This window comes from Carassius auratus, chromosome 11 (genome assembly GCF_003368295.1).
Source record: "Carassius auratus strain Wakin chromosome 11, ASM336829v1, whole genome shotgun sequence".
NCBI lineage: Eukaryota > Metazoa > Chordata > Actinopteri > Cypriniformes > Cyprinidae > Carassius > Carassius auratus.
Genome location: NC_039253.1, coordinates 8,085,485 through 8,336,756, shown reverse-complemented (window position 1 = coordinate 8,336,756; position 251,272 = coordinate 8,085,485). Strand labels below are relative to the sequence as shown.

General features: G+C 37.4%; 2 protein-coding genes across 2 annotated transcripts; one reads left to right on the top strand and one right to left on the bottom strand.

Annotated features, from left to right (window-relative positions):
* Positions 1–50,815: 50,815 nt before the first annotated feature.
* On the top strand, positions 50,816–95,383 carry LOC113110921 (caM kinase-like vesicle-associated protein). Its single transcript, XM_026275210.1, has 11 exons — positions 50,816–51,053; positions 84,443–84,550; positions 84,993–85,124; positions 86,566–86,640; positions 89,002–89,140; positions 90,181–90,301; positions 90,537–90,612; positions 91,014–91,150; positions 91,287–91,365; positions 92,160–92,247; positions 92,330–95,383. Exons 2-11 carry the CDS (start codon positions 84,456–84,458, stop codon positions 92,657–92,659), a joined length of 1,272 nt encoding a protein of 423 aa, XP_026130995.1. The 5' UTR covers positions 50,816–51,053; positions 84,443–84,455; the 3' UTR covers positions 92,660–95,383.
* A 16,782-nt stretch (positions 95,384–112,165) lies between these two features.
* LOC113110919 (semaphorin-3F-like) lies at positions 112,166–174,482 on the bottom strand. Its single transcript, XM_026275209.1, has 19 exons — positions 174,115–174,482; positions 171,531–171,672; positions 139,350–139,510; positions 138,796–138,858; positions 136,872–136,991; positions 134,344–134,433; positions 131,014–131,107; positions 128,745–128,864; positions 128,222–128,361; positions 123,740–123,854; positions 119,893–119,962; positions 119,565–119,709; positions 119,082–119,304; positions 117,074–117,162; positions 116,938–116,979; positions 116,230–116,387; positions 115,391–115,458; positions 114,745–114,878; positions 112,166–113,506 (listed from the first exon to the last, which is right to left on the bottom strand). The coding sequence occupies exons 2-19, from the start codon at positions 171,640–171,642 to the stop codon at positions 113,087–113,089; spliced, it is 2,364 nt and encodes a 787-aa protein (XP_026130994.1). The 5' UTR covers positions 171,643–171,672; positions 174,115–174,482; the 3' UTR covers positions 112,166–113,086.
* Positions 174,483–251,272: the final 76,790 nt, after the last annotated feature.

The following is a 251,272-nucleotide window of genomic DNA, read 5'->3' as shown; positions in this document are numbered from 1 at the left end:
GTGATTGGCATCGCCTCCCAAAGCGCATCTACAGAGAGTCTCATTTGAATATACTCACATTTGAATTGCAGAAATAAACGTATTATTCTCAATCCTAAAATAATCGTTATACAACATCTTTTCTTCTCTCCATAACCATATATAGTAAGACAGGTGATAAGCATTTCTGAACAATTCTGGACACTAAGTCTGACATAACATTCATGCATTTCGTAGACAACCACCAAGCAGCAATTGGACTGATGCAGCTTGTCATGACTACTGAATATTACATGAACGCATTAATGGAACAAAATCTAATTGGCAAAATCAATCTCAATGAATATTTAGTAGCAAGCAGTGAAATTATTTATTCACACGAGTATGTAATTTTCATATATTATGTAAGGAATTTCTGTATTTCTTAGTATTTGGTGGACTTTTGAACCCTATATCATTCTTAATGCAGCGGCATTAAAAAAAAAAAAAAAAAAAACTAAAATGTCATAGAACATCATGTAGATAAAGCACTCCCTTCCATCAGTTTAAATATGGTAAATCCTGTGTCTTTAAGCATTTGGCTGGCAGTCAATGCTGGAGATGAATTAAGACATTAGAACTCATCACAGTCTCAGATTTATCAGTATCTAGAGGGGCATTAGCACCTCTCTTAGGGTGTGATGAAGAGCTGGAGAGACAGGAAATCATTGTCTTGGCCAGTCTGCTGGATCTGGTGTCAGTGGATGGAAAAGGGGAGATCTCTCGAGGTTACTGAAGGTTGTTTTGGAATAGGAGACCTCATTTTAATGTGTGTTTGTGTGGGTGTTTATAACATAGAAATGTGAAATATCGCAGGTACTGTAGTTCTTGTCATTGTCACCAGTGCAGTTCGGTTCTTTTCAGATTGAAATCTGACAGATCTGGCTTCAATAAATATACGAAGGAATTCATTGTTTTGTGACGCTACATAACGAGCATGCACATTGGTTAAAACACATCTTAAGAGATGTCACCTCAATGCATTTATAAAATCAAGTTGTTATTCACACATATACATTCATATAATTCAGTCTGTTTCTTTTTGGTTCTTCCTACTGAATCCGAACCAGATGCTAAATTTACTTTATTTGCTAAATGTGCACAAACATACAAGGAATTTGTTACGGTTTAAAGTAGCTTACATACATATACAATGCAAGAAAAAAAAAAAGAATTTTTAAAAAGACAAAAGTAATCTACTGTATATCTAGAAGCAGAAGACTTGAACATAGATATAGGCAAGTAGAAGACTTAGACAGATGTGCACATTGTTCTGTACAATTGTATATATATAAATGATGTATTTACATGTATGTTATATATTATATATTGGATGCTTATCAGTTTCAAGGTTTGTATGATTTCTGTTTCTTTTTTTTTTCTTTTTTCTTTTTACAAAATTTCTGCTTATCATAGTTCCCTGGAATACTTGATTTTTATAGGTCAAAAGGGAGAGTAGGAACCCAGCAGAGAGATATTTCCAATTCACCACTGTCTATGGCACAACTGCACGTAGGCTACAAATGACCTTAGAGAATAACACTAGTTCATAGATAAGTGTTCGTTTCTTAACAGAAGCTTTAAGATAATATACAGGCAAGCTTGTAAATATAATTTGAAAGCAAATCAAAATTTCATTGGCATGTATTTATTTAGTGTTAAGTTCTGAGAAAAGCTGATGCAGCTTGGCTTGATCATTTGTGCCAAATTAATTCTGCAGCCATTCACTACTGGATCACATTATAAATACAAGGACATAAGACAAGGGCGTACAGCATAACCACCTGGCTGAAAAGATGTTTTCTGGCTTGAAGTTTATGCAATCTGTCCAATATTCTACAACTTTGAAAGGTTAAAAGAACTGGGTTTATTACTGTTCTTAAAAGCTGAGGCATCATTCCAGTAGCCTGTATAAATAGCTTCAAATGGAGAAACTTCCACTAACCATTACCAATACCAAACTTCCAATGCCAACACCTACAGAGGTCTTAAATGTTTAGTTTTAAACGCAAAATCACTTTGTTTACTCACATCATTTAACTAATGACATTAGACAAGCAGATATTCTCTAACTTAAAGGAATAGCTGGGCCCAAAAAGAACATTTACTGAAAATGTACCACATGTAGATTGCCTTGTTTCTTCATTGCGACAGATTTGAAGAATTTTTGTATTACCTTTTCACCCATGGATCCTCTGCAGTGAATGGCTGCCATCGGGATGAGAGTCCAAACAATTGATTTTAATGTAATTCCAAAACACAAGAACACAGAACACAAAAGAAGAAATGTGGAAATTCCATGCAATGGAAGGAGACTAGAGATTTTAAGCTTTACAAAAGTGAAAGCTCCATAGAATCACCATAAAATGGTTCCATAAAGCTCATACACTATATAATTCACACATTTCATTTTTTGTTAGAACTTATCACTTAATAAACACACAAAATGCATTTTCTTTTTCTTCCAAAAGGTGTTTGTTTGCACAGATCTAAAGAAGCCACTCTCTTTTGCAAATACAATCTACACAGTCTCATAAAAACATGTGATTATGTGTAGCGTGATGTTTAGTGTGTGCTCTAGTCAGTGTTGTTTCTTCACTCAAACAGACCATGCTGTTTTTAAGCCCATCTAACCAATGTTCTCTATTGACCCCACGGACACCGTCTATGACTTCTGGGAAAACAACAGCGGTACTCTTCCCTATGTGATGGGCTTGCTGCAATATCACACCAACAAGTTTGCTCTTCACATTCACATCCATATTTAATATGGGGAGCTGGCTGCGCTGCCACCTGTCAAGTACCCCTCACACACACACACCTGACCCCTGTGGGTTTGCAGAGGGAGATAAGGGCTCTTGTGGGCATCAAACTGAAGCTGGAAGAGTTGCATGGGTACTATTGGTTCTGTACCAGTCAAGAATTATATTATATAATCCCATCAATCTGCTTCTCATAATCACGAATACTTTTATGCATTAGTTCAGTAATGACGTCAATGGTTTATTATTATCATTATTATTTTTTATATAGATTTCTATTTCCAGGTAAAATGAACAAGCTGTGGACCTTCAAAACCATAATCTAACAGTTTATCTTTTACCTCCGAAATTCAATTACATATCAGATGCTGGAGAGAATATTTTTTGATTGAAGAGGTCTGTTATGAGCAGTGGAAGAAAGAGATAAAATATAAACAGAGAGTTTTAGCTTAGTGATGTTTTGATGCATTCTCACAAGCCTTACACACCTGAAATAGTTAACCTCATACAAACGGAATAGGTACTGGGTTATACTGCATCACGTTTTACACTGTACATTCCTAAAGCCCTGGTTAACGTTACTATTAGCATATTTGCTGTGCAAACACAGCATTGAGAAACAGAGTAGCTGAATTAGGTATTGCAGTCCAAATTCAAAATACTGGAGAGGGTTTTTTTTTTCACCCAGACCCTCCTCCTCAGACTTGAGGCACAAGCAGGTTGCCAGATTGATGACACCAACAAGAACGAGCGCACTTGACGATGAATGAAATGAAATACACTATGTTTTCCGCATAGTGGCAACTTTAACTATTATTCAAACACCAGATATAATTCTTCATATCTTCATGTAAGTGAGTATAGCAAAATACAGTAAACTGTGACATATTATATCCCAAAATCCTTCATACAGTGGACTGTGAAACTGATAAAAAATAATATCAAATTGGGACCAAAAAATATTCAGACTCTTTGAACTGACAATGCTATGCTTAAGTGTTTCTTCTTTAATTGCTAATGCAACCTTTTTACAGCACAGACTGTAATTGTTCAACAAAGAATTGATAGTAAATATTGTACCAACAAATTACATGTGATATTATATTGGAAAGCTTTCCGATAATTATGAGTATTGTGAGCCTTTAGTAGGCTATACAGCCTTTACAAGAACAGTCTACATTCTTTTATTTCACAAATGAGTTTAAGTAAATAAAAAATAAAAATAAAAACATGCATTATTTAGCTAGCCTCATCATACTGATTATTAACTGTTTAAGATGCCATTGGTGATGCATGATGGCATCAACTTTCAAAATTGCTGCAGAAGTTATAATACAATTAATAACATTATTTCTTATTATTCAAGCTAATGTATAACATAAGTTATTAAATCTAAAGGTAAACCAACACATTTAGCATTTAACTACCTGAAGCTTTCTAACATTGATGGGTGACTTCAGAGACACAGCACTTTGTAAATCAATGGCTGTTATTGACTATGTTGAAATCACTGCAGGTTCTCATTTCAAATAGGCCCTGTATACTGTAGCTAGTCATTCCTAATATGCAGCACATTTTCTTGTTCTGATCATGCATGTCGCAATAATCTCACATTTTTTAAAGAATATTTTAGTATATTTTATATTTTATCATATCGTCACAAATTATGAATTTTACGTACAGTACGTAAAATTTTTGCAGTATTCTTTAACTAAAGGCTTTAATGACATCATCATTCAGAAAGTGACATCACTTTAGAGGGAAAACAAACATGTACGAGCAATTGATTTTAAACAGTCTGTGGTGTCTTGTTTTTGATTTGTGTGAAATCTGCATGGGGAGCTTTTTCACATACGTGCAAAACTCTCCTATCTTGCGAATTCCTATTGAAATGACTCCTAAGAAATTAATTTGAATAAAGGTCGGGTGAACACAGAAAACAATCTACAGACAACCCGAGTAGTAAACTAATCGTTCAGGCAGTTGGTTTTTCAAAAATCTGCACTTTTGCACACCCTAACAAGGACTCAGATCATCCTGGAAGTGAGCAGTTTACCTACCCTGCGGCAACATGCAAAAATGAATGCAGACAGCAGCAAAATGTCATGGTGTTTTGATTAGCCGTATGTCATGCAAATAAAAGTGCTGCTTTCTCACATGAAATCCTGTGCTCTGACATTGGCTTCCTCTTCTGTTCGTTTAACAATAATGCCAAGGGGATAAAGTACTGTCAGTGCAAGTATGGGTTCTTTTGTTCCAGTGGTTACTCTGGTCGCTCATTAGAAGTCTGTTGAGTCATGCATATAATGATATGTTCTGAAAAACCACCCGCATTACAATCAGAGCTTCGAACCTGATTCCCTGCAGGATTGTTGAACGATAACTTGGTAATGTAGCTCATAATCCCTCTATGTCTTGCTGACATGAGCAAAATGATGTTACATAATGTGTTTACAAAATGAAGTACTAAAATGTGCAAGACTCAAAATGGGGAATTCATTTAGAGTGAATTGTGCTGATGATAGCATTGTTAATTGTCTGCATTGTCTGTGTTATTTTAGCACACAGTCCACTAAAGGAATTATGCAAACACCCCAACAATTTAATTTGCAGGCCAGTTTTGAGTGCTTGGTTGTGATACAGTTGCATACTGTAATCAGGGGAGGCATGTCTGGATTTATGGCTAATTTTAAAGGAATAGTTAACCCAAAAATTAAAATGAGCTGAAAATGTATTTATCCTCAGGCCATCAAAGACTGATAGATAAGTTTGTTTTCATCGGGACAGATTTGGAGAAATTCAGCATTACATCACTTGCTTACCACTTGCTCCTCTACAGTGAATGGGTGCAGAATGAGAGTCCAAAAAGCTGATTAAAACGTGGAGTGAAAAGCTGCATGTTTGTATGAAACAAATCAATCATTAAGACGTTCTAACTTCAACATGTACTTTCACTTTTGGGTGAAATATTCTAGAAGAAGAAATAAACTTTCTTCTATCATTCAGTGAATTACTGCTGCCGTGATCGAAAATATAACCCTGTCTTCCCAGTAAAAATAGATATAAGGATTACATACAGTACCTTTCATGATACCAAAGCATAAAAGTTTCACCTTAGGAAGCATTTATGGAACGTTTTTGTAATCAAGCACTTCACATATTTCTTTTTTAAATTAATAGTCCTTTAACTTTGACATTAAATTAAACTGCAAACAGCAATGTGAATTGCAGAACATTCACTTAGATTTTTTTTGAGTAATTGATTTCATGGGCTTTTATTTATTTCAAAGTCATTAATTTAACACTATTAATCATGTAACAGAGAGCACATTTGCAAGCCATCCACTTTAACACATATTCTCCTTATGTTAGCATTGTTATGAAACTAATTATCAGAGGAAATTGTTGTAGTGTTGAGTTTTGGCCTGAATTCAGAGTTCATCTCAGGGCAGATCCTACGGGTCTGTATTACTATTGAAATGCAGAGTGTTTTGTTTTCTTGCGCCAAGTTTAAAATAGAAGCAACAGATGTTAAAAGCAGTGATAAAGTTATCAGTAAATGACATTTTTTTCAGAAACTGCAGCTATGTGCACATTGTTTGAAATGCTCAAAATGTAGGTCAGTCACCAGACTGCATTTTTTTTTCTTTTTTTTTTTTTAGAAAAGGATATTTCAAAATACAGATTTCATCACTGAAAATGAACTGATGTGAGTTGGAAATATAACTCTTGACTGTCACACTGTTTCTAACTTTCATTTGGGATTAAGACAGCAGATCTCATCCAGGCTTGAATATTCCTTTGCCCTCTGAGAATCCCGTCTAGTATCTGTCACTCTCCCTATATATAAACCCCTGAAATGTGAGGAAGCATGCCACTGACTGTCGTCAGTCCTCTTGCTTTGGTTGAAGTCATTACAAAGTGCCCTTGGTCATCCCCCTACCTCTTCCATTGCCTCTGATTTATTTGGTTTGTTATGCTGCCAGTTCTGAGCCTGGCTGGTGGGTATATGGCACTTACTGAAAGGAATCTGTCTATGAACAAAGTCAGTTTATGAATATGCATATTGGGTAGAACTTTTAGTAAGGAAAGCTTTTATATATATTTTTTGCTGTCACTATGATCTACTGTGTTTACACAGACATTTTTTAAACAATGAATAAATTGTCATAAAGTCTGGATATCTGTGATATCAACGGAAAGAGGTCCATGCATTTTTCACAATAAGTAAGTAATAAACCTGCTACAGTTTGTGCTAGTTTTTTAAATATATATTTTTTTATCTACATTTATATATCATCCAAATAACTTCTCGGTTATGTATGTAACCTTCGTTCCCTGAAGGATGGAATGGAGACATTAGGTCAGCAGTGACAGATGAATTGGGATTTGGGATCTCGCAAGAGAGCCAAATCACAGTTGAGTGTTAACAAAACAAGCCAGTGAATGTTTGGCATGTGAGTTTTACATTGTCGAACGTTCAGATTTTCGCTGAGGATCAGAGATGTGTGCCTCGGCCATGTAGCGGTGGTACACCAGTGCCCTATCGAAAGCCGGCAAGTTCCCCCATGCCAGTTTGGGCAGAAGATAGGACAGAGCTAATGCCAAGGTGTCCACCACTGCTGTTCCATACAGTGTGATACTGGATAATACTGGGAAAGTGTACCCAAGTAGGGGAAAGCTACAGAAGCCACATCCTGCATAAGGTATTTTTTTAATGGAATTTACACATATGGACTGGCCATAGGGCAGTGCTACATATGGAAAGTACCTGTGGTAGACTCAGCCAGCCTGGGGTGATATCAATACACAGCAGAGACGGCATGAAAATCTCTGCCAGGGAAAGGCACGGGCTCACATGAGGAAGGTTGTACTGTGGAAGCATACACATGTGGGTAACCCAAAGGGGGGATAACTACACACGGGCATCTAGCTCAGCACAAGGGCTGACCTTGCGCACATACACAAGTGCTGGACAGGCTCTACACGGAGATTACAGAATCTCGCAAACGTGTGGAACACTTTTTATTTACAATTTATGATGAACAGAGGCCAAACTCCTGCTATTGCTGATGGGAATCAGAATTTATGCGGACTAGAGGCTGTTGGTGTCAAAATCCATGAGGCAGCCAAGGACTCATTAGAAATCCAGTGTGACACTCACATGGAGAGCTGCTGTAACCCATCATATCTTCTAGATAGACACCATCATACTGAATTTTGCTCAGTTTCTGTCTCTCTATATTTGATCGTACACCTCCAATAAAGGGGATTGTGCTGTAAACAAGGTTGCAAGGTCGAAGCATTTGCTGGCATGTTGTTGAAATTGTATGTCTAAGGAAGGATCTACTCCTACACCAGTATGTAGTTTTGTTCACAGAGACCAATGACCATGTGAGTAGAGACCAAGACGTGTACAACATTCAGTAAAAAACAAAAACAAAAAAAAAATGACTGAAAAAAGACAACATCTCTTCTCAGGTGTTCGGTCATCTCAGGTCTTTATAAGGGCTGGATCCAGCCTGAAGCTTGGGCAGAAACAGAAAAACAAATAAAGAAATAATTAGCATAGCTGCTGTTCCAACCAAGAAAAATTTATTTGTTCAACTAAAGCTAAGAAATAATAATATGCATCTGATCAGATATAACAGAAGTACAAGATTATGAGATGCATTATTTGAAAGCTTGGCGAAAGAGATGTGTCTTTAATCAAGATTTAAACGGAGAGAGTGTGTCTGAACCCCGAACGTCTCAGAAAGCCTTTTCCAGAGTCTGGGAATAATATCAAACACAGAAAATAATTTCATCTGGTCCGTTTTTTAAAACAAAGCAAACATTACAGTAAGGCATAAATTAGCTCATTATTTTGTTAACAATTTTGCACTTTTAAATAAATAAAAAAATACGCTGCATTTATTTGAGTGTATAAAATATGTATGATCGCTGAGGACTGCTGTTGTAGGCAAATGAACTTATATGTTTCAGAAAATCTTTAGGTTTCTTCCTATTTTTCTTTAAAATTTCATTATGTTCTTGTATCTTCATATAGCATAGTTTCAAAGCAGCTTCACGTTAATTAGCAGCAAATAATAATATACACGCTAATAAAGCAGCTCTATACAGAAAATAATAGTGTCAGTTTTCAGCGCAGTTTAGTAGCTGTGTCAGTGTTGCAAAGTTCAATTATGAATCTTGTTCAATTCCAGTACATATAAGGTACAAATATGCACCTTTTAGAAGTAAGTAGACCCTAAGAGAAAAAGAGAAAGTTGTCATTTTAAGTGTGACATGCTCTTGTACCATGAACCTTGTACAATTTTTCTGGCAGTTAAGAATATAATTCCATGTTCTGACCTGTGAACTTCAGTACAGTTACTGTATACAGAAGCTTCTATAAAAGTCTGTATCTCTCTGTCAGCAACATAATGCTTCTATTGATGGAACAAATGTATTAGTGCTGAGTCCAGCCACCACCTCTCCCAATTACACACAATAACATCAGAAATTACTCTCCATTTGAAATATGGCCCAATATTTTAGGCTTGTAAAGCCATTAGCCAGCAGTGCAGAAAACCATTTTATACTTAGCTACAGTTATCCACACCCATACAGAGACAGAGTGCTTGTTTAAATCAATGATGGAGTCTTCTCGCCCGTCTAGAGATTGTCAAAGAACTATTAAAAATGAAAATAGTGATCATTATTTTTGAGGTATATGGTCTGCTTCTCGAGCTGAATGTTCAATCAAATATTGAGTTCCGCACAGTGCTGAGGCTGTTTGACGCTGGAAACTTTAGCTGGCTGTGAGATGGAAAGTTTCTGACGTAAAAGTTTTTGTTTGATGAGAGATCTGGAGAGGCACCGAGTGAAAGCGAACAAGGGCTAGAACCCTGAGAGGGTGAAGTCAGACACAGAAAGGTCATTAAAACAATAACGCACATAGAAGTCAATAACAGAAATTTGAAATTCACAACTGTAATGTATAACTCAGACAACTCTCGGTAATAATTACGCACCAGGGCTTTATAGAACACTATAAACACCAAAATAACCCAACACAACACTCACTCTTGACTCCAAGCCTCGACCCCACTCACCACAGCAAGAGCCAAAAGCACTTTAGAGGACGTTTTATTGTTGTTCAAGTATTTACTTTTATGTATTTACAAAACAAATTATGATATGCAATTTTTCTGACACTACATAACAAATTTCATTTATGTTGATAGATTTGCATTTCCAGAAGGAAACTGCAGTGGAACAGAAGCAAATAGTTGAAGATTTCAGTAAGGCTGGAATACACTACACAACTTTTAAAATCTGAAGAGATTTTAAAACGTAAGGCATCATACAGTTACCGACAAACATGTTAAATACACAGACTGGATAGATTCATAGTCTAAAGGAAAAAAATTGGAATCTATGGCCAAAATGCTGAACATTCTAATACTGGAACCAATTAGAACTTATTTTTTGTTTAATGTACAGCTGTGTGCAGTATTTTGCACTAGAAAGAAATAAAATAATAATGATAATAATAATAATAAATGAAGCAAAAAAGGTACACATTTTGATCAAAATGATTAAAATGCATTAGCATTCTCATTCATCTCTAGCAGTAGATTAGCTGCTTAATTTAGTATTATATAGTGAAATATTTGTTGCTTTCATGTAACTTGCAAACATGAATATGTCACTGAGGTTTTATTGAATCATGCTAAACAGCTAAACCTTGACTCTTGGATCATTCTGGTCACTGAGTGAACTGACTTAACCTCAAAGGGACTCTGCTGCAATTAACAACCATGTCTCTCAAATCTTGCCACGTTTAGATTTTTAAACGGATACATCTGTTCATGACTCAGATTCATTAAATGTATTTTTGCGATACACTGTCCTCTCTGGGTGACTGGAGTGTTTGCTTGTAATTGGATTTTGGATGGAAGCTGTCCTCTAGGCATGAGAAATGTAGGTCGACCACAAAAGTCTCACCCTTTTGAGGAGAGGATTTGAACCGGTCCTGTTTACACCGTCTCTGTAGCTTGAGACACGACACTGCAGGTCCTATAAAGATGAAATCTGACTGCTAGTCACATAAACATATCTGTAAAAACTTCAGTACTACATGTTGTTCTATAACAGCATTGTTTTACCCAGAGGAAGATTTTATTTATTTGTTTGTCAGATGCTCAAAGCTTTTAATGGAGTTCTCAGTTACGCATCATTTAAGTATCAGCTTTGTCTCAGATGATGCTTCTAAAACGCCTTATGTGAAACAAAAATATATAAAACATACAGGAATCATATTGAGCTATAACAGTAAAGCATAGCTCATGTCATTTGATTTTTGAAATAATTTGAAGAGAAATGTTGATTTCTGACTTTTCATGACAGTTTTTCTTTTCTTGTCCCTGTCTGTGATAAAGTATTTTTTAATTAAAATATCTATTATAGAAATATGTAGAAAAATGTAAAAAATATTTTGAAATAACCTTCATAAAAAATTGCATTATTTATTGACGTGATATTTCTTTATGATATAATTTCAAGGAATTTGATTTGGTAGACAAAAGCTTTATAACTGATATTTTTTTCTAAGAAATAATAATAAAAGATCATACTTGTGTCTACATGACTGCATTTTTTTTTAAGTTGTATTTTTTTCTTTCTTTTTTTTTTTTTTTCTTGTATGAAAGTACAGTTTAAAGGCAAACATAAATTTCTAAATCTATCTCTTGTTGAAAGAAGTGTTATTTTACCATCGTGTATGATTATAGTTTTTGTTAATATTAAAAAAAATATATATTTTAATTTTACATTTTCTTTTACCATTTTAATTTATGTTAAAGTTTTTGATGTGTGTTTTTAAAAATAATTAATTAAGTAAATAAAATTGAGAAATACTATAGCTGAAATAAAATGAATATTTTTTCAGTTAATTTTATCTTGTTTTTCAGTACTGAAAATTGTTTTCTCTTGGTTTTAGTTTTAGTTAATGATAATAACACTGTTTGAAAGCATGAAAAAATGCTGTTTACTGCAGCAGATCTCTTGTTGATTACCAGGAATAGCAGCTGACGTACCATTCACCACAATGTCTATTTTGAGAACTACAAAATCTTCCTGGTTCTATTTTCAGGGACAACAGAAAACTCCAAATGTTCCATATGTAATTTGTACATGGCACTGGACAGAAGGAACTGCAGCTGCACTTTTTGGAGTGTTTCTGCGGAGATGGCACTGAGGACCAGTACAGTAGAAGCGTTTCTGATTACGTAAATGTGTCTCACGGATCCAGCCTCCGCTCTCTGCTATCACTACGTTTGTTTCTACCCTAGCATGGCCTTATTGTCGTGATCCTGTTGCCTAGGTAACAGATTTTTTGACAATGAGGATGTGTAGGTTGTCAAAGGCAAAGCCAGAATTTCGGTTTATAGATTAACAGGTCTGCGTTTGCTTTACACATGCATTTGCAGCTTTTTCTGATAGACTTTTATTTAAAATAGAATTATTCACAACTGTTTTATAAAATATCACTCTCTCTCTCTTAAGCTCCCTACATTTTGCTGCCATAAGAGCGTAAAACTGGAGTCGTGTTTGCGATGCACCTCCAAACCACATCAAATGGCCTTGCTTGTGCTTCTTTGAAGGCTGCAGATGTAGTGAATAATGGATTAAGTTCAGCATGAAGAGCAAAATATGTGTGTATGCTTGAACAATCTGAACTCCAGGCAAAAGTCTACCATTTTTTTTTTTGCCTGAAATGTTTATATTATATAAGATTTGTTGGGCCATGAAGCTTACTTTTTTTTTTCAGGAATAGAAAAAATACATAAAGGGTAGATAGAGGCACTATAAGGAGGCGTGATGCTCTCGCTGGATTTTTCGCCTTGTCTGACTGTGTGCTGTTGTGTGTGTGTGTATCTGAATGGTGCGGTCAGAGCGATATAATAGACATTGGCAAACAGTAAGTCTAGTCTGAGCACTTGAGAAAGTGAGAAATCTCTCAGAACTTGATCCAGCAAAGTCCAAACAGGATGATGGATGAACATGCAAAATGCATACATGTTTTCAGTTATTTATTGATTTAAAGGGGTCACTAACTGAGAAACCAAAATTGCCTTGATACTTTGACATGTAAGAGGTCATTGTACTATAAAAACCTCCTGCTTGTGCATATTGGCACACTATGACGTAATAGTGTGGATACTACCTCTGCAGAAGAAGATCAACGCCTGCTTCTACATCACTGCTTGTTTAGCCCGGCCACTGATTTGTGCATGTAGTGTAAATAGAGGTGAACACAGTTCTGTGTACAAACCAAACAATAACCAGAAGACAACAAGATGCTGTGCAGTATTTGCATTTCTTTCCTTATGATCCCAACGTTAGAAAAGAGTGGATGAACTTCATTTTAAAGTAAGTTCCAGACTGTGTCAGTAAGAACTTGGTCCTTTGTTCAGTTCATTTAACAGCAGATTTGTTTACAAACAATTACAATTCAATGTGGGAATTTCAGAGAAATTTAAACTAAAAGACAATGATGCTCTTCTGACTATATTACACCTGAGAGTCATGACGCAACACAAGTGTGAGTAACTATTTTTATTATGTGGTCACTATTGCTTTGTATGTTATTACAGATCCTTTGATATGTGCTGAGTATTTATGTATTTTTTACCTAAATCACAGCAGTGTCCGTCCATGAGGAATGTAAGCTGTCAAACATACACAAACTTAATTTTAATATTTCCCATTGATTTCTTATGGGGGCACATTTTTGTCGATAAATTACAAAATTAAGGAGTTTTTTTTTTTTTTTTTTTTTGAGTCAATTTCTTTGGAATGGCACGAGTACATGATGAAAGAGAGTTTATTTTAGGGTGCTTTAAGTAATTCAGCAACTGTTTTTCGGAGGAAATGCATGACTGTGATTAATGTTTGATAATTTAAAATAACTTTCTTTAAGCAACAATTTTTATCTTGTTTTGTGTTCCACACTAGAAATAAAGTATAGGTTATGTAAGGGATAATCAATGGCTAGCATTTCATTAAATTATTTGAATGCACAACGTGGAGGCGAAGAACCACCCGACATGCAGCGGAGGGTGGATGCCTCCGCAAAGTCATTTGCCAGCATTCACATATTAAAGATTTTAATAATACATGAACTGCAATATTTGACCGGAACAATAAAAATGACTTATTATTTTTGTCAGTTAAAACTTGTTAGATGTAGCATTCTACACAGACAGAGCAGACAAATATATTAAGTAGTGTAGTAAGATTACATTTATTTGAATGAATTAAACTGATTTTTTTTTTTTTTAATTATGGTATATCCCTTTAAGAACCAGTGTAGAGGTTTCCATCTTTGTGAGGTGACTGAAAATTTTGTTTTTCTGTTTTTCTGAAGAACATCCCTATGTATTTTCCAGTGAATAATAGTCATGACTGAGGATGTTATTTTATTTGGATCGGATGACAGTGATTATACAGCCAATGAATTCCAGTAAGGCCTGTGAATTATTCATACCTCCCCTGGCCCTGCTGGAGAGAGACCCCTCCTTCCCCTATGGTTCACTCTACAGAGGGGGCAATATAATTGTGCCTTCCTGTCCAGCAGTGCATTTTAATTAAAGATCACATATCGACCTGCGCCTCCTGTACCTGGGAAAATCCCCATCCTCTCTTCCTGTTTTGTAAGAGGCCTGTAGAAGAAGAGGTCCTCCTCAGAGGCTGATGGTAGTGCCTTGTTAGAGATGGAAATGCCCTTGGGTCAGTGGATGTTTTGGAGGACTGTTTGAAGATAATAGTTTGAATTGGCATCGAAAACTGTGTCTTTGAGATCTTTGAGACCATAATACGGAGTAGCAATAATAAAAAAAAAGTATTGCACAAAATGATAATCATTTCACAAACTTCACTATCTGACTTGAGACTTAAAACAAATTATTTTGTAAAATATTATTAAAGTATGTTTTGAAAGGAAATACTGTCAGTCTTTCCTCTTCAAAAATTCTTCTTAAAAATGTTTTGTCATTACGGGAATAAATTGTAAAATGTATTCAAATAGATAATAATAATAGTAAAAAATCTGTATCAAATAAATGAAGCCTTTTTAAGCATAAGAGACTTTCAATAACATTTTTAATCAACTTTTGAACAGAAGGGTACTTGGACATGGTCAAAGCATTTATTACGCACACACACACACACACACACACACACACACACATATATATAACTGAAAGGGTATATTGTTACATAATCAGTTTCATTGGCTAAATGAGTAATCAGGGGAGGATCATCAAAATGGTGGGAGAGCGATAAAGCACTCTTTCTCAGATCTCTGATTATCAACACTCCATCCATCACTCCTCCATCCAAACCACTCCTGCTTCCTCGAGCATGGAGGACCCCATACGCATCGGCAGTTGCTGTGCCGATGGATGTGTGATGTAGTTCCCATGGTGATTTGTTGTGGAGATGAATGCGCTGGTCTTTCATCACTGTCATCTTCACAGGTTATAAGAGCCCTGAACTCTTGAGTTCATGCAGTAGACACTTCATTACACAGAAATCAACTTAAGAGCTGTGTTGAACCGAAGGGACATTCTTCAGAACACAGGCTATTTTCAGGCAGCTAACGTGACAACCTTGTTGGCAGTCCATAAATAAACTACAGGGCTGCAAAGAATCCATATATATATATATATAAGTATTGTTGGAAAAGGTACATCATTGTAAAAACCATCATGTTGTTTAAATAGAGTCATTTTAAATAATTATTAACAAGAAATTAAAATGAATAAAACATTGATTTTTAGTGGTTATGCAAAACTTGTTATTTGTGCTTTCTAGTGCATTGATGCTAGCTAGTAGCTTAAAATTTTAAAATAAATACATTTAAATTAAATAAAGATTTAACTTTAATTAAAATAATAATTCACCCAAAATCAAAAATTCTATTATTCACTAACCCTTTACCGAAACTTTTTATAGTTAAAATATAAAAATATTCAAAATAGTAAAACAATATGAAAATAATATAATAAAATAACACTGTATTTGACTTTTGCTTTCCAATGAACACAAAATGCTGCATTGGTTCAAGGGATAGTTCACCCTAAAATGAAAGTTTTGTTAATAACTAGGCTACTTACCCTCATGTCGTTCCAAACCCATAAGACATGTGTTCATCTTCAGGACACAAATTAAGTTATTTTGATGAAATCCAAGAGCTTTCTGACCTTGCATAGACAGCAATGCAACAACCACATTTAAAGGGTTAGTTCACCCCAAAATGTTGTCATTAATAACACACCCTCACGTTGTTCCAAACCTGTAAGACATTCCTTCATCTTCAAAACATAAATTCAGATGTTTTTGATGGAATCTGAGAGCTCTCTGACCCTCCATAGACAGCAAGGACATTACCATGAACAAGTCAAAGAAACATAGCAAGGACATTGCTTAAACAGTCCATGTAACATCAAGGGTTCAATGTGAATACTTTTTTTGTGCACAAAGTATACAGTAATAATATAATGTATTCAGCAATTATTCTTCTTATGAGTCTTATGGGTTTGGAATGAAATGAGGGTGAGTAATTAATGACAGAATTTTCATTTTTGGGTGAACGATCCCTTTAACTCCATTTGAGAATGATTTTCAGAAAAGTTTGAGTGCAAGTGCCTGATCTTATATAAAGTCGAAATACCAACGTTGATGATATATTGTATAATTATTGGGGGAAAAAGCTGTGTGCTGTGGGATTTTATTTATTTATTTTTACCAAAAGTGGCAGAAAAAAGTTTGAGGAAACACTGCTTTAATGTGTCATGGCAGATCACTGTAGCGCATCAAGTGGAATGTGAACTGATCATCCCTTCAAATTTACCTGAAGGACAAAAAAAAAAAAAAAAAAAAAAACATCGGAGGATTTCTTGTTCCAATCACAGAAAGACATCAATACACACTATTTTAAAGTTTAAGTCCACCAAGGTAAATTTACTCTACTGTCTTATTTGTTTGTCGGACACAATGTTGGAATCAGCATTATGATTGGTCAGATTATCTGTCAATCAAGCACCCTACAATGGATCAATTTCTTCTCTTCCATGTCAGTCTTCGAAACATGTTTATGAGAGTATACCACAACACATGTGTGTGATACTGCTGGTGCAGGAACTGGAGTTCTGACATATAACCCGGATGTGCTGCCACTTGTTTACAAAGGTCTTACAGGTTTGGAATGATGTAAAGGTTATTAATAAATGATCTCACGGCAATTCGTACATATTTTAAGAGGTGGACAATATGTATGAATTTGTACGAATGACCTACACCTAACACCGGCCCTAAACCTACCTTACACTGGGGTCTAGACAAATCGTACAAAATCATATGAGTGCGTTCATATGATTTCTTACTAATTAGCCACATTGTAAAATGTGTATAAAATTTGTCTTGAGATAGCATTGGAATTTCCATTTTTTGGATGAACTATGTGTCCTTTTAACAGCTCACCTCGAAGGGGGCGATTATTAGTAAATAAGTGTCTATTCTTTACACAAGTTATCTTCTGTCTTTATTCCACTTAGTACATTTCCCTCATTTTTAGACTTGACAGCGACACTTCTCATTTGCTTTTATTAAATGGAAAGGAATAGGCAGGATTTTACCTAAAATTCACCTTTTGTGTTTCACAAAAGAAAGCCATACTTTGAAACATCAGTTCTCACCCTCATGTCGGACTTACTTTCTGGCTTGAAAGAGGATATTTTCAACATCGGACCACATTGACATTCATTGTATAGTAAAAAACACGGGAAGATTTTTTGAAACATATTCTTTTGTGTTCCACAGAAGAAAAAGAGTCAAACAGGAATGGCATTAGTATAGTAATGAACATTTTTTTTTTTTTTTGTATGTTTACACATTAATCATTTTTCCATTCATATATTGCCTTCCGAACAAATGCACCACTCTCAGTTTCTCAAAATAACAAAGCATGTCTTGACATCTGTTAAATGGGTGTATTTCCTTTATTTCTCATTGCTGCATTCTAAACAGCCACACTGATCTTTTCTCCTGTCCTGTGTGAGATGATTTTCACTTCCCCCACTGCTGTATTTTTCCATTGCCTCTCCATAACTATGGCAACCTGAGTCAGATATCTGGGACTATAGTAAAAAAAAACAAAAAAAAACAAACAGATATCAAAAACTGACTTTTGGCATCATAAAGATATAGACCATCTCTTGCCATTTCTTCATCTTAGCATTTTCCCCGTCAATGGACAGTCAGAGAGAAAGAAAAAAGAGAGAGGTTAAAAATGCCGTACAGACGAGCAACCCACGGGTAGACGTCAACGGCACCTCACCACCTACCAGCTGCTTGTAATGCAGACAGTGTGTGTGGGAGAAGAGGGAAGCGTACATGCTTGGAAGTCTGTAGTGTACTATTCCTTCCTCTGTTTCTCTATCCAAGTTCATCTACATGTTGCTCTTGGTTGGTCATTACTCAGCATGAAAGAAAAAAGCATGACTCAGGATGGCTGGTCATGCATGTATGCTGTGATTTAAACGCTGCTTCTCAGCACGGGATGCTGGTGTCTGCAGCAGGCTGGTTAATTAGTTGTGATGTGCAAAATGGCATATTTTCAAGATCGCAGTAGTTGTTAGTCTAAATGGTTTTAAAGGGATAATTCTGTCAAAAATGACAGAAATAGCGACCATGGTTTGCTAACAGTGTTTGGGAAGCACACCCCTGAATTAATGCATGTTGCACATTGCACATGTTTTTGTGTTTATGTACGGCTGGAGAGTGCATCTCCGCATATACAAATTTCCAATAATGAACAGTGAGTTACTGCAGCATTTGGAATTTAAATATAATGTAACACATGCAACTATGTGGTAACTATTGCAGCAGTGTTCTATGTAAGAAAATATGACAAGATGATTTAATCATATTTTGGCAGACTATGTTTTATATCAGCTCCATGTGCATCTTTAATAGAATAGACCTTTTAAGCACAGATTAGACATATTTTTAGTAAGTTGGGATTTTTTTTTTTTTTTTGCCAAATATGAGTTACTATTATATAATCTGCTTTTGGAACCTATAAAGCAAACAGTTTTGTGTATCCATAACTAATGTTTTCATTATTGTTTTGTGGTCTTGCTTGGTCAGGGCATCTTAACTTAACTGTATATCACCATGAAATGATTGTAAAGTGTGAAATATTTTTGTGCAATTTTTGTTTTTGGAGTTCCTGGAAAAAGTAAGCATGTGGCTTTTCCCCCCTCTCTACTTCAAACATCTTATATTAATAAAATGAACCTTATGGTAGCAGGCAGTGCTTTTCAGGGAGTCTTTAGTCCACTTTTAGGAACCACATTACCAATATATTGGGACTAAATTCAGGTACACTGGGGAGTTTTTAAAAATTGAGATATTATTATTATTATTAATCTTTGAATATTTAACCTTTATAGTCTTTATATGCTCAGCATGCTCCACATACAATGAAAAAAATATATATTTGTGTTAATCTAATCAAAAATTTCATCAGTTCCTCTAATTCCCTGTCACACCTTTTTGTATGTTTACAAAAGTGTTTTTAAGTAATTTGAGATTCCAGATTCTTTCATATCACTGGATGTGATGTATGTGCCCTGCAGTCTTCATCTATGTAGGAAGAGACTGATTATTGTCATCCCATGAGAAGGCACAGTCTCATAGTTAATTTTTCATGACACTGCATGACCTTTGACAGGTGCTTCAAGCAGTGATTTGGTACCATACTGGAGGAAGGGTTGCAACTGTGATGATGCAAAAATGTGAAGATGTTGCATTGTTTCTGTAGCAGTGGCCATAGAATGACAGGCTTTCAATTGATGACTGACAATTTTGACACTTTTGCATATCCAGATTCAAGGAAAGGTGGACTGGCAAGTTTTTGAAGCAAGACATGGTCAGACATCGGTGTTTAGAACAAATATACATTACCATTCAGGGATTGTAGATTTATGAAAAAAAGGTGAAGAATTATTACAGTTTAAAATAACTTGTTTTCTATTATAAAATGTAATTATTCCTGTGATGGCTTTGCTGAATTTTCAGCAACATTACTCTAGTGTTCAGTATCCTCCAGAAATCATTCTAATATGCTGATTTGCTGCTCAAGAAACATTTCTTATTATCAATGCTGAAAACAGTTGTCCTGCCTAATATTTTTCTGAAAACTGAGATGTATTTGTTTCATACACACACACACACACACACACACACACACACAAACTAATTTTAGTACATTAGTCCATCTCTACTTTGTTGAAGAACATCATTTGGAGCAGTGAAGCTGGAGGCCTGCAGGTCTTAACATTTACTGTTCGACGCACATCTGAGGTCCCAGTGGTCGTGGGAGGTGAGGAAATCTAATGATGCTACACCCGAAGGAACTGGCAACATATCCCCTCGTGATTTACAATCCCAACCATGCACCCTGAGGACAGGAGTGCAGCATCTGTTCAGACACCAACATCCATAGACCTGATGGAGGTCTACCTCTTTTAACTCTAGTACATGACATTTTTTGTTTCCTCTGCGAAGAACACGTACAGGGGAAGAAAAAAACAGCCATATGCCGTTCCATGTTTGTTAAAACTGAAAAGCAGCGTCATTTAGGCAGGAATTAGTTTTGACAGATTATAAGGGAGACGTTAAGAAATACAGAGGCAGTTATTGCTCTCTTTATAGCAAAAGAATCAACAGAACAAACACAACCATTCTTTTGGTTTTATTTCAGATTAGTCTTATCAGTGTCTGATTAAATAGGTCTGCGTCCCTCCTGTAATCCAGCTGCGGTGAATGAGTTATGTCTGCAGGCTAATCATTCGCTCCAGCCTTGTACATATCGTGGATGAGTAAAAAACACATTAATCTTGTGTAGTTATGCTCTTACATAACCCCAAGCAGCTTTCCACATTGTCATACGGCTTATTATTTCCCTGACAGCAGCAGTGGATGAAATTAGATTGTTTCCACTGTAAAATTGTACAAGGCCTGCAGGATTGAAAATCAGTATGTTGGTAATGTTTTTTTTTTTTTTTTTTTTAATGCTAAAATACCTTCTACTATCTTAGTTTAAAAGTGCACTCATTATTTTTTTTTTTTTTTGACTCCTGTTGCATCAGTCGTTTTGATTCACACTGACAGCTCGTGGTGTGGAAGCTGAGTGATGCAAAAGCAGATGTTTTCATTTATCAGTAACATTGTAGAAATGTGCCATTTGTCACCAACTATTAGTTTATTCTGCAGGCAACTCTCACTTTCAACTGTCTATAGTGTACTGTAATAGTGACGTACAAATTTACATTTATTCATTTAGCAGATGCTTTTATGCAAAGTGACTTACAAATGAGGAATTATATACAGTATATTATATAAAAATTATATGTATTATATGAAAATTCTGTCATAATTTATTTCTGATGAGCAAATGAAAGAATATTTCTTTTTGACAGAACAATTTCTATAATTATGTAGAGGTGTATGTATATGCAATAAGGCCTTATTCATATTAAAACAATTAAAGCTGGCATTAGTACCAAACCTACAGCATTTTAGAAACACTTTGGGTCATTCACTCTCTTTTTCTTAACTTACTCAGTTGAATGCAGAGGTTTGGTATCTGCAGATATCTGTAGAACATTAAAATTTCATGGCCTGCCTCTGTATGTTGGTATAGTTCTCTCTACACTGTCAATTTAAAACATGGTCATGGACTGCAACAGACCCGCAGAGATTGCTTGAAGTCTGCACCCATGGTAAAATGATGCAAATATAGCTCTACCTGCTTTTTAATGCTACCTTATTATCTACCCAGGCTGAATCATGTGAAAAGCCTCTTGGTTCTGAATGATTAATGTAATGCATCTATCGTGGGTGTCTCTCGGCTGATCTTACTACATATAATCACCCATTTTAATACAGGCTCTGGTGAGCTGTGACCATTTGTAAGAGTGTAGCTGTTGTCTTGTTTTCCTGTGCATTGTAAAAGGAATGACTTTCTGTAAAGCAGGCATATACTTTTCATTGGCATTGCAGAGGTATTGCAGTGTAATATTCTTTAGTCAGAATTAGTAGGTCATCCTTCAATGTTACAGACGTTTTTTAAGGTATCCCATTTGAATTTATGAGCATATCAAAGTTTCACATTTGTTGGGTGGGTGGCTAGAGGCAAAACAACAGTGTTTTTTACTATTCATTGAGAAAATCATGGATTCAGGTTTTTGAGACTGTTATGTGATATTCAATTTAACAATAGCGTTGTACTATACTCAGCTTGGCTGCATTTATTTGATCAGATACAGTAAAAACACAAAAATTACAAAATATTATTATGATTTAAAATAACTCTGCTTTATTTTAATATTTTAATATGTAATTTATTTACATTGATGGTAAAACTACACTTTCATCATCATTACTCCAGTCTTCTGTGACACTGTATTGACTCAAAAATGTATTATATGGTAAAAAGTCTCTATAAAACAGCTTTAAAGAGGAGACTGAAAAACACTAGGGCTTTGTGACATCAACCAAAGTAATTTCAGGTGGAGCAAGTTATTACATTTTGATGAAAGAAGACATACATGCACCGAGCGTGTAGTAAGAAAGTAAAGATAAATTTTGAAACCATGTTGACTGTAATCACAGTGATGAATAGAGCAATTAAAAGTGCATTGGAGATATCTGGGATGCTGCATTTAAGAAGGAAACTGATGGGAATCTTTCAGAGAAAAGACTTTTAGTAACAGCTGAACTGTTTTCTAACCAAAGCTGTGGTCGACTTCTCTGCAAAGTGCAGAATGATAGAGGCAGTGAATAATAAAGAGAGGACCAGATGATGGATGTTGCAGTTCTTAAAACTTCTCACCTTTGATCTAAACAGCATTGCATTATGAATGATGTAGCGCTGAGTTTATGGCTGACTTATTCAAACATATCTTCAGACCTGAAACCAGTGCAAAGCAAATGGTGGGCAATAAACAGCCTGAAACCTGCATGCTGCAGAACGTCTCGGTTACGTATGGTAACCCTTGTTCCCTGAAGGAGGGAATGGAGATGCCACGTCGGTGACAGACGAATATGGGATATCACTTCGATAGACCAATCTACTTAGAGTGTAAACTAAACGAGCCAATGCACATTGGCATGCAATTATTGCATCCAGCCGCCGCTGATCACTGAGTGAATATAAGAAGGCAGAAGGTGCAATGCATACCAGTTTTTGCTGAGGAGACGAGCCGGGGACGCGGCAGCTCAGCAGCGGTACAGCAACTATGGCGATGGGAAGTGGCATCTCCGTTCCCTCCTTCAGAGAACGAGGGTTACCATACGTAACCGAGACGTTCCCTTTCGGTCGGTCACTCTCGACGCCACGTCGGTGACAGACGAATATGGGATCGCTATCAAAGTGCCATGGGTGCTGCCCCTTCCAGTGCCCTGTGCGGGCCGCCTGCGCCCCTATTAGATGTAGGCTGGGCTCAGAACAAGTAGCTCCACTCAAAAACCTTCTTGGGATAGCAGAGGTGCTTAGGTAGCTTAGGGTGATGGAGGATCTCAACAGGGTCTACAGTACAGACACTCTGGAGCAGTTTAAGCAAGCCGACACTAACCGGGGCCTCTCAGTGCCACTACCCGTTTGAGGTGAGAACACAGGTGGATACCGGCTCTACACAAAGGCAATAGAACCTAGCAAACATGTTAGGGGTCGCCCAGCCCGCAGCTCTACAAATATCTGTCAGCGAGGGACCACGAGCCAGCGCCCAGCAGGATGCAACACTTCTAGTTGAGTGAGCTCGCAACCTGAATGGGCAGGGCACATCCTGAGCCCGATAAGCCGGGGTTATGGCATCCACAATCCAGTGGGCCATCCTCTGCTTAGAGACGGCACTCCCCTTCTGCCGGCCTCCGTAACAGACAAAGAGCTGGTCTGAGGGCCTGAAGCTTTGTGTCCGGTCTACGTCACACCTTAATGCTCGGACGGGACAAAGCAAAGCCAGGGCTGGGTCTGCCTCCTCCAGGGGCAGCGCTTGCAGGTTTACCACTTGGTCTTTGAAGGGTGTAGTGGGAACCTTGGGCACGTAGCCAGGCTGGGGCCTCAGGATTACGTGGGAGTCAGCCGGCCTGAATTCTAGGCACGAATCATCGACTGAAAATGCGTGCAGGTCCCCTACCCTCTTGATGGAGGCCAGTGCAAGCAGGAGCAGAGTTTTCAATGAAAGAAACTTTAGCACGAATGAATGCAAAGGCTCGAATGGGTCCTGCTGTAGTGATTTAAGCACTAGAGACAGGTCCCAAGAGGGTATACAAGGGGGCCGGGAAGGATTTAACCTCCTGGCCCCTCTAAGGAACCTGACGATGAGGTCATACTTACCCAAAGACTTCCCATTCACAGGGTCATGGTACGCAGCAATAGCAGCAACCTGGACTTTGAGGGTGGAGGGAGACAGCCTTTGCTCCAGCCCTTGCTGCAGAAAGGACAGTACGACTGCAATCGGGCATCTTTGGGGGTCTTCTTGGCGAGAAGAACACCACTCGCCAAACAGGTTCCACTTCAAGGCATCAGCGTGTCTCGTAGACGGCGCTCTTGCCGAAGTGATGGTGTTCGCTACCTCTTGGGGTAGGTCACATAGAACCTCCGCGTCCCGTCCAGGGACCAGACATGGAGTTTCCGAAGGTCTGGACACGGGTGCCAAATGGTGACCCATCTCTGAGTCAGTAGATCCTTCCTCAGAGGGACTGGCCAAGGAGGGGCTGTCGCAAGGAGCACTAGTTTGGGGAACCAAGTCCACATGGGCCAATACGGTGCTACTAGCAAGACTTGATCCTCTCGGACTTTGCACAGTGCGAGAAGGCTCACTGGGGGAAACGCATACTTGCATAGGTCCCGTGGCCAGCTCTGTGCCAGTACTTCTGTGCCGAGAGTTCCCTCGGTCAGGGAGTTGAACAACTGGCAGTGAGAGGTCTCTGGAGAAGCAAATAGGTCTACCTGAGCGGCTCTGAAGTGCCTCCAAATCAGCTGGACTGTCAGGGGATGGAGTCGCCTTTCTTGCGGGAGCATTGCTCGAGACAGCTCGTCGGCTGTACGACTGAGCAGGCCTGGAATGTGAATGGCAAGAAGTGACCTCAGAACCTTCTGACTCCAAAGGAGGAGGTGGCGGGTGAGTTGTGACATGCAACGAGAGAGCAGACCACCTTGTCGGTTGATATATAATTGTCCATTCGGACCAGCACATGCTTGCCTCGTAAGAGACCTTTGACAGTTCAAGGCAAGGTGTGCTTATAACAACTCTAGGCAATTGATGTGCCACTGCAGCTGCAGGCCCATCCAAATCCCTGAGACTGCATGCCCGTTGTACTTGGCCCCCCAGCCGGTGGTGGAGGCATCCGTGTAAACCACAGCATGCCTGGAGTTCTGCTCTAGGGGCACCCCTGCCCAGAGAAATGCAAGATCTGACCACAGAGTGAGGGTTTGGCGACATGCTGGTGTAACTTGGACCTGGTGAGTGCCATGCTTCCATGCCCACCTCGGGACTCTGCCATAAAGCCAGTGCTGGAGAGGTCTCATATGTAATAGCCATATGCCCCAGGAGCCTCTGTAAGAGTTTCAGTGGGACCGCTGTCCTGCTCTTGAACGTATTCAAGCAGGCTAGCACCGACCGCGCATGTTCCTCTGTGAACACTAGCTGCCACTTCGGGATCCGACTCAGGCATTGCCACCATCCCAGGGGGCGGCAGCGCAGCCGAATCGTCATACGACAGCTCTCCCTCCGATGCTGAGATCGACATCTGGTCGGGGGGAGTCCCACTGGATAACGCTTGTACGCTCCTTGAAGAGGGCCCAGCGCATTCCGTGGGTTGCTCCACTGGATCGGAGGTGCAAGAGGAGTGGTGGTCCCAGAGGGTTGGTTCGACCGCACCCAGAAACGCACGGGTGAAACGGCATCCTTATAAGGACAATCCGTCGTCTTTACAAAGACGCACACGTGAAGCTCTTTTAGAGAAATTTGCTCTTTAGGAAATACTCTTTTAGTGCTAAGGCGCACAGGGGAATTGGCCGCTTGAAACATGACAGTGGTAGTGCAGCCTGAAGTGTGCAATACACTCAACACAGGAACGACCGCCGCTGAAGCACCGTCTCGCCAACACACGGAGCTTCCGAGAGCGTGCTGAACTCATAGTTCACAGCAGACACAGTTGAGCAGAGCGATACTAACGCTCGGCTCTGAAGCGAAAAGCTGGTATGCATTGCACCTGCTGCCTTCTTATACTCACGCAGTGATCAGCGGCAGCTGGATGCAATAATTGCATGCCAATGTGCATTGGCTTGTTTAGTTACACTCGAAGTAGATTGGTCTATCGAAGCGATATCTCATATTCGTCGGTCACCGACTTGGCGTCGAGAGTGATCGACTGAAAGGGAACAGTCATATTCAGTTATTGAATCCAGTAAATACTAACTGCAAAGAAAATTAGTTCAGCACTTCATAACTCAGAAATGTGCTATATAAGATACACAGAATTGTGAGATAAAGAAGTTGCATTGACTTTTTTTTCATTGGCAAAAAAATAAATTATAATAATTATAATTGCAAGAAATAAACTCAGAATTCCGAGGACAAAAATAAATAAATAAATAAATAAATAAATAAAATTCAGTGAGATTTTGCAAGATTCTGAGCAAAATTGAATTTCAGCCTTTTTCTTGAATTTTAGCATTTCTGTTTTTTGTTAAGTTGCAGTTACCTTTTTTATTCATTTCATGAAATAATTGGTCTTCCGTACAGCTACTGATTAGCTGATTTTGAAAAATGTGACAAAATTAAGTTTGTTAACTAGCTAATACTTAGCCACAATGGTACTGTAGCAATGCTGATTGATTTAAGATTACAGAAAATACATAACTTGAATGTCTTTGACAAATTTGGGAATAACATGTTGGCTTTAGTAAGTTTCTACACTCTTAAATATAAAGGTTAATTATTGGAATCTTCTTCCATGAAGAACCATTAACATCTATAGAACATTTTTATTGCACAGAATATACTGTATATATATTTAAAAATATATATATAAAAAAAATATAAAACGGCTCTTAGAGCTTGGGCTGTGCATGTTGTTCTCACCTCTCTTGGATAAAGGCAAATGAACAATTTCTCCAGGGACTATAAATGGATGCCAAACCTGTGAAAGTCCCAGAGTGCTGCTCCCTCTGGTCTCAGGTACTGTTATCAGGCATACATCATTTCCTCTCAAGGCTAAGTGTTTCTGTGCTCCTCCAGAGCTTCTCCACAAGTGAGTGTGCTAAAATGCCTGGGAGAATGGCTCACACTCTTTGCTTATATTAGAGCAATTTATCAAAGGATTGCATGGAAAATTTCAAAGAGCTGTCCATGCATTTTCATGACTGGGCTAAGTTATTTGGTAACCATTATATTACAAGTAATATTATAGTATTACAAGGCGAAATGTATTAAGTAAAAAACATTTTCATTCTTTCCACATGAAGAGATTTTGTAGAGGATACAGCAGTACATTTATTGGAGCCTATACAGTACATTGATTATGGCCTAGTGTGTTAAAATCATTAATTACTGTAATCAGATTTAATTGAACAAACGAGCAAAACCAGTATTATGTCCACCAAATACCATCATATAAAATATTCCTGTTAATATAGACTAGTGAATGGGGTCTTTTGATCTGGGTCAGTAAGCAATCACAACCAACAACCATAAGGGTTGTTATCAAGCAACCTTGTTACAAACACCACACACTTCTCTAGACTTTGGAGTGGTAGACTGTGTTTAATTAAATTTAAAAGGCTTTTAGCTAAATATGATGTTTTCCCTGGTGTCAAGAAAATTGTAAGATTTGTTATTTGGAAAGCCACTAAAGTATTTATCTCTAAAAACTGATTTAAAGAGCCCATCAATGTTGCTTGTCTCAGATACTTATTACCAATAAGAGTCTACTTTAAAATATATATATATGACTTTAACTATCTTATAGCGCTTTTTAGTCCTGCTTGCCTCATTTATGGAAAATGTATACCCTTATTGTAAACTCTCCAATAAAACCAAAAACTTTCTTCCAAGACTATATGAGTTTTAATAGAACAATATCAGTTGTTTGACATCAGGCATGGAAATGAATTTGGGTAGTTCAAAGGACTTGACATTTCCTCCACAGGCCCAATCTGTAGGATAGTCTATGGAAATGTATGCATGACATTGAATAAACGAGTTGTCAGATCTGAAGCACTCGCTGCTTCCTATTCCTGCATTTTCCACAAGGAACTCAGCAAATAAATGTGCAGTCAACAGCACAGTCGGCTTAAATTAATTCTCACGCCGTTCCATCTTTAATAAATGTTTTAGCAAAGTGCTCGCTAAACTAAAAACATATTCCTCACCTACCCCCTTTCGACTCAGTTGTTGGCATAAAGTTGAATTGGAATCTAAGTGAAAGTACAGCACGCTAAACATATTTCTGTGCTTTCATTTCAAAATGCCAGCTTAGTTTTGAATCCATTAAACTGCTTTGTAAGACGGAGTACGTAGGTGTTGATGCCGCTCAATCCAAGGTGGGACCGCCATGCTGCTTCCAGATGATAGCATTTAAGGATGTGTCAGGAAGTGCTGAAACAGCTTGTTCTATCTCTCTGTCACCGGAGTGCCTGCAGCTCTTGGTAATCACCTGCATCTCAGATATTCATAGCTCGTCTTCCACTTGGAGAAATTGGGATCACGGATTTCTTAACTCAGTGGGGAAAAGAAGGGATGATGGATTTGTTTTATGACTTCATAAAGGAGCTAAGCAGCAAAATGACTGGAGCGTGAGGGGACTGCTTTGCAATAAGGCCTCTACTCTCCCTCTGTTTTCTATCTCTTTCTTGTTTACACAGACTGAATGACAAGGTATTGGAGAATTGGCTTCTTTTCTGATAATGAGTGTGGATCTGAATTTAATTGACCATACAACCAGATGTTCAATTAAAGCAGAAGAAAAACACTTTATGAATAGCAGTATTAAATAATTAAACCTATAGTAGTCACATTTATTTAATTTAATTAAGGAAATGGAAGTAGCCTAAAACAAAAAGCATAAATTTTGAGAATTATAATATTTTATTATTAAATGTACACATATTTAAATAAATAAAAAATCCAACAGTTGCGAGTTTGCATCTCGCAGTTCTGGGTTTTGTTTCTCAGAGTTGCAAGATATAAAATTGAAATTATGAGTTATAAAGTCAGTTATAATGAGACAGTTATAAAGCCAGAATTGCACGATATAAAGATGCAATTGTGTGTTATAGATAGTTATTATAGTTATAATCTGTTATAATTGACAGATTTTCAAGATATAAGCTCACAGTTCTGAGAAAGACATTTTTTTTATTTCTCTCTCAATTTTGACTTTATTACTTACAGCTGCATGTCTAAATCATGCAATTCTTACTTTAAAGTTGTGAGAAAAAAACCTGTGAGATGAAACGTTCCAATTATTATTTATTCAGTAGAGGAAACAGGCTTTATTTATGTGTATATTCTGAGAGATATTTTATTTCCCTCATTTTATTTCAACTTCATTAAATTACAACTTGGAATTCCATATCCGAGTTTGGCACCTCCAAGGGTTGAATTGGAATTTCAAAGACAATCTCAATTAAATTCTGAATGGTGCACAACCCTTGCCACCTCTGCAGGCTCCCTCTGAGGTTGGCAGTTCTGCCCGCACTGTGCCCCTCCTGATTCTACTGAGGATACAAACCATTGAAAGCACAGACCTCTGGGAGTGCAGAGTCTTAATTGGACCTTTCGCTGCCATCCCTACAGCTGTCACGTGTTTTCACAAGCTCACACTTCCCTAGATAACAGAGCAGCAAGAGGACAGTCTACAGGGAACAGGAAAAGAAAGAGAGACATATGCAGGAATGTGAAAGGAGGAGTAAATGAACGGCAGTAAAGAGGGTCATTAGTAGCTGGACCATATTTATGCTGATTGGACTGTACTGAAAGCCTGCCGACAGCCATTTGCACCTCCAACCCTAATGAAAACTGGATGATTACAGTGATTTTGTAAAAAGAGTGCTGACCTGTGAAAAACTCACTGCCATGATAATCTTATATTCTATCATTACAAGGGATGTTCAAGACTAGTCAATTAAACAAAACTGTTGCTGCTAGTAGACATTGGAAATACGTTTCGCAGCAGTTTCAAATTGAAATGTCTAGAGAGTGGTGCTAAAACACACGTTCAATACGTGACCGTGGCACGTTTTTATTACATTAATACAGGCACATGCAGCTGCAGTTTTTATCACGCTACTTGACATATATATTGTGGCTGTTCAGAATTCAAATATCCGAGGAGTGTCTCTAAAGGTTAATGCTCTATCGTGTTGGAAATATCCCCTACACCAAATTCAACCTTAAACATACCCAATAGTTTTAACAAATGCAAAAGTGATATAAAACGCATTTGTTGATGCAACCATGCTATTTTAACTTCCTTACACCGTGTCCTAACTAGAGTTGTTCCGATTCCGATACTAGTATTGGAAATATCACCAATACCACAACAAATTCTGGCATCGGCATCGACAAGTACATGAACCCATATACCTATCCAATACCATTTTCAAGACATAGTTATGACCGCTAGCTTTGCCTAACCGCTGCAAGGTTCTTCTTCGCTGCTCAGAATGCATTGCACACACAGGAAGTTGTGCTGTGTTGCTGCAAGTGTAACCCCTCTCACCCGGGTCCTCTCTGACGCTCCTCGCACTCGCTCCGAGCGGGGCTCGAACCCGGGTCTTCCGGCATGGGAGGCGGACGCACTAACAAGGAGGCTAAATGGCTACAGCCACTAGCATCTGTCGCTAGTGCGTCTCTTGAGGTTTACCTGCACAGCACTACTCGCTGGCCTCCGTTACACAAGCAACCCGTTTAGAGCAGCGAAGAAGAAATGAAAATGCGTTAGCAGCACTGATCTATATGTGACTGGATCGCTCATCGCATTCTAAACTGCCAACAGACAGTGAAGCCGCTTCTATATTATAGATCAGTGGTTAGCAGTATGTTCGCTGTTTAGCAGTGTGTCAGACTGGACCAACCAGACAGTAAAACGGCGACTAGGGATAGCACAAGTACTGGCTCTTCACTACCAAGACGGTGCTGAAAATTTAAAAATGTGATGATACCAGCGTCTCTATAGTACCGGTAGTAAATTACCAACTCCCGAGTATATTCGGTCCCCGCAGCTGCGTTAATTTGTTTCCGTGTTAGTCAAAGCGCAGGGCTCCATACTGTAGCCGAATATATACTAGTGTCTGTGAATATTAGACTGCAAAATACTATTTAAATATTACTCCTGCAAATTCTACATCTCTGTGGGTGACGGGCGCAGATGCGCGGGAGCTCGCTGTTTTGTAGTCTCTGCCGTGTGTCACTATATGAGGACACGAACGCATAAACTGTCACTTCATGAGAATTTACTGTTTCATTTGAGAAAACTGTCATATCATAAACACAGACACTCAAAGATCTTCATGGCGAGTAAATTGACAATATATTAAGCTACTGTTGTAGCATACAGTAGATTTAGCTACGTCTCTATGTAGTAATAATACGTCTCTATTAATAATAATAATTATGCCTAGATGGTTGTGTAACAATTCATCACTAGACGGGGAATCCATTTTGCAGGCTTTATTGAATAGCTCGTGGTCGTACAGGCAGGGATCAGTACCAGCAAACACAATAGTAGAGATAACCAGAATCGTCGTCAAACACAGGCAGAAGATCGGGGTAGCAGGCAATATACAGAGTCCAATAAACAATCCAAGGTCAAGAGGCAGTAGGCAAACAGAACTGGTAAACAGGAAATCAAACACGGGAAATAACGCTTGGAAATGTCAGCCGGAGCAAAAAAAGACTTCGCGTTTGACTGAAGGAGTAGTGCAGCTTATATACCCGTGCCAATGAGCTGCACCTGTGTGATGATCAGAGTCCGAGGCACGGGGATGATGGGTAGTGTAGTGCGAATCAGTATAAGTGAGTGTGAGAGTCAATATTCAGGAGATGGAGCCCTCTGCTGGCCAGTAGCGGGAATCACGGGGTTCGTCTCCGTGACAGAGCCCCCCCCCTGCGAGCGACTCCTGGCGCGAGATGGTAGACGACGTCGGGGTCTACCGCGTGGTCGAGGGGCCGGTCTCTCCGGATGTAACCGATGGAACTCAGTGATGAGGTTGGGGTCTAATATGTCGTCAGCATTGACCCAGGATTGTTCCTCCGGACCGTACCCCTCCCAGTCGACCAGGTACTGCAGGATGCGTCCACGACGCCTGGAGTTAAGAAGTTCTCGCACCTGGTAAGTTTCCTCAGTCTCAATCTGGACGGGCTGGGGACTCTGCTCATGGGACCTCCCCTCTCCCGCTTCTCCAGGGGCCACAGCGGGCTTGAGCAGAGATACATGAAAGGTGGGAGAGATGCGATAGGTGTCAGGTAATGCAAGACGGAATGAAACAGGACTGATCTGGTGTGTAATCTTGAATGGACCCACGTACCTTGGACTCAACTTCTTGCAGGGTAGTCGGAGACGGAGATCTCGGGTAGAGAGCCACACCCATTGTCCGGGTTGGTATACAGGCCCAGGACGCCGACGGTGGTCAGCATGTTCCCTTTGATGGCGGATGGCTCGTTGAAGGTGTACGTGAGCTTGATTCCAAGTCTCCTCACTGCGTTGCAACCAGTCTGTGACGGCGGGTACGTCGGTGGGTTCCCCGGACCAGGGAAACATGGGAGGTTGATAACCAAGGATGCACTTAAAGGGGGTTATTCCAGTAGCTGGCTTGACCAGAGAATAAGGCGACAGGCTTTGGAGAATCGATCAATCACAGTCAGAACAACAGTGTTTCCCTGAGAGACAGGTAGATCAGTGATAAAGTCTACTGCTAGGTGGGACCAAGGTCGTTGTGGGATAGGGAGTGGTTGGAGTAATCCGGCTGGTAATTGGCGGGGAGTCTTGTGTGCATTACAGGTTTGGCATTGTTGGATGAAGGCTATGGTGTCCTTGGGTAATGATTCCTACCAGAACCGGTTCTGAAGCAGATGAATGGTAACCGTGATACCTGGATGACCGGATGCGGGATGCGTGTGGTTGAGTACTTGATCGCATAGAGTGGGTGGTACGTAAACCTTATCGGGAGGACAAGTTGTCCGAGGTTCATGTTGAGAGTTGTGTTGCTGGATAAATGTCATGATGTCCCATTGTACAGGTGCCATGATTACTTTGAAAGGAAGTATAGATTCAGGTTCGGATGGGATCTGTTCATCTTCGTGAATACGGGATAGCGCATCTGCCTTAGTGTTCTTGGAGCCTGGACGGTAGGTAACTGAGAAGTCAAATCGGGAGAAGAACAGTGACCATCTGGCCTGCCGTGGATTGAGGCGCTTGACTGAGCGCAGATATTCAAGGTTCTTATGATCGGTTAGTACGGTGAAAGGAAAGTTAGCCCCCTCCAGCCAGTGTCTCCACTCCTCGAAGGCCGCCTTCATAGCGAGGAGTTCACGGTCTCCTACGTCGTAGTTACGTTCAGCAGCATTGAGTTTGCGGGAGTAAAAGGCACAAGGGTGGAGTTTAGCGGTAGAACTCTGGCGTTGAGATAGAATGGCCCCGATACCAGTGTTGGAGGCGTCCACTTCAACGAGAAACTGAAGAGATGGGTCAGGATGGTGGAGTATTGGTGCGATCACAAACCGTCTCTTTAGTTCTTGGAAAGCTTGAAGAGCAGCCTCAGCCCAGTGTAGCCGATGGGTTCCTTTCTTGACCATTGACGTGAGGCGACTGACCACAGAGCTGAAGTTCCTAATGAAACGGCGGTAGAAATTAGCGAACCCCAGAAAGCGTTGGAGCTCCTTTAGTGTTTGAGGTACTGACCACTTGAGAACGGCATTGACTTTGCTCTCATCCATGGCGACCCCCTCTGGGCTGATGACGTACCCCAGGAAGGTGGTGGAGGTGGTATGGAATTCACACTTCTCCGCCTTAGCATAGAGTTGGTGTTCAATGAGTCGTTGCAGCACGGTTCTCACATGTTGGATATGTTCCTCCAGGGTATCTGAATAGATCAAGATATCGTCAATGTATATGATAACAGTTCTATTGAGCAAGTCTCTGAAGATGTCATTGACAAAGGATTGGAAAACCGAAGGACTATTGACCAGTCCGAACGGCATCACCCGGTATTTGTAGTGCCCATTGGTGGTAGAGAAAGGTGTCTTCCACTCGTCCCCCTCCCTAATGCGGATGAGGTTGTATGCGCAGCGCAAATCCAATTTGGTGTAGTATTGTGCAGTTCGTAGCTGTTCTAATGCCGAGGGCACCAGTGGCAGTGGATAGCGAAACTTTACTGTTATCTCATTGAGTCCACGATAATCGATGCAAGGGCGCAAACCTCCATCCTTCTTACGGACAAAGAAGAAGCCAGCTGAAGCAGGAGAGGTGGATGGACGAATGAACCCCTTCTCCAACTCCTCCTTGATGTACTTGGCCATAGCTTCTGACTCGGGTAATGATAATGGAAATACTCGACCCCGGGGTGGTGATGAGCCTGGAATTAGATCAATGGCACAATCATGACTGCTGTGTGGTGGTAATGTGTTTGCTTGTACCTTGCTGAAGGCGGTGGCGAGATCGTGATACTCCTTGGGCAGATTGGGAATGCTGGTGAACTCCGAGTCTAACGTGACAACTTGCACAGTCATGGGAGAGATGGTCGAGAGGCATGATTTCTGACACTGGGTGCTCCATCTAAGAATTTGTCCCTCTCTCCACGACACCTGAGGATCATGCATTCTGAGCCAGGGCAAGCCCAGAATAACAGGGGTGTTATATACAGGGAGCACGTAGAATTGAATGGTTTCTTGGTGTAACAGACCGGTTAACATTTGTAGATCTTGAGTGCGGTGAGTAATCACTCCAGACCCCAAAGGGCGTCCATCTATTGTGGCTACAGACAGAGAATCAGTGCATGAAATTAGAAAAATGTTATTCCTTCTGGCAAATTCCTCAGAGATAAAGTTCCCAGCTGCTCCTGAGTCAAGTAGAGCAGTGGTAGCCACTCGAACGTTGTTGGTCTTGATTACCAGAGGGACTGAAACACAGTTAAGAGATGCACTCACCGATTTCGGAGTGTAAGAAGAGCGACGTGATGGGCAAGTAATTCGTTGATGTCCCGGAGCGCCACAGTAGAGACAGAGTCGGTTAGACCTGCGGCGGTGACGTTCCTCATCCGTCAGATGATAGGAGTTGACTTGCATGGGTTCTGTAGTTTCTGCGGATCGCGTTGCCGCAGCGGGGAAGAGGCGTTGAGTACTGACATGGCGAGAGCGTTGCAGGTTATCAATGGTTATGGTTAGCGAAATGAGATCACTCAGAGTTCTCCCCTCATCACGGCAAGCGAGTTCGGTTTGCAGTTCGTGATTAAGCCCCTTGCGAAACAATACCTTCAGCGTGTCATTCACCCATGACGTCTGAGCAGCCAGTGTACGAAAGTTCAAGGCATATTCCGCTGCTGTTAATCCTCCCTGCGATAACTCAAGCAAACGCTCACCCGCTCCTTTCCCCTCTCGGGGGTGATCAAACACCTCATGGAATCGCACCAGAAAGTCAGCGAAAGTGGTGAACGCCGTTCCATCCTCGCGCCATACCGCCGTTATCCATTCCAAAGCTCTTCCCGTTAATAATGAGCAAACGAAGGCGATCTTACCAGCATCAGTGGTGTAAAGGGTGGGTTGTTGTTCAACGAACAGCGAACACTGTAGTAGGAAGCCCTTACACTTGATAGAGTCCCCGTCAAATTTCTCCGGGTAAGCCAGTCGTGGATTAACTTGCGCTGGCGTTCCTGCCGCGTGGGAAATGGCGACCGCTGCAGGTGGAGGTGACGTCACGGCAGTGCTGTGGAGGTTTTGAACAGCCTTTACCAGTTCCTCAGTGATTGAAGTCAGACGATTCAATTGATGCTGGTTAGCAGCGATTTGACTTGCCTGAGCTGCCATAGTAGCACACAGATGATCGTAAGCCGCTGGATTCGGTTGTGGCAAAGTCTTCTGTAACAGTTCATCACTAGACGGGGAATCCATTTTGCAGGCTTTATTGAATAGCTCGTGGTCGTACAGGCAGGGATCAGTACCAGCAAACACAATAGTAGAGATAACCAGAATCGTCGTCAAACACAGGCAGAAGATCGGGGTAGCAGGCAATATACAGAGTCCAATAAACAATCCAAGGTCAAGAGGCAGGCAGCAATGGTTCAAGAGACGGTAGGCAAACAGAACTGGTAAACAGGAAATCAAACACGGGAAATAACGCTTGGAAATGTCAGCCGGAGCAAAACAAGACTTCGCGTTTGACTGAAGGAGTAGTGCAGCTTATATACCCGTGCCAATGAGCTGCACCTGTGTGATGATCAGAGTCCGAGGCACGGGGATGATGGGTAGTGTAGTGCGAATCAGTATAAGTGAGTGTGAGAGTCAATATTCAGGAGATGGAGCCCTCTGCTGGCCAGTAGCGGGAATCACGGGGTTCGTCTCCGTGACAAGTTGCTTGTTTTTTACTTGTTTTGCTGTAAAGATATTATCTGATCAATATAGAATTTTTTATATTCCTAGTCTTATTTGTTGCAGTTTTTTTTTTTTTTATACAGTTATATCGTAGAACTAAAATACCTTTTTTAGTTTGCGGTGTTAGATTTTTAGCTGCATTTGAAGTTCTTTTTCGCTTAAGAAAATAAATAATATTACTGTCAAATTCATGTCAGATAATACTGTAATAAATACAGTAGTTCACCATGTATTTGTTCATGTTTTATCAAGGGATAAGTCTGAAGCACATAATAAAATAATTCTAGCAATTTACACAGGGCTAGTAGTATATACAGTTGTATATACAGATCCACACCCAGGTATCGGATCAGTACTTGTGTCAGCCGTTACCCTGAGCCCAGGCATCGGAATCGGTATCGGGAAGAGAAAAAGGGTATCGGAACATCTCTAGTCCTAACTACACACAATGCTGCAACATGGGATAAAGGTATCTTTTCCATGTTAATCAGAGTTTTGTCCTAACTAGCCGTGAATTTGCAGCTGGAACAACATACATGACATTGCAATGCTGTTGCTTAGGTCGGTGGCTGGTAGGTATTTAGAGTGTTATGGGTGGTTCTCAGCAGTCATATTAAGTTCTAAATGTTCCGAAAGATGAATTCCTTCTGAATAGTATAAGTATTTGTTACCTGTATAATTTGTCACGTGACATTAAAATGCTGATTGTATCTAAAAGTAAAATGTGAACAGTTCAAAAGCAGTGCTCTAACGAATCCTAGGGTTGCATAAAAATGAGCAAACATATTGCTAGCATAATCTACTCTGCTCAAAGCCCATTGAAACCTGTGAGACAGAGGCAAGTTCTGTAATACAATCTGAATTACTGAATTGCGCTTTGCATGTGGATAAGCAACAGATATAAAAAAATAAATTATTCTGATAGATCTCTTTGCAGCGTTCTCTCAACAGGCTTAAAGTGTAGCCCCAGGGGAGCTGAAATCTCATTTAGACATCTATCCTTTGCCCTTAAAATCTCTTTCAAATAATGTTAGTTAATATTAATGTTAATTAGCTGTGAACAATAATGAACAATGAAATGTGTAGATTGGGGCTGCTTGTATCTAAAACAAGTGTAGTGCTATTCAAAAGCCTTACAGACAGTGAGGAGATTAAAAGTGTTCTTGAGTTTAAACCGAAATCTGTCATCGCATCATGCCTTGCACTAATGTGGATTGCTTGTTTTCAGAGCTCTAGTGCATTAACTGCTGTGCTTTGAATAATGTCATTTTGGGCGAGAGATCTCCGTATAGACGTAGCACTGCTGTCACTAGAGACTCTAGCTTTTAGGAGAAAAATAAGATGGTTTTAAGTACAATGACTTTGACATGATGAGGTTTTTTTTATTTTTTGCATCTTGAGCTATTTTTAAAAATGCAGATATACACATCAAAAAATGCTAATGTTCCTCTATCTATGATGACAAGATGACCATATTAAAACATAAATCCAGGTACATTGTGGATGTGAAGTGTGTGAACTAGTGTGTGGCATGAGACATAGTTTGGGAGTGATGTAAGTTTATGATTTTATTTTAATCCACAACAGTCCATAAAGAACATGAAATATTTTATTAAAAATTATAATAATTCTTTAAAATGCATGGCTCTAACAATTGCCATGGGTTCCATTCCTAGGACATTCATGACAATGTTTATGTAAATTAAAATATCCTGGAAACATTCAGAAAGAACAAAATACGCAAATTCATATCTTTTTTTTCAAGGGGTTGTCCAGCTAATAAACAGTATAATGAATGCAGCTGTACTTTTATTAGCTGATCTCATCAGTGCCTCATCCTACGCAATCATATGCACAAAATAAAAAAATAAAAAAAAGCAAATAAAAAACATTTGACGTCATCTGCATGATAAATTGGTGTCGTCTGTAATGGAAGGCCAGGTCTGGTACTGAACCAATGACGTTATTCCTCTGGGGCCGAATGGCATCAATGACAAACGCACTGTTTTTCTGGACCCCTGCCTGAGCGACAGAAGGCAGATAAGTGGCTGTTTGGTTATGCAAATGCTGATCTGCTGCCCAAGAATATCTCACTGTTTTGGATATACTTTATAATGTAAGAATGCAAAGAGTGTTGTCATATCAAAAATAATTGTGGGCCAAAATGCTCAGTAATTTTGGTGAGCAATGGTCGTCTATTACTTTGGCTTCATAATTTTTTGATGAACTGCCTTTAACTTTAACTGTTTCATTGTTACATGATTCATAGGTACAAGGAAGAAAGAAGTCTCATGAATGTGAATAAATTATGATTAAGATACCATTATTGGGCAAACCCTGTAACACATCTAACATGATGGATATAAAGACAAATACTGGCCCCTTGCTTAATACTGTTGCTGAATGATGCCTATGATATGAGTATGTTCGGGATGCTGAATGTTAGGTTATAGATAGCACTGTTTAGCTCTCTATCAAGGTGTCAGGGACAGATTCTGTTTTTTTTTTCTACCACAAGATGTTAAGATGTTAAATGCCACCCAAACACTAATGGCAAAGCCCTGACTGAACATCTGGAGAGATTTCTACATGGTTTCACACTTACACCCTCCCTTTTACCCAGACTGTGCATGTTTTACAGAGTGTGTGAATGAATTCAAACATTTACCTAAAAAAGTTGTGAGTTGTGATTCTCCTAGAAATACTTGAAAATGGTTGCAGTATGGATTATTTAACTTAGTTTGTTCCTCAAGTGATCTTCCAATAAATAATGAATATCCTGCTTGGCCCTGTGCTGCAATGATTCACTGAACCCTATAGGATATTTTTGTTCTTGTTCATGCTGTTCTTGTTGAGATTTGATTTGCTTTTTTAATGGGTGGTTGTAGGAAAATTATTTCTCCATTTTGACAGTGATGTACCTTGAGACGGCCATCTTAACTTAAGTTGTCAAAGTGACATGAAATGTTAATGCTGTGAAGGAAGGCACATATCTGTCTGAGGCATCAGCAGCAACGAATGTACAATGTACAATGTTGAATATAAAATACAGAACACCGAACGCTTTTGACTTTGGTGGAAATTACTAAAATACAGATACTTGGAAGACCACATAAAATCAGAAAAGTGGCAAGAGCTAAATGGAAAAGGTTTCCGTGGCTGAGCATCTGCATGCAACCATCACATTAAGTACAACGCAAAGAGTTGAATGTAGCTGTGTAAAGCATGCCACAGTGGGTTCTGGAGCAGTGGAAACCTCTTCAGTGGAGTGACAAACCACGCTTCTCTGTTTGGCAGTCACATGGGCAGGTCTGGATTTGGTGGATGCCAGGAGAACATTGTAACTTGTCTGACTGCATTGTGTCAACTGAAATGTTTGGTGTAGGAGGGATAATGGTATGGAGCTGTTTTTCAGGGGTTTGACTAGAAATCTTAATGGTTCAGCATGCCTAGGCATTTTTGATAATGCTATGCTTCCAACTTTGTGAGAACAGTTTGGGGAAGGCCATTTTTACGTTTAGAATGCAATATCATTGAAGTTCCTGTTAATGGTCAGGTGTGACAATACTTTTGTCCATATAATGTATGTATAATATTATTGTGCATATACAATATTACTATTATTACTATTCTTGTTACATTAAAATGTTTTATTATTTTAATGAACATGACACAGATTTATATATATATATATATATATATATATATATATGTGTGTGTGTGTGTGTGTGTGTGTGTGTGTGTGTGTGTGTGAGGTTTTGTATTTTATATGTGGAAGATCTTGTATGTAATAAATCAAATCTGTGGATACTACTTTTTTTTCCAGGCTATTCAAGGAATGTGGTTATGTTAGAAATTTCTAAGGCTTTATTTAGCTGTCTATATCAGAGTGGGGGTTATTCCTGTGGGGTTCATTACGGTGCTGTGATTTTCTAGCAGTTGAGGGGTCTCTCTGGAGAGTTGCGTTGGCAGGCTGCGGGTAAAAAAAGTGCCTTTTTGCTCACATTTCCCCCACTCTTTTAATGAGGCTAAGATCTCTGTCATAAATCTGTCCTTTATAAGTGGCCCTTCATTTTCAGAATGTATCTGTTCGTTACTTTGTATCAGTTTTAATTATGATGATTCAGTCAGTGCTGGTGTGAGAAGCCATACTCAGCAAATGATCCAACAAGATAAAAAATATACTGGACCCCTTTGGAAGGAAAGTTTGTGCTAACCGTACCACCTGCAGTCAGAGACAATGACGCTGTGGACATGTTACTGTAGATCACTAAGGCTTTCAGTAACCGTTCAATGTAATGGATCTTCTGTTCTCACCAACAATGGAAAACAGCAGCATGCTGGTGAGCAGAAAGCATTGCCACTCAGTCATCATGTATTCTTTGCCCAGATGATTACTCTCCTTCAAAGCTTTACAGTTGCTTCCAGGAACAGAGCAGAATATCTTCAAGGATTCTGAGATTTCTTAGCAAGTATGAAATGTATAATGACATTGTTATATATATATATATATATATATATATATATATATATATATATATATAGGTTTAATTGTGATGATTTTGGCTCACATTTAACAAAACCCCAGCAATTCACTATCTCAACAAAATTAGAATACTTCATGAGATCAAAAAAAAAAAAAAAAACAAAAAAAAAACATTTTTAGTGAATTGTTGGCCTTCTGGAAATATGTTCATCAATATGTACTCAATACTTGGTAGGGGCTACTTTTGCTTTGATTACTGCCTCAATTCAGCGTGGCATGGAGGTGATCAGTTTGTGACGCTGCTGAGGTGTTATGGAAAGCAAGGTTTCTTTGACAGTGCCCTTCAGATCATCTGCTTTTTTTGGTTTCTTGTTTCTCATTTTACTCTTGACAATACCCCATAGATTCTCTTCAGGTCTGGTGAGTTTGCTGGCCAGTCAATCACACCAACACCAAGGTCATTTAAAGGGGGGGTGAAATGCTATTTCATGCATACTGAGTTTTTACACTGTTAAAGAGTTGGATTCCCATGCTAAACATGGACAAAGTTTCAAAAATGAAGTTGTACGTTTGAAGGAGTATTTCTGTTCCAAAAATACTCCTTCCGGTTTGTCACAAGACAACCCTGCACAGATTACCAAAGAAAAAACAGCATTAAGGGACCAGTGGATGGAGTTTATTTTTACAGAGCATCAACGGAGTTGTGCAAGTGTTTGCCCCCTGCATTTCTAAAATGCTTGTTTTACAAACAAAGCCCAGTTTGACGACGGATTTATGTATTGTTTATTTCTTAAGGATGATGCAATCCCAACGAAAAAGGGTCACGATTGTGTGCTGGAACCACAGGCGGTGAGTAAAACTGCTTAAAATATCTCTGCCTCCTTGTTAGTGCGTCCGCCTCCCATCGGAGACCCGGGTTCGAGTCCCGCTCGGAGCGAGTCCTTGCTGCTGCTGCTCTCGTTCAGTTTCAGCCTTCACAGCTGTCACAGCTTCCAAACGCTCTCAACGCAACTGGCGCTCGTGATTCTTTAGCTCCGCCCACACGTCACGCCTCCAGGCGCTCGTGTTTTTCCGGGAAAAATCGGCACAGACTATCTTTCTTATGAATATAATAAAAATAAATACTTTTTGGAGTTATGAAGGATGCAGTACTACTCTATAGGTACTCAAGATTAACATGATATTGAGTGAAAACGAGCATTTCACCCCCCCTTTAACCAACATCTCAACAAATTAGAATATGGTAACATATCAGTTAATTAACTCAAAACACCTGCAGGGGTTTCCTGAGCCTTCAAAATGGTCTCTCAGTTTGGTTCACTAGGCTACACAATCATGGGGAAGACTGCTGATCTGACAATTGTCGAGAAGACAATCAGTGAAACCCTTCACAAGGAGCGTAAGCCACAAACATTCTTTGCCAAAGAAGCTGGCTGTTCACAGAGTGCTGTATCCAAGCAGGTTAACAGAAAGTTGAGTGGAAGGAAAAAAGTGTGGAAGATGCACAAACAACCGAAAAAAAAAAACAGCTTTATGAGGACTGTCAAGCAAAATTGATTCAAGAATTTGAGTTAACTTCACAAGGAATGGACTGAGGCTGGGGTCAAGGCATACGTGTCAAGGAGTTTGAGTTAAATTACTGAAATAAATGAATTTTTCCATGACATTCTAATTTATTGAGATTAATTGTATTGAACACGTCATAATTTTTCTCAGTAAATATATTTTTAAGGATGCCGATGACATTTTCACCAGATGTCAGTAACCCAAGTAATCCATGCATACAAAGAAAACAAAACATATTCAGAATAGTTTTTATTACTATTAGAGTTTACAGCAAAAGTAAAAAAAATCCAGTATCTCAAAACTTTAGAATATTTCCTAAGATAAAAATAAAATAAATAAAATAATAATAATTATAAATAAATAAATTTGGAAAACAGAAAAGTTCAAGTTCTTTAAGGTATGTTCATTTATGCGGTCAATACTTGGGCTCCTTTAGCACAAAATGTACTGTGGCACTGCTGAGGCACTATTGAGCTTTCAGCCCGTCTGTATTGTTGGATCAACTGTTTCTCATCTTTCTCTTGAAAATATGACATAGATTCCACATGGGGTTCAGGTCAGACATGTTTGCTGGCCAATCAAGCACAGTAATATCATGGTCAGCAAACCTTTTGGAAGTGGTTTTGGCACTGTGGGGAGGTGCCAAAAGTTCTGCTGGAAAAGGAAATCAGCATCTCTCTAAAGCTTGTTAGCAGATGAAAGCATAAAGTGCTTCAGAATCTCCTGGTAGATGGCTGCATTGACTTCGGACTTGATGAAACACAATGGACCAACACCAGCAGACGTCACAGCTCCCCAAATCATCACTGACTTCAGAAACTTCACACTGGACTTCAAGCAGCTTGGATTCTGTGCCAATCCAGCCTTCCTCCAGACTCAGACATTGATTTCCAAATGAAATGAAAATTAAATAAAATTTTATATGCAGGAGATTATAACAGCTGAGATGACCCTATATACACTGACAGGTTTAAATGATTTGTTTGAGGGTTTGTGCTACGTGGTGCAAGGTTGTCAGGATTGAACCTTATGAACTGTATCATTTTTATGACCGAGACAAATAAGCAAATCTGCAGAAATTAAATCAGCATCACTGGGATGATGCTGGAAACTTGAGAAAGCCTGCCAGCAGAGAACTTCTGCAAATCTGCTGCAATGCACTCTTTTTCTATTCTCACTGGTTTTTACTCTGTATTTTACCATTTCAAAGAAATAAAAGTAGCATGTGCGATTTTGAAATCTGAGCAGATAGATGTCTTTTTGACATGTTGTGTCACTTGTCTGAAAGAATGAAGTGGATTTACTCTTGGTGTTGTATGGTTCTGAGTTTTGAGTTTTTATATTCAGGTTTTGTTAACATGCTGTGCTATGTAACATGAACAGCTTTCAGGCATAGTTTTCACAAGATCATATCAAAGCCAGCCATTTCGACTTTGATATTTTGTTGTTGCTCACTAGAAATCAAACTGTTGACATACAGTATTTCAAAGTTGCTTTTTGCACATAGTGAGTACAATTCTAAGAAGCTTGATGCACACCTAGCTGGTCATCCTGTTCTGCTGTACCGTCTGAAATCTAAATAAAATAGGCCTTAAACATAATCAATTATAGCCTGATTATTACAACTGAATGAACAGGATACCAAAAAAGATGTAAATTAAATGTGATGCCATTGCTAGAATTGACTTAGCTAACTGGAGGACCGTCAGTCAGTTTTTATATTTTTTAACACCAAATGTTGATATTATAATGCAGATTTATGTCATTTCTGATTAGGCCTATTTGTTAGTTAAAACTATAACAAAAAAGATTTGGATGGAAAAAGGTAATATTGAGAAAGTTTTATTTAGTTTAACTTAGTCTTTCTCCTACTCTCTTTCTCTTTCTCTCTGCACACACACACATACACACATACAGTAAAGACACAGACATGCACAGAGACTGTCCCACAATTGACTTTTTCTGAAATATAGTTTGATAATATATATGACAACATTGCTGTTGTCATATAACCATGGTATAAACAGAATAATTGACTCTGAGCTGTTTGAATTATTGAAAAATAATGTACACCCGAAGTGTTTCAAGTTGTACCCTTATTACCACCTCAGGTTGGCATTATGTTTCAGTAATTCAATGGCCAGTTGTCAATTATTCCTATACAGAGTGTGGCTCAGGTCACATCCATCAGTGAACTGTTGATCTGTACCTCTAAACATCTTTCTGCGGAAAATCTCTCTAATTATAGCATGTCAGAAAAGAGGCAGAGAACGAGACCTTTAAAAGGTGACTGACATAAAGGCTCTTTTTTTTCTTCCTGACGAGGCCTAATCAGAGGTATAATCTGAGAAAATGGCTTTGGATGATGATAATGGTTAGTCTGTGCTGTTTGTTGCAGGACATAATCATTTTATCCATTTTCCTAACACCTATGAAGGTGAAGTGCGTAATTTTTTTCTGTTGTTTAAATGCTTTCTCTTGCCACAGTTTATTATGCAGAGAGAACTGTAAGTAAGTTATTAGTAGGTTGATTTCCTGCATAATGTAAACACTTCAACAAGCTTGGCTCAACTAGTGATGTGTGTTTGGACTCTATGTTTGTCCAACCAACTGAATACATTATCATTTTTTTTTTTTATTTGTGTTTTAGGATGCTAGTGGTGCAACATAGCACACTTTAGCTTTAAGATGCAATAAAGACATTGTTTTGATTTAGTTACAGTATTTTCAGGTTAACCGCTTTGTCTTCCTACCCAGTGTCCATGTATTGTACAATGAAAGTGTTAAAGGAAAATCTGTGAAGACAATGCTTCTCTTGGAATTTAATTATTTTCCCAGATCAGATCTCTCAGAGACAAAGAAAATTACCATTTGCCCACACTAAGGTAAGGGTTTAGCACAATTCTTCAGATGATAGAGGGAGAATATTTTCTGATATAGGATTTCTAAAATGGGAGGATTGCAAAACATTTGAACTGATTTGAAATGCTTTAGAAAGCTCATAGTCACCTCTCAGCTCTCATTTGTTCTGTTTTGTAGTGAAGCATTCAAAGATAGTTTAAAAGCTTCGCTCTGGAGACACAATTAGGGAGGTGTTAAGTTCCTTTCACATTACTTGCGTCAGAGCTTCAACACACATGAGCACAGCAAATAGTGCCACGGAAGGCCAATTTAGCATGTATCAAGACTAACTTTTTTATTTTTATTATTTTATGAAATGCTTTAGACATTGTGTCTCACACAACTCTTAACCTGCAAGCTTTAACTCTAAAGAGAAAAGTGGTAACCTGCAGTAGTTATCTTAAGGAGATATTTCCAATTGATTTAGTTTTGTTGGTGTAACCTATGTATTTAGGTTGATTTGTGATATTTTAGTTGAATGGAAATAACATCTAAAATCACAGTAATTCTTTTGGGAATGTTTGTTAACAAAATGTTATACACTCAAAAACTGTATTGCTGTATTGCCCATCTTACACTTTAAGAAAAGTCCCTAAAAAATTAGCGTACAATGTACTGCTTTAATAATATGAAGGAATTTTACACATTGATTTTCCACAGGTGGTTTACCTATATTTTATATAACATATTGCATTGTGTTGCGTTTTACTGCAGGGTTAAAGGAAATGTTTGTAAACTCAATGGATAATGTTGTGGCGGAAAATCACCAGTGCCTTATACATTTTTCTATGGAAGGTCTGCATCTATATAAGAAAAAGCTTTTGGCTCAGTGATTTTAAATCCTTTTTTGACTTGAATAAAAAGCAATTCACTAAAATGTTATCACCCCATTTTAAGATCAGCATTTTATTTTCAATGTGAGAACGCTGTTGCAAATCATGTTTGACTTATACTGTATACTGTATGACTTTACTCACGCATGACTTATTTTAGAAAACCGTGGATGCCACGAAGCAGTCATTTTCATTTGTGCAGGCTATGTGATAGGAAAGCTTCATTTATATTTCATGTATTGGCCCAACAGATATTTTTCCTTTAGCTTTATCCAACTGTATTTTAGCAAGCTCTGGTTAATTTCGGTCTCTTGCAGTCATAATGTTATTTGGTAGATTGCTTATGTGTCACGTTCAGTGGAGGCATTGCAACACATTGTCACAACAGTAAACTAAATAGATGAACTGGCTGCTTTTTAAAAGGTGTGTTTTCTACCATGATCTTGTGAATGTTTACACACAGCAATCTCCAGGGAATGCTATCACATTGCACACATTGTGTGTCAGAACAGAGAAATCAGTACATATGTGAAATATACCTTAGGAGCTGTGCACATGGGACGACAGAGCAGCTCCCCGAGGCAGCATTTGCAGCTGCACTTTCAAATGGCGTGGACTCACTAATGGCAATATTGTTTAATTCAGCCTTTAGAGATTTTAAGTTGACTTCAATATATGTTAAAACTCAAGATGACTGCAACATGAAGTCAACATATACTTTTAAAAATGAAGGATATTTTGGAATATAAGGAATACAAGTTTGTGAATAGAAAAAATCATCCATGTGGAAACTTTTTTTCAGAGGTGGACTAAGTTATCTTTTGATTAAGGAAGACAAACCAATTTTGTCTTGATACCACACTCTGATGAATAATTCTTATTAAGAAAATAAGAAAATGAAATGTGTCAGTTTAAGTTTGTTGTTGATTATATGTAGTAATTCAAAGGAGGCATCACAGTGATTAGTAAATCCTTGCTACACACTCAGCTGAGAGATATGTTATGGTAAGAAGGAGATCCATTCAGATCAACATCAACTTGCAAACCCCAGGGTTCTTTCATAAATCCCCTCACAAATCCTGTTTCTTACTTAAGTTTTCTAATATGAGCCTCTGACGTATTGGGTTGCTATATGATGTGACCCTATAATAAAAAAATCATTACTGGATGCGTTATAAATCATTAGGGTGTTAGGGGACATATTATGTGGATTTGTAGAACAGTGTGTCACATCTCAGCAGTTCTAGGTCTTCAGAATTTATGAATGCTCAGCACAGCATTCTGTAAATGCTCCTTCTGAAGCCATTATGCATCATTTGAGTTGACTGTACTGCAACACGTCTTTTAAAAAGCATATGCATTCCATGATTGTATCATTATGTGAATGTGTTTTACAAATGTTGGTAAATGCGCTTTTATCTTTCAGTAAATTTCATAGATCCATCTCAGTATATTTTGAAGATGTAAAGCATCACCCCCCACCCCCCATTTCACCAGTCATGAAATCCATGCTGTGCATTTTTGCCTGTGATAATCTGTAACCATAGTAACACAGGCTTGTGTAATGTGGTGATGTTAACAGTGCATGAGCACTGATACCACACTGATACCACAGATGAGCAGTACCCTATATTCAAAAACAGCGAGTGAAGCCTTAGTTCAGTTTAGTATTTTTAATATGGGGGAGAGACAAGGAATAAAATAAAATAAAAAGATAATTAAACTTCTGGCCTTTTGAGTTTTAAAGGTCATTTTGACTGGCAATTTTTATATATTAAATACCAGTAAAAAGGAGGACCACCTCAGTGGAGGTAATACAGGTGGTATGGATAGACACTTAAATATAGATAAGCTTCACTAATATAATGGTTTTTATGTTTAAACAGCTCTAAAGACCATATTTTCAAATCCATCATGGTGTAATTAATAAATTAATGGAATTAAATGGGTCATTTTTTTGTTTTAACATTAAAAGCATAGTTCACCTAAAAATGAAAATTTGCAGAAAATGTACTCACCCTTAGGTCATCCAAGATGTAGATGAGTTTGTTTCTTCATCAGAGCAGATTTGGAGAAATTTAGCATTACATCACTTGCTCACCAATGGATCACCTGCAGTGAATGGTAGCCATCAGAATGTTTGTTACAAACAGACTTTTCACAAAACACTAATCAATGGGCTGTAGTTGTGTGGATCATTGTGGTGTTTTTATCAGAAGTTTGGACTCTCATTCTGACGGCACCCATTCACTGCAGACGATCCACTGGTGAGCAAGTCATGTAATGAAAATTTCTCTAAATCTGTTCTGATGAAGAAACAAACTCAATCTTAAATGGCCTAAGGGTGAGTAAATTGTCAACAAATTGTCATTTTTGAGTGAACTATTCCTTTAAATTAGATTGATTAAATGTGGTGATAATGGTGATGAAAATTCTGGCAAAATCAGAGGATTTATGATTATATGTTTTCATAAAACGTTTTTACATTTTACATACAATGTAAATGTGATGCAACAGTGATTCAACAACCAACAATTATGTTCCATTTCACCCTTTTGATTATAAAAGGCATTTCTGTTTTGTGCTGGAAAAAAAAAGTGTGTATATATATATATATATATATATATATATATATATATATATATATATATATATATATATATATATATATATATATATTTATGTGTGTGTGTGTGTGTGTTTGCTTTTTGCTTGAGTTCACAGTACTGTCTGTAACACTAAAATGTGTCAAATGAATATGATTATGTGCAGATTAGTGTGGTCAATGGTGGATTTTGGTGTGAGCTCTGACAGTTTTAGAGGCTGTCCCCTGCAGCATGGCAATTTATGCAAGCTGTTTATTTGTCAACACTTGGTTCTTGAAGTGTTGCTGCCTGGAATCATGGAGATGGCTCTCAAAATACAATACATTTGAAAGATAAGAGCTTCTGCAAAATGTCCATACCACTTCTGGATAGTACAAACATTCAGATTTATTTCAGGAGATCCTCTTCTGTCCATGCCTTACAATTGCTCAGCTTCTAGTGCATAATCAACAATCAAAACATTTTTTTTTTTTTTAGTCATAAGAGACTTTTTTATGGCATAGATAAGAATTAAATCATACATTGATTCATTCAAGATAGCCTTCACATGCTTGAATCTCATTTCTTGGTTTCATTATATTTTCTATGTGAGATGAATATCAGTGCACACGAGTAGCCACTCAAGCAGATATGCTGCAGTTATGCTTCAACTAATTCTTTTAGACATTGAGACCCTTGGGGCAGAATAGTATCGCAAGAACATAGCTTGAAACAAAACAATCCCCATTGTGGCTGAGTTCAACCCCTTCTGGTCAGTTGTTCCGCTGAAGATGAGGAAGTGTGAATTGGTCTCTGTAAGATAGTGATTTAAAATATATCCTTCTGAACAATTCAAACTCAATTCTACAAAATGTACATTGAAATGAGTAGGAGAACATTTCTTTCAATCATACAGTGACTCTATAGTGCACCTTTGTGCATATATTATATGGGAATTGTCATCCAGTAATGACTATACAGGGTAAACGTCATGTAAAGATCAACAGTCATCACCAGGGAATTACATGAATTCATTCATAAAGAAAACAGTCAGACATTCAATTTGTGTGCTTAAAGGGTTGTCTTTGGATGCAGTTACTTTGTGAATTTGTTTCAAGTTGACGGTGCCAGACCTTAATCACACTTTCTTCTTATGATGAAGTGTAAAAGTCTTTCCTGTGATGCATGATCAGGTGTTGACAGTGAATTCCTGTTTTCCCCAAATTAGACACTTGTATAGACCAGTTTTACGATTAGACATATTTATAAAAAAGACTGTTTTATTGTAATTCACCCTTCTTTTCTTTGACTTTGTAATAAATATACTTAACCAGCCATGTATTCAGTCATTAGTTGAATGAACACTTATGGAGAAATGATAATCAATATTAATTCCTTAGTTATTTTTATGGTGCATTGGACAGATAATGTTAATGATAACAGTTATTTTGCTGTAATTATTTAGTGAGATTGAGAGATTATCATGCTTATTGATAATGGAAAAAAAAAACAGTTTGGTGTTTCCTATTTATTATTCCTTAATATACATTAATCATAATTTGTCTTTATAATGATGCACAAGCTGCTCATTTTTAATGCTGTTCTTCATATGCTGCAAATCTAATAATTTCTTATACAAACTATACCGTTTTATCCATTTGAACATTGAAGATATAAAGGATGATTTTTCTTTCATCTTATCTCATAAAGTGGTTTTATAAACGGTTTCTCTCTTTCTGTTTTGCCCAGTTTTATAAAAGTGTGATTTGCCTCATTAACTAATTAAAAGATACGAGTATCGAGCTTTATTTTTTATTATTATGAGCAGCAACAGACCAAGTCAAAATCACACGTTATGTTCTTAATATTTGCTCTTATGACATTAGATGGCCACACCCCTACAAACGCCTGTCACATTAGCGCGCATTACTTCTCTCACGCGCGCAGCTCTCACCATCTCTCTCTCTCTCTCCCTCTCGCTCGCGCGCTCATCTCCATCATCCTCTCGCTACTGAGAAAAAAAAAACCCGCCAGCGCGAAACAGATGGGAAGGCACCCGCGGAATTTGCGACCGTTACCGAGAAGAGAATAGCCGTCAGAACTTAACGGACAGCGAAAAGAAGTTCAATTTGTCCAGAAGACTTCTGGACTGAAAACCTGAGGACATTTCACGTCTGTTTACGACTGGAAAAGTAAGTTTTACATTAATGACACTGTGTTGAACAGAACCTAAGTCTGTGGAGTGGATTAGTACGCAAAATCCGTCGAAGAAAATATTTTTGTAGGCTATATTCGACAAATAATAACTTTAAAAGCAGATCGATGCTGAACGTTACTCAGTATAGCCTACACTGGTTTGTTCACACTTTACACGAGTGTTGAATGAATGTTGCAGAGCAGTGTGATTACATAAGTACGGAGTAATCTCAAAATAGATTTAAAATAGACACTAAACTTAAGAAATCTGTTATATATATATATATATATATATATATATATATATATATATATATATATATATATATATATATATATATATATATATATATATATAATTATTTATTTATTTATTTATTTTATGTGACGCGCTGCATGAAAAACGCACTGCTGCTGAAGACTTTTTAATGTGATGCGTCTAAACCTGTTTAAAACAAAATGGTTTTCTGGTAATCCTAAAATGAAAAAAAAAGTCTATATGATAAATAATGTACAGTAGTATAATCTATTTATATTAAATAACAATTATACTGAAAAGTAATATAATGTAACATCTTTTATAGCTTAATCTGAGAGTCTTTAGCCTATTAGACGTTTTGATGTGATTAATATACACCAAATTGCTTATTAAAACAAATTATGCAAATTAATAATTGATAAATGATGAGCTACTTGCTGAAAGGATAGCCATCATTAGGGAATGATAGACACATGCATTCATTCATAATAAAGTCACTAGCCCCAAATGATCTGTGCCTAAGAACTTGTTTTATTTTCATTTGTTTTGAGAGGGAATACCTTAAACCCATTTCATCTTTATGAAGATGAAGTATAAAAGTTGACCATCTCGTGCTGCATGATCAGTTGTTAACACAAAAACACCCCTCCCACAAATCAAATTTTTCACTTTTAACAAACATTTACATAAAGCAATATTGTGTTAATGCAAATATATTTTACTTAGCCAACTCACCATAGTTTATTCAGTAGTCAGTTGTCTAATATGGTTTGTATAACTTATAACTTGCTTTCTTGAAGTTTGTAGTACTTAAATTAAAGGGTTAGTCCACCCCAAAATGAAAATTTTGTCATTAATCACTTACCTCATGTTGTTCCAAACCTGTAAAAGCTTTGTTCATCTTCAGAACACAATTTGAGATATATTTTGGATGGAAATCAAGAGGCTTGTGACTGTCCCATTGACTGCCAAGTAAATTATACCATCAAGGTCTAGAAAAGTATGAAAGACATCGTCAGAATAGTCCATCTGCCAACAAAATGGTGCTACGTTGATGCAGAAATACAGAGGAGACAAATTGTTGAATTAATTTATCGTTATTTTTGTTTTCAAAAAGTATTCTCGTCACTACATAATGTTATAGTTGAACTACTGAATTTTTTTTTTTTTTTTTTTGGAAGCTGAACAAAGCTTTTACGGGTTTGGAACGACATGTGATTAATGACAAAATTTCCATTTTGGGGTGGAGTAATGCTTTAATTGCTTCTTGTGGGCTGTGCAGATATTGTTGCTGTCCGTGGTGCTGAAACATGACTGGCAGCATAAAAGCAGCTATCTCACAATACAGTACTACTCCAGTGATAAACACCAGAGTTCCTCCACACTGTTGGACCATGAGCTGAGAACTGAAGTCCATAATGTGAACAATACTGTCCATACTGCCTCTGGATAGTTGCACCAACGTTTTGCAGACATCCTCTTGTGTCCATGCATAACATAAGCTGTTCTGCTGCCAGCGCATCAAACTAATCAGAAATTACATTGTTAATTTCAGGAGAGTATGGGGCATATGAGTATGGGGCATATGGGGCATATCTTTGTGTCTCAGGTGGTCTTTTGCAAGCACTCTTGGGAAAACTATTGATCCATTTCATGGCTAGATATTAAAGTTTGTCCGCTTGTCCGGGACAAGTGAATGCTTTTGGACTGGCAAATGAAAGATACATTTTCTTGCCCAATTGGACTAGTAACTTGAAGGTGTCAATACCAAAAACAATAACAACTGAATTTATTTGTGATATTGCCTTGGGTGTGTGATATATATAATTTGCGATAATATCGTAAATATTGTTTTAATGATGTGCAAATTGTCATTATCAAGTATATTTCAAAAAAAAAAAAAAAACACACACACACACACACCTACAGACTGCCCGCATACATTAGGCCTACATAAAGAAGTATAGTAGGTTAGCCTAGTGCATGTGTGTGTTCTTTCACTGCATGATTCAGTATTAAAACACATGAATAATGATCAGAAAATTCAAGATATGGGGGCAGAAAATGTATTTATTTATACAATTTTATATAGCATAAAGTTAGTTAAATGTCACACGAAGACCGAGCACCATTTTTTTTCCATTTTATTTTATACAACAGTTCAGCAAAACAAAGTGATTATTAAGAGACTTATGTTTTAGACACCATATTGTCTGTTTTTGCCAACAGAAATAATTCCAAACACAGCCACAGCACTGTTTTACGTCTCTGAGCAACATGACTGTGTTTCGTTCCTGAATGAATCAACCATTTAAATGATTCTGTTCAATCGCAATAACTCACTTCTTAACAGTGACTTGATGTCACCTACTGGCGGTTTTAATTTCACAAAGTATTATTATTATTATTATTATTATTCTTTTTGTAATTTTAAATATCAGTATTCAATGTTTTATGAATGAAGTTAGGATTGCATCTATTGCTCACCATTGGATCCTCTACAGTGGGTGCCACTGATAAAAACATCACAATAATCCTCAAGTAATCCACATGATTCAAGTCCATCAACTAATGAAATGAATGTACGGTAATGTAATAAATCCTCCAAGACATTCTGAACAAACCGTTTCTCTATTCATAATATTTCTTTCACCAGTAAAAATAAATAAATAATAATAATCTTTTGTGAATCAGGAGATAAATATGCACAGATCAAGCACCGTTCATTAACAGTTTTAAACAAAAATGTTGTGGATTTTGATGTGAGTGGACAACAGGGACTTTTCCACTGGAGGAAATGTTATTATGGATTATGGAATGTTTTTTTTTTTTCTTTAGCCAGAAGCGATGGTTTAAAGTTAAAATGCCTCAGTGATGGATTTGTTTCATACAAACACACAGCTTTCACTTCACAAGATGTTGGTGTACTGGAGTGGTGTGGGTTATTGTGATGTTTATATCTGCTGTTTGGACTCTTATTATGATGGCACCCACTCACTGCAGAGGATTCACTGGTGAGCAAGTGATGTAATGCTAAATACTTCCAAATCTCTTTCAATGAAGAAACAAACTCATCTTGGATGGTCTGCAGGTGAGGAATTTTTTTTAGCAGATTTTAATTTTTTTGGTGAACTATTCCTTTAAATTCACTGGTCATGAAGTGAGGTCCCATGTCTTTTTCTTGCAGATCCCTGCCTCTTCATGATGTTTTCTATTATTTACCCCGAAGAGATGGACTATAACTTTTAAAATATGATATAAATATTATCACACTTTTGAAGGAAATTTGCAGATTGAATTATGGGACTGTAAATGCTGAGAAGTTGTATAATCAGTATTTAAAGATTGTGTAGGACTAGCGTACTGTGAACACTGCCTTCAAGTAAATTAAACGCTGCCACTTTTATTGATAGGAATGATATTGATATTGAACAAGTCAAAGGGATCAGGAAATGCTGCAAGATTCACGTTGCCTGCTATGCCAAGACTCCTGAGTGAGTTTTATAGACTGTATTCCAGTAAGTAGATCTAGACAAATGTTATAATAAATTGGATAGCAGATTAAAGCAATCAACTTGACCATTATAGTACTGTAAATGTTTGCAGGAATTTGTGCTGGGAATCATTTATTTATTGTTTATTTTGCACAAGAAGGTTCTTCAGTTATGATTGTACCAAAAAAAAAAAGACATTCAGTTGGAAACTTGGCCGATTTATTGAAATGCTGATGCTTTATAAAAAAGCAGTAACACTCAGAAACTTTGCTTAATTAATCAGTTCTCTGAATAAGGTCTGACCTTGCTTTTCATCTCTAAGGAATTCAAATTTAGAATGCCATGCATATTCTCCATTGCTTTATTTTTAACACATACAGTAGGTAGAAGTACATTGCACTCAGTCTCTAAAACATTGGACGGTATCAAGGTATAAGAACATATCTTTTTTTGTTAAGATGAAGATATGAACATGTTATGCACATAATGTTTTACCTGGTGCAAAATGATCCAGACAGAAAAGCCTAATGACGTCTTTACACTGCAAATGCAGCACAGAACCTTAATCTGTATTACCACAAAAAAGTTCCTTTATTCATTCTTTCTTTTGCTGTTCAGAGAAATGTGTATAGACATTTTAACTGCAGAAATTATGAGTATAGAAATAAATTATAATTGATGATAATTAAATACTGGCAATGGCATTTGCAAAAGGCTGCTCTGTTGCTGCATTATTACAGGGCTGTTCACACAGAATGTGTTCTGCCATCCACCTGCACTATTTTTTATGGAAAAAAATAAATAAAATAAAAAATAAACATGCTATATGGATGTCTTGTGCCTTAAGCAGCATTTTCAGGTTAAAAGAAGTTTGGCTTGTCATCGTTCTGTTCAATTCTGCTACACAGCACAACCCGTTGGCACACACACCTTGGCAATATAATCGTCATTGGCTAGTAAATTTTTCAGTTTACTCACCAGACTGATATACTATTTTACACACACATGCACAAATATATATTATATATTTATATCATGTGATTCCAATCAATTTATCTTTGTAAAATGCCACAGCTTACTAATCACATTGTAAAATGCCACAGAATATTAATCACATTGTCTGTGTTCGGTCGAACTGATTTGCTGAAATCAAAACAGGGGCAGTGATACTGTAGTTCAGCGCCAGCCAATGAAATTGGCCATTTTTGCATAAGCCCCACCCACTACCGGAGAAACCGGCATATCTTCTGCTTGTTTTAAAAAGCTGAATAATTCAAAACGAGCTCTAATGAACTCCATTATTTTGACAGGAAATACAACAAAGAATATAGTTTACATGTAGTGTGTCGATTCACTGTGGTAAGACTCTTGTTCTCTCTCTCTTTGCATGTGTGAGCAACAGCACTATTATAAAAGCAACGGAGAGTCTTTTACAGTACACAGTTTATAGTTCAGCAAATACAGGTACGCTGTGCATCCATTGAGATTAACTGAAAAAGTACAGATCGCTTGATGGAGAGAGAAATTCTCAAGCGCTTAGTCAGTGTTCCGCTAGTGAAAATGTGCTAATCTTATAAAAGCCTTGAACACACACACACTGGCAAGAAAATCTAAGTATTTATTAGCCAATGGCTAACGATAGACATCATTTAGTCACCCAGAGTAAAATTTAGACGCATATGCGAGTGATATTCTCGCAATGTAGATGGTTGACATCGCCTCACTGTTGAGGAGTTGAACTCTGAACGGTGTTGTGAACAGCTTCTGAGGTGGGCCACAGCTGGCGTATTTTACTACTGCTTTTATGTAGCATTGATCCTTTACATAAAACATTAAAAGTCACTAAGCAGCCTTAAAATGAACTTTATATTTAACCATAAATTTTAATGCAGTAGTCAAATCAGAAAAAAGAAAAGACAGTCTTGATGCCATCAGCTTCAAACTGTCACTTAGGATCCAATCATACACCCGGCCCAATTCAACACTAGGTGCAATGCAAGTGTTTTGCTAATTTAAGCCTGACACGGGGCTTAAATTAGTGTTTTGCACCAAGTTGTTTAAATAGCAAATGCACTTGTGCCCATCTATTTGCCCACGGGCATGCTGGACTGAAAACAAGGTGGGTTCATTGTTCGCATGTTGCTATTTAAAGACAGTTGACCAACTAAAACGTAAAAGATTGTTATTGTGTCTGCTTTAACCTCACATATGAGCAGATATGTTTCCCCTCTGGAGAAGCATTCATCCTTTGCTCTTGCAAATTCCACCATATAAATAGTGAATAAGGAGTGGGAGATGAGACTCTGATTGGTTTATCGTATGTTATGCCCAAAACACACCCATGACTCATTAAGATAGGTCCAACCCTTTTGGATGATATGCATGGTGTGCTGACTAGAGGTCGACCGATTTATAGATTTTGCAGCAAATAGTTGATTGCTGGTACAATTGGTTATCGGCGAAAATCCATGCCGATAGCTTTCCAGGTTGCGTCCGTTGCTAGCAAGGTTATTATAGTTTTGCTTTTTTAAATCAGTTTTTATTTTCATATCATTTTCAATTTAGCTTTAAATGTAAATTTAGTTTTAGTTAGTTTCATGAATGGTTTTGTTAGTTTCAGTTATAGTTATAGTAATTATAGTTTAGCAGCTAACAGATAACTTCCAGTGTAAACCAAAGAAAGCAAAGCAAGGCATTTATTTTCAGCAAAATGTCATGTTTGCACAGTTTACAGTTAACTCTTGATAAAAATAACAAGGGATTGAGATGCAAAAAAGAACCAAACAAATGAAACCTAAAGTTTAAATTTTGTGGGATTTTCCCCCTTAAGGGGGTCGCACACCGGACGAGAAGCGCAGCGCCACGTCGTGTCGCGCCACGTCTTTAAAATTCGAACACATTATTCTCTATGGGTGTACACACACCGGCGGCGCCATTCGGCGTCTGTCCGCGGCGCCCAGCTATGACTCAGAACGCTGTTCAAATTTCTGCCGCGCCACAGAGCGTCATCCGCATAGTTTTATATTAAAAAACCCAGATGTTATAAACTGAAACTGAAATTAAAGTACAGCACACTTGTTTCATTCAAATAAAACATTACAAAGTGTTTGGTTACGTTTTCAGCTGCACAGCTTGCCCAGACAACAGATACAACAAAACAATAACAGACTTATTATAACACATATTCTTTTCATTAATTAACGTTCAAAACTCAGCTTTTATCAATTAAAATCATATATTTAAAATTAAAATAATAGATGAAGTTAAAACTCTCCCATCTTGCTGCGAAATTGAGCTCACGCATATAGAATGTGCGCGTCCGGTGTGCGATACCTCGAGTTCTCCTACATGTGGCGCGACGCGACGCAGCGCTTCTCGTCCGGTGTGCAACCGCCTTTAATTTCAACACCACAAAGTGTATTATTCAGCGTGACAATGCATTAGCTTTTTCCAGTTTTTTCCTGTGGCTCTAAAAAAGTTTATATGCTTAATTTATAAAGCTATAATATAGATCTCTCTTTCCATTCACTCTTTTTCTCTCTCCATTTTTTAAACACTGAACTCATGATTTATTCTTGAGGTAAACTTGTCTCGTTTTGGTGAATAAATAAACAGTTTTAGACCGCTGCTCGAGTTGAACGTGACGTGTTGGGAGTGTGTGTGACACAGGTGAGTTATCTTAGACTCAGCGCTGCTCTTTTATTTTGATAAGATAATCATTACGTGTTCAAGGATAGAAGCAGTTAAAGTGTGAGAGTATACATTGTGCTGGTTAGAAAGGATCGCGGAATCCATTCATAAAAACAAAATTCACAGTTTAGCACGCATTACGCTGTGATTTCAGCATCTGCCGTCTCACTAAATGAGGATGAAACACATAAAGAACATCTCCAGAACTGCTCTGAGAGGCACTTCATGAGCATTAGACCATTTGATTTGAGCAAAAGCATTATATTACATGCACAGAATTGTAAAGATATTCACAGAAGCTCGTCAAAATAAAAGTCTGGTCTATTTTACAGTAGAATGTACGTAGCCTATTACTACTACTAAAATGAAACAAACATTATTTTTTAAGGAACACAACATTTCAACAATTATACATGCTAAAACAGAATTTGGGAACAATAAAAAATATGGTGAGAAAAAATAAAACATTTCATAGGGCCCTAAACATGCAATTTTTGTTAAACTTTTATTAAATTGATGTGAAAATGTAAAAGTTTCTTGATTTCAATTAATTAGACTTGCTTTATGATTAATAAACTTTCATTTAACTATTGAACTATTGAAAAGTATTTAACTATTGAAAATAAATAATAAATAAGATGGAATTTAGGAAAAATTGAACAGATTTCATAGGGTCCTATTAGAGTGTGGTAATTTCAACATTTACTATTACTATTACGATTACTGTTATTAGTATTATTTTTATTTTTATTAGTATTTTCCAGACTATAAGTCACACTTTTTTTCATAGTTTGGCTGGTCCTGCTACTTATAATCAGGTGCGACTTATTTATCAAAATTAAATTGACATGAACCAAAATTTTGAACCAAAAATTTTCCGTCTACAGCCGCGAGAGGGCGCTCTATGCTGCTCAGTGCTCCTGTAGTCTACACTGAGCAGCATAGAGCGCCCTCTCGCGGCTGTAGACGGTAATGTTTTCTTTTGGTTCTTGGATCTAAATAAATGCGACTTATAGTCCAGTGCGACTTATATATGTTTTTTTCCTCATCATGATGTATTTTTGGACTGATGCGACTTATACTCAGGTGCGACTTATAGAAAATATGGTACTTTTATTATTATTCTTATTACTACTAATACTAGTATGGTTCAGTAACAGTTTTTTTTTAATCCATTTTAAAACTATCGGTTAATTAATCGGTATCGGCCAGTGTGGTCCAACCTAGCTATCAGTATTGGAAAAATCCACTATCGGTCGACCTCTAATGCTGACCATATTTTTCTACCAGCAAACTAGCAAAAGTGGATTGAGAAATGCCCTAAGTGCACCTGTGCCATGTGCTTCAGACCTTGCGATAGATAATTAAAATATAACTATTAGATTTCATTCAATAAAAGCTAATATTTCTTTTAGCATCTTCTGTCAGGAACCAGGATGCTCATTTGTATATTTATTTGTAGGTCATTAGTGTTGAAGACCACAATCAATAGGTAACTGACCCCTGGGGCACTATGTTTGCATTCCTTTGACCTTTCCTTAGAGATAACAATAAGGGTGAGCCTCTCTTTGTGTATCTAAGAGTATATTAATCTGGTGGAGGTGCTAAAAAAATCACACAAGCTGAAAATGCCACCCCATCAGCAAAAGTGGAGGAAGCAGCCATATTTTGTCTCACTGAATGATTGTGTTTAAAGTAATTTGTGTTGGCCAGGAGCATGTTAGCTTCAGCACAATCCCAGAAATCCTTACCTTACTGGTATTTAGTGAATTTCTTATTCACAGAAAGCAGTGACTGATCAGCATAATATGTTAATGGTGTTGGGAATAAAGTAGTGTTTTGGTTAAAGCTACACTGAGTCACATGCATAAAACTGACTGAAACAAAGTGCACCATCCTTGGTTGTGTGGCGACAAATAGAGGTTAGATTATTCCATTTTCTTGATCTTTATGATGTAAGGAGTCATCATCACTGGCAGCACTATGTCTCTTGGGGAGAAATTATAAAAGGAGATTTTACTTTAGCATAGTCATTGTGACAAATTATTCTACATTATATGGATGGCCGTTTTTATTAAGAGAATGATCCTGTTCAGCTCTGCACCACCTACCAACCAAAATTTCAGATTTAAGATTTGATACTACTGAAAATGTCCCAGCTGGAAAAGGTTTTTTTTTTAGGCTGCAGGCTTTTTGCTGCTTCTTGGGGACAGAGTGATGTGTCCAAAATGTTCCATCACCACATGTGTGTCAATCATCTTTTGGCAAACCATTCTTTATCCAATAGTAAAAAGAAAGAAAGAAATATGTCTAGACACTCAGTTACATTGACTGAAGGGAATGAGTTCCTTTATTTTCATGTAAACATAGTATACGATGACGCCAAGACTTTCTCAGAGACAAAAGGATAGTAAATCATAGCTGAAGCTCAGCTCTCTGCTGAAAGGGTTACTTGTGGCATGAGGCAACTTCAAAGCTCCACTCCAGCTGATAGCGCCCATAAATAGCGAATTTGAAGGGGAATTTTAAATCAAAAATTTATTAATATTTCACCTCCACATTGATTCATGCTGCCACTGAAGACATTTTCATCTCTCTGAATCGTTGAGGAATTATGATGACTTTATTCCCATGATGCATGACATCATCTGAGCATCACATCTTTTCTCACATGCTTTTTAAACTTCTTTTATTGTGCAGTTTAACATTTCGTTATGTTAACACATCCATCATTGTCAATTTATGTCAGAGAACTACAGCAAAATAAATGAATAATAAGACAAGCTATAATGGCTGTTTTTGATATGCAAACAGTTGTTTTTATGAAACATAAAGTCTGTTTAATCCACTTATATTTTGGATGCCCCCCCTCATGCCATCTCAAGGGCACACTTTTTATTCTGCAGCATTTTTGACAGTAGATTTATACTGCACTCAGGGTTTCCTGCATGCTCTTTCTCTGTTTACACCCCAATAGAAACATTATTTGATTGACAGCAACCAACACATTAAAATGTCCATGTAAGTTATTGCCTGTCCTTATTAATTTGTTATTTTTTTATTTTTTTAAGTTGGCTGTCAACAAATGTGGTGATTTAATTATATTTGCAGAGGGACGCCGTGCAACAGCACTGGATGATCCAGTGGACAGAGTCACACTTTCAGGTGAAGGACGGGTAAAATCCATTTTCATTAAAACTGCCAGGATCCAGTATTTGGCCTGTGTTTGCATGAATGTCTATGTAGAGATCAATAAAGAGCAATCTCCTCGAGCTCTGACAGGTAGCGTATTTGTACACGGTTGATGGAGTCACAATCCACCCTTGTGTGTAAAAGCTGAATGTGTTGCCTGATATTCACTCTTGGAACTATTTAAGAAGCCTCTCTGCACTTGACAAGTCAAAGGCAATTCCATGTTCATCTTCAGTCAAAATGCACCAGAAAACAATTGTGCCACATCCATGTGAACATGTAGCATGCACAAGATAACAGCAAAATATGAATAGATATGAAAAAGACTCCTTTTCAAATTGCTTTTTAGATGGGTTTAGATGGACTTTGAGATTTGTGACTTTGTAGATCTATTTTATGCCCAAACATAAACACTACACACCGAAAATAAACTAAAATTCAAAAGCATAATAAGACCCCTTTAAATCACTTCAGGAGGTGGTCTGAGCCAAATTAAGATAAGATATGCCAGAGCTAATGCAACACACATCACTGCAGATGAACTGAGTTCAGCAAGCCGACACGCAAACTGCCGCAGATTATACTGAAAAGTAAGAAGCAGATGCTCAACACAAAATCATCTTAATTTAAAAGATAATTCTGTGTTAATGCTGCACTCTTTCCTGTTGCAGTCTGTAAGCTGAGCTGATAATAAATAAAATGCAGGAACTTATTTGTTGCATTCGTTGACATGAACTCTATTTAAATTTAAATATAGCGTGGGATTTCTATCATTTTTGTGTCGACACATTTATGTGGCTAAATGTAAATGGAAACTTTTAACAAATCATATATATATATATATCCAATCTGCAAAATGCATGAGTGAGCAGGAATAAACAGGCCCTAATTGTGAGTGTGAAGCTGGCCCTGGAGCAGACACTGGAGTGGACTGCTGGAGCAGAGTGAGGTTGCTCTGTGGATTGAGCGGGTATTTGATGGAGTACCAAGGCTGGCATGGGCTTCTGAGCTGACTTCTGGGCTGGAGCAAAATCTAACAGGGCATTGACAAGAACAGAATGTAAGACTGGAGCAGCCTTATGGACTGGCACGGAACTAAGTTACTTATTCGATAAGAGCTGACTTAGAACTGCTTGTTTTGATGTCCTTGCCTTGCAGACGAACCTGATGGAAAAATCCTCCACCTTACTGATTTACCTCAATCTTTAAAGGGAGAGCCACAAAATCACAACACCCAGTCTAAATATAGTAGCTGTCTGGATGGGATTGCCTGGTGGTATTAGTTGTGCTACAGTAGGTGATGGTGTTATTCAATCCAAAACAAGTCAATGAGATATTGGTCCTTCTAGGTTACAAAATGACAATAATGGATAAATTCCTTAATATACATCTCCGTACTGCATCCATTTTGATTGATGGAGCACATAATTTCTTCTACAGATTCAGTTTCAGCTGATCGGTTATCTATACTCAATCACTTGTTAAGTGGTCTGGTCTTCTTTCACGACAGTAGAGGATACACAATGGTAACCTCCAAAACAGTGGTTTATTGCAGCGGGTGTGTAGTGTAATTCACAGAATTGCAACTAAAATAAAAGTCAGTTTCTCATGCAGGCAATGGCTGGAAAAACAGGTAACAATGAAGACATAAGATTACTTGAAGACAACAATCCACAGATAAGTATTCAGGTAAGTTCAAACAATATAGTGCACAATGAGACCAGGCACTGAGAGTATAAGATGAGTACCTACAGTATATGTGTGTCTAGATGAGGTGATGGTCAACGGCAGGTTAGATGATGGCTGATTAAGTGCAGGTGGGAACCAACAGAGATGCTGAGAAATGTAAGTGGTGACTGGACTGTTGATTGGAGATTGGCTATTATTGTTGATCAATTCTGTATTTTTATACCAGCTGATTAATTCGGAGAGGGATGAGACAGAGTATGTAGTGAGAAGGAGCAGCTTCATTGATTTATAAAAATGTAGTCGACTTTGTCAGGCAGAACATATCCAACGGATGAATTGAGTGTGCGTGGGATATGTTGTCAAATACTTCCAAGCGTATTTGAAAGCTCTAATTCAGAAGGCTTTCATTCATGTGGTTCGCTGTACTTCCATTTACCCACACAAAGACCTCATCTCCATGTTCCTGTCCATGTAAATGTTCTATTTTAACTGCCTGATCTTAGATAAAAAGCGGGACATTTCCTTTTTTTCCCTCCTAATTCTGAGCGATGAGTGCTAGAACAGGCGGCTCCTAAATTTAGCCTTGTATAACATCATGCTCCCAAACCATGTGCGTTTTCTTTTTTTTTTGCTCGCTGATTTACTGGTACTGTAGAGGGAAATGCCATTGAGGGACTTTGTAACCAAGGCAACAAACAATAGTGGTGCAGAATGGTCAGATTAGTGTGTGAGGAGTGGGGCTTAAACTTGAGATTTTTTTCTATATGGTTTGATCCATGTTGTGAAATGATTGCCATACCTCGTCTCCAGTGGAGCTATTTTACAACAAAACATCTTTCTGTAGCAGTAAACACAAATCTGTAATACAATAATGACACTGCCTTGTACCAACACAAGGATGAGCATTGTATGTGAACATGCAGTAGATAGAAATCTTTGTTTGTCATGATGCTTCACACTGTTTGAAAAATGTGATTAAGTGTTCATGGACCATTGTTTTCTACTCTGGATTTTCTGACATTACTGAATTTACAGTACGACAGAAAAAGAGCTTATAGTCAAAAAAAAAAAAAAAAAAAAAAAAAAAAATTGTCCTTCAAATGAGGTTGTCCTCTAAAGGACACATTGTCAAACAGATTCACAAACTCACAAATGATAATTCCTGGACCGATTAAACTCACTGAATCAGTCATAACTCGCTGAATTTGACTCACCGAGATGCAGGTCATCTTTGTTTTCTGAATTTTTAAAAGGGGTCATATGATACAACTTCAAGTTTTCCTTTCTCTTTGAAACATTACAAGCTGTTCGTGCATAGATAATGCCCTCCTAAAATGCCTCATTTAAACATGTATAGTAGCGCTTGTTGTTTGTCATTTCTCTGATTACAAATGCAGACACGGTTTAATGTTAGAGTGGTGTGATATGCAACGCAACACGTTAAAAGACAGTAAAAGTCATTTTAATCCATTATTATCTTCCCACTGGATGCAACAAATGCTTAGTTTGTAATGGGTTTTATTGGTTTTGTCGCATCATGTCAGGACACGGTATCACAATATGGTTAGGGGCATAATAACCCTTTCATCACATGGATAGCTGGCCAATCAGTGTACACCTCGCTTTTCAGAACAATAAGCTTTGTAAAAATCAACATGTTTTAGAAAGGTGAGACATAGAGGATGTGTTTATGTCCTCAGTCGCTGAAATTACTGCAAGCGTCACACGTGCTTCTGTGTGTAGTAAGGTTACGTTAAATGAAACCGCATGTTTGCACCATTCATTAACAGAGACACGCAGAACATGCAGGATTTATGTTTAAATCGGCTTTTGTGGCTTTATACATATCGTTTTTTGATTTAAGTGTTATGATAGTTATGAAATATATTTGAAAGGATATTGTCACGTTCTCGCGATACCATTAAGATCTTGCAAGATCTTGTGCCACGAGATCTTGTCACACCCCTAGTACTTAAGATTCAATATTAGACAGTGTAGTTAAAGAAACTCATTTGCAACAGAGTTTTATTTTAGTAGAACATGTCCTGTGTGAATAGCTCTGTAGGCTGTTGATATTGTGTAGTAGATAATTGGGTATGTTGTAACCAAGAGGAAAATGTTACTGCTTAGAGGTTGTTTTTCAAAGCTCAAGAGATTTAATGGAGTAATGGATTTATGTTTCATTTAGATATCAACATCAAATTATACAGTTGTTGACATCCAGTAACATCTAAACAGCAATGTTTAAGCTCAAATCAAAATCTTTTTTGTTTTTGCTATAATCTGTGTGACAGTTTTGAGATCTCTTTTGAGAGACATGAGAATACTGTGATCTTTTTCACTGGAGTTAAATGAGAAGACAAAAGTCTCAATTTGATATCTATTAAACCCTATTCCTATCTTGGAGAAACAACTGCAATATTAAAGGGGTTTTATTTGTGACTGTCTTTCCTCTTGGAAATGTTTGCGATGTGTTCTGGATGGGGTGTTTGGATAAGTGTTGGACAGGTTTGGCAGACTTCCTGCACTGCGAGTCTAATAAGCTAACCAACCATTTCAAAGGAGGATATTTTTTTCAATAGCAACAGTAAAAGCAAAAAATAAATGCTGTCAGACTGCACACAGTGAGCTGCATCAGCTGGAGCGCAGTCAGACAAATGCACACACACAATCTCTGCTGGTATTAGCATGGCACGATTAACGGGGGTGTAAGTCCTCTATTAACCAAGCTGTTTCTCACCTTCATCACTCAGCACTCCTCATCCTCCCACCATGCTGACCTCTGTCATCCGTTCAGTGACTCATCTCTCTCTTCCTCTCTCTCTCTCTCTCTGCAGAGCTGTTCTATCCAATCACACTATATACTGACATAAAAAGACAGACTAGTCACTGTCCAGTTCAGACCAACACTACAGCAATGCACCTCCATTTATATTTAGGCCACGGGAAAGAAAAAAAGCTCTTACACGCAATTGACTGGGAGAGATAATCAAGCGAGGAGGGCTCTTTCACCCATGTGGGTGTGAGGATGCTGGATTTCATCCTTTGTAAAGCCTGGTGGGGCTGTTTTGAGCAGTGAAACGGCTTTCAGCCCTATTAACATATGCGGCAGAGGGCATTTTTTTGGCTCACAATGTTGGTCTGAAATCTTATAAGAGCAGCAGTTGTTCTTTCATCTTTCACTCTGGCTATGACTGCCTTAAACTGTCTTGCTATTAAATATAGCACCTTATAATGCAATAAAGTGGACAAAAGGTTCAGTGCATGCACATTTTCACATTACACCATGTCTTAGTTAGGGGGAAGCATACAAAATGTACAGTATGTGTATCCAATTTATGAGTATATATATATATATATATATATATATATATATATATATATATATATATATATATATATATATATATATATATGATAACACTTTATTTTAAGGTCTTTTAACTAGTTGCTTATTAGGTTGCATATTACTAGGATATTAGCCATTAATAAGTACTTATTAAGCACATATTAATGCCTTGTTCTGCATGCAATTATTCTACATCCACAACAATACCAAAACTTAACAACTATCAAACTAACTATTAATAAGCAGCAAATTAGGAATTTATTGAGGGAAAAGTCATAGTTAATAGTGAATAAGTGTTCCTTTTCTAAAGCGTTACTATATATATATATATTAGGGCTGGACCAGAATATTTGATTATTCGAAAACTAGTTAGGTGGTTTTGGAATCAATTTTGAGATTTGAATTATTTTTTTTTTTTAACACCTGGCATCCCCTGCGAAATGGTCTTCATTCGCGCTTAAATGTAGCCACTTTTTCACTATTGGGCCAAACGGAACTAGGCACTGGTATGGTTACAGTAGTATTTACATGTGAGCCTTGTACAGCGCGGCACAATTACAAACTGTTCTCGGCCTAGTTAGAAAACTGTGCTTAGCCGTGCTGTTAAGAGTGCGTGTGCATGATGTCACCACACTGTTGCCTGGCCACAAGTTTCTCCATAGATGACTAAGCAGAAGCACGCAAACTGATCAAACAGCCAAGTTAACAGCTACGCTACATTCAATATATATATAAAAAATGTCTGGGACAGTTTGTTTTATTTACATTATACCCATCGTTGCCTTCGATTTATTTTATTTTTTTATTGTCTAGTTGTGTTTTTTTTTCTGTTATTGAATGAAATAAATGTCAGATAAAAAAAAGAGTACCAAAAACAGAAATATCGTCCATAATTGTGAGTGTGAAGCTGGCCCTGGAGCAGACACTGGAGTGGACTGCTGGAGCAGAGTGAGGTTGCTCTGTGGATTGAGCGGGTATTTGATGGAGTACCAAGGCTGGCATGGGCTTCTGAGCTGACTTCTGGGCTGGAGCAAAATCTAACAGGGCATTGACAAGAACAGAATGTAAGACTGGAGCAACCTTATGGACTGGCATGGAACTAAGTTACTTATTCGATAAGGGCTGACTTAGAACTGCTTGTTTTGATGTCCTTGCCTTGCAGACGAACCTGATGGAAAAATCCTCCACCTTACTGATTTACCTCAATCTTTAAAGGGAGAGCCACAAAATCACAACACCCAGTCTAAATATAGTAGCTGTCTGGATGGGATTGCCTGGTGGTATTAGTTGTGCTACAGTAGGTGATGGAGTTATCCAATCCAAAACAAGTCAATGAGATATTGGTCCTTCTAGGTTACAAAATGACAATAATGGATAAATTCCTTAATATACATCTCCGTACTGCATCCATTTTGATTGATGGAGCACAGAATTTCTTCTACAGATTCAGTTTCAGCAGATCGGCTATCTATACTCAATCACTTGTTAAGTGGTCTGGTCTTCTTTCACGACAGTAGAGGATACACAATGGTAACCTCCAAAACAGTGGTTTATTGCAGCGGGTGTGTAGTGTAATTCACAGAATTGCAACTAAAATAAAAGTCAGTTTCTCATGCAGGCAATGGCTGGAAAAACAGGTAACAATGAAGACATAAGATTACTTGAAGACAACAATCCACAGATAAGTATTCAGGTAAGTTCAAACAATATAGTGCACAATGAGACCAGGCACTGAGGGTATAAGATGAGTACCTACAGTATATGTGTGTCTAAGCAGAAGCACGCAAACTGATCAAACAGCCAAGTTAACAGCTACGCTACATTCAATATATATATAAAAAATGTCTGGGACAGTTTGTTTTATTTACATTATACCCATCGTCGCCTTCGATTTATTTTATTTTTATCTAGTTGTGTTTTTTTTTCTGTTATTGAATGAAATAAATGTCAGATAAAAAAAAGAGTCCCAAAAACAGAAATATCGTCCATTTTGCTGTTTATATTACAGTTGCATTACCAAGGCAATGACTAACGCATTTGTATTGTATTCCAAAGAGCTCCGTTATAAGCACACACAGTGGAAAATTAAACCGTGCCCATGCTGAATGTTTAAGCAAAGAGAACCATTCGGCCTGATAGTAGAAAAGCGGCGTATAGATCACCCATGAGTGAAAGTCATGATTCAGTTCTTCTGGAAGAGAAGACAAAAATGCAGACCTCAAATATGTGGGAGCACTTAAAATTAAGTTAGGACAAGACAAAGGCAGTGTGCCAGATATTTGAATCAGGCCTACCACAACAGTACATCAAGTTTGAAAAATCACCTAAGTTCTGAAAAAAAGAAAAAAAAAAATGCCTATGGGAGGGCTATCTTGTCGGTGCAAAATTTTACACATGATAAAAATGTGCAATTAATTTGCTTGGAAAATACTTGCGAATACAGCAGTCATACAGCAAAAACATACAGTAGCCATGCCTAATAATAATTTGTCTATATTAAATGTATTGCTCCTGTGTGTTTTGTATCACTAGTGCAAGGTGTCCATTCTTGGAGCATATAAACCCTGCCCGCGTGTGGTGCACCACTTCCGGTTTGGGCTGTTCTGTAGTTTATTAAAAGTTGTTTTACTCTGAACGTGTCACTGCCTTGGGTCCACAGCAACACACTCGCCATGCCTGTGTCAAGATATGGAGCACGAGGGAACAAAACAATAAAGTCTTTAATAATCCACAAAGAGGGTAATCTACAGAAACGTCAACTCAACTCAATACCGGACAACCAACGACTGAACAGAATACAATTTATAAGAACAGATGGAGAGAAAACACAACATAATGAGTCCAGGGTCATGACATTACTCCCCCCTCCTGGAAGGTGCGACCTGTAGAACAGAAGGGTGGAACTGGATGGGAACCAAGGAGGAGGTTCTGGTTGAGGACAAACCCCCGGGAAGGGGCCGGCAGACAGAGACCACAGAGGAAGGAGCCAGGGAGGAGACAGGAGGGACCCAGAGCAGGAAGAGCACAGCTGGACCCAGGCCACAGCCATAATGATGGCTCCTCTCCGCGCTCTCCCTGTCCGTGTCCTTCTCCCTCGTGGCCCTCCACACATCGGGGCGATGGTGGGCTGGGCTCTGGGTCTGGAGTGGGCCTGGCGAGCAGATGGTAAATGGCGACCAAATTTCTCGTCAAAGTCCACTCCACGAAGGCAGCGAATTCCACCCGAGGACCATCTTCGGACGACAACGCGCTGCACACACCGTTCAGGCTAGTGTCAAGCACATCGTCCAGGTATCTGCTGATGTTAGCTAGCAACAGAAACTGTCTGGTATGGTCCTTGAGACACTGTCCTTCCTTCTCCAGCAGGTGGAGGAGGAGGAATTTGGTGCAAAGGGGGGGATCCATAAAACGCAACGGAAAGAAAAAGACAAAACGTAGGGTAGACAAAAGGAGGCAACTGTTTTAAGTCCGATATTCTGTCACAATATGGAGCACGAGGGAATGAAGATGAAAAAAACGAAGTCTTTAATAATCCACAAAGAGGGTAATCCACAGAGAAGGTTATCCACAGAAATGTCAACTCAACTCAATACCGGACAACCAACAACTGAACAAAATACAACTTATAAGGGGAACGTTGACAATGAAGGGAAGACAGAAACCAGGTCATATTGGGGCACATCGGTATTGGAACACATAGAGAGAAATCACGACGTACAGTAATGAGTCTGTGGGCATGACAGAGTGTTTTTTTTTTTTTGTAAAAAAGGATTTGTTTATGGTAATAAAAATGACAGGTTCATTTTCACGTGTTGCTTAATCTGTTTCCTCAAGGCTTAACTGATTAGGCGAAAGTGAATAGGAGATAGAGAGAGAGAGACAGAGAGAGAGAGAGGAAGGCCCTGCTGTTCTCGGGTAAGAGCTGGCAGTCGCCTTTATGTGTGTCCAGGACAGATTTTTTGCAGACAGGATGTGCGAGACATGCTTCAGTTCCCAGAGCACTTTGTATGCGTGTGTGAGTGTGCGTGCATTAAAACACAACAAAACAGGGCAGTACAGGGTTATTATCATTATAGAAATAAAACTAAAACTATAAACTCCCCATTTGCTGCTTATTCATAGTAGTAAGGTAGTAGATATGTTTAGGTATGGGGTAGAAAACTAGAAATATCTGGAAATAAAATGAAAACTAAAACCATAAAAAACTTGAAAACATTAACTGAAATTATATAACATAAAAATGTAAACTTGCTAAGAAATTGTTTCTCATTTTTGTTTAAGTTAAATTACTAAAATAACAATAACCATTTAAACTAGAACTACTAGACTAATAAAAATGACAACAAAATGAAAACTATAAAAATATATTTAAAAAGAAAATATAAAAGTAAAACAGTTAAAAAACTATAATAGTGTCAGTAATACAGAACATCTGTTTTACATCTATTTTAACATAACGACACATATTCATCTGTAGTTATTTCTGTTGCCACGTACTGTAAGCTCTCATCTGTACATCAAAGCAATCTTATTGTCTATTTTCTTATTAATTAACATCAGTTTAAGCTCTATCATATCTGAAGGTGAAAAGAGATTTAAGCAACAGCATGTCTGGATGGCAGCGAAGAGTAACAAAATTATTGGTTGCCAGTACAGTGATAACACCACTGAAATAATCAGACCACGAGGAAACATAAAGGCCCAAGTAACTGTTGCAAATTTCAGTCTTTGGCTGTCTTTCTGAGTCGTAATGCGTTTGTGGGTTGCTTCCAATCTAATTACAGCATGTTCCAGCACTCTGTGATGTTCAAAGATGAACACTCAGAGGCATGGACAGAGAGACACTCAAGTCCAAAGCTGATGGATGCAGAAATTAGTCATATTAAGACACTAAATAGCTTGAGATGGGAACTCAAAAGATGAACATGAACCAAATAAATCATGTTTTGTACTGAAAGTCATTCTATATCCTCATAGGGTTCAAAATGACATCTGTTGAGAGCATGTGGTGATTCTGTCTAATTCAAGCTAATATGCCTCAGTTGGCAGGGTTTGTTACAATTTCTGCATTCATGTCTGCAGCGGGTAACTTGGAGATATTTCTAAATTATTTAATAATCGACTTTTCCATACTGTGCCATATGAAGATTATTTGTATTGTTCATTGCTCAGTATTCTCTGTTCTATTGGCAAATATTATTTTTGCTATTTGTTGCCCCTGAACTCTCTCTTCGCCTTTTTTTTTTTTCAGCTAAGCCCACATATTTTTTCCCTCCATTATGTAAGTCACAGTGTTACTGACAAATATAGCTTGAAATGACATCTTGCTTTGTGAATCAAAGACATTTTCTCAAGTGATTTTGTATTTTTTGGAGACATTATGTTTATAGGATTAATTTTCTGTTTATAAGACCAAGTGTCACGTAATGCATTGCCTCAGAGATTAGTATTCTATATATTTATGAACAACAATATTTTTTCAATATATCTAAAAAGCTTGAATGAATCCTTTTATGCTTGCCATGCATAATTTGCCTCAGGAAATGTGTCTTTTTCCAAAATTAAATTTACTGCATTCATTTACTGTGCTGTTTTAGAAGTAAACTTTTATTTATTAAATTTTTGCTATCTAGCAAAGATTGACTTTTTTTCTTTTAAAACTCGTTTGCTCAGAGACAAAATGTGTTTATAAAAATAATTAAATATGCATTATAGTTCTTGATTATGTCAGCATATTTTGTAGTCTTCAAAGTACTCAGACAATGTTTTGTAGAAGTTAGGCCTAGAGATATAAATATTAGTTTAAAATCTGTCTGTTAAACTGCTTACTACTGAGTTCTACTCTGCAAAACGAACGTATCTTGTTTCCTGTTTGATTAAACATCAAAGACCCATGCAGCATATACCAAGCACAAGAAATCTGTGAGCAAATCCTGTAAAGTAATATTTCCATTTAGAGTTTTTAGTCCTGGAACATGCTCTGCGTGAAGATGGTGCTAGCTTTCCCTTGTGACTGGACACCAAAGACCTAAACAGCATCAGCCATGCAGCAACTGCATTATGACTGTCTTCCATCGATTCATAATACTGATCCTAAGTAAGTCTTAATGAGCATTTCATCTCTACCCACTGCACTCTTCTGAGAAGAGATGGGTTTACACCACATGAAGAGAAATAGGAATGAAAGCTACAAGGCAGTGCTTTCAAGATTAAAATAAGGAAAATAGCAGATGGCTCCTTCATCTCTTGTTGAAGGGAAAAAGTCAACAAACTGTTAATTAAGAGCACTGCCAGTTATCATATGAGCCTGACTCCTGCTCTCTTTGAGAGTGGGGGGATGTAAATGTGGCATGGATTGCAAAATTACTCTGCAAATATAGTAAACTATATTAACGCTAACGATAGTGGCGTGCCTTAATGCTAGTATTTCATGTCACTGTTTAAGTTCAGAGATGAAGACTGCTATCTAGTGGTCGGGATAAGAACTCAAAACGAAACAACTGCCATGAATCTTGTATGAATTATTATATTTTTTTTAATACTGACATTCAGTTTTTTTTTTTTTTTTTATCTATACAGTATTGCCAAACAAAATATTGTGATACATGTATTGATATTTTCTTAAACCCATAGGTAATACCTCAATCATCAAATCAGTAAAAGCTCAGCTAGTGCAGTGACTTTATGCTGCAGCATATTCTCACCAGTGCTGTCAAAAGTCTGATTTTCTTGTCATAAAAATACCCTTTACCAGTAAATACAATACAATGTCTTTTAATTGACAGAAAGTTATTGCAAAGATCTCATAATAGCAAGCGGGCACCATCCATTGTATTTTATCAGCCATCCGTGCCTCTAAATGGGAAGTAATACTTATGCAACTAATATAAACAGTTTCTTCTACACACAATAGTCTATTTGATTCCACAATCCTTTAGTACACTCTTCATTGTGCAGGCAATCAAACTGATGCCTTCAAACTGTGAAAAGGGACTATTACTCCCCAAGCAATGGTGATTTGCCTTTTTGTGTAGTTTGAAACTTTATCTTGTAGTGCAGAATGCATTAGTGTTAAAACAGTGACTGCTGTGAGTTGTTTCTTGTCACCTCTATGGAGTCAACATCTGTTACCACCATTGCTTCATGGGTCTCATTGTTTTATTATTTCCAGCTGAGTAAAACAAATCAGGGTTATTTTTTCTAAAATGATGATGACTACACATGTGGAAAATATAAGAAAAGATTAGTATTTATTCAATGTAAGGTAAAAGGCATTATTGTCTTCCAACTTGGAGCAATAAATAAACTCTGCAGAGGTGCCTTTGCTGAGAGCATGACACTTGTTGTAAGAAACATTTCTTAATGAAAATGATATTTCTGTAATGATCTGTTTCAGTCAAAAAGGCCCTTTATGCTTGATAGGCTGAGAAGTATTATTGGTGCATATTGAGTGGGGCAAATGAGAGTGCAGTCACCCCTGAATAATGCAGAATAGCCATTGATTAGTCATATTATTGATTTCCCTTTATAATGGCACAAATGGGGACTTCAATTCAAAGTGGAAGCTCAGCAGGAAATGAACACAGTTCATCTTATTATACTGTACACTATTAAACTAAACATCAAAGCTGGTTAGAGAAGTGGAGTGAATAGAATAGAACAGAATATGAGGAGATTTCTGTGCATTTGTTCATGTAGTTGTAATGCAGATGGAGCAGTCTTTGCCAGCTGACACTGTAAGACCCGTCTGCTATATTTAGAATGTGAGAGACAGACTGTACAACTACAATATAGGGGACGGCAATGGGGGGAAAGATGCAGAGTGTACTGTAGTGCTCCCAACAGTCCTGTATGCACCTGTCATAAAGGAAAACCTTTTTTTTGGAGCATGGTAGGATAGGTGCATGCAGGACATGATGTAGAAAATGAGTACTCATTTAGTGCATTAGCTAATTCTAGCAATAACATACATTATAAGGTTTTATCATGATAATAATGCTTGCAAGTGATCAGATGAATCTGAAAACACACTCACACTCCATCCAATCGCATACCAAGCCCACTACAATTTATAGCCTGTAATTTGTCTCTTCTCTCCTGACTACTGCAGTCAGCATTCCAAATGGACCTTCAATTACTGTGCGGCCTGCATTCATACTGACTTTCATTATTATTTATCTGTCGTGTGAGCTTAAAATATTTCTCGTAATGTCAATTTTATGCAAGCCAATTAAAATGTGTGTAGCTGAAGCAGCATATGAGGCATAGACATCTAATGAGATTAAAGAGTGCACATGGTTGTTTGGGGGGGATCGGGGAGGGCTGCGTGCTCATAAACTATTTGTTCTGTAATAAAGAGACATATTTATAGCAGCGATTTTGGAAAGTGTCCTGTAGAGTAACTGAAAATGTGCACACGTATCTCCTCACTGTCTTTAAGATTCATTTTTCTATCCAGCAGTGGAATTGCCATCGATGTTATGCGTAGAAAAAGATTTGAGTAAATGCATAACTCTGAGAGTGTAGAGTCTGACAGAAGTTGATGATGCATGGATGCACGTAAAAATGATCCCTTGCTAGTGTCATTGCTATCCAGTGTTTATATTATTTCAGTGGTGGTAAGAGAGCAGTCTGCTGTTGTCATGGAAATACTGGGAAGTGTGTTAGGATTTCTGGCTTGTCATCACCCTGTTTATGCTTGTTTCCAGATCTTCTGCTAAGCATAAAGGAATCTGTCTGATGTTGTTGCAGATTATAAATGCAGTGTGTTTACAATTCTAAATCAGTCACATGGTCACTTCACACGCACTTTCTGCTGCTTTAGACCTTCACAACTTTTTCTTAGTTGTGAATAAAACAAGATTTTTAACTGCTTGTATTTATCAGGATCTCATGTCTACATGAGTAGCTCATATAATGTGGTGTGATCTTCATTTACATAATACTAAAAACAATCATGGAATCATTATTAGGAATGATTTTCACAACCTAAGTTTATCAGAAAATAAAGTAGTCTACTGTGTGCCACATGATCCTTATGAAATCCTTCTGATTCCATACTGATTTGCCACTCAAGAAACATCTTTTATTATTATCAATGTTAAAAACAAGTGTTATGGTCAATATTTTTGTGAAAACTGTGAAAATTTAAGTATTAATAATGTATTAATTTATATATAAAAAAAAACTTAGTGATTGTTAGCAGTAGGCATTTGTCTCTTGATTTTTTATGCTGCACATAGGAGCTTTTCAAGCGGATATGCATATGGATATGCATGTACAGTATATGCATTTACACAATTCCTTGTAGTCTCAGCCATATGTACTGGAGCTGCATTTGTAATTGTTTTTTATAATTTATATTGTACCTCAGCTGCCCTGTAGTAAGCCTGGATGAAGAACTCTCTCTGGAACAGCTGCTGTGACTTCAAATAAGAAAGCATAGAGCTTCAATCAGAGGTTGCTGCATAGTTCAAGAATGTTGTACAATCTGCTGTCCCCATGCATTACAGCATACAGGACTCTTTATGTAGCAATGACAGTGATGATTAGATTCTTTCTCTAGTCGACTCACAATTAAAGTAGGGTAAATCTTCTGCTATCATACCATAGCATTCTGTGGTCTTCTCAATCATTCACAGAACAAGATTAATGCATAAAGAGATCAAAAAAAGCTGTCTGATAAAAAGCGACAACAGCAGAGCATCAACACTGCCAACCACAAAGGTGCTGCATGTGTATATGCTGTATGATGCATGAATTGCATTCTTTACCAAAATGATCAATAATAATGGAGTAAACCACTGTAAAACAGACAGCCAGAGGACAGATAAAGACAGAGTGAAGGAGAAAAAGCCACATGGAGGACTGGAATAACAATGAGGAATCCGAGGAGCCTGGTTCAACAATGCACAGGGAATAACTCAAGAGGAGCAGTCATTCTAGAGCTGGAGAGAACTGTCAGAGAGTGGCGTAGACAGAAATAATTCCTCTTTTTCACACTGCTCATTATCTTGTGTTGTTTCTCCATTGGTTCAACAACACGACGAGGTTTGGAGCATTTTGTAGAATTTTTACCCAGCGCAAACATCTCAATGCACATTTGAGATGGTGCAGCTTTGCTTTGAAACTAGCCTCAAAAAATATTTAAAACCACTCCAAACAGGATAAAGTGAAGCCCAAATGGCTGTGGATGGACAGCAGATGCTCTTTATCAGTCCTCACATTTTTTGTCACATTTGAAAGTAAGAGATGCGCCATGGGGAGCTGTCTAGAGATAAGATCTGACAGTCACATTGACTGAAGACTAAAACAGAGGAAAACTAAGCTGGATAAAGTTGTCTTCAGTGACAAGTTAATTCAAGGGCCATCTAGAGGCCTGGCACAATCACTATGCATTCTTCAGTTGAATCCCATTCAGGCTAACAGGCCGCATTTGCACCAAATAAATTATTTATGTTATTTTAGAAATGTTTTCTATTCAAGTAAAATACTTTCATTTAATCAGAGCTGTGGCTGTGACCTTAAAAAACTAACTATTTAAGCTTAATACAATGCATTTTAAGATAGATTAGAAATCTGTAGAAAATGTGAATGGTGAAAAAGCACTCCATTATGTGAGGGTGGTTGCCAGATTTTTTTTTCTGGCCCCAAAAAAGCCTACTCTCAAGTCTCTATAAGCCAGGGATTCCCAAATGCTTTTTCAGCCAAAACATTAGACATAAAATGTTTATTTGAAGTAACTCCTGAGATTTTAAGTTATTATTTCAATAATTTAACAACACATTTGGATATTCATGGTTTTCTGATGTTGGTTAATGGTCACATGTCATTTAAAATAAACATTGCAAGTAAACAGAAAAAGTAAGGAAAGTGTGGGGAACCCTTCTGTTTTTGTCTATGGCATTTTTATCATCCATAAGCTTGAAGCATAGTCTGATTGCTTTACAAAATAATAACACTAGTTTGTGATGTTGAGAGTAATCTAAAATTATGTTTTATTTTATTTTTTATTAAAAACTATTTGATATTATTAAGAAAACATTCAAAACATTCTTTTTTTGAGACAGTGTGAACTTACATCTGGCAGCTACAGGTCACTACAGAAGTGTCAGCAGAGGTATTCAACTCACAGCTAGGAAAGAAAATAGGAATATTATGCAATATATCAGATGTTAGTAGATTACGAGAAACATTTTAAAGATTTAGGAGATTTTTGCCCAAATCCCCAGTTAATTTCAACCCATCTCAGTGTGCAGTATGATGTCAAAGCATCTCTGGATCAGATGTCTGAACCCACCTGCTTTAAGCCAATCTGTGGTCCATCAGAGGCTCAGTGGTCTCAGTCTCTGCCTGTCTTTGGCCTAAACTGATGTCATGTATTTACAAACTAAAGGCAGATGGGACTGATGGAGGGAGGCACAGATTTTGGCAGCTCTGAAAAACTGGAGATGATTGTGTAATTATGAGAGTGAAGTTTCAGCTGGTCGGGTAGCACAATACAGCAGGATACTCGAGATGCTCAGTTACTAGCTGCAAACCACCCTTCCTGAGAGACGTAGATGCTGATGTGTGAATAATGAATACTATTGTCTTGTCTTTCCGTCTCTTGTCATTTTATCAAGTCTCCCGTCTCATGATTGATGTGCATAGCAAGACTATCTCTCATATTTATCTCTCTCCTCCCTTCGCTCAATCCAGAATCCCTACATGAGATTAGTATCACTCTCTTTCCCCTAGTATCTATTTTTGTGTGTTTCTATACAGTCTGCAGAAAGGTTGAAACAGAGTCTAATGTACCAGCCACTGGGCTTAATTAGCATTCACAGTGCCCTTGGCAAACCAAAGAAACTCTCTTTTTTGTTGTTGTTGCTTCGAAGATTCCTGTTTCGAATTAAGTTCTGGATTGCCTGATTTCTTTCAAGAGGCAGTAATGAGCTAGAGATGATGTTGCAGAATGCAGTTCTAGCCCGCTATTTTCTCCTCATGCTCACTCTCTCTGTCGCTCATGCAGTCCATTTGTCTTATACTTCCTCTTGCTCTCTTCAATTCTCCAAAAACCTCATGAGTTTTCAGCCAATTAAGTTCTTTGCTTGTTGCACAGAGGAACGCTTCATGGAAAGAGAGGAATTCTCTGTGGATCCCGGTTCATTTGAAGAAGAACTGGTCTTGCAATTATACAAACTGTGTTATGAATTACTTTATTGTAATTGCATCATCGGAGAGATGAAACCAAGCCAGCAAATTGAAGACAAATTGTTTTTTGTTTTGGATGCATCACCTTTTAAATGCGCACATAGCAATTATTATATACTGTACTGTTTTACATCATTTTTTTATATGCATGTAGTAGAACTGCAAGATGCTTTAAAGAAATATGAAAACTCTCAAACCCTGGAGGATTATCTTAAGAGTATAAATATTAATGAGAAAAACTACTCCATACATTAGGCATCTAAATGTGTAATATATATTTTCATTGACCATAAACACTTAAGTTGGAACTTCAACCTTACGTGTAGGAAGAAAAAAAAAAATGAGCAAAGGGGGCTGTGAAAATAAATCTGCATTATTCCTTTTTGATATTTATTTCAGAAAATGCACAAAATTCTAAGCTTTCATTGAAGTTAAACAACTGAAAGTTGTAGGGAATTCACATTATGAAATAAATGTTTTCTCCAATGCATGTTGTCCACAATTATTGGCACCCTAGATGTTTTTTATTAGTAAAATATATCTGAAGTATATTCCCATTCATATTTGCATTTTTTAGCACACCAGGATGTCTAGGAATGGAAATCGTCCAGCCATGACTTCCTGTTCCACAGGATTATAAATACTGTATGAGGAACACAAAGGCCAAATTCCCTTCATCATCTATCACAAGGAGTAAAAACAAAGAATATAGTTCTGATGTGCAGAACCAGATTGTTGAGCTTCACAAAATAGAAGTTTGCTGCAAGAAAAGAGATGGTTTTCCACCATCAGGGCAATAATTAAGAAGTTCCAATCAACTAAAGATCTAACTAATCTTCCTGGAAAAGGACTGGTGTTTATATAATCCTAATGCACAATGAAGGAGAATTTTAGCAGCCAAAGACTCCTCAAGGATCACAGCTGGAGAATTGCAGAGTTAGTGAATTCTTGGGGTCAGAAAGCCTAAAAAATATCAAACAGCCCTTGCATCACTGCATGTTGTTCAGAAGTGTTTCAAGAAAAAATCTCCTCGCTCATCCAGAAACAAACTCCAGCATATTCAGTTGTTAGACACGACTGGATCTTCAAACGAGACTGGCTTCTATTGTCAGTTGGACTATAAAAAGAGCTTTTTGGCAGCAAACCCACCAGATTGGTCAGGTGCAAACAGGGATAAAAAGTACCGCATGCCCACGGTTTAATATACTGCTGGATCTTTAATGTTGTGGGCCTATTTTTCTGCAAGAGGTCTTGGACATCTTGTTTAGATACAGTGGGGATCGAAAGTTTGGACACCCTTTGCAGGTTCTGTGAAAATATGAGTAATTTTCAAAAAATAAGAGAGATCATACTAAATGCATGTTATTTTTTATTTAGTACTGTCCTGAGTAAGATATTGTACATAAAAGATATTAACATTTAGTCCACAAGACAAAATAAATGCTGAAATTATTAAAATAACCCCACTCAAAAGTTTGGGAACCCTTGGTTCTACTGTGTTCTGTTACCTGATGATCCTCGACTGTCTTTCTGTTTTGTGATGGTTGTGCATGAGTCCCTTGTTTGTTCTGAACAGTTAAACTGAGCAGCGTTCTTCAGAAAAATCTTTAAGGTCCTGCAGATTCTTCAGTTTTCCAGCATCTTTGCATATTTGAACCCTTTCCAGCACTGACTGTATGATTTTGAGATGCATCTTATCACACTGAGGACTATTGAGGGACTCAAACAAAACTATTTAAAAACGTTCAAACATTCATTGATGCTCCAGAAGGAAACAAGATGCATTAAGAGCTGGGGGGTGAAAACTTTTGAACACGATGAAGATGGCCAAATTTGTCTTATTTTGTTGAAATATTTTTTTTTTTCCATTTAGTTCTGCCCTTCGTAAGCAACAGAAGATACTTGTATGTTTCCCGGTACACAAATTAAGTACAATTTACCTTGATCTTCAAATTCCAAAAGTTTTCATCCCCCAGCTCTTAATGCATCTTGTTTCAGTATGATCTCTCTTATTTTTTGAAAATTACTCATATTTTCACAGATTCTGCAAGGGTTGCCCAAACTTTCGATCCCCACTGTACATGGCATCATGGATAAAAATATGAATGAGGTGAACTGTAGAGAAGAAGCACCAACAAGGATCTGGAGAGATTCTGCATGTGATTCTCTGATCAGGTGTTCTCCAAACGCATCAAACATTTTAAGAGAAAACTCATAGCTGTCTCAGTGAAAGGACATTGCAATGATTGTGGATTATTGTGATGTTTTAGCAGCTGTCTGGACTCTCATTCTGACGGTGCCCATTCACAACAGAGCATCCATTTGTGAGCAAGGGATGTACAGTAATGCTACTTTTCCTTAAAATCTTGTGCAATTCAGAAACAAAACACATCTACATCTTGGATGCCCTAAAGGGAGAGTTAATGTTAAGTAAATTTTCTCTTTCGTTGTGTGAACTATTTCTTTCAGATGTCTACAATCTTTAAACCTTTAGCAGAAAATAACTTATGATACAGAAACTGATCGTTTTGGCTAGAGTACAAAGGCAGCTTTAAAACATCTCAAATTATTGATCACCTTATCTGCGTTTTGCCTCAGACCTGCAGGCTAGATTCCTAGATGATAATGCTTTAAATACGTTCTGTGCTTGTGCCAAATGGCTTATTATGCTGTGTTAGTAATATCAATGTATATTGATGCAGAGAGAGTGTGTTATAAATGCACAGCTTCACAAGGGGAACTTTACATTGCCAAACTGGGAAATTAATCAGTCAGTCAGCAAATAAAATAAAGCGAATACATATGAACATGTTAACAATTATCTAATTAATTCCTTTCTTGCAATAATCTGAAATTATTTATAATGTGTTATATATATTGCATTAGATTTATTGTGCCATTTATACATTTCTTTAGTTTGGAAATTATGATGAAAGGCCCTTTTTATGGATCATTGACATGAATGGCTAAACCCAGTGATTACTTAAATATACTTTCATTGTATATATAACAGCAGTTTCATCAAAATTTCTACTTTTGAGTTCCATACATAAATTGTACAGGTTTGGAACTGCATGAAAGAGTAAAGGATGACAGATTTTTATTTTATTTTATTTTTTCTCGGGTAAACTATGCCTTTAAGGAGCTCAAAGCAATTTACACAGCAAACAGAAGTGTAATTAATCACAGAGCAGAGAGCTTCATCACTTACATAACAAATTTCTTTGCATTATATGTAGGTTTACAAAAACGAAGAAAGAGGGAATGAACAAGATAAATAGGTGCACAGCATGACAGGAGAATTGAGGAACTAGCAAAATGAGAGAGGGAGAGAAATTAAGGACACAATCTGTGCATTTTAACCAGGATGTATAGTAAATCAAAGTGTGTCCCTGTTCTACGTGTCTACGTGTGCTGCGGTATATACTCTGTAGACCCTGTAGTGCTCACACATTACGATAGTCTCATGATGAAACTAATTAAGCCAGATGTACAAGTTGTTTCTTAGTGTTGGGCATTGTGTCTTCTAGGCTAGTCTCAAATTGCACACCCACGACCACCCATAAACCATTCACTGACCATCTGATGCATATTGTACACAAATCTAGCAAGAGCTGGCTTCAATTGCCTGGTTAAATCTCATTGGCTGGCATTACGCAACTTCCAAGAGTATGAGCACACATAGGTTCTTGTTTTGTCCAGAAAGAGTCATAATTGATCCAAACAGCTGTTGACTAGCATCACAATGAAATCCATTCACCGTTTTAGCTTAATCCGGTGTTAATCTAATGAAATCAAGGAAAATTTCTAGTCAGCAAATGACATAAATTGATTTATTCCTGATTTAATCTGCACATACAATAGTTTTTTGATAAAATAATCTGAAATACAATACAGTGTATATAATACATTTTTTACATTACATTTAAATAAACAACCAAACAAAATAATTACTAAAAAACAACTAAATCTGATAAATACCAATATAAAAAAATTAAGTGACCTTGGCAGTGTTCTAGAAAGACCCCATAACACCATTAAAATAATAAAATAAAACACTTTACAGCTAAAAATAATGAATGACATGTTACAGCTTTTTTTTTTTTTGGCATTGTTGAATTTCTGTGAATTGAATTTGATTAATTATGGCGACAGTTTGTAAACATTTGTTCAATCAGAAATAACATGTTGAGTTACTAGAAAATGTTGTTTACCAAACAGTTTTGTTGGTACAATTAAATGTTTTACATTTCTCATTATTTCTTACTGTCCCAAAAAAAAAAAAAAAAAACTGAAATGGTTAAACATTGACTATACATCGAAAAACAGTTTTAAGCTTTATTGTTCATTTCATGTTATGTAAATGTTTCCAGCTTTAAACTGTTTAGTTTCTAAAAGAAACAATGGATGAACAAATAATGAATGAATAAGCCTCAAAAGAAGCAGACACCACCTGTGGTCTGAGCAACACTGCATTCAGTGGTAAGATTTTGCAAATGGCTCCAAAAATGGCTTGTTCAAACACGCCCCACATGTGTACGTCCTAATGTGGAAAATTAGCATAATGCAAATTATTTAAAAAATATGAAGCTCGTGATTATGAAAAGGGGTGCTTGCGGTGTTCAGCCAATCACAATGCACTTGCTCAGTTGGCAAATCAGAGCAGACTGTGCTTGTCGTAAGGAGGGACTTTGTAGAAAATTACACGTTTTTTGAACAACATGTCAACATATCGTGTTACACCAAATACACAAAATAATGATCATTAAAAAAAGCATCGTATGAACCCTTTAAAACTCACCATATTGTCTTAAAATTTTCACTATGAATATGCTTTTTCTTGGGATTGGTGTTTCGGTCTTCAGCTGATTTGGCTCCACTTGCGCTTGCATCCGCACTTGAATTCACCATATTAATGGTTTTCCACTTCGACTTGATAGATTGACATGAGCACAATTAAATATGTTTGTTAATTATACTTTTTTATTCATAACCAAAAAACTCAACACAATGCATCTTTTTGTGTAGGAAAAATTATTTGGAAGTCATTAATTGATCCAATACGTTATTGGCAATTTCTTCATTTTTAATTTTTTTTTTTTTATAGTTTAGGAAACAAATTAAAATCACTTAGAAAACCACAGCAACCACCTAGAACACCCTAGCACTGTGAGAGCTAGTTTTGCATGCGTAGCACCGTGAATTGCATGAATATTGTTACAATGGAAATTAGATTGGTAGAGAGACAAATCCCTTAGCAGTGCTCAATGTTTGGGACCACCAAATATGTTTTGTTTGTGAATGTCAAAGAGGGGTGTTTATGCACAGTGTTTATTTCCCTTCGGAATTAAAAATGTCACAGGATGTGATATTACTGCAAGTCAGCATGCATATTAATCCAGAATGACTGTTGTAGGTGAACAATACATATTCACACAATGCGCAATGATTTTTGACTGCGGACAACTGTATTTAAGTTGATCTCTAAACTCTTTCAATATTTCTGTTTCTCTTAAGGGCAGGGTGGGCAATGCCATTCGGCTGTTTAAAACCTGGTGAGAAGAAGGACTACAACAGTCCAACAGAAATCACAGACAAATATGATCTGGGCCAGATTGTTAAATCGTGAGTAAAATGTGTTTGTTGCAATCCGTTTTCTTTATTTTTGCATGCACATTTTTTTTTTTTTTTTTTTTAGGGACAATGTGCAGTCAGCCAGCAATTATCACAAAATATATCCAGAATGGCTCTTGTATCAACCCAAAGGGGTTTATTTTGTGATGATAATCACAGCATTATCCTTCTAATTATAGTGCTACTTACCAAATAAAAATATAATTAAATATGAATAATGTATTTGAGTTTATTTGATTATGTGAGTCTGTGTAGTGTTATGAGAGACTAGAACACTGTATGAAAGTTAGAGAAAACGTGACCTTAATTAGAATAGAGTATTCTAGCTGTGTGTGAAAGTAATTCAAAGAAAGTTAATTTTTGTGTGTACTATTCCTTAATTTTACTCTAAATTCTAATTTAATTAGTGCAATAAAATCACTTTCTTCTCAAGGGAGGAGTTCTGTGAGATCTTCAGGGCAAAGGATAAGAACACACTGAAAATGTACACCTGCAAAAAATTCCTCAAGAAAGATGGAAGAAAGGTGCGGAAGGCTGCCAAAAACGAGATCCTCATTCTAAAGATGTGAGTTACAGCTACTTTTCTTTTTCAAAACCTTTAACGATCATTTTATAGAATGGGACTTCCTCTGCCGTCCTCAGATCTGCTCTTTTTATTTCATTTGGTTTAAGGAGATTCATATGTATTTCTTTTATGAATTATTCTTAAAGCTTTATTAAACACTGTTCCCCTAAAATGATTTGTGTACTGCAGAAGCTCGAGTTAGTTTGTTGTCACAATCTTGACTCCAGTAAATTGATTTTCCCTTTTTTTTTTTTTTTAAATCAATCGCATTGATGAATGTGTTTGACAAAATGTGAAAGATGCAATTTATTAATAATTTATTTTCACTGCATAAGGTCTGAAACTTGCCCAGTGCAAATATGTGAGTGCAAACGTCTAGCTGTATTACATAAGCTTGATTTGAATAACATATTCAGTTTAATGGCACAGAAAATTGAGGTTTTGTAAAAGTATTAAAAATCAAATGTTTCAGTTAAATATACCAAACATGTCAAAGCCTTAAGATATTAGATATAAATGTTTTGCACAGTGTATGATTATGTATGATTATTCTGCATCTAAAAGGCTGATCTTCACTGATGTCACTCTGATCATGCAGCGCTGCGTTTCCGCCCCACTCACAAATCACAACAGCTCATGAATAACACATAAAAGAAATGTCACTTTTAGAATGAGCTGTTTTTTATGGGTTCACCTTTAGTTCCCATCTCTATTGCTGGCATAAGAACACATTAGTGTCTTCAAAGCATAATCAGTGTATTAATTTCTTAATTTAAAAGTTGGCTGACATAACCACCTTTACAAAATTCTCAAACACTTCTTTATAGGGTCTGTGTTACATAATGAATTAAATTATACTATTATATGTGCTAGAATTAAAATGTAATATGTATTAAGGGAAGTTTCTTGCAAACTTTGTTTCATCTGCTATTCAGTTCATCTCAGTTTATTTAAATAAGATTTTTACATAATACATATTGTTGAAAAGTTACTTTTAACTAAGAATAATGTTTTACAAACACTCCAGTGATTAGCTAATGGCGGCAGTGGCAAGAAAAAAAAGTCTGTTTTAGTAGATGAAGAAGAAACCATGGGAAGCTGCATCCTCAGGCTGGCATATACTTGAAAGCAATTACATAAAGCATATATACATAAGTGTTGATTTGAACTGATGTGATTCAGCCACAGAGCATTAATGATAATACTGACATTTGTTGTTTAATTAAATATGATTATAGCGGATAAAGGAATCCATGTGAAATGCAAATGGTAGGGACGCGGGCGTGTGTGTCTGGCGGTGGATGACTCTGCAGTGGCAGATGGGACATGAGTGTGGGGTTGATGGCAGGCCGGGATAAATCTGGGCACAGAGCTACATGTGTATCAACCTCCTGTGTGCCACAAACTGTCCCCTAACTTACTGTCCATTTCTCCTCCCCAGGGTGAAACACCCCAACATCCTCCAGCTGGTTGATGTCTATGAGACCCGGAAAGAGTACTACCTGTTCCTTGAGCTGTAAGTCCTCAAATCCATTTCAGAGGAATCATCATTATTATTATTATTATTATTATTATTATTATTATTATTATTATTATTATTATTATTATTATTATTATTATTATTATTATTATTATTATTATTATTATTATTTTAGGAGTGTAATGATTTCTGTACTTGGTACAAATACCAGTGGATTTATATAACCATATATATATAACTAATATTTTACTTAACTATTTAAAGTTTAATATTAATGCAAACTATTAATTATAAGTTTAAACGCATGTGGCCTTTAAGTATTTTCAAATTAAACATTCACTCAAAAAAAGAATGAAAATTACAAATGGGAAGCAATGGGAGAAAATAATTTTAGATGTTCTTTTTTTTTTTTTTTTTGTATGCAACTTTTAAATAATTTTTAACCATATAAAGCCTTACATGAAATAATAACATTTTTTATTTGATTTTCTAATAATAAAACAATTATTTTATTTAAAATTTTATATTTTTTTTAAAACCTGTAGACACAATATAAAAAACAATCTTAAAAAATCTACATATGTGTTTTTGCAAGGTCTTTGCAAGGTCTTTTGTATAATCTCATAAACCATATTATAAAGTGAAAATATGGAGCTGAAACTCAAGGAGGATTTTATTTATTAATTTTAATTTTAAGTAAAAAAATAAATAAAAAAAAAATTAAAAAAATAATACAATTTGGTGCAGTTGTTGACCAAAAAGTAAGATGAAATTCTTAAAGCTTTGTAATGTAACCCACTGAGATCTTTGTTAGTAATGTTTAATTCATGATTGATTAATTCAGTTTGAACCGATCTTTAATGTGACTTTTGAATGGCGAGTCATCTCAGTGAGGGATTTGTTCCTTTCTTGTTGACTGAACATGCGTAACATCCTTTTGGCTCTACAGAAAACTAAAATGATTAGGTCACCTCTCGATTCATTTGTTCTTCCCATGACAGCCCAATAGGTGAAATGCAGTCTTTACTGGATAAAGAAATTATTTGTTCACTTCTCAAGTCTTCTTGTCTAAGTCGTTCGTTCTTTTGTCATGTGACGTGACATCATTATTGGATTCAGACAGTGGTGTAGACAGGGGAGGGGCCATGGGAAGTTCTCACTTTTAACTAGTTGCTTATTTAGCATGACTATTATAACTAACATATTGTCTGTTTATTAGTACTTCCCTAATCATACCTAACACATAAACTGAACACTTACCTTAGAATTAATAAGCATCATATTTGAGAGCATCATCTAGTTAATGCATTTATTTTCAATAGATATAAAGGAAATAATCAAAAAGTTTAAAATAAAGTATTGGGAAGGGTTAAGGTAGGTGTGGGAGGGCTTTATTGTCCCAATATGGTGGCATCCATTTAATAATATTTTATTAAAATTTTAAAATGTTTATTAGTAATTATAAATATTAATAATATTTATTCTACATGACCATTTACTTCACATAAACGTAACACTTACCTTACAATTAATAAGCATCATATTAGAAGTTTTTTGAAACAAAAGTCGTAGTTATTTTTTTATTTTTTTATTAATAGCTAGATTTGGATCTCAAAATATAGAGTGACCAAATGCACAATATAAGATTGGTACCTCTGTATTAACTGTGGCCCCTCTTGTGCCCCCCAGGTGAAAGAATCCTAGAATCGCCCCTGGATACAGAAATGATTTACTAATTTCCAACCTTCCTTACAAACACATTTACAGTTATGTGATGTGTTTCTGGTCTGAAGTTGTAGCTTTTTTATTTCTCACAGTTCATACATTTGTGAATTTCTCGCATGATGGTTAACATAACATACTAATAAAGAGGCTTTAAATATGATCAGTATGATGAGGAAAAATCCCTCCGATAAAGCATAGGTACCAACATGTAATATTTGTTTCCTAAATATAATGTTTGAATTTGTTGTAAGATACTCAGCTGGGAAGCCGGCGCGTGATAAAAGAATGAACGACAAAAACAAATTCCTATAGCTAAGGTTGTTTGGCGACAAAGGTTCTCTTCAAATCATGTTGAAACTGAGCTCTAGAGGCTGAAGCTGCTGCTACTGTTGCCTGAGACATTACAGAAATAAACCCTGCGCTCAGACTGTCCTAGCACGATTATACCGCCTCGTCCTTGTCGCATTCCTACCTGTCTGTTTGGATTTGCATTCATTATTTTAATGCCTCGTCCCTGCTGTACGCTGTATGTGTGGCATGGACTGGATGATTTGCGTCTGCTACATCTGCGTGATCAAGTAAAGCTTTTGAAGGTGCCAACGTTTAAAGCAGGGTGTGAATAATTCATAATCGCACAGAAAAAGCAGCTCAGCATGTTGTGATTTCTTGCAGAGCCACAGGTCGGGAGGTGTTTGACTGGATTCTGGATCAAGGCTATTATTCTGAGAGGGACACCAGCAATGTTATCAGACAGGTGATGGAGGCAGTTGCTTACCTGCACAGCCTGAAGATTGTTCATAGGAACCTGAAGGTACATCACACAGTGCCCTCTGGTAGTCATCTAGTTCATAATTAATTAACCCTTTACCCAGAAACTTTCACACAATTCTGATTTGGTTTTCGAATATAAACTTTAGTACCACACTTTTTTTGTGTAATGATTTCAGATCTGTTTTTTATTGTTGTTAAAAATAATCTAAATGAATAATAATAATAATAAATCATATCTGAGCAACACAGCAGTGTTTCATTACTGAATGGTTACTGATTCAGCATTTTTGAATTACCTATTTGAGTCAGTGATTCAGTTGTCCATTCATAAAGAGAGGCACTTGCTTCATTCTTGAATCAGCTGTCTGAATGAATCGTTTGAATGAATGTCTCAATGACTCACTCATTAAGGCATTAAGTCACTTGCTGCCACCTACTGGCAGTTTTCTTTTATATTTAAAAGTAGGTTACAGTAGCTTATCTTTGCATTTTTTCCAACATTTTGTATTTGTATATAAAAAACTGATTTAAAACACCAAGCTCGTAACATTATTTATGCTGTCATAATTTTGCAGTGTGAATGCATTCATGCTACATTTCGTCTTCATTAAACGGTCTGTGTAAACTTCTGCATTGGAGAGATGGGTTTTGTTAATACTGATTTCATTTGATTGGTAACAGCCCTATATTGTTTTATTACATATGGTATAATTATTAATAATTCCCTTTAAATAGGCAAAAAAAAAAATTGCCTAGAAAAAAATGTAAATAAATTGTAGTATGCAATAACTAAAGTCATATAAAGCTGATTTCTCAAAATAAAAAAAAATAAAAAAATAAATAAATTAGGTGTAAAAAATGCTGAGTGGCTAGTAAATTTGGAAAACCCATCGCCACAGTGGCTGGTGAGCAAAAAAGGTAATGTCAAGCCCTGCTAATGTATTGTTCTGTAGTTCCTAAATTCTGCTCTAGAATATTACTTGTTTTACATCAGCTGTCTTGACACACAAACAAAAGTCTGTTTTGAGAAAAGGAATTTCATGAAGCATCGTGTCATCTTATCATTGTCATTCCCTCTAGCTTGAGAATCTGGTCTATTACAACCGACTGAAACATTCCAAAATAGTCATCAGTGATTTCCATCTGGCAAAACTGGAGAATGGACTCATCAAGGAGCCCTGTGGAACCCCAGAGTATCTGGGTAAGAAGCTCTTCATAACAGGCAAAACCTCTTTAAACACTCATGGGGCCAGTTGCAACAGATGGTCTTTATTGATGAACACATTTTATTTTTATTTTTATTTTTTTTACAAGATTTCTGTTTACATGGGCATGCATTAATTAAAATTAGAATAGCCAAATGTGGCAGTCTGCATCAATGTGTTGTTGTTTTTTTAAATGCAGTGTCCTTGTTCATTTTTTTTTTTTTCAACCAGCCCCAGAGGTTGTTGGGAGACAGAGATATGGCCGAGCTGTGGACTGCTGGGCCCTTGGTGTGATCATGTACATACTGTGAGTGTATTCTCCCATAAACCAAAACCAGGAGCTCATAATACCTTCTTTTACAGACAGCATTTAACTAGTCTTCCACAGCCAGGCTTTTGATTATCAGCTGAAGTGTGGTCCACATTGTACCTTATTCTGACCAAAAACCCCCCACTTTGTCTACAATGTGCTGTCTGAGTAGTAAATGCAAAACCGATGATACCTTATTAATAGATCAGAGTCATCTAATTCACACACCATTTCTGCAGGCTCCACAAAATCTGTACAATGATAAAAAAAAAAAAAAAATTCCAATATTATGCTAATTTTATGTGCAAAATGCATGTCAGGGAGCTGTGTGGGCATGAGAGTACCATTACCCAGATCCTTCTCACGGTTTGTAATGATTTCCCTCATCTCATGCTCAGGCTCTCCGGAAATCCTCCTTTCTATGATGAAACAGATGATGATGATTATGAAAACCATGACAAGAACCTCTTCCGGAAGATTCTTGCCGGAGACTATGAGTTTGACTCACCATACTGGGATGAAATCTCAGACTCCGGTACTGTTAGTGAAGAATACTGATAAAATCTCTCATGCTTAATAGATCACAAACTTGTCTTATGTAAACCTTGATTTTAAAGACATGATGTGACCATTTAGTTGTGTTTGCATCTGACATTTCTTTCAATCTGCAGCTAAAAACTTAGTGTCACGTCTTATGGAGGTGGACCAGGATCAGAGACTGACTGCACAAGAAGCCATCAACCATGAATGGTACTTACAGTATCAATATACCTGACAATTACTGGTAACACTTTATTTTAAGGTGTCTGTTAGACAGGTTACATGTACTTACTATTATAATAACAATTAATTATGCATAATTAAATGCAAGTGACCTTAAACCAAACCCTGATCCTAACCCTAACCATATAGTAAGAACATAATTTATTAATTTATGATATAATTACATTGTAACAATGATACATTAAACTAAAGTGTAACCCAATTACTCAATACATTTGCATCCCTAACTACTGAGAAAAAAAAAATGTGTATGAAATACACCTCTGTTCAAAAGTTGGGGTTACATAAACTTTTGTAGTATTTTTAAAAGTAGTCTCTTACTGTATGCTTACCATGCTGCAATGAAATGCAGTGAAAACAGTAATATTGTGTAATATATTATAATTTAAAATAAATGTGTTCTGTTTTAATAGATTTTAAAATGGATAATTTCCTGTGATGCAAAGCTGAATTTTCAGCATCATTACTCCAGTCTTAAGTGTCACACAATCCTTAAGAAATCATTTAAATATGCTGATTTTCTGCCCAAGATTATCACCATTTTGCTTAATATTTAATTTTTCACGATTCTTTGATGACTTCAAAGTTTTTAGGTTTTTGTGACAATGTAATTGTCACTTGACCAACTTAAATGCGGCATCATTACTGAACAAAAGCGTTTCTTTAAATGAAGAAAACATTTTTGACCCCAAACCTTTGAACATTACTGTATCTAAAAACAAGTTTTCCGTCCATATAATATGTTTTTTGTACCATTAAAGGATATCTGGAAATGCTGCATCAGACAAGAACATCAAGGAAAACGTGTGTGCACAAATCGAGAAGAACTTTGCTAAAGCTAAGTGGAAGGTAAGTTCTAGATGAGGTTCACGCTTTTGTGTTAAGAAGTTGAGTTTGGCCAAATTAAATTTGGATTACACCCTCACTGTAGAAAGCGGTACGTGTCACGACCATGATGAAGCGTCTCAGGGCACCAGAGCATCAGACGGCGGCACCAGCAGCAGCAGCAGCACCTGGTGTGTCTAAGCCTGCAGCAGGGGCGCAGGAAAACCCTCAAGCTCCATCAGAGGCCTCCACAGCACCATCGAGTACTGCTGAAAGCAACTCGACGAGCACAGAAGCCCCCGCCGTGGAAGCAGCAGCACCAGCTGAGCCTGTTCTTCACACCCCAGCTCCAGAACAGCCCGATCCTACACCGCCATGCAACGGAGAGGCTGTAGCCCCCCTGCCATCAGACACAGGGGAGGGACAGAGCGGTTAATCTTGCTACCTCTCTCCCACCTGCGTTTAGAGCCCACACACTTGTACATAAGCAGCAAGCATGCTAATACTGATCCCGCAGCACATAGCATTAATCTCAACACGCTCTATCGTGAGCCGACTTCTAAAACATTTCCCAGCAAGCATCTGTTTTCTATTGAATCACAAAGCTGTGTGACGTGTATCGAAGGCTACTTTAACTTTGCGCAAAAGAAGAAAAAAGCTATTTTCTGCTTACATTAAGCCAAGATTGGAATCTTTAGCACTGATCCGCATACATGTTTTAGGATAGATGATTAAAGCAGGCCTCATTTTATAAAAGTACTTTTTTTATTTTATTGCATCGCAGTTTGTTAACGTCCATCTTGAGCAGGTGCACCGATACACAGCTTTGTGTGTGATGTATAGTTTCTGTAAATAGCTTACTAACCTCTGTAGATTAGACGTAGCCAAGAACAGCATGCTTTTACAAATCTGCTGTTTACGACACCAGATAACTGCTACATTCAGCTTCAGCTTTACATGGACATGTCATGTCTTGATCGAACACACGCTCATGAAATGTTGTAATCAGTTTAAGGGGATTTACATGAAAAATACTTCGGCAGCAACTAAGGTGGCTAAATTCATCTCATAATGGCATTTTAATGGTTGAGACATGTGGCCCAATAAATGGAGCAGATTAGGTAAACATAAGAAATACCTAAGATCTGCTTGGTAGCTAGCCACATGAACAGTGGAAAATGTGATTTGTTCATATAATGTATTATATACTCATTTGCATACATTGTACATGTATTGAGTAATAATATACTTGTCCATTTTAAAAGTACACAGGCCTATAGCCACACACAGTGATCTTTGTTTTCAACAGAATTTCATCTGAGGCATAGATGTACATTACTACTCCTTTGAGACCCTTCAATATATTTAATCATTATATTTATATTTTCATTGCATCTTATGTTATTAATCCATAATGCACTTAAATATATTCTGAGATATTTCATTTATTACATTATTTTAAATTATTCCAAATATGTAACAAGGATCATATATTGACTTATTCCTGTCAAGTAATTCCTTTTATTTATTTAGAGCTAAACATGAAACAGATTGTTTCAAAGCATTATACTACTTAATTTGCACCCCAATAAAAAAGGTTAAAAAGAAAAATAAATCTGGTGATTGTATTTAAATTTCAAAATTCATAAATGATGTGTTTAGGATTATATTAAACAAAACATGTAAGAATCATGAACTTCTTGTTAAACTAATTTCTGCAATAACTAAAATCCTATTGGCTGTTCATCAAGGGAATCAGGGTGATAACTTGGGTTACAAAAATACATCCTCCCTGCAGTGCTCTACATTGGTTTGATATATTCCTGCCTAAAGCAGATAGTCTTAAACACTAATGATCCTAATTAAGTCTAGCCCCATTAACCAAACCCTAACCTTAATGATTTAAGATTTTAGCCGATAGCTGTTTTTTCCGTCTTTACTTATTTTATAAAAATGTCTGCTGTCAGCAACAGACACCTCATCTTTCACACAGATCTTATTCATTAAATGTTCACGCTTCACTAGTACACTATGTGGAGTTTACTGTCTGTTACTCTTGATGGCATTACAAATTCATATCTTATTTGATGCATTCTACAGTACATTTAAAGCTTATTATGGGCTGTCATGACTTTTACATGAACAGGTTGATGTTTTTGTTTTCAGCATACAAAAATATTTCAATTTTAGCACAGAGAAATGACAGGTGATGCAGGATTAAAAGAACTTAATGAAAGCAAAATGAAACGGTTGACCTCTTAATATGAGCAATAGTCTACAACTGCGATACTGTGATGCTACTCTCAATGTCAGTGTCCATGTGAACACTCAGTTTCTGATTGGCATGTCCTCTGTTGAAGCTGACAATGAAGGGTGAGAAGCTAGAGAGATGAATGAAAGTTCACCTATTGTACAATTATTATATATAGGTGAACAAAAACAGTGATGAAAGTTTCCCCTCCAGTGGTCAACAATGTGTAATTGTTGTGCAGTGGTGACATGCTGTAATTTTCTAAACATGGCAGGAGTCAGTGGAGGTTTGAAAGTGGAAGGCCTTGATATGCAGTTATGCTGTCAGTTGATTTGAAGATGATGCACAGCATGGGCTGGCACGGGTTTCTACGGAAGTCAGCTTTGATATACATCGGATCTCACACGTGTCACTGTCAGTTTGTATCTTTCACTTCTTTTATCTTCTTAAATATTTCCTTTCCTTTCCTAAAATCTGTTTCATACCTTTATTTGTTCGATCTACTCAGAGACTTTGAGAGTTTTTTTGTTTTGTTTTTTGTCTTTTGATTTTGTATAAAAATGCTAAAGCTCACACCATTAAGACCTAAAATAAATCAGTGGTAAGTAATGTTTCATGTGGGTCTTGAAGAGTAAAAAAAAGAAAACATGTTTTTATAGCATTCATGTGTACTGAAACCACAGCTAGATACTGTGTTAAACAATTAAAAGCAATTTTTTTTTTTTACAGTGCTTCACTATTGCCTTTGGTGTTCGATGTCTGTTGATTTCCTCATTCTCTCTGATGTTCTTCTCAGAGTGGTTGACTGTGAACCTGTGAATACACTGAGGACTGGCCTCTCTTCACTTTAACCTCTGTATTCTTCAACTGACTTTCATGCTTTCAAAATAAACACATCCTGAATGATCATCCATTAGTAGTCGTATTTTTATATGCTGCATGTTACATCCAACAACTACTCTTAATGTAAGACACTGAGAATTAAATATGTTTGTCAAAAATCTAAGAAGACCATGTCTCATTTTAAAAAGTAGATGGTTACATGAACAATCTTGGATTAGCATCTGCACATAGGGTCTTAGAGTAATTATTTGGCATGGCGGAATGTGTCAGACTCATCCTTAACTGAAGTTATTTGTTGATATTGTTCTTCTCAATGTCTATTTGTGAGGATATGATATATTAGAGGGGAAAAGGGTGAAAGTAAGTGAAGAAATACTGTTTGATTTTGTAAATGGCATTGGGAGAATGTGAAAGTGAAGTTACAATGAATGGCAAAATATTAATTAATTCCACATATTACATGCACCAGTGCAAGTTTGGGTCTCTATCTATCTATCTATCTATCTATCTATCTATCTATCTATCTATCTATCTATCTATCTATCTATCTATCTATCTATCTATCTATCTATCTATCTATACTGGGAAAATAAAAACAGATTAAAACAACAGTTGCACTATTTTACAGTATGTGTACAGTACGTACATGTACTTATAGTCTACTTGCAGTGTAAGTTCTGGTAAGACAAGGTAACTACATGGGGTAGGGTTAGGTTTAGGGGTAGGTTCAGGGTTAGTACCTAGTTATTACATAATTATTGTAATTACTATAATAAGTACATAGTATGTACACGAGGAACAGGACTGTAAAATAAAGTGCTACCAAAACAACTATATATTAATAAGTACATCATAACAAAATAGGTCAAACTATTTTTGAAGTGAAAATGAGCCATATTTTCCATTTAACCAAAATATTATCTGGCCCTGTATACTTCCTAATTAGGTATAGCAGTTAATGCAACAGTTAAACAATCTAGATAGATCGATAGATAGACAGACAGACAGATAGATCGATAGATGGATATATATGGTTAGGGTCACTCACTCACTCGAAATTTTTATTAATAATGTTAGTTTTTATTCTAAGATTTGATTCTAACGAACTTAAGAAAATATATAGAACCCATTAATTGCAGTGGCCAACTCCTTTGCAGTGCATCAGAAAGCAAACATCTTAGAGGCTTAGTAAAGCTTGCCCTCTGCTGGTTCACATCATTTAGTACATCACATATAATTACGTCATTTAGTAAATAAATATTTAAAGATTAGCAACCAGATAATAAGGCAATGACTTCTCTCTCTTCTTGTAATAAGACGTGAGAACTTTTTATCCTCTGCCCAATGCATCACTTAACCTCAAAGTCTGAAAATGAATCCACATTTATCATCAGCATCTAACCCACTTTAAAGGATGTTTCTAATGACATCAAATTGAGTCTGTACTGGCCTACTAAATTCCTGTCCGGACCACAGACTTTACAAATGTGACGTCCTGTACTTGATTTACCCTGCACTCTGAATGCTATAATAGCACTGCCAGGAATCTCTTCCTCTGAGTCACTGATCTCACAACCTGATAATACCAGCAAACGTCTCTCCTAATGTCTTTCAAGACTTATCAGGTTACTTAAAAAGTGTTATTCCATGCGTTCATTTCTTTCCAGAGTGCTACACTTCTAAAAACATCTGCTTGGGCAAAACATAATCGATAAAAGTTATTCTGGAGCTTTCATGTCAGACTGATAATGAGGTTTTTCAACAGTAAACAAAAGACTTTGTAAGCATGAATAGAGGCCTTTCCATAATAATGACAGCCTATGATGGCATGTTGAAAGGATGGCACCCCTTCCCCCTCTGAGATGGGTCTGGAGATAAGCATTCTGAGCCGTTTATCCTCAGTGTGTTCAGCTATTCAATCCGATAATCATCCATCACCCCGGTGGGTGAGAACAGCCAGTCACTGCGACGACTGTGCCCACCACTGGCACTGAGACACCAGACACAGGGAATGATGGGAGCTATCAGATAAGACAGAGACAGAGGTTTGTCTGTTGGGGGACACAAATGGGACAAAAGAGGCTAGTGATGATGAGATCCTATTTTGCCTGAATGAGATGCCCGTGATGATGCCCACTGTGCCCAGAGAACAACAACAATACAGTGACCGGCAGAAGATCTGTATGTCCTCACTGGGAATGATGTTTAGTAACTGTAGTAACTAAAGCCACTGAGAAAACTACAAAAATGCGCTGACATTTCAACACACATACTTTACCTGTTAAAAGGATAGTTCACCCAAATGAAGACATTTTAGATGAAATCCGAGAGCTTTCTGACCCTCCATAGAGAGCAATGTAACTGAAATGTTCCCAGACCCAGAAAAATAGTAAGGACATGGTTAAAATAGTCCAGGTGACATGGGTGGTTCATCTGTAATGTTACGAATATACAAGAATACCTTTTGTGTGCAAAGAATACTTTATTCAACAATTCTTCTCTTCTATGTCACTGTCCACCACCATTATCGAGAGTACCACATCATGGGCCAGTAGAGGTCTGACATATAAGACAGATATGGACAGATAAGACTAAATGTGCTTGAACACTTGAGTCCAAAAATTTTCATATTCATCATCCTTTCCTATCTAATGCTTGCTACTGGATGCGAATGCAGAACATTTAAACTGATCCAACGAGAGTTTCGGAGGCAGTGTGTAATTGACACAACATCAGGGTCGAATTTATTTTCTACGTGCAAAAAATTTTGAACAAGAATTTCGGGACTCAGTGAGCAAAGACCTTTAGATTAACCTTTATCAAACTGATGGGAAAGCAAAAGTTTGGAGGAAAAAGAGCAACTGCTTATGATCCATAGCATGGGCATGCATGCGGTCTCATGTTTATTGATGACTTAACAAATGATGGTAACAGCAGAATGTTAAATTTAGCAAATTTCTCTTTACTCAGAATCAGAATATTTGTGCTATTTCTCTTCACAAGGTATCAGCATTCACTGACTTGATTCATTTTAATTAGTGTTGCGAATATATTTTAGTCATTTCAAACAATGTATTGTAGTTGCTGTCTCATCTGACTCTTTTTCAGCTGTAAAATAATGGGGCAGTGTTGCCACCTTGTAGACTTTCTGCATAAAAAAACACCAAGGTGCAAGTGCGAGCTGAGCATGCATGTGCATGCGGTAGTTAGAAAAATCGGACTGTACACGTTTTGCGCTGATTATGACATTTGCGCCAGCAGACCAAAGTATTGGGGAATTTTTCTTTTTTATTAAAAAGAGAAATTAATATGCTATGCAGCTTTTTTTCTCAACACTTAAGCAGATTTTACATTTATTACTATTATTATTAGCTATACAACAATCACAAGTGAAACATACACTACACAATAAACAAGGCTAAATACACAAAGAAAATTCTTAAAGAAAATCCTTAAAGGTACATTATCTAATAATAATAATAATAATAATAATAATAATATCTTTTGCAGTGTTATTTCTCATGAATTTATCTTGTTTCAGGGATTTTTACATATTTTACTAGAAACTCAGACAAAATTAATTTGGAAGGAATGGGCAAATATTAGTTGCTGGTCTTTCTCTTTCTTTCTTATTTTAATTATTTATAGAGCACAATTAAACAACACTGGGTTGACCAATGTGCTGTACAATAGCATCATAGGAAGAAACCAACATCATCACCAACATCACAGGAAGCAAAAGAGAAATAAAAAGCAAGTAAAACAAACATCATAGAAAAAAAGGAGAGACACTTTCTTTTAAGTCAAAGAGTGGAACCAAAGGCTAACTCCAATTAAATTATTTTTTAAAGAACCCAATGTAGGTAAAAGTCTAAGATATAAAGTCAAGCTATTCCAGCACTTACGGGACACCACTGAAAATGCCAACTTTAATCTTGTCCTAGGGGTGTCTAAAATCATCTGGTTTGATGACCTTAGATTCCTTTGAGGTTTGTGTACATGTAAAAGATTGGTTAAATAAGAGGGTGTCAGATTGATATATTAAGATAAGTAGTTTAAAATCAACTCTTTAGGAAGCCAATGTAAAGTATCTAAAAAAGGTGTTATATGCTGGTGTTTATTAACACCTGTCAATAATCTAGCAGCAGCATTCTGCACTGGTTGTAAGCGAGTTAACAGCGATTGTCTTACACCTGCATATAAAGTATTATAGTAATCCAGTCTTACAAAAATAATGGCATGAATAAGCTTTTGAAAATTTCTGGTTGACAGAAATGGTTTTAACTAGCTAGTATTCTCAAATGAAAGAAACAAGACTTAACCACCAAATTGATCTGTTTATCAAATTTCAGAGAGACATCAAACTGAACCCCAAGATTTTTAAATACTGATTTACGGAAAGGTGTCAAGTTCAAATCCAAATCAGAAAAGAACTTGAAACTCAGAGTTTTCAAATCAAATTACCTTGGTCTTACTTGCATTTAGATAAAAATAAATAAATAATTGCTGACATTCATAGTTTAACTTCATGCAAACAATTTAGTAGAGATGTGATTTTCCTCTTGTCCTGTATTCGCAAAACAATGAAAAAAAACTCATGCTTTTTTAATTGTGTTTACAGTGTACAATATAACATGTGTTTATGTTTCGCGTGTAAAAAAACACAGTATTTTTCACACAATTCACCTATCTGTATACCTCTGTTTTCACTGTCATAAAAACGGGCTGATGACTTCTTTGTTCTATAAAGTCCCTCCTTCAGAAAACGTAACGAGTTCTGATTGGGCCAGCGGTTCCTGTGTTGTGATTTGACAGCAGCTGAGCGCGCACTGCCCTCCTGCTAATGTGATTGGGCTAGAACGCACGTGCTGGAGATGTACTTATAATCACAGGAGCGTTTTTACTGATGAGATGTGCATGAAAATTGCATTCATTTTTTTCCACAGCCCTAACATCTAGTTTACAAAGCTTAACACTTTTCCCTTTGTGTAATAAGTTACAGAAACTGTTAAATGCACCAACTTAAACAATAAAATACACTTACCGGTTGTGGTCCATAAACAATGCCTTCTCCAGACAAAGGGAACTGCTCCATCTTTCAAGAATAATCTTTGTGCGAATCCGGCATTAAACTGATTGAGATTGAGGAGTTAAACATAAATTGTAACCATTAATCTCCAAGTACAGCGTCCCTGGGAAGCCCAAACAAAGATGAGTTGACTCCAAGATGAAAATAACAGCGTTTCAACGACATGGCAAACAAAAACGCAGCTCTTCCTTCTACTCCGTCAGAGCGCAACAAGACCACGCCCCCTTTTTGTGAATTCATGTAGGCGGAGGTTAGTGAAAAACACTGTTTTAGTGACGTCATTACTGCAGGAACTAGAGGGATGTAGTCCAAATGGGTCGTGTTTTGTAGGCAAATTCTTTTAAATAAAATATCTCTCTTGGCATTGACATTTGAGCTTTAGCATTTTACAGATATTATTTATACCCTAGCAAGAACATTACACACTAACTAAAGTTTAAAACATGGGATCACGAAGAAGGGGACCTTTAAGAACAAGACACGACCAAGAATTGAACCTTGGGGAACAACACAATTCAATGGAGCAGATTTTGAATAAGACTGACTGATATTAACTGAAAAGGTCCTATTAAAATGAAATGATCTGAACCACTCAAGAGCTACGTCTCAGATACCCACATTCATTTTTAAATGAGTAATAAGGATATTGTGATCAATAGTATCTAATGCTGCACTTACTGTAGATCTAAAATTAAAATCACAGAGTCACCAGTCAACTGATTATGCTAATCAATCGTTAGATTAGATCACCATTATAGCATGATTTATTGCAATGCTTTTTTTTCTCAGTAAGAACAAATTTGTTACTTGTTCAGATGAAAATAGCTGGTGAAAATTCTTATTTGAGTCATATATTCCAAGACGTAGGCTAGAATTTGTGATTGTGAAGTACAGTAAATATCCACACATACTCATCAAAACATTAGATTCATCCGTGCTGGAACCATGCCAACGCACAACCCATGCAAGGAAGATAATTCTGCAAACAGCTGCAATTGCAGGTTTTCTAACAGAGATGGCGACAAAGAGGCAAAACTTAAGAACTGCAGCTTTAATAAACTGAATCATGCCATAAAAGAGCGCACAATGGTCTAACCTACTAACCTACATGGTAACTCTCTCATGAGTCGTGGATGTTAGCAAGACAACTAAAATTGCCTTTTGGAAAATTCGCTGAAAATTCAAGGCATAGATAGCTTAGTCCAGTGGACCTGGAGGCACCCCTACACTGCATATTTTGCATGTCTCCTTTCTCTGACACACCAATTTGAGGTCTCTACTAATGAGCTGATGACCTGAATCAGGTGTGTCTCCCAACCCTGATCTTCAGGACCAGGGTTGGGAGCCTGTCTGTTGTTCATCACCACTCACCTCCACACCAAGACGAACACAAATGGAAAGGTAGGGAGAGGTTCACTTCTGCGGATCTCTGCCTGTCAGTGGTGTGTGCATGTGCCGATCAATGTGTGCTATACTGCTTTGTTGTGGAGACAGGGAGGGGAGAAAGTCTCAACATTTCCCAACCTGACCTGATATTTAGATTGTTTTTATTTGTTTGACATGGAAAGTTGTATACACACACACACACACACACACACACACACACACATATACATACATGCATACATATAGGGCCTAAAACTAACTTTTTGCCACACCTGCCAATGGCGATGATGTGGCAAAGTTTACACTCCCCAGAAAAAAAAATTATCTTGAGGAAGAAAAAGGGCAGGTGCTCAAACCCTCTTTGATGTCTATGCGTACGGTACCTGATATTATATATCACTGTTACAGCGCAATCTGAACCTTGCCAGTTTCTGGTCATTACATATATGCTTAATGTTGCATGTCGAAATGAATTGATGGGTTCGTTTAATCTGGTTCACTGCACGGCATTTATTCACATTAGACAAAACTCTGCGTTCGTTCACAATACTACTAAACAACACTCTTCTTCTGCATCTTCTCCGCGCCCACCCCTGTCTTCTGTGGGCGCCCTCTCCTGTAAGATCGCTATAACAACATGCCTACTTGAGCATCACTCAATATAAATGAATGCATTTGCACCAACTTCGATTTAAACACATTTCCTGCATTAACTCCATCATAAATTTAGAGTACATATGAACTAAGTGAACAATAAAAAAATAAAAATAAAATAAAGACATTTGGGGGGCGTTCTCTTTCTCTAAACATTAACATCAACATTCCAGGGAATATTATTCTAAGCCCCACACTACTCTCCCCTCCAAAAATGAATGCTGTCTCAGCATTCCATAGTTCCCAAAGTGTCATAGAGTCTTGCAACAATTAAGTACATTAGGGAGTCAGTCTCTATACTTGATGCTAATTAGTCTTGAACTGTGAATGCATGACATTTATCTCCCATTTCATGTCATCTGTTGAAGTAGACACCACTGGCCACATGATGTCTGAAATATTGCTCTGCCATAGGACGGGCCCCGCATCAAGTGCTGAAAGGTTTCAACCGTAAACATACTCTATGCTCTATACACAGACCCACATATGTGCTGTTCTGACTTTATCATCATATTTAAGCAATCTATGTGCCAATGTCTGCTTACTGATACTTTATGTGTATTAAATGAAACATAATCCCATTAACGTTTTCTTCATTATGAACCTATGAACTGTGAACTGTGTTATTACTACTTTACATAACAAATATGAAATCAAATGACTTTATGTGTAAGAGAGGGTGTTCCTAATGTATCATAAGTCAGTGTTGTTGGTGGGTGCCTTCGTCTGAAAGGATACATTCTTTGTGGCTGGTGAGTTGCTGCTGGGCTGATGTCGTCTGCCTCATCGGATGATGTCTCCTGTCCCCCTTCTGCCGCCTCATTTTCATCCTCCAGTTCACTCGCAGACTTCTCAGAAGTTCTGTCCCCTTCATCACACATTTCCATGGGCAGTACTTGTTCGCATTCTGGCTCTTGGTCTAATTCTCCTTCTGTTGCCCCTAATTGGCACTCATTCTCCTCAGCTTTTGGTCGGCTTTCTCTCTCTTTGCATTGCTTTACCGGCATTGTCGTCCAGCCTCTCCAGTCATCCTCATTCTTGGAATCCTCTTCCATCTCAGAATCCACTTGGTGTGTGTCCTTTTTACCCCTTTGCCACTGTCACTTTTCCCCTTGATTTAATTTTACTCTTGTTCTGCTGGGCATCGTCAACAGGTAGAAAGTCGCAAGGCAGCAAAAGGTTTCGGTGTAGGACCCTCGCTTCCCCTGGGCCATGTTCTGGCTTAACCTCATACACTGGGCCGTCTGCATACTTCCTCTCGGTCACAACATGCACTCGATCCTCCCAGTATGACCGGAGTTTCCCTGGACCACCTCTTTCTCCCCGATTTCTCACCAAAACTCTGTTTCCCGGCTGGAAATCTGCTCCATATATCTTCTTGTCACAGCCTTGTTTTGCTCTCCTCTGTTCTTTCTGAACTGTCCTTGATGCCACTTCATATGCCTCTTTCATGCGTTTTCTCCACTTGGCAGCATAATCACTAGGTGACACTCCACTCTCCCTTGGCTTCAGGCCAAACGTTACATCAATGGGCAGCCTCGGGTGTCTGCCATACAGAAGGTAATATGGGGCATAACCTGTCACTTCGCTGCGCGTACAATTATACGCGTGGGCGACCTTGTTTAGAGAGCTCTTCCAATCAGCCTTGGCTTGACTCGGCAGGGATCTCAGCATTGACAACAACGTTCTGTTGAACATTTCTACCTGCCCATTTCCAGCAGGGTGGTATGGGGTTGTGCGGGAGTGTTGGATATCACAGATTACCTCCATGCGCTCAAACAGCTTGTTTTCAAATTCCCTTCCCTGATCGTGGTGGAGTTTAGTGGCAAACCCATATCTGAGAACAAAGTTGCCGAAGATCTTTTCTGCCACTGTTTTTGCAGACTTATTTTTGCAAGTGTACGCTGGTGTAAAGTGGTCCATTAATACTAGGATGTATTCGTAGCCACCCTTGTAGCACTCCAGATGTAGAAAATCCACTGATACCAGTTCGAAAGGGTAAGTCGTCACTATATTGACCAATGGGGCTCTCGTCACTCTATTTGGACGCTTGTGTTTCAGACAGCTACACTCCTTGGTGACATAATGTTCCACATTAGCTTGCATGTGAGGCCAATAGAACCTGTCCAGGATGAGACTGAGTATGTGCTCGACTCCCTGGTGACCCATCTCCTCATGAAGCTCCTTAAACACCAACTTGGGGTATTTTCTGGGCAGCACTGTCTGGGTACGTCCTGCCAATTGTCGAGACAATACTCTTTCCTCATCCACATACAACCTGTTTCTCTGCCTATACAGAACAGTCAACTCATCGCGACCATCTCGTCCCACCAACCTCGGCCAACGTTTTGCTAGCACATACTCCCGCACCTTTCCAAGCTCTGGATCTTTTTCTTGTGCTCCTATCAATTCGTCTGGGGTCACTTTGGTCTCTTGTGTTGCTCCTTGCTCCTGCTCTGCCTCAGAACAAATTGCTGTTAAGACGGTTGGACACATCCAGGGCCTCTCTTCCTCCGGCTTCAGGAGAAGTGCATCCGTGACAGCAGCTATGACTCTTGGCCTAGCATGTAACTTTCCATGTCCAGAGGCATCCTTGACAGCCCATCAGCATCCCGGTGTATGCGGCCTGGTCTATAATTGATGGTGAAATTGTAGTCAGCCAACTCTGCAATCCATCTGTGGGTGGTGGCATTGAGCTTGGCCGTAGACAAAACATATGTCAGCGGATTGTTGTCCGTATAGACCACAAAGGAGGTTGCGTGATACAGGTATTTACGGAATTGTTCACAAATGGCCCATTTCATCGCCAAGAATTCCAGTTTCCCCGAGTGCAAATGGTAATTCTTCTCTGGAGCTGTTAGGGTCCGTGACCCAAAGCCAATGATCACCAGTCTCCCTTTCTGCCTCTGATATAGTACTGCACCCAGTCCGTCTTGCGACGCATCACAATGCAAGATGAAGGGCTGTTTAAAATCAGGGTAGCCGATGATCGGAGGATGAAGCAAGAATTCAAGTAGTCGGTTGATGACATCCTGGTGTTTTTCTGTCCAATTTATAGGCCAACTGGAATGAAGTTGAGCTGGTTTTCCCCCTTTACCCCGACCCTTCTTACTGTTGTCCTCTTTACTGCTTGTCCCTTTTCCCGAAGGCTTCCCTGTTGACAATAGTTCATAGAGCGGTCTGGCAATTTGGGAAAAACTAGGAATGTACATGCGATAGTAAGACAGGAACCCCAGCAATTGTCTGAGATCTCCAACCGTCTTAGGCTTACGGTCCCTTATTGCTTGTACGGGTGCAATTTCCTTGGGGTCCATAGTGTATCCCCCTCTAGAGACTATTTTCCCCAGGAACTTTACCTCAGCCCTGAACAATTCACACTTCTTGGCTGTAAGCTTCACTCCATGAGCTTGGTAGCGGCGTAGTACTTCCTTAACATCACAGAGATGCTCCTCTAATGTCTTGCTATGTATGAGGTTATCATCTATGTATGGAAGGCAGGTGTAATCCCTGAGTCCCACCAAACCCTCCTCCATACTGCGCTGGAACTCGGCAGGGGCAGAGGACAGCCCAAAGGGGATCCTGACCCATTCATAAAGGCCCCACGGTGTTATGAAAGCTGTGTATGGTCGACTGCCCTCCTCCACAAACCCCTGATGATACGCCTTCCCCTGATCCAGAACCGAGAACCATGTACTTCCACATAAACTGTTTAGCATGTCCTGCACCCGTGGGATAGGGTGACGGTCTGGGATGGATTTGTGGTTGAGCTCCCGGTAATCTATACAGAGACGTAGACTTCCGTCTTTCTTTCGGACACAGACAATTAGAGATCCATAGGAGGAAAGAGACTTTTGAATCCATCCTTTATTCAAGAGGTCTTCCACATATTCTTTCACCTCCTTGTGTAGAGGTTTTGGTACGGAAACATACGTACACTTTACTGGTGTCGTGTCACTCAACCTGATTCTCATTTGGAGTGACGGGATGCACCCCACATCATTTTCATCCATTGAAAATGCTGCACACTCCTCCCTCAGCAGCTTTTTAACTTTTCTCTGTTGCTCAGGAGTGAGATGGTAAATTGACACTGGTGGGTCTCACAGTTTTCTATTAGTATCTTGTCCAGTGTTGTCACTCTTGTTCAGATCCTTCACCTCACAGCTTATCATGTCCTTACCTTCAGCAACCACTACTCCCGTCGCCACTACATCCTCTTCAATGTCATTCAAGCCTGACTTAACTTTAGTGGGTTTGGCGTCTGCTGGATAAATGGACCTGACTTGCTGAACTCGTCCTAGTACAGTGCGGAGAGCAAGCATAATGTCCACATTGCTGATGTTGGTAACTGGGATGTGAACCTTAGTCAAGTTTCCCTTCTGAAGACTGATTACCATCTTAGTTACATCAAGTCCCTCAGGCCACTGTGGAATAACTTCAGGTTCAAACAGGACTTCCTGTCTTGAAACAAGAGGACCAGCTCTCACTCTGCATTTCACCGCTTTTCGTCTGTCACATGAGAAAGCTTCCTTTACCACTTCTGGAATGATATCAGGGTGCTGCTCCATTCCCTTTTTCTTACTAGCTGTTGAATAACATTATAACCAATAATTGGAGGCTGCCCCACGCCTGGCTCACTGGAGAGAAGCACAGGTACCAGGAGTTCAGCCTGAGCCCCTCTTTTTGGCCCAAGTTGAAACTTCAACTCCACCCATCCCGAGAAGGGTATATCAGTTTGGTTGGCTGCTCGGCCAATAAGGGTTTCACCTTCGTCCAGCAGCTCACTTAATTTGCGTGTCTCAATGTGGGGAAAGCAAATATTCTTCCATTCCTCATTGATGATGGTCACCTGCGACCCTGTGTCCCAGAGTGCCTGCACGGGCATGCATTCAAAGAAACAGTCAACCATACATCTAGGACAAATGAGGTTCTCCAATCTTGGATGTCGTTGAAAAGGTATGTGGTTGGTGTAGGTGGTAGCTCTAGCATGCTCTGTTTTTCCTCTTTGTTTTAACTCCTCCTCCAGCTGTTTAATCCTTTGGCGCAGGTGCTCTTGGGTTTTCTCTTGTTGGTCGCAATAACTCAGAAGGGAGGTTGAGTTGTCTGGTCTCATGGAATGAAGAGATATTTTTACATCGCTTCTGCCCTCTGCTGAATTCTTTGACGCTCTACAGCGTTTCTGGACACAATTTGTGTATATTTTCCACTTTACTTCCGGTGTTCTTCTTTTGTTTATTTAGTCTTTCTGTTTCATCACCAGCGGCTTCATTCATTTTGTTTATCAACATTTCATCTGATATTTTTGAATCGTCCAGGTATGGCCTCATCTGAAATTTAATATGATCGCTGATCAAACCTGTGCCAACAGAGCGTAGAAACTTCTTTTGTATGTGATCTGTACTGAAATATTCTCCACCTTCTTCACAAGTGCGCAACAGTTTTTCTTTTATCTCAATGGCTCTAAAAAGGAAAGCTTGTGGTGATTCGTTGGTGCTTTGAGTGATGTTCAAAAATTTGTAGTACAGATCTGTAGAACTGTTCCCCTTGAAATGTCCCTTCAATATTGTTTTCAACTGTGAAAGAGTGAGATCTCTCTTAATTTCCAGCATATTGCGTAAACTTAATCCTGGGCTGATAGCTTTTATTACTGCTTCAATAATTTCTGCTTCACTGTGGCCTCTTCTCAGCCCTTTGTCAACCTGGTGCATCAAATTAGTGAATGACAGTTTATCTTTTTGCCCACTCTCTCCAATCTGACCGCAGACTTTGAAATCCCTTCTCACAGTGACTTCAGGGGCCATGCCAATAAATTCATGCTGTTCTTGAGGCTGATTTTAACACTTTTATTTTTTTCCCATTTCATCTCTCATCTTCATATTTCCAATTTGTAATTCAGGGAGACTTTTTTGTGAATCCGCCTCATTAACAACATCCTGTTCAATTCGCGAGCTGTCCGACTCCATCTTATTGCTATCGCCATTTTCCCCATTCTCGTTTTCTCCCTGCGTCTCCATGAACGACAACATTGAACACAGATAGTGCTTCGCCACGTCTTCCTCCTCCCTCTCAATCGCGGCATCAGTCGACTCGGTAATCTTTCTGATAAGTGCACGCCTAGTAGAGACATTTGCGGTAGGGATTTTGTTACAATCACATACCTCCTTCACTTGATTGAGCGCCAACAGCCCCAGTCTCTCCGTTACCCATTCGGCTAGAGCTTCCAGATCCATCTCACGCTCCGGATATACATCCGCTTACCCGGCCGAGACTCTCCGCTCTCTCGCGTGCTCACAGTGATCCTTCGGCTCGCAATTCGTCTCGCACTTCTTACAAATCCCAGCAGTGCCTCCAAGTTTGTTGCATGTCGAAATGAATCAATTCCAAGATGTGCATAATTTGATGGGTTCGTTTAATCTGGTTCACTGCATGGCATTTATTCACATTAGACAAAACTCTGCGTGCGTTCACAATAATATTTAACAACACTCTTCTTCTGCATCTTCTCCGCGCCCGCCCCTGTCTTCTGTGGGCGCCCTCTCCTGTAAGATCGCTATAACAACATGCCTACTTGAGCATCACTCAATATAAATTAATGCATTTGCACCAACCTCGATTTAAACACATTTCCTGCATTAACTCCATCATAAATTTAGAGTACATATGAACTAAGTGAACAATAAAAAAAAATAAAATAAAATAAAGACATTTGGGGGGGGGGGGCGTACTCTTTCTCTAAACATTAACATCAACATTCCAGGGAATATTATTCTAAGCCCCAAATTAACATTTTTAATTTTTGCATTTAAGAAAAAAAGTAACGCAGGTTCGGAATGACCTAAGGGTGAGGAAATATATATATATATAATTTTTTTTTTTTTTTTGATACAAACTGCTTGATAAATCTGAATTTTAACAGAAATACCACTGGTGTCAGCATGCAAAAGCTATGATAATGCTTTATGAAAGCTTTACTTTCTCAAACATACCAGCAAATCCATCCTCAGTCTTGTCAGCCCAGGATTCTTCCAAAAAAAAAAAAAAAAAAATATATATATATATATATATATATATATATAAAAACTTATATATATATATATATATATATCTATATATATATATATATATAAAAAAAACTCCCCCCCCCCCCCCGAGTCTGAGATCAAAGTATCAGCTGGTGAAGAAAAAAAATGGCCAGCTGAATTACTATAAAATATAGAGCTTTAATTTAGTAGTTAGCAACGGCAAGAGGGGAAAGAAAATCATTTACACCAGTGGTTTTCAACCTGTGGGCCGCGGCCCATTGCAGGTGGGCCGCCAATTATTTTCTGTTCATTTGCAGTCCATTCTAGGGCTGTGCGATTAAAAGGAAACGTCCTAAAATCACGATTTGAGCGTGCGCGATTTCTAAATCGCTTTATAGCACAGTTTTCCGTGTCCCTGACCTCCCGTAGTATGCTATCTGATCCAATCAGAATGCATTGCGCCTAGCGCGAGAACAGAGACTGGGCATATGCCTAACTCCAGGTTCACACACTGTCTGCGATGCGCCTTTTTTCTGAGCCAATGTTGACGGATCAGAGCGTTCTCACTGCGGTAAAAGGCTAGAAATAAAAATGTGCGAAAATAATTCATGTCCAACACATGAGCATAGAGTGAATTTGTTAGTGAACAGGATGCAGTTTAAGTGAGAGGAGACACGTTTTAAGTGTGAACGAGCAAAGGAAATCTGCGTGCGAACAGAGAGATTCGCACTCGTGCATTATTTTAATGTGCTTTCGCGTTATATTTATGCGCTCTCACTGCTGACTGCAAACACATAGCCTACTGTATACACACTGCAAACACCTGAGGCACCGCTACAATTAATGAGCTCTATGAAGAATGCATGGCAAAAAGAAAAAAAAGTCCCTGTATACAGGATTTTTTTTTTTTTTTTGCCACAAGTCTATACATTTTTTTACATCTTCACTATAGTGATCATTTTGACTTATGTCTGTTCTAGAGATGTTACAACTTTTTGATAAAGCTCTGATTGGTTTTCTTTTGGAAATATGTTTAAAATTAATCCTGAATGCATATATGACTGTAAAAGCATATCGGTGTGTGTCACAATTGCAAAATTGATCAAAAAAATCGCGATAGTTTTTTTTTTTTTTTTTTTTGTCCATGTTTATTCAATAAATACAGTTTAAAATCTAGCTTCTGAGTACTAAGTTATTAACCCAACAATAGCGGGGTCAGTTAATTTTTTTGAAGTGGGCCGCGCAAACATATGTGTTTGGTTGTGTGGGCCGCGAGTTGAAAAAGGTTGGGAACCACTGATTTACACAATTATCACAGTAACATCACCTGTGCATTTAGTCTCAAACTGATGACAAAATAAAAACACAAACATTTCTAAAGACACATCTTAAAAATACCAAAAATTGTACAACTATTTTCTCTCGCTGCAAGACACTGCTTCATAGTGGATTTGGGATCATGTGGTGCTTTTGTAGGAACAGTAACAATACCATCAATTTTTTTTTTTTTGATACAAACTGCTTGATAAATCTGAATTTTAACAGAAATACCACTGGTGTCAGCATGCAAAAGCTATGATAATGCTTTATGAAAGCTTTACTTTCTCAAACATACCAGCAAATCCATCCTCAGTCTTGTCAGCCCAGGATTCTTCCAAAAAAAAAAAAAAAAAAAAATATATATATATATATATATATATATATATATATATATATATATAAAAAAAAACTCCCCCCCCCCCCCCCGAGTCTGAGATCAAAGTATCAGCTGGTGAAGAAAAAAAATGGCCAGCTGAATTACTATAAAATATAGAGCTTTAATTTATTAGTTAGCAACGGCAAGAGGGGAAAGAAAATCATTTACACAATTATCACAGTAACATCACCTGTGCATTTAGTCTCAAACTGATGACAAAATAAAAACACAAACATTTCTAAAGACACATCTTAAAAATACCAAAAATTGTACAACTATTTTCTCTCGCTGCAAGACACTGCTTCATAGTGGATTTGGGATCATGTGGTGCTTTTGTAGGAACAGTAACAATACCATCAACTGTTGAGGAAACAGTTAGTCAACGTTTTAAGGTGAATAGTTGCCCTCTGTCTTGCCTGTATAAGCTGCGCAGAAAAAGACCATCAGCCTTCTGTCCAACCCCGACCTGACCATAAAAATATATGAACAGAAAGAACTGCAGCGTAGCTATCTTTAATTTCGTAATCACAATACCACTACATAAATCATGCACACAATGAAAAGCCAGATTCCCAAGACCTCGAGTAGTTTAAAACTGTGATAAAATGCACTATACAGTGTGAACACATTTTGAAAATGAATGTAGGTTTTGTCACATATCAGGATGTGTCTTTTATAATATTGTAGTCTACACCAGTTTATTTAAATTCATATTTAGGCTATGTGCCATAATTAGCTGAATCTCTAAAAACAATACCAGATCATATTTCACCCCAAACTAAAATGGAATCTAATTATATATAATTGTTGCTTAAAAGTGAGTCCCATGTCACCAGTTTTGCATTGTGACATTTCCGTCTTTAAATATAATTATCATAATATCATATATAATATAATATAATATATATATATATATATATATATATATATATATATATATATATATATATATATATATATATATATATATATATATATATATACAGTATATATATATATATATATATTTTTTTTTCACCATAATGAGAAAATTTTTATAAGAACATTAAAACATAGGGGGGAATTTGCTTACTGTATATGAAAATAATGATTTAAAAGAATGGATTTATTAACTTTTTTAAAGGTGAAATATGACCTGGAGGTGCTTTCCCATTTGTGCATTCATGACATCATCATGGTGCGAGTTGGTTTGTGCTTTTAGTCTTTTCAAAAGTGGCATTAAAACAATAATAGCTTACTAAGAGCCCTCAGCAGCTGTTTTACATTTGTCAAAACAGTCACAAAAAAAATTGTGCCATGAAACTTGATTACCTTACAAACATGTGTGCAATTAAACAGATGCGTTGTGCATACAGAGTGACATTAGGAAGACAATATGAGCTGGTGTATCATTGGAACCAATGAGGGACCAGAATGCACTTAGGGGTGGGACTAGTGGTGAGGTGCATTATGATGTCAGCGTCTCCAGCCCCGCCTTTTCTGAATGTCTTTCTGTGAGTCCAGGGTCAAGATTCATCCCCGTCGCTCTTTCCATACCCATACCCCTCAAGTTCAACATAGTTCATAGTCTTTGAATTTACGTCAATTTATACGAGTCGTCAATGCCCGGAAAATGGAAAACGAATTTCCTTTGTTTTGTTTGTATTTGTGACAATAAAAATAATATAACAATAATATATGCCCGTTAGGTACTTATACACAAAGAGCATTGATTTTTCTATTTAAGTACAAAGAAATCCACAGAATGGTACTATATACAACCTACAATAAATACTGTGTATGATATCATCTTTATGTGTTAAAAGGGAATTCCGTTTGTTGCTTGCAAGTTCGGTTTCAGTTGATGGAAGTTTTTTTTTTTTTTTTTTTTACAGGTTTTCCTCTTTTATAAGTCTTTTCTATAAGGCCGGGGGGTGGAAATCTCCTCATGTCTCCTCCTGGTCCCCATGATGTCTGCGATTCCTCGGTTTCTTCTGTTCCTTCAGCTCTTTGAGGTCTTTGGCCTTGATTACTCCCGTCAGAGAGTCTCCATATTGCCAATAGTCCTGGCAGTACTGGTTTATGAGGCCCATCTCAGGCTGACTGAGGATGGTCAGAAGGTCTTTGTATTGTCCGGCGCTGGGGGTCCAGGGGCTGGATTGGAGCGAAGATGTCACAGGACGGCCTGATTCCACCAGGATGTTGTTGACGGCCTGGCTGGTCAAGACCACCAGCTGAAGTTTGACCAAAGTGTGCTTGAAGTTCTTCTCTGTGGCTGTGCAGACGTAGATGCCAGAGTCGGAGGACTGGAGGGAACGTAGTAGCAAGCCTTGATCTGTCTTTAACACGCGCTCGTCGGTACGGACCTGAAGTAACACACACACAAACAACCATGAGAAATAATGCAATGAACTTTGGAGCTGCCATTCGGGCTGCTTATTGATCTATTACTGTTCCTTATGGAAATGATGGTTGGCCGATACCAATAAGCAATACTTATCTTTATGATATGGCTAATAACTAAATGCATTTTCCATGCAGATTTACAGATACTATATTACACATATATATATATATATAATTTTTTAAATGCAATTACACTACATTACAAACATATTAGTAAATTATATCAATAAAAAAATCAATTATAGAATTATAAATATTAAATTACTTCATTTTTACTATATACTGTGATTATATTATTGTAATATAATCTAATATTTATATAATATATATAAAATAACAAAATTATATAATTATATATACACAATTATATTTAATATTATATATTAAATAATATATATTAAATATTATACAAAATATTTATATTTATTATTATTATTTTATTATTATTTTATTTCCTTTATAACATACATTATGTATATATCTGTATAGAGAGAGAGAGTATAATGACATGGAAATTATTATTGTATATGTACAGTATTTTATATTAAAAACACAATTTTATACTTTAAATGTAATACTTTGGTAATTATACTATACGTAAAATGTAATTGTTCAAATATTTGAAAATAAATATAAATTTTTAATTATAAAATTTTTACAGTTAATTTAATTAAAAAAATGTAATCCACTTTTTTATATACTGTATTGTTCGGACTATAAGTCGCACCTGAGTATAAGTCGCATCAGTCCAAAAATACGTCATGACGGGGAAAAAAAAACATATATAAGTCGCTCTGGACTATAAGTCGCATTTATTTAGAACCAAGAACCAAGAGAAAACATTACCATCTAAAGCCGCAAGGGGGCGCTCAGTGTAGACTACAGGAGCACTGAGCAGCATATAGCGCCCTCTGGCGGCTGGAGACGGTAATGTTTTCTCTTGGTTCATGTCTCTTAGTTCATTTCTCTTGGTTCATGTCAAATTAATTTTGATAAATAAGTCGCACCTGACTATAATCCGCAGGACCAGCCAAACTATGAAAAAAAGTGCGACTTATAGTCCGGAAAATACGGTAGTCTCTTTCATACTGTCATCTTTCATATTATTGGCATCCAGTGTGTCTAAAAAGGAGGATACTGAATCTATAAAATCTTCTTTGTATGTATATGTATATATATATACAGCATGAGTTTTTACCTCTCTCCTCCTGTCGCTGTTGTCTCGGTGGAGGTGCCATTTGATAGCCGCATGGGGCGATCTGGCCTGGCACTCCAAAAATGTGCTGCTGCCCTCCACCCCATACTGCACCATCTCTAGTGTGTTCTTATTGGCTGGACAACAACAACAACAACATGCCATTTCTCATTGACAACAGCACAGCATTGGAGCAAAAACGAGAGCTGGCCATGAACTATTAGAGCAGAGTCAGTAGAATGTGAGACTGGTGTCAGTCAAACTACAGTAATGCAAATAAAAAGTTCAGATCAGAGCACAATGATGCTTTCTGTTAACAGCTCATTGAGGTTGTATAAAGAAAGCACAACTCTATTTTACATACACGATTAAGTTATATAAACAAATTTCACAAAATAAATGAAAAGGTATAAAACTGAATTCACAAACGTATGATGCTGATAAATGTGTCATGCCATGAAAACAACTATTAGCTGTGATTTGAATGATTTATCAATGAATTAGCTGTGCATTAAAAATATGCATTAGACAGACACATTTATATTAGAATAAAAAAACAGGCAGAGCTAAATCTATGTATTGATATTATACATAATAAATGTATATATTTACAAATATTAATTGTATTAAAGTCAGACTAGTAGCTTACTGTTGGAATTGTATCCTCTGCACTGCCTTATAGGATTCCCATATTTCACATCCTGTCGCCGGCTGCGTCTGAAAGGAAGACAACATGACAAAATTAGAAATGTATTGACTAACTGACGGCACGTATATATCTGAAGGAAAATTTAAGAAGACAGCTCATCCGATTAGATTATTCATATTTGCAGTTTCAACACACTTAAGATATGACGGTCAGCCAGGATGAAAGCTGGCAGACAGAACAAGCGTAAAGTTCAGATCAATCAGTCTCTCGGGGATTTCAGCTTTCTGCAATGTTAGGGGAAGTCCCATCCTGTTTCACAATATGAATACTCGCCCTTCCCTAAATAAGATCCATACGGACACCTGTTTGTCTCAAAAACTTTGGGCTAAATTAAAATGTATGTGTTTAGCAGACGCTTTTAAATCAAAACTGTAGTTTCCCCTGAAACTGCCCAATATGACTAATGCAACTGACTGCATGAAAGCAAAACATCTTCAGTTGCAACATCTAATGAACAAAACTTCCAGAAATTAGGAGGCTGTGACCATAAATGAGACTCTAATCCTCATGAACGCACATAACTGGAATATGATCTTTGATGTGTCATTTTGGAATTACTTTTGTTTCGTGAGAAATTCGTGAGAATTTCATTATTTCCTATTAAGAGCCAAATGAGATTCAGATTCAAATCTGTGTCTAATGAACTAACATCTATGGCATTTTAAAACCAAATGTTCTCACCACCTGTATGTTACTGTACATAAATCTGGTGTATGTAAAGATGCTGACTATCACTGTGTTTCAGTGTTATTTGGTTTGAAGCGCTTTGGCCCATTTACCTCTTCTGTGAGGCCGAGTACCGAGAGCAGGACTTGCCATCCCAGGCACAATAAGGGTCCCGGGCCAAACAGCAGTCTGCACAGACCTCGCCATAGACGTCACACCTGTGCAGGGCCAGATGTGTCACCCCAACCGGAGACGCCACATATAGTTGTTGCTGCAGCAAAATCAAAACATGTTGTTATGCAGAGTGACAATCTTTCTTTTTCTTTTCTGCCTTTAGATGTATAATTTGATCCTAAAATGTCAAGGTACATCATTTTCTATTTTCCAATCTCTTTAGAAAGAAGAAAACCACACATGACTGTGCAGGCCTGTGTAGGTTTTGAACTGCAAATTTAAGTTGTTATGTTATGATAATGGAGCATTAGAGAATTGACATTTCTGTTTTTAGGATCAGCTGTTTTAAATCAGCTTTTTTTGGGGAAGACTAGGGTTTAAATTACATCCTAGTTATGATGTCATGCCACATCTGCCAACAATCCCAATCATGATGAAAGAATAAACCACAAATGAAATTTAACATTTTATCTCCATGCATCTGTAAAATTGTTATCCCCATATTAAAGCTTATAGATTACAGAGACGGATAGCACCTGCACGTCTAGCTTAAGTGGGTTTATTGTTACCGCTTCATGTATTTGGGTATTCCTCCAGTCAGTGTGTGTGTACCATGTTACGAGGTTTAGTGTACAGCAAATTCTTACCCGTTTTGAAGAAATCTTCATAGTTGTGATAGGAGTAGGGACCTGGGAGTGAAAGATTGTGCATGACTTAATTAAAAAGTGTGCAAAAGTTGGGTGCCAGTGAGATTTGTTTTGAAAGAAAGGGCACAGATCTCACCTTAAAGACCTCTACTTCCTCTAACACCAGTTCCTCTGTCTGCAGGTCATCTCTGGGCAGGACAATCACCTTCTGCACTGTACCTCTGTCTGTAGGCCAAAATAAAGACAGTCAGATTAAACAACAAGTCCCAAAACATTCAAAGCACCATGATATTCCTCTGCCAACTTTGTATCTATTCCCTTTTCCAAGCGTTTTGTCTTTGCATCTTATGCCCTGATAAGATCATGATTATTATCTTTCACTGAGTACAGAAACACTTGAGGTACTCTTTCTTTCCATCCCATCTACCGTGTAGACCCCTCACATTTTCCACACATCATCCCTTCCTTCAAAAATCCCTCTTTTGTCTTTTGTTTTCACTGCTTTTCACGGCACACTCGTCTTTCAGCTCGGCTGTACCCTGTCAGGCTCTGTCTCTGCTTCAAAGCAGAGGTATTTCAGTGGCTGTGTACTAGCGGAACGCTTGTTTGATTTAAGCATGCCGTTGCATTCCTCCGTGCACGTCACCAGAGATTTATTGCAACCGGAGCAATACATCTAACCTGAGCTTTGAATGCAGGCGAGCGACGCCAGCTGAAAGCCAGGGACGCTCCTGTGAGTGCTTGTAGGTGCAATGGGCCGCGCAGAGTTGATTTAAAAGCCCATTAGACTCTCAGACATAAAGAGATATCCTACAGCACGACGAGACCAAAGAATGGTGTGATTCTGACACCATTCTTTAAGGTTAAAAGAAAGTTTGAAAAGGAGATGAGAGTTAGGCAGATCAGCTGTTGTAGGCTGATCGATTATTATAAAGTGACCCTGCAGCTTTAATGTGCTGCATACACAGCATTTGTATTGAGAACAGAAAGCTGGAAACACAAAACCTTTTGTGTGTGTGTGAGGGTGTGTGTGTGTGTTTAACATCCATCTAAGTAGAGTCAGATGCTTTCACCTCCTCTGATAAATGTACAGTACACTTGAGGATGAATGAAACTGACTTTTTATGTCCATTTATCTTGCAGCAGTTTCAGTGTCTTGACAAAGGTTTAAAGAAAAGGCAAGATTACAGTTACTGTACCTAACCACACTGTAAATACATAATAAAACAAGTACTTATGTACTTATTGTTCATATTGTATTCCAAAACACAATTAGTGCTATTGAGGTGGGATACGGGTAAGGTTAGGGACAGGTTGGGTGGTATGGGTAGGTTTAAGGGTGGATTGAGGTGTAACGGATGGTTCAACATTTAAACTATAAATATAATTACAGAAATTAATTACAAACGTAATTACATGCAGGTATTTTTTTTTAAATACAAGTACAATGTAAAAACATTTGCAAACACAATAATTGCATTGTATCAAATTAATCATTTAAATGTAAGTACATAGCAGTTAATGCCACCTAACATAAAGTGGGGCCTGTTTTTTTATTTTATTTTAGTACAAAAAAGGCATTAGATAGCAACAACACCACATTCTATAGAGAAACTTAATGCTGTTAAACATTTTTTAATTATACTAACTATCGCCTTAACTTGGTAGCCCGAAAAATGCTAAAGCTAAAACTAAAACTAACAATACAAGAAGAGCGGTTCTCACTTCCTTGTTTAATTATGTGCATTAATTGTACAGCACTTTGGTACAACGCTTGTTGTTTTTAAATGTGCTTTATAAATCAAAGTGAACTTAAAATAAATATAAAAATATATTTATATATACAGTAACTAAAATGAAAACTAAACTAAACTGAAAATAATGCAAATATTTCATATTTTATAGCATATAACATAAGTTTATATGAAAAAAAAAAAAAAATTATATATATATATATATATATATATATATATATATATATATATATATATATATATATATATATATGTATGTATGTATGTATGTATGTATGTATGTATGTATGGATGTATGGATGTATGGATGCATGCATGTATGTATGTATGTATGTATGTATGTATGTATGTATGTATGTATGTAAAAAGCAGGCTATTTTCCAAACTCACCTGTACCCAGGAAGAGCACTTCATAGTTGCCATCGGCTGCAGTCACCTGGTCCACAGTGATGGTGGTGAACTCATAGTCCACGTTGGTCCTGACCACCAGGGGGCGCCTGTGCACCGGATACACAGCGTTGTACATGGTGGGATGATTCCGCATGAAGTTGATGACCTCGTCAGGGTAGTCTTTCGTGGACTTCATGTTAGGGGTGAAAGTCCCACCAGGACACTAGCAAAAATGGGTCAAGGGGACCAACCTTAGCCAATGAGATCTCTGTATTCTCCTAATACAGAGCCTAACTTCCAAATGGGTAGATCGAAAGGATAAACCCCACTTGTAATTTGTACTTTCAGCTTGGTTTGAAGCTTGGTAAAGTTCAAGCTTGTTTTTTTTTTTTTAACAGTGGGATGAGATTAATATTTCTAAATCAGTATGCCAATAATTCATCTTATTATTGGTAGTCTGGTTCATAAGAGGGTGAAACTCACTGTTCCTGGACGAGGGTAGGGGATTTTTCCAGTGTAGGCCACCCACTGATAATTGGGACCTTCTTTGTGGGCAAAAGGTCCATTGAACACCATCCGAATGTCCGCCATGGAGTAGACGCAGACCGCTGAGCCTTTAAAAACAGAGCTGGGGGGAAAATATGACAGTTTTTGTTATAAAGCTATTAATACATGATGCAGGCTATTTAAAAGTGTACAGAAAAAAAGTAGATGCAAATGCAGTGGACAACTGCCCATGCTAAACAAGACTTCCAGTGTTTTCTACAGCTTCCAGATGGAGGAAGACCATGTCTAGTATTTTCAGACTCACCCAGACACAGAGAAGACCCCATAGATGACGGGATTTTTAGTGTCCTGCGTGGGCTGTATGTACACATCCTCTAAAAGACACAAACACAGAGGAACATTGCAGTGACAAAGCTGGAGAACACTTTGCTAATATTTGCAGTGCATAAATCAAGCGCATTTAATGAATCTTGGGACAAACGTCCTGTGACTCAGAGTTTCTCACTGCATTTAACTCACCCGTCTGAAGTAATGAGAATTTTTTTTTAACAATATAAACTTTCTACAACAAACACAAATCGCTTTTAACATTTAAAAAATAGAGACAGCAGTTGCATAAATAAACTGGAAAGTAAATAATGTGAAGGAGACAGTTTTCAGAGAAAAGACATCGCATGTTATCGCTATTATGAAACTTGCTGAGCTGGCTTGCATAAACACTTATGTGTGCATATGAGTGTCTGTGTGTGTGAGGTTATAAGTGAGTGTGTTTAAGGACTGCTGAAGTGCTCCTCATGGAGAACTCATAGGATAATAAGGATGAGAATAGCAAAGCATATGGTTCCTATTGCCTCACACACACATCCTGCCAACTATTATATCTGAGTATAGCTGTATGTATAGAGCAGGTGACGCATCATGTGTATATGGATGAAAGACATGGGCTTATAAGACAACCAGAAAAATTCATTCATATCTCATACACAGTGCTAGAAACTCATGATCTTATGAATTAAAAAATGCAGAAGACAGTGTGTAATAGTTAATGCACATGTTCCACATACACATGAGGAGTTCATGTTGGAGATGTGGGTTCAAGTTCAGTTTGCAACATGCTCCATCCCCTTATTTTTCTTATGCTTTCAGCTAATAACACTTTTAACTCTCTTTTACCAATGCCAATGTATTTGGCAACCTGAGGGCAAAATTTCCTCTCCCTTTGTCCTTCACAACAGAAGAACTGCAGTTAATGGCGCACATCTAAAGATCTTCAACAACGATGAACATACTTTTAAAATGACACAGCATTTTTTTTTTTTTGTGCAAACATTTGGTCATTTGGGACGAATCTGCCAAATTCTTAACATCTTCCAACTGTTCGAATTCACTTAAATGCAAAGCCAGTTACATGAGCATAGCAGATATATAAAATCTATGTTAAAATATTTGTATAAAATCTATGTTAAAATCTACACAATTACTGTCAATAATACTGAACAGAAAAGGCAGAAAATGTCATTAAAAACATAAAAAAAGCAATTATTAACACGTTATGTGACCTACATTAAAGTCCAACAATCAAACAGAAAATAATATAAGATGGTATTCGATTAGTTTGATCAAGAATTCATTAGATTGCTAAAACTTATGCTATGATACTAATGGTCAACATTATTTTTTTCCCACCCATGTGACCTTACAGAGAAAATCAATTATGATGGAGAATTATGACAATAGATTGTGTACTCCTGAATCAGGCATAACAGCTACTTTAAATTGCAATAATATTTCCCAATAATTACTGTTTTTACTGTATCATTCTATCAAATAAAATAATTATTTTTGACCCCAAACTTTTAAATCGTGGTGTATATATGAGATCTAATTTCCAAAAAATGTAAATGTGTAATTCCTTTCCTTTAAAAGGCACGTTTGTAGCATTTGTAAAACTGCATTTTTCCACCAATGCTCTCAATGTCAAATGCTGAAACGTTAATTAATGCATTCATTACCTCAAGGTTAGATTATTGTAATGCTTAACTGGGTGGTTAATCTGCACGCTTAATAAACAAACTCCAGTTAGTCCAAAATGCAACAGCTAGAGTTCTTACTAGAACTAGGAAGTATGACCACATTAGCCCGGTTCTGTCAACACTGCACTGGCTCCCTATCAAACATTATATACATTTTAAAAAATTGCTTATTAGTTATAAAGCCATGAGTGGTTTAGCACCTCTGTATTTGAACAAACTCATATTGCATTATAGTCCTCCACATCCGCTGCGTTCTCAAAACTCTAGCAATTTGATTATACCTAGAATATCAAAATCAACTGCGGGCGACAGATCATTTTCCTATTTAGTACCAAACCTCTGGAGTAACCTACTTAACACTGTTTGGATGTCAGACACACTCTTGTCAGATTAAATCTAGATCAAAGACCCATCTCTTTAACCTGGCTTACACATAACACACTAACACATTTTTAGTATTCAAATCCATTAAAGGATTTAAGGCTGGATTAATTAGGACAATCGGACTGGAAACACTTCACCGGAATGACACACTATGTACTTGCTACATCATTAGAAGAATGGCATCTACACTAATATTAGTCTGTTTCTCTCTTATTCCGAGCTCACTGTAGCCACCAGATCCATTCTGTATCCAGATCAGATGGTCATTGCAGTCACCCCGATCCAGTAAGTATCCAGCCCAGATGGTGCACCTAGAGAGGACCTCTACAGCCCTAATGTTAGCGGAGAACAAGACATCTAGATGAGCCGCAGAGACAGATCCTTGTCTCCTAGACGTTCACCGGGACAAGACCACAGGAAACAGATGAGTCCTCTGCACAATATGACTTTGCTGCAGCCTTGATTGGGACCAGAGGAGAACTGGCCCCCCAACTGAGCCTGGTTTCTCCCAAGGTTTTTTTCCATTCGGTCACCGATGGAGTTTTGGTTCCCTGACGCTGTCGCCTCTGGCTTGCTTAGTTGGGGACACTTCATTTGCAGCGATATCATTGACTTGATTGCACAGATACTATTTAAACTGAACTAAGCTGGATGATGACATCACTGAATTCAATGATGAACTGCCTTTAGTGTTTATTATTTTCATTTTGCATTATTGCCACACTATTTTCCTATTTAATACTGTAAAGTGCTTTGACACATTCTGTATTGTTAATAGCGCTATATAAATAAAGGTGACTTGACTAATTATGATCATTCTGAATACTACTGACACAGTGTACTTAAACTCCATCTGTATTATAATAAAAGCTTAATCCTGTTCATTACTAGACTGCCACAACTCACAATGCTACAGCTTTATTGCCTTATTAAAAATGCCTTGATATCCCTCCTTTAACACACACCTACAGTATATCCTCACCTCACCATTAGCCTGTGTAAACATCCTCCACACTAATAGAGCTAAACATGTTTATAAGTGTTAAGCGACTGTGCTCTGGAGCCCAAAACTGCTCTATTAATTTGAGCAACAGCAATAAATTCCAGCATGATCATAGTCCATAGTTTCCCTACATCACTGGGGCCAATTAGTCTGGAAATGACTGTAAGAGCGAGAGAGACCCTTAGTGGACCCGGCATTCCTGTCGGTCCACCTGATCCGTCCGCAGGGCATGGCCTTCTCTCTAGACGTCATCCGAACTCCCTTCAAGTCTCTCCACAGCTTATGGCACATCTCCCACACCTTCAGCCTTCTCAAAAGAGCCTTTTGTTCAGAAAAAGAGGGTGGATTTCTGTAACACGGCTTCGAATAAGCCATTATCCCTCTCAGCATATGGACGTAGAGGGGGAATCTTGTGCCATATGGCAGGGAGGGCGAGGTACGTCACCTGGCCCGGAGTAAATGAAGACCTGGAGGCCCCCGTTAGGGGATCCAGGATGTTGTGGGTGGATGGAGGCTTTGCATGTGGTTTTGTAGTTGGGTGTGGGCGACATTGGACAGGGCCACTGAAACCTGACTAACCAGAAGAGGATCTTTCTCATTCACACACAGCTAAAGTGATCCTTGACTGGCCACCGTCCAAAGCAAATCACTTTAAGAGCCGAGATGGGGCCTTTCAACTGACGACTTTATCTGTTGGAGATGAACAGAGTGAGACAGAAATGGAGACTTACTGAGCTCATCGAAATGCGTTTCAATTCCATCAGCTCCTGGGACCGAGCAGATGAGACGGGCTTTCAGGAAGGTGCTCCACTTGTTGACCAAGCAGCAGTGACCACCGTCATCATTCTGTAAACACACACACGTTGAGAGCCATCGGTTAGAGTCAAAATCAAAGAGGGGCGGAATAGCTGCATTTAATTCATGGCAAGCCCCTCCGCAATGGGAAAGAGAGGAACAAACAGTCAGGAAAAGTTAGCTGTGAGAAGACAAGATTGCAAATAGTGTCTCGTCTGATTCACAAAACACACTCATCTTGTCTGATGGCCAGCCAAATTTCAGGGAGAGTGGCTGAGGAATCCTGATTTATCAACGGACTTCAATTACAACCTACTTGTTTGGATGTAGGAAGGGAAGTTTCACCCTTTACCTTTAGGGGAGAATTTATCTGTAAAGGAGTACAGTAGTTCACCCAAAAATGAAAATACCTTATCATTTACTCACCATTAAATTAGTTTTAACCCTGTATAAGGTTTCTTTCTTCGGCTGAACGAACAAGAAAAAAAAAAAAAAGCTGATGGTCCCCAATGACTTCCATAGTCATAGTATTTTTTCCATACTATTGAAGTCAATGGGGACCATCAACCGTTTGGCTACCTATATTCTGCAAAATAGGAATGACACATGCGTCGGTGTACAAAGTCAATTGTGCTTGGTGAAAGATAGGGCCCTAAAAATCAAAAGAACAATTAATTCACAATCTGGATTCGCTAATTCTCTAATTCTCGCTTATTTTCATTTTCATCCACAGCTTACATTTTGTATGACTTCAGCAAACTTGAAATATAATGGAACGATAAAGGAAATTCCACAATTCATTTCATTTTGTATACCCTTTTGGAGCTTGACATTCCCAGTCCTCACTGACATAAATTCAAAATCACCCTTTGTGCTCCCCAGAAAAAAGCAAGTCATACTTTTTGAAGAATGACATGAGTAAATGAAGAAATGTCAATTTTTGTGTGAACTACCGCTTTAAAACAGATGCAGCTAAATGAGTTATCAACAAACTGTATATATGATATGAATGATCATAGAGTACCCCAGTCTCTCTCTGCGTGTTTCATATTTGATCGCATGACTCATTGTTATTAATAGAAGCTAAAGATCTTTGTGAGAGAGGGTGGATGGTGACCAGATGGGTTCAGATGTGAGATGCAGAATGGCTGGTTCTCCGGAGTGTGATCCATAAAGTCCTGAGCACAGGGGTGTGTTTGCGTGATAGGTCACCACATGACCCCGACTCATAAACAAAGACCTGGGGGGGCTGCACGACCACGCACTCATATAAACATACCCGTAAACACAAAACAGAAAGCAGATAAACACAAAAATCCTACCACCCACACAAACACACATGCAATGTCATATGCCACCATGTGGTTCCACATGTGAAACAGCTCTATGAACACATGCATGTTACAAAAAATACACAAGCACAAACCCATTCATGAAGACACACAAATCTATATATATATATATATATTTTTTTTTTTTCTCTCTCTCTCTGCAAGAATGCACTGAATCCATCAAAAGTGACAGTAAAAAATGAAATAAAGAAAAATGTGTGTTTCAAATAATTTCAGTTTTGACTTTCTATTCTTCAAAGAAACCCTGAAAAACTGATCATGGCTTTCACAAAAATATTAAGCATCACAATATTTAATACTGATAATGGCTGCTAAAATGTAACTTTGCCATCACATGAATAAATTAAATTTGAATATATTGTCACGGGAGGAGCACAAGACAGACACAGTGGGCGTGGCGTCAGGCCTCGGAGAGGCTTTTATTAACAGAAATCATAAAACAAAGGGAATAAAAGTGGCCAAAAGGGGGAAAGTGTCCAAAATAACAGGGAATCTGGTGTCCTCGTTGTGCTGCGGGATTTGTGTAGGTCGGGCAGTGTTCATCAAGGAAGGGTCCAGGCAAGGGGCGGAGTCCGGCGGCCGCACGCGCTCCCCTCCTTGGTCCGGGGCGCGAGGGGCGGCGGCTTCTCCTAGCGGCCGCGTCTCTCTCGTTGGCCGCGGCGCTGGTAGGGGATGGACGGCCCGGCATCCTGGCCCGTCGGCCGTGTATACGGGTGCGGTTCCCATCCGGATCGCGGGTCCGGCAGCTCACGTCTTGGTGGCGCGGGAGTCCCTCAACGCACCCTTCCTGGACCCACGAGGACACCAGCGTGCATGCACGGGGAAGAGACCGGTCTCCTGAGGAGAGGCGCGTTGGGCTTTTAAACAGCGGCGGTAATGAGGCTCCACTTCCTTCAGGTGTGCCCCATCACACGCCGCCAGCCCTGACTCGTCCAGCGCCCCTCCTCTCACACACCCACTCCAGTCGGGAGCCTGGTGAAGGGCGGCGATTTAGGACGGGGTGCCGGTGATAATCAGGGAGGAGGCAGCTGACTCGTCACATTCCCCCTCCCAAGCGACATCCCCGTCATCAGGGCGCCGCCCACACGGGAGTGCTACCATCCTCAACCAGGCTCCAAACGGTCGGAGTGGGCGGGGTTTCCTCTCCGGGCGGTCCTCCCTCTCGCAGCGCACCAGAACAGGGACAGAGAAACCGGGTTTTAGTGACAGCCTCAACCAACCACAGGGTAAAATGACAATGGAAAAGTCACTTACCCCTTGTGTGGCTGGGAGGCTGTCCCCAGTTTTCCTCTGTCCCAGTCTGGGTTCTCACGAACGTTTGCAAGCGAGAGGGAGTGACGTCACCAGACGTTTCCCAACTGCGCTGTCTAGGCTCCGCCTGCCCGCATTCTCCACCACTGTCACGGGAGGAGCACAAGACAGACACAGTGGGCGTGGCGTCAGGCCTCGGAGAGGCTTTTATTAACAGAAATCATAAAACAAAGGGAATAAAAGTGGCCAAAAGGGGGAAAGTGTCCAAAATAACAGGGAATCTGGTGTCCTCGTTGTGCTGCGGGATTTGTGTAGGTCGGGCAGTGTTCATCAAGGAAGGGTCCAGGCAAGGGGCGGAGTCCGGCGGCCGCACGCGCTCCCCTCCTTGGTCCGGGGCGCGAGGGGCGGCGGCTTCTCCTAGCGGCCGCGTCTCTCTCGTTGGCCGCGGCGCTGGTAGGGGATGGACGGCCCGGCATCCTGGCCCGTCGGCCGTGTATACGGGTGCGGTTCCCATCCGGATCGCGGGTCCGGCAGCTCACGTCTTGGTGGCGCGGGAGTCCCTCAACGCACCCTTCCTGGACCCACGAGGACACCAGCGTGCATGCACGGGGAAGAGACCGGTCTCCTGAGGAGAGGCGCGTTGGGCTTTTAAACAGCGGCGGTAATGAGGCTCCACTTCCTTCAGGTGTGCCCCATCACACGCCGCCAGCCCTGACTCGTCCAGCGCCCCTCCTCTCACACACCCACTCCAGTCGGGAGCCTGGTGAAGGGCGGCGATTTAGGACGGGGTGCCGGTGATAATCAGGGAGGAGGCAGCTGACTCGTCACAATATATATTTAAACAGAAACCAATGACTTTACATTGCAATTATATCAGACAATATTACTTTTTCTTGTACTGTATTTTTCTGAAAAGAAAAAAAAAAAACACCAAAACTTCTGAATGGTGGTTCCTGCCATCGACTTTAGTTGTTTTATTAAACTATTTACAATAACCTTAATCCTAAAATATTGAGTTAAAATGACTACTATAAGGCTTCAAATTATTTATTATCTAGCTCACTTATATGGACTAATTATGATGCATTTTTGCTCATTTTGAAACTTGACATTGTAAAACAAATTTGAACACATCTTTAAAACATAAACTAGCCATCATCTAATCTCTATACATACTGCATTTTATCTTAAAAATAAATAAATAAATAAATAAAATATTTAAAGTTTTTAAAAGAGTTTTGTATAATTTAACAACGTTTGTAAAGAACTTTTCAGAATTTATCCCTCCAAGTACAGCTAAACATGAACACACCCACAAGCTTACATCAAGGCCAAGAAGATGCACCACAAACCCCTGAGTTTACCCCTGTAGCTCAAGCCTGCTGTTCCATGTTTGCTTTCATTGCCCTGCTCAATTTGCAGTTGTGGTCTGGCACTATTTTCATTAAGATCTTGTGGTTAAGCTCCGCGCTTGGGACAAATCGCTATGGTGCTGATGAATAAGCCATCTTTTCCACTGCATGCTTTGGTGAAGAAACTGTCATTCACAGAATGGCTGACCTGACAGGTCAAAAGGTCACAGGTTCAGGGGTCACATGGATAGAGAGATGTATTGTAAGCAGGGAGGTCAAATATGTGTAGATTTCGGCACGTCAGCGGCAAGCAAACAGTAATGGCACAGTCAAGTATCCACAAACGCTCGCTTGCTCTTGGCTGTAGCTGGAATCTCTTTCAGAAATGCTGAACTGAATGGAATGTCTCAAACTTTGGCTCATATTTATCACATCATATTTTATGTCAGAGATTTTAGCTCACCAGGCAGATTCGGCCGATGCGTGACTGTGATTTGGGACTCTGGCCCATCCCAGAAGACTTCTCACGGAAGAAAAAGTAGAGTTTGTCATCGTTTTTTTCGTTGCTGTCAGGGATGAGGTGCACGTGGACAAATGAGGGGTCTAAGAAATAAGAGAAAGAGGGAGAGAAAATGCAAATGTCTTTTTTTCATTTTGCACAATTACAAATCTATCAGCCTGAGAAATTACCTGAAATAATAAGGACTATTTAAGTGATCTGCATAAAGGTGAAAATGGAAAATTAAAAATGAAAAAAAAAAAAAAAAACTTCCCATATGTATAGAACTGAAATAAGATAAATTGCTCATCTTTTTGATCATTAGATAAATGGCAAAGTATCACCTAATTTACCTGAACTCTAGGTTAAAGTATATAAAATAACATATAAACACAAACCCATACACTAAAACCTAAAAATTTAATTAAATTAAATAAAAATTAAAAACCACTCATATCACTCAACCACTCATAATCCACTTGTTTACCATTTAGCCATCTTGAGTTGTATTGGTCAGTACGCATGACTGCATTTTTCCCCAAAGTTCGGAAAATAGCAGAGTCTGTTCCCATGAAATCAATATACACCCCTGCATACAGTTCTCCATCTAAGAGTAACAAAAACAGAAAAGAGAAAGTCAGGATTTAAGTAGCTGTGAATGTGAAAGAAATAAACCTTTGATTTATAAGCTTTTATTTTTCATAATGAAACATCCGCCACACCTATGATGATGGATTATTGCCAGGAGATCCATCAACGCACAAAAAAAGAACATTCAACTGAGCAAATGCTCAACTTACAGTGATCAGTCAAGAGAATGAATTTTTTCGTAAGTATATATAATGATTATTTTTAATTTGATTAATAATTAGTTGATTAAAAATTAATATTATTATTTTCAACAATATGTTAATTATGCAGTATTACAAATTTGAAACTAACACCGCACAACGATATAAAGCTTGGCTTAGTGGCAACTCCCAACTTACATTACATTACAAGACTGACGCCCGCTGGGTCTCATATGCTCTGGTCATTATGCATGTGCATTGTGAGGGGTTATTATTGCCTCTGGAGGAATTTGTTCCTTGTTAAGTAGTGTGGAGGTCAAGTGTGTGTGTGAGAGTGCAGAACCCAGTTGCAGGCCATTTGAGCAGGTGTCTCAGTGTGTAGTTGGCAGAGATCACGGCTGTTAAAGGAGGAGCCGCAGAACCACGGCCAGGTGGAGCACTGTCATGAGCAGCTTTCATTATTAATTCCCTCTCGGAGGAATCCAGAACACAGGGCATGCCTGTTTTTGCCCACACTTGCTTCGGTGTACAGCGGGAGATACAAGTACAATCGGAGGGCTTTGTAGAGGAAACATGCTGGATGTAGAATGGGTTTGTTGACAGTCTATTTGCTCTGCCCAGCGGCAGTTTTTCCCGATGGCATATCAAAACTGTTGATTCTTAGGGGAAGTCTAGATTCCAGCCTGTCAGAATGCCTTGTAAATTCAACCAAACATCTCTAACATATGAGGTGGTAGTTAAATACAACCAGACAGGCAAACACTAAAGTGTTCTTTCAACGAATAGCATGCCAAATTGTTTGCAAAAGCTTCCTTGTCATGTTTGTTTGTGGCTTTTAAGGTCACACTTCATGTAAGTCTGTGTTAAATTGTTTCACTGGCTTAGCTAAGTGGTTTTGCTAGTTTTGGGCTTTGCTAAGCTGTGCTGATTAGATGGTTTAGCCGGTTGTTTTCCTAGTCAAGGGTTTCGCTGAATTACCTGCTGTGTAAGCCTTGCTAAATTGGGGCTTTGTGCTGTTCTTTTGACTCGGCTGATGACGTGCTAGTTTGGGGATTGTTTAGTCAGGAAAAAGCTACAACAGATTTACAACAAATTAGTCACAAAATACTGTAGATTTATAAATCCTAACAAATAATGGCTGCATAATGTTTGGGGAAAAAAGAATGGATTGGGAAAAAAGAATGAATAATAATAACAATAATGATGATGATTATCATTGTAACAATAGTTAATATTGCTTTTTTAATACTGTAAAAACTTTAATACAATTTTTATAAAAAAAAAAAAAATGTAATTTGATAGTATATAGCTATAGAAGAAAATATTTATATTTATGGCTATTTATGGGAATTGTTTTTCATTTTCAAGTGGTAAACCATCAAGCTTTTATTTTGGCAGAGTTGATGGTTTCTCTGTGAAAATGGAGCATAGTTAACCTCTAAATGTAAAAATTTGTTTTGCCTCAAACATTATTCTGAAACTACGCATTGCCAACGATCTATAAACCATCAGGTTTTCTAGTGCATGATGTCTCGCAGTTAGAAGCATCATTAGAAGGCTTGTTAGAAAACTCGGCACGCTTGGTTAATTTGCATGTTTCTATATAAAAGTATGTTATTGCCATCTGAGTTCTCCATTACGAGTTACTCAGAAATCATGGTTTGGACTTTTCCAATACACACAAGCAATAATGCAGTGATTTCTCAGTTTAATTCAACTTAATTGTCACCAAGTCAAGAAATGAACCATCTCGTGAGAAAATGCCAAGTTGTTTCTAAGGTATGCAGGAAAAGCCAGTCGCTTTTTGGGCAATAGCTGTGCAATAAGTCTTCAACAACAAAAAAAATTGAGTTGCTTTGAGTAGACCCTTAAGAGAATGCAATAAAAGACTGCACAATATGGCTGTTCACCGAAGTAGAAAATAGGTTTCCACAGTTTTCAAATGTAATCGCTGAAAGGACTTACTAATCAAAGCAGATACACTGTTCAATTTTGGATCATATGGGCACTTTCCCTTCCCAGAATCCTCCTTGCCGGGCTCCAGATGGAAGATGTATTCCTGAAAGGAAGTTGAAAGCCAAGATTAGCTCTCTATGTCTTGCAGTCAATAATTCTGTAGAAACGCTTTGCATATGTCCTCAAATCCCTTTAAAACATGACTCAGATTTAGTTAACAAGGTTAGGCGTGTGATGGCAAAGACTATGATGCACAGGTGGAAAGAGAAAAGCAATAGCGCAAAATTATATAATCTCAAAGACAGATCTCTGAATACAATGTGCAGATAGAAAGTATCACTATCCAAACTTTTCTGCTCGTCCATAGCCTGCTAACACCTGTCTAATCCTGCACCGTGCGCATGGCAGAATGGCTTACTGACACCAGCCCATCCCAGAATCCCTCAGGCATGATGTAGAAACACTGACTGACAGGTATTTGGATATGCGATTTAGGAACTGCCACGAGCGTGTGCTGACATGCCCCGAAGACTCGCCATGAGCCAGATCCATAGCTTTCTAACCCCAATTTCTTTTTTACAGTCACAGGAGGAGACGGAAGAGTGCATGACATTTCTAATCTTATCTATCAAAATTCATTTAAAGGAGAGCGGAACATTCGGAGTCAAAATATTCAGAGTTGTCCAGCATTAACAGATTCCCTTTCACCAGTTATTAAACTTAAATTAGGCCTTAAATTAGAAACGTACAATTTGCAACAACAGACACCATATATATATATATATACACAAAATGAGTATATTGACACAGTTGATATGGGGCATTGGATGGAAATTATACTGTGCTACAAAAACTGCTCATTTTGTGAGAATTATCTTTTTTTTTTAAGTTTAAGTTTTCAAGTATGGGCCTGGCATCAATTCATGTCAAATTTTGTTGTACTTCCTTCTCCGATGATTTTTATTCCCCGCATTAAGTTGTTGTATTTATACATATACAAATTTATGTATTAAATAAATCTAAATCAATAAATATTAATTTGTATGAATAATTTTCATTAATAAGGAAACTGATTAGATTTGTTTGCTGCTTCTTTTTTTTACAACTGACATTTTTATTTATTTTTATTTAATAAACAGATTTAATAAATGTATTTATTTTTTGGTTATTTACATTTATAATAAACAAGGTTTCAGGAGTGGCCATTCAACCGAGACTGCTACTTTCAGTCACCGAAGCCTTGCAGATCCAAGTACCAGGTAGGTCTTTCAGGGTAGCCTGGGGAGGGAAACTATCCAAAGCACATCAACTAGTCTCTGGGGTTCCTCAGGGATAAGTTCTTGGTCCCCTCATCTTCTCCATTTACACTAAATCACCTGCACCCATCATACAGGCACATGGTTTCTCGTACCATTGCTATGCTCATGACACACAGCTTTTTTATTTCAACCAGATGATCCAATGGTAGCTGCATGGATCTCAGGCTGCCTAGCAGACATCTCGGCATGGATGAAAGAACATCACCTACAGTTCAACCTGGCAAAGACTTAGCTTCTTGCCTTCTTGTCTTCCATCACCACAGCATGATTTCACCATCCAACTAGGTTAACCAACAATTACCCCATCATGTTCGGTCAGAAATATTGGTGTAATCTTTGATGACTAGCTGACATTCAAAGACCACACTGCAAAAAAAGCAGCTCGATCTTGCAGATTTGCATAGTACAACATCAGAAAGATCAGGTGCTTTTTAACAAAGAATTCTGCAACTACTTGTTCAGGCCCATTACATTTCTAGGCTGGACTACTGAAATGCTCTTTTGGCTGAACTTCCATCATACACAAACCTCTACAAATTATTCATTATTCACTGGCATGACTAGTATATATCAACAATATCCAATACCACATCATGCCTCTCTTCATCTCCCTGCACTGGCTACCGGTTGCAGCTCACATCAAGTTCAAGAAATTGATGCTTGCATATAGAAAGCCACAGAACTACTTTGACTCACTCTTATGAATCTACAGCACCTCCAGAAGTCTGAGATCTATAAGTGAGCAACACATCATGGTTCCATCACAGAGAGGCACAAAATCCTTAAAAATCTAGTTCCTGGCTGTTGAAATGGTCTTCCTATCACTATCTTGAATGCTGAATCTTTGACCATTTTCAAGTGACAGCTGAAAACTCATTTCCATAATCACCATTTGACTTCATCCTAAAAAATATTAATAAATATAAAAAATATATTATAATTCATAAATAATATTTCTCTTTTCCTCATACCCCCATCTAGCTTGTACTAATCTGAACAATGCCTGAAACTTTGCATTACGAGCACTTCCTGTGTTTATTAGCCTCTTTATGATGAATTTCTTGTTGTATTCCTCAGTTGTAAGTCACTTTTTAAGCTTCTGCTAAATGAATAATATATTATATATATATATATATAATTGGTACCCCATGAGCTGAACCCAAACAAGAAAACACACTTAAACTGGGCTTAACTGATGCTAATAAACCATATTCTCACATTTTAACTTAAAAAAAAAAGGCCAGTTTCTGCAGTGGCAGTGTGTTTAGATTGTTTAGTCAACAAAAGTGTGGTGTAAGACTTCAGTCTTTACATTCTGATTCATAAGTATTGTACTTGGAGGGAGCTGAGGTCATGAGAAGGTTAAGCACTTCTTCCTGTGATGTGAAATGTAGGACGGCTGAAGTATTTGAGTAATGTTTAGCTGTGTAGGTCTATTATTTCCTCTGCTTCTTTGTGTATGGTAAAGCCGACTTGTGTTTGCTCTGGATCAACTGCCTGAAAGTTTAGCATTCACTCCTTTGAGGGCATGAACGTTGAGGTGGGTGATCAAAATAAAACCAAGAAAGTTACGTATTGCAAGTTAGTTATTTATAAAGAAACTGCAATAGTACCAGAAAATGTAATGTTGTAATGTTCCATCGTAAAATCTTGCTAATTAACAATTAACTAAGCTCGGAAGGTAGTTTTGCAGGTTGAACTACAAAGACATTACAGAAGAACAGAACTTAAAAAAAAGATAAACAGAGGTTAACCATGAAGACATTGAAACTAAAAGAAAGTGAAAACTTTAACACGCACACACAAAAACCCTAAAACAAGACGTGAGACACAGAACAAAGTTTGAAGAGAAAACATTTTAGAAAGAGGAGACAAAGAGTTAACAAAAAACATCCAGACATCAGCCACAGATGAGGTAAAGCAAGAAAGACACAGAGGAATGAAGAGCATGCAGGTTATGCATCTTTAGACGCAAGGAGAGCCAACAGGCTCACTGCAGACATCCAGATCCGTGTCCCACCTGTAGTCCTGTCTCATCAAACACGGTTTCAGATTCAGCTGCACGACTAGCTCTTCCTCTGGTCTGGGGCATCTGGAGATGCATGGCGGTCTAAAACAGAACATGATCCATGATGTTACTCACTAACTCAAGCACAGTTGCCCCTTTCAAAAAATAAAAGAGGACAAGTTCAGCTAGGCACTGAGGTCACCTTTAACACTCAGAAAAAACAATAATTATTACATATATGTGTATGTATGTATATCTATGAATGCTTTTGCAAGTGAAACAGCAGCTCTGTTCCAAAACCTAATGAGCTTTAAAAAAAAAAAAGAAAAATTAAAGGCATCACTGCAAGTATCAATCACAGTACAATAAATCCCAGTATGCACTGCACAGAGCTTAATGCATGATGAAAAAATAAATACATAAACACACACATTTTTTTATATGATACAAATGTAATTTTTTTCAATAACACATACACCTCATTTCACATGTGTGTGTAATCATCTCATGCCAATTTTAGCTTGTTTTTATTGTTTTTATAATTTTCTAATTCATGTGAAATATTTAATACTTGTACATACACATTTAAACTAGTACAGTATATAAAAATGATATTAATAAATATAAATATATAAAATACAAATATAAATAAGTTATATTTATACATTTTATTAATACAGTATGACACTTGCTTAGATTTGTTTCCTTGTATTCTACCATTCTATTGTTTACGTTTATATTTAATACTTTATCATAATCTATTCAATATTTAATCATATTTAATTATGTGGATTTTAAAAATTTTATGTTTTTCTAACTGTATTGTTTGTGTTATCATTTCAGTAAGGATGTTAGTTGGGTAGTAGGGAAAGTTGACTCCTGCAACATAAACCAGCCTAAGTTTATCTAGCCGGTCTCCCAGTCTCTAAAACTGGCAAAACAGACCTGGTTTACTACAATGTTTTTTTTTTTTTTTTTAGCATGGAAGTCACTAGGTTGCAGAGTTAGTGTGTGGAAGATATCAGGCTCTACAGATATCTTGAAGTGTAAAGCAAAACTCATCTGGGACTGTGGTGTCATGTGGTTCATGCAGATGCTTATCATAACAGAAGCTGTCAGATGGTTCGACCATGATGAGTTGCACAGCCAGCTCTCGGAAAACCTCAAAAATCAACATTGAGAGTCAACACATCTGCTGTGGCCACATGTGTTTCTTTTAACATACTGTCTTGGGTAGAGTCTGAATGCAAAGACTGATCTAGCACGCCAAAGACCTGCTGCAGTCGGCCACATCTGTATGTCTTTGGATTAATGTGCGTCTGCATGTGTTAGACGTGATGTGTGTTGTGCTCACTGGGGCAGACTCTGAGATGTTTGCCTGACTGGAGGACTTTGTGGACGCAGTCTGTGACCCAGGTTTCCTGTCTAGAAAGAGCTGGCTGTTAAGGGGTATGATATCACCTCTCAGCTCTTATAGAAACATTCACACGAGGAGGGCATAAAAAGGATTTGTGCCAGTCCTGGAAATGTTGAGGAAATTCATTATTATGGAAAGCTACAGACCACCAGCACCATACTGAGACGCTATAATGGGAGCTCCCATAGCATAATACCTTATATAACACAGATTGCAGACTTGAAACTAGAAAAATATAGGAATAATTCTGTAATTATTTACCCACTCTCGTGTTATTCTAAACCCATATGGCTTTCCAAATGACAGCATTTAATCTATATGCTTAATATTTAGTGAACTATTTTTACTTTAAATTAATTGTTTGTTTTTTTTTTGCATTTTGTTACATTTTGAAAATGTTGCCTTGGCAACTAGATGAAATCAAATAAGTTTAAGGTTTATATATATAAATATATGTTTTTATTTATTTTTTCAGTTATCATTTATTCTATTTCAAGTTGTGAAAATGGTTTTGGTTTTAGCTGAAGGTTTTGAAAGACTAAGTTGCATTAACAATGAAAGACAAATTATATTTAAATTTTTGGTTAAACTCATAACCTGGAAAAAAAATGGTAGTATTAGATTAGGTGTGATTTTATGTGTGCATTTGAGAGAAAAAAAAAAACTCCCAACTTATGACTTCTGTTAATTCCAATTCCACTTCCCTGGGCCGTCATTAGAGTAAAAGTGTAGTATTTAGTGAGACGAAAGTGCTAGCTGCGCAAGCAAGGGTCCTAAAATGGCAAAGAGGGTCCACAGTGTGATGCCTGGCTAGAGTGAAGAAACTCAAGCTCTTCAGTTAAAGAGTACGCCTAAACAGGAGAGAGAGTTATAGTGCGCTGGGGAAGGCAGCTGTGAGGGTGAACGCCAGCCAACACCTGGAGGGTTTTTAACGGGGGAGGAGGTGACACAAGGGGACGGTGAGTGAGAAATTACACTTGATGAACTGTAATGGATAGATCTTTTGAGAAATCTGGAAATGGAATATCTATAAATACAGTAAGAACACCTGTGCCTCACAGGTATCCAGGTGTACCTGCTATGTTTAAGACAAACCTCTCACGCCCTGTTACCCCACTCTTACCATAGGCTTGCGTCCTCTGTTGACATAAGTGCACACTGGGTTGTAGGCGCCCGTCCCACACACGTACAAGTGTGTCCTGTTCCATGGCTCGATCAGACGGATGAAATTACCGCACTCGCCCTGAGAGAGGAAAAATTCACGGTAATTATTTTCACACATGTATGTGACAGACCGAACAAAAGAGCCATTAGACCAGACATAAAAAAAAAGAAACCTGTGAAATTGTTGCTTTTAGTTCCAGTCTGTTGGATTTTAGGTTGTGTTAGCATTACATGCTAAATGCCTCCGTTAAAATAAACTTTAGGCAAACACTTCACACTTCAGTGAAAACAGACCAACTTTGATGGCAATATACAGTGACTGTTAGTCCATAAACAAGAACTGTAACAATGCCAGAACATACTTTGCTAGTATGCAAGCAAAGATGCTAATGTTGTACCAATGCAATCAGGTATACATAAGAAGTCTCTTATGCTCACCAAGGCTACATTTATTTGGTCAAAACAACACAAAAAATATTGTGAAATATTATTACAATAAAAAAATATATATTTTATTTTATATATTAAAATGCAATGTATTAATTTATTTAGCAGCCATTACAGAGGTCACATGATCCTTCAGAAATCATTCTAATATGTTGCCCAGCTGATTTGCTGCTTAAGAAACATTTCTTATTATTATCATTGTTGAAAACAGCCATGCTGCATAATATTTTTGTGCAAATTGTGAAACATTTTTCTCAGGATTTCTTTGATGAATAGAAAAGTGTGAAAGAACAGCATTTATTTGAAATAGAAATTGTTTGTAACTTTGTTAATGTATTTATTACCCCTTTTGATCATTTAAATGCATTCTTGCTGAACACAGGTATCAATATATTGCATCCATAGAGTATCAATAGGCAGCTAATCATGCTTTTGTATAACTATAATAAAAACAAAAGACTATCACCTATTTAAAAATGTATAACTTCATGTTTTAATAGGAAATCACAGGTAAATAAGCATCTAATTATTTCCTAGGTTTTTAAACTCTGTACTGGCATGTATTTCATTCAATAGTTTAAAAGAGTCAAATCAGAAATGTACCCATAAAACCTACATGAGGATTTATTTCATAGCAAGTGCATTCAACATTAATAATTCATGAGATGTGGTTAAAACCCATCACATCCCTCAACCAAACTGACACTAAGCACCATACCAGAGCACAACAAAACACCCCAAATGAAATGCACCCCACAGATGTGCAGATAATCAGGTGATGCACAGTTTTCCTTTACCAGACCACTAAACCGCATGTCTAATTTCATATGTCCGCAAATCTAGGAATTTGACCGGTTCGAGTTCATCTCATGCTGGATCTAGCATCTGTTTTTCTTATCTGAATATCTATGAGTGCATATGTTTTTGTGTGTGGTTTCTGACCAGGAAGATTGAGGTTTATAAAACATATATTTGGCCTCAGCACTACTCCTAAACCTGAATATATCACTTTCACTTCATTTATATCAGCATATATTTTTTTTGTTGAGCTTCAGGGCTAGACCTGTCCCAGACCAACCAACTTTATACATGCTGTGTATTTTTAAAGACATTTACAGCTTAAAATCCAAACCACAAACAGATGTCACATAGATGTACTGTAGTGTTTCATAAATGAGTGCTGGCTGGAGTTATCCAGATGAGCTGAGAGGTCTAAAAGATTTCTTGCGAGCAAATGTTAACCAACTCTAAACTGAAAAATTGTGTTGTGTATATTGTTATAACTCTGTCTGAAATAATTATTGGAGGAATTAGATAACATTTAGCCCCAGTTCTCTAATTGGACGCACTGAGCTATTTTCAGGAATGTTTCGCAGGTTTTCATGGCTTTCAAGATCAGAGTTTGTGAGCGGAGTAGAAGCAAAGAAGGCACTCACGTTTGTGTCTTTTCCACTTAAAACACACTCTGTCTTCCTCTGTGGGGAAACAGGCCAGTGTATCTGAAAAAAAAAAAAACGCAGGTCAATCCCATTTGTCACAACAATGACACACCATCTCAGAAACTATCTCCTTTAACGCAACAACCTTTCACTGTAATGAGCTGAACTAGTAAGGGAATGTTCACCCTGAGTTTTTATAAGGCCCCAGGGTTCCCCACATATCCAGGCTTTAGTTTTATAGAATTTTATAGTCAGTTTCCTGCATTGCTGTGAGCTAATCAGTAAAAGTAACAGTCATAGAGGAATGACCCTGTGATTTAGGTTAAGGCTTTTGCTTGTCCAGGAACTGAACCCAAAACAGAGTGAACATCTTTTAAAATAAAATAAAATAAAATAAAATAAAATAAAATAAAATAAAATAAAATAAAATAAAATCAGAAATATATTATACAAAAATATAAATAAAAAAATAATAAATAAATAAATCTATGCACTTATATATCGGTCTATGATGGTGGGAGGCAGATGGAGTGACTTGTGTTGGTTCTTACTATGAGGGGTTCTCGGTTGATGTCGTGGAGGTCCAGGGACAGTATGTAGTCTTTGCTGCCCACATACATGCGGTCATGATCCTCATCCATGCGCAAGATGCGATAGTCTGATGTGTTCAACAGGAAAGAGAAGTGATGGGCTGTATCTGTCGACCTCAGATCTGAAGAATGAATGACAGAGAAAATTCAGGTCAATCAGTGAAAACAAACCTTTTATTGCTACCACTTTGTTTGTTTTAGGAAGATTTACACCGAGAGAAAGAGCGCTCCACTCCCAGTTTCATTCCATTTCCATAATTGCTTAAATACATATCATAAAAACATGGCAACTTGACAATAACATGATAGTTTTGGCCACAGTTCACAAGAAAGAATCCTCAATCTATTTCACTTTATGAGGTAATAGACCGTTTGTTATTACAGGCACAAGACATGGCAACCAAATCTGTAATTATGACTTCAGATTTTTCCAAACTTATCTTAGAGACACACAGACATAGTGAGGTCTGAGAAGGAGAGAGAAAGAGAGAGAAAGAGAGAGAAAAAAACCCACTTAATTCACCTCATTTCAAAAGCAAAAGGAATCAACAAATTAAACAAAAGAAGAATATGAGACTGCTACTATAGAAGCCATGCCTTTCTTTTAAAGAATATGAAAGAAATTATATAAAAAATAAACCACATTAACATTTTTGTGTAAATATTATTAAATTCAGGATATTACAATTTATTGAGGGCGTAAAATAGTTAACAGACAGTTGTTAACCTGGTGTTGCACACAGGTCACAGAGGACAAAGAACACACACGTCTCTTCAGTCTGTCTGTCAATCAACAAGTCAGGAATCACCCAGTGGAGATAGATAACGATTAAAAATAAATTCTAATCTTAGTAATTTATCAAAACAAATCCAATGAAGAATTACCGGTTTATCTGCCTGACACAGGCCCTGAATTCACAAGCACAATACTCTCGGATTAATCACATTACCGTTGCTCTGTTTGCATAGTTTGATTTAATATATCCACGAGCAAAGGTTGTGTTTTGAGGTCAGGGCTTTGATTGACAGCTGTCAAAGTGTGTGTGTGTCTGTGTGTGTGTCTGTGTGTGTTTGTGTGTGTGAGTCTCCGTCTGTGAGATTATTTGTGTTTCAGCTCAAGGCGGAACAATGAATCCATCATGTTAACTATGTGTGAATAGACATGAACAGACAGACAGAAAGAAATAAAAAAAAAATGCTAAGGAACAAGAAAAGAGTGAAAGAAAAAGTCTGAGCCAAACATCAAGCAAAACAGAATTCAAATGAAGAATGAAGAACAAAGAAATCAAGAGCAAAAAAACAAGAAAAGTAGATTTCACATAGTAGTTCATGCTCCTTTCAGCACGTCTGTCAGCATCTCCTAAACATCTGTTTGTTTTAGCAGCCCTTCTGACTGACCATCTGCTGGCCCAGACCTCACTCACACCAGTGTGTGTTTCCACTTAAGACACAGGTGAAGCTTTCACACACGAGACCATGAGCTCAATCTCACACTACAGCACCATGATGCTGGGATGGGAGTGGTGGCTTAGAGCAGTAGCACACTTTTCCTCAAACAAACGGAGTGACATTCAATGTTAATACCTATATGGAATGTTAAGGGTCTGTTCATATCTTTTTCTCAAACAAGCAGCTTTAATAAATCAGAAGCAAGACAGCACAGCTATTCTGTTCACCACATCACCTTAATATAACAATTCGACAGGATATTCACCACGTGTATTCAATGATTTTTGCCGAGCCATGCAGCAAAACCAGTTCCTGAAGACCTCAAAGAAAACACTAGTGTTTAAAGTCTGGAATGTTCTACTCGGAGGGGAAATGTACATTTACTATTGTAGGAATTCTGTCTCTAAATGCACAAAGCTCGCTTCAGATCTAAGGCTTGGCATATTATCGGACCTGACGAAACCAGAGTAAATATAGAGCGGAGACTGTGCATGCCAAAAACTAAATGTTACTCTTATCTCGCTCTTCTCTCATTTTCTCCCTTGACTTTCAACCCCCAAACTCTCTCATTCCATCCCTTTCTCTCTAGAAAGACAGAGGGCCACCTGTGGAAACAAGACCAACTGTCTAAAGATCCCTGTACTCCAATACCAACAGCTCCATGTCTATCTTGGATCCATCTGGACACATGAGCCAGCAGCTTCCTTTAGACAATATCAGACTAGAGTCTACCTAGAAGCAATAAAAGGCAGAGCCAAGATGCAATGCTAACAAAATGATACTCTGACAATTGGAACAGTTACATAGTTTACACAAATACAGTGTTGAAAAAAAAGTGCATCTGAAATTTAAAAAAAAAAAAATGTATTAAGCCTAATGAGATACATTTCTATTCAACAATTCCTTCAGCTTTAATGACCACCTTAGATGTTTATTAGACAGCATACCAGGAAGACCCTATAAAATCTGCTTAATTTTCTTCCCAAATTAGTATTATTATTTTTTTATTAATTTATTTATTCCATTTTTTTTTTCAGTTTAATTTTTTTCTAGACTCTGTTTTATTAGTTAAAAGTTAAAAGCATGTCTAATTAACTGAAATCATGAAAAGTGCACAATTTAACAGGAATATATTAAAAGACAAATAATAATTTGCCAAATTCTGTTGTCCATTAATTTCATGGATTCCATTTCATATGGATTCATTAAATTGCAATCTAAAGCTTCTCTAATTATTTGATTTTATATAAAAACATGTTTTTTGAGTGTGTGTGTATTGGTTGAGTATTTACATGTTTCTGGTAAATAATTACCCTGATAAATATATTATTTGTATTAATAGTATTACTATCATTAAGTAAAAGGCTTTATTTCGGTCACAGTTTCTTCAAGTTAAACCAAATTTTTATTTTCACAGCTTGCTGTAAAGACCTTTCAGTTTCTGTTTATATCATATGATGATCATTTTTTTGGTAAAATGGTAAAATGTTCATGAAGTGACTCTCAGAGCAGTGCTAGAGATCGTGTGTTCATGTACTTGTATGTATTTGTATATTAAGGCGGCAGAGGCTAAAATCGATCTGTGCCATTCATTCACAAAGAGACATATATGGAGTATTCATATATAAATTGTTTTTTTTGTTGTTGTTTTTTTGTTTGTTTGTTTGTTTTTGCAGCTTAATATTCACAGACACTAGAACATATCACATTTTGATTTATGTGTGCAGATTTTTTCAAAAATTTGATAATTCTGTGAAATTCCATGCTGTACATTAAATTAGATTTTTATGACTGGATTTCATTATTCAGTCTACATTTTCCAAATTGCAGAAATAATAGGGCCCTAATACTAGAGCTGCATCGAAAATCACATACTTCCCTAACAAACAGTAGGTTAATAACAGTATGTGAAAAGAGTGGTATTGTATGTCCGATTTCATAATATTCATAAAGCAGTTGTCGAAAAGCACCCAAATTGCCAAATACTTCTGTCAAGATTCTGAAGTGTGCATCCAATGGATCCCATGTGGCCCCAATTCATAATTTGTGAATGATAGTGAACCAATGCAACTAACTTTTGTAGATTACATGACTATGACAACATGGTAAATGCACTACGTCCAGATTACATTCATGCACATTCATATTGTATTCAAAATAATTACCTTCCCCGGAAGTAAGTGATTTTGGACACAGCTTACAGTAGGTTTTGAAACTGAGCTTCTACTATGGTATATGATTTGGAGTAAGCTGAAGACAGGTCAGACAGACTAATAAAACATTAGAGGTGCTGAAATATTGCAAAAATAACCACAGAACTGGTCTTAATTAGATCTTCAAGGCCAGCATCTAACAAAACCACAGCATTCTTTGATGGACCGATGTTGAACCTTTAGGTGAAAGACCTGTGAAAATCCAGTTCTTAGTTGGTGACTACTGGGGGGTCTGTTTTACACAGACACACTGGAGACTTTGTCTTGAGAATGGCCCCTCTCTGCTTCGCCTCTGTAGCATGAAATGGCTTGCTGGAGGAAAACTAGAACTTGGTGTTGCTAACGAGTGAGTAACCTGACCCGTACTTGCACTTTTTAGCCTTTTTTACAATTCCCACTCTCACGGATACATGCCCACTCTTGTTTCTTTACATGAGCAGTGTAGCAGGAAGAGACAGAGGGATATCCTTTCCCAAATACTGCTGCTATGTTCAGCTCCTTCTCATCTTCTACCTTCTCACATGCTGTGAGTTTCTCCAATCAACTGAAAACCTTCTCACTTCCTTCACGCCATATGCTCTGGTAAACCCTAAGGTAGGTAATGTGACCTGGTGGGAGTTTTAATGTGGGTATGTAAGATCAGCTCTAATCCATGCTTGCTAAACATGATGGTACCAAGATTTCCAGCACTGACCTCTTTCTTCTTGACTGGCTTTTCCACTTGGTGGCCAAAAACAAATCACAAAACCCACAAAGATACATGTTCCCATAGCATTACAATCATAAGCTGCTGGATAAAGTCACTTTCCATAGCGTTAGTTGCATTTACTATGATTAAGTCAGCGGCCCCTATGCAGTGGTCACTGTATTGAATAGTGGGCTACCAATACTGTCCCCCCAGTACATCTGGATTAGTTAGTGTACTTGACATTAAAAAGTGAAAAACGACATCAAATATTGTTGTAACAATGGCTAAACTTCATTCTCAATCAAGAAAACTGCTTTACAAAACACACTTTCCACAGCTGAGAGACATCCCAAGTTCACATATTCAAAGATTAAAAGCTTTTTTGTGTTAGAAAGACAAAAAAATCAGATGAATAACAATAGCATGTACAGTAAGTGATTCATTTCTTTATCTGTTGGTCAGTTGTTCACTTTGTGTCGCCAAGTATGCTTGATTTTGGCTGCAAAAGCAGATATTACGAAAGGTCTCATCGTTTTTTCGTTCATGCCGAGGAACACTTATCTTTGAAATAAACTTTACACAAAATGCCTTATGTATTATTTGTAACACTTTTTCCGTAGGAGTGTTTGTGAATTCTTTCGTCCTACATAAACCAACATTGCGTAGTTTGAATGTTTTGACATACGCCTATTTACACATAAACAGCATCATTAACTCCAGAATATGATCTGTATTTGGAGACACAAATGGCAAAAGTAAAAATAACTATTTATTATTATTACTGATATTTCATTTTAGGGTGGAAACATTTGTTCTAATAATAAAAATCATTCAACAGCATTACTACTTGGAAGTCCAGATTACTAGCACTGCTATTGCCTTTATAGAGCAAGAACTGACAATCCATCCTGTGGCAGATTTCTCCAGTTTCAAATTTGGTTAAATGAAAGAGCTGCTGCCAAGCGCAAGCTTCTGTATGAAATTCAGTCCGGCCTTAAGGAGAGGAGGAAGAGAGAGATGAGGGTGGTTTGGGATTAGCATGACACATGTATGCAGGCGGTCCAAAGCCAGAACCCACATCATTGCTCTTCACAGCGAAAGTGTATTCCGTATGACTGTGTACTGCTCACTCGCTTGCATGCACAAGCAGAAGCGACATACTCTAGACTCATGAAGTCATAATTACAGTTTAAGAGGTGCACAAAGCACTCCCATTTAAATAAAAGTTTCCACCTATACACATCTTCCAGGACATGCTATACCCTTAACTGAACTATAACCAACCTTAAAGTCTGTAATAAAACTAATTCAAGTGGTATTTGGGTGAGCTTGCCCTATGCAGTGTAAAAATACCACAAATGTAGCAAGGTATAACAGCTACATTAGTAAAAGATGAATCAAGAAGTCATGCAATAATATCCCGGTTTTTAATAAGACTTGAACATTGAGTAGAGAGCTGTGTTAAAGAGTCTTGCTTAGCAGCCATTAAAATTCACAAGTTTTAACACACATTTGTTTTATAAAGTCTTTGCTCTGCCCAAAATGTCACTTTGCACTAAAATGTATGGTGTAAACTTGTGCTTTCTTTGCTAAGGCTTGACAACCACCAAACACCTGCTATATACAGTATACTGTACGTCTACTTAAATCGTATAACATGAGACTTATTATTAAATTATGAGCATAAAAGAAGGGAGATGAAGGTCAAACAAAGGGATATTTAAGAAAGGCATTATAGTAAGGTTATATAAAGGTAAGTGTAGCAGTTCCCAACTTCCCACCAAAAAGAAAATCTACTGAAAAAACAATTTTCACGCAGCAATTGCTAGTCAATTTCTCAAATATTTACAAAGAAATGTCAATTAACACACTGAATTAAATGTGACATTCTGAAGTTAAATTACTGAAACAGTATTTTCTGGTAAAACATACTTTAAATAATAAACTTTAAAATAACAATAATGTGTAATCATTCTCACCCTTACATCATTCCAAACCTGTGTACAGTAAATTCATTTCTTCTGCTGAACACAATATATGTATTTGTATGAACCAAAATGCAGAACCTGATTTTACCAAGTGAGACATGTTCCTGGGCCAACATCGTTGTTGACCCTGGAACAACATTGTGATTAACCAATCAGATTTGAAGAACCAGTTCATAGATTTTGTGACGTTTACGCTTAAAATCAGTGTTTGGTGCTTGTACATCAGTGTCATTCATCTATCATTTCCTCTGATTTTAGGGATTACTCATGGTTAAGGTTAGGTTTAGGTGTAGGGATATGGTTAAGAATATATTTTTGGAGTAAAATGGTGTTCCAGGGTCAACAAAATTTGTTGACCTAGGAACACATGGAACTTGGCAAAATCAGGACGTGCGAACCAAAACGGTTTGCTTATTAACATTTCCATTCCACAGAACAAAGAAAGTCAGTCATACAGATTTGGAATGATACGAGTAATTAAATGATGGCTGAATCCCCCCCCCCCCCATCTGACAATCCCCCTTTAAGGCCTTTAAAGTTTTAATACTATAGCATTATGTGACCCTCGTCGATGCTTGTCCATGTAGAACAGCTTGCCATGTCTGCGTGTGGTACAGTTGGCAGAGCAACACACACACACACACACACACACAGATGGCAGCAGTTCAACCCACTGCATGCCGCAGTGCACTTGTGTTATTGTTCTGACAACTCGCACATGCTGATTTCCTGTAAGACTCAGATAAGAGCTCACAGAGAGTAGAGAGACAGAAAGCTGCATTTATCCCTAATATGTTCCAGGCGGATGTTTCACCTGATTCATATCTGAAGTTCTGGAAGCCTGGCTGTATATGAGGTAAGCGGCGTCTTTATCAGCTCACAGTACAGTTTCATTAATCCTGGCGCTATGACTCACGCCGTTAAAAGGCAACATCTTTTTGTGTCATAAATTAATACTCACTCACTCTCTCTCTCTTTCTCTCTCTCACACACACACACACACACACAGACAGAGTTGTTCTTGGCCTCCAGGATCAAAAGATGATACAACGGTGAAGGAATGCTTCTAAAACTACTGGAAAGCAGGTCTAGCATACTCTTGCTGTTTAGTTTGGACCTGTTTTAATCACAGATGAGAGCAACAGAAAGGCCATTATAGAACACAACAAGTGTGGAGTGGAATAAAACACAACTGTTTAAAGACAGAATGTGAGAAAGTTGCTGAAAGTTCAGGTTTAAACACATTTCTCCCTTTACATTTTAAAAACTTTATAACAAAAAAAATAAATCAGGCACAGTTATAAGGTTATATGGCCAAACAGCCATGCGCCCCAGTCTGTGTGATCTTACAATTCTGCAGCATTTAGGAGGTGTGCAATTCTTTTGAACTTTAAAAAGCACATATGTTTTGAGGTGTTTTCAGGTACACTCTGTTTCTCCACCGGGGATTTCATCTGTAATGAGCACATCTAATAAACTACATCTGCTGATGTCTTTCGACCCACAGACTGAACCCACAGCCATTGTATGAGTCAAATCAGATCTGTTTCAGTATAATTAAAAAATGTTTGTGCCCATCATCATGCATCACCACCTCCAACACATCATGCAGTCTGCATTTTTCTATTCTCAAAGATATAATTACAATCCTGTGATTGTGGGCATCCGTGTGTGTACAAAACTGAGCAACAAACGATAAAAAGGCACCCATTTGTCTAACATAAAAAATACACTTTTAAAGTCTTTTAAATTTTTTAAAACATCAGAAATATATTCTTTGCAAATATGTAGAAGTGTTAATAAAGTTAATTAATAAATACAAATAAATAAATGTTAACAGAAATTAAATATATAAAAAAATAAAACAAATAAAACATTTGTGTTCTAGTACCCAAGACAGCATTTCATTTTTTTTAAATAAATAAATAGATTTAGTTTAGTTAATTTAATCTAAAATAATTAAAACTTAAATAAAAAATAGACATGAAAAAATAAACATCTAAATTACTAAAACTTTAAATAAAATAAATTAAACGACAAACAAAATGTAAAAAAAATATATATATATATATATATGCATGAACTATAATAGTATCTCAATTACACTAAAATAACACTGGTAATACCTTTTTAATTCCTTAACCATCTTTATCCAACTTTTCTTCAAAATGTTGCAGAGTATTTGACCTGAACGAGAAAACTGGCTATGGATAATAGTTTATGATAATAGCAGTCTAAAACCTACTTTACCACCCCTTGTGGCAACAGCAAGAACAAAATTCATAATACAACACAAAAACACATGAAATTGAGCTTGCATGGCTAGAGGAATTTGTAAACAGGCAAAAACATAAGCATAACAACTCAAATTTAAACCACTTCTTCCTTCTGTTTGATATTAAAGATGAAGTGAATGACAGGTGAACTCAATGACAGCATCACTGGTGTTTAAAACCACACATCTGATGGAAAATCCATTTCCTACAAGAAGAGCCTGAATGTCAATAAACCAAAGATACTTTCAGTGCACAGTATCTGTTATGAAGTCTGAATTGTGAGGGAGAGAGACAGCTTGCTTTGAATTGGACACATCTGTGAAAACATAGCTCTCTATCACCACAGACATGTTTTATTAACAAGCGTTCTCTCAACAGCGATCAATCTGGGTCGTCTCCCTCACACACGCGTTGCCCTCATGTGCCCTGACCTCAGGAGGGTGGGCCGCCTCGGCTGTCCAGGGATCAGGTGTATGCTAGAAAGAGACCTTTTTATGATCAACACAATATTGCCAAGAATAGACTGAACGGATCACAAGATATTTGAAATGTGGACGACGTATGATATTTGTCTGATAAGGGTGAAAGAAGAAAGAAACCGAACAGCTGTTGGACTCTCCTGTCTTTCTCAATCATAGAGAAATACTCATTCCCGCCAATGTAAATACATCAGGCTCACAGCGGCAGGGTTTAAGTCATGAGGCGGCAGCAGCAAAGGCTGCTTGAGCTCCAGATTAATCCAGGATTAGCCCCGGGGTCAGAGTCACTGACCTCGACCTGAGCAGAATCAGGAAGCAGGGATTGCAGAAACAAAGTGGCATTACTGCAAGGAATCCAAATGAGGATTCCAAGCGAAAAATGAAACAGAAAAAAGAAAAATACACCATATAGTTCAACTTCAGTAACATTTACAGGTCAGCCAGGGTCAGTAAGATTTTTATCTTTTTAAAGAATGCCTCAAGGTTGCATTAAATTGATCAAAAATTACATTTAATGTATAATGTTACAAAACATTTCTATTTTAAATAACTGCAGTTCTGCTGAAATTTCTTTCAAAGAATCCTGAAAAAAAAATGCAAAAAAGAAAATAAAAATATGATAAAAAAAAATTTTCTGGACACAAAATCAGCATATTAGAATGATTTCTGAAGGATCATGTGACACTGAAGACTGGAGTAATGATGCTGAAAATTCAGCTTTACCAAAGGAATCATTTTTAAAAAATATATTCAAACAGAAAACTGTCAACTAGCAATAATGTTTCACTGAATTTAACATTATTTAAAATATTACATTGTTATACATTATTTCAATTTCAGCAGCTGTTTTAAATTAGTGCCTAACAGTTGAGTTAATAATATTTTTAACTGATGACAATTTGAGATTCAGGCTGCGAATGGACTCCGAAACAAATCATGATGAACGTAGTAGTTCTATTGCCTTTTTTTTTTTTTTTTTTTTTGGTCTTCTGAGAATACAGGCCACCCTTATTTCGTTTACACACTGCCAGAACCCATATACGCTTTCATCGTATCAGTGAGAAGATGTTTGACTTGGCCTGGACCAGAAGGAAGTTCAAATTCAGCAATAATGTTCCACTTCACTGATGCTTGTTATTATTAAGAACAGCATTTTGAGGACTGCACTGGAAAGGTTGAGCCTAAGCTCTCAAAACAAAAACGTGAGAAAAGGTTTGATTTCATTTGACGTACTTTTTTCCATTCAGGTGTCCAACGTGACATACTAATATAGTTTTGAATGTGTCATGAGAGTCCATGGAAGTTTTGCATTTACGAGAAGAACAGATGTCTGCACCAAAGTCCCGTACTAAAACGGCCTCTCAAAGATGCCGCCACAGGCAGAATTGCGACATCATCCTTGATACGAAAACAATGCCCTCCTTAAATAAACACAAGCACTAAAAATGACCTGGGGAAATGGGAACGGAGGAGAAGCGCTTCGTCAGCGACACAAATGGATTTTCAAAGCACTGAACGACTGAGACTAGCAGGTTTTCCCCAAGAGTTCCTGTCTGTATCCTGTGACATGTCGACGGCTAATTTACAGTCACGGACATCCAGGAAGGGGATCTCTGGTGACCCTGGAGGTGATGGGAATCGGTCTACGTACACCCCGGTGAGAGCGTCAGAAAGTTGAGCTATCACAACAGAGGTGAAGGGGACATGGTTTGTCAGAGGTGGCTGTGGAATTGTTCCTCCGTTTCCTCCGAGGCAGACGGAAAGGAATGGCAAAAGTGACAAGTCATTGTGAATGATCTCCATCCTTCGGTTTACCGCCCGCTGTGTGGTATCTATAGCGCTGCCTCAGTGATTGTAATCCCCACCTATGGGACCCGAAGAGTCTGTATGACTGTCGCTTTTGTAAATGGAAAAAATTACATATAGAAGTGAGTCTTTTCACACCGTGCATCCTATAAGACCTTTAAGAGCCAATGCATGAGAGAATGCCAGCATTGGTGTTAAATTTGGCAGACGCTTTGGATGCGATCTGGGCTGCATATGTTCCGTTTCCCAGGCCAGACAGGAAGGAAGTGGGATTAGGATTGAGTCAACACGTTCATCTATTTCGCCCAGTCGCTCTTCCTCTCCGTTTACGCAAGCACTCATCTGAGAGGGAGGCGATTAGCTGCAGACAAGCAGCATCAAGGTTTGGTGCGCCACACGTTCACCCGGCACCCCACAGGCATTCTCCCGTGGGAATAAAATGGCAGATGGTTAACCCTTTCAGGACAGGTTCTGTCACCACGGGAGGGACTTTATTCTGAGGGAGAGTGGGATGCACAGGTGTCACAGAGGTGCCCCTGCTGATAAAACCAGTAAAATGACCAGCTCAAATACTCTAAGAATTGCCTGTGTTAACTTGTTTCAAGAAAGGGAAAGACTGATGCAAGATCTGTCCAATGAGGGTGGGAAAAATTATATGAACTTATGCTTTAATTCTATTTTAAAGTTATACTTTTATACTGTACCTAGTTCACCTAAAAAAATTAATTTTATAAATTTGTATTCACCCTCATGTCCTTATTATTTATTTTTCACAACAAAAATAACAGTTTTTCTTTCTATACAATAAAAAGTGAATAGATGTTGGTCTTCTAAAAAAAAAGCTAGAATTCTCTACATTCAATCATTTCTATAAAATACAATAAAATGAATTAATAGATAAAATAATTAATAGAAAAAATTAAAAAGAATATCAAAGTCAAAAATGTCTTTGTAAAATAAAATGAGGGAAAAAATAAATAAAAACAAAATAAATGCATTAAAATGAATGAATGAATAAATTAAAATAAATAAATAGATTTAAATAAAACCAATAAAGAAATTTGGGTAGCACTTTATTTTACAGTCCTGTTCCTCGTGTACATACTATGTACTTATTATAGTAATTACAATAACTATGTAATAACTAGGTACTAACCCTGAACCTACCCCTAAACCTAACCCTACCCCATGTAGTTACCTTGTATTACCAGAACTTTCTTAGATAAATACACTGTAAGTACACTATAAGTACATGTATATACACGTACTGTAAAATAAAGTGCAACCGAAATTTGAATAATTCAAAATTAATTTAAACAAATTAACAGATGAATGTAAAAAGGCAATGCTTCATTTATCTGTTTGGGAAATATAGAGGTGAGGAGTCATTTCACCAAGTAACTCACATAAACAGAGTTTGACCTGCCTGGGAAAGATCTTTTATCCTGAATGCCCTGTATTCGCATATTGCAGTAAACATTCCATTTTAATAACTTAGTTCCTTCCTTTTCATGTCTTTAACAGTCATTCTTATAACTAAATGTAAATGCACTTATGGCTAATTTACGTATACCTTATCAAACGTTTATAGATTCTGACACCTGGATGCATGCCAGGATTCTGTCCACTTCGAAAAGTAAACTGGACTAGAGAAACTGAAAGGAAGGAAGCAGGGCAAGATAAAGCATACAGTAAGTAAAGGAGACTGAGATCTGGGGTTAAAGGGTTTTACTGAGCTGATTTAGTGACTCCCTGTTTGCTGGTAATCATCCGAGAGAGAGAAAGAGAGAGAGAGAGAGAGAGAGAAAGAGTACCAACATGACCGTGACATTGGCAAAAAATAAAAAAGTCTAAAGCCTACTTTAAGAGTCTAAACAGCAAAAAGTGCATGAATATTGAACATAAAACATATTTCCAAACAGAAAGTGGTTCAAGTGGTTGTCACTCTCACTCAAGAGAAGACGGGTGAACCTCTTCCAAATCCAAAACCCAATTATAATCAGCAAGCCTATATTAAACACTCTTTAAAAAAAGAGAACCATTTAAATTACAGGTATGGAAAAATTCAGCCCTATGAATAGTTTACAGTACTGGAGGCGAATGAGGTAACCATGCAATCAGACCTGGCTTGGAAGGTAACTGTCAGATGATTTACAACCCAAACCTTGCCAACTTCAAGACACAATGTTGAACAAATACTTCTTTACATAAAAAATTATATGTTGCTCTAGGGTCCACCCTCAGGAAGAGAGCTTGCTGGCTCATCTAGAGCATGAAGATTAGTAGAAAAGAGATTGCATGACATCTTTAAACGTTCTTCTGGTTACTATCATTTCATAATCTACACTATGTAGGGTGGAATGAGGAATGAGCAATATAACGTTTATAAACTTAAATAAAACAATATTTGAAACTCATAAAAAGTCGTTGAGTGAATGTAATGTCAGTTAGCAGCTGTACGGTGTATGGATCCAAGTGATTCATTCACAAGAACATGAACACTCATTTGTCTTTGTTTAAATAACAGCCAAACTGCATTTGCAGAAAGGCATTACGGAGCGCTACAATTTACTTTCCTGTTGTTTTAAATCCAGCTGGGTGGCTGAAGAGTCATTCCAGGTTTTTAAAAGCTGGTTTGATCAATGATGATGATGACCAATGATGGAACAAATCCAAGACATTTTTTGATTTATGGATACAATTCCCCAGAGCTTAAACTGGACTTGTTGAACTCGTTTTATGTTCTCGCCCAGAAACTCTTTGATATTGATTTACCATATTGCTACACCATCAATTAAGGGCCCTATGTTTTCTTTTTTTCGTAATGATCAGTATAAGACTTCAAAGTTAGGAAACGTTTCACAACCTAGCATACTTTTTCAGCAAAAAAATACCCACATGAATTTCCATGCTGGTTTATGCTGGTCCAGCAGGTGGACCATTGGCAAAAATGTAAGTCTTTCTGGTTAATCTGGTTAACCAAGGTTAATGCCGTGGGAACAATGGTTTTTCCTTACAGGCAGTCTTCGGATAAATTCCTGCAACGACACACTCCATGCGTGTCTCTCGTTGTGCTTTAGATACACAAAGCATCCCGATTAGCTTCCAGCAGGAGGGAGGTCACAGAGTTATCATAGCAATGCATTCATAGATCCAGTAGAAAGGGAGGGTCACAGGCTGTCCAACCTTGTCCAGTGATAGCACACCCACACTTAAACCTCATCATCTTGCACCGCTGTCTGCTGCAGATAAACAGGCTCCATCTTTAACTTGAGCTCCAGATAACACTGCATCAGACAGAATACACTGTGCTGCTATCGAAGCAAATGTGACAAACAAAACCAGAGAAAAATGAGAGGACTACGATGAGACCATGATGTTCAAATTGTATTATGATGCACCCCCCCCCCCCCAACCTGACCAAATCCATCTCTGACACAGTTTGCTGTTGGCATAATGGACTCTCGCATGAGCTGTCTGATACAAAAGAGGATTTGCCAGTTGCTATTGATTTTCTAAAGAGAAATGCAATGCAAAATGCAATACTCTTGATTTCCAAAGGCCAGTGAACATGAGTGGCCTACTGTTTTTTGCTGAGAATTGCATTTTAACAGCAACACAAACATATCCACTTTCAGTATATTAATATTTCAAAATATGAGCTTTGAATCAGAAAGTTGAAATGCATTTAAAATAAAAATGCCTAAAATGAAATGCAAAAAACATTCATGCTCTTATTTTTGAGGTAGCATTTATCATATGAGAGCAATATAATCCTTAAACTAAAACACAAAGATATGTTGCTTGGACTAAAAATCATACGCCTCTCACATACTTTGATATCTTGGTTTTCCAGGAAAGTTTGGATAGGTACAGTACATGATCCAAATACACTAAAAATCCAAGGCCCAGACTATGTATTTTATGAGGATTCCAGGCCTTATCATGAAGTTTAACCACAATTGCAGCAGCTCATTGGATGAAGCTCACAAAACATGTCCAGGTCATTTAAAATAATGTCACAATGCAAACGTTTTGCAAAAAATATAAAAGACCACTAAGCGAATTTACACAGATGAAATTTTCATGAAAAAAAGATTTTAAAATATTAAAACTGACAAAAATAAATAAATACTACAATTATATGCATTTATTTATTCATGCACTTATGGTAATGATAATTCATTTAATTATAAATTAGAAGAAATGCAGTAAAAATGTGGAGAAATGCAGTAAAAAAAAAGAAAATAAGCAAAATGTACAGTAGTTTCTTATGTCTGTAGAATGAAATTTGACCTAGAAATGTTCTTGATCAGTTCATGCAAATCCCATACAAGATAAAAAAGAAAAGAAAAGTGAGATCTGGATTTCTAACAAGCCCCAATCCTCCCACAGAAGTGCACTTACAGGTCTGTTCTCAGGAGAGGGAAGCTGAGAAGAGAGAGCTCTCATCCATCATCAGAGGTTTTCCTGGATTAACCAAACCTCATAACTTCCCAGTGCCGAACAGTGGTGTAAACCTTTCCTCCCTGCCTTTTATCATCCGAATCCCAACCATCCATTCTCCCAATCAGTCATTAGGAGTAGCCTTTGGTTGACCTCACACTTCCAATTAATAACAAGAGAATAAGTCAACACTACCTTCTTAAAGTGCATGCACAGACAAACAGTTTCATGCAGATCTAATCTATTACCCAAGGTGCAAAGGGAATAAAATGCTAGTTACTGTATGAAAAAGAGGACAGAAAGAAACATGTAGGAGGACAGGGTGTCCGCATATGAAATATACAGACCCCTGGACTCATTACAGAAACATAAAACTGAAAGCCTACAATACAAGCTCAAGTGAACATGACAGCAATTCAGCATTCATTTTTAAAGATTACCTCTGCAGTATAACTATTATTAGTATACAGTCAAGACATTTATTTGATTAAAAACACAGCGACCATATTGAGTAATATTACTACGAATTTAAATAGCGTTTATTAATTAATTAATTTATTTTTATAGCCTATATTTTAAACTAAAATGAAACAACTGAATTCAACCGTCCGCCTCCAGGAATATCCAACCATAGTTGGGACTGTCAGATATCGGCCCAGAATATCTCCCCCATCTCAAAAACTTCCAGCCCCTGAGGCTCAGGTCGCACACATTTGGGATGAAAGATAAACAGTGAGGGGAAAGAGTGACAGTCAAATAAATTAACACCCATCCGAGTAGCTCGTTTATCTTTACCATCTCTCCCCTACCAGCCATCTCAACCCCGACAAAGCCTTCCACCTGTCAGAGCTCATACCAGTTGTGTATGATTGACAGGGGAAACACCCAATCACACTTGACTGGCAGACAGGACATCCTGAACCATGACCTGACGGTTGACCTCTCACCTCAAGCAGTCAGGTTGCTAGACAGCCGTAAGATAAAGACATAAGATACTGCAGTACCCCCCCCCCCCCAAAAAAAAAAAAAAATGTTTGAGTTAGCATCTCATTTAACATATAAACATGTGATTTTTTTTTTTTCAACAAAGTTAGCCATCTCCAGGGTCTTATTTTCGTTCTTTAAGTAGCAAAGACTTAAGCAGTTTTACACCAAGGTGATCGTCTTTAAAGGAAACCATCAACAACAAGTCAATTATGTGGTATAATAAAAACAATGAATCAGAAGCGTTGTAATAAAAGCTAACTATGCTATATAATGAAGTACCTATAGCTAAGAATTTCCAATGCCCATTAAGTTCCAGCGGAGGGGACAATGAGCGTTATTTCTAAATCTTGGAGGTAAAGATCTCTCTATCTGGGTCTCTGGTCACGGTTGAGCAAGATCAAGTGAAGAAGAACCTCCCTTTTTCTCATACTCCTTTGTGACTCCAAGTTTTTGCGAATTAAGCATAAAATAAGCGTAACCGGCTCCATTGAGAATCCCCCTTGTGCAGCGAACGAGATTAATGAAATTCCCACACAGTGCCAAAGCGAACAAATACCTAGCGTCACTGAGTTAGCCATTAATATGGCTTGTTATTGTTGGCTTCATTTTTGCCACAAAACAGCAAAACCCTCATAAAAGCTCATAAATTTCCATCACAACAGTAATATTGAGAGGCCACGTCGAGGTAACTTCTCTAATTACTGTCAAACTTATTACTGTTAGACTAAATTTGAATACGTTTTTAATAATGGCCATCTACTGCAAATGAAAACTAACCAAATTTGACTTGAAATTAGCAAGTTGTGGAGTAATGTTTTGTGAGCAAAACCCCAAATCTCCCAAGTAATTTTCTATCGCAATACCACAAAGCTACCTGCAGCATTGGCATGTAATCTGTCTTACTCTTTTAATGTAACTTGTCGGCTACGTCCAAAATTTGAATAAATTTCTAATAATGGCCATCTACTGCAACCGAAAGCTAACCAAATATAGAATAATCTATCTTACTCTTTTCATGTTTACATCTTGTCTACATCCTTCAGTCAAGATAGCAGAGCTCAAAGTGGAAGCTTCTCTTTCTCTGGGTAATATGCTAATCTGATTTGGGATAGAGCCAATGATGTTTTCCTACTTGTTTGTTGTGTTTCGCTTTTCTTCTGCAGCTTTTCCAGAGATAACAGCGCGCTACAACAGAGTAAAAGAGAAAGACCGCCGAGGTGCCACCCCATGATTTTCAGCAGAAAACATTTTAATTGCTTTAGCAATTAAGCAAGATGCGTCAAAAACCGAGCATGCCTAAAAATTCCCACAGCAAGACATTAATCTGCCTCCTCTGGCAAAACTGTTCCTCAATGGAACGAGCAGCCTGCGAGAGGAGGTGGTGTTTAGTTATCTAAGAGAGAAGAGAGATGCAAGAAATAAAAAGAAATTAGGAGATAACAGAGAAGTATTGTGTTCATTTTCATCAAAAAGACAAAAACATGTATAACTATGTGTAATCCCACTGTGTCAGTATATTCAAGCATATGGATTTAAGACCACAATTTTTAATTCAATCTATTAAGCCAATCAAAAAAAAAGAAAAAACACCATTATGTAAAGAGTTTATAAAGGTTATTCAGCTACTCAATAAGAGCTCAAACTGTTACATTTCTGCATATAAACATACAGTATAACTAGAAAAGAATTACCTAAGGAAGACATCCATAGGACAACTAATAAAGATATTGTGCACTGGTGCTCTTTACAGGTGTGCCAAGTCTGATAATGAACACACACACACAGACAGAGACACACACACACACACACACAGAGAATCTAGTTGGTACATTAGAGTGAGGGGAATGGTATCATTCTTCAGCATCTTGTTCGGCAGATTACAGCACAAAGCATTTTATTAAAGGGATTAAGTCGTAATTCAATCCTCCATTGATTCACAGCAAGCTTGGGCTTATGGATCGTAAAAGAGCCTTTTGGCTGAAGATCCCTGAAGCGTGTTTTCTTTTAACCTTCATATAGGCCTATGTAAGACAATTTGGATGAATTACCATTACTTAATAAATCCCCATGTCTTAATATGCTTATTTAGTCTGAAATGCAATAACTTTCTCAGACTTATTTTCCAGTTTGTCACCAAGGCTTCAATGGCTTCCATAACTGATTAACATAAAACAGCATTTAAAAACCATTTTAATTCAATCAAAATATTTCAAAGGGAAATGCAAGTTGATTTTATTGATTTGATCTAAAATTGATTAGATCACAAAAAGCTCATCACAGGGGAATAGAAAAAAAACTAATTTCAGTCAACAATAATATCCAAAGTTCAGTCCAATCAAATGCAATTAAAACATAATAGCTACTAAGTAATAATAATAATAATAAAGCAAATCCATTGTACTTTGCATTATGTGAAGATAACACTCACATCTTTCTGAATATGTGAGATAATGTATCACTGAATATCTATATCATATTTTCATCTGCAATGTCCTCTTCAATGAGCCACTCCATCACACTCCATCTTATTTTCATCTGCTATATTTGCAGTGAAAATGTATCTCGTCTATTCAGAGACTTCACACTGGCTATGCGAGAAAACAGTCTTGTTCAAACTAAAATAATAAATGTGTGAACTCTAAAACAAGTTGGACTCTCTCAGATCTCTCACAGAACTGAACTCTAGTCCAAAACCAACCGTCCGTTTCTGCGTAGAGCCGAGCCATTATAAGCACAACTGGAAATAATACTATCGCCTACAGAGAGACATAGCGAGAGAAACAAATTGAAGTCTATGTTGAGAACTGTATGAGCCTGAGATGACAAGTTTTAAACACATAATATTTTCCAGCGGTTTCCGTGACCACCGGTTTGACATTCATTCATGATGTGATGACCATTAAACAGTACTGGACTTGCGTGCCCTCTTAACCGTGGCTTGTCAAAACTAAGAAGCAAATCATAGAAGAGGTCATCCATCTAGCTGCACTTGAAGTTTCCAGCAATTAATTCTGTCACATAGAGTAAAGAGCGGTGAAGACCTTGGCTACAGTGGAGCAGCCACAAGATCAGTGCTTTTTCCCGCATTCTAATGAAATGCCATAAATCAAAACAGATGAAGGCTGTTAAAGTCACCTCACAGTTCTTTTACATAGCTAATGCCAGAACTGTAACTTGTTAGTTTTTTCCAAGCCTGAACTGCGACCACTTTGGCAATGCAAGCTGGCACAAAATCTCAAGAGGGAGTGATGTTGGTCTGTCACCTCTGGACAAATGTGTCCTGATATAGAGCAGCTTTGGGCTTCAGGTAAGAGATTTATAGAAAAAACACTGGTGGAAACTTGGCTGGAGTGTATGTTGTATTTTGATTAACATAATCATAAGCCCCTTTCACACTGCCATTCCGGCAAATACACGGGTAAAGTATTCCTGCAATTGTTCCCGGGTCGCTAGATTTTGCACTTTCACACTGCCAGTCATTACCCGGGATATGTGCGTGCTTTCACACACAACCCGTAAAGATCCCGTAACGATACATGACATCAGGGCGTGACGTGTAATGTACGAGTCGATAATGTTAGGCACGTTATACTTTCACTGAAGCAAGCAAACGATCTTGGCGTCAGCGCGGAAAGTGAGGAACTAACTGATCTCTGCTTCATTACAGTTTGCACTTTTTTTTTTTTTTCGCGGACGTTGATCTTCCTTCAAAACAGCCGTAAAAGAGTCGCGCGATAATGTGCATCATCACTTCGACATGGCATTAGATCTTGCTTTTGTTCACACACCGCTCGTCCCGGGTTGAACCCGGCAATGTTACTAGGTCCCCGACCCGGGTTTAATGCCAGAATCAATCCCGGGACGTGGTTGCTTTCACACAGAAGGCGACCCGACAATGTTCCGGCAATATGCCGGGTCCAACGTGCAGTGTGAAAGGTGCTATAGTGATACCACAACTTTATCAAGCAAAACATGTCCAACCTCCACCATAATCACTTTGACCAGTATTTTTATTTTTTATTAATTTATTTATAAAAAAAATATTAATTTTATTAATTTTTTATGTATTATTTATTCACAATATTATTCATATTATTGTTATTTAATCAAATTGAATATGATTACATTATTATTACTGAACCATAATTGATACTATTGGTACTTTTTGAACTTTGGCTTTAACAGAAAAAGGGATGTAAACACAAAGACACGGGAGTAAATCTTGCTTGGTCTTTTAAAGAGATCCTCTGACATTTATTTTCCCAGGAGTGTCATTAGAAGCTGCTGAATCCCTGCTCATCATTGTTATCTCTACACTGCTATTTAGTTCCAATCAATTAAGTTGCTCAATTCTGCGTCACTGGGACGAGCGCTGCTCTTTTTGCCTCATGGTGCATGATGAACATTTGGAACACATCAGTACTGAATTATCATTTTAAAACGGTGCAACATGATAAACCTTCAAGCAACAAATCTTCTATGTCAATCTCTTTCTTACTTGATGCCCGGAGTTTATCATATTTAACCAAGGTACATGATTTCTATTGGGTGAGTTTCTTTGTGATGGGTGTCCAACATATTGTAAAAATACATACAAATAAGATGCAATATGAAAATAGCTTTCCAAAAAAAAAAAAAAAACGGTTTCTGAAAGCACTGGGATATTTAAATAGTCCACCATCATCGCTGCAGCTGTTCTACTAACTAATTGATGGAGTTATTAGTCAATTCTTGCAGAAAATAAACCAGGAGAAGTGGGTGATGACAATCATAATCCCGTGGCAGTGGTCACACACTTATGCGTTCACACAAATGCAATCCCTCCGAGTTAGGATATGTTCTTAATGGCAGCGAGAGTAAAAATGATGGCTTCCACACACATCTGGAGCGCAGCCTGATTATACACTTGCTTCACGACACCCAAGAGTCACCAGCACACATTTACTCAACAGCCAGAACATAGACTGTTACTCAACGCTCATATTAACATGTGTGAGCATAGAAGATAAATTCTAAACATGTCCAAACAGGACCAGCGAGGCAGGGAGATTGCTGAGGCATCAACCTTAAGGTCTGGGGGGAAATCTGATTCCTACTGTATCCCCACCCTGGACAACCACACAAACACCATAACAAATTCAACTCCGGCCTCCTTCCGTGCACACCATCCCCTTTGCGATCTCTTTCTACTCTGGTCTTTGTGTGTCTCAAGACCACTGCTGTCTTTCCCTCACTTGTACTCATCCCACGTGTGTTTTCCAGAGAAAGGAAATGCAAATGTGCCGTTTCCCCACTTCTCTGGGAAACGCCACAGGGCGCCTGGATTGAGAAATTAAACAAAGTCGCCATGATGCATGGCAGCAAAGTGGCAATAAAGTATTCATTAACAACCATTCAGACGCTAGAGGCAACAAGTGGTTGTTAAGAAGTTAAACAGGGACTTTATGCACTAAAACCTCCCCTGGGCTTATATATTTACAAAACAAAAGAGCTCTTTTGATGGGTCTCGCAGAGCAGTGCACCTTGCTCGGAGGGAAACAGGCCCGTGTGAATTGGACTCAGGATAAAGTGCAATTACCTACTGAGTGGCGTCGCTTTGATGTCAGAGGAGTGGGTAAACACAAACACAACCAGAGAAAAGGCCCATCATGTTGCATCTTGAGGGACTCTGGTCTCAGCCAATAGCAACACGCTTTATGTTCCAAAGGAGTTCCCACGTTTGGAGGTGAAATGACAAAGATGTCAAAACAATGAAGAAAGAGGAAGCTGGAAATCTCTCCTCTACTTATTGTTACATATACATCTGGAGTGGAAGTGACCATCTTTATAATTAAAATCAATACAAAGGTAATACATTGACAAAGTCGGGCCATATATATTAAACTAATTTATTATTAAATTATATAATTTATTTAGATTTAATTTATGTAATTAAATGATAAAATACCATTTACAAAATCACATTATGAATCTCATTCTCATTCTTATATCATATTATTTGACTAGTAATAAAACCTGATTAGTAAAATGACTGGAATGTTGATGAGATATTACCCAATTATTTCTCATAGATCTTGATGCCAGTTCAATGGCATATGTTGTTGGCATATGTTCAAAATGCCTTAAAAAAATCTTAATCAGCATTTGGCTTTTATAATGTGACATAAAATACTATATTTAGTGAGAAATAATATAAATAAATTTTAATTAATATGAATATTTACTGGTTTAATTTTTTTTTTTTTTTTTTTTGTAAAGCTACTAAATTCAGTCATATATTATGAATATTTCATAGATCATGGATCATTTATTTGGAAATTATAAGACATTATATGTTATGTGCACTGAATGCTCTTCTGAGTTTTATGAACAATTAATTTCAAATCATTAATATCAAAGTTTATTTTTATCACAAAATTTAGCTACCCTCCTATATTTCTAGAAGTTCATAAGTTAGAGGCTAATGTGTATGTATGTGTGTGTATGTGTGTTGCTCTGTGGCACAGTGTCCAAGGCACTCATTGATTGAAAATAAAGGCCCAGTGCCAGTCACACGTCCACCCCCAGATCTCCCAGAATGTGAATGAACTGCTGTGAATGGAACGATGAACCCACACAAATGCCCTCTCACCACTCACGCCCGCCCTTCTTATGGATGAATGTGGGGGCGAGACGAAACAACAAAAACATCAACAACAACAACCAGGGATGTGTGAAGCCCCACCCCTTTTTCATTCCATCCCTCTGCACCCCAAGGACTGCAATACGCCCCCTCAACTCCTAGCCAATTCCACGATCCACAGGGAACTTAAAAAAAAAGTTGATCTTCTCACAAAGCCATACCTCCACCCATTTCCCACCAGGGAGAGGGGTGTATCGTGGGTGGAGGGTCAGCAGTGGAGAGGGAGGGTCTGGCATGGCTTCAATGAGAGCAGATGAGAGCTCATCTTCTTCCATGACAATTGCCTCCCACTCGAAAAGCACGCAGTGTCGGGTGACTGAAGAACGTGAATCAGCATCTCAATGAAGGCATCAAAGGCTCCTGATGCATGGGCTGACGCTGAGATCAACACTTCACAAATTTAGTTTCCTCTTCACTATTGGTTGAAATAGATGGATAGATGGACTGATGAAAGAAAGCCGGAGGGTTAGAAAACATTTTTTTTTTATGTATTATATGAGCAAAATCACAAGTTGTAAGAGTTGGACAGTGACATTAAATAAAATGTCCCTCTTTCTATAGAACTTATTCAATTTTACTATTAGTTTGACCAAATTATTTACCAAACATGGTCATTGAAGACTGTCATTCTAGTTCCAATTGGCTCATTATTTTAAGAATTTACAAGACATTTCTTCATTTTACATGGTTTAATCCAGTAAGAGATGGGAAACTTAATTTTAGAAGTGAATCCAGATCAGCTCTAGAATCTAAATCTTAATCTGAAAGTATTTGAGATGGGCAGATCTGGTGAATGACTGACAGAGTGCTGATTAATGACGCCAAGCTCATTAAATAGAGCATGCTCTTGACCCCATCCCACAGAGGGGTCAGAGCTTCTCCAAAACCTCACAGGAGGATGTTCTGGGAAAATATACCAAACTCTAAATGATAATTAACTGAAGACACTATTGCCTTGCAATATGCATAAAAATCCACCCGTACACTAAAATTACTTGTAAACTATATGAATTAATACAATTTTGAAAAGCTCTCTACAACTTATATTGTCAAGGTCTAATCATTATAAACGCAGTGGTGTTGTTTCCATTGGTAAATTAACACTTTATTCTGGCCAGTGAGAGCACAGTTGTCAATCTCGCTGACATTGGTCAAATGCTGGCTAAGACTGGATGTGAGAGACAATCCCCCAGTCAAGACCTAATTAAGGCTTGCTAAAATCACCTCTCACCTCCCACAGTGCAGTCTCATCTTATTTTCCACTGCTATTCGACGCACCATGCAACAAACACGTGTCAGTAATAATCACACGCTCTTAATCCCACAAGACCATCATCCTATCTGACACTTTAATCTGAGAATGGTAGCATTAGATCTAAATATACCCCATTTAAATCTATGGCAGAATTCAGAGCCACAGGCACTGCACATAAAGACAAGCCTGCGTCAGTTTTCTAGGTCATTGAGTTCACACTTCCAATCATTGCTCATTTGCTATTGTTAGTGGACTGAAGTTTTCTGTATTTCCTATATAATAGCATCTATAGCTGAATCTACAAAACATCAGGTTTAACATTTTTCAACATTTTTTTTTTTTTTTATAACTGCACTTTATATATTCATAGTAAATTCAATAAAAATCAATACATTTGTATATATATTTTCAGATAAATGCAGTACAATAAATACTACACTTACCTATAAATGACTGAAATAAATATTATTTTTCTCATTGCAGTATGGAGAACTGGGGTGCTGAAATGTACTTGCGAAACCTGAATTCTTAAGTTTAAAGATCTGGTTTCTTTTGGACAGATGTTATGAAACCCACAGATATTCCCAGGGTAATATCATGATTACAATGAATAAAATAATCCACTCAGTTACTAGGATAAGTAAAACATGAATGTGATTTCCTGTGTCACTCTCCAGTGTGGCAAATACAACAGATGGAATGAAATAAAGTGTGGAGTGGCATCTCGGAGCGTTCCTGCTGAGGAAAGATCCCAGTTTTAATCACAGCTGAGCTCTGACAGACGGCGAAACCCAAAACCCCCAGTAGCGCACAGGTGAGGGTCCAGAAGGGAGGCCACGGTAAACCTAACATCACTCTTCCTGTGAGAGCTAAAAGTGTGCACTGCTGCCGCTCCATGAATTCAGAGTTTTAGGCCTTTCTGAGATTACCCCATTTCAATGGATAAGACAAGAGAAGAGAAAAGAGAAGGGAATGGGGAAAGAGAAAAAGAAAAAGAAAGTAACAGACATAAGAATAGAACAAGACAGAATGCGAGAGAAAATTACATAAGAGCTAATGTAAATTCAGATGGTCATTATCACCAAATAAACAAGACTTGTAGTTGTATCATGCTCAGGGGGTTTATTTTGTGATAATGACCAGCTGACTGTAATCCCTCTTATTTCATGGCTACTAACCAAATAAACAAAACTGACTGAAATATCAAATACTAACCAAATATGAAATATCGGTTTAAGTTGAAACTACTTTATTATTTGAGAACAAAACAAGACATTTAAACTAGCACAGCTGTGTAGGAACCCGGTTGCCTGGGACAATTTACAAAATATGTTTTACCTCTGAATGCCACGACTGACCAATCAAAATCAAGTATTGCAAAGAGCCGTGGTTGATAGAGAACATACAGTCATTTAACATTCCTGACCTCTCAAATGTATAAACACTTCATGAAGTGATAATCCACATGGAGTTGTCCATGTGTGTGTTACTACAAGAGACACTTCATCTTCACCAGGTGTCCACATAAACATCGATCTCCTGCATCTGCGGACAGACCAACAGTAAATTCTGTGGAACACACAAACAGAGCCACACACAATCCATGTCCCAAAATGAGAAATGAGGGCCACCCATGTGGCTTCTGATATGCAGATGCACATTTAAATATCCAGTGTTGGACACATCTGACTGGAAGATGTGACTAGAAACATCTTCTTCTCATAGTAAGTTCACCGACCTTTGTGCTTTTCCCTCACATGCTTTGGATTACACGCCGTTACACTTTTTAAATGGAATGGAACCAGATTGTGGGCAGAGTTGCTTTCACAGGCTGTTTGGTTTAAAGTCACTTATGCTTGAATCATAAAAGAAAAGTCCAACCAAAATGAAAATTATATTATAATTTACTCACCCCATGATATTCTAAACCCATATGAATTATAGAACTATATAAATGTTATTGGAGTTCTCTTGCCTTTGGCTGGGAGATTCATCATATCACAGCACTCCGAAGCTTCCTCAATCCACACACTGAACCGGCTGACCTGAAACCGGTGCGAAAGGGCGCGATAATCCTCTGACCTCACTCTGAACGCTCGCAATGCATCCTCAGGTTTTTTTTTTTTTTAGGTCCAGCTGCTGCGTATGTCCTGATGAGATGCACACAGGCTGCATTACAATGCAGCTGCATGGATTAGAGCAGTGGTTTGTGGGAATGCTGAGCTCAAAATACATCATCATATCACTTCAGATTACTGAACCATGCTGGCCTGTGCAGTCAGATACACTGATAAGGCAGTTGAATGTGGGTTAATGGTGTCAAACGAACAAAATTGTTAGTAATGTTCCCAGTTTTAGAGTGGTCCTGTGCAGAATCTAATTGGTGTATGAAGCAGCTCAAGGCAATTGTTTAGGTTGATTCACAGCAGACAGTGGTTCTCCAAAAATTAAACTGAAACTTTGTAATGCACATATGCACAAATTTCAAGTCAAGGGTGAACTTACACACTTTTAGGAAACTTACCATCCTTAAAATTAAGTGCATGAATAAGATAGCACTTATGTGTGAACCTGGAGCACAAAACCAGTCTTAAGTAGCTAGGGTATATTTGTAGCCTAAGTCAATGCATGGGTCAAAATTATAGATTTTTCTTTTATGCCAAAAATTAAAAGGATATTAAGTAAAGATGTTCCTTGAAGATACATTGTAAATTTCCTACCGCAATTATATTAAAACTTAATTTTCGATTATGTGCATTGCTAAGAACTTCATTTGGACAACTTTAAAAAGTGATTTTCTCAATATTTAGATTTTTTTTGGACCCTAAATTTCCAGATTTTCAAATAGTTGTATCTCGACCAAATATTGTCCTATCATAACAAACTATACATCAGTGGGATGTTTATTTATTCAGTTTACCCTTATGACTGGTTTTGTGGTCCAGGGTCACATATATCAGACAACCAGTTCTGAAGCAAAATCAGCTATCGGACAAAAAAATCATTGATTAGATAAACTTGAAGTTTTGTTTTTGTCAACAAGCTCGAGCCCTTTGCACGTTTGGAAGGGGGCCAGCAAGTCCACACTACTTACCCAGAACAGATATTTTAATCAGGACTATGACCTGGACCATTTTGTGCATGGAGGGCAGGAACACCCTCACAGGGTTAACAGTCTCACAGTCTCGAATGCCAAAGGCCCTTAGAAGTGAATTGGAGCCTCCAGTGTCGCAAGAGAGTGTTTTCCTGAAATCCGAACAGCCTCTGAGGAAATGGCATAGATGGAAAGAAAGAAAAAGGAGCTAGAGAATAAGAAAGAGAGATACTTCCAAATGGCTCTTTTCCTCTCATCATCTATCTGTCTATTCATCCTTATCAGATCTCCTCTTGAGATCCTCATGTGGCCGCAATGCCAGGTTTGAATGATCATTACTCGCTATACACAATACGTCCAGTGTTCCTCCTATAAAAGCGGATACTTAAGAGGCCTGGAGAACAAATCGCTCTTGACTGACTTCATTTTAAATGACCTGATTTTACATGACAGCACAGAACTGTTTATAGAGACTGGATGACATTAGAGACATTATAAGAGGGAGATCATGGTGCACTCAAATTAAAATTAATGCTCAAAAAGGCAGCTACAGAAATGAAGTGCCATCTTTTAATTAAAAGAGCTAGAACATAGAAAAATACTCTAGAATGTGCATGCACATTAGCTGGAATAAGACCTTAAACATAATTTTATGTAGGCTACTTAGATATAAGGGTCTGCTGCCAAACCCATTACCATTTCCACTTGCCCATAACCTGTCCATTTGCGGTTGTGTTCTCATCGCATAAGTGCTGGCAGACACATGCGTAATAGCCTTAGCACATTAATTATAGTGTATTATAACTGTATTTGTTATTGCTGTATTGGGTGTAATAGTCAATGAGACATGTAATGTTCTCAACCACTCTGGCCAAAACCGACACCTTAAAACCAACAGTAGTTATTTTACAAAATTTTAAATGATATCTGCGGGCAACTACGAATGCCACAATTTGGCATATAGAGGTTAACCACATTAGTAAAAATAAGCTGAGACTGGTATGAGGCTCCCTGGTTTTATAGACTTTCTAAGGGTAGATTCACTTAAAAATGGTTACTTCTCAAACTAACTTCTAAATGCGTCACCCTGCATGTATAAAAGTATGGGTATTTTGTCAATATAGTAAACAACGCCATTTATAGACAACAATTCTGCTGATTATTTTAGAACTCTTTGCTTGATGTCAAAGTCATAAATCTAATGTCCGTTTTGATATCAAGTACAAATGAACCAGGCCTTCAAAACAATCGAAAGTATACATTCTTTCAAAAGTGAACGAGTCAGTCTATTGTTCGTTATCTGGCTCGGCTCGGTGTTCATCTTCACAGCTGTTCAGTCAGTGTACTGTTTGAGTGCATGCATTAATCCGGGATATTGGTTTGTTTGAACTCAGAGGGAGTGTCAGCCACATTATAAAAATTAAAAGCTTTAGTCATTTGTGGATTAATGCGTATTGGAGATGCGAACAGTTTAGAACGATACAGTTCGATTTGGTGAACTGGTTCAAAAAGATCCGGTTACATCGAATGATTCGTTCACAAACTGGATATCACAAACTGCTTTTTTTTAACTCTCTCACAACAGACACGGAAGAGAAGACAATGATGAATAAAGTCATAGTTTTTGCTATTTTTGGACCAAAATGTATTTTCGATGCTTCAAAAAATTCCAACGGACCCTCTGATGTCACATGGACTACTTTGATAATTTTTTTCTGGACAGTATACCGTTCACACAGCTTCAATGGAGGGACTGAGAGCTCTCTGACTAAATCTAAAATATCTTAAACTGTGTTCCAAAGATAAATGGAGGTCTTACTGGTTTGGAACAACATGAGGGGGAGTTATTAATTACATAATTTTGCAATTTGGGTGAACTAAACTTTTAAATGTAAAGGTTCTCAGATCGGTGTAAAAATTTCATCTATTCAATAATAAACAGATCCAAGGAGGGTCACAATAATATTCCCCTGAGCCAAACCAGAACAAGCAGCATATTTCATGTGGATGTCATTGAAATCTTTGAAGTCAACTTCGAGCTCTAGTACTGCGTCACAACAGCAACGAGCTCAATGGTGCCATCTATGAATTCTCCTCAAAGCAAAAAATCTTTCAGGTGCGTCATCCGTCTACACTTATCCAAAGCAACTATAACTTACTCTAATCCGTGCTGAACACTTTTTTAAAAGCAGCAATCCTGACATGAGTTCAGCATGAGGGGGACAAGTTAAGCAAACTCTAGAAAAAACTCCCAGTGGGGTGTGTGTGTCCATATGTGTGTGTGTAGTCAAAGGGGGTCAGAACCCCCTGGAGGGAGGCTGGCGACACAGACTCCTTCGGCTCTAAATCAATTGTGCATGCTGGGTCACCTTTCTAGTCATAGAATTAAAATCACACATTCAAACAGCATCGATTTGCATTAAATGAGCTGTGATTGTGATCGATAACCCCCTGTTGGTTCAAATGCATACAATATGACGTCTGGATGCAGTCAATGGTTTGATTGATCATCACTGAATCAGTGTCATTCCACTTACCAAAACAATCCATTTCTACACCAGACCAAACAAGATTGGGTTTCTCCTAAAACTCTTATGGAAAAGGTACCACATCTGCCACTGGTTTAAAAACCCTCACCGTTGGCATCATGGGAGATTTTCCCGGGGGAAACGACCTTGATGAAGTTCATCACAAAAGGGAAGGAAGTTGCAAAGCTCAAAGAACAATCAAGATGTTTTTGATTTACTCTCCAAGTGGGGTGGAATCGCTTTACTAGAAAAGTGAGCTGCTTTTGTAAAAGTGGGGTTCACAACTCCTGACCTAAGAAGTGGGTTGATAGAGTAAATCAATTTAAGGCATCTTAGACAGTCGTACATTCTAGTTTTATGAGCCTCAACTTGTTCAGTTTGGCTTGGTATACTTCCGTCATGGAGTTCCTGATAATAATAGCACTGTAAAATAGAAAACTGATAACATATCTAAGAGTGGTTGACATATTGACACAGCTAACTTAAACACAGAAGGGTTGGGTTTTAGATCTTCAAAGCTTTGAGAACAAGGCTATTCAAGGAAAGTTTTAGAGAAACGCTTCAGTGACCATATAACGCACATGGACCGAACTCAAATAAGAATGGAGGTTTAATAATCTTAAAATGGGTGTGTGTTTGACAATAATTAGCAAATTCCTGTGCGTGCTGTGAGGTGTTATGAGCCTGAAAACAGTAGGCCTGCAGTTTGGTGTGGACGGCAGGTGCGGTCTTATGATGAGGTTTGCAGTCACTCTCCAAAACCAATTAAAAGCGCTAAATGGGAGTTTGGCTCCAGAGCTCTGCGACTGCAGAATCCAAATACTGCTGCGCCCTGCTTGACAGGGCAAGCCAGTAAGCAACCATTCAGCTTTTTCCTAGAAGAACAAAGTAATTGGCAAATTCATGACCTTTTCAGCAATAACCACATTACATCCTGCTGGCCCCGATATATTAAACGAACAATTTAGACATCATGGAGCTAATCAAAGAATGTGGGTAATGCAAAGGGATGGGGTTCCAGCACTGCACCGCTTCATGATTTTAAATATTTAAAAAACAACTGGATCTACAAACACACTTATTGAAGTGTTAAATCCATTTTGATTAAAGCGGAAAAAAAGCCTTGAATAACAAGCTGTGCTGCCCGGCTTTTGTTATTAAGTCTACCAGTGCATTCTGGTCAGGCAAACAGGGGAATTGCTTGGACCCTTCTCTCAAACAGCAAATCGTAGGATGGATCTCCGGCTGTGTAGACCTGGGGCATACTGATGTGCGTAGCTGATCTTGACAATTTAACTTTATGCTTTTTAAACCCCCAGGTGCAGCCGGCCAATTGAACTCAAAGATTTTCAATGGTTTTTACAGCACATTAGGTTCAGCAAGAACCATTTGTCACCGGATAAGCTTCACTCTATGGACCTTTTGATTTAAAAGTAAAAGGATTCCAAAAAGGTGGTTACTGCAGCGATGCCATAGAACTATTTTAGACTCAATGAACAGTTTTTTAAAGAACCCCTTTTCACTGTAAAGAACCTTTTGAAAAGCTTTCGTGGATGTTAAAGGTTCATCATGGAACTAAGGATGCTAGTAAAGAGTGTACATTACTTGTTCTTCAGATCAGAATGGAACTGATTGACTCAAATTCTTGTTCTTGAATTTAATGAGACTGTAAATTCCTTTATTTGTAGGAATAAGCATTCATCTCCGAGAGCGTTTAGGCCCGGTGTTAAAACAGTAGACTCATCTGCAATCTTTTCATCAATAACATCTCACATCTCCCATTTTGCATCTGCTATCGATTATTTCAGAAATGTGCTTAAAAACACACTACTGAAATAATTGAAAAGGCATGTTTGGTTTTCTGTATATTTCTCTGAACCGTGTTGAAGTTTCAAAACGATTGTTTCTTCAACTCTTTTTTGTGTTTTTAATTACTCTGACACCGAATGAAAGTGGACACAGCTGAATAATAAAAATGTAAGATGTTTGACGGGAAAACCATTAGAAAAGCACAGACGGTTTTCACTCATTCAGCGTGCGGTTAGATCGGAGAATCCGTCTACGCAGTGAATTTCTTGTCGAACCTAGAACATTTATCAACTCATCAAATTCAGTCATGAAAACCAGAAGGTAGCATGTGAGAGAAGTATATTTCAGAAAGTTCGCACAGTTCCCCAAAACCACAGCCCACACAAACAGAAAGAAAACCAGAAGCCCATCATGAGAAAGCCAAACAGAAATGTACTCTTACCTTTGAAGGACAAGAATACCCGAGGGGCATTCTGAGGTTCGCTGTCCGAACCCAATATCAGGACTGATAGAGCCAGGAGAACCTGGGCAGACCATCGACTGTCCAACAGCATGGTGCATCCGTTGGAGTCAGAAAGACACAACTGCAGAAAAACACATACTGTATTGTGAATAATATGATGTCACTTACTTCTTTGCATGCAAGTTTATGCATGCCGTATTTCAGAGCAAAAAAAAAAAAGAAAAAAAAAAAAACTGTAAGCACTACGTTGTATTCAAATTAAGCTACTCTCATTCTTCAAAGCTTAAACACGCCTCCTTTCTATGCAAATTAGGTTCATTATTGTTTGCACCTTGAGCTATAATGGCACACTATTTTTTTTTTAAATAATTGTGTAAATTTTTTATGGCAATATCATCAAATGAAGACCAACAGATTGAGATGGAAAATATTCAGTAAAAATGGGAAATTCATGCTAAATACATTCTCTTAACATCTAAGCAAAAGCCAATGTCATATCCACAATTGTGTTCGCCCGTTGTATTCCAGATACTTTAACTTTCCATATGTTTTACCTCTGGGCTACCTTCAATAAGAGAAGCTAAGGGCCTTCCGCAGTAAACATTTCACCAAAAAATAAGGGTTTGGTTACATTTGTTTGAAACATACAGCAAAAGGATTTTCCCCATGAGAGTATGTTGACAAACCCTACTGCTGCCACATACAGTAGATGGATCTCTTTCAGATGGACAGGAACAAGGCTGCCACCCATAGAGGGGCTGCACTCATGTTGCTCAGTGGCAGCGTGACACATAATCCTAAAAACGTGAATCGGTGCGGAACTATCTCAATCAATGATACAGTTCCCAAAGCACATGCTACTGACATTGATCACAAATGTATGGACAATATATTTTAATTTTATTATAAAGGAACAAACATCTCAAAAAACAGAAAAGTACAACTAGCGGAAGACGATCAGTCCAAAAAAGCGCTGCTTGGCTGCAGAGCGTTTATGAGTGGAAGCAGCTGTTTAAACCTCAGCTATTTGCAGGCAATTTGTTAACTGTCCGGCTGTTTATCTAAATTCTCTGCCTCTTTACCTCACACAAGCCAGTGAAATTAAACAACAGTTATATGAACACAAGTGCACACAGACACAGTCCGAGGAAAGCAATTACGGATACAGTCTCACAAAAACACTGAAAGAATGGATCAATACATACACCCCAAAATGTATGGCTTTTAGGGCATTTTTTTTTATGAGAACAGTCAAAATATTATGTGAAAAATTGTTGGATAGCAAGAAACATTCAGGCTGTTGCATTCAAATCTCATTCTTTTATTGATGCTTTAAACTTAACTCCCACTTATGGGGAACTTTATCAACAGTTAAAGAATTTTAACTGTAATAAAATAATTCCTCAGCTACTACATTAACACATATGAACTCTTAGTTAATAAATTCCGATATGAATACATTAAAATAATAGCTTGCCATTTATTTAAGCAAATCTATAAAACAAAACGAATAGAAGGGGCTCTTCAGCGACTCATAACTCAACAAAATCGAATTTGGCTTGTAAATTTAGCCTTAATGGAAGTGCAAGTGCAAGTTGTCAACATTCATAAAGTCTTCTGACTGATCAGCAAGTTGACTGGTCTCACTTATTTATTATGCAACTCTTTCTACAAGTTCTTATTCTCTTTGGCACTACAGTATCTATATGTACAGCCCATATCTGCATTTATTGTGTTTGTTTATTGTTAGTTTGACATTTACTCTGGCCCCTGGAGACATTGTATGTTGTTTCTTTTTCCCGCCACTCAGCAGAGCAATGAAAATAAACTATTTTGACTCTCTTAACTGCCTATTGTGCTGTTATATATACAGGAGTGCTCGGATAGCTCAGTGTATGGTTACCTTCTGACAGACAAAACACTGGGAAACCTCAAGAAAGAAGCCTTGCGAAGTAAAGCAGCTAGGTCTAGCAGTGGAGAGTAGAAATAAGGGATAATACAAATAATGATAAGGTTATTTAGTGTGCCCACTGGGATATTATTAGCTGTTGTGGGTAATGCAACTTAAGAGAATGAGTTATGTTTAATTTAATCAATATTAACATTACATTTTAAGCAGTTTTTGAGTCATGTGGTGTGACTTTACTGCTATACTTATTCCATACATGCAGTGTTTCGGAGCACATTACACTTTTAGAAATCACTTTGACATTATATAACCATTAACTTGTGAAGGCAAAAAAGAAGCTTTTCGACATACCTATATACAAATTTTTAACTAAAACTGTGATGTTGCCAACAACCTATATACAGCAAACAACAATCACACCCATAAATTCAAGAAATTACGTTTTAAGAATGGAGAAAAAAAAAAACAATCTGCCAACAATGAATGTTAAAGAGGGCAATAATTATTATAGGAGCTTGAAGGATTCAGGAAAAAAAAATAGCATTTAAAAAAACTTCAAAACCTTAGCGTTTTAATGTGTCTTATAACAAATATATTAATCATAAAATTAGTTATAATACTAAGTAATGGAAAGGCATGCAATCCAATGTTTACCTGCTTACTCTAAACTGTCCAGAAAGAACTTTGAGCTCAACTCAAAGAGTGAATCCAGTAAATGTCTGTGAGTTCTGGTTTGTGTTCGTATGCCCCAGGTCCCGCAGGTATAGTGAGGTACAGTCTTTATCTCTCTGAACACCTGAGCGCGGTGCACTGCTTCTCCTCTATTATAGTGTTCATCTGGCAACTGTTTTTGTAAAATCCCGTTTGATATCGAACTAAGAAGCCTTAAAGGAGCGTAAAGCCACCTGACAACTCCGTGAACTGCTTCAGCGCCCTGGCTGTCCGTCTGAATATCTCCAAACACAAGCGCACTTCTGCCCGCACTCATTCGCTCGCCTCAAATGCTGTCCAAAACAGCTTGGCAGGTGGATGCATTGTCGCTCATTTACATATGACACGCCCATTGGGTGGGAAGTTTACCTTGGAGCTACGCCCCCTTCAGTACGAGCTGCTGGGATGATCTTCAACGCAGTGTAGTGTATGCCAAGCGGACCTCTGGGTAACACTGTGAATGCGATTACATTCATGTTTCATTAGGTGGAGTAAACTCAGTAAGAATACATCAGAACTTACATATGTGCAATTAAAGTGAGGGACGCAATATTTGTGTTTTTTTTTTTTTTTTTACAATATAGTGTAATTGTGTAGGCTAACGTGTGGGCTATATATCTATTTCATAACCCACTTAGATGAGAAAAATGCGGTATTATGCTTATTTGCTGTGGAATAAAAGAATAAACCCATACTAGCAAACATTTAAAACAAGGTTTACCTAAAGGCTGAACTGTGTTCTAAAGACAGGAATATATTTGTAATACAATCATAGACTTTTAAAAAGTTATGTGGTTTGTGTGTGTGTGTACATGTCTGTATTATTTAGATATTTTATTTTTCACAATATTTTCTGTCCATTTTTTTTTTTTTTTTTTTTTACCTTTTAGTTTCTTCTAATTTTGTAAATGTATTTGTTTGTATTAACTCTTTCTGCAAAATGTTGTGAAAAATATTTGGCCATTTTATTTACAGAATTGTTTTTTTTTTTTTTTTTTTTTTTTGACAAATAGTGGTGGAAATAGTCAATAGCCTTTTGAAGCTAAGACAATAACTTATGTGTCATTACAGAACTTTCAAAAAATAGCCTATTCTCCGTCATAAAGAATGTAACAGCTAGCATCCAGTCTTTCTTTAGCAATGTAATGCATTGCATATACAGTATATTCAACAATCTATATATCTATTTATATTTTATTTGTTTACAGGTCAGAACATGAGAGCATTGTGCAATCGAGATTTTGAACTCCAGCGATTTCCCTTCAAGGTCTGCAAATCTAAGAACTTTGAAAAGTCCAATTTTGTTGACACTGGAATAATCACATCCAGTTCTGCTGCTTTTTTTTTTTTTTTTTTTTCAAACATATGCTTTGCTTTGAAACACAAACTAAGCAATGCAATTACAGTTAGAGAGCCTCAGGTTTAATTTATCCATGACTCTTTGCACACCACACACACACACACACATTCAAGTCCCTTCAGCTCAGCCTGTAAGCAGAAACACATTCTTGTATTAGGGAGTAAATGCTTCGCGTGTTAATACATGACAGAGGATTTTAGATAAAAGGCATACCGATGCTTGAAAAACTACTTGCGCCAAATTTACAGACAATATCATCATGCAACTTGTCTTCTTTCTCATAGTCTTTCAAAGACATGAATAAGTGTCGCTCTCCTTGATGCAGTGACATTTCTTAACAACATTCATCTGTTCAAAATTACTGTGTGTGTGTGTCTCCCTCAGTTAAGGTGATAGCAACATGGTGCCACTGCAGCCAGTGCTGAACCCACATGGAATGCCAGGGGAAAACCTCTAGGAGAAATCAAGAAGGTTTTGTGGTAGGTATCTTTTCTTTCCTTTCTTCTTCTGCTTAAGATTTATATATAAAATACTGTTACAAAAAATTATCCAAAATACAGCAAAAGCAGAAATACTATGAAATATTTTTTTAAATATTTAAAATAACTGCTTTTTATTTGAATATATTTTAAAATGTCATTTATTCCTGAGATCAAAGCTATATATCAGAGTGTAACATTTTGAACAAATAAGATGGCTACAAACTCAACAGACTCGTCAATTTCCCATAGTTCTGCCGTTCCGCAAACTCTTCAAATAGAACCACTTCCTTCTTGGTCAGCATAAACTATAGGATGGTCAGAAAAAAGTGGGACATCAACATGATGGAAGTGTTCTGTAGCAGTCTGTTTACACACATCTTTGTCTCTCACATCATGAAGTTATTTGAAAACCTTCAACTAATGAAAAGTCATTCGCTATTGTCAAAAAAGATTGAAAAAGCTAATTCCAGGCTTTGCATTGCTGCAATTCTGTCGCTCACATTCTTTATTAGCCTCCTATTTAATCTACATTCGCCGCAAAATTCCCATTATAGTCACAATGCAGCCTGCCGGTGAGATTGGGCTCGGGCTGAAGAGGTTGAATGGACAGAACCGGAGAATGAAGGGGAATCTGTCCTTTTCAGCACCGCCGAAGCATTCACCCCTCCCTCCTGTCTCGCGCCGACCTGCAATAAAATTGTTTTCAAAGACGACTTGGCAGAGGTCAAATGGAAGATGTCTGTAAATGAAAGCAGCCTGACTTTGTCTCCCTCCAGGCGAACTCTGACAACTTCGACAACTTATCTTTTCAGCGTGGGGTAAAGAGGGGCTTCTGGAGGAGGCAGGTCTTCACAACTGTCTCAGAAGCCGTCACCCTCTCCTTTATGTGGAAATAAAAGGCATTTCAGATGTCAAGACTGGATGTGGAGTCTGAGTGAGCCCGTGAACTTGTTTCCACCATGCTATTGTCTTTTATCCATTTTGCTGTATTGACATCGAATCTGCCCTCGAGAGATGGACCCCTAATACGGCTGCAGAAATATTAGTTGAATGTTTCAGTGGGATGACATGACGAGCTCACAGAAATAACAGGCCTGCGTTCCTGTGGTGCAGTAAAGCCCGGAGGATTCAGGTGTTATTGTACCTGTGTGTATCTGTGAACTGTGAGTGATAATGAAGGGTGCAGGCACTTTAGTCACAAGTGTTCACACTGTGATTACCTCAGGGGTCAATAACCCGACACCTTTCCCACAGCGGAGGAGTGTGTAGGAAACTCTGGGCCCTTTAGTTCTGGGCTTTTGTGTTAATAGGATGTGTATGTGTGTGTAGTTGAAAAATGTCCCATAGGATACATGGCAAAACCTTGATTTTGTGGATATTTTTTACAATAAATTGTTAAATTAAATTTAGATGTAATGAATAAGCTTTCCATTGATGTGTGGTTTATTAGGATTGGACAATATTTGGCTGAGATACAATTATTTGAAAATCTGGAATGTGAGGTTGCTAAAAAATCAAAATACTGAGAAAAGTTGTCCAAATGAATTCTTAGCAATGCTAATCAAAAATGAAGTTTTGATATATTTATAGTAGGGAATAAAAAAATAAAAAATATATTCATGGAACATGATCTTTACTTAATATCATAATGATTTTTGGCATAAAAGGAAAATCGATAATTTTTTGATCATGTGACACTGAGTATTCAGTGTCACATGATCCTTCAAAAATCATTCTAATATGCTGATTTGATGTTCAAGAAACATTTTTATTATTATCAATGTTGCCAGTTGCATCCTTGCTGAATACAAGGTTGTTTTTTTATTCGTTTCTTTATGTGTAAAATTAAAATGGTTTTTTGTACCTTTTTGCTTTCTTTTTTTTGGATAAAAATATCCGTTTTTTTCTTGGATTTGTGTTTACTTACATTCAAATGCGACACTTTAATATAAAATACAGCAGGTTTGATGTCAATTACCAAATGTCAGGAGTTCTAGCATAATCATATTGAATATGATGCTACTGTATTGCTTCAGAATATTTATAAAAGTTTTCTCATCTTTTGTGGTGAGATTTGGTAACACTTTAGTTTTGGGATCAGTTCTCACTATTAACCTGCAGTTTATTAGCATCCCTATTATTAACATACTTGGCTGTTTATTAGTTCTAATAAAGCACATAATCTGCATGACCATATTCTACATCCCTAATCCTACCAATACCTAAACGTAACATCTACTTTACTGACTATAATTAAAAGGCAAATAAGGAGTTTATTGAGGCTAAAGTCATAGTTAATTGTTTGTTAGCTGAAATTGGACCTTAAAATAAACTGTGACCTGAGTTTTTTGTTATATTTGGTGCTCAGCTCAAAGATCCTCAGTCGACTGCTGGCACTGAAACATTTATACTGAGATCTTTGAAGAAACCTACCTTTGGAACAAACAGCCTACTGTAGTTTCCTCCTTTCACTCTGAAGTCTTCCTCCAGTGCTCTTCAAAAACAGACAAACGATCTCTATTTCTGTCCAGCCTGATACAACCTCATGCCCCCTTCACTAAAGTACTGTAAAAAGCAACGTTTGTCCCTTGCACCATTGGTCTGTCCCGTCTCAGTGCTAATGGTCCTGATTAGTCTCCTGTACTGGTTTCCCTCAGGTGGATGGAGATTTGGAAACCGTCATGTGCTCTTTCTCAATTTGTGGAGGTTAAAGTGTCACTCCTGTCTCGGTACTTAAGAGGTTCTGTTGAATAGGCCTCTATTTGTACCCAATCAAAGAAGACATATCACATCAGCCATCTGAATCACTCAGGAGGCATTAGCGCTATTATCGTTTGGAAATAAACACAACTCTCAGGGATTTTCTCTATCAGCCTAATCATTTTACATCTTCAACATTCAAAATTTTCATAATCTTTTTTCCAAATCTGAGTTATAATTCTACATACTGTTTACTACCTTAATTCAGATTCAGTTTAAAACCAGGAATTTAAAAGCTGTTTCCAACTCAATTCTGAATGCCACAGCACCCTGAGAAGAACTGGGGGGGTAAGTATTCTTCAGTGATGGACACACACTCTAGAACTTTTCCATACGTACAGCACACACACAACACACCCTCAAACAGTACGACAGATTAAATGGTTGAATTAATGAGAGAACATGTAGTAATCTTACAGCCTCAATAGGAACCTTATGCTGTGACAAGATATGACATAAAAAAAGCCTCCTGACAAGCCAGCGGTAGAGCTGATGTCCCGTCTCTCTCATTAGCATATATATGAGAAAAGTTCTCTCCTCTGCCTCTCACCTTGAGCATTCACAGGTCTTCATCTCCGCTCAAACACTCTGCTCCAAATAACTCAGAGCAGAGTTTATACATCTTTCCCAAAGTTCTGATTTTTTTTGGTCTAATTTTCTTTCTGCAGCTGTGAAAACAGGTTTTATTTGAGAGTCGTGGACAGTCAAACTCTTTGTCAACTTTCAAAATAAGAAGTGAAGTTTTATTGAGGCCGTTCAGCTTTGGCAGAATGAAATATTATGAGTCACCATCACTGAAGTCCTGTATACAGGGCAAGGACATAAAATGTGTTGGACCTTCAAGAAATAGGAAAAAATATGTTTCAGCTGTTTGTCATTTGTATATAATGTACTTTAAGGTTTAGTTCACCCAAAAATTACAATTCTGTAATTAATTACTCACCGTCATGTCAATTCAAATCCAAAAGACCTCTGTTCATCTTCAGAACACAAATTAAGATGTATCAGATGAAATCTCTAACCCTCCCATAGACAGCAATGGTCCTTACACGATCAAGGTCCAGAAACGTACCAAGGACATCGGTAAAATAATCCATGTGACTTCAGTAATTCAACCTTTATCTCAAAAAGCTTTCAATTTCACTTTTTGTGAATGAAAGAAAACAAAAATAATTACTTTATTCAACAATTAGTCTCCTCCACGCCACCCTAGTGCCATTTTGGAGAATATCCACTGAACGTGAACAACGTATGCTGTTCTGTTTAAGATGTGTCACGTACTGTAGATACCTTGTCTACATTGTTTAAACTTGGATCTGAATGTAAATAATGTATCCGTGTGACGCAGCTGACACAGAACATCATATGTTGTTTACGTTCAGTGGATACTCTCCAAAATGGCACCAGAGTGATGAATAGTTGAATAAAGTCATTATTATTATTTTTCGCATTTTGCATTAAATCTCTCCGTCTGATTTTCCGCTGAAACATTGATCTGGTGTCAACGTTTCAGAGTTCCAGGTTTTCATTCAGATTATCCTATAAGTATCTCTTTTCACCACAATCAGTCAAAATTACTAGCATTTCAACACACTAATACATATATTTTAATCAAGGACACAAAGAATCGTGTGAGGATAAACCAGGTTTTGGCCGCCAGCCCAAAAGCTTAAACACAAAACCATCTGTATTTAATAACTGAAGACTACATTTTAAGAGCTTGTCCTTTGACTGACAGTTGTACCAAATAATTGGAAACCATAGAAGGGTCTCCCTTTCTCTTTTCTTTCACTAGTTTCCTTACATTTTTTACCCATTATATGTGGAAGGATGAGGTTGAATCCGCTGTCCACAGACCAGGAAAAACAGACCACGCTCTTGAGAGCGCAGGAACAGAGCCATCCCTGAGTGTGTGTGTGCCAATTCTCTCAGTTTCAAATTTAACACTACACCTTCATCTTCCACCACATAGAATTAATGTTTAAAAATACCTTCATTAAATACACCTTAACAGAATAAAGCCACAAACCAGAGCTCTCTGCTGCACTGCTAATTCAACAATTCCCTGTAATGTTTTTCAGACCAGTTCAGACCTGATCCTGGCTTGTTCTGTGGGAACAAACACGCTTGGGCTGGGGTGAGTTGGGGGGGTGCGAAAAATCCAAACCCAGCCGACCAAGTTCAAACACTGATTTAATTCAGTGCAAATGGAACAACCTTGACAAATGCATGCGTACATCATAGGAGGGTTATGTTATGATTCATTTATGCGTCAGGGTTTGGGTTCGGTCCAAGGGAGGCACAGGTTTGGTTTGTGGGCACATGCTCTGCCCACAGGACTAAAAAAATATAAAATGACCATAAAAATGACTGTTTAAAGTGCAGAAGAATGATGAAGTGAGTAAAGGGCTGAAGTAAAATGAAATGCTAGTAATTATGACTGATAGGGGTGAATGGAAATGCTAATGGGATGGTCTGAATTAAAACATGAGGGAACTGGGTACAGGTTTTAAAAACGGAATAATCACACACACACACACGCGCACACACACACACACACACACACACACACACACACACACACATATATATATATATATATATATATATATATATATATATATATATATATATATATATATATATATATATATATAGTCAGTTAAACCTCTTTTTAAAGCAAAAACAACTTTTTATATATTTATAAAAAATATTAATACAAATTGATTGGGAGAGTGATGTTCATAACTATTAATACATCTCTCTCTCTCTCTCTCTCTCTCTCTCTCTCTCTCTCTCTCTTTCTCTTTAAGCTATCATTTTATCCAGCTGTCAAGATTGAATACATAAATTTGAATGTATAAATGTTATACAACTTTGTCAAGTAACCATGAATGCAAGTCAATGTAGAACAAACCAAGCATTTTTGTAAATTTGGCCCAGGATACACAAAGTAATTCCTATCAAAACACTTTCAGGCTTCAGTTCAAGTGTTTATATCATTTAAGCCATCCGGGAAGGGGTGCCCAGGTTTAGCTTGTTTTTCTGAACTGGAGAGGCCAAAATGACTCAAGTTCAGCATTCTGGCACATTGCTATGGGAAGTTAGCTATTTTATTTATCATTTTATGTAGATACTTGGTTTACCTGTATTTTTGGTCAAATAAATGCAGCCTTGGTGCGCATAAGATAACTTAATGAAGGAACAATCCTCCTGACGTAATCTGAGGACATGCTTAAGGCACGACAGATGAATCAACCCTTGAGGGGTTTGAACTTACAACAATGAAATCCTTTGATCATCAAAATCTTTAATGAGCAGGCTACACTCATTAAAGAAAATTAAGAAAATGTTGGTTTAAGGTGCCGAGGCTATGCTGGATGAATTCATGGAAGGAGTGAGGGCAACTAGCCATGTACATACTATTTTCTTTATGACTGTTGCCATTATAAGCATCATTACGCACTCCTCCCAAACTCCCATTAGGAGAATGATCCATCTCTATTTTTAATCGAAGTTGCGACAATCTCACCAGAGAGATCTTAAAATGGGTGGAGGATGCTGTATCGTGCGGTGACATGTTAAACAATGTGCTTCATCTGTAGTATCTGCATCATCTAAAGAAAAAACAAACTGAAATGTCATGTCATGAGGGTCAAATCAAATCATACCTGATTCTGATAAAGCTTGCAATTACAGAGTGAGCAGTCATCGTAAACAAGACAAATGAAAGCATCTTGGAAGGTAAAAGAAAATGCTTTGCTAGATTGAGAGGTTGTGGTGAAATAAATGAGTGTTGCCTCATTATACAGATTTGCAAGAAATAGGATATGTATTTACCCGTATAATAATAAAATTAAATAAAAGCCCACATTATACTCAAAGAGGAAGAGTAATACTGTATATTGTGTAGCAACCTTGGTGGGCACATCGTGTGCCTACTTCCTAAGGATACAGCGTGTGTGGCAAGTCCCGGTTGGGAGGAAAGCTATTACAGCGTTTATGCTTTTTAATAGTTCATCTCAGTGGCATTTCAGCTGTTGGCCTTCCTCCCTTCCTGCTACCAGAACACCAAGATCAAGGGCAAAGAGATATGTTCTTGTGTGTGTATGCCAGTGCTAATGCTAATGCAAGTAATAAAACCTTGCCAATCTCAATTAAGAATAATGACTGGCACTTTTTTTAATGCTCCAAAACACGCAGCATAACTGCCATTGTAAAAATCTTATAAATACTTCATCATAAAGAACCACAAACAATGAAGAAGGCAGACAACATTGCATGTGTTTATAGAACACAAAATTTTGTTTCTATAGAAAACTTAGACTGATGGATGGCATAAACGGCTTGTTAAACTGCATAATTAAGCACGCACAATTAGAAGAGTCTGAACGAAGAAATGAAAACAATGATCTCAGTGTTTGAGGTTTTGAAATTGTCTTATCTACGCTTGATCGAGTTCAAAACAGCTCTCTTTGTGAATTTGTGAAGGCCATCTAAACTCTATGACATCATGCTTGTGCACACTAAAAATGCTAGGTTATTTTTTAACCCTAATGCTGAGTTTAGCCTGTTAGGTCATTTTATTGGGTAGTTTTTAATATTTTTACCCATGTACTGGGTTGTTGTTGTTGTTTGTTTAACCCAAATGCTGGGTTCATTTTGTTGGGTCATTTTATTGGGTTATTTTTAATATTTTATAGCAGCCCTTCACCAGCTCAGATTTCAACGAAAACTTGCACACACATTAGCAGTGTTTTGGTAAAAAGCGATTACAGACAACAGTTGAAATTCTACTTTGAAATGTTACATTTTTATGTCTAAAGTGCTTGTTAAACGAGTTTGAATGTATGTAATATTGTAAACTATGCTGTATTCAACCAAATAAATTAGTCTTATAGTTTGTCGTGTTGTCAAAATCTTTTGATTTTTGCTGTTGCCTTTAGTAATTTTTAATTTTGTGTCCATTTTAAACCAGCAATATAATACATTTTGACTTTTTTTTTTTCAATGCAAAAAATTTACAAAATGGAAACTATACAAGCCAGGCAATTGTCTTAAACCTGGATTTTATGTTGATATGAAAGAATAGATTTGAGTGGATCTCTGTTTTGTTCTTTCTTATGACCCAATCTACCACACCCAGAACAATGGTGGAACAACCTGGAATACAAAGACTTGGAGAATACTGGGGAGAAAATCCAAAATCCTGCAAACAATAAAATCTCCATAACAGAGCTGTTTCACATAAAACACTAGTAAAGCATTAAGGCAAGCCACAGCAGAGGGGAAAAAAAAGAAAAGAAAAATCCCAGAAACAGAGAAACACAGCATCATGCATAATGTTAAATGCCATCATTACTGTCTTGGATTGCAATGCTCAAAGCAATCTTAAAACCTCAAAAAGCCACCAGTAGGTTTCATTTATGCATTTGGCAGTTACTTTTATTCTAACCTAGGTTCACTGGCAAAACTTGCCTCACCCTATACTTTTGCATACAACTCACTGCAGTTTGCAGCTGAAATGAACACTAGTGCAGCAACCTCCTTCAACTTTTATACCATTTTACACAAATAATGATTAAAGGGGCAGATTATTGATTAATAAAGACTTATTTTCACACAGTCCCTTGCAAAACACATTGTTAGTATACTTTTACCAGAGCACATGAATTGTAAACTAGTTTGTAGGCTTTTCTGTTATTGTAAACTTGCTTGGTAGACCAACTGGTAAAGTGTTGTATTTGCGATGAGAAAAGATTAGGTATAAATCCATGCAACCTGAATCAGGAGAAAAGACTCGTAGAAATAAACTAAAATGGCATGATTGCATTTTCATCTACAGTTTTAGGGATAGGTTCTATTTTCAAATGCAACTGAGCATTAACCTTTCACCACCAGTCACCAGACATTTCGTTTCTGAACTGCGGTGATATGTAATATCATTGTCAGATTCACGTTGTTTTGTTTTGTCTTCAGCTTTTAAGAACTGATGCTTTCTCCGGTAGTAGGCAGAACTAATGCACAAACTGCAATCTCATTGGCTGGCACTTACCTATTATCATCCCCTGTTTTGCTTTCAGCAAATCAATTCAAGCAAACACAGACAACGTGATTAATATTCATGAAACCAGCGGCACATTAATCCTTAGTATGTTTTATATTGTTATTAGTGGTATAATTTATAGTAGTTTTGTTATCATTTACATTTACATTTATTCATTTAGCAGACACTTTTATCCAAAGCGACTTACAGTTGAAGACAGTGGAAGCAATCAAAAACAACAAAAAGAGCAATGATATATAAGTGCTTTAACAAGTCTCAGTTAGGTTAACACAGTACACGTAGCATGGAATTTTAAATAATATAATAAATAAAAAGAAAACAGAATAAAAAAAGAATAGAGCAAGCTAGTTAGAGGTCTTTACACATACACACACACACATATATAATTGCATAATAAATGAAAAGAAAAATAGAATACAAAAAGATTAGAAAGGTAGTTAGATTTTTTAAGAATAGAATTAGAATATTGAGTGATAAAGTTAGAGGGTCAAATAAAGATGGAAGAGATGTGTTTTAAGCCGATTCTTGAAGATGGCTAAGGACTCAGCTGCTCGGATTGAGTTGGGGAGGTCATTCCACCAGGAGGGAACATTTAATTTAAAAGTCCGTAAAAGTGACTTTGCACAATCAAGCGACGTTCACTTGCAGAACGCAAGCTTCTAGAGGGCACATAAGTCTGAAGTAACAAATTTAGGTAAATGGGTGCAGAGCCAGTGGTAGTTTTGTAGGCAAACATCAATGCCTTGAATTTTATGCAAGCAGCTATTGGTAGCCAGTGCAAATTGATAAACAGAGGTGTGATGTGTATTCTTTTGGGCTCATTAAAAAGTAATCTTGCTGCCGCGTTCTGAATTAATTGTAAACGTTTGATAGAATTGGCTGGAGACCTGCCAAGAGGGCATTGCAATAGTCCAGCCTGGACAGAACAAGAGCTTGAACAAGGAGTTGTGCAGCATGTTCCGAAAGAAAAGGCTTGATCTTCTTGATGTTGAATAAAGCAAATCTGCAGTATTTTAGCAATGTGGTCTGAGAAAGTCAGCTGATCATCAATCATAACTCCAAGGCTTCTAGCTGTTTTTGAAGGAGTTATGGTTGAAGTGCCTAACTTGATGGTGAAATTGTGATGGAACGATGGGTTTGCTGGAATCACAAGCAGTTCTGTCTTGGCAAGGTTGAGTTAAAGGTGATGGTCCATCATCCAGGAAGAAATGTCTGTTAGACAAGCTGAAATGCGAATAGCTACCATCGGATCATCAGGATGGAATGAGAGGTAGAATTGAGTGTCATCATCATAGCAATGGTATGAAAAGCCATGTTTTTGAATGACAGAACCCAATGATGCCATGTAGAAAGAGAAGAAAAGAGGTCCAAGAACTGAGCCCTGAGGCACCCCAGTATTAGATGTTGAGACTTGGACACCTCACCTCTCCAAGATACTTTGAAGGACCTATCTGATAGGTAAGACTTATGATATGTTATCAGTAGTTATTTCCCCTTTTTTGTAGAAACACTAAATGACAAACAATATCTTAAGCACTACCGTCAATCCTAAATTAAGTAAACATGACAAATATGCATTCATACATGGCTATTATAATTACAATCATCATATAATGCAAAATTATCATAATACCATATTATAATGTTTGACTGATGCTAAGTGTACTTTCAAATATATAAAAAAATGCAAAATTATTATAATACCATATTATAATGCTTGACTGATGCTAAGTGTACTTTCAAATATAAAAAAAAATAAACTGTGCCATTTTACAAACATATATAAAAGTATATCAGATGTATTATTATTTATTATTATTATTATTATTATTAAAAATGTTTAAGTTACACAAGTTACTTTCCCTGGTAATTACTTACTTTTATAATGATGTAATTCAGTTACTAACTCAGTTACTATTTGTGAGAAATACAGTAACTAGTAACTTTAACTAATTACTTTTTTTTTTTTTTTTAAGTAACATGCCCTGCACTGCTCATTTCACTTTAAAAGTGTTGCAATATGTGCAACGGAATATCAATTCCCTCAATCACCTTATACAACCTCTGGCTCTGGCTGAGATCACATATGTGGATGAACAGCATTGTGGGAGAATTCAGACCTACAAGAGCTCATATAGGTCTGCAAGGAAATTACCTTCAGATTCATGTCATAAACGTGCCAGAATTTCCTTGCTTAGTTATGAATGTTAGTCATTGTTACTTTCAATGATATTTAATGAAGTTGTCCCCAATGCTGGGGTTTATACGTATATGATGCTTTAGCCAAAGCATGAGAGAAAGAACCCAACCCACATTATTCCTTCACTTTAATGAGATGCCAATGTCCCTGGGAAGCCAGTTCACTCAGCAGCCATCTTGGCAATGTCAACAGGCAGCTATTTTCTAGTTATATAAGTGCAGCCCCTATCTACTTCAATGAAAAAAGACTAAAATATACAAGACTGTTGGCTGCTATTACATTTTAATAACATGTTAAACCATAAATATAATTCGACAACTGCCATCATAAAAGTTGATTCTTCAGCTCAAATCAGGGATGTATCAGTAGGGCTCTTTTAACTAAAAACCAGGACATTTCTACAGCCGCCTACTGAACACTGCAATTCCACCCTATATTGTCTCTATACTGTATGTGTCTGTACTAAAGTACTGGAATATTGATAAAGTAATAACAAAAGTACTTACGTTTAAGTATAGGGAAAATCATTACAATAAAAGAAATACAATTTTATTTTCTTTTTTCTTTTTTTTCTTTTCTTTTCTCTTTTCTTTTCTTTTTTAAACAGAGAAATAGAAAAGCAACCAAATAAATAAGACTGATATATATATATATATTCCTATCCAACAGCTTGGGGTCAGTAAGATTCCCCCCCCCCCCCCCAAAAAAAAAAATATCAAGCAATGTAACATTTTTCTACATCGATAACAATCAGAAATGTTTCTTGAGTTGCACATCAGCATATTATAATGATTTCTGAAGGATCATGTAGAAAATGGTGCTAAAAAAAATCAGCTTTACCATCACAAGAGAAAGAATTAGGTTTTAGAATGAATTCAAAGAGAAAACTATTATTTTTGAAGTTGGTGAAATTGGCCAATAAATGCAGCCTTGGTGAGCATAAGCGACTCAAATATACATATCACCAACCTCAAAAATTTGAATGGTTGTGGACTTTTTCTGTAAAATGTTGTAAATCAAATCCTGATTATCAATTTATATTATGTTCAACAATACAATTATGTATTTATTTTAAAAATAAAATATTTTATTTTATTTTATTTGTTTACATGGTATTCTGCCTTCCGTTCATTGTGATGATTGTAGTTCATTGTTTTAACCTAACAAAAGCTAAATGAAGGTGCATTATGGCGGCAGCTCTTTGGTCTAATCTGAATGGAAACCTCAGGGCTCTGGCAGTCAGGAGCCAGGAGGATTAGGCGTGTTGGAAATGCTTTTGTTACCAAGGCACTGCGGCTGTTGACTTAGGTGCTTCTGCCTGGTTGCCTCGGGTTAGTTGCATCAGATCAGTAAATGTTAGCGACAGCTCCGTTATTGTTACTGTCTCTAATATGGTTTGCACTAATATGGTTGATGGCGCTAATAGATGATGAATGCATGTTGACGCACAGCAGCATGTTGATGGGAGTGTGCAGCACTTTTTTTTGTCTGTTTTTACTGTACTTTCCATCCCTCTCCGCCCAAAGGATGTAAACAGGGGTCCCTTAGTTGGCAGGTGGGATGTGATGATGTCACAATGTGCCTTCACAAATATATTTATCTCATGGCTCCAATACTCAGAGCTACTTGGAAACACCGTTCAAGCAGGAAACATTAACTATTATAAAGTGGCTTCCTGAAACCACCCGCTTCCTCTAAAAGTGCCTGGTCAGATCCAAATTCACGCAACTTCCCTGCTTTGTCACTTCCTATGATGCTGGGCTGCACCTCATGCTGGTAATGACATAATATGATTTCACACCCATTTTGCAAGCTGTTATATAGATCTGGGAAATTATTAATAAAAGAAAATGTACGATTTGATCCTAAATGCTATGGATTTGATATAAATAAAGACAGAAACTAAGGTTAAAAAACTTTTATAGGATTGTGTTTACATGTAGAAGTATATTCAAACTATAAATCCACAGTTTTTTTCTAATAACAGTAATAGCCTATATTTGCTATATTTATTTGTTATATATAATAGCATATTTCTGACATACAAGATACCACAGTAAATAACAATACTATTGATTAGTGGACTATTCCTTAAAAAAAAAAAAAAATTACAAATAAAAACTTTGTAAGCATTAAAAAAAAGAAAAAAAAAAACTTGATTGTAGGAACATTTAGACAATTATTGTATGTTTATTTTTAAGCCTATAAACCATGCCTTTTCCACTTGGAAAAAATTAAAATAAGTGATTTTTTTTTTTTTTTTTTTTTTTTTCATGAAATTAAGACACCTTCAAATGACAAGAAATTGTATTGTGCCATCTCAGGCTATGTTATTTATTATTTTATTTATAATTTTTGGGGTATTTTTGTCAAAAGTTTTTACCGACACAAGCGTTGCTAGAAACTCTAGTTTAAATGGAACTATGTGAAAGTTTTCACATATATGAGAAGCATTTTAGTCTTTATATAGTCTTTATATAAAACTTTATATAGTTTTATGTTTGTCATTCAGATGACCAAGAACATCCTAATTTTGGATGGTGACCACATGCCAATTAAGAAAAATATATTATTTTTAAAAGAAACTTTTTTTTTTTTTTAAGGGCTTAGTTAAAAACAAAATATAGTAAAAGGTAAATTGGAAAAACCTTGAAGGCAGTATCAAATATAATTTGTATAATTTTATGAAACAAATGACAGAAGCAGGATTGACAGAGTAACAGGGATGATAGGACACACATTCTTCTGAACGCTGCACATATGTTTTTTACATCATGTAAAGTTTTACCATTTTAAATTGCATTATATTGTTTTGCACTTGCTTGGCATAGTTGTATGACAATAGTAAACAGTCAATTCTCTTATTTGTAATTCAATGTACATGGATGCATTATTGACAACGAGTTATGTAAATCAGGAAATCAGGGTAGACCATTAAAATTATATATATTTTATAGAAAAAATGTATACATATGCCATTATTTTTTTTTTTGCCTTCATTTTGCAAATTAAAAGCCCTTTTCATACAAAGAAAAAAACTCACAGTGAGGGACAGGCCCAAAACCTTACCCTGATCAGCATAAATACTATTCAAATTATTTAAAATAATATTTAATTGAATTTTATAGAATGACCCATGATCTAAACTTTTCTGAAAAAAAAACTATGATCATTAAATAACTAAACATTTAAATATCATCTTATAAATTATTGAGATAAAGAGTGATAACTGTCTGTTATGTTAATATCTCATTGATTGACATCATCAGACTTCCTCTTTGACCTTAAAAATATCAGTAACTGCATCAGATTGCATATTTTCCTTAGTTTGAGCCTCTAAGTACTGTCAAATGGAGTTTTATTCTATTGTATATTAAGCTACATGAGCCATGAAAGCCTGATGTATTATATTTCTCAATAAGTTTAATAAGCTGTTCCACTTAAAAAAAAAAAAAAAATTATCAAGTCAAATGTCAGGCTTTAAAGGGATAAGGATAATTATACATATGTCTATAAATAAGGCTCCAGGTCTCCAAATAAGAAACTCTTCAGCCTCTTCAAAAATATTCAAGAAAAAAAAAAGAAAAGAAAAAGGTCTTTCCAACATCAAGGTGAAAACTGCCGAAATGTAATTACCTCAAAACCAGCCCAGGGCAGGAAGGATATCAGAAAACACAGGAAAGTTGTCGAAGCAAGACAGAGTTTTAGTCAGAATATTTCAAGAGAATGATTGCAAGTTCTGCCAGAGTGCTGGAGGGAGTGGAAAGATGCATGTCTGGGCCCTTCAGAGTTTTAATATCTGAGTATAAAAATATGTGCATTGTTAAATCTGTGTCTATAAAAAGTGGCCTAAATACAGTATTATTGATGTCAGGTGAGTGGTGTTTAGCTAACACGGCATATATCTACTCAGAGAGAGACAGTTAAAGCAGCAGAGACAGAATTAGAAAGCACTGTGGATGTTTTTAATTTTCACTTTTCCCTCACAGACATACGATCCACTGGTGCTGCTGCCAGAATATTAGCCAGCATGATTCCCCTCAAAGCCCGAGACACACAGACCCCAGTGTATTGCCTTCAGGATGTTATGAACCAGGTCAAGACTTGCTCACACTGGTATACACATCAGCCATCACTTTTCTTGGGCACTGTTCAGGTGTTAGATCATGGTACTGGCAACAGTCATCCTGTCAAAGCCAGTGAGAAGCAAATTTGAAACCACATTAAAAAAATAATAATAAAAAAGTTTCTAAAGCCAGTGATCCTCTGCACCAGGTTTATTATTTTGCAACTTTATCGATCTAACAAATACCAACATGTAAAAATTTGATAAATTATGCCTGTCAGATATTTTGGCAGAGGTTTTTTGCACTGATTTAAAATGTATGTGGACCTACTCTTTAGTTTGATCACAAGCTGCTAAATCTGATGTTTAAAATAGGCATGATTCAATGTAAAGGCAATGCATTGTTTTTCATTTGTAATATTTTTCAAAGAATCCTTTATGCTTACCAGCTGTATCAAAAAATGCATTCTGGGGGTAGCAAACATTTATAAATAAATCAAAATAAATCTGAAAACAATTAGTTCACATCAAAGACACAATTACTAAAGAATTACTGGAATGTCAAAAGAAAATACTGCATCATTGAAAATAGGGGTGGTTGGGGGGATGGGATAAGTGCTGATCAATGTTGGCCCACATGAATGTGTTTAAAGTCAAAACTTCCTTCAATAAAAAATGTTTTGAGCTAATTATAGCCTAAACCATTCCAGATACTTCCTCTCCAGCCAATTAATGGCTGTGAAAACCAGTAATGTAAGCACTTTAATGCAGCAAAAAATACACTGAGCTACTATAATACTTTTCAATATTTTCAATATTTTAATAAATATTTTTCAGACAAAATGTACGTGTAAAGTGAAAAAAAAAAAAGTACGTTTTAACATATCAAAATCCACATATTTATTTAATCCACATAATCCAACATATTTATTTAAGGACTGTTTTCATTATAAAAAGTGTTTGATCTGTGCATATTTCTCTATTGATTCAATATTAAAAGCAATATTATGAAATATTGTGGTTTGAAGTTTTTAATAACCATCTTAATAAAGCTTTTCACTTCACAAGGCACTCACTGATGGACTGGAGCTACTTGTAGATTATTGTGATGTATTTTTCAGCCGTTTGGATGGCACCCATTCTCTACAGAAGATCCAATGGTGAGCAAGTGATGTAATGCTTAATTTCTCAAGATCTGTTCTCATAAAGAAACAAACTCATCTTGGATGTCTAAAGGATGACAAAATGTTCAGCAAATTATCATTTTTGCTTGAACTATTCTTTAAAATAATCATATTCACATTTGTTTCTGTTTTTTCTTGAGAATTGCATATCTCATTTGTTATGCTTCTTAAGTCAATTTAATTGGTTTTAATAAAATAATAATAAAAAAAAAACTCATGGATTAATTTACCAGCTGTGACATAAAGGTATTGTGGAGTGTTAAGTGCCCTTCTAACTATGAGTGTAGACAAACAGATCTGTTTTGCTGGTGTTAAACAAAGAGCCAGCAGATAGTATCTTAGCAGACAAGATGTCATGCATAGAGGATGAGGGCGAATCCCTGTTGTGGTCTGGGAGGTTTTTGGAGTATTCGCGTGAGTGTGTGTATATGCGTGAGTGCTGAGGGTCGTTTCCGTCACTAATGCTCATGTCGTGCATACCTGGCTCCTGTCCCCAAAAGATCATGATATAATTCACATGCCAAGCACCAGCCTGTCCTGCCCAACTCTTTTGTATGTCTTACAGTATAATCTACATCCCAATGATCTGCTTCTTAACATGTTCTGCCCTATAACCCAAACCTGGATCTTGTCACACTAATACCTTAGTACCTACTTTGAGACATATGAGTGTCAGCCAAAGCCCCAGTGGCTTATCACAGCCAATGTTTGCCTGCAAGGAACCTTTGGGAAATGCAATTCACCTGGTCTCCACCCTTGGCTTACAACCTCACTCTTTCCCATTTGTAATAATTGGTCACTTCCTTTCAACTTGTGCTTATCTCATTGTATTGTTAGAAGAACACTCATTATATCCCCCCATCGTCAATGTTTGTCACTAAGAGCTTGACAACCTAGGGCTGTGTAAAGAAGAGATTTATACAATTGGTGTTTCCAGTATTTTCGTTGCCCTGAAGGGAAACAACAAAGAGCTTCTTTCATCTTGTTGGAAGGAAGCAAGGCTGCCCACCTCAGTTTGTTTACTGACACATACAGGCAGGAAGTAATATCATGTAGTTTTACCTTCAATAACGAGTTTAATAAACTCTTTACAGTGTGAAAGAGTGAACGTAGTACAAATTCACTCTTTCATAATGTAGACAGTACTTAGTTGCAGGTGTATTAAACTTATGAGATTAAGTAAATAGTAAGTACATAATTTACTATTTACTTACTCTCAAGCTGTTCCAAACCTCTATGATCTTTTTCTTTTTTTCTTCTGTTGAACACAAAATAAGATATTTTGAAGAATTAGGGTAACAGTTGCTGGTCCCTGTTGATTCTCATAGTATTTTTCCATACTATAGAATCAGTGGGGACCATTCTGAAGTACTTAATTCAGCATGTTATATGGATCATTATGTGTAAAATCAACCAAATTTCAGAAATGTCCTCAGCTGAAAGCTAAACATGTATAGTAATGAAAACCAAAATTTACCAATGGCCCATTTGGTTTTTGACCACTGAAAATGTGTGCAATTCAACAATTTACTCTTGGAGCCATATTTAGATCCCATTATCTCTAGAACTGAACCAATACAGGGCTTTAAAAATGAAGATGCCAAAAGAAAAGATTAAGACCCAAAATCTAAAAGGGCATTAAGATAATACTTCTTGAGTTAAGACCCATTTACACCAATTACAATAACTAAAAAGTCCACACCACAGCTATAACAATAAAGGTGCAGAGAAACGATATCACTGGAATCACTTTCAAAATGATTTTTTTTTTTCAGCTGATGAACGATAAAAACACTGACACCCAGTCGGAATCCATCAGGCTGTCACAAGCTCGAGAATTTAAAGGGCAGAAGAGTGTGCACTTAGAATAAACAGACGATATCATTCACTGGAATACAACGCAAATACAAAATTCTGGCATAAAACTCTAGATTGCACAGTCCAATAGATCTTACTCAGTGACATAATGACATCATTATCACATGGCACAGCTGATTGGTTCTCTCCTGTATCTGTGGCAAATGAGCTCACTGCTCAACATTCAAATACTTGGCTAGTGTTTTGCTGGTTTGATTGGTCACCATTGGCATATACTGCAACAAAGATTGCTAAAGTCAGCAAATTTTAGTAATAGACATCGTAATCTCTGTGTAAAAATAGCATAATGGTGCTGCCATCTTTCTGAAGTAATTTTTACCCCCCTGTAATTTGGTTCTGAATATCAGGTGAAAATTGTAATTTTGACCCCCTCTACAAAATAATTGATTGATTCTGTCAATGCATCAAAAAATATCTTAATTTGTGTTACGAAGATGAACAAAGGCCTAAAAGGTTTGGAAGGACATTGAGGGTGAGTGATTAATGACAGAATTAAAATTTTTGGGTGAACTATCCCTTTAATTAAAGCCAGGATCCTCTGATTGAGTGGACATTAAATGATTCATCCACACACACACACACACACACACGTTTGTTTTTGTGAAAAGTGGGGACATCCCGTAGGCGTAATGGTTTTTATAATGTAGAAACTGTATATTCTATCGCCCTTCACCAACCCTACCCCTAACACTAACCCTCACAGGAAACTTTGTGCATTTTTACTTTCTCAAAAAAACCTAATTCTGTATGATTTATAAGCGTTTCGAAAAATGGGGACATGGGTTATGTCCTCATAAGTCACCCTCTCCTTGTAATACCTGTGTCATACCCATGTCATTATACAGAGTTGTGTCCTGATATGTCACAAAAACATTCCCACACACATACAATTAATTGTACAAGACTCTATGAACCGAAGCCATATTCCAAAACCAGGACTTTTTGAATAATCTGTTTTCATTTAAACTTCCATGGCGACTTTTTCATATTTCATATTCTGGATAGAATATGTTTTATTGTTGCCACATGTTGAAAATGTAATTATTCCATCAGAAAAATCACAATGATCTTTGGTCAGTGTAAATCACGGGGAGTGATTTTCATGTGTTTTGCTTTAACACATTTTGATTGCCTTGTTAATGTAGAAAACATCAAATAATTCAAGGCATCCTGTGTGTCAATCTGAAAAAGCATATCTTGAAGTTTGGAAGGTGCAGCTTGTTAATGCCTGCGGAGAAACTGTCACGATCATTACGCTTGTGTCTATGTCAAGGTCAGGATGGCCTGTCTAATCAAGCCATGTGGCAGTTAAAGATCAGTGCCAAGCTGCCAGTGCTTGAGATGAGATGGCATGGTGCCCTAAAGCAGGAGTGCGGCTTTCTTGAAGACATGTTTGTATGGGTTTTTCTGAGGTCCTCAACCCGCTGGCACTCTCTGTCTATCAAAAACAGTGCAAGTTTCTCATAATAGGATGAGACACAATATTGAACATATAAACACAGAGAGATCCAGGACTTTCTAAAATAACCCTGGAACTCTCCATTTACCTACTTACAAAACAAATCACTAAACTTTATCCATGAACATTTTAGCAAAAGTAAATTAGTATTCTATTTACTAACATTTATTGATATATATTTTTTTACTTTTAGTTGTAATTAAATGTTGAATGCTGTAATTATGTCTATATGAACCTAGTAGTTAGTACAGCTTATGTTATACACTTGAGGTAAAACTTTGATATTTACAAGGAAATCATTTCAATGAGCTTTTCATTGCAAGTGGAGCACAGTACATTTTAATTACATGTTGAAAACCTTTAAGCTGTTAGTCTGAAATACGTCTTGAAGGAATAGTTCAGAGAAAAATTGCAATACAATGAAAATGTACACAGGCCATCCAAGATGTAGACGAGTTTATTTCTTTATCGGAACAGATTTGGAGAACTTTAAGCATTGTAAACGATACTTGATCTGTGGATATTTCTCTTCTGATTCAACCTTTTCACTGGAGAAAGCAAAATTATAGAGAGAGGACTTGTATTTTAGCTGGAAGCAATGGTTTGAAGCTAAAGTGTTATGGTGAAATTGTTTCATACCGACTCACAGCTTTTCACTTCACAAGATGATGGAGTACTGCAGTGGTGTTGATTATTTGTGGATAATTGTGATGATTTTTGACAGTTGTTTGGACTCTCACTCTGATGCCACCCATTTACTCCAGAGGATCCATCTGTGAGCAAGTGATACAATGCTAAATTTCTCAAAATCTGTCCCGATGAAACAAATTCATCTGCATCTTGGATGGTCTTGGGGTGAGTGCATTTCCAGGCAACTTCGTATTTTTATTTTTGAGAGAACTGTTCCTTTAAAATCCAAAGGCATGGGAATGTTGTCATGACTGATTATGCTACAAGAAAGAAAAACGAAAGAAAGAAAGAGAATGCCCCCAATTTTGTCTGTTAAAAGATGACATGCCATAGCAATATGAATACACACAAACACACTGAATGAGTTTAAGAAGAGTTTGAAGGCGGAGTGTGTGTGTGTGTGTTCCCTGCTGTTGTTATTTACATGAGAAACATCCACAGGAGCTCAAGGCATTCACAGAGAATCATTTGAGGCAGATGTCCTGTGGTCAATCCTCACTAATCAACTCCTTTAATTGGCATTTGTCCCGCTCACATGAAGACCTGTTAATGTTTCTCTCGGCGTGACACAGTTAGAGGAGCTTTGTTGCTTTGAATGTGTAATGTGACAAATGTTATTGCCTGAGGCAGCCACCAAACTAAAGTCTGACCTACTGACCTGGTAACAGGGAACAACAAATGTAGTTTTCTATCTGTTCCCATTTCTTTAAAATAAAATGCATTTCTCGTGTATATCTTCATTAGGTATTAGGGAATGGAGGGTACAACAGGCATATAGCCTAAAACTTTAATCAAACTTCCATATTAGAATAAATTCATAATGAACATGCATAAATATGTTATTTCTCAGTCTGGCATAAACAAAGTGATTTTTACATTTATTTGATTTACTTTTTAACTGACCAACACAAAATTCACGAACGTGATTAATATGAATTAATATTAATTAACCAATAATTTGTAAAAATGTAAAATATATTAGAACTGCCATGAGATTGCATTTGTATAGAATATATACATAGAATTATAAAGCAACAGTATTGTTACTTTTAAAAGCAAGATTTTACAGTATTGCTTTACTTATCTAAATTGGCATTGTATTGTTAGTTTTTATGTAAAGCCGTTAGCATTTTATTTTCTCTCCATTAGCTGAAAAGCATTAGGCTAAATTTGGATTGCTAGAAATGTAACTTTTGGAAAAGCTAAAATCTAATAATAATAACAATTATTTTTCACTTATTTATTTATTAATAAATAATATATTTTTTTCACAGACAACTGAAAATTAGACTTGTGCTTACTGTCAGTCTTTCAAATTAATAATAATTAATTAATAATTAATTATATTTATAAATAATTATAAACAATAGCCAATAACAGTATAGCTTTAGCTTTAACTCTGATTCAGTTCATCCTGGTGTAACAACCACTTCAGATCTTGGCCCTACATTTTACTTGCTGAATATTCATTTTAAACTGTAAATATCATAAATGTGAAAATAAAATGGGTTGTACAAGGCAAATAGCATTGACTTAGAAAAGCAGAAATAGAAAAGTATTACTTGTTTAACAATTAATCCATTGCGAACTGTAATACTACAGAATTTTTTTTTACCTTTTAAAAAATATACACAAAGACAGATGTTCTGCTTCTAGGACAAATTTTGCCCACAAAATATAGCTAAACAAACCAATACACATGTTGCACCAAAACAGACTGATTTGATTATAAAGATGAGACAGTGTACGCTGTTTTCTTTCTTCTTAACTGCACGGTCATAGAGATTGAAAGGCTGGAGGGTGACCTCTGATCTTTCTGAATCTCTGTTACATCCTGGTCCCAGAGCCAGATAGCATTACAGCACTGGACGATTAAGATCGGAATCTGATCTAAGTATCCCATTTTTTCGAAGCTGATCACTGATCTTTCTCTGGCACGTTGCGTTTTTTCTTTATAACGTCATTTAAACTGGAAACCAAACTAGGGTCTTCGCCGACTTCATTCATCATGAACGCTGTGCTTCAGCGTAGGGGGCGAGAACGCGGCTACATTTACCAGCATGACAGTTCAAATTGGTATGAAAGGGATTTTACTATTGCGAGAGCATTACCTCATAAAACTGCCAGAAATTTCCATTGATGTTTCCAGTCTGCGGAGCAGTTCGAGTTAAGAATTGTGTCTCAGTGAAAGATTGGCCGGATGCTTATAAAAGTCTCCATATCCCATATGCCATTTAAAGCATAAATTAACCACAAACAAATGCTTAATGGGGTTGTTTTCTGGACAGCTTCAATAATAATGGGAAACTGGCCGTATATTCCATTCCTCCCTCTAGGAACAACATCTATCCGGACTTGGGTTTCTCTCTGGATTCAATCACTGCACAGATTTATCAGGTAAGGGTTATCTTCTCTGCCTACCATTGTACAAAAGAGCAATGGTGGGACTCCGAGTGCTTTCTCCTAAACAGACCAGCGTCCTATAAGTGTTGTTGCTTCAAGCAGAGGGCCAAGTGATTAGATAGGGTGAGGTTTGACAGTGCTCTATGGTGTGATATGATTTCTTTGTGTTGCTTCTATGGGATAGGCTCATACATGCAGTGAATCTAAACATAGATGACCTCATATGTGCAGTAATGATGGGCAGAGAGCGGAGGGCAATCCTGTTTATGTTCAAAAATGGGCCATTTAAGCCTTTGTATTAGTCTGGCATGTGTACCATTTCTAGAACTTGTCTTGGTGTGTGTGGCGCCTCACATATCATGTGCTGCTTTGATATGGAAAGGCTGTGTATGCATTTAATGAATACACATCAGTTTTACTTAGCTTTTTAGTCATCATTTTGAGCATTATATCGATGCAAAATTGATTTTTGGAAATGTATTGACACTCAGACATTTTATCTGTTGACTTTTATTTTGTGGACCAACACTGAGACTTTTTTTTTTTAATACTGTACACTACCAGTGATTTATTTGTATTAATTAGGATTTTTTAGTGTTTTTAAAATAGGTATACCAATGCTACAATTATTTTGTTTAAAAATATAGTAAAAACAGTAATAGTGTGAAATATTACTACAATTTAAAATAATTAGAAAATTAAAATGACTTCTGAAGGATCATGTGACACTGAAGACTGGAGTAGTCACTGCTGAAAATTCAGCTTTGCATTAAAGGACTATTTTAACAATTTTACTGTTTGATGAATCAAATGAATGCGGCTTTGGTGAGCATAAGATATTTCTTAAACAAATAAAATAAAAAATCTTAATGTTTGTCATCTGTTGGGTTTCAAAAAAAAAAAAAAAAAATTCTGACATAAAACTACACTGAATGACTTGAGTGAGATTAAATTATGTCAGACTGGTTATATCTGATTTAACTAAATACATTTCCAACACTGTATTTGTTCCAAAACTGGCAGTTTGTGTGAAGTGTAAAGTGTAAAGTAAGTGTGTCTGCTTTCATTCAGATAAAAGTCTAGACTGTTAAACACAGAACTTGTTGAAATCTGTAGGAGGATCCTCTCTGTCTCGCCTCACTTTCCCACACTGCTGATAAGGTGAAGGTCTTTAGATAAATGAGCATTAATCTACTGGTTCTGTACCTGAATCAGGTGGGCAGGAATCCACACTAATCAGGGTTTGACACAACCCAGACCCTCAGGAGCTCCGGTAGTTCACATGGACCAATGACCATAATTTACATGATTAGATGTAAAAAAAAAAAAAGAAAAGAAAATGCATCACTTATGTAATAGTAAATGTTTTTTTTTTTTTTTTTTTTTATATGCATTGCGGAAAATGTGATATTGTGTAGTCGGATGTTTCAAAAGTATTTCTGTGAAGTTCCTAAGATGTTATTAATGATTTTGAGCCAGGTATTTGCAGACTTTCAGATTTAATTTGACATGATTTGATAAAAGCTCTCAATTTACCTTTATTTTATGAGAATGCAGTTAATTTTTGGTATATTTAATTTAAAACATACATTTTTATTATATATGCAAGTAATTTGCAAATGCCATTATTTGTACATAGACTGATTCAAATCGCTAAACTCACATTCAGAACTACTGATTAAAACAACCATCTCATAGAAGTCATTTGTTTTTGTAAACTGGGCTATGCTATTTGCTTTTGATTCACTAAAAGAACTACGAAACTGACGTCATTTGTTTGTGAATCAAAATACACTAGATGTTCTCTGTTTTTGATTCACAAAAAAATAACAGGTTCATAAGAATCATTTGTATGTGATTAAAAAAATTATAGATGCTCTGTATGATTTTGATTCATATCGATCCATTTGATTCGAATCGATCCATAAGAATAATTTGTTTGTGAACCAGAATACTCTCGATGTTCTCTATGGTTTTGATTCACTAAATAGGACCAACCCATAAGAATCATTTCTTTATAAAATGGGGCATATTGTTCAACATATGTAACTAGTTTATATGTGAATAGATTATTAATTAAATTGTTTTTCTTTTTTAAATCAACTGCCAAATAAAATCATGAGGCTGATTTGATTTGACGTGTGTCAAGTAGTAATAGTGATGAAACTTTCTTGACCATTTGTTGTTCATATTTTCTTGTCTTAAGCACCGAAGCCAGGTGGAGCAGAGTTGCATGACATCCGTAGACACAGCTGACGAGCAATCATCCCATCTTACTCAAATACCCCTATACTCCTCTTAACCACTACAAAGGCTCTTCCCAGAAGGCTTGTGCTTTCTCATGCGAAAAACAAGAGACAGCGAAGTGCCGTGCCACAGAGAAAGCGAAGGAAAGACAACCTGCACTCCTTTCCCGACACATTGTTTCTTTGCGGATTTTCTTTGGTTTTGAAGAAGGCAAGATAAGGTGCACAAAGGAAAAAGCGGGTAGCGCCCAAAGGGAGAAATTAAGGGTGAGATTAAGATAAATTAGAGTTGAGGGATATCACTGACTAATGCGATTCATCTCGAGGGAGGGGGAGACATACCTCAGACATGCTGGTAATTAGGAGAACGGCCAAATCCATAAACACGCATGACCCTGGAGAGAACCGCTCACACACGCGAGGCAAAGACCTAAACATAACGTAAGGTTAAGTACTCTCACGGGCCACTATAGAGCTGCTGAGAAACACACACAACACACAGTCCACAGCTTCAGTAGTTGTTTGTGTGCGGTTTGTTTTCCGACCATGAATTTCTTATTGCTTGCAGTGGATACAGTTTACCTTTAGATGTTAGATGGAACAGTTTGAAAGCCTGAATCCATTCAAAAGTGACTGTTCTTGGACTCAAAATCTGTAATGAAAGTTTGGAGAAAACCTTTGCAATGTTTAGGGGGTCAAAATCACTATGACTTGTGTCATAGGCTATGTATTTATTATTAACATATAAAATATGGTCACACTTTATTTTAACACTATGAACTCATCTGCCAAATGTTTCAGTTTACGAGGAATATAAATAATATCTGGTCAATCAAGTTATGTCTGTATTGGGTCAAAAAGATCAAATATGTACACCTTTGACCAAAATTATTTCTTTACTTTTCAGATGATTGCCTGTGAATCCCTTATTAAAGCTTTGAGTGTTTTGTTCTGTTTTATGATCTGTACAGGTGATGAGCAAAACCGTTATGGCATGTTTTAATAACATTGCTGCACATAGTTTCAGGCTGTCATTGTCTATGACTACCAGACAGTGTTGTAATATTATGAGCCAGATGCAGATGGTTTTCATAGAAAGCAAAATAAGATTAAATGCATTCAGATTTAAAGGAAGAAAGATTGAGTTGACGTAAATTGGAAATAATCTCAGATCTCCATGCAATATCAATTTAAATGGGGATGACTTTAATTTAACCACTGCAGATAGTGCTTGGGGTTATCCTGATGTATTTATGAGTTTGTTTTTGTATTTGGGCTATTTTTAAATAAAGGTAACTTTTTCTAAAGAACTCCTGGAATTCCTGGTTCAGCCAAAATATGAAGAAAGATCAGGCCACTTTGCTGATGGTTCGAATCAGTTTCTTCCCTACAAAAAGTTTCCATTTGAATTATGAAGAAAATGAGAAAAAGGTTATTTTTCAAGATATCAAGTATTAAAAAGTAGAGTTGGGGTACTCGAACTTGGACTCGGACTCGAGTCCAATTTTTGAATGACTTGTCACGCACTCGGGTGAATTTGTACTCGGACTTGACACGGACTTGAACATTTTGGACTCTGAAAATATTCAGAGTACAGCCGAGTCTGCGTCATGTGTAACAATAAAACCAGCATAAAATTGAGATGAGAAATTAGATTCGATTCAATAAACCAGTTGGAAAAAAAAAAAACGGTTCACCGGTTCTTTTACGCTCGTCATTGGTGATGACGTAATGGCGTCAAGTCTATCAAACATTCAAATATATAAAGTCAGTAATCATAACTTCAGTCAGTTAAAAACATAATCATGAAAAGTAGACAATTAGGTTTTGCAACAATGCAACCAAATACAGTAACAGCAACAATGTGCATACGAGGATTTAAGTCTTGAAGATATAAAGTAAATAAATTAGGTGTCAGTGCAGAAACCATGATCCACTTAGTATACGTAATCCATTGCGATGTATTTGTTATTAAATGAACTTACGTTTCGTCAGATTGCCCTTCATTCAAGCCCTTGGTTTACCCGCGCTCATAACATTAGCACAGAATTAGTTCGGTTCAGATGCTCTGTGAGTCAGTCGGCTTCACGCTGAATAACGCATGTGCAGTTTCATCAGCTCCCATAGTCAGCTGCTCGGTTCTCGAATCAGACGCCTCTGAAAGAAATGGTTTTCGGTTCAGTGTACTGATGATCTGAAAACCAATGCAACCGGTTCTTGACTAGAGAACGAGAATCGCTCTAACCGGCACGTGCTGCAGTTCAGTATCATCAGCTGCTCTACTCTTGTTCATGTTCTGTTTACTACAAACTCAATTTGTGAAGGTGTCATCATTAACTATAAATACAGTACAGATATTTCATAAACTATCCCTTATTCCTATTAAACATAGTCTTTAGAGTCTTAATTATTGTCCAACTTCCCTGAAAACCCCTTTGGCCTATACATAATCTACAATATACAGATTAGAAACAAAACAAAAAAAAATTATAATATATACATATATATATGTGTGTTACAAACTAAGGTAGTGCTAAACGTAAAATAAAGTGCAAGAGGAGGATCTGGAATAAATAAGGAGTTTACTGACAACGAAGGAGGATAAAGACAATAGACTAGATTACATTCAGTAGTAGCACATTTAGGTTAGGTTACAACCATCTACACTGAAACATACAAACAATCACGGACGAGGGAGAACTCAACAGAACAGGTATTTAAACAATCAGGAGGTGATGAAGGACCTGGAAACAGGTGAGAAGAATAAATTAACCAAAACTAGGAGGAAGGTGACCAAAAAAGGAAACAGAAAGTTCATAAACGTGACAGTTCGCCCCCTCCCGGAACGATGCGTCCTCGCACCGCAAGAGGAATACCAGCGGAGGGAGGGAGAAGGTTCTGGAGGCGGTCGAGGAGCAGGCCAAGAGCAGGTGATGAGGGAGCATGGAGGTAGGGACCAGGGCGGAGTGGATGGAGGGAGGAGCCCGGAGCAGGAGGAGCCAGAAGGTCCACCAGAGACCAGCCAGGACGGAGATCCATGGTGGAGTCGACGGCGGGAGGAGCCATGGTGAAGGAGGGGTCGACGACACCAGGTGGCCAACAGGCGGAGACTGCACCAGTGGGTGAGGAGCCCAAGATGGAGCAGCACAGCCACAGAGCCAGGGTGACGTCGGGGATCCGGAGGGCCTAGGTGGAGCAGAAGGCTCAGGCGACCAAGGCGGAGGCTGGGTCCTGGCAGACCGCTGTGGAGCCGGAGCGATGGAGGTGGAACCGGAGGGAAGGGGGAGCCTGACAGAGCCGGAGGGATGGAGTGACGAGGTGGAACCAGAGGAGTGGAGTCCCGAGGCGGCGGATGGTCGACGACTGACCAAGGTGGAGCTGGAGGGACGAGGGAGCCCGGTGGAGCAGGTTGGATGCCAGGCCATGGTGGAGACGAAGGAGCTAAGAGCCAAGGCGGAGCCGCTGGGTCGAAGGACATAGAGAGAAGTCCAGGGCTAGGAGGCTGGAGGCGGAGACAGGGCCTTAACGTGCCAAGGCGGAACTGGAGACTGGCAGTCCAGCGGCAAACCATCGCGCCCAGATGGCGCGGACTGAGGGTGAGCTGCGGGACTGACTGGCACCAGCAGGGATGACAAGGAACTGGCTGGTCTAGGAGGAGGAGAGAGAGGAAGGATGGGAGGAAGGACAGGAGGATCAGGGCTGGACGGAACCAGCAGAAGTGGAGCAGAGGGACCGGCAGGTCCAGGAGGAGGTGGGAGAGGGAGGCCAGGAGGGAACACAGGAGACACAGAAACTTCAGAGCTGGGCGGAGCCAGCGGAGACACAGAAGGTTCAGAGCTGGGCGGAACCAGCGGAGACACAGAAGATTCAGGGCTGGGCGGAACCAGCGGAGAAACAGAAAATTCAGGGCTGGGCGGAACCAGCGGAGAAACAGAAAATTCAGGGCTGGGCGGAACCAGCGGAGAAACAGAAAATTCATAGCTGGATGGAACCAGCTGAAATGGAGCAGAGGAAATGACTGGAGGAGGTAGGAGTGGGAGACTGAGAGGGTATACAGGGGATCAGGGCTGGACGGAACCAGCGGGGAAACAGGAAAATTAGGGATTACCTCCATAGACCAGTCCATCAGATCCAGAACTTGCTCCATATGATTTTCAGAGACTGCATACAGCTCACCCTCAGTCGCAGGAGTGTGGGCAGGGCTTTCCTCCATGACCTCGATCTCCACGAGGACTCCCACGATGCACGGTGTTGCCGGCTCACACACCTGGTCAGTCGCGCTCTTGAGATCCTGCTTCCTGTCAGCGGATGGCTCGGGCTCTGCGGCTGCGGTGGGCTCTGGCTCCGTGCGGCGTGATGGTGGCTGGCTGGTCTCTGGGTCGGGAGTGGGGCTGGAGATATCCTCTTTATTGGTGCTGACGGTCCATGAAGATCCATTTTTCTCCAGCACCCACTCCACAAAAGCGGCGAAATCCTCTCGGGGACCGTTCGCTGGTAGGCGTGCCGCTGGCTCAGGCCGGTGTAGAAGAAGTTAGAGAGCGAGCGGTCGGGGAAGTGAGTAAGGCACGCCAGATCTAAAAAGTCCCTGGTGTGGTCCTGCAGCGAACTGTCCAGTTGCTCCAGGCATAGGAGACGGACTGCTGGGATGGCCATTCCGGGAAAGGAAAAAAAATAGGGCTGTCAAATGATTAAAATTTTTAATCAAATTAATCAGAATTTTCAGTGGATTAATCATGATTAATCACTATTTGCAATTACACCTAAATCCTAACCATTTTTTTTTTCTGAAATGCATACCAAAAGATAAATAACAGGACACAGATACATAATTTTCATGTATTGATTCATCAATATGTGGTTCTTTTTTTCTGAATTTCAAAAGTTTAACATTTACTTAATCAAATTTACCTGAGCACTATATCAAACCATGCCATTTAACTACAGATAGTGTAAGAGTTTTAGGTGAACCAGTGGTTAAATATAGCCACATATCTATGAAATTATGCATAGAGAAACTCGAAAGAATGAACTCAGAAACACAAACATGCGCCACAATCACATAAGCAGCACTCTGGGCACTCTTGTTTTTGGGAGGTGTTCATTTGCTCTGCCACAATACTTTAGGATCGATATTTTCACGTTCTGAAGGCTTCAAGTGCCAGTAGAACCAAGTAAAAATGCAAATGCTTTTCCAAACAGCTGTAATTTTCGCTGCATTGCATGTAGGCGTTCTGCGCATGCGCAGTGTGAAACACAGGACGCTATAACAGGAAGAAGCTCCAGCGTATCAACCACCAAAGTCGTTCTGTTTATCGAGCTTGGCATGAATGTATTTGAGAGTAACTGGGGTAAAACCTTAAGCTTCTTCTGTGTTTGCGTCGCAGAGCTCGCCGCTGTTTTTTACTATCTTGAGAATTCAGAGATCGACGAGACTTTCCTGACCTAAATAATTTGTCACACTGCGCATGCGTGAAATGCATTAAAAAATTTGACGTAATTAACGACAAACAACTAATTAACGTCGTTAACGCGCTATTCTTGACAGCCCTAAAAAAAAGAAATAAAAAAACAAAAAGAAAGAAAAACGCCGCTAAATTAAACTATACTGTTTGGTCCGTGATTCTGTTACAAACTAAGGTAGTGCTAAACATAAAATAAAGTGCAAGAGGAGGATCTGGAATAAATGAGGAGTTTACTGACAATGAAGGAGGATAAAGACAACAGACTAGATTACGTTCAGCAGTAGCACATTTAGGTTAGGTTACAACCATCTACATTGAAACATACAAACAATCACGGACGAGGGAGAACTCAACAGAACGGGTATTTCAACAATCAGGAGGTGATGAGGGAGCTGGAAACAGGTGAGAAGAATCAATTAACCAAAACTAGGAGGAAGGTGACCAAAAAAGGAAACAGAAAGTTCATAAACGTGACAATATATATATATTTATATATATATATATATATATATATATATATATATATATATATATATATATATATATATATATATATATATAGAGAGAGAGAGAGAGAGAGAGAGAGAGAGAGAGAGATAGAGTTATTTTATCACACTTTTTCGATGTACTGGAGGACAATAGTGTGGTACAAAAATAAAACAGGTTCATTTGTTTTCATGCACTTGTAATACAATAAAACCTTTGAAACATTTTTTTTTTGATAGGAAACAAGTTCTGTTGACATAAAATAAAAATGGTCAATGGCAATGACTAGATATAACAGTGGTACTTTTTTAAATACATTTTAATATTTCCATTGGTTTAATGGGTTGAAAGGTTAAAATATTAATAGAATGTAAAAATTTACAATACCAATTTATAATCTTTTTTAATTTAATTACTTTCTGGACTCGGGCGGACTCGACTCGGACTCGGCCTTTAAGAACTTGGACTTGAGTCCAACTTGGCCCTTTTTGGACTCGGACTAGGACTTGGACTTGATGTTTAAGGACTTGGTCTTGACTCGTACTCGACAAAGGTGGACTCGGACCCAATTCTATTAAAAAGTGTCCCTAATTAAAGGATCACCGTTTGTATGTGAAGAAAGGAAAAAGGCACCGATCCACAGAGACTTCTGATGTACAGCTGTTCCCATTGTTATGAGTCTAATATTAAAAGTGAAAACGACTTCTTGCCAGATGTCTTGGCTTGATGGTTGGATGTCTTGGCATTGGTTTCGGCCACACAAGATGATGCAACACACGGCTTGATCTTAAATTCTAACCCACTACAAATTAATTTGTATTGAGCAGTGACTGACATGCTATGGCACTACATCAGAGACCCTTCACAAGACTGTCATTTTTATCAGCGACTGAATAATCCCATCTATCTTCATTACAACTAAAACAAGATAAGCCTATATTAAACAACCAGATAATCAGAGGGGTCACTTACTGGTCATTAATTAAAGCTTATCAGATTTGTCATTTTGGATGAAGTCATACTGTTGACACGAAGCAGTTTCCTTAAATGTCACAGATTTATTTTCCCGCTGTTGTAGTTGGGTTCTTAAACCCACCCCAGGACCCCTTGCGCTATACCAATAGCCCCATAATACACATACATGCATATAAAAACACAAAAGTACACGCAAACCAAAAACAGTTGCACAACCACAAGCCATCTGGGACTCTGCACATCATATTCAGAGCGTTCCAAAATATTCGTGCATAGATCCACCGCAGAGGCCTGTTGTTTTGGTTGGTGATCAGGAGCATGGAGGGAAAAGCACAGGGAATGAGCATATTCCCCTATGATCACGGAAACTCAGAGGGGGGCATTTTAGCCTCGTGGGAGATCTGTGAGGAGTGAGTGACAGCTAACTATTAACTAGCAGCTGTTAAACCAAGTGGTACCATATTGGATGTCGATGTTTTTCATGATGCCTAGACACAGAAACATGAGTGGAGATGAGTGAGGTTTGACACTGGAAAACACTGAAACACTCAGAAATTGCTAGTAAATAATTACAAGGGAATGACATATAACACATTGAATATTAAACATGGCATTTTGAAGTAGAAAGATGACTTTAGTATTTTCTTGTCACAACTATATCATTCATTCAAAAATCATTGTTTTTACAGTGTACAAAGTAATAGAATTTAGTTAGAAGTCTTGTTTAGCATGACCAAGGTTGAGATGTAAAATACTTATTCTTTGCAGAACATACAACATTCATATCAGAGACTTTCATCTTTAGTAGCTGCAGATGCATAGAAAGTCACCTTCTGATTGAAAGCTATCTCTGTATTTTTTATTGATTTATTTATTTATTTATTTTTTATTATGAAACTGTGGCATAAGTTTTTAAAGGAGTTAGAAATATTCTAATCTGATGAATCTGAAAGACACTAATCTAAATATTTTTTTCAGTCTGATAGATGTATGCATTATTTTATTATTTTTATCTCATGCTGTGCAAATGTCCCTGTTGTATTTAGTTCTGTGCTTGATTTGATTCAGTAAAATAGGTTTGCTTTTCATTTCACGTGATCTTTAACAATTTTTGTAATCTAGTGTTTTTGAAAGAAGTCTCTGATGTTGGATTCATTTGATCAAAATAGCAAGTATCAATAGCACAATTTGTATTATTAATTATTATTATTTATATATATTTTTTTTGTATTTTGCATTTTGAGTGCTATTTAATATGCTGAAACTGACTTTTGTGTGCATACAATATACGCACGTGTTTGACGTGCATATACACAGTTTTTGCTTGCATATGATATGCTGTGTGGTGTGTATATATAATATACATCTACCCCACACCTCTAATCATACCCAATGCATATCATTTGCATGCCAAAGTCCATTTCTGCCTATTAATAATACAACAAACAGAAAGAAAATCATGCCATTGAGATGCACTTTCATGAGATTAAATTCAGTGTATCATGCATTCATATTAATAATATATTCTATCATTTTATATATTCTATTTGAATATATTGTTAAAATGTATTTTATTCTTTTAATGGCAATGCACCATTACTCCAGTCTTCAGTGTCACATGGTCCTTTAGAAATCATTCTAATTAAAAAATTTAATTAAATTAAAAATAAAAATTATGCATTTAGCAGACGCTTTTATCCAAAGCGTCAATCAATTTTTACCTATCATGTGTTCCCAGGGAATCGAACCCCCAACCTTGCGCTTGATAACGCAATGCTCTACCATTGAGCTACAGGAAAACTAAATTTAATTATTAAGAATGCTTCTCAAGAAACATTTCTTATTATTATCAATGTTGAAAACAGTTTTTGCTGTATTTGTTTATTTTATGTATTGCCAGTAGTGTAAGTATGCATACATGTGTGAGTATATGTTCATCTCTATGGATTTGATATCCTCACCACACTGAATAGATGATCATCCTGTCTTTGCGGTTTAGCCTAATAATAAATCTGAGTTCTCCTGTTCCCTGCATTCACATCCAAACCTTTCATGCCACCCCTGTTGAATTTTTCTGTTCCACAAAACCTGGCTCCCATTCAAAACGACTCTTAGAAGAGTTTAGCTGAGTCTTTGTTGGCCGCTGTTTCGGACAGGAGCTCCACTAAATCAAACAAAGTTCCTTCCTCCTCTCTCCTCAGATGAAGCGTCATGCTTTCCAAAAGAGCTGAGCATTCATTTCTATGCCTCAGGCTTAATTCTGTCATTCGTCCTTGTATCCTAATCAGATTCAAGCTTTGTTGTTGGACTGTGAGCCTGTTTCCTTCCAGCTGGTTTTCATTCGCATGGGCCTTGGAAGCACTAATGTTCCTCTATTGGACAGATTTAAAGGGTAAGGTTAATTGCAATGCACTGTTTTACCAGCCATATCAAATTACTCCAGTAAAACAATTAGTTAATCTTGAAATACGGAATTGGCCTTTGCAGTAATGGAAGAAACAAATACTGATCTATTCTCTACAATGCATTTCTTCTTCTCACTCATTCCTGTGCCATTACTTCATTTTGCCAGGCCCTCTTTCGCTCCTTATCTCTGTTTGTAAATTGTTGTTCCAACTTTCCTGCCAATGCACCATTGAGCGTTTGCACCTTAATTCTGGCATGGGAGTTTTTCTGTTTACAATTGTTTGGTCTAATGCATAAAATACATCTTTATATGATTCTTTGTTTTGGTGGAAGCCAGGCACAGGTGGAGGGAAGACACTTTTAAAACCCCCTCTTAAATGTTTCCGAGAGTTTTGGAAGCCTCTCTGTTTTAAATAGCAAGAGGAGGGAGATATTTTTGGTGGAATCAAAATATGTTCATAGCAGCAGCAATGAACCGAGACACTGGGATGGTGTTCCTGTCTTCTGAATAACACACACGCCCAGAGACGGTGCGGCTTTCAACAAACTGAAACCAACTCTTTAACTGTGTTTAGGAACATTTGGGTAATATGTCACACTCCGCATGGAATTAAACACAATGAAAATCCTGCCATCATTTACTCAACTTTATGGCTTTATTTCTACTGTAGAAAGCCAAAGGAGATGTTTTGAATTATGTTCTTAGCATTCAAGCAGAGAGTTGCCAGAGACTTTCGAAGTCTAAAAAGATTAAACATTGGCTTAGATATATCACAAAATTAATTAGTCCCTATGACACGTGCATGGTATTTTTAGTGCTTCATTTGAGAAATAGACCATCATTTAAAGTGATAGTACACCCCAAAATGAAAATTCTGTCATAAATTGCTTGTTTCAAACCAGCAAGACCTTCGTTCATCTTCAGAGCACAAATTAAGATATTTTTTAATCCAAGAGCTTTCTGATGTCCAAAGCTCCGATTAACCCCACTGGTTCTCAAATTTTTAACCAATCAATCAGCAGTTAATATTTGGTTAGTTTAAAAGAAGCTGTTTTATTTTTATTTGGGGGGGGGGGGGGGTAAATTAATCCTTTAAAAGTATGATATTCTCTGCCCTTTCTGATATAAGAAATATTTTAGCTTTAGTGTTGTTTCTACAAGCAATAGTTCCCCTAAATATTCCCTCTCCCCTTTTGTTTTCTCTCTTAAATTTATTGCTGTGATTAACAGTTTTCAAGGGCAAACTCTAATATTTTTCAATTCTCAGAATGGTGATATAAAGCAATATACAGTTGCAATACTTTAAAGAAAACAACGTCTCTGTGCAGGATTGAAGTTCTTTAAAGGCTCAGAGGAATTTCTAGGATTCTTGTATAGTCAAAAATTCATTCTCTCTCTTTGATTCATCTTCTCTAATATCCACTTAGAGCTTTGGCAATAACAGTTCTTCTTTCACACTTAGTTTGCCCTTTTTTATAAACAACTACACATCTTAAGAAGTAGAATTGTAACATGAGGATTTTTTGTGGTGTTTGTGATTTTTATTCCTCATACAGTGTTTGTTAAGGCAAGCATATTCTGATCTGATAAAGCTTTCCTTGTACTTTTCAATAAAAGGTTCTTTGAGGAACCCAAAATGGTTCTTATATGACGTTGCTGTACCAACCCCATTTTGGAGCTTTAATTCTGAAAGTGTTCATAGATCAGGTGTATTCAATAAAAGATCCAATACTTACATTTCCTTCCCAGAAATTTTCTGGACAAGATCTGGCTATTTAAATAGACAATATCTATTATTTGTATGTGGAGAACAATATGTACATATGGAACCATATATTAAGCAATGGTGTATGGAAATGATTACACCTTCTATTCTCTAGCTCATGATTTTCAGAGAATAAGGTATTTCTATGATACATTTTTATGATATAAAGGGTCATTTTTGGCAGTGGTTTTAGCGTGTGACCTCTCCTAATTTATTCCTACCTTAATTGTTATTGCAAGTCAGGGTTTATAGCAGCCAATGTGGAGCACTGCAAAGTATTGTGGGCTGTGTGTGTGTGTGTGTGTGTGTCAATGTGTATGCTGCACATTTCTAAATATATTAATGGAAGTACAAGCTAGTCTGACTATTTGGGGTAATGTCAGTGTAACTTTAATAAATGAAAATTTATTAGGACTGGGAGTTTGCCGGAGATCCAGGGGTCCTGACATACCACGCACACAGTCAAATAAACACACGGTACTGGAGGAAACCAAGCCAGAACACATCTGTTACCTGTTAAATCCCCTTTACCAGAGCCTGCACTCCAATGCACCACTTAAAGATCCCAGCTTGCACAGAATATGAGAATATGCAATATTTCACAATACTTAACTTATTAGTTTTTTCACAGTCCATATGGAAAAGATGTTTTTTTTTTTTTTTTTTTGCATCCTAAATATTTTAATAATTAATTTAATTGATTTTCCATTTATTCCATTCAGATCTTCTTTGCGACTGCAGATACTACAGGAAATGAGCATGTTATCTGATTGTCTCATAGTGTGTGTCTGTCACACAAACAATGCCTGACAGCAGCGACCACCCATTTTTTCAGTGGCTTTGATTCATTTATTTATTTATTTTTATACCCATTTTTTTTTTTTTCCATGGGAATTTCTAAATGATTAAGAAAAGACATCAAAGGCATAAACTAAATCAACAACTCCAAGATTAATCACACAATTATGACATTTTTTTAGGCAAAACTAGTTTTTGAAAACTGGGAGATTCAATACTGTTCAAAAGTTTGAGGTATGTATGTTTTTATGTTCATACGTGTATTGCACAAGGACATACTAAATTAATGAACTGACAGTAAAAACATTCACAATAGCACATAATAGTTCTATTTCAAATATATTCTGTTCTTTTTTAACCTTCCATACAAAGAATCATGAAAAAAAAAATATATATATAGGTATCACAATTTACATAAAGTATGTAAATATTAATAAGACATGTTTCTTGAGCACCAGATTCGTCACATTAGAATGATTTCTGAAGGATCACTGAAGACTGGAGTAATGATGCTTAACATTTATCTTTGCCATCAGTAGAAATAAATTACATTTAAAAATCTATTCAACGTTTTTTTGAATTGTAATAATGAACTATTTTGAATCAAATAAATGCAGTCTTGGTGAGTATAAGAGACTTCTTTTATAAACATTAAGAAATCTTACTAACCTTAAACTTTTGAACCGGCTTCTTTGGGCATTTTTGTCATAATTTTTTGCCACAATTCCTTGTTTAGTGGATCTTTCTCAACAGGATTCATGGGGAATATAGTTTTGCACCTGGAATATGATTTAAAATTACTATATTAATAATACTAATTAATATTTAAAATACCGATGAATAACTTTAGAAAAAAAAAATGGGAATTTTACTTCCAGAATGCAAATTTTGTGCTCAGTGTTTTAATATCATTTACAGGCGCTTTCGGTGAAAGTTTACAATGCAACTTATGTTTAAAAGTTAAAAGCTATAATCCAATTCCCACAAATGAGGCACTTTGAGAAATCCAGCCACTTTTTTTGCAGGATTTACATGTTCGTGTTCTCACCAGCTGGACCTCCACTTTGACTGAAAACCACCGTGTGAATATATGAAGGGTCCGGGACTTTGAAGTGTGAGGGGCCGGATTGTCATTGAGTGGAAGTTCTGTAATTACAGGGAGCTGGTCTTAAAGAAGCCAGAGGGAAGAGTGTATGTGTCTCAGAAACATTTGCCCTCTCCATTATAAATGGGTTTAGTGTGACTCATAGAGGGCATTATGTAAAAAATGATTGCTTTTACACACATGACCCCTCACAGGCATTACTCGCAGGCTGTCAACACCGTCCTCTCTTTTGGGGGTCAGTGAATGTGTAAGTTACTTAACTAAATGACTTTAGACTTGAGAATAGGGTATTAGAGGCTATCGGTTACTAAAAAGCTTACATTATCGCAGTAGATCTACGCAATGGACACTAGTCCTAAATAATTTACTACCAGGTGGGAGGGTGATGAATTGGACTTGTGAGAGTAAAATACAGCCACTGCTTGTGTAGACAGCTCAAGGCCATTGTTAAGTGCCATTCATTAATTAAAAGCACAAGCTGGGGTCAGAGGTCATATCCTCTCTGGAGGTTTGACGCCACGGCCATAGCCAGTCTGACGCTCGGCTAATAAGGTCTGCTTGACTTGTTTGGTCTGAGGGGGTTTGGAGATCAGGGTTTGAGGGAGCTTCAAAGACTAAACACATAAACACCATCCCTGCGGTACGCTTTTCACCAAAACAAGTTGAGGTTGAGTAATAGAATTAGAGCCAGTTTAGGGCTTTAGATTAAGGTAGCTCAGAAAGATTATGTAAGATGTTAGGGAGGTGGAGCTCAGTACAGCATTTCACAGTGAGATGAGCAAACGCAGGTGAAAATGGAAGTATTTAGTGCAGTTTGATGATGTTAAAAATTCCAATTGCTCTCCATTTATGTGTGTTGATTTAGTGCAAATGGTTATTTAAAAATAATGCAATAGAACACAATATGTTGTATTAATAATATTTATTGTGCTAATAGTACGAGATACTGAGAAAACATTGAGATAGGAGACAAAATCTTCCTTCTGACACATCAAATATATAGCAAAAAACATTGATTCATTGCAATTAATTTAATTTATTTAGTGCATTATCTAAAACTATTAAAAAACATTTGATATAAATAAACATTTGAATGCATATTATAATAGTATGCAAATGGTACTGAAATAAAACAGATTTAAGCAATTCATGTAGTTATAAGAATTATTATTCTCTTGCATTTTATTATTATTATTATTATTATTAAATATATTTTTAATTTATTTATTTATTTAATTTTTACTGGATTCTGGCCACATTTTCATGTGTCATTGTGAAATTCAAAAGTGTTTGGCATCATTGATGTCAATATGGCGTCACGCATTTTGATCCACATTTGTCTACTTGAAAATGCAAATTAACTATTCATCACAAAACTGTTCAAGAAGCATCTCCAGTCAGTAGTCTTGATTGACTGATTAACAGGTGAAAATGATTGTTAAACAGGTGAAAGTGTAAATCTGTTTCCATGGGCCTGATGGTTGGTTTCCAGCTGTGCTCTCAATGTAACGTCATGTGTGGCGGAGCGAGCTGCTGTCCACAGCTGTCCTCACAATGAAATAAGCCACTCATAGACGGAGCAGTGTGTCTGTCATGTTTAGCGTGGGACCAGGGCGTGGGAAAGCAAGGGGTGTGTGTCCTGAAAGTGCCCCATGCTTTAGCATGTTGTTAGCAGCTAGCCTAAAGGTCAACACATGTTTAGCACCAAACATAACAAGTAAGCAAATCAAACATTCAGGAAAAGGGACATCCAGAATGTTAATGATGTTATCTGTGTGTAAACTGAAAAATTCACATGTGAATTTAGGTAAGATTTTGTTCATGTTTTTTGTTGTTGCTTTTGAACTTGATTCCTGTCTTACATATACTATACTGTAAATGTACTATAAATGTAAAATAACAAGTACTTCTTCTAATCTGAATGTTGAACATACTATATGAGCATAAATGCAGTGACTTCACCTCTTCAAACGTGTCTGTGGATGTTTGTGTTGTAGAAGTCCACGTCAGCAGCTGAAACACATGTACAAGTGCACACACACACACACACACTCACTCCAGTAGTGTTTATACATGTCAACAGAGCACGTGAGGGGGAGCGAAATGACAAGTTGTGAATGATGATGGTTATGAGGGGAAAAATGGCACGCTCTTTAGCTTAAAAGACTGTAAATTAAAAGCCATTAAGGGCCTTTGAAGTGTCCACCTGTCACAGTTGGACACCTTAAACGTGAACTTGTTCTCTCTTGTTTAGAGTTCTTGTCTCATTTTGCTGAAACTGAAAGGGCCAAAAATCAGGAAGAAAGATGGAGTACACTCCTTCTTCACCAGACATTGGGTATGTTTTGAATCTCATATTGTTCTGCCAGTGCAACTGACCTATTTGTAAGCCCCGCCCCGTTAGTTACAGTTGGTCCCTCGGACAAACAAACGGAGTTCCTCACTGTCTTACAACGACAGCTGTCAGTGTGAAAACTTTGTCCCACAATGTTTTTGAACAATTTTCTACACAGAAGGGCCATCATTCAAGTGGGAATTAAATATTCCATGGAGGGATATATTAAAGATTTTAATATAATTGTGGGTAACTCAAAGCGAGGGTTTACAGATCACAATGCAAGTGGGAGGAGTCTCATATTACAGTCGTCATGATCACAGATGACAACATACAAGATCAACACTGTTCATGTATCGCAAAGTACATTTAACTAGTTTAATATGGAAAGGCACTGAAATGTAGATCTTCGTTATGAGTTTTTAACTTACACTGTACATGACGTGAGAACAGTTCGTTATTTAGGTCCGTTCAACTGATACTCAACTGCCTTTGGCTCATCTGCACTTGATAGGTCATACTTACTGATAGGTCAATTGTGCAGTATGTATACTGTGCAATGTACGCAAATTGGTAAACTACCATTAAATGTTTGAGGTATAAAAAAAAGTTTTTAATCAGCAAGGATGCATTAAATTGATCAAAATTAACATTACAATGTAACAAAAAGATATATATATATATATATATATATATATATATATATATATATATATATATATATATATATATATATATATATATATATATATACACACTGTTGCCACCCCCCCCCCCCCCCCCACACACACACACAGACGCTCTGGTTGGTGTGATAGCATCATGTCGAGGAGACAGTGTGTTTTTAATTGTAAAGGCAAGTTTGTTTTATTTTCACTGCCAAAGAATGAAGATCAGAAAAACAAATGGCTAAAATTCATTTTTACCACAATACCAGAGCAGTACAACAAATCCTTTTTGTTATGTTCACAACATTTCACTGATGACTGCTTTTCTAATCTCGTTAATGCAGCTCTTAATGCATCTTGTTTCCTTCTGGAGCATCAGTGAATGTTTGAATCTTTTTAAATAGTTTTGTTTGAGTCCCTCAAATGTCCTCAGTCTGAAAAGATGTATCTCAAAATCATAAAGTCACTGCTGGAAAGGGTTCAAATATGCAAAGATGCTGGAAAACTGAAGAATCTGCAGGAGTTTAAAGATTTTTCTGAAGAACGCTGCTCAGTTTAACTGTTCAGAACAAACAAGGGACTCATGCACAACCATCACAAAACAGAAAGACAGTCGAGGATCATCAGGTAACAGAACACAGTACTAAGAACCAAGGGTTCCCAAACTTTTGAGTGGGGTTATTTTAATAATTTCAGCATTTTTTTTGTCTTGTGGAATAAAAGTTAAAATATTTTATGTACAATATCTTACTCAGGACAGTACTAAATAAAAAATAACATGCATTTAGTATGATCTCTCTTATTTTTTGAAAATTACTCATATTTTCACAGATTCTGCAAGGGGTGCCCAAACTTTCGATCCCCACTGTATATATATATATATATATATATATATATATATATATATAGCCACTGTATACTAGTCAGAATAATATACGGTAAGCAGCTTGCTAGTATTTCATTCTGAATATAGCCTGTGTATTATAAATGGCATGCTTTAAGTTTAATTTATTGTGATCTTGGTTTAATATGGACTCAAGTTATTGATAAGCTCTTAATACTGCCACAGTGAATTTATATACTGTGTCACGATATAAACCACCCAGGGTTGTCTGCATTGATAGAGCTTGAATGTGCTGCAAATACCCTCAGTTAAGAATGCTGCCTATGCTAATATGCATTTAACAGTTCATTAGCCATCACCTGATGCTCCTCTGGGTTCTGAGTAAAGAGAGAGGTATTTAAAGTAGTGATCTACAATACAGTGTGGGCTTCAGGTTACCAGCCTGGCCTGAATGCAGACAACCCAAGGTCCTTCGGGACACTATGCGACCCAGTTTGACAGATGTGGTGAATCATGTCTATACATGACTATGCCTCACATTGCCATTTGAATGCTCAGGCCCTCTTTTAGCTAGTCATTGGCACTGACAATACTGAGTGTCAGCAGATATCTGTGAACTCAAATGATTTTGTTCATGGTCATTTCAGCTGGATTTGGCAGATGAGTGTTGCATACAGCTGTCTAGTATGAGTGGCCGCTACAAACTAAGCAAGGAGTGTAAATGCTCCTGTTTGAAACCCTATCAGGCCACAAATACAGCTCTCAAAGGCGAATGTGTCTTCCTTGGCCCAAGTCCATTTACACAGACAGACAGTGCTTCTGGTGTCTGACTGGGGTTTGATTCGTATGTCCAGAGCAGTTTGAGAGTTTTTACTGAGGTTAAATGACAGGATTACTGTTTTCGATATTGAATATAATTAGATATGTCTCGTAAACGGCAAATAAACAAATTAGACTGATTTCTAATGGACCATGTGACACTGAAGACTGGAGTAATGCTGAAAATGTAACTTTGCATCACAGGAATAAATGACATTTTATAATATATCTAAATAGAAAATGGTTAGTATTTCACAATATAACTGTTTTATATCAAATAAATGCAGCCTACAAGCATAAAATACGTCTTTTAAAATAATCTTGTGGCAATTCTATGGGGTTTGATTCTTGTGTCAAGTTCACTGAAATTATCTTATATTCCTTCAGGCATTGAATATTAACTGTAAAAAAGGAATATTTGGCAGCCTATTCTATAATAAATATGGCTTACAGTATTCACCTGCTGGAAGAGAAAGAGAAATTCACATACCTGCATACACAAACATACTCAAAGCCAACCGACAAGACTTCTCCATTACTAATTCACTACTCGGCAGGATTTCCAGGCAACCAGCAGTCGCCTTCTCGCTCTTTTTTCTGATTTATCAACTATTCCTTTTGCTGGAATCCTCTTGAGGGAAAAACAGACGGCAAAGATAGAAAGCAAAAGTCAGGAAGGAGGAAGACTCTTGCTTTTTTCAATTTATGCATTATGTGTTGGTTCTCCAGACAGGTCTGGTAAAAAAAACTCCAAGGGTTTTCCTTTTCTTTCTGAAACAGGCATTTTAATGAGTTGTACAAGTTTGCACCTGAAGCAAATAAATGAACTAAATGGCATCAGCAAATTTATTTTAGTCAGTAATTCATATTTTTTAGGTAACACTTTACAGTAAGGATCATTAGTTAGCAGTAGTTAGTGAACTAAAAATATACAATATTTCTACAGCATTTACTAATCTTATTTGATGTTAATTTCAGCATTTACTAATGCATTATTAAAATCACAAGTTGTGTGTGTGTTAACATTAGTTAATGCACTGTGAACTAACATGAACAAACACTTAACAACATTATTTTTTATTAAGTAACATTGACATAGATTAATAAAGTGTAATAATTGTATTGTTTAGTCTTCATTCATCTTAGTTAATGATGGTGTTAAGGGTGGATTTTCATTCTTTTTTCAAAACATTATATCATCCATATTCATACAAAATCGCCACAATGTAAACAAGTTATGTTTGCCAGTGAGATTGGCTTGGTACACACTCCTTTAGATATAGCCACAGTAGTTAAACGTTTGTGTGTGTTGATTCTGAATGGGTGTCTGGCATAAGGTTCCTGCAGTGGTGGGATGCCCACGAGGACATGGATAAGGGTGGCTCCTCGTCGGCTTGCTTATATTCAAGGCATGTCCAGAATGCTGTGCTGGGAACTTGGTATAGGATCTCCTTTCTGGTTCACGCATCTGACCCCAGCCCGTCATCAGCCCAGAATCACGAGCTGTAGCATTTGGACACTGTAATAGAGGAATCAGAGAACACCCAGAATGCAAGAGAAAGAGAGAGAATGACAAATATAGAGTAGAATATAACTGTGCTCATGTCACTATGCTGGACTGGATAGAGTGTGCGAGTGTCCGTATCTGTGTGTGTTGGATAAGCGGCGTTCTGTCTGTAGCAGGCTAGAGTTGCACTACAACTTGTTGCGTGATGCTAAATAAATGCTGGCATGTGTGTCCAGAAACATGACGCTTTGGCTGAAAAGGGTCAGTCACCTCATGTCCACAGAGCCGGCTAATGCACAAGTCTCTCTGCATTAATGACAACCTGTGGATCGCATACAACCTTCATATTCTTCATTACATGACAGAGCAAAGCTCTGCTAACAAGGACAACTCTCTCACTTTTCTCTGGCTCTGCTCCAAATCCTAGTAAGCTGCCATGCTATCTACAGTCTACATGATCAGCATTTAAAGCAGCATAATATTGGTCTTTAAATGCAAGATATTTAAAGTGCACCTGAAGTATAATTGCAATAATTTCACTTTATCACAGTTAAATATATTTCAGTAAATCTTTAGTTGGACTTCAGCACTACTTCTGATTACCTTGCCATTATCCTGCTAGATACAAATTATCTAAATCCATTTCCCCATTCAGCAGCTCTGTTATTCCAAATGGATATATTGACCCACCATCGGCCCATTAACCCAGTAACACAAGGTCATAGAGATGTGCAATCATCCATTCGTTTTCTGCTCTAGCTTTGCCAGATTCCCTCATGTCATTGGGCCAAGTTCATTAGCTCCTGTGTTGTCTGTGATCAATAGCTCTCTGTATTGAATCCCCAAGGCCGTTCTGCAGGCGCTGTTATTGACTAGAGCAAAGTGAATATATAATGCAAACACAACTATGATCAATGAGCCGCAGGAGGATACAAGCACTTTCAGAGCGGATCAAACACTCCACTGGACTTAATTAGTGATACATTTCGATAAGCTCTCGGAATGACATCCACCACTAAAAAACATTGCTGAAGATATTTGATAATGATGGGCAAATTCGTTATCATTCACTGCACAAGATCTTTTCAGATATGAGTCAATATTACTGGATTGACTGTGGCCAATTAAATAAACATGATGAATAAAGTAGTGGAAACATAAATGCTAAATTAAAGTATAGTATAGTAACATAAGGCCATGTCATATCAAAAAAGATGATAATGGTGATGACTAAGATGAAGACAACGACAACAATAAACACAGCAACTAAGAAGATAAAGATGTTGAAAAAGAAGACAATGAAGAACCTGATGACAAAGTAGATGTTGATGGAGAAGTAAAAGTAGTAATGCGGTATACTGAAAAACAATGATAAGCATATCATAGGTTTTAAAGGCTTTTTTTGGGGGGGCAAAAAATAGCATGAGTCAATATTAACAGTGCTTTCCAATTCGCTCAGGCATGCTGGATATTAGATTCTTGGCCAAATCCTGACTGGTGGCGATCCATTCTTGCCTTATTAGTTGTCGGAATTGATCAGAATTTGTGAGCTGCTTCTTGTCCACTTGCCTTCTGAGGACTGACCACAGGTTTTCTATGACAGTGGTTTTCAAACTGGTCCTGCAAGCACCCCTGGCATTTTGTATGCATCTTTACACTGACACACCCATTTCAGGTCTTGCCATCTGTACTAATGAGTTGTTGAGTTGAATTTGGTGTGATAGATGAGGGAGACACAGAAATTGTGTTGTGTTGGGGGTGCTTGCAGGACTCGTTTGAAAATCATTGCTCTATGGGGTTGAGATCTGGGGAGTTGCTTGGCCACGGATATTGGATCACATCTCTGTTATGCTAATTCCAGCATACAGACCACTTCTGAAACTCGCCAAACCGGTTCAAAAACTCATCACACTTTGGCCAGATGATGCTACCTCAACTTTACAGGACTGCTTTCAGTGCACAGACTGGAACATGTTTAAAGAGGCAGCCACCTACAACAAACTCACAGACCTGCAAGAGTACACTGAAACTGTGAGTGCTTATATCAAAAAGTGCATTGATGATGTGACAGTCACCAAGACCTTCACCACACATGCAAATCAAAATCCGTAGCTGATTAACAAGAGTGTAGAAGCACCTAACCCTGATTTTAAGCCTAAAACAGATATTTCCTAAAAAGTTATATCTCTATTCTGATTGGTTGATTAGAATGTTTTTCAAAGAACAACAAGGATGTTGATCCAGGAACAGGTTGTACTTGGTGAAATCATGCTCACTGTATGTCTACACAGGTAGCAGAATGGCAATAAAGCTCAACTTGACTTGACTTGACTTGACTTGAACTTGACTTGACTTGCAGAACGTTTTGATACCACTTTTTATTCATGGCAGTGGTTCGGAGTAGAATTATGAGAGAGCCCACTCCCTTGGTTGAAAAGTAACCCAACACATGGATGGTCTTAGGATGGATCACAGGACTCGTAGCGTTCACCAAGAAACATAGCTGACTCTTCAGGAGGAGATGGTCCTGACACTTGTTCGACACTCTGGGATGTCCTGAACACTTCTTCACTGCAGTTAAATTTCTCTCATTGAAGTTCTTGATAATCCGGTAAATGGTTCTTTCAGGTGCAATGTTCTTTGTAGCAATTTCCTTGCAATTGAGACCATTTTGATGCATGTTTCTTTGTAGGTAGCCATCGCTAACAAGAACACAATGATTGGAAGCACTTCTTCCCTCCTATTATAGCAATTCTGCAATATTCTGCTTTTACAATCTTATTAGTATGATAGTGATTAACATGACTAGAACTCATTCACACGTTCCCATGTGCTGCTGATATGATTAGTCAGTTAATGTCAGCTGGTCATTTTGTGTCAGGATCTAAAAACAGTGATTTTTTTTTTTTTTTTTTTTTTTTTTTTGCAAAGTAAATTTTTGGGGGCCAATGAAACATCTAACAATTATTTAAAATGCATCTGTTCACTCTACACAATAATATAGAAACAATGTGCAACCTTTACAACTAAAGCAGAACAGAACATTTCCCTCCATGTGTTATGCAACGCCTCTGACAAAGCATATCGGGCAGTGGCATATTTCACATTTCAATCTGACAGTGACATTCAAGTTTCCTTCATAATGGCCAGATCAAGGGTTGCTCCAAAGAGGCAGCAGTCTATGCCTCGTCTGGAGATTTGTGCTGCCTTAGCTGGAGCTCAGCTAGCCAAACTGGGGAGGAATGAGGTGACTCTCTCCATCAGTCAGACAATCCTATGGATAGACTCTTTGACTCTGCTGAAGTGGATTCAGTCAGACTCCTGTCGATATAAGGTGTTTGAGGGAACCCGAGTCTCAGAGATTTAAGAGTTAACTGACCACAGATCATGGAGGTAACACAGTACAACCCCGCTGATGATAAGAAGTAAATCGCTCCAAACTCGATGGAGTCAAAGTCCTCCATTCTTGAAACAGAGCCAAGAGCACTGGCCTAAGAAACCTGAACTCACAGAGTCAGAGGGAAAGATTAAAAGGGCTTCCATGCTACTGCCTAATAGCAGTTTAGACTGCCTCCAACCTCCATTACTCTTCCAAGTCTAATTCATGGTGTGAATTAGTGGAGGCAGCTCGACAGGCCTGCCAAGATGTGGCCACATCGGATTCTGCATCCAGTGAACCTATGACTAGTAGAGAGGCACAATTTACTTCACTGTGTGTCCTGTCAGCAATGGTGAGCTTGGCTAAAGGTTCTACAATCACACTATCAGATTAGCTTCGAGTTTAATCAACCCAGTGCATCACACTTTGGCGGAATATGGGAGCGTGAAGTCCGTTCAACGAAGAATGTCGGATCCCAAGCTGTCACAGAATATGTTCTGTCTACAGTCCTAGTGGAAGTGGAAGGGATCCTCAATTCGCTAGGATATGCCTCAACAGATGTTGCTGACATGGATCCGATTACTCCTAATCTTCTCCTTATGGGGTGTTTGCAAACGCTTTTAGGAGACATGGTGCGGCGGAGTTGGCGGCACTTTCAGATGATGGACCAGTTCTGGATACACTTCATTAAACTACTTCCCTATGCTCCGGACCAGGCAGAAGTGGCATGAAGCTTCAAAGATCCTGGAAGTTGACTCTGTCGTACTGATTGTGGATCCACAACTCCCAAGAGCTCAGTGGCCCATAGGCAGAGTTCAAAAGACATTTCCCAGTAGTGATGGATGTGTGCGGACTAGGGGTGTAACGATTCACTAGTTTTTTCGATGCATTGATCACAAACCCTGACGATGCAATGCATCGATCTCAAAACATGATTTTTGAATAGTGAATCGCCGATCTCTGAATTAATTGCCGATAAAAAGAAACAACCAACTTCAAACTATAGGATTAGTATTACTGGCAAAGGATATAAAACATTAACCAATAATGCAGACTAAAACCAATATTAATATGATTGTTTCATTGAGTTTTATAACATTAGGTCTTATAAATCTGAGAACTTTCTGACCATAAACAGCAAGGGAACTACCATGGTTAAGGCATAGAAACGTAGTAAGAACATCGTTAAAATGGTCCACGTGATCAGTGGTTCAACCGTAATTTTATGAACAATTTCCCCCCCTCTGCATCAATCCCTGCCACTTTTTACAAGAGAGTAGCGGAAGAGAAGAAATTGTAAAGTAATTATTTTGTTTTGTCTGTGCACAAAAACTATTCTCATAGCTTCGTAACATTACAGTTGAACCACTGATGTCACATGAACTGTTTTAACAATGTCCTTATTACATTTCTGTGCCTTGAATGTGTCAGTTGCATTGCTCAATTTCAAAAACTCTCTGGTTTTATAAAATATATTTTAATGTGCGTTCTGAAGATGGACAAAGGTCTTAGGGGTTTTGTAAAGACACTAGGGTGAGTAATTAATTAAAATTTTATTTCTGGGTGAACTATCCCTTCAAATTTTAAGTTGCACCATCCAAAGAATGTTTGCATGCTCAAAATCTAGTATATCAGCAGCTTAATGCTGCAGTCTGTTCCAGTATCACAGTGGAAACAGTCTTGATAGATTTTGTGGTTGTAATCATGCTTGGTGGCAGGATGAGAAATATGTACTCTGGCCTAAACAACCAAAACCACCTGCTACCATACTGTGTTTGTCCTTCTTCTAAATCACTTCATAAACACATGCATTAGATACAGAACAATGCAGAAACAAGGTGGTCTCTCATAAGAAGTCGTCACTGACATGTAAGCAAGTGTGTATGTGTGTGCTTCTTTCCAGGGCCACACATCAAACACAGCTGTACAGTCACAGCTGATGATCCTGAGACTGCAACTGTTCCTGCATCTGTCTGCACCCCCATGCTATGAGTGTGTGTGTGTGTGTGTGTGTGTGTGTGTTTCTGGGCATGAGCAATTCTCAAAAGTCAACACAGAAACAACTAACTTACATATATACATTCACAAACATTTAGAGACATGTAAATCCTTGTAAGAACTACTGTTGTCTGTGTTATGCCTACTTTAATCATGCTATTGTGTTCTTAACTTTGAGCTCAGCTTTTCTATATCTCTGACAATTAATATGGTTATAGATAGATAGATAGATAGATAGATAGATAGATAGATAGATAGATAGATAGATAGATAGATAGATAGATAGATAGATAGATAGATAGATAGATAGATAGATAGATATCCCATCATCAGTGAAGTACTGTATGAACTTTTAGCATACTTGAGACAGACTGGAAAATTAGCATGTGCAAACTCTTAGCTAGCATATAGAGTATGGAAAATATGCATCCATCATTGCTGAGGGAATTTCATGGAAGTCTTAACAGATCCACTCCCAAACGCTTTGAGAACTTATTTAGCGTAACAGTGACTCTGCTAATCACACCTATAGAAACCGTCATGCTAAAGATAACATTTTATAAAGAAACGCTTCATACAAGCTCAGAATGACATGTTAAAATATCAGAGGAAGAATCAGTGAAATATGGGAACTATTACTTTTTCCTATCATGTGCTGCTTCAAGATGTCTATTTCAGCCAAACCAAATCATTATATAGGAAAACTGTGGTTTTAAATTAGTCTCTTATGACTGGAGAAAATAGAGAGATTTTTAGTAGCATTGAGTCAGAGGATATATAATCCCTTTCTCCCCACCATTGAAAAATCACAGAACCCACATGATTGCTAACAAAATATTTGGTTAACTGGAGGAGAAGAGCTTTGTAATGGAATGGAGAGATAGGCACTTGTTTTCAATCATATCCTTAATTGAGGCTTCGTTGCTCCCTGGACAGTAGTAATTGTTGAAGGTTTCCATAGTGATGAACTTGTGAGACAATGCAGGGCAACATTTATCATACTCAAGCTATCATGTTAATTGTTTGTCTTTGTGTCAGCTTAAACCCAGCTGACATTAACCGAATGAAATAATGCATGACTTTAATTCTGTTCTCCTCGAGACTGACCAGGCCTGGCTATAGTAAAATTGTTTCCATTTTAAGCTTTTTTTCATCAATGCTAACTAGCCAAAACCAGCTTTAGTTGGTTTGCTAAGGTGAGCTGATGCCTTGGTGGCTACTGTACCTCAGGCTAGTTTATTTATTTAAGCAAAGATGGTAAAACCATAGTTTTCTGGGGATGTGTTATGATTAGGTCACAGTATGCTTTGAGTCATATGTAAATGTGAACTGGACCATGGTATTGCCACAGTACTTGTTTTGCAAGGGAAAGTTTGCAAAAACATATTATCCTTACAGTGTAATTAGCATTGAGGGACTGAACTAGTCTCAAACTGCTCATTATCTTCTTAAACCATCATAAGCCTGGGCTCATGTCTTGGACTGCCACCAAGGTCACACCAGGTCACCAAACCATATGAGTATACTTAACTGTGTTATATTTTAGAACAAGGTAGGGCCTATAAAATGTTTATATATATATATATATATATATATATATATATATATATATATATATATATATATATATATATATATATATATATATATATATATATTAAAATTCATAATTCTGGTTTAATGGTTTAATTAAATGCAAGTAAACCGAAAGCATTTCTAATTAATTTAAATTGTTAAACTTGTGCATTTATAAAACTAATTTATAAAAAATAATTAGGCTCTTATGAAAACCATTTTTTTTTCTTTCCTTTTATATATTTTCTGATTTAATTTTTCTGGATTGCATTTTACAAATTTAGTTCAATTTTAAACCACTGAAAACCATGGCATTCATTCACACATAAATACAAAGAACATACAGATTTCATATTCAAATAGCAGTCTTTTTGCAATTTATAATAATATAATTAACTGGATAATTCCAAAATTCATGTTAATTATGCGTCCAATAATTGATTGTGCACTCTCAAATTCTATGAAAGTCCACACATCCAGTAAATTCCATTTTGTATCAGGGAAATCACAGTGCCCTAACAAGTTTTAGAGATATTATAACCAAGCCAGGATTTAACGGGGCCCACTTTAATGACCAAATCAACTCAGGTTACAAATGAGAAGGGGCCTCCTGGGCCCCAGTGCTCGCCACCTCATGCTCTCCTCAACAATGCACTGTTAAAAACCCCACCATGGCCTGACGACCACACTTCTTTCCCACGGTGAAGAGTGCCTGGCCCCGTGCCCCCCTCCCCAGCATATTAAACAGCCAAGCTTGAGAGTAGGCCAATTCTGAAGAAAGATGGGGCGCCATGCCACAACGTGTATCATAAATTATGGACTCCCCAACACACACACAAAGTTACGAACTATAAGAAGTGTGCCCTCTTGTCACTGTCCTGACTGCCATGCTTTTACAGGCTGTGGTTGACTTCTTGTCATAATTAATGGCTCAGTTAAGGGAGGGAACATTTTGTCTTAATTAGGAGACGGAAGAGCGTTAAGCTGCTGGTTTATTAAACTTATTAATAGTGATATATAGCTGTGTTTAAGCTAGGATGGATTATTAGGGCGCCTACACCCTAGAGTTTATGCTGTGTCAGAGAACACTGCAAATTCATTGATTTCATTATGGATGGCATTCTACAGAGACATAAAGAAGAAACACAAGAGTTTGCAAATGTGATACTTTGTCCACTCTTTCAAAATCAATCATCAAGATAAATGTAGACTTAAAAATATGGAAAAGTATAATAAACAAAATAAGCATCCTTACACATAAATGCAGAATAGAAGAGAATAGAATAGAAAATTAAATAAAAAATAAAATAATTTCTAAAATAACAATTTTTTTAAAATTCTTGCATTTATTGCATTTACTGTAGTATAGTCACACGGATATAACATATCACACGAACAACTTGAACTGACACGACTCTAACATCAAATAATTGTTTATTAGCCGTTCAATGTATAGTCATTGTTAGCATGCACTGGTGTGTATCGTATATATGCCCTTTGTGAGAGAACTGAGGAAATGCATAACTCGACTGTCGGCCAACAAAAACGTTAGCTTTATAGCTAGCTGGGACTTATACTGTGTCCTTCGTCTATAAAAACCACACAAGCATGGCAAATGTTTTCAGAAAACCGAATCAGGTTACACACCTCCAATTTAATGTTGTGTTTCTTTAACCCAGTACATATGTTTAAATGTCCATGTCGTTTCACACACACACACACACACACACACACACAAATCTAACTACACTCATTTGGACTGTCATGGAAGACCATTAGTGATACTGCAACAACAAATGACAAATGACTCTGGCCAAATGTTTTCAACCACAAATGCAATTCAATAGCCTTCTAATTACTGAACTTACGGTTTCAGCAAATCCCCCTTTATGAGTTAAACAAATTAGAGCTGGGCTATTTTGCTTCATTAACAATATAGATGAAAATTGGGCTTTTTTAAAACTAGTCAAAGCTGAATCATAGAACAATTTAGAAGGTCCAGATGTTGTAGATGAAGGGTAGTAGGTTCAAAGATGACTTGTTTAACCTGCCTCAACTAAACTCTCCTGTTCCAGGGGTTGTTTACTTATAACTAAAGGTTGATTTGCTTGATTATGTATGTATATTTCTCATTCCTGCAGCCTGTATACCCTACAGCAATCTTGGTTCTGTCAATGTTGACTCAGTGAATGTGGGAAATCAGTCAATAGTGTGGTACACTGGGAATTTTTAGTGTCAAGCGTCAGGAAAATGTCTCGTTGACAGACGCCAGCTCTCTGTGCTAAACCACATCACTCAACATCATTGCAAATGATTGTTGGTTTGTCAGTGGCCATTGCTGGGACTTTTTTCAGCAGGTTACGAGATCTTTAAACCAAACCTACTTGGAGAATGTCAGAGGTAAAAGGGTGGAGGTCTTCGAAAGGGTTGTGCCCCTTTCCCTTGCTTATTTCCTGTCTCCTGATCTTTCTTGGCCTTTCATGCCTCCTACGTTAACTCCCTATGCAGACTGACAGGGAACAGGGCTCGGTTTGGGACAACGTGACAGTGAGGAAATATTGACAGAATTTAAATTTTAGGGTGATGTATCCTTTGACAGTAATGACAGTAGGCTGCATTTTTAATAGGCCTACTGTCCCTTTAAGACCTACACGCATCTAATATATGGGCACGTATAAGATTTTCTCTCAACTTTTTACATTCATTTTAGACATGACAAACTTGAGTCTACATGTAAACCTTGTGTGTTTTGACAGTTTTAGTGCAAAAGATAAATTAGCTCAATAATCATGCACTGTTTCACAGGCTTTAGCTCGCTTTGGGTGTATGCCGCGCTCAGAAAAGGCCCAGGTCAGACCAGACCATGAAACATTTAATAGCACAGGCAGATAATGATAGAGTAACTCTACTACTGAGTTAACACTGTTGTGAATGCATGTGGTTTTATACAATATATGATGGCGGCGCCAGAACTGCAGCTGAAGGAATGTGAGCTGTAGCACGATATTACGATATTTCTATCAAAAATCGTCATACCGCACACCCCTAGACCCATGGGGAAAAAAAGTCACCACACTGAAATTGTTAAATTGTTCAATATTCCCTTCTTTCATCATATTAATTCATAGTCTTCATAGTAGTCATTTGGCACTGGAATCTTTTCAATGTTTAATATTTAAAATTGAATTTATAATGATATTTTAGCAATAGAATCCTTTTTAACCTTAACATTTAGAATCTATAGCATTCATAATTTTTAGAATCTTTAGCATCTACATTTGGAATATTTGGCATTGGAACAGTTTGAAAGCATAATATTTTGAAAAGCATTTATAATCTTTCCAATTTTTAGCATTAAAATCTGTTGAATCTTTAATATTTAAAACATATAGCATTCAGAATCTTTAACATTATTTTTACCTTTCACATTTAGAATCTTAAGCATTCAGAATCTTAGCATTATCTTAAAAATCTTAACATTTAGAATCTTTAGCACTGGAATCTTTTGAATCTTTAACATACATAATCTATAGCATTCAGAATATGTTTTATAATAATCTTTATAATTTAAAACGTATTCAGAACTTAGAATCTTTGGTATACTTATTATGCAGAAAGCATGCACCATATCTTCCTTTAATTAGCCCTCACCACCCGCAGAAAACCTTCAGATGCTTATTTCATCCAAAGCCCCTGACTCTTCCTAGTTCAGCTTTGTACCGTCTACAGTCCGCACCAACAGGCGCTCCACTGCAAGAATCCCTCCGGCATCACAGTCTAGTCTGTTTCCTTAGCCTCCGAAGGCCAAACCCTGAAACAAACTCCCAGCAAGACAGAAAACAACAGCCTCTGCTTTCTTCAAATTCATGACACGTGCTTGAAGGGCCCGTGATGAAAGGCTGTAGCATCTATAGATCTCCTCTCTCTGTAGTTTAGCTGTGATTTTTCTTTATTTTTATTTCCCTTTTTTGATAGCAGGACAGAAAGAAAAATCTGAAAAGGCGAGATTCTCTGAGGGGTGTGTAAGAGATCAGAGGTGTGCTCTTAAGAGTCCAAAACCCTGAAGTGCATTCATGCTGCAAGAGACATCCGACTTTTCTACAGAATGAGGATCTTGGGTAATAAGATCAAAACACTTTGTCCAGTGTGATGTGGAGAGTTTGAGAGGTTAGCTGTCTGGTTGCCCAAAATAAAGTGACTGACAACATTTTCAAGAAGCACAGAACCTCTTCTTCTCACTTTCTTTAAATCTTTATTCATCAGTGAAGCATCTTCGCTTATGTCACTGAGATGGCTGTGTTCCATACTCAAATGGAACCTCCTGACTAAATTTAAATAATGTAAATAGGTAAAACTCTAGATGGACCCCAGATGGCAACTAAATGGTATCTTTAAAATATTTAATATTAAGAACCTTTAGTATGCATATTTTTTTTAACATCCAGAGATCGTGCACTAAATATTCTAAATGCTAAAGATTCTGTGTTGATGATTCTAAATGATTATGACAGTATGTTAAAGATTCAAAAACTTATAAATGCAGAAGATTCTAAAAGTTAAACATTCTAAACGTGAGATGTCTTTAGAATTTTAACTTATAATCTTTAGCATTCACATATTTAGAATCTTTAGCATTCAGAATATCTATTTTTGTGCATATAGAATCTTAAACATTTGGAATCATCTGAATCTTAAGAATCTATACAATTCAGATTTTTTTAGAATCCTTAGCATTCAGAATCTTTACAATCTTTATCATAACCTTTAGAAACCTTGGTATTGCTATTTGGTCATGCTGCTGTGCATTGTGGGATTGCCTTTTTCCTTGAATGATACACACAGTACTGTTTTTGATCATATTAGGGTAAACTTATAAGACATCATAACTTTGCCACCAGTGTTTGGGAATAGCATTTGTGGGAACATGACTATTGTCCAACAATGCTGTCTAGATAGGCAACTCTAGACTAGAGGTTGGAACAAAGCCTGTATATTTCCATCGCTGTTGCAGAGGCTAAACTCAAAGTGAAGGAACTGCCCCACAGCTGCCCTTCAGAGGGAGTTAAAACATGACCACAAGCACAACCACAGTCAGCCTGCTCGAACAAGGCACTACTCAAAACCAAGCAAGTCAAGCGGACATGGAAAACAGTGATGTGAGGTATCTGGCGCCAACCACAAGTCTTAATTCAGAAGATGATGTTGCTTCATTTGGCAGAAGTAGAGAAGGAATGAGAGAACAAGAAAATTGAGATATTATTGCTTAAGATTACTCTCAGATGAAGATCCTCAAATACTTGGAAAGAAAGAGTCCTGGAGTCTAAGTTTATGCACCAAGTGTGTTCATCAAAGCCCTGGCTCCATCTGTTGACCTCGGTCAGTGTGAAGGAATGCTCAGAGCTTTTAATAAGGGGTATTTGTTGTTGAGGATCTTCTTTCAGCATTTCCCAGCTACAGTATATGGAGACACAAGGAAAGGTGTTTTGAGGCATCTGCTCTTGAGTACACACACGTGCCGGGCCACACCAGTCCTGCACTGCTGCATCTGGAACCCACATGTGAAGTAGGGCATGTCAGACACAACCACAGAAACCCATTTCTGAGCACTCTGGGAAAGTTTAGGTTAAACACGTCTGTGGCGCTTTACACGTAACACATGCCTTGTGGAGTTATGGTTATGTGGGAGGAGTCATCATTAGGATTACATGTACTATTTTTAAAATCACTTGTGAAAAGAATAGTCTAATAAGCACTAGTTACTTGGATTTAGGGTCAGATTCAATAACCACCTTTTGCTTTTACTGCCAAGATTTACTAAAGACGTGCAGTGAAGAATAATCGCTAAAAAGGAGGGAACACAATTTTTTTGCTCCTAAATTTATTGAATATGCATTTGTAGGAGGTTCCATCTCACGCCTCAAAATGAATGTTAAGAGAGTATTAAAATGAATCATGCAATGTAATTTACTAACATTAAATTACTGGTATTTGCGCCATAAAGCAGGCGGTAATTTGCGCTGCTCTTGGTAGATTGCGCTGGTCATTGTTGAAATTAGATGTTGCTTCTGTGTTCTCTAATTTGCACATTGTCAGTAAATGTTTTGGAATTGTGCCCTAATCTGCCCTGTTTAGTCAAATCTGGCCTCTAAAAATAATCTCTAAAAGACTTCTTTTGATTCAAGTCAACATAAATTGGCTTTCACAATCCATGAAAAAAGATATTCAACAAGAAAAATACCTGATACCTGATTCATCAATAGTAAAAAGTGTCTGTTTCATATCAGACTAAATGATGCAGTCAAATTCACAGTGGATTGTGGAAAACGGCTACAACTCCATTTCTATCCTTGTATTTTTTTTTTCATTTTTTTTTTCAGGAAAGAAGCAGAGGACAACAAAACTTTGCAATCATAATAAAATAATCTCATTATTGCATTGGTTTCTAGGAAATCTTTATTATAGAGCACATAATCTAACATAAGCATTTGAGGACAGTAAACTGCTAAAAAGACTGGTAAAAAGAGAGTTATTTTATTTTAAATTAATGCTGTACACTTAATACTGTAAAAGCCTCGTCCATTTGGGAAGGTGAGCACGAAGTCAGCAGAGGCTCGTGGAGCAGAGCCAGGCAAAAGTATAAATCCTGCATAATGATCTCTTTGTGACCTTCTAAAGAATTTCATGAGTGGTTCACACACCAAACATCTTTCATATCCAGTACGTCTGGCTGAGCACATGACCCCTGAGAGGAAGCTCACAATGATAGATGACATGTGTGAATTGTGTGGTGACACCACCCAAAAAAACTGATAATGTGCTTACTTCTCCAACAAGCTGTAAAGGCTTAAACGGCTCGCTACAGTATTTTACTATGACATAAGTCCCTTTGTGTGCGAGCCACAGTGAGGTAACCAGATCATTTCACCGCACCTTCGGGATACAGCTGCTCCTGCCAACCCCCGGAATTACAATTCTCTTATTTTTTTTTTTTATTTTTTTTTCTTTGTCTAAGGATGTCCCACAGCATCATAAATTTCTGACATATTCCTGGAACATTTGGGATTTTCAAATCAGCGATGAAAAGTTGAGAGGAGATTCAATTCAATGAAATATACATTTTTAGTGCTGTCAAAAAATTAATCGCAATTAATGGCATCCAAAATAAAAGTTATTGTTTACATAATATATGTGTGTATACTGTGTTATTATGTATATATAAATGCACACATATACAATATATATTTTGACAATTATTTACATGTTCATATTTATATTAATATAACTTATATTTTATCTAAATATATTTAATATATAAAAAAGAAATTCTTAAATATATACATGCATGTGTCTGTATTTATATATACACAGTACACACATGTATATTATGTAAACAAAAACTTTTATTTTGGATGTGATTAATCGCGATTAATTGTTTGACAGCATTAATATTTGTATAGTTTATTTACAAGGAAAGTTGTGAAAACATTTAGAATTACAGTAAATGGATGAATTTTATTTTTTTCTTAAAATATATACATGCATGTGTGTGTATTTATATATACACAGTACACACATGTATATTATGTAAACAAAAACTTTTATTTTGGATGTGATTAATCGCGATTAATTGTTTGATAGCATTAATATTTTTATAGTTTATTTACAAGGAAAGTTGTGAATTTTTTTTTAGAATTACCGTAAATGGATGAATTTTATTTGGTACAATCTCATTCGAAGAGCAGTACTGTAAATGTGAATAATGTGAATTATCAATAAATTTATACTATGAACTTTACACAGTTTGCCACAGACTTTAATTTGCAAAAAGTCTTGACAGCTGATATGGTATCTTGACTATTTTTTCTCAGGAAAACAACACAAGTCTTAATTTGCTCTCCATTAAATCTTACTATCTCAGTGGTTTCTGTGAGTCGGTATGTTTTTTTTTTTTCTTTCTTTTTAAGTAACACATTTATGCAGCAGTAATTTGTTTTTATATACAGTATTTGCGTTTGAAAAAATGCAGCCTTGGTGAGAAAAACTTTTCAAAACATGAAAAAAACTTTCGTACAGTATTGTATAATCGATATACTGTATGTTCTGAGCTGCTTGTTAAAAGGACTTGTATAGTATTTTGTCTGAGAACAGTGAGTACTTTCAACAAAAAGTACCTTTTAATAGGTGGAGACAAATGCACAGAAATCTGGAGAATTTTGCAGGTCTTTAGTATGACAGAAGACTTTTAGATTACTGACAGAGGGACACATGGAACAACTTATCACTGACCTTAGCAGCCAAAACCTGTGAGCATACACAGTAAACACCGAAAGCTAACTGACACATTTGGAGGTAAAATCTTTAACAAATCTACAGAATATAGAGCATTTTGTTTTTACGGAACACTTACAGACATCCTGATATTATATGTGAGCTGGACTGTCACAGAGGACAGTATATTTACTGTAGAGCACATTTTTCTGTGCATGTGTCAGCACAGCCCTGGGATCTCTTTACAAGCTCAATTGACTCATGTCTGGCATAAACTGTCCAGAAAAGGAGATATCTGATACTTTTGCTTTTCCCAAGTCTTAATAAAGGAAAATTGCAGTACTCTTGAAGGAAAAGGTCCTTTAAAGTCTTTACTTTAAAAACACCAATTTAAAGATTGTCAAGTCATATCAAATACTACACAGATGTAGGTTTGTGGTCTAAGAGTAAGACTGGAAGTGGAATCTTTGTAAAAAAGGGAGGCTAAGTCATGAAACCTGAACTCTTGAGGTGAGTCACGACTGGCCAGAGTTCTACTGCACTTGACCCTGCAGAGACTGTGAAACACACTGAACAAACAGCGGGAAGACACAGAGCTTTAATATTTACACTCTCTTACACACACACATATATATGCGCAGTTTACACCATATTCAATACTGAAAAAAAGCCAAAAAAATCTAAAATCGTTTCAGTATTATACAAATATTTTCTGAAGTAAGTTTGATTGTTTTTTGCCATCACAATGATAGGGTGTTCAAGGAGTTTTTAGTAATTAGTTATAGTTACTCACTACTTGTTCCAAAAAGTAACTGAGTTAGTAACTGAATTACTCTATAATAAAAGTAACTCGTTACCAGGGAAAGTAACTATTTGCGTTACTGTTTAAAAAAAGAAAAGTTGCTATATGTCAAAGAATTTGTATTTTTTTTAGCAGTTTTAACAAGTCAGTTGAAATGAGTAGAACGGACAGGTGTTCGTATATAACTTTCAATATTTATTTTACATCAAAATACAAAAAGAGTTATATCCTGCACTTCAAGTATTATCTTTGTAAGAAAGGTGTTTTTGGCAACTAACTTTGTAGATGCGTGTGTCGTTGTGAGATGCTTCATTAAATTAGAGTTGCTTACAATGGATGTCAACAAAGTCTTCGCTTCTGGACATAATGTACACATTACATGCACGTTGCCTTTGACCACAATTAATTTGCTTATATCTCTACCTTGAAAATGCCAACTTTTCATAGGATTGCTCTTGACTCGCCATCTCTGCTGCAAATCTCTGTTTAGCTGTTGTGTGTGTGTATGTGTGTGGGTGTGGCGCCGCTGGCGTGTGTGCTAGCATTTGTGTAAAAACACTGACTCTGATTGGCTACCATGAATCACATGACTCTGCCAATCATAATTGCTTATCTCGTTATTAACCCACCTGCTTATATAGTTTATTCAATCAATGCATAGTAATGCACTGCATTTAACGTCCAGTAATGTTAACGGCATTATAACGATGGGAAAAGTAATTAATTAGATTACCCCGTTACTGAAAAAATAACGTTGTTACCTAACGCCGTTCTTTTAATATGATATATGACAATAGATCTTCTCAAAAGAACAGTAAAATGCTCTGAAGTGATTCTTTGTAGTAAATAACTCCAATTACATCAAAATTAACCGTAATCAAATTAAAATTTTTTTAAGTAAACCCTTATTTCACTTTTTCAAGATAAATTAAATTCAATTACTTTAATAATTACTCAATACATTACACCCAATGCTGCTGTCTATGATACATCAAACTAAGTTTATGGGATTTTTCACCGTTTTTATCATCGACCAGTTCACCGAATATTATAATTCTGATCACTTTAAAAGATCACTTAGAGATGTAATAGCACATCTCTCTTTTACAAGACACAATTTGAAGTAAGATGATGTTAGAGTTTGTTCAACCCACCATCACTAGGTATGAGCAGTTATGATAGTTCTCTATAGAATGCTTCCATATGGTGCTTGCATTCTTAGCAAACTAACATACTGTACACATAATTTGGGTGGGCTTTCAAATCCCCTGAAGATTTTTAGATGTGTGAGCGTGAATACGATGTGGTGAGAACATGAATTTGTGCCCAACGCATAAAAAGAGAGAACAAGAAACAGAAAGAGTCCGTCACTGACACGGTCAGGATATGAACATCAATGAGTAAAACCCGATCATGTTACTGAGATTGATTTATGAACAGGCAGCTGCAGTAAAGTATGAGACCACAGACAAAGAGTAACTTACACAAGGATGTTAAACTGTAACACTACTCACTGAAACTAATTATCTGATATGTTGTGTTCTGTATCTTTACACTGTAAATCTACACAGGCCGGTATGTGACTCAAAACACAGGGATGTCTGAGGCCGGAAATAGACTCGTCTTTGATTTAAAAGGGATCTGATGTGTCTCATACAAACATAGATTGCAATGAATACAGTATGCCCAGTGTCTGGAGTACAAAGAACATCATTATTAACCATGACTCCTTTCTTGCATACTTCATTACATCATCTTATTTGTACATGAAGAGATGTTTACTAAATCATCTTACATGAACCCAACCACATCACATCCTGTTAGCAAAATTCTGTGGGTGGACGGAAACATCAAGGTGATGGGAATATGATTTTCAAGGGAAAATTACACCAATAAATAAATAAATAAATGTTGCATGTGCACAGTAAGTAATTAAATAAATGTAATAAAAGGGGAAAAAAAAGAAATATATATATATATATATATATATATATATATATATATATATATATATATATATACAGTGCATATTTATTATGTATATATAAATACAAACACATGCATGCATATATTTAAGAAAATAAATAATATATAAATATTATATATTATATATAGTATAATATAAAATATAAGAATACGAATATATAAACTTACATGTAAATATTTTGTAAATATGTATTATATTTGTGGTTTTATATATACACATAATAAATATTCACAGTACAAATACATATATAACGTAAACAAAAACTTTTATGTTGGATACGATTAATTGTTTCACAGCACTAATATATGTACACACACACACACACACACACACACACTGAATATAACATAAGGCAAGCTGGTAAACTACATAAGCTAATGTTTCAAAGGGAATAAACTCAATAAGGGAATAAAGTCAAGGTACTCTGCATTTCATGTGTACATGCAGTATCTGCAAGCTTTAACTGTGAGGGGCACAGAGGTGTGTAAATCTTTCCATCATGTGTTTCTGTATCAGTCCTCTGGCTCCTTTCCAACTGGACTGAGAACAGAGAGCTCATACAGTCCTGGCAAAATCTCTTTTTTCTTTAACTACTTAACTAGATTTACTAAGCTGCTCATTGTAAGTGGTTTTAAAAGAGCTAAATAAAGTCAAAGAAACAAGTTGTGAGATATGTAATGTGTTACGGTGTTGATCACTATAAAGGCCTGGGCAAAAATGCACTAAAGACTTTTGATTAATCTACGCATAAACCCCAGTCTCATGTTCACGAGATCTTTCTAATGACACACATCACACATTCCACATCCCACACAAACGGCAAAGGGTGAGCAACTGCACTACTTAACATTATAAATACCCCCCTCGGCCCCCAGGGGGGCACTTACTCTCACTTCTGCTCGGCTCTGGTTTCACACAACCCCGCTGAGAGCTCCAATTCTGGGTCTATTGTTGCATGAGCTTCCCTGATGCCTGCATCTCAAACAGGCCTCAATGGACTTCCTCATTCATCCGTAACGGCCTTAACTGAAAGTCAGGCTGGCGTTGTGAGTGTAGGCAGCGCTGGGAGACTGGTGTTGACCTCGGAGTAATTTACGGCTAGCAGTGATGGGAGAATGTGTGGCTGTTTGCTGCTAACCGCAGACGAGGCCAGAAGGGTTTTGTGGGAATATAAAGCATGTCGGACATCATAGTGGCAAGTAGTAGCAGACCTCAGTGATCATTTTTTTATTTTTTGAGTACATCTTAAAAAAATTAAGTACACCTTAAAATAATAAAGCATTACAAAGCTAAACATGGTAGTTGAACTGCATCCATCTATCTTTTTAGTTTTTTTTTTACGTAAAAAAAATCTGCCATGTCAGTAAGACAAAATACACTTATGTTCAAAATAAAATACCTGTTTTTAGATCAAACCAAGCAGCTCTAAAATATCTCAGAATAGTTCTGCATCCTTGCTCCGCCTGTGTTCTAGGTGTTGCTTTGACCATATAAACATGTTTATTACAAAAACAAAAAAGTTAAGTGTACTGTCTCTGGAAATATCAACAGTGATTGATCAATCTTTATTTACATATTGTAGACGTTATTACTAGGCAAAGCAAAATTTAATGAAATATCCACGACATAGGCTACAGTAAGAGCGCCGGTTGTCCATCAGATGCGTGTCAAAGTTGTGTTCGTTACTATAGCAACAGAGGATCAAACGATCATTGTAAAAAAAAATAAAAACTTTCATTATGTCAAGATCACAAGAGAATTAAGTCGTGATAATGAGTAAAGAACTTTTCTTATGTCGGGATAACGAGAAAATTAAGTCGTTATAATGAGAAAACAACTCTGGTTATGTTGAGATAATGAGTAAATGAAGGCGTTATAAGGGGAACACAACTCTAGTTATGTCGGGATCATGAGAAAATTAAGTCGTGATAAAGAGAAAACAACTCGTTATATCGAGAGCATGTGAAAATTAAGTCATTACAACAAGAAAACAAAAACGAAAAAAATAATAATGCATGGCTGCTTAGAGCTTTCATACTAGTGTCAGTCTAGTTCCTTGTCTGAATTACATGTGTTTTGATTATTGCCTGTTTATTTTTGGATTGCTCTATCGTCGGCATTTGGACTCTGTTTGTTCCTGCATGAAACTTTGCTCGTCTTTACGGATTTTCTCTATTGTTTTACCCCCTGAATTACGTTTGCTGATCGAAGACCCACGCTTGCCCTAAGTTTACTCGTGTCTTGCCCATGCCATACTCATTTGCTGTAGTTCGACCCTGCCTGTATTTTGACCATGTTTATGAATAAAGATCTGCAGATGGATCCAAATGCTTCCTCTGTTCCTTCCGTAACACAATCTAATTAAGAGCAACCTGAGTGCTACAGTTTTTATGAGCCATGCAGTTGTTTAAAATGTGAAACTGTTAGCTTAGCAACTGTTGATGTCAAACTCTATGAAGATCAATTGCAAGTTGCTGAACAAAGAGTATTCCATATGAGGTTCCGTATAGTCCTTTCACCGTCTTCATGTCTTCACGAGACCCTTTAAAGCTTATTTTGGAGAACCGCTAATTGAAGGGACTGTGGGACAGCTGAGAATAACTGCTGTTCTAACACTATTATCACAGTGCAGACAGAAAACTGCTCCACCAGAAACACCTCCCGCTCTCCTCATTGTGCCAGGGAGTCTTGGCATCTGCCAGACAGCGATGAAACACAAATGAAAGAGAGAAACTACAAATGGAGGACAATATCAGGGAGGTCAAAGATTAAAATAATATTAAAATAATGATTCTCAATTATGTAGTGTTGAATGGCTAGTTAATGGTCTTTATGTTGTTTCTACATTAATTGAAGATTAAATTTGAAATTATTATAAAATAAAAGCATTTAATGATAGGTGGGATTAATCATGATTAAACGTGATTCATTTCAGGGAAATAACGTGTAATTAATCAGTTTTATTTTTAATCGAATGACATTACACACATACATATATATATATATATATATATGTGTGTGTGTGTGTGTGTGTTATAATGTCAATGTGTTATAAATTATCATAAATGCTTTAAATATATAAAGCATTTGTGATAATAAGCACACACTGACATTATATATATATATATATATATATATATATATATATATATATATATATATATATATATATATATATATATATATATATATCGTATTACTGTTTTTGCTGTTTTATAAAATATTTGTACATTTTCTGGAAAGAAAGAAAGAAAGAAAAGTTAAATGTGAATTAAATGAAATATGTTGAAAGGTCTATTTAAATCGCAAGAGTGTATCCTTTCACTAGTGTTATGAGATTTAAAAATGTCTTATAACTAATAAAGCAGAGTATACATCGCAAGAAAATCTAGCTTTCCACTAAGCTCAAAAAGGCAACTTCTACACAAATGCTTGATTAAGCCCCTCTATCCACCATATGGGCGGGCATAAACAGACCTGATATTTTCATAACCCGGCGTCCGTGAGGTAAGGAGCTATAAGCGACAGACACTAACATAGAGATTCAAGTTCTCGACAGCTGCCTCCGATATGACATCTTTCCTGGACCTTGATCTTGTAACAGCAGGACGGTTCCCAAAATAGAGCCAGCAACCTTCCAACCCCAGCGTTCAAAAAGATGAAGAGCGCCAACTCGCGAATGTTCCAGGCTTTTTGTTTATATTAAGCAAATCCTGAGCTGGGAACTCCAGTGTTGTAATTGTAGTTCTACATCATTTGCTTTTAGCGCCAGACGGTCAGTCGAGGTATTAGACTGTCCACACTATCGATCAGATGACCAGCGGTCACTATATAAATGGTGTGTGCTAATCCCAGACTTTTCTTAACAAAGCAATAAATTATTTGCTGATTAAATATCAACCTTTAACATCACATCAACTAGACATTAAGTCATCATTAAATTGCTATAAATTTTCCTTGTACAAAATCAAAAGCACTTATCGTTTGTTCAAATCCCCTTAAAAAAAGTTTTAAACATTGGTGTGTTTGTGCTATATAGACTTGAATGATGCCTCAAATTATCCGGTAAATGTACCTTTGCCATTTTTTGGCAATCACATTTACCGTTACGGACAATGAAATCCCAGTGAATGGGGGAATTGACTTAAAAATGGGCTCTTTTTGACTTGAGCCAGCAAGAAGAGCTATAGAAAAAAAAAGTGCTTATTTGCTAAAATAGTACAAAGGCGGTGTGTCCGTAGCTGTAAGAATCGAATGCAGGGAAGATGCCCATCCACAGCAGAAACAGGTGCTCATGCCAGTATTCTGCTGGGGCACCGTGGCTCTGCCAGTCTGCCCAGCGGGCAAGGTGCAAACACATTTACCACTCCCCTGGGCAACATTAGCCCTGCTAGAGGGAGACATGTCAAAGCCTGTGGTGACAGTTAACCTTGGCAGAGACAGGGCATTCTGCCAGCCGGCACACAGCAGAGCTGCAGACAGACACAAGAGGACTTAATGAGGTCTGTCTCAAAGCCAGCAGGGGAACAGAGTCAGGTGTCTGCAGTACTGGAAACACACTGCATTTAATAGACTCCCAAATGCAAAATAATACATCCATAGCATCAAGAATATCACCAAGGTAAGATAGAAACTAATACTGAAGTTCATAAGTGAATGCATTATGTATTGTAATTTTTCAACTGATGTATTTTTCCGTGATGTATTTTTTTTTATGTATTTTTCAACTGATATATGTATAAAGGTTTTCCTATACATAAACTAAAAAAAAACACACTGTGCAAAAGGAAACATTGCAAGTTCAGCAGCTGTCTGGGGAACACTCAGTGGAGTACCTGAAAGTTATATATCAAGTACAGATATCTTACCAGAAAATTACTTTGGCAGAAGTTGAAGTCACCATTTGGAATATTACTTGAGTAAAAATCTTAAAGTATGTGAGTACAAAAAGGATTTTTTAAAATCGTAAACATACTTAAGTATAGAAAGTAAAAGTACAAGTAAATGCAAAATGGAAAAGAAGCAAATAAATATATATATACGAAAATGTTCAGTGCACAAAAAGTCTTTCCATAGCTTCATAAAATTTCAGTTGATCACTGATGTTACGTGGACAATTTTAATGATTTAATGATTACTACCATTCTTGGCCTTGAACGTGGTAGTTGTATTGCTCTCTATGCAGGATCAGAGAGCCCTCTGATTTCATTAAAAATATTTTCATTTGTTTTCAGAAAATGAACGAAGACCTTACAGGTTTGAATCGACATGAGGGTGAGTAATTAGTGACAGAAATTTCATTTTGGGTGAACTATCCCTTTAAGTTGTAATCTTGTGAAGTATATAACATCATCTAACATCTAATCTCATTGTTGTTCTGCTTTAAAAAGTTTGTGTTCTCATGAAAAATGTTTCCCTGAAGCCCCACCACACGGTATTACAGAACAACAGTGATGATCAGATTTCCTTTTTCTCTGTCAATGTAAATGACATGCTTACAATAATTCTAAAACAGTTATTCACTGCTGATCCAGGAATATGACACCAGTAGTCTTTAAAGACCTACTTTAATTTTTCTACACCCTGTATAAGATATAAGAATCTTATCACCTTATTTTAAGGTGGGTATGGAGGTGTTCCAATTTTGCTAATCAACTTCCAACTAAAGATTTTACTTCATTTTCCCTTTGAGAAGCAGCCAACACTTTTGTGCTTAGAATACGTTTGTTTCCATTTTCTTTTCCAATCCCTAGCAAATGTAGGTACAGTAGGCCGCACTCAGTGAATTCAGTGAGTTGAAAAAAGACTTAATGTATCAAAATAGCACTTAACATACACTGATAACAGATATAAAGGTGATGATCCCTCATTTTCTTGGCAATTTTGTGAGGTAAGGTGGTGATATTTCTTTACTGTCAGCTCAGGAAGTTGCTATTATCTCCCAACTAGTGATATTTAATAGAAGAAAAAGAGGGATGTTCTCTCACCTGCACAAAGTGAGAGGACTGTGCTAGATGGGTAATCATGATAAATTGCTTGATAGCACTACTTTATTTTTATTTCAGTTTTAGTAAATTTAGTGCCTTATTTTCAGTTTATTTTCCAGGGAGTTTTTCATCTAATATCTATATTTTCTTTTATTTCAACTAACAAATAACATTATTTAACAATAACGACACTGGTATTTTTCCCGTTCGTTTTCTCAATAAGCATTCCAAAAACAACTATTACTATAGGCCTATACTTTTTGGAGTGAATGCAATAGAATAAAAAAAATTATTTCCGTCTTCATAATAATAATAATAAACTTGATTTTACATATCTTTTAATGCAACCTTCTCAAGACATTTATACCAAAAAAAAAAGATTGTAAAAGAACACAAAAAAGAAGCATTTAATATGCAAAATAAATAGTATATTAAAATCAAACACTTTATTTTGATAGTCCAGTTTAGGGATTCTACTAATCATAAGTAACTTTGCAACTATACTTCTTAAACTTATTCTACCAACCTTAACCCTTAACTGACAGTCAACTAATACTCTAATGAGTCTTAAAATGTTTTAAAATATTATTTAAATGTAAAAACAAAATGTTTAAAAGTCTGGTACTCCAATCTACATTTTACTCTTTGCAACACAGTTTGAAAACTTTAAGTATGCATTACACAGGTGCATCTCAATAAATTAGAATGTCATAGGAAAGTTCATTTATTTCAGTAATTCAACACAAATTGTGAAACTCATGTATTAAATTAATTCAATGCACACAGACTAAAGTAGTTTAAGTCTTTGGTTCCTTTAATTGTCATGATTTTAGCTCACACGTATATCAACAAATTAAAATATGTGACATGCCAATCAGCTAATCAACTCAAAACACCTGCAAAGGTTTCCTTAGCCTTCAAAATGGTCTCTCAGTTTGGTTTCTAGGCCACACAATCATGGGGAAGACTGCTGATCTGACAGTTTTCCAGAAGACAATCATTGATACCCTTCACAAAGAGGTTAAGCCACAAACATTCATTGCCAAAGACGCTGGCTGTTCACAGAGTGCTGTATCCAAGCATGTTAGCAGAAAGTTGAGTAGAAGGAAAAAGTGTGGAAGAAAAAGATGCACAACCAACGATAGAACCGCAGCCTTATGAGGATTGTCAAACAAAATTGATTCAAGAATTTGAGTGAACTTCAGAAGGAATGGACTGAGGCTGGGGAGATCCACCACACAGAGACGTGTCAAGGAATTTGGCTACAGTTATCATATTCCTCTTGTTAAGCCACTCCTGAACCACAGACAATGTCTGAAGAATCTTACCTGGGCTAAGGAGAAGAAGAACTGGACTGTTACCCAGTGTTCCAAAGTCCTCTTTTCAGATGAGAGCAAGTTTTGTATTTCATTTGGAAACCAAGGTCCTAGAGTCTGGAAGAAGGGAGGAGAAGCTCATAGCCCAAGTTGCATGAAGCCCAGTATTAAGTTTTCACATTCTGTGATGATTTGGGGTGCCATGTCATCTGCTGCAGTTGGTCCATTGTGTTTTTTGAAAACCAAAGTCACTGCACCCATTTACCAAGACATTTTGGAGCACTTCATGCTTCCTTCTGCTGACCATCTTTTTGAAGATGCGTATTTAATTTTCCAGCAGGATTTGGCACCTGCCCACACTGCCAAAAGCAAGACTTGAAGAGAACCTATGGGGTACTCTCAGACGGAAAATGAGAAACAAGAGACAAAAAAAATGCAGATGAGCTGAAGTCCACTGTCAGAGAAAACTGGGCTTCCATACCTCATCAGCAGCGTCACAAACTGATCACCTCCATGCCATGCTGAATTGAGGAAGTAATTAAAGTAAAAGGAGCCCCTACCAAGTATTGAGTACATGTAAAGTAAATGAACATACTTTCCAGTAGCCCAACAATTCACTATTTTTTTTTCTCTTATGAAGTATTTTAATTTGTTGAGATTGTGAATTGTTAGGCTTTTGTTAACTGTGATCCAAAGTCATTACAATTAAAGAACCAAAGACTTAAACTACTTCAGTCTGTGTGCATTTAATTATTTAATACACAATTTGAGTTGAATTACTGAAATAAATGAACTTTTCCACAACATTCTAATTTATAGAGATGCACATGTACATATATATGATGCATCACTGATTGCATATGTCAGACAGTTAACATTAAAGGGGGGGGTGAAATGCTATTTCAATCATACTGAGTTTTTTATACTGTTACAGAGTTGGATTCCCATGCTAAACATGGACAAAGTTTCAAAAATTAAGTTGTACGTTTGAAAATTAACTCCTTCCAGTTTGTCACAAGTTTCGGAAAGTTTTTTTCAAGTATGGCTCTGTGTGACATTAGATGGAGCGGAATTTCCTTATATGGGTCCTAAGGACACTTCTCCCGGAAGAGCGTGCATTCCCGTAGAGCAGAGCACAGCAGAGACATTCACTGATCAGAGCGAGAGCGAAATGTCACAAAAGGAGTGTGTTTTTGGTTGTGAGGGCAAGACAACCCTGCACAAATTACCAAAAAAAAAAAAAAACATTAAGGGACCAGTGGACGGAGTTTATGTGGAAGGAGTTTATTTTTAAAGAGCATCGACGGAGTTGTGCAAGTGTTTTTGTTTGTTCCCTGCATTTCGAAGATGCTTGTTTTACAAACAAGGCCCAGTTTCTTAAGGGTGATGCAATCCCAAGGAAAAAGGGTCACGATCGTGTGTTGGAACCGCAGGCGGTGAGTAAAACTGCTTAAAATATCTCTGTGTTCTTAACTTAGCTATCGGCGCGTAAGCACATCAAGTAAACCTTGTACACCTTTAAAGAAAAAAAAAAGGCGACATAAAGTGGAACCTAGTCATTTTCCAAAACCGCTAAGTGTAACGGAGGCCAGCGAGTAGCGCTGTGCAGGTAAACCTCATTCCCCGATCTCAAGAGATGCACTAGCAACAGACGCTAGTGGCTGTAGCCTCCTTGTTAGTGCGTCCGCCTCCCATGCCGGAGACCCGGGTTTGAGCCTCGCTTGGAGAGAGTGCGAGGAGCGTCAGAAAGGACCCGGGGGAGAGGGGATACATAAGCAAATCAATACAGTTTCAATACATACCACATAGAGATGTCCTGTTGTAGTCGTCGTTGCTGCTGCTGCTCTCGTTCAGTTTCAGCCTCTGGATCATAAATAAACGACTGAATCTGACTGTTAGCCATGGTTTGTTTTGGATGATGTTTTTTTTTCCTCACGGTAATGTCACAACTTCCAAACGCTCTCAACGCAAAAGCCTACTCGCGCTTGTGATTCTTTAGCCCCGCCCACACGTCACGCCTCCAGCGGCTCGTGTTTTTAAGAAAAAAAATCGGCACAGACTATTCTTCTCTTATAAATATAATAAAACTAAAGACTTTTTGGAGATATGAAGGATGCAGTACTACTCTATAGGTACTCAAGATTAACAGGAGATTGAGTGAAAATGAGCATTTCATCCCCCCTTTAATTACAACTAATTACAAATAATTAATTAACAACCAAAGGGCTCTAGCGATCAACACATCAGAGATTCAAAGTCGCAAGATCAAATATTTAATCACATAAAATCTGTCTACTTTCAGCCCAGAATTGCTTCTTATTGAGTGAAACCTGGATACTTTAAAAACCCATCACAATCCGCACTGCAACTAGACCGCACTTTAGTAGAAAACTTGATGATAGACATATATATCAGCAGCGTGTATTAGCTATTAATAAAGCTTAATATTGTGTGCAGTTTCCAGGTTTCATTTAGTGCAGTGTTCCGTTCCACTTTATCCGTATGGTAAATATATCATATTCACATCAGCACAATACCCCTATTGAGTGCCGTGCCAAGCCATCCACATCTATCTGTTCTCTGTTTTCACCTGTGGAGGCATTTCTGAGCACAACCCAACCCGGCCTAGGCCCCATTTGTTGAAAATGACTCAAGGGACGAGTGCTGATTTTGGATGGGCTTCCCTATCTTTGTAATATATTAATCAACGAGGACACCAGAGTTGTATTGGCTATTTTGTGCATGCTGTTGTAGTGTCATGTGACCTCTGAGTGGATTAGAGGGATGATGTCTGGCTGAGATGTATGGCAACACTCACAGACACAACAGAGTAAATGTTATGGGACCGATAGAGTCTTTTACTAATGAAGTGAGCAGAGAAGAAATAATATAATATAATATAATATAATATAATATAATATAATATAATATAATATAATATAATATAATATAATATAATATAATATAATATAATATAATATAATATAATATAATGCAGAAAAAAAGAGAAACTGTTAAAAGGAATTTGTTTTATAATATATCTTAAAAAAAAAAAACTATATAAAAATAATTATTATATTATGTTATATTAACGGAAAAGGTTGCTAAAAAAACAGAAATGGTCAAAAGAAAAAGACAAAGTATTGATAGTTAGAACCTTTAATAACCTAGAAAACAATAAAATAATGATAATAATAAATGTCTTTTTTTATAATATATAATTTTCCTGATAACATATAATTCATAACTGCTCACTACCTTGAGAATAAAGGCTAGAGCTATTATAATATGAGTCTTGTACCCTAACAAAGAGACAACACCAAATGTTTTTAAACTTATTTAAGCTTGTCAACAATATTGTTTTATTGCATATATATGGTCCCTTGGGACCAAAATAAACAGAGCAAAAAATGACTACAAGTTTAAGATTACACATATAAAACATAAAAAAAAAAAATCAGATTTCAAATTTCGATTTGTGGAGAGGATGGGGGGTTGAGTGGAGCAAAGATAAAGCAAGTGTACAGAGACCCCCTGGGACATCCTGTGTGCATATCTCAAACCAAACCCTGAATGAAACCAGCCTTACTCGCCACAAATTAATTCGGGACTTTGGGGATAAACCACTATGGGCTTATAGAAGAAAAATTAACAACCAAGTTTTTTCTTTACTCACACAATATTAGTTTTATACTAATATAGAAAGCTGTTGAAAACAAGTGTTGAATAAGTCTATTAAAAATTCCTCTGTTGTAATAGAGTATGTTTTGGCAGAGGTTTCCATTGACCAGAGCCAATAAAGAGAGCTGAGCACCACACCATCAAAAAACAAAACAAAAAAAAAACACCAGAAGTCAACAGCACTGGCCAAGCTAGAGGGCTATAAACATTTACTGCTGGAGCTGACATCACAGGGTATTCCACCAAGATTCCAGTTTGAAGCAAATGTATATGTTCAATTCAAAGTGCATTGAAGTGTGTGAGATGTGAATTTAAATTATATTTATTTACAGAGGTATATGATGTCACACTAGTCCGTGAGTGAGGACGTTGCGCAGCTCAAATCCGTGAATGTATGTTCCAAAGTGAGGTAACTTGAACAAATTTCTTCTGCCTAGGGAGAAGGGAACAATGAAAACTGTATAGGGACCATGTCAATGGGAACTAAGGCTGTCAACGAATATTCTAAATTCGAATAGTTTTTAAAAAAGAATTTCGAAGGTGAAAATTCATATTCGAATAAAAAAAAAAAAGTGGAAAAAAACGTCCACGGTAGTAGAGGCGTGGTTGTCTGCTTTGCGAGTAGGCGTGCTAGCGCGCCTGAAGGTTCCATACTGGGAGAGGTCACAGGAGTCGCACTGTCTGGCACAGCATCACTGCTGAAAGTTGACGCGTCTTCATGAAAGATGGCAACAAGTGCAGAGCCCAGCTCGACCACAGCAGAGAAAGTGAGGTAAAATTGTTGACCCGTGAGATAAAGTTTTATGCAAGCTATTTAAGATACAGTTAGCATACCATTCGACCACTAGCAACATGAGGTCACATCTCAAACATGTGCACCCAAATGAGCATGGCATAATGTGTGGAACTCCAGCTAAACAGTCACGTCTTGACACTTAACGTTACTTTGCATCGCCCGCACACAAGCTCTTTGTCTGCAACACGACAAGAATCCATAACGGATAAATAAATTTTGTTAATTTGTAAGGACATGAGACCGATCAGTATCGCGGTTGGGGCAGGCTTCGGGGAGTTCTGTCAAGCAATGGAACTGAGGTTTGATTATTTATCGTTTCATGTCCAGGAAAAGTTCCATGTTTACCACAGCACAGCTTGCTCGGAGCATTCAATGTCAGTTCTATATGCAAAACTTCAATTAATATTAATAATATTTGTTAATCACTGAATAAAAGCTGCTATATTTGGGACAACAGTCACGACCTTAAATTGCTTGCACAAAACTCTTGATCAGCACTCAAAATGTGTTATACAGGCTAAAAAAAGACCAATAGAATTGAATTGAGCCATGTGGGACTCCATGTGTTATGGACATCCACTTAGCATTATGCTCTCCTATACTGATATAACCTCTCCCTTCTAAGTATGACCTGAACCATTTGAGTACCATCCCAGAAAGCCCGACCCAGTTGTCCAGTCCCTCTAGAAGTATGTTATGATCAACAGTGTCAAACGCAGCACTAACATCTAGTAGTACCAGCGCTGATATTTTGCCAGAATCAGAATTAAAGTGAATATAATTTATTATCTTAATAAGCGCTTAATAAGCGCTGTCTCTGTGCTGTAGTTGGAAACCAGACTGAAAATTATCCAGGTATCCATTTGAGTTTAAGTAATTGTTCAGCTGATTAAAATATACTATAATCTATACTATAACGATAATCTTGCCTGGTGCTGTACTATTTCTTCCAAAATTTTGCTATCAATTGCTTCAAAACAGACATAGTAACTTTTTTTAAAATTGCTTCATAAGTTGAGGATGTGCCAATAACCTTTCTGATATTATTGATCTTCTCAGAAAGGAAGCAAACTCGATGCATTTGCTGTCTAAGAGCCTTTCACCGGGAATCTTACTTGGAGGTCGGGGGGGGGGGGGGGTTGGTTGTCAGTTCTCAACAGTAGCAAAAAGAGTGTGAGTGTTCTTTAAGATACTTTTTATTAGGTTTGAGAAGAAGGTCTATATATTTCCAAATTGAAAGCATGAAGGCTGCCTTTATAGATGTTATAGTGAATTTCAAGTTTCGTCTCCCACCACACCCCTCAGGTTTTTTGCATTGTCTTTTCATATAATATAAAAAATATCAT

Coding starts and splice junctions, on each gene's coding strand:
- LOC113110921 (XM_026275210.1), top strand. CDS start 84,456: ATGCCATTCGGCTGTTTAAAACCTGGTGAGAAGAAGGACTACAACAGT. Junction 85,125..86,565: donor GAGATCCTCATTCTAAAGAT/GTGAGTTACAGC, acceptor TCTCCTCCCCAG/GGTGAAACACCCCAACATCC. Junction 91,366..92,159: donor GAAGCCATCAACCATGAATG/GTACTTACAGTA, acceptor GTACCATTAAAG/GATATCTGGAAATGCTGCAT.
- LOC113110919 (XM_026275209.1), bottom strand. CDS start 171,642: ATGCTGTTGGACAGTCGATGGTCTGCCCAGGTTCTCCTGGCTCTATCA. Junction 131,108..134,343: donor TTGATGAGACAGGACTACAG/GTGGGACACGGA, acceptor ACTTCCTTTCAG/GAATACATCTTCCATCTGGA. Junction 116,980..117,073: donor AGGAAGTAGAGGTCTTTAAG/GTGAGATCTGTG, acceptor TTTCACTCCCAG/GTCCCTACTCCTATCACAAC.